This window comes from Oryctolagus cuniculus, chromosome 15, assembly GCF_051225735.1.
Source record: "Oryctolagus cuniculus isolate XC-2025 breed Fujian yellow rabbit chromosome 15, ASM5122573v1, whole genome shotgun sequence".
Classification (NCBI taxonomy): domain Eukaryota; kingdom Metazoa; phylum Chordata; class Mammalia; order Lagomorpha; family Leporidae; genus Oryctolagus; species Oryctolagus cuniculus.
This window is the reverse complement of record NC_142881.1, coordinates 7326427-7609214: the sequence shown is the minus strand read 5'-3', so window position 1 is coordinate 7609214 and position 282788 is coordinate 7326427. Positions and strand designations below refer to the sequence as shown.

The 282788-nt window shown below is 56.7% G+C and overlaps 2 protein-coding genes and 1 long non-coding RNA gene across 10 annotated transcripts; 2 read left to right on the top strand and 1 right to left on the bottom strand.

Annotated features, from left to right (window-relative positions):
* Positions 1-93420: 93420 nt before the first annotated feature.
* GPR26 (G protein-coupled receptor 26) lies at positions 93421-117447 on the top strand. Its single transcript, XM_002722603.5, has 3 exons — positions 93421-94655; positions 102058-102171; positions 109436-117447. Exons 1-3 carry the CDS (start codon positions 93988-93990, stop codon positions 109665-109667), a joined length of 1014 nt encoding a protein of 337 aa, XP_002722649.2. The 5' UTR covers positions 93421-93987; the 3' UTR covers positions 109668-117447.
* A 31541-nt stretch (positions 117448-148988) lies between these two features.
* CPXM2 (carboxypeptidase X, M14 family member 2) lies at positions 148989-264975 on the bottom strand. Of its 8 annotated transcripts, XM_070058297.2 has the most exons (14): positions 264529-264975; positions 257513-257611; positions 243814-243923; positions 225046-225185; positions 195901-195985; positions 194889-195039; positions 181559-181647; positions 173146-173269; positions 170857-171053; positions 169111-169290; positions 163415-163712; positions 159974-160113; positions 159399-159498; positions 148989-152461 (listed from the first exon to the last, which is right to left on the bottom strand). In XM_070058297.2, exons 1-14 carry the CDS (start codon positions 264833-264835, stop codon positions 152208-152210), a joined length of 2274 nt encoding a protein of 757 aa, XP_069914398.1. In that variant the 5' UTR covers positions 264836-264975; the 3' UTR covers positions 148989-152207. The 8 variants fall into 8 exon arrangements, with proteins under 8 accessions (XP_069914398.1, XP_089169989.1, XP_089169990.1 ...); XM_089313863.1 differs by lacking the exons at positions 257513-257611; positions 264529-264975 and adding an exon at positions 244303-244521; XM_089313864.1 differs by lacking the exons at positions 257513-257611; positions 264529-264975 and adding an exon at positions 244068-244308.
* Positions 231531-232876, top strand: LOC149121898 (uncharacterized). The gene is made up of 3 exons (XR_016221479.1): positions 231531-231668; positions 232198-232253; positions 232738-232876. It is a non-coding gene; the product is annotated as an uncharacterized LOC149121898 (long non-coding RNA).
* Positions 264976-282788: the final 17813 nt, after the last annotated feature.

Genomic DNA, 282788 nt, shown 5'->3' with positions numbered 1-282788 from the left:
TCCTCCTCTTTTGTCACCATAACCCCCGTGTCAGGCAAATCCAGCACACGCAGTGTCACAGGCTCTCGTCTTCCCAGCCGCACCGGGAGGACTTGAGGTGCGAGGGGCGAGTTAATCGCCTGCTCCAGGATTCCGGCCCATAGCTGGCTGAGTCACGGGAATGTTCCCACGGACAGTTCACTCAGGGGGCACCACAGAGCTCTGCGCCCACCCCCACACCCAGAGCTCCCGCCTGGTTCTGGGTCTTGGGAGCCCAAGTGGGGAGAGGAGAGCAGTGCATGCGACAGCTTCCGCACCACCGAACCCGGCACCCTCTGCCTTAGCGGTCAATCTCAGCCCCCAGAGGCACAAAGTGGCTTCTGCTCTACCGAGACTGCGAGGGAAGCAGCCGCTTTCCAGGGAGCCTCCGGACTCAAGATGCGGCGTGAGCCGCGAGTGGTTCCCCTCCAGTAACCCAGAGCTGCTGAGAGAGGCTGGGCTCGGGCCTGGTTAGGCTAATGTGCACGATAAAAATTTTTATTAAAAAGGGAAGAAGCAGCCGAGGGGATGGCAATTGGCCATGGAAGGGCATTATTTTTTATTGGAATTAGAATCCCTTTATTTAAAAAGTAGATAAACCCTCAATTTTCTCTCCATCTCCCGGCTTAGCAGCCCGTGGCAAGTTTCCGAGGGCAATTTCCATATTGGTGGTGAGGACGGCTGTGCACTAGGGGCGGGCGGGCTTTACCTGAACTGCCAGGCGTGAGAATTCCAGACGTGGCCACACGGGCTACCAAGCCCCCAGCCTCCCCACCAGGCCGCGGGGCTGCACCCTCCAACCTGAGCGTTGCCTCCACGTCCTTACCGACAGGCTCACGGGTTTTTGCCAAAACCTCCTCAATTTTGTTTCAAAAATGGACGTAGAAATAAAACTGCTGTGCTTTGCCAAGCAGGACCCCTGTGTGAGCAGGGCCTCTTTGCTTCCCCCAGAGCTCTGGTTCCCGGGGGTGGGGGGTGTGCGAGATGAGTCCTTCCTGGCCGCGGGCTTCTCCCAGGGGCTGGGCTCTGCCATCTTGTCTGCACCCCAGCCCCCGGGTGTGTCTCCACTGCGATCTCTACACTCAGAGGCAGAGGTGAAGGCTTAGCCACTTCCAACAACTTAAGTGCAACCGATGAACACTGTCCCCAGGCTCAGGGACACCAGTGACGTGAAACGGTCAAAGCAAATTTGCCCAAAGTCCCAGTGCCGGGAGCGGTGGCCTCAGGAGGTAAAGTCCGAAGGCCCCACGGCTGAAGCTCCGCCCCCTGCCCAACCCCCAGGCAGGGATCTGGAGGGAAAGGAACAGGGCACAGGGGGCACTCCGAGCACCAGCCCCCGTGCACTTGGGGGAAGCAGCAGCCGTCCCCACCCGCGGTGTTCTGCACAAGGTCCCACAGCAGAGAGCGGACGAGAACAGCCTCTGACGCTGGCCGAGGGGACCCTGCTGCCTTCTCACGTGGCGCCCTGTCGGCAGCTCCGAGGCCCGCCCCGCCGGCTGTGCCCGGTGTGCTGATGACAGAGTTGTAGAGGACCTGATGTTATTTGCATGGTGCCTGGCAGGCACGGCTGAACTGTGTCTTCCCTCTCTCAACAAAGGGCGGGCCTGCGACCCTCACTGGGCAAACCAGACTCTGCCCTGGGAGAGGTGGAGTCTCTGGGGGCTGGGAGACAAGGGAGAGCCCTTTGTGTGGCTCCTGATGTGGCTGTAGGGTGCCCAGGTGAGGGCACAGGGAGAGAAGGAGAAACACACAGGGTGTGGCTGGTCTCCTTTACCTGCTCTTGCAAGAACGCATGCCTGGGGGATGCAACCCACTCCGTAAGACCTGCACTGGCCCACCCGGGGTGGGGGTGGGGCGCGCCCTATGGCCCAAGCACCCTCAGAGTCTCCATCTCAACAGCTCCCAGCACAGGAACCAAAGGGGCCCCCTCTCCCACCCAGTACTCACCGTGGGGTCCCCCGTGTGCATCTAGTGTCCTCACTGAGGCAGAAGCCCTGGGAGCAGGCTTGGGGGGCGGGCTCTAGGGAGGGGCTTGTTCAGAATCAGAGGCTTCGGTGGGGAGGGGAGATACTGCGGCCAGGCAGAAAGTGGGGTCCCAGGCACTGACGGCTCCTCAGTGCAGCGTCCAGGGCCTCCAGCACAGGCAGGGGTGGAGGGAGGCCCTGGGGAGCCCCGGGGGCCAGGCTCGCTCTGTCCCCACTGATACTGAGGCCGCAGGGTGCAGGTGGGTGTGCCTGGCTGTGTCGCTGGCTGGGAAAGGTGGCCTTCCTCTGACCCTGGCCTCTCGGAGTTGGGCGAGAGCTGGGGGCACGGCTGGAGGTGGGAGTGGGGTCTAGGGTCATGACCTAAGGCATTGGGGACAGGAGAGGACATGGTCGGGGCCCCATCCCACTGCGCTTTCCAGCTCCAAGAGACCAGAGCTCCCTGCCTCTCTCAGCGGCCACGTGGTGCCAGCTCACGTGGTGCTCAGACAATCCTGCAGAACCAGCGCATAGGACAATGTGTGACCACCCGCCTCAGTTTCCCCAAATGCTTTCTGCTCTCCACCTGAGTCCCAAAAGGGATGAATGAATTAGAAAAACAAAAACTGAAGTTGGAGTCCCGGCTGCTCCATTTCTGACCCAGCTCTCTGCTATGGCCTGGGAAGGCAGAAGATGGCCCAAGTGCTTGGGCCCCTGTACCCACGTGGGAGACCTGGAAGAAGCTCCTGGCTCCTGGCTTCAGATCGGCGCAGCTCTGGCCATTGCAGCTATTTAGAGAGTGAACCAGCGGATGGGAGATCTCTCTCCCTCTTCCTCTTCCTTTCAAATAAGTAAAATACACCTTGAAAAAAGAAAAAGAAAACCCACAGCTGTGTGTCTCTGCATCAGCCTGCTGTCTTCCCGGGGCTTAGCCCCAGGGCTGCCGGCGTGGTCTTGGGCGTCACAGGTGGCACCAAGACAGGAAAGTAGGTGGGGCTCAGGCGTCACCTGGACGGCGGCACTCACGTGCTGTAGCCCAGACGGTCCTTTCAAGCCCCCAGTGTTTCCGGGAGAGGCCGCTGGCGGTTTTAAACACCAAACACTCGCACAATCAGGGCTTGTCCGCAGCCTCCGCAGGATGGCTCGGCCCCGCCCCTGAGTCCACTGTCACCTCCCCGATGGGGTCAGGATAGGAGAAGACGGCCTGACGGCCTGTACAGGTCCGCTCGCCGGCCTCAGGCGTTGGGCTGAGAAAATGTCACGTGTCTATCGCCCCATGTCTTCTGTGCAGTCTCGAATCCCTCCCTGGAGGTAAGGGTCTCTGTGCCCATTTAACAGCACAGGAAGTTGAGGCCCACAGACGTCCTTGGGTCTTTTGTGGGCCCCAAGGCCCCAGGGTAAGCTGGAGGTGTGATGCACACCCCACACCTCCCTCTTTCCCCTCCGGGATCAGATCCAGGTTTTGCCAAAGCTTTTGGGGGGGTAGGGCAGAGACCCTCTTCCAAGTCCCCTCCTGCCACCCACCACCTATCGTGGCCACAAGAAAATCACCTGGGCCCCCGCCCAGTGCCGGTTGTCCTGGGCCGACCCTGGAACAGGCCTCTGTGTGGCTGATGCACCCCTCCCTCCGGCACCCGCCGCTGGAAACAGTCCCTGGATCACAGTCTGGTGGGTTCAGCTAAAACCCTTGAGACAGGGACTGAGAGGCCTGGTGTCTTTGGTGGGGAAAGGCTGTCCTCTAGTGTTCAATAGGGGCATTGCACATGACCGTCACACACCTCGGATGCCGGGTGCCTGGAAGTCATCCCACCGCGCACAGGGGACACTGGGCCTGCGGTGTCCAGGCCTTGATTCCGGTCGTTTTCTTGACTGTGAGGTGGGGAACGAAGGGGAAACGCTTGCACCTGCTGTCCTAGGTGTGACTTCGGGAGTGAAGGAGCGAGAAGCGGCCTGCCTGAATTGGAGTTAGCCCAGCCAGCGCCCTGTCCAAGCCCTGGGTCTCCTCTCCCAGCTCCGCCCTCAGGCCCATCGCCTGTAGTGTTAAATTGGCCAGGGCAAAGGCTTCGTGCCAGGCAACCCCCGGAGAGTGGGGTCTGAGAGACCCCTCACCCCCACGCCACCCCAGGGTCCAGCCTCAGCCCCAGGGCTGCGGTTAACGGCCAAGCAGGAGTGTTCACTGAGCCTCAGTTGCTGAATCTGTCAAATGGGAATCCATCACATCAGCAGACAGCCTGAGCCGTCTGTTATAGATCGATGATATTGCCTCGTCTGTCAATCATCTCTCTGTCCATAACATCCATATCATCTGCCAATCTATCCTCTATCTATAACCTATTTATATCTATCCCCTTATCAGTCTATCATCTATCACCTGTATATCACCTGCCAGTCATCTGTCTATCACCTATTGACATCTACATCATTTATCAATCTGTCAATCTACCTATCATCAATCATCTCCCTGTCATTACCCATCTGTCCATCATCTCTGCAGAGCTCAGACACGGGCTGGATTTTTGCGCTGAATGAGAAAAGCAAAGCTCTCCTGTGTGCCCATGCCTTGGTTGCATCGTCTCCCTCTCGGTGGCCCCATCTGGCACAGAAGCAGAGCCGAGTGCTCCGTGCCCACGTGGCCCTGTGGGAGCTCTAGCTGCTGCCGCCAGGCCTCTTCTCTTGCAGCTCGCACTCTGCTGGCCTCCTCATGCCCCAGGCAGCCGGGCAGGTCCAGCCCCAGGGCCTTTGCACTCACTGTGCCCTTTGCCGAGAGTGCCCTTCCCCCACATGTCTGCCCGGCCCCTTTTCTCCTTTGCATCGTTACCCAAACGTCACCTTCTTTTGAGACGGGAGGTCGCTCCGGCTGCTCCTCTAATGTGGCCCCTGCCCCCTCCACGCTCCTCACCGCTTTCCCTCCTCACTCTCCTCCTAAGCTCCATGACCATGAGAGACACAGACATGACTTCTTTCTCCTGCTATTTGCAAGCTCAGGAGAGCAAGGCTCTGTCTCCAGGACCCAGGACACCGTAGCAGCGGTAAAGGCTCATTCGCCGAGTAATCAAGCCATTGAAGCAGCAGCCACGGCCCAGCCAGGGCTGCTATTAGGAGTCCGCACACCTCTTACTGGCTGGCACCAGCTGGCCTGGCCTGGACTCCATGATGGGGCCACGAGGTGACAGTGGCAGGGTCAGGGCGACAGGGAATGTGCCCCTCCCACTCGGGTCCTAGCCCCGGTGGGCGAGGCGGCCGCAGGCCCCGCTAGCCACAGACTCCTGAGAAAGGAGGAGCTTGCTCTGCCCCGGGTCTTGCACCTGCTACACCGGGGGCGCTGTGAGGTCCCCGCAGCCGCACGCAGCGCAGGTGTCCTGTGGGCACCGCCCCCCCGAGGGCCGCCAGGCTCGGGCCCCTCTTCGGCAGCTCTTCGTGGACAATCCCGGAGCAGCCAGCTTCCTCTGGCTCGTGGTTCTGCAGGCTCAGAGTCGGAGACCGGTCAGCCTGTGGTCACGGTGCTCGCACTGGCCGAGGCCGAGGTCACTCGGGGCAGCAGGTGGCTAGAGCCGGGAGCCTGCAGCTCTGCCTGTGTGGTCTCGCACTCCTTGTGCGGCCACCAGGCGTCCCTTGTGGGGGCTCCCCCCTAAGGACCCAATCAGATCACCTCCCGGGGGCCTGCCCTGCCCTAAACACCAGGACTGCTCCAGCCCGGCCCTCCCAGGCATCAGTACCTTGGGCCTCCCATGAATACGCTGCTCTAGCTGCTTAAGTCCTGTGCAGACCCCAGACCCGGGAGGGTCGGGCCTGGTCGGGCGGGTGGACCTGGGCTGCATCAGTAGGGTCAGGACAGCAGGGGGCGCAGTTGACACCGTGCCGGACCCCAGCAGTGCCTCTGCACCATCAGTCCCCGTGATGTTTGTGCCGGGGCTCTGGGCCTGGTGTGCTGGCTGTGACTGCTTCCCCGTGGCCATACCCTGGCTCTCACCGTCTGTCCTGCCCTACTTGGCTCTGTAAACCGGGAGAGCGCAGAGAGGCCAGTGAGACCAATCAGTCCACGGGACACTCAGGCCCCATGAGGCCCTCGGGCCAGCGGGTGGCCTGGCAGCGTCCACTAAGGGGCTGGGACAGCCCTCCTCTCGTGCCCTCCTCCAGCGGAGCTCCAGGTCCTGGGGCCTTCAGACCAGCGGCCCCCACCCCACCTTCCGAGGCTGTCCACGCCTCCGGCTTGCGTGAGCCACGCCCAGCACAAGCCCCTCTCACGCAGGTCGGTGCACCTGTGCGCAGCCCGGGCTTCCGGCCCCTGACTGACACATCAGGGAGCAGTGGACGGGGTCGCTAGGACCTTGCCTGAGTCTGGTGAGCTGCAGGCCTGGAGCAGGCGCTGGGCCGGCCCCTCCCGGTGCAGGGCAGAGGCCTCACTGCCACACCACAGCGGACCCTGTGGCTCTCCTTTTCCAGGGGGAAGCACACACCAGCCCAGAGAGGCAGGGGGCTCGTCCCGGGACACAGAGACAGAGCTGGGGTCTGAACAGAGAAAGGATTCCCTCACTGCAGAGGGGTCCGGGCGCCTGGAGTTGTGTGTGTGTGGCGAGGGGTGCCGACTCCCCATCCCAGGGTCCTGGGGACACAGTGAAGGCTCGGCCCCCAGGCCCTCTGCCCCGGTTCCCCAGCCCACGTGTGACGTCACATGGCGTGCGCTCTTCTGCAGGGGCTTCCCAGCCAGTGCTGCGCGGGGGTCTCCCTGGCTGCCTCCCTCCTGCTGCTGTGTAATGTCCCATCGCACACCAGCACTTCCCCAAGCATGCGGAAATGAAGTGAAAACCTAAGTGTATCTTGGGGCTGGCGCTGTGGCGTAGCCACTTAAGCTGCTGCCTGTGACATCACCATCCTACAGGGTCACCAGTTCAAGTCCCAGCTGCTCCACTTCCCATCCAGCTCCCTGCTAACGTGCCTGGGAAAGCAGCGGAAGATGGCACAAGTGCTTGGACCCCTGCACCTGCATGGGAGACCTGGAATAAGCTCCTGGTTTTGGCCTGGCCCAGCCCCAGCTGTTGTGGCCATTTGGGGAGTGAACCAGCGATGGGAGATTTCTCTCTCTCGCGCGCGCGCGCTGCCTTTCAAATAAATAAATAAATCTTTTTAAAAAAGGATAAGTGTATTTTGGTGCAATCCACGCATCGTCCTTCCACGGAATTCCTGCGTTTCCTGAAGTACCTTCTTTGTCATTTCCACAGCTCACGCATCCTCTCTGGGAAGCTTCATATCAGTTCCCAACTGCCCCTTGCAGCTCTCCTCAGGGGGTCTCCCAGGGCTCTGCCGGGGCCTTTTGTCCTGTGGCCCCTCCCCTGCCATAGCTCCCCCACCCCATCATCTCGCCCCACTGAGGGAGACACACTAGGCGGAGTGAGGGCGGGGCCTTCATCCCTGCCTGACCAGGACCCGGTCAACCGCCTGTGGGGCCGCAGGGCTCAGAGCTGTAACCTCCGTGTCCCTCCCTGCAGGGGACCTTAAAGGCATCTCTTTGGAAAGTAGAGGCCAGCCGAGGGGCCAGGCACCACCCCCACCCCCGGGGCACCCTCTCCCTCTGGGCTGCTGGCCAGGACCAGCTGGGGGGGCATGGACAAGGGGAGACCCACAGTCCCAGTTTGTCACCAACAAACGAGAGGATCAAAGGGAAAGTCTCCTACAGCAGAACAGAATGCAGCCGTGGAAACGCCAGACCACGGTCACCCGCACCAACCCAGGAAAGCCGCTCCCGATGCCAAACGCCTCGCTGTGGAGGAGTGCGCATCCTTTATAACACATCGCGCATGTAGGAAACGTGAACCACGCAATGCAGTTCCATGTGTTGCGTGAGCTGATGGGGTTAAACAGCATCTGACTCAGGTTAGATGAGGTCCCCCGCGGTGTGGGAGGCGGGGAGGTGGCCGGGGTGATGGACTGTGCCATCGTGTGACATTAGGTTCCTTAAGCCTGGCGATGACTGTATTTGGTTCCAAGCATTTTAGCATCTTAAATGGTGCATAATGGTTTGTAAGAAGGGGAGAAAGAAAAAGGAAAAGGGGGCGCGCCAGAACCGAGGGATTGTTGGGGCACAGAGTGTGGGCTTGCTCCTGGCAGCAGTGGGCATGTCCCCAGGGCCACACCTTGGGACAAAGCCCCGTCAGGCTGGGCGTTTGGATAAATCCACTGCGACAGCGAGCGTCACCTCCCAGCGACGCGACACTCAGCAGGTGCGGCCTGTCCCTGCACGGTCGTGCAGAGCACCTGGAGCGGAAGCTGAAAGCTACCCCAGACCCCAACCCAGCATCCCGGAAGTCTGCCCTGGGACGCTGCCACTGCCACCGCCGCCGCCGCCGCTCTCGCTCTCCCAAGGCAGCTGTGGCCGCCGCTTACCTCCGACCGCATCATTTACCTGGTACCGCGCGAGAAAGGATTTTAATGTCCAACGCTGACACCTGAATTCTATCAATTTCCCCATTTTATTTCTGCACCGGCCGCACTCAATCGGCTGGCGCTGGCCGGCGACGAGGGGGAAATGTCACAACGGCCCTGCTCCGGCTGGCGCCGCTCGGCTAATGTTTTCATCCCGGGAACACGGTGGCGAGATGTGTTTCCAGGGGTGTCCCCCTGCGGGAGGCGGCAGCCGCGAAATCCTTCACCCAAATGACCCACCGCGTAGAAAAAAGCCACCGATACATCAACAGGCCTTAAAACCCAGCCGCCGCTAGAATAACTACTAGATCAGGGGTAGGGGCCCGGGAGGCAGCCCGGCCCGCACACACCAGGACACACAGGGCCAGCGCCCACTTCCTCCTCCATTCAGCCGATGCCACAGCAGGGAGAAGTGTGCAGGGTGCCAGTCTCCCAAGGGCGGGGGCGGGGGGGGGGGTGATGTCTCTGAAGAAATCAATCGTCCTCAGGACCCTTTAGCCCTGTGTCTTCCGGCCGGGCACGGAGGGCGGGGAGGCAGGGAGGTGTCACCTCCGGGTCTCCTGCTCTGGTCCAGGGGTCCCTGGTAGTAGCGTGGCCCTGACACACAGAGGGACTCCTCCTCTACCCCCATTTGTTGTCACCGAGGGAGCTAATCAGCATGTCCACAGACCTGGGCTCGAGTCCCCACAATGGCGCCAGCTGTGTGCCCTTTGTTCCCTCTGAACCTCAGTCCCCCGAGCTGTACAATGGGGCCAATGGACTCTGTCTCATGGCAAGAGGAGTCCTGGCTGCAAACAATTTTCATGCAAAAATGCGTGAAGGGGCCCAGGGAGCCCCTGCTGCCCACCTGGGGCTCGCGCAGACTCCGCCCGCTTCTCGCTGCACTGCTGACCGGGGCAGGCTCTGCTGGAGGCGGGGGCGGGGAGGGTCGCAGGGTGCCAGGAAGCAGCAGGTGCAGACCATCAGGTGGGCAACTCCTGGGCCCTGGACCTTTCTCAGCTGGACTCCAGGGACTCAGGGGACAGAGTGGCAGCTGCGGGCAGAGTTGCGTCCTCGCTAGCCCTGGTCCCCAGGACCTGTGAGCAGGGCTTGCTTGGAAAGGGTCTTTGCAGATGTACGAGAGTGAAGATGAGGTCGGAGAGGACCGGGGCCGCCCTGAGTCCAATAACTGGAGTCCTTAGAAGAGAAGAGGAGAGGGTGGTTTGGACAGAGGTGCAGACGTGCAAAGGGAAGACCGCGTGCAGCAGAGGCCACGGTCAGAGCCATGCACTGAGCAGCAAGGCCGGCTGGCTGCCCCCAGAAGCCGAGGGAGTGGTGGTTAGGACCGCATGGCTCTGCCCGCACTTTGACCTTGGACTCAACTTCTGCCGTTGCAGCCCCGGCAGCCCAGGCAGCACCCGTGCCGAGGCAGGGGAACAGGCGGCTCCAGGCCTACGGGCGGTCTGTCCTGCTCAGGCTTGACCCTGGACACATGGCTGTGAGCAGGAGGGCTCTCCGGGGTGTGCCAGCCTCTGGGTGGGGCCAGGACCCCAAGAAGGGATTCTCGTGCTGCCGAGTGCGCTCAGGTCCTGGTCTGCAGCCCAGCCCGCTGGGAGCTAGCGCTGGGCTGTGTGAGATCTCCTGGTAGAGACCTCATTCACTAGTCCTTAGGTGTCAGCCTCCCAGGAATTAGCTTTTGGGGCCCTGCGCCGTGGAGCTGAGAGGTCTGCGCTGTGTCTCTGTATGCGGTGCTGAGAGAACTTTGGGAGACACCCTGTGTGGTCCCCGGGCCTCGCTGCCTGTCTGGAGCTCTGAGAAGCAGATTCTTGGCCACCCCACCCGCAGCGCCCCAGGCCTGTCCTCAGGCCCACCCTGGCCACAAGGCTGGGAGGGAGACCCTGGGAGCAGAAGGCCTGTGACCTCTAACCCCCGGGAGCAGAACCGTGCAAGTGGCAGGGGCCTGAGAACAGGCAGAAGCACGGGGCAGTCCTCTCAGCTCTCTGTTTGCATCACCATGCCAGCAGTCGGCTCAGCTCCCAGATGAGGGTCCAAGGCTCGGCACCCTGAGGGTCCCCTCCTGAGGGCCCCTGGCAGCAGGGACAGCCCCCAGCCAGGTCTTCCCACCTGCGGGCTGTGTGTCAGGGTCGCCCTATTGCAGACCCTGGATCTGGAGTGCAGCAGACTCTCGCGGGCCAGGGCTGACTCTCATAGGCAGTGCCCCGCAGGGCCGGGTGAATCCCAGATTCTCCGTGGGGTGGCCCCTGGGGAGCTTCTGCTCGCTGGGTCTGGGGCAGGCTGGGAAGTCTCCATTTTAACCAGCTCCCTGGTGACGCTGGAGCAGACCGGTGTCTGGAGCTGAGCCCGAGACTTGATGCACCCCGGGAGGCCTGAGCCGCTGCGTTCCTGTCCACTTCCCCTCCCCCAGCCCCAGGTGCAGCTCCCCGTGTGCCCTCAGGGTCCTGGTCAAGGCTTCTGCTCTGCTCCCAGGGGCTGTGCAGTGAGGCGGTCAGGACGGGGAGCAGGCGCTCGGCTGCAGCTCAGCTGACCCGGATTTCACCGGCCGAGGACGTGTGAGCCTTGGCTGCGGGGCCGCCCAGTTGTCCACTGGAGCTGGGGCCTGGATGTCCGCAGTGATGTGGCGCTCCCGTGCCACCTGGGGCCACGACACTGCCCTGGGGACCTGGCAGACATGCCGGCAGCTGTGCTGGGTGTCCTGGCCCAAGTTCCGTCTCCACGGCTCCAAGGTCACCACCGCGGTCTGTGCCCTGGAGTGGGTGTGGCAGGGACTGTGGGTGGCCAAGGCCCATTAGCCAGCTGAGGGGTCTGCGAAGCTTGCTCTAGGGGACAGTTCTAAAGTGAAATAAAGCTTAGACCCTCCCTGGCCAGGCTGGGCGTGGCTTTTCCTGCTCCTCCGATTTCCAGCTTCCTCGTGCTGCAGGCTCTGAGGATGGGTGGGGCCCCACGCCCCTGCTTCTGCTCTCCTGGGACGGGTGTTTCCATCAGGGTGGTGCGGGCTCGGTCAGGGAAAGTTAGACAAAGGGCATGGAAGCCTGCAGCACCCTTATCTTCGGTGAGTCCCCGCAGAACTTGGGGCTTTTTATACACCAGAGTCTGCCACAGGCGGCAGGGGAGGGAGCTGGCCCCTCAGTGCCAGCGCCAGGCAGCGGCTTGATTGAGAGTTCTCTATGGAATCCTGTCTTCCTAGTCCACTGGTCCTCACTTTCAGGAGGAATTCAGTTTTCTGTGAACAAAGACAGACAGAGGGGAGGAAAGAGCAGGGTTTGGGGTCAGTGAGAACCAGGACGCAGGTGGACACCCTCGGCGGCGAGCCTGGGCAGGCTGCCTCCCCTCTGGGGCCCACAGCTCCCTCCCACACAGCCCAGGGCTGAAAACACACATCACAGCGTCCTGTCCTGGGGAAGGCGGATGACCGGGGAGGGTGGGGTGTCCAGGGCAGGCTCAGAGCCGGGGCTCAGGTATGGGGTCTCATGTGTTCAGGGGCTTTTGAGCCTGGTTCAGATGTTGGGGTGGGCACTGTAGCACAATGGGTTAAGCAGTGCTGGGACCCCCGCATCCCATGTCAGTGCCTGGGATCCAGGTCAGCCTCTGCTTCTCATCCAGCTTCCTGTTAATGCACCTGGAAGGTGGGGGAAGATGGCCTGAGTATTTTGATTCCTGCCAACCATGTCAAAGATCTGGATGGAGTTGCTGGCTCCTGGCTTCAGGCTGGCCCAGGCCTGGCTGTTGTGGGCATTTGGGGAGCAAACCAGCAGATGGAAGATGTGTGTGTGTGTGTGTGTTACTCTGCTCTTCAAATAAGTAAAAATAAATACTTTTTTTTAAAAAAGAAATATGTTGATGAGAACAAATTGGCCGGGACCTGTGTGACAGGTGCACTGCCTGTTACTCAGAGGTGGTGCTCTGAGCCTCGGTAGAGCTGGACCCTCTGAGCAAGGTTGACACGCGGAGCAGGGGCATTGTTCAGAAACCACAAGGAACCGATTCATCTGGGCTGCAAACTGCTATAGTCTGAACATGATTCGGTCTCCAAACTCAGGCAAGACATAAATCTCCATCACAAGTTAATGTCTGAGGGGGCTTTGGGAGGTGGCGAGGGTGCATTATGGGGGTGGAGCCCCCACGGCTGAATCCTGGTGGCTTCATAAGACATACAGACACGTGCCGTGGGGCACTGTGTTCCGGCTCAGGCTTCTGCCAGCCAGAGCCCCATCGCCAGCAGACAAACCAGCGGGTCCACCTCATCTTGGACTTGAACTTCCAAAACTGTGGGCCAGATAAGCCTTGTCCCTTTATAAAGTCAGTGGCATCAGGTGTCATGTTGTAGTAACGGGAAGCTGGCGGATACAAGTGCTAGCCTTGTGTCCTGTGCCACACTGTAGGGCCCTCGCAGTGGGGTAGCGCACCCAGTATCCTACCTACCCACCCTCATCAGCAACCTGCCCGCGAGGAAGTCCTTGTCGCCCTCATTTTACAGAGGAGGAAGCTAAAAGATCTGCCCAAAGGCTACGGCTGGGGGCAGGTGAGGTGGGCTCGCGGTGGAAGGGCGTCTGCTCACCTCGGAGTCCCTGCCCCACTGCGGGAGCTGGGAAATCCCACGCACACTTCCCCTCCAGCAAAGCAGGGAGCTGGTGAAACAGCAGCGGCTCTGGGCCCCACCCCGTCCCTGCCCCAGCACGCGTCAGGTACTGGGGGAAGGGGCTGCTCCCCTGCTTGGCTGTGTCCCAGCACTCACCGCCTGGCGTGGAGACTGCACCTCCCCTTGGCCTCCTCCTTGGAGAGCAGCAGGCCCCCCCTCACCCCCCAGCACCTGCTCCTTGCAGGAATGGGTTCTCCCCAGCCTCTACCTGGGGGACGGCCCACGTGACTCCACCACGGAGCCGGGTGTTGAAGCGAGGCCTGGCAGTTTTCATGCAGTCCGATGGTCACCAGGGGAACCTTTAGGAAGACTGGGTTCCCGGCCTCCAGCAGGTAAATTAAATGACAGCTTGAAGGGGCAGAGCCCGGGAAATTGGTCCCTTTTACCACCCCCAGGAGACTCTTAACGGGCAACCGGAGCTGAGAAGCGCTGTTTGAGAGGCCGGCCTGGCCTCTGCATTCCTGTCCACCACTGGCCTGGCGGGTGCCGGGACTCAGTCCCAAGGGCCCTGCCCCTCCCCTCCACACCCCTCCTCCTCAGCCACCCCTCAAATGCATGGGTTCTCCCCATGGAGTTGCTGCCGGTTTCCGACTGGGGGTCCCAGGCGTTTGGCGTTGGCGCCCCCTCTAATCTCCCCGCTGTTCTTCCTGCACACGGAGGATGTCAGGCCCCAAGGCCTGAAAGAGCAGAGCCCCAGGGTCAGGGGCGCAGGCAGGGGTGAAGCCTAAGGGGAGGAGGGGAGGCCCAGTCCCCTCCAAACCTCCTGGGCAGCCCCTTGTCCCCCTCCGCCAGCCTGCACCAGGCTGCTGTCCACGCCGCCCTGTCACTGAGCAGCTATGTGGGAGCTAAGACAGTGGTGGGCAGGGCCCCTGGCGCTAGCCCTTCCCCCCAGGGGCCTGCATAGGGGCTGAGCAGGAGACCACCAGGCCTCACGGGAGATCAAACTCCACGGTGCCAGGGGTGAATCGTGCTGCCTCGGCATCGGGGAGGGCTCTTCCCTGCATGGTTTTCTTCCCCTAAATCCACCCCACAGCGACTGGGAGGAAAAGGCGACAGAACACCCACACTGCTCTCCAAACCAGGGGAGAGTGAAAAACCAGCGGAGACCGGGTGGCGGGGACAGACTAGCAGATGGGCAGGGACAGGCTGACTGCCCCACTGACTGCCCCACTGGGGCCGGGTCCTGGAAGAGAAAGGACGCTGGAGGGAGACCTGGGGAAACCCACGCCAAGTCTGTCGTTTAGCCAGGAGACGCTGCTGCCGGCGTTTTAGCTTTGTAATTGCTCCAGGCGAGCTGTCGACGCGCGGGGAGCGGGGAAGAGGATGCCACATCTCTCTGTCGTCTGCACGTCTAAAACTGTTCCAAAATTCAGTTTCTTAAAAAGCAGGAAGGGAAAGTAAACAAGGTGAGGAATGATCGCGCGCGTGCTCTCTGATCTACGAGGCCGAATCAGGGAAGGAGGGAAGCTGGCTGCCAGCCGCCCTGAATTTACTGCCAGGAGCCAGCTCTGCCTCACTCCGCAGGCTGATTTACTGCCAAGGGCTGGACCCTCCCATCGATCCCTGCTCTGAGCCCCAGTGCAGGCGCGGGCTCCTCTGGGCAAAATCGATGTGTGGAGGTGACTCTCGGCATTTCAGTGCCATCACAGGAACCCACAAGAGGGGGCTGAGCGAGGGGTGGGGAACCTGGGTCCCTGTCGTTTGCTTCCTCTCTGTGCCTTGCCTTTGGGAAGTGGTCTCTGGGGCCACCTCCAGCTCACACCCACAGGGGTCCTTGACAGCAAGGACAGAATTCAGCTGTGGGTAAAAGACCCTGAGTATAACAGAAATTTACTGGAAGGGATCTGTGGGAGGCTGGAGACCCAGCCATGGGCACAAGCAGAAGTACTCAAGGGAGAGTCATTTCTGAGCTGCCCGGCATCCCAGTGGCTTCACACGGTTCAGTGGGGGCCGGGGGCGGGGCTCACGGCTCTAGGCAGTGGCTCAGTGGCCCAGATTCGCTCCCTCTGCGGCTCCTACGTGCTCTAGGTCTGGGAACCCTCTCACTCAGACAATGGGTGATGGCACACAGAGAGGCCATATCTGGGAGGTTTGTGATGGGCCCCCTCACTGCTGTTGGCATCCTACTGGCCAGACCCAGATGCAAGGGAGCTTGGAAAAGCAGTCGAAGTGTGTTCCCATGAAGCAGCAGGTTCAGGACCCTGGACAGCACCAGACATTACCTGCAACTGTGGTCCCCACTTCCCTCAGCCCCGCCCACAGAGTCCTGGGGGAGTGCCCCCGGGCCCTGCTTGGCCTCATGCCCACCCTGCACCTAAGGAGGGGTGGGGATCCAGCCCTGCTAGCTTCCCCTTGGCACTCCGGGTGGGAGATACCCCAGGAGGAGGAGGGCTGGTGTTGGGAGCCTGGAGACAGACGCCAATCACGTAAGGAAACACAGGGTGACTTGCTTTAACAGTGAGCTGTGAGCTCGCCTTCTTGCAAAGACCTCTGCTGTATCTGCCTAAGGTTTGTATTTGTAAATGAGCTCATTTATGGGAGGAGGATTGACTCGAAAATGAGCCCTTTTCCAAAGCTCTGGGCAACTCACTGTGTCCTGTTCATCCATCCCCTTCAGGACACGTGCCGGGTGATTTCTGGACACCAGGCACTGTGCTAAGTACTCAGCTATGATACTTCCTCCAAAAATCTCACAGCCTCGTTGAAGAACTGGAGAGGAGGCAGAGGGAGGCCTCAACACAGGGGATCCAGAAACCCAGTGAAGGGGCAAGCAGATGGGGCTGAGCGTGGCCTTCAGGGTGCCCTGGGAGGCAACAAATGAACTAAGCACCAAGACCAAGTATGAGCCAGCTGGGCAGAGCTGACTCGGCCTCCCAAGCAGAGGGACCAGCAGGAGCAGCATCCTGGCAGCCGACAGGGCACGGCTCAGTTGGTGAGGGGAAGGGTGTTTAGCTCAGCCTGGCAGAGGGACACAGAGAGAGAGGGACAGGGCATGGTGATGAGGGAGAGGCAAGCAGCTGCTTGGGGGCTGTGGCTCTGCAGAGGCTGCAGGCATTGCTGCTGCTGCCTGCACTGCCGACCACACTGCTGGTTAGGGTTGGGGTTAGGGTTAGGGTTAGGGTTAGTGTTGGGGTTAGGGTTAGGGTTGGGGTTAGGGTTGGGGTTGGGGTTAGGGTTGGGGTTGGGGTTGGGGTTGGGGTTAGGGTTAGGGTTAGTGTTGGGGTTAGGGTTAGGGTTAGGGTTGGGGTTAGGGTTGGGGTTGGGGTTGGGGTTGGGGTTGGGGTTAGGGTTAGGGTTGGGGTTAGGGTTGGGGTTGGGGTTGGGGTTGGGGTTGGGGTTAGGGTTAGTGTTGGGGTTGGAGTTGGGGTTGGAGTTGGGTTATGGTTAGGGTTGGGGTTGGGGTTAGGGTTAGGGTTAGGGTTGGGGTTAGGGTTAGGGTTGGGGTTAGGGTTGGAGTTAGGGTTAGGGTTAGGGTTGGTGTTGGAGTTGGGTTATGGTTAGGGTTGGGGTTGGGGTTTGGATTGGGGTTAGGGTTGGGGTTAGGGTTAGGGTTGGGGTTAGGGTTAGGGTTATGGTTAGGGTTGGGGTTGGAGTTGGGTTATGGTTAGGGTTGGGGTTGGGGTTTGGATTGGGGTTAGGGTTAGGGTTGGGGTTAGGGCTAGGGTTGGGGTTAGGGTTAGGGTTGGGGTTAGGGTTAGGGTTGGGGTTGGGGTTAGGGTAAGGGTTGGGGTTGGAGTTGGGTTATGGTTAGGGTTGGGGTTAGGGTTGGGGTTAGGGTTATGGTTGGGGTTGGTGTTGGGTTAGGGTTAGGGTTGAGGTTAGGGCTAGGGTTGGGGTTAGGATTGGGGTTAGGGTTAGGGTTGGGGTTAGGGTTAGGGTTGGGGTTGGGGTTAGAGTAAGGGTTGGGATTGGGGTTAGGGTTAGGGTTGGGGTTGGATTTGGGTTATGGTTAGGGTAGGGTTGGGGTTAGGTTTGGGGTTAGGGTTAGGGTTGGGGTTTGGATTGGGGTAAGGGTTAGGGTTGGGGTTGGGGTTTGGATTGGGGTTAGGGTTAAGGTTGGGGTTGGGGTTTGGATTGGGGTTAGGGTTAGGGTTGGGGTTTGGATTGGGGTTAGGGTTAGGGTTAGGGTTTGGATTGGCGTAAGGGTTAGGGTTAGGGTTGGGGTTTGGATTGGGGTAAGGGTTAGGGTTAGGGTTGGGGTTTGGATTGGTGTTAGGGTTAGGGTTGGGGTTTGGATTGGGGTTAGGGTTAGGGTTAGGGTTTGGATTGGGGTAAGGGTTGAGGTTGGGGTTGGGTTAGGGTTGGGGTTAGGGTTAGGGTTGGGGTTAGGGTTCCTTCTGTACTGAGGGAAGAATCTTCCAGAGCTCTGTGGTGCTGTCAGCCTAATACTAAGGAATTTGGTTTCAAACAGGAGTTTCTCAGATGCATAGAAATATCCAGGCCCAGGGCCAAAGTCCCCTGTAAGCCTATGAGAAATCGCGTGCTGCCACGGTGGGAGGGACTTCTGGGGTCAGTGGACAGGAGGGTGGGCAAGAAGGGAGTAGACACAGAAGGTCCCCATGGGCTGCCTGCTGCTCTGAGCACAGTGGAAACTCCCCCAGCCACACACAGAAATATGCATCTGCAGATGAAGATGGCGTGTCCCCTTCTCAAAGACCAGCAAAGCAACACACACACACACACACACTCACATGCACATACACAGGCACACTCACATGCACACTCACATGTACATAGATGCATACACACACTCACACACATGTACATGCACACACATGTACACGCACACACACTCACACACACATGTACACACACATGTACACACATGCACATACACAGGCACACTCACATGCACACTCACATACACACTCACATGTACATAGATGCATACACACACTCACACACATGTACATGCACACACATGTACACGCACACACACACATGTACACACACATGTACACACACATGCACATACACAGGCACACTCACACACACACTCACATGTACATAGACACACACACTCACACACATGTACATGCACACTCACGCATACACACGTGCATGCACTCACATACACATACACATCTACACACACACTCACACGCACATACCCAGGTACACTCACATGCACATGTGCAAACACACATTTACATGCACACTCACATGTACATACACACGTGCATGCACTCACATACACATACGCATGTACACACACATGTACACGCACACACTCGCACACACACGTACATACACAGGTACACTCACATGCACACTCACATGCACACTCACATGTACATAGATGCACACACACACTGACACACATGTACATGCACACTCACGCACACACACATGCACTCACATACACATACACATGTACATGCACACACACATGTACACACACTCACATGCACATACACAGGCACACTCACATGCACACTCACATACACACTTGCAAACACACTCACATTTACATGCACACACTCACTCACATGTACATGCACAGTCACACAGGAAGGAAACACAGCTTCTTCCACGAACCAAGGAAATGGCCACACCCCCGACGGCACTGCACAGACACCAGGTCCCCCGAGGCCTGGGCAAGGCCAGGCAGGGGGCTGCAGCCTGTCCTCTGAGGCTTCGGAGACCACGCCCACTCTGCAGACCACTGGTCGGATGGGAGGACCCTACTGGAGAGGATGCAGGTCCTTCCAGGTCTGTCAGACGATGCCCTGAGGGCAGCAGGGTGTGGAGGCCACAGTGGACGTGAGAAATGTCCCCAGGGAGACCCACCTGCTTCCGGAGAGCAGGGTCACCGAAGCACAGCCTGCAGCCCAGCTGGCCGCTTCTCTGAGAGTGGACTGCAGCCAGGCGCAGGTACCGAGGCGTGGCCAGGCTCGTGCACAGCTGAGGGAGGAGTGGGGGGTACCGAGACGCGGCCGGGCTCGTGCACAGCTGAGAGTGGGGTGGGGGGTACCGAGGCACGGCTGGGCTTGTGCACAGCTGAGGGAGGAGTGGGGGGTACCGAGGCACGGCGGTGTCCTGCACAGCTGAGCGTGGGGTGGGGGGTACCGAGGCACGGCGGTGTCCTGCACAGCTGAGGGAGGAGTGGGGGGTACCGAGGCACGGCAGTGTCCTGCACAGCTGAGCGTGGGGTGGGGGGTACCGAGGCACAGCCCGTGCTCCTGCACAGCTGAGGGAGGGGTGGGAGGTACCGAGGCACGGCGGTGTCCTGCACAGCTGAGGGAGGGGTGGGGGGTACCAAGGCACAGCCCGTGCTCCTGCACAGCTGAGGGAGGGGTGGGCGGTGAGACTGCGAGGATGCCAAAGCCTCAGGTGTCAGCAGCCTGGCTCTCTCGGGAAAGCCTCTGCTGCCCCCCCCCCCCACAGGGCAGCCGTGGATGGCCCAAAGGTGACAGCAAATTCTCTGACCCTGTCCCCACTGAGTGGCGTCTCTTCCTCCCCTTGATCTGGGATGTCAGAAGTGACCCTGTGTCCACTCCCACTGGACTTCACGAGTGATCCTGACACGTCTGCTCCCTTCTTCCTGTCTCTTGGAGCCCTCAGCCAGCAGCAAAAATCCGCCCACGCTGCTGGAGGGACCAGAGACCCAAACACCAGACCCCAGCCATCTGGGACCCTCTGGGACTCCTCTCAGTGCCGCAGGGAACCCAGACGCACCCACCCACCTGACCCCAATCCCCGAGCCACAAAACTGCGAGATGTGATGGGAGGGCGGTCACATGGAGTTGCTAAGAGGATGTGTGGGTCACGCAGTGAGAGGGACGGAGAGGGACGGAGAGGGACGGAGAGGACGCAGAGGCAGCGGGCAGAGGAGGAGGAGGGGAAGCAGGCAGGACGCTGGGTCGTGGGGTCACAGCACACACAGGGTGCTCTGGACCGACTGCATGTTTTTAAAAAAGATTTATTTATTTATTTATTTAAAGAGTTACGGAGAGAGAGAAGGAGAGGCAGAGAGAGAGAGAGAGAGAGAGAGAGAGCGAGCTTCCATCTGCTGGTTCACTCCCCAGTGACTGCAACAGCCAGGACTGGGCCAGGCTGAAGCTGGGTGGGTCCGCAGCCAGGAGCCTCTTCCAGGTCTCCCAGGTGGGTGCAGGGGTCTGAGCTCTTGGGTGATCTCCTGCCTTCCCAGGTGCATTAGCAGGGAGCTGGATCGGAAGTGGAGCAGCCAGGACTCAAACCGTTGCCCATTTGGGATGTCAGTGCTACAGGCCACGGCTTTATCTACTAAGCTCCAGCGCCAGCCCCCCGACTTCATTTTTGAACTTTGAAAACTGGAGAAAAGCAGGCTGCGCCAGAGAGAGGGAAACCCTTGTTGTCACCGAGCTGTGGCCGCGGACAGCCCAGCCCCTCCCCACCTCCTCCCTGGACGCCCAAGAGGACAGCATGGAAACCAGTGTCCCGCGGGAGTGCAGGAGGTCGTCACACAAAACAGGCGGGCAGGGGCAAAGGTGAGGGAGGAGTGTAGAAAAGATGGTGGATGTGGAAGACAAAGACCCCCCCCACAGCACACCCACAACACACACCATACACCACACAACACACACGACACACAAAACAACACACCATGCATACAACACAGTACACAACCCAACATACACAACATGCAAAACGACACACCATACACACAACACAACACACAACACACACAACACACTCACAACACACACCATTCATAACACAATACACATGACACACCATACACCACACAACACACATGACACACAAAACAACACACCACACATACAACACAGTACAAAACCCAACATACACAACATGCAACACATCATACACACAACACAACACACAACACCCACAACACACACCATTCATAACACAATACATATGACACACCATACACCACACAACACACACTTCACACAAAACAACACACCAACATACAACACAGTACACAACCCAACATACACAACATGCAAAACAACATACCATACACACAACACAACACACACAACACACCCACAATGCACACCATACACCACATAACACACACGACACACCATACACACAACACAACACACATCCCAATACATACAACACACAACACAATACACACAGCACATCCACAATGCACACATATACCGCACAACACACATGACACACCATACACAAAACACACAACACAACATGCAACACACCATACACACAACACACATACAACACACAACAATACAGAACACACACCACACACCACACTGGCCACTCCCACTGGGCCGAGGGACGTTCTTCAGGACTCACGCGACTGACTGTGCTGGGCCCCCCAGACGACCCAGGAAGGCGTTTGCATCTCCGGGACCTCACGCAGTCACCCCGGCCCTGGGCCTGCAGCGTGGACGTCCTTGGTGGGGGGGGCCCGTGCGCCAACGCAGGTGACGGCGCTTTCTCAGAACCAGGGTTTGGAGTTCCTTTTAGCGTCTAAAATTCCGTGGTGGAGCTTATGATTCCTACGAAGAAAGCAGGGTGTTGTTAGGAACGCCGGGCGCCTTCCTGGCTGGGCACCTGCCTGCTTCCGCGCTGCGCTGGCCGGCGTGGGGCCCATGCAGAGCTCTGGGGGCAGCTCGGCCTGGCTACTGCTTCACAGCACTCCCTTTTGCACGTCAGAGGACACCTGGAAAACAGGAGAGAGAGAGAGAGAGAGAGAGAGAGAGAGAGAGAGAGAGAGAGAGAGGCATGCGATGGTGCTCCAAAAGTTTAGGAAACAGAACAGGACTGGCGCTGTGGTGCGGGTTACAATACCACCCACAGTGCCAGCATCCCACGTGGGTGCCAGTTGGAGTCCCAGCTACTCTACTTCCGATCCAGCTCCCTCCTAATGTGCCTGGGAAAGCAGAGGAAAATGGCCCAAGTGCCTGGGTCCCTCCACCCACGTGGGAGACCCGGAAGAAGCTCCTGGCTCCTGGCTTCAGCCTGATCCAGCCCTGGCCATTGTGGCCATCTGGGGAGTCAACCAGAGGGTGGAAGACCAATCTCTCTCTCTCTCTCTCTCTCTCTCTCTTTCTCCCCGTAACTCTGCCTTTCAAATAAATAAATAAGTCTTTTTTTAAAAGGTCATGGAAAATGGAATTAAAGAACTTCCCCGTGAAGCTCCTGGGGGCCTGTGTCTCTGTCTCTGCAGTGGGTGTGCACTGATGGGCCTGGTGTGCCTCTGTGTCTGCCCTGCTCTGCGGCGGCCTGAGGGCGGCGTGTTCTCCGTGCTCACTGTGCCCTGAGAGGTGGATGCCATCCCAGCCCCAACGTACAGGGGCAGACCGAGGCCCAGGCGCTGCAGAGCACTGTGTGAGCTACGCCCCAAGGAGGCAGAGCATCGTGGCTGTCCCTGGCTGCCCGCAGTCCTGATTTCTGTCTGCACTCACAGAGCAGCTGGGGCAAAGGCAAAAAAAAACCCAAAACCCCCGTCTACTGATCAGTGTGGACAAAGCTGGCTGCTGTGTGCGTGTGCATTGGTGTGCATGTTTGCATGCACATGTGTGTGTGAACTTGTGTGTGCACATATGTGTGTTTTGTGGACACATGTGTGTACTTGCATGTTTACATGCACACGTGTCTGAACTTGTGTGTGCAAGCATGTGTGTTTTGTGGGCACATGTATGTACTCGCATGTTTGCATGCACACGTGTGTGAACTTGTGTGTGCACGTATGTGTGTTTTGTGGGCATGTGTGTGTACTTGCATGTGTGCATGTTTCTGTATGTTTGCTGCATGTGTGTACGCGCATGTGCAGGTGATGGTGCTCATATGTGTGTCTGGGTATGCGTGTGTGAGCATGTTTGTGTGTGGGTGCCTCCGTGGGTTTGTGTGTGCCTGTGGGCACATGCATGTGTTTGTGCATATGTGTGTTGTGTGCATGTGTGCATGTGTGCATGCATGTGTGAGCCCGTCTTGCAGCATGTGACCTCGCACCTCTCCCGTGTTGCCAGCGGTTTGTGGATGATCTGTGGAGCACGGAGTGGACTCGGCCCCTGCCTGTCACTGGACGCAGGACAGGAGAAGCCTGGTGCCAGACCCAGAGTGACCTGGCCAGCACGTGGCAGGGCCGCGTCTCAGAGAGGACCCTGCGGCTTCTGGAGTGAGGGCCTGGCCTCCTCTGCCCCCGGCCAGGGCCCCAACCTAGCCTGGCCTTGCGCTGTTCAAGGTAAATTGCCCTCCCCTCCACTATGGTGAACCCTGCCTCCGTCAAGGTCCCCAGGCAGCTGCTGCCAGCAAGACGGCCGCTGGGTGGAGCCCGTGAGCCATGATTCCTGGGAATCGCTCTGCTGCCAGCAAGAGGCCACTGGGTGGAGCCCGTGAGCCATGAACCCTGGGCTCTCGCTCTGCTGAAGGGATTGGAGGGGGAGGAGGAGGGGTGGGGGGGAGATTGCCGAAGAAGCCGGGGCTAGTACTCGCCGGCCTGTGGTTTCCTTGTGCCCCACAGCAGTGCGGATTTGCTGCCCCCCCTCTGAATCCGCTGCAGCTCCCAGCAGAGCCCGTGTCCTCGAGCAGGCTCGTGGCGGGGCTGGGAAGGCCACCCTCACCCTCCCTGCACTGCAGGGCTGGGGAGGGCACTGGCCTGTTGCTGTGTGTCCCCAGGTGGGCCGCAGCCCCTCTCTGGGCAGGTCTCCTTGCCCCAGGCAGGATTCTCGGGCAGAAGGGACAGACTGGACATTCAGACAGGAAGTCGGTGACTTTGTGCGCAGCCCAGGTGGAGTGGGTTTGTCCAGGGCAGGTGAGGGGGGCTCCGGGGGCTGGGATCTGCTGCTCACTTTCAGCGACCTGGCCGGAGAGGCCCTGGCACCCTCCTGGGGCTTGGGGGGGTGGCCTGGCACAGTGAAGCCACAGCCTCGCTCCTCCCGAGTCTCCCCCCTCCCCAGCAGCTCTGGACCCACTCAGAACCAGAGCACAGTGTGTGTGGCCCACTTGGCTGTGGGGGGGTGGTCCCAGTCCCCCCACCACACTGTGTCACTTGAGGTCAGCAACCATGCCTGAGGCCTTCAGGGCCCGGAAGGGGGTCACAGGCCCGCCCTCACGCGCACCCGCAAGACCGCACACAGTGCTCGCGCGTCTCAGTCCACTGCTTGCTTTCCCACTGACGCCTCTGCTCCAGCCTCCCGGCCCATCCCTGCCTGCGGCCTGGGCCCCACCCCCGTCTGCCTGGGGTCAGCTGCAGGAACGGGCTGATCCGGCCACAGCCGCTCCTGCTCAGGTCCCTGCTGCAGCCCCGCCTTGCTCCTGTGTGCAGCTGGGCCCTCCTCCCTCCCCTCCCCCTCCCCCTCTGCCCGGTTCCGTACACCCCCCTCCTCAGCCACCACTGCCTTTCATTCAGTCATGGGGGGAGGGGCTCCAGCCCATCTTCAGGCGCCACCTCCACTGTGCAGCCTTCTTGGACTCCCCCAGGACCAGTGCAGGCAGATGCGTCTGGGCTACGCCTGCCTGGGTGGCTGGGTGTCGTGGTTTTCCAGGGTTCCACTTCCTCGCGTCCCTTCCACCTGCTGCTGTCAGTCCCATCCAGCGCATTTTCCATTTCAGATAAATAATTTCATCTCTAGAAAGTTTATATGGCACTGGGCTGGTGTCGTGGTCAGCCAGCTACTTGAGATGTCGACATCCCATGTTGGAGTGTGGTTGGACACCCGGCTGCTCCACCTCTGATCCAGCCCCCTGCTGATGAGCCTGGAGAAGCAGCCGACGATGATCCACAGCCATGGACCCCTGACCCCCCATGTAGAGACCCGGATGAAGCTCCTGGCCCAGCCCTGGCTGTTGCAGTCATGTGGGAGAGTGATCTCTCGCTCTCGACTCTCCTCTCTCTCTGTAACTCTGCCTTTCAAATAAGTAGCTGCACCTTTGGGGGAGAACTGCCGGGAGGAGAGGTGGGGAGGTGGAGGTAGGGCTCGTGTGGCGGGTGAGGGATGAAGAGGAGCCTGGGCTGGGAGCCGGTGGTCTGCGAACCACGACCTGCAGATGGCAGTCCCACCAGCTGAGTTCTCTCTGCAGTGGGGGCCTCTCCCCGGCCACCGCGGGTTGTCGGCAGGAGTCAGTCCCCCAGGAGCACGGCTTGCTAACGAATAGAAACTTATTGGGGCACAATCCCTGGTCCCACTGGTGGGCGTGCACATGGTGAGAGTGGGCGGGGCTGGGAGGCCCCCACGTGGAGCTCAGTTTCCCACAGGGGCAGAGAGCTGTGGCCGTTCTGTGTCCTTACAAGGTCTGACTTCATTGGCTCCTCCAAGCTCCTCCCTGGGCTTTTCTTGATCGCCTCCCCATGTTCTTAACCAAGGGAGCAACTGTGGCCCGGAGAGATGAGGTCCGTTTCTCAAGGATCTTCGGCCTCCTGGGGTTGGAAGGCAGAGCTGAGCGGGGCCTTGAGCTGCCTCCCAGTTTGGAGCTGAGCTGTGGTGGCCGGTGGCTTGCAGGGCAGGGCTCCAGCCCCGAGATCTGCCAGCTGACCATGCGCCAGGTCAGCAGCAGCCACGGGTGGGAACGGCACCCGCGGCCATGGGAGGCGGGCAGAGGGCGGAGCCCGTGCACACCAGGGGCGCATGGGCACACACGTTTCCCTCGCTCTCCGGGCCCTGAGTGGGAAGCAGGAGGATGCAGCCCGGGCTGCAGGGGTGGAGGTAGGGGGCGTGGACTCGGGTTTCCTGCTGCCCCCAGCCCAGCCCCCAGCTGGGGACTAGGACCACTTTCCAAGCACGGGCTGGTCTTTCCTGCTCTGCACCAGCACTTCCGGGAGCAGCCTGTCAAAATCAATTGTATATTACAGATGCTGGGGGACTGGGGGAGCAGCTGTCACCACCACGCCTGGGCTAATTTTAAGTCTGTTCATCATGCATGATTAATTACCAAAGCCCCGAGAGGGGGAGAGAGAGAGCGAGTGAGAGAGAGAGAGTGAGCAAGAGAGAGAGCGAGCCTGGCCCTTGTTAAAGTCACACCAGGAACGCCTCATCGGAGCTGCCCCTGCTTCCATTGTGGTCCTTGTAATAAAAATCACAATCTTAGGAAAGGCTTAGAGCTGCACAAAGGCTGTGCGGAAAACCCCTGCCGCTCGGGGGGCACGCCTGTCACAAGTCATGAACCTGGCTGTTAGCCGATGGACACATTTCACTGAGACACCCTCAGTGTTTAGCTGATGCCCCATTCCTGCCCAGGATCCCCCAGGGACCCCTCAGCTCATCTCACCCACGCGCTGCCCCGGGCTGAGATGGCTCCTTAGAGCTGCCGGCTTCCTGACGCCCTTGCCAGCTTGGTCAGGTGCTTTGCAGAAGTCTCCTCTACTGGGGTCTGCCTGGTGTTTCCCACAGGCTTCGACTGGTGATCTGGGCTTGGGGGTGGCAGGTGACGGAGGCAAAGTGTCATTCCTATGCCGTCCTGTCAAGAGGACACACGGCCAACCTACCACCGCTGTGACCCCGCCGAAGGGAGCCGCCTCGGATGTCCCCACTGTAACGCTGCCTTCCCTGGCACCAAGGAGTGGGGAGCGACGGCCCCCCTCGGCGGGGGTGGGGTGGGGTGTCTGCATCCGTTGTCTGGAATTCCTCTGCCGAGATGTTTTCTCTTTCCTGCATTCCTGCACTCATTCAGCCTTTCACCTGCATCACTATGGACCCATGGATATTCATTCCAGACTTTGGGTTATAAGTCACTATTTCCATATTTATTTTTATTCAAACTGGAAGCTCCTTTGGTTGGCCCTATGTCACCCTGACATACCCTACTCCGCTGTGTGTGTGTGAGAGTGTGTGTGTGTGTGTGAATGTGTTGTGTATGTAAGAGTGTGTGTGAGTGTGTGTGAATGTGTTGTGTGTGAGTGTGTGTGTGAGTGTGTGAGAGTGAGTGTGTGTGAGAGTGTGTGTTGTATGTGTGAGAGTGTGTGTGAGTGTGAGAGTATGTGAGTGTGTGAGTGTATGTGAGTATGTGAGAGTGAGTGTGTGTGAGTGTGTGAGAGTGTGTGAGCATGTGTGTGTGGGTGAGTGTGAGAGTATGTGTGTGTGAGTGTGTGTGAATTGTTGTGTATGTGAGAGTGTGTGTGAGTGTGTGAATGTGTTGTGTGTGTGTGAGTGTGTGAGTGTATGTGAGTATGTGAGAGTGTGTGTGTGTGAATGTGTTGTGTGTGTGTGAGTATGTGAGAGTGAGTGTGTGTTGTGTGTGTGAGTGTGAGAGTATGTGAGTGTGTGTGAGTGTGTGTTGTGTATGTGAGTATGTGAGTGTGAGAGCATGTGAGTGTGTGTGTGAGTATGTGAGAGTGAGTGTGTGTTGTGTGTGAGTGTGTGTGAGTGTGTGTGAGTGCATGAGTGTGTGTGTGTTGGTGGTTCCTTACCTCTGGCACAAGATGCTCCAGGCTTAGCGGTAGCCCTCCTGCCCCAGGACTGGAATCAGTCATTTCCCAGGGGGGCTCTGCTCCTTTTACTGAGAAGAGTGTTAGACACCGAGACCTGGTGCTGGGTGTGCTCACTGCGGCCAGAGCAAGGCAGCGCACGTGTGTGTTCTCACCCCCGTGTGCGTGCACACCTGTGACCGTTTCCTCCCTCTGCTCACCCATCACCTCCCCCCGCCCCGAGAGAGGGGCTCTCGCAGCTCGATCCCAGGGTGCCTGTGCTCGGTAAACCGCACCCCTCAGGGAAGCACTTAGCCAGCCCGCACACAGCTCAGGTGTGCCGTTCCTTTGTGCTGAGTCGCACAGTGTCCTCGCGTTGCCTGTAAGCTACTCCGTGGCTGGTTCGTGTGTGTGTCACACAACTAGATTCCCCTGGAGCATTGTGCACTTCACTCCGGGACCCCAAGATTCCCCCAAATGCTCTGCCTAATGTGCAAGTGGCGTTCACGCTAAGGCACAGTCCTGGTCGGACACACACATTGTGCTCTTTGCCTTCCACTACGGTACCAGGCCGAATCCCATCACCACCCTGCGACGTCCCAGGGCTTCCGCCGTTCAACGCGCCACCTGCTCCCAGCCCCTGACGGCCATCCCACAGTTTTTCCTTAACCTCTTATGGAAGCAACTTTTCCACGCTAGCAACATGCATTTAAGGTTCTGTCTCTCTGGCTTGACACCTCCTCCTCCTCTAACGGCTGGAAAATACTCCACTTCGTAAACGTTCCAGCTTGCTTATCCATTCACCTGCGGAAAGGCAGTGGGTTCCTCCCACCTTCTGACCGTTGCAAATGCAGGTGCTGTAAACACGCATTGTGAGGGGCTGTGTGGACATGATTTTTCAGATCAGTTAGGTCAATACCTAGGAGCAGATCATATGGTAACAGGATGTTTAGCTTTTAAAAAAAATTCCAGGGGCCGGCGTTGTGGTGCAGTGGGTAAAGCCGCCGTTTGCAACGCTGGCATCTCTTCCAGTCCCCACTATTCTGCTTCCCATCCAGCTCCCTGCTAATGCACCCGGAAAAGCAGCAGAAGACGGCCCAAGTGCTTGGCCCTGCCACCCACGACGGAGACCCGGATGAAGTTCCTGGCTGCTGGCCATTTGTGGAGTGAACCAGCAGATGGAAGATTTTTCTGTCACTTGGCCTTTCAAATAAATAAACAAATCTTTATAATAAATACGTTGCCAAAGTGTCTGTGTTATTTCACACGCCTCTGCATCCTGCTGGCTGTTGGTGTCTCCAGGGTATTTCCTGACTAACCGTTCCAATAGGCGTGCAGCGCCTCTCTTGTTGGGTGTTCCGTTCTGCTCTGCTTCTCATCAGCGGAAGAACCCTGGCCGTGAGCGGGGTCGTCTGACTCAGGGCCCCTTGCCCAGTGACCCTGCTCTTGCTCATGGGCAAAGCGGGATTGGCTCGAGCAGAGCCTCTGCGTGTGCTGACGTAACTTAGAGATGACTGCCAGCCCAGGCTCCTTAGATTCCTGCTTTGCCTGGGCGCATTTCTCCCCACACAACCCTTCTCCCAGTCTGATGAAAGGTCTTTGAACGCCCCCGTGTGCCTAGCACTGAGTGGGCTGCAGGGACACAGAGGCAGGGACTCAGCACAAAGGAACGGCACACCTGAACTGTGTGCGGGCTGGCGAAGTGCTTCCCCGAGGGGTGCGGTTTACCAAGCACAGCTTCAGCCTGCAGGGGAGCTGACAACGCACTCAGCTGGCCGGAGTTTGGGACATTTGGCCTAGAAACTAGTCACCAGCTGAAAGGGCCACGTTGCGTGGCAGTGTCTGGGTGCCACCTGACTCCCGACTCTAGCTTCCGGCCGATGCAGCCCTGGGAGGCAGCAGGCACGCTTGGGATCCTGCCACCAACATGGGAGACCTGGATTGAGCTCCTGACTCCCTCCTCTGGGCTTCAGCGCCGGTCTAGCCCCGACGGGGGGTGGTCATTTGCAGAGCAAACCAGAGATTCTCAACCAGAGGTTGGATGCTCCCTTTCTCTCTCTCTTCCCCCCACCCCCAGAAAAGCCAGTCTCATCGTTAGTGACATGCATTTGTAAGATGCATCATTCGTAAAACGGCCTCATTGTACCGTCGATGGCAAGTCTGTCTCAAAGCCCCGTCCAGCGCTGTTAGTTCAGTCGCCCAGCACTTCCTTAGACCCGCACGGCTGAGAGAAGGGGCCCTGAGGGGTCCCAAGTGGGAAGCTGCAGCTCCGAGAGCTGAGCATTTGCTCAGGACCCCCGAGTGAGCTGCCCCGGCGCTGGGCCTGCCGAGTGCTGCGTGGGCTCCTCCCAGCCTGGCGCGCACAGCCGCCCGGGCTCCCCCGTGCCAGCCCTGTCACTGACAGGAGCTGACGGATGCGTCCCCCGGGGCTGAAGGTGTCTGAACGCCCGCGAGCCCTGTCAGTCCCTGCTCAGACCCTGGGGCCTCCTGCAGGCTGAGCCTTCTCCAGGGCAGGGCTTCCTGCTCCTGCGCCTGCCAGCAGAGACCCGGAACCAGGGTACCAGGCATCCGTGTGCTCATATGGGGGACCGTGTGCTCATATGGGGTACCGTGTGCTCATATGTGGGTTTTGTGTGCTCATATGTGGGTTCTGTGTGCTCATATGGGGGATCAATGTAGCTATATTGGGATTCATATGGTCATACTGGGGTTCTGTGTGGCCATATTGGTAATCAGTGTGGTCATATTGAGGTTCTGTGTGGCCATGCTGGGGACCCGTGTGCTCACACTGGGGACCTATGTGCTCACACTGGAGATCGGTGTGCTCACATTGGGGACCTGTGTGCTCACACTGGAGATCCGTGTGCTCACACTGGGGACCCGTGCAGTTGTATCAGGAATTGGGGAAGCTCTGTTAGGATGGCCACCCTCCCTGGGGAATCCCTTGTCTCCCAGCACCTCTCCCCCCTTTCCCTCTCCCGCTCCAGCCGCATCTTGGCCACTGCTGACGTGACTGTCACACTCACCTTGCTAGAGTCTGGTCAGATGGGGAGGGCGCTTTCACCACCTCCTCCCCTCCCGACCCCGGGTCTCCCCGCGGCAAGGCTCGGCTTGGCGACCTCCAGTCAGAAGCCCCCGCAGCCCCCAGTGGAAACGACCTCAGCCCCAGCCTGACAACTCGTCCTGAAGCCGACACCGCTCTCTTCTGCTCACTTCCTTTAAAAGGAAATTCTTTCCCCTCCTCCTTCTGTTCCCCGACTCCCAGTGCTCAGGTGTTTGTCCCTGCACCGCCTCCACCGCGTGGACTTGGCACGTGCGGCTCTGGGCTCCTCCCCCGCAGCTGCCCAGGACACCAGGCAGAGGCGGCTCCGGGTTCCGGGACTCACTCAGCTCTCTCACTTCATGAGGAGTCAACCTGAGGCTCGGAGGAACAAGGATGCAGATCCACGTGTTGTCGCATCGAGACCCCGAGCTCTGGGGAGACACAGGGTTGTCCAGATGAGACGTTCCGTCATTAAACGACTGTCCACACCTGTTATCCATCCACCGTCTATCCATCCATCCATCCATCTACTTATCTATCTATCAACGCATCCGTCTTCATCTATGGTCAGACCATCCACCATCTGTCATCTATTGTGTCTATCATGAATTACCTATCAATCAATCAAGTCATCTATCCACATATCAATCATCCATCTAGAATCCATCTATTACCAGGTTATCCATGTGTGTGTCTACATAAGTGTCTCACCTATGGACTGATGAACCGATCACATAGCTACTGGGGTCTCCCATCCACATACGTTGCCATCCCCTGCAGCGGAGGGCCCTGCTGTGAGCAGGCAGTGTGGTTGCCTTCAGGGCTAGCTCTCACGGGACTGAGAAAGTCCACACACCCGTGCGTGCTGGGGCCTCCCTGGGACTCAGGGAGGAGCGCTCTGCCCGCAGTGGCCTCCTGGGCTGCACTGGCTTCAGGGGCAGGTGTCAAGGTATGTCTTTCCTGGGAGCCATGGAAGCAGCAGGTCCGCACCCTGCATCCGGCAGCCGGGAGAGCGGAGCCTCCGTGCCCTGACTGGGCAGTGAGGAACTTGCAGGAAGGGACTCTGAGGACGGCCTTTCAAAGCCACCGTGGGGACGGAGGCTGGCTGCAGCTGGAGCAGGTGTTGGGCCTAGCGTCAGACGCCTGCGTCCCACGTCAGAGGCCCGGGCTGGGTCGCAGCTTCCTGCCAAGGCAGACCCTGAGAGGCAGCAGTGATGCTCCGGGCATCAGACTCCTGCTACCCACCTGCAAACCCCACGTTGAATTCCTGGCGCTGACGTCAGCCCCTGCCCGGCCCTGGTAGTTGCAGGCGTTTGGGGAATGAACCAGGAGATGGAAGTTCTTTCTCTTTGTGTCATTCTTTCCCTTTTTGTATCTCAAATAAATTAAAAAAAAAAAAAAAACTTAAAACCAGAGGCATCCACGCCCACCCCTCAGTTCTGGTTTAAAGGGTTCAGAGCGGAATCTACCGGTATTATTTCACTGAGAATCCCAGGGGGTCCTAGGACCCAGACCATTTGAAAACCTCTGCAAGAGGCCACCTTGGACACCAGATCTGCAGGGGAGCCACAGGGAGCCCTGTGTTCATCTGGGCCACCCCTGTGGGTGGGGCCTGGGGCACCTGCCCCCGGGTTCACCCTTAGTGCCGCTCACCAGAGCCCTGGGTCTGCCTCTGAGCAGGTCTCGCTCCAGGCTCAGAAGCAAAACGCGCAAGTTAAGTGCTTCAGGGACTGTCCGCTGCCCAAATCCAATTGTAACAACACTGCGCTGCTAAAAGCACTTGCTGGGAGAGTTAGCTAATGCGAGAGTGATCTCTGGAAAAGTCTACAGAGAAGAGCCAGTTCCTGGAGCCGGGCAGCCGCCTCCTCTGCGGGGCTCCCCGCCTCTCCGGGGTCCTCCCCTCCACTTCCCTCCCCTTCCTTCCTGTCACTTGCATCTCCAGGGAACATTTTAATTTTGGAAAGAAGTGCTCAGTAAGCCAAAGCTCTGCGATGTCGCGGAGCGGGGAGGCCTTCCAATTCCTCTCCAGACAGGAAATTTATTTGAGGAAGCTTCTAGAAAAGCAAGCAGCACAGGTGCAGGCATCCTGGAGGCAGCCGGGGCTGCGTTGGGACCGAGAGGGGTGCAGGGATGCTCCCAGGCCCTAGGGGCCCACGACAAAGGCCTCACCTAGGGTGGGAAGAGTCCACATGGCTTCCCACAAAGCAGCTCAGTCCAGTGTTCTTGCGTCTCTCGACTCCCCACTCTTGGCTGGGACTTTGAAACACGTGACTGTTAAATCTTAAGCTGGGCATTTTGATTGCATGGAGAGAATCAGAAACACAAATATAAACTTCAACGTCAATGTCTAGTTCCTGGAAGTGGAATGCCAGTTGACTGGATCATCAAAACCTGACCTAGGAGCTGGCGCGGCACAGTGGGCTAAGCCGTTGCCTGCAAAGCCAGCAGCCCACATGGGCACTGGTTTGAGACCAGCAGCTCCACTTCCAATCCAGCTCCCTGCTAACGTGCCTGGGAAAGCAGCAGAAGATGGCCCAAGTGCATGGGCCCCTGCACTTGCATGGGAGACCTGGGTGGAGTTTCTAGCTCCTGGCTTCAGCCTGAGCAACCATCGCAGCCATTTGGGGGAGTGAACCAGCAGATGGAAGATCTCTCTCTCTCTCTCTCTCTCTTTCTCTCTCTCTCTGCCTTTCAAATAAATAAATCCTTCCAAAACCAAAAGCTACCCTGGGCAAGGGCATTGGTGTGGGCTGGCATCAGGAGGATGCTTTACGAGGAGAGGAGAGCGTTGGTCTACCTGTGTTCCCTGCGGCGGAGCAGGAATCAGTCATCTCCACATGAGATTCCCAGGGGACAACCCAGCGCCGGAGAGCTGGGGGCCGGGTGGGGAGGGGCGCTGCCTCCCACCATGCCCCTTCTGCTCCGGGCACCGCCTGTTGTAACCACTTTCCAAAGCCTGGTGAAATGAGGGAGCCAAAGGAAAAAGAGTTCTCTCTGCAAGAGCCCAGCGTAGTTCTCTGGAAAGACTCTGTGGAAACGGGAATCACCAAAAATAATCGCAGCCGAATTAGGTGTGGGCGCGATCACTTTAAAGGGAAGAGTGGGGAGAGCTGTGAGCGTCTAAAAATACCTGCACTTTCTTAAGCTCACTTATTTTAAAGAAGCCCAAATTGGAAATCCCAGCGATGTGCTCGGGTGGGGTTTATGTAAGAAAGAACACTGGGAATTTCAAAAAGTGGACTCATTTTCAAAGAAAGGCTCTTGGCACGCCGTGAAGTCGTTGGTGAATGAATGACATGGTTTTCAGTTAAAATGAAATGTTTAGTGTGTAAGAGTTCTGCAGTGAAGAGGAATCACAAAATCATGAGGGTCGTCACGGTTCAGAGGGGTCTGTGTTTCTTCCTGCAGCAGAGGGAAGCCGCGGAAGAGGTCTGAGACGCAGCGGCACTGCGGTGTCTAAGCCACGCTCCTGGGGCGGAGCAGGCTCAGTGCTCGCTGAGCCCTTGCAGCCGCTGGCCAGGGAGAAGGCACTGGTCCCGGACAAGTTCCTGTGGCCCAGCAGCGACTGGGAACCCCTCTGCACCGAGCCCGAGCTAAGAGCTTCAACACGGAAATTTGGGGAAGGAAGAGAGAAGATATCCACACCCAAACTACTCTGGCAGGGGAGGCTCTGGGAGAGGAGGGCCGGCCACGAAGGAGACGTCCGTGTGGCTTCTGGACTCGCTGGGCTTGCGAGCAGGATGCAGGGGCATCTCCGGGGTGTGACGGCATCTGAGGCTTTGAGAACATTCAGGAATAGAGGACGGTCTCTGGCTCTTTGCAGCCTGTCTCTCGTTGTCTGATTAGCCTCTCCCATCTCTCCCCCCGCCACCCTCCAGCGCTGGTAATTAAATTTAGGACATTTCAGAGTTTTTCTCTTGTCAATGGGTGTGGCTGCTCAGATCACCCTGACTGTGTATGGGGACACTTGGCGGTGGGCGGGGCTGGAAATCAGAAGCAGAGATCAATAAAGAGACTCTGTGCTTTGGGTGAGTGGCGGGAGCTGGAGTCAGGGAAGGAGGGACAGGATAAAAGCTCTTTGGAGGCAGAACTGACTGGCCGGGGTGCCTGGCTCTGGAGTTTGAGGTCTCGGTGGCTGGCAGGGGTGGAGCCACCTGTCGCTGGTTCACGTTAGGTTCAGCTGCACAGTGGGACTTACATGGTAGGGATCAGCGCATGCTCTGTGTGATGTCTTGAATAAATCGCCCTTCTCATCTTCCCTGGACAGAGATGCCCTTTCAGAGCCACATGATGTGTCCAGTCCTTGAAGCCCTGATCCCAAACACAGCTGATCCAGGTGGAGCAGCACCCAGCTCCAGCTGGAGCCCTTTACGTTACAGCCCTGAACTTACCACCCTCAAAATTAGTTGGCTCATCTCTGTCTCTCCTGCTAAGCTGTGATGTCTTCGATGCCAGGGGCAGTGTCGCCTTCAACTGCATGCCTTTGGGTCGCAGCCCAGTGGCAAGCAGATGTTGACACCTTGGTATCTTCTGGATGATTTCTTGGGTGAGCTTTGCTTCTCCACCTGCCCTCTACACTGCCACAGCTGTCTCTGCCGAGAGCCATTTCTTATCAAACATTTGGAGGCAGGGGTTCAGGATAGAGGCTGGGGTGCTGGCCACGATACCTGCACCCCGTACTGGAGTCTATCCTGGGAGGCAGCAGCAATGGCTCAAGCGGTTGCCTTCCTGTCACGCATGTGGAAGACCCACATGACTTGGCTCTCAGCTTCTGGCTGAGCCCTGGACATTACAGGCATCTAGGGAGCGAGCAGTGGATGCAAGATCTCTCCCTCTCTCTCTCAAATAAATACATATTTCAAAAAATGCATTAACTAGACCTTGCCCACCTCCAGGAAGAATATAATGCAATGTGTGTAGCACACAGGTGGTAATAAATGCATTAGCTAGATGGGAAAATTTGTAGAGTTTAAAAGAAAAACTAAACATGCCAGAATCTAAGCTTATTATACTATAGCATTGAATTGGATCCTGCGCCCCTGACACCCCAGTGTTAAGGAGGAAATTATTTAAGATATATAGAACTTTAAAAAAATGCTTTACAACATTTTTAAAGGTTTTAAATTTATTTATTTGAGACTTACAGACTGAGAGAGGGAGAGACAGAGAGAAAGGTCTTCCACCCACTGGTTCACTCCCCAAATGGCAGCAATGGCTGGAACTAGGCCGGTCCAAAGCCAGGAGCCAGGAGCCTCTTCCGGGTCTCCCACGCGGGTGCAGGGGCTTCAGGACTTGGGCATCTTCTCCTGCTTTTCCAGGCCACAGCAGAGAGCTGGGTCAGAAGGGGAGCAGGTCCGGGCTCTGTGAACAGGTCTGAGGTCTGACTGACTGTGAGCCGGTGCAGGGTCTGACTGCACCCTCACGCAGGTACTCAGAGTCCCGTAATACGGGCCGGCCAAAATTTTGTTCCTTTCATTCTGTGCTTTTATTTATTTTGTCCATTTTGTTTTAAGGCATCATTTATGCACAGTAAGAGTCCTTCCTTTCAGTGTTGGTTTCTGCCAATTTTGACAAACATCTACAGTTTGTAGCCACCGTCACAAGCCAAGATGCAGATGTCGATACAGATGATACACATACAACAGCGATGGATGACACACACACAGCAGAGATAGACACAGATGGCACAGACAGAGATACAGATGTTATACTGGTGCAACAGAGATAGACTAGATAATGCCTGGATCCAATTGTTAGATATTACAGATGATACACATGTTATAGATACAGGAGAGAGAGAGACGCTATAGATGTAGATACAACAGAGATGTTGACATATACACAGTAGAGAGGGATAACGGTGATATAGATACAGCAGAGAAAGACACAGGTGATAGAGGCAGAGTGGAGACAGAGATGACATACAAGTAGCTACAATAGAGACAGATATGGGTAATACAGATATTAGACAGCTCCATTAACCCCAGGACCCGTTTGTGCTTTTGTAGCTGATCTTTTCCCTACTCCTACCCTCTGGCGCCTGCTACTGGTCGCTTTCTGTCCCTGTAGGGTTGATTTTCGAGAACATCAAACAGATGGCATCATGCGGTCTGTGGCCTTTTGAACCTGGCTGCTTCCCCCTCGGCCACACAGTTGCGCGTGTCCACGGGCCATTGCTGTGTGCTGATCACATCCCGTTGTAGGGAAGCCCCGGAGTCACTGTTTGGTGTGGATGGTTTTCAGTTTTTGGTGAGTATTAAGGAGACTCCTGTAAACGTGTGTGGGGTTTGTGTGGCCGTAAGTTTTCACATCACTGGGTTAACGCCCTGGAGTGCAACGCCGAGTCGTCTGATGAGTGTGGCCTGAACTCTGTGAGGTCCACGTGGGACTTCCCGCTGCTCCCTTCCCCAGGCAGGGGCCACCAGGGGGCTTTTGAGGGTCTCTGGTGCCCATCTTTTTGAAAGATTTATTTATTTTTATTTATTTAGAAAGCAGAGTGACAGCAAGAAGGGGCACACCATGAAGGGACCCCAGAGAGAAAACAGCAGCAAACGCACCTCTCCAGGCAACACCCAGCGCCCTACCACCAACAGGCAGCCGCGCGCTTCCAGGAGCGCCTCCACCACCACGGCAAGGCGGCCTCGTGTTCCATGACCGAGAAGATCTCCCCCGCTGGGGACAATGACAAGCGCACGTGTCTCTGAAGGTTGATGACGAGAACACGACAAGTCTCCCGTTCTCTCCGAGAACTCAGCCAAAGAAGCCCCGAGGCCCCAAAGATATCTTTTGTCTCCTGCCCCTGCTCCAGCACCCATTGTTCCCAGCCTGCTCTCTCCAGAAAGATATTCCAGCTGTACAGTTGGCACCATTCCATGGTCAAAGAGGGACCATTTCCCCTCCAGGGAAAAGTCGCACAAGCTCTTTCAGTTTACAGGCGGCGATAATGCTGCTTTGTCCTTCGAAAGGTCTTTTGGCTTCTCGTAGCACCAGGAAGCAAATTCCCGAACAACTCTCTGCGAAAGGCACTGTGTGCAGAGTGGGCTCAGGTGCAGCCTTTTCCAATAAGACCTTTGTTCTGTGTGTTTTCCTGTGTTCAGCTGGGAGCAGCCCTGGGTAAGGAGTTGGGGTGGGAGGGAGGGAGAGAGAGAGAAGAGAATCTGGATTGAAACAATGTTGCTGTGTGTCCTGCCCAGGTCTCTGGCTCCCAGCCCTGGGCCTCCTGTGTGCTGGCGCCCAGCAGGTGCTAGAGGAGCCTGTGTGGACTGGGCTGCAGGCTCTGTTAAATACCCCCTGGAATGCTGGGAGGGGATCAAACATGATCAGATGCCAAGAGGGAAAGCAAAAAGATGTGGTTTGCGTATAAGACACGGGGACCAAGTGGAACAGTCATGGGGAACAAAGAGAACTCACAGCCAGGCACCTACGATGTGCCGGAGGTCGGCAGGCAGGTTCCTCGTGCATTGCTCCATCCTATCCCAGTGGCGTCTCTGCAAAAATGGATGTCACGGCCAAGACTTACAGCGAAGAGAGGGGGCTCAGAGGGGCTTAGCAAGCCGGCCCAGCTGGAGTCAAGTTGAGGTCTGTCCATTCCAAAGCTACTGTGGTCCTAGGCACAGCAACAGCTTCCCAAGGACGTCACGTGCCACTCTCCGGACCTGCAGCTGTGTCAGGTTGTGTGTAGTGGGGCTTACAGCTGTGCATGGGACTGAAGCCGCTGCTCAGCAGCTGTCGTGATGGCAAGCTCACCCTGCGTCAGCCAAGCAGGCCCCGGGTAACCGCAGGAGCCCTTCTGAGTGGAAGAGATGGCGGGAGAGCCATGGTGCCTCCAGGAGACCCGAGCTGCTAGTGCTGGATTTGAAGACGGAAGAACCACAAGCGAGGAATGCGGTGGCCTCTGAGAGCTGGAGACGCGGCAGGAAACAGGTTCTCTCCTGGAGTCTTCAGAAGGACACAGCCCTGCTGGTCTCTGGATTTGAGCCTGGTGAGACCTGTGTTAGGCTCGTGACTGTCAGGTGTGCAAGTTAATAAGTTTGCACTCTCTGGGCCACTACATTGGTGATGTATTTTTAGAAAACTTTTATCTATTTATTTTTAATCTACTTGAAAGGCAGAGTGGCAGAGAGAGAAAGAGAAAGAGAGAAAGAGAGAGAGAGAGAGATCTTCCATCTGCTGGCTCACTCCCTAGACTCCTGCAACAGCCAGAGCTGGGCCAGGCTGAAGCCGGGAGCCTGGAATTCCATCTGGGTCTCCCGCATTGGTGGCAGAAACCCAAATACTTGAGTCATCATCAGCTGCTACCTCCAAGATGCAGTGACAGGAAGCCAGATTGGAGGCAGAGTCGCAAGGACTTGAGCTCGCCATCTGACGCGGGGTGGGGGTGTCCTGAGTGGCAGCTTAACCTGTCTCATCACAGAGGCTGCCCCTGAATTTGTGAAAGATTTTTATAATATCAGTTATATACTGTGCCACAATTTAAACTGGAGTTTTTAAAAAGATCTATCTATTTAGTTGAAAGGCAAAATTAGAGCGAGAAAGAGAGAGAGAGAGAGAGATCTTCCATCTGCTGATTGACTCCTCAAATGATCACAATGGACAAGGCTGGGCCAGGCCAAAGCCAAGAGCCAGGAACTCCATCCGGGTCTCCCACAAGGGTGCAGGGGCCCACGCACTTGGGCCATCTTCCGCTGCCTTCCCAGGCACATTAACAGGGAGTCGGAGTGCAAGTGGAGCAGCTGTGGGATGCCAGCATAGTAGGTGGACCCTGAACCCACCGTGTCACAACATGGACCCCTAAGCTGGGCGTTAAATTCAATAGATTTTATGCCTCGGGATTCACACAAGATAAAAACAAGACAGAACAGAAGCAGGGGCTGTAGACTGTCTAGTTCAAGCCCTTGTTCCACCCATTGGGAGTTGTGTTATCTTGAGCATAGTGCTTAAATTTTATATGCCTCTGTTTCCTTCTGCAAAATAGAGGTAATAAAAATATTCACTTCACAATGGTGTAATGAGGATCAATGAGATAACACACAAACTATTATAAAAATAATAAATCCTGGGCCAGCACTGTGGCTCACTTGTGCAATGCTCCGCCTACGGCGCCGGCATCTCCTATGGGCGCTGGGTTCTAGTCCCGGTTGGGGTGCCGGATTCTGTCCCAGTTGCTCCTCTTCCTGTCCAGCTCTCTGCTGTGGCCCGGGAGGGCAGTGGAGGATGGCCCAGGTCCTTGGGCCCCTGCACCCACATGGGAGATCAGGAGGAGGCACCTGGCTCCTGGCTTCGGATAGGTGCAGCGCTGGCCGTAGTGGCCATTTAGGGGGTGAACCAACGGAAGGAGGGCCTTTCTCTCTCTGTCTCTCTGTCTCTCACTGTCTAACTCTATCTGTCAAATAAAAAAAAATAAATCCCAGCTATTACCACCACCATCCTCCTCACCATCCTCATCATCACCATCGCTGTTATCACATTACCTTCACACCAGCACCAGCACCAGCACTGTGCTTGCCGTTGGAGTCTGCACAAGGACCTGGGGCAGGCGATGCTGGCGAGTGAAGGATGACTGAAGCTCACTCGCCATCTTCCTCCTCCTGCTTCCCACGAGGCCTCTGTGTGGCGCTGCTCAGCCACAACCAGAACCTCCCTGTGTATTCGGTCTGGTTCTTTGGACCCAGCCCACACCCTGGGCTGGGCCTTGGGCACTGTCTGGCGTGTATTTTGGGATACATGAAGCTGGCGCCTGCACATCTGCAGCCCCTGCTCCACTCTCATGCCCATTGCGATCCCCGAGGGACCCAGGCTGGCCCTGGAAAGAGCTCAAGCATCCGCCTCTTTTAGTACAAGAGAACTGAAGTTCGAATACCTCAGAGGAACTCATTCTAGGGGGCTTTGCAGGATTCCCAGAAATCGCACAACTGGACTCAAGGCCTGTAGCCTGCAGGCCCACAGCATCTGCTCCTCTGTCGGTCGGGGCCTCCACCCAGCAGGCCTCCTGCTGCTCTCCTAGCACCTGGAGCAGGGAGGGCGCCTGGCTCAGCAAAGCAGAGTTTGTGAGGATTCCAGCCGGCGCTCTTAGGTTGCAAGGAATGAGTCAAAACAGAGACGAAGGAGAAGGGGTAGTACTGTTAAGACACTGCCTCCAAGGACAGAAAACCAAGTAGAGCCAGATGTCGCGCAAAGTGACCTGGACAGCAAGCTCTGGGAAGGCAGCCCCTCCCCAGCTCAGACCCGCCTAACCTAACCGCTCACTCCTCGCAGGCCCTGCCCTAGGTCTCATCACAGGATCTCACTGCTGCTGGGGCCTGGACACTGGGATGTATCCACGCTCTCACCGTGATCCCTTCACTTCAACGCCAGTGCCGTGGGCTCTTCCGCACTCCCTCCCATCCTAAATCGGATCTCAACTCTCCCACAGCAAGAATGCTGATTCTCAACAGCCTCAGTACATTTGTTCATCTGCTGACCCGTAATCCGCAGGCGACAGCTTCGGAATTGCTGCATGAGCACGCCATCAGCAGCAAACCTGCCATGTCAGCTTGCTGATCTTTTGTCCTTAGAACGTATTGCTATGAGGCCATGAACTCTTACTGCTTCCACCGACACGGCACCCGGGGTTCCGGAAAACGGGAAGTCTCTGTGCCTCAGACTCCTGCTATCCTCTGAAGCCTTGGATGGGGCCCCCACAATGCTCACCAATAAAAGCACAGGGAACCAGACCCTCAGCAAGCAGATGGCCAGATGACTTTGGTCTGATGTCTGAAGCCAAACAGACCTTCCCCAAGAACACTGGCTTCTCTCCAGACTGGAGTTCAGGCCAGGCGGCTGCAGAGGCAGAACAAATATGCCTGCAACAGGTGGGCGAGAGTCTAAGCACTCACACGGCAGACACCGTGTGGTTAGCACAGAGTCCATGACCATGGGCAACAGTTACAAATTTGCATCCAGCACTTTTCCTGGTGCCCTAAAACATCAGGTCATGTGGCCCCCACCTTGTGACAGCCCAAAGGTGAGCACCACTTTACAGGTAAGGAAAGACTTGCTTAAACTCAGGTAGTGCAACTCCAGGTTTCAGTCTTGACCGTGAGTCTGTGCAGGCATCCACAAGGTGGACGAAGCTCACAACAGTAACACCAGAGCAGCATCCGACACAGCTGTGTGACCAACTCGTCCTGGTTGCCCAGGTCACTCAGGGTTTTAGCACTGGAAGTCCTGCTTCCCAGGAAACCCCACAGTCCTGGGCACCCTGGCTGGTCACCTTCAAGACAGCCTGGCTCTACGCTTCATCAAGTAGGATCCTCTGCCCTCAGGGGTGTCACAGGCCGTTCATCCGAGCCCTGGGCAGGTTTGGCCCCTGCCATTGTCATTTTCTCATCTCTGCTTTGACTTCTGCAAGGATCAGGAGCAAGCAACTGTCGCAGGCAGCCCATGCTGCTTGGCAGCTCTGACTTGGACAAGGCTGTGGGGTAGAGTGGAGAAGGCTTGGGCAACTCTTGGCTTTGGAGTTTGCCAGTGGGCAGCTCTGGCTGAGTTCATGCACAGATGTATCTGCAGACCTCAGATTTGTACAGCCACTCTTCCTGCCCAAGCTGCTGCTGGCCTGGGTCTGCTGCTGTTGAGGGCCTGGCTGGACAGCTTTTCTGGAATTCTCACTGGGCTTGAGCTGTGGGTGCCCCTTGTGAAGCCACAGACCCACCTGGCCCTCACTCCCACACGCCAAGCTTTAGTCACACCAAAGGGCTCTTGGCTTCAGATTCAGATGGAAGGTCATGCTATGGGGCTTTTAGTGGGGTTGAGGGACCATCCCTGGAATGCAGCCCTTGTGGGGCCAGTCTTGACTCACAGAGGAGCAAACCAACCCATTCCTGCCACTTTCTCCCCTTCCATGGAATAGGAGTGACCACAGTGGATACAGGGCTTCTTCTGGGGGAGACGTTTTCTAATAGTGAAGGACTCGATGGCCACACGGCTGTGAACATGCTGGAAACGACTGTGCTGCTCTCTCTGCGTGGATGAATGCTGTAGTGTGTGAGTTTTCTCCCCGTGAGCCTGTTAACAAAGAAGCAGATCAGTGTGGTGTTTCACCGTCTACACATATGTATGCACGTACATAGTGGAAGACTCATGTAGTCAAAGTGTAATAGGAAAAGGTACAAAGATGCCAGTCTCTCCTCTCTCTCTCTCTCTCTCTCTCTCTCTCTCTCTCTCTCTTTCTCTCTCTCTCTCATAAGTGGGGAAAGTGTTAACAACTGAACTGAATACAGATGAAAAACCTGTACATATGTTACAGTTGTTTATGGTTCTTTCCTTGTACTAGTCTTTCAATTTTTCCTGTAGTGTTTTAATTTTCCAAAATAAAAAATGGAGGAAAATAAACCTGTCATCATTGGAATGGGGAGAAACCTCACCCATGTGAGAATCAACCCATGGTCCCTTCCCTCATGGGACCCTACAGAGTCAGTGACTCTACTTCAAGCAACCTGGCTCCTGCCCAATGGGCACCACCTGGGCTGCCTATCCCACATCCCCCAGGCAGGGCATTCATGCCGACAGAGTCTGTTCCTTTAGGTCTGCCCCCAGGGCCCAGGAACCCTTTGCCTCACAAGGCCATGGGACTTGATTGGCAGTCCTGCAAGTTCTCCACCAGCTATGTCAATGTAGTGCGCAGACACCCCAGGGGTATCACCTGGGGATGTTTGTTTATCACACATCTCCAAAGACATGGGGCCTCCAAATTGGAGTCCCAGGGTGATGTCCATGTGCTGCACACACACTGAGGAGCTCGGAGGAGTAGGCCCGGAGGGCTCTGCATGCATTTCCACGCCTGTCTCCTGGCTCGTTTGCAGATCACACACTGACAGTTCTGAATGAGCAAAGGCAGCTTTCGGTATGACCGACAGATGTAAAGTAGGATCACCCCAGGAGTGGACCCCTAGGTCTCCACAGAGACCAGCCAGTGTCACATAGCCACAGACCTGGCAGGCTTCTTGTCCTTTCAACAACATCACCTCAAGAGGGAAGTCTTGGGTTGACCTCAGGCCCCCGGGACATGATGGCGGAACAGTGAGGTCAGCAAGCCAGTGACACCCCCAGCTTTGGCCGAAAATAGCCCTGCAGTGCGCCCACAGTTCCCTGCTGGAGCTTCCTCCCACGCAGCCCTCGCCTGGTGCCCAACCTCAGATGATGACTCAGCCACCGAGGCTGCTTAGCTCTGCTGGAAGCAGGTCTCAGGAGGGTCCTGAGTGCGGGCACCTGAGAAGGATTGGCTTCGTTCACAATCTGGGCTTGGGGAGGAGGTAGCCCTGTTTGTTCACGTTCCCACCTCCAGCTGTGCTTTTTATTAGTAACCCAAAATACCTGTGGGCCTTTGACCCCCGGAGTGGGAAATCATAGCCTCACTAAGGCCTCCTGTTGCCTTTCAGTGCTCAGAAGGATTTCGAGTCTGCAGAAGCAAGCAAGCAGGAGTGGGCTGGGGTTGTCATCAGCACCACGGACAGCTCCTTGTCTGTCTTCCACATTCTCTCAGGAGGGAGTGAGTTGATCACACATCACAAGACTGCTGACGTCCATACAAGAACGCAGCACGGCTGGGCTGGGCTGGGCTGTTCGGGTCTCTGCAGGCTGCTGGGGATATCTCTTCATAGCCTGCACTTTTCCTTAGTGGTCCTCTCCCTCCAGGACCCAGACCACCCTGGGTCAGCTAGGGACACAACTGACACATAGTGTCAGGCACTCCTGGAAAATGATAGAAAAGGTGAGATAGTACCAAAAGGATCTTTAAATTCCCCAAATTGAAAAATGGCACCAGACTACAGCTCCTGAAACCACTTTTACAAACAAGGTCTAGAGAATGACAACCAATCACAGCGGCATTGAAAACTAAGATGGATGATTTGTGAGCTGAGGCCAAAATCTGCCCCTGTTCATAAGACAGATGGAGCTCACATAGCAAAGCCCAGCAGGCTCTGCCAATGGAAAAGCAAATCCCTGTCAGGGCCCAGGTCCACCTGGAAAGAGGCTGGAGGTCAGGGATGCAGCCCCAGCTTCCTAGGAAGCGTCTCTTCCTCTCCCATTTCCTCCCTGGATACAGAACTAGGGAAGGGACCCCCACAGGAAGTAGCACTGATGCACACTCATCCCTGACCCAAGGGAGTGCATTTCCGTGCGTTTGTGCCTCCCCTGAAGACACCTTTGGAGCATGTGTAAAATGCATCGGTGGCATGGCAGTGTGAGTGTCCTCAGTGCATAGAAACTGCACACTCACTAATGCTGAAGATGGTGCCGGGGTCTGACCCTGTCTCCTGAAAGCCTTCGTGTTGAAGCCTAATCACCACTGTGTTGTCTTAGGAGGCAGGGCCTTGGGAGGTCGTGGGGCCGCCAGGGCTCCATGGTGGTGAATGGGATGAGTGTCCTTATGTGAAGGAGGCTCAACAGCTGCCTGTCTCTTCCCCCGTCACAGACACATAAGAAAGTGATGTCCATGGGCCAGGAAGAGCACCCTCGTCCAACCCTGAACCTGCTGGCACCTTGTTGTTGGACTTCCCACCCTCCCAAACTGGGAGAAATAGGATTATGATTGTCCACAAGTCACCCAATTTATGGTATTCTGTTATGGCAACCAATATAGACCAAGACAGATGGTAAGATTGATATGAGGTATATTGCACCAGAATCTAAAAGTACAAAGAAGTTTAATAGTAAGAATGCTCCCATTAGTTATTGCTGAGTGACATGACATCAAACGTCTCAAAAGCTTGATATAGCAAACATGTTGTTAGTGATTTTTTAAAAAGATTTATTTATTTATTTATTTGAAAGACAGAGTTACAGAGAGAGGGGCCAGACAGAGAGAGAAAGAGAGAGAAAGAGAGAGACAGAGAGAGAGAGAGAGATCTTCCATCTGCAGGTTCGCTCCCCAAATGGCCACAATGGCCAGGGTTAGGTCAGGCCAAAACCAGACCAGAAAATCCATCCGGCTCTCCCACGTGGGTGGCAGGGGCCCAAACACATAGGCTGTTTTCTGCTGCTTTCTCAGTCATGTTAGTACGGAGCCAAATGGGAAGTAGAGCAGCTGGGACTCAAACTGGTGCTCCTATGGGGTGCTGGTGTTACAGGCAGCAGTTTAATCCGCTTCACCACAATGCCAGCCCCAGTCAGGAGGCTATATTTGGCCAGGGCTCAGTGCTGAAGGTTTTTTCTCCTGCACACAGGGTAGGGCAGCTCACTGGGACTGGAGGATTCAGGTTGGTCTCATTCACCTATGTTGGGCCTTGTCTGGCTCTTGGTTGGGAGGCCATGGTTCTTTTTTGCAAAATTTTTTATTTTTGTCATGTTATTTGAAAGGGAGAGAGAGAGAGAGAGAGCGCGCACGAGAGAGCGCGCTTCCATCTGCTTGTGCACTCCTCAAATGCCCACAACAGCCAGGGCTGGGCAAGGCTGAAGCCAGCAGCCAGGAACTCGGTCTGGGTCTTCCATACAGTGGGCAGGGATTCAAGTACTTGAGCCATCGCTGCTGTTTCCCAGGGTGTGCACCAGCCAGAGCTGGAAAAGGAGCAGAGCCAGGACTTGAACCCAGGCACTGTGGTATGGGATGTGGGCATCCCAGGTGGTGTCACAACTGCTGTGCCAAACGCCCACCCCAGAGGCTGCGGCTCTTTTCCACGTGGCCTCTCTCTGCTTATGCACCCTCATCTGTTAACAGTCTGATCTGACCTGTCCTGCACAGGAGCTGGCTTTATGGTGAAAATAGAAGCTGGCAGGTCTCCTACCGTCTAGAACGTAGATTGGCATGTTGTCACGCACTCCACAGCCTCCTAGTCAAAGCAAGTGACAGCGAGAGCCGAGGCTCCAGGTAGGGAGTGGGAACAGATTGCTCTTCTCGCTGGAAGGAGTTGCATCTGCCTGCATGGAGGGCAGGAGTGGGCGTGGCCACTGCTGCAGACCGTCCTGTGGGAGTGTCGATGCACTCCCCTCGGACACTCCCCTCGGTCTTGTGCAGAGCTGGGGGGTGAGGAAGGACCCCAGGGCCATCTTCGCAATTTCACCTGGGACATAATGCCCTGTAGGGTGCAGTTTCAGTGTTTGGTCTCAGTGGTGAGGCTGCAGAGACACGGCATGCACACATAGACTAGAGCTTGGGGAGAAGGGGTTTTGATGTGTATCCCTCCTTTTTAAAAATACTGTTTTATTTTGGCTGGCGCCCTGGCTCACTAGGCTAATCCTCCGCCTTGTGGCGCCGGCACACCGGGTTCTAGTCCTGGTCGGGGCGCCGGATTCTGTCCCGGTTGCCCCTCTTCCAGGCCAGCTCTCTGCTGTGGCCAGGGAGTGCAGTGGAGGATGGCCCAAGTCCTTGGGCCCTGCACCCCATGGGAGACCAAGATAAGTACCTGACTCCTGCCTTCGGATCAGCAGGGTGTGCCAGCCGCAGCGCGCCGGCTGCGGCGGCCATTAGAGGGTGAACCAACGGCAAAGGAAGACCTTTCTCTCTGTTTCTCTCTCTCACTGTCCACTCTGCCTGTCAAAAATTAAAAAAAACAAAACTTTTATTTCAAAGGCAGAGAGAAAGAGAGAGAGATGTCTTCTATCTGCTTGTTTACTTCTCAAAGGCCTGCAAGACCCAGGGTTGGTCCAGGAGCCCCACCTTGGTCTCCCGTTGGGGTGGCAGGGACCCAGTACTGCTGCCTCCCAGGTGCGTTAGCAGGGAGCTGCGTCAGAAGCAGAGGTGTGGCTTGAACCCGACACTTCAGTGTGGGATGTGAGTGTCCCAAGTGACAGCTTAATGTCGTGTACGACAACACCTGCCCCATGTCTCCTTTCATGAGAATATAAGAAAATAGCAAGCCCAACTGTGAGAAGCCACAGTTATTTAGTAAGAAGATAAGAACAGAACCTGAATCCCACTGCACAAAACTACACACTGCACACACACTCACCAAGTGGGGAGAAGGCGTCAGCTGCCTCATTTAGGTAACAGCATCCTTTATGATCATTACAGAGAAAATTAATTCTATTTAAAACCCTAAGGTAGGAAGCAGTTACCATCAGCGCTCAGCCAGAACTCCAGCTGGGAGCAATGCGTCTGCCCCACGATTTCTCTTGTTGACGGCTTGCGCGCTGACAGGTGCTCTGAGCGTGCAGATTAAAGTTGGATGAAACTGGCTTCTGAGTCCCAGCATTCCAGACAGAGCCAAATGGCTGCAGCACTGGCTTGTTGGAGTTCTCCGCTGCATTAACCAGCTCTTTGAACTCCTGGAGGAAAAAGCCTGGGCAAGACCATCCTTGCAGATATTGACACGGGAAAGAAGTGGCCCAGGCTGGGATCCCCCTGGAAAGGCCTGGATCCATTGGAGCTGCCCATCTCTGGACCAGCAAGGAATGCCCAGAGAAGGGCTGGGCACGCACAGCCAAACAGTGCTGGTCACAGACCCAGCACAGCAGGACATGTGGCCTGAGAAAGCCGTGACCGGCAGGTCCCGTTCAGCTACGCATAAAGTCATCGTCACAACCAGCTCTTCCCTAATCACTACCTTTGGCAACCCCCCCCCAGTTCTGATGACATCACCTTGCTTGTACCCCCTACACTGGCCACTGCCCAGAATCTCTCTCTCTCTCTCTCTCTCTCTCTCTCTCTCTCTTTTTTTTTGACAGGCAGAGTTAGTGAGAGAGAAAGAGAGAGACAGAGAAAGGTCTTCCTTCCATTGGTTCACCCCACAAATGGCCGCTATGGCCAGCGCTGCACCAATCTGAAGCCAGGAGCCAGGTGCCTCCTCCTGGTCTCCCATGCGGGTGCAGGGCCCAAGCACTTGGGCCATCCTCCACTGCCTTCTCGGGCCACAGCAGAGAGCTGGCCTGGAAGAGGAGCAACCGGGACAGAATCCAGCGCCCCATCTGGGACTAGGACCTGGAGTACTGGTGCCACAGGTGGAGGATTAGCCTAGGAAGCCATGGTGCTGGCCACCCAATAATCTCTTGTCTGTTGGCTTCCCGTTGTAGTTAGGGGCACTGGGTAAGCGGTGGCTGACACTGGATGAATGGTGTCCCCAGTGCCTGGGACGTGGCCCGTGGCCTTGGTTTGCTGGACAAATGAATTGAATGGAATTGAATGATACGCAACTGTGACCAGGGAAGGGTGTCTGCGGCAGTCACTCAGGACAAGTGGGTGGGTCCTGCCTACAGGAGACGGAGCCTGTCCCAGCGTGTGTGGAGCCTGTTTGAGCAGGCAGGGACTTTGGGATGCAAGCAGCAGGCAAGGACAAGGAGCTGGAAGGAGTTTATTGAATGGACATTTGGATTCTCACAGAATTGGGGGGTGGTGGCTCGAGAGCCGGCTTCGAGGTACAAGGCTGAGAACAACACCGCAAAGCTGGCCACTGACACTCTCACTGCTGTTAGTCCCAAATCCCCGGCTGTCAACCGGCCACTCCCCTGCACCAGAGCCGCTCTCCTCACCAGCACAGGAGCCACAGGGTCAATGCTTCCCTTGGGGAGCCAGGTCAGACGCTGCTGTCCCACTGTGTGGGGAGCAGACACTGAATTAGGGGAGCACAGGCACAGGCCAGAGCCGCCAGAGAGCCGGCAGGCTGTTCAAGGGGAAGTTGCTGTCGGCTCACGACAGCAGCCCCTGCCTTGGGTCCCTCATCTGCACACGGGTCAGCCTGCCTCCGGCTCAGGTGGGGCTAGGAATTATGGGAATAATTGCTATGGGTGCCCCCAGGATGCTCAGGTGGGTGGCAGGGGGCTGGGCCCACAGCAGAGGGTCCTGTGTCCTATGTCCCGTGTCCTGTGTTGGAGCCACAACCCCAGGCTACCTCTGCCTCTGTCCCGCAGCAGATAAGCCTCTCAGGAGAGCAAGGAGGGCGTGGCTGCTGGTAGCAGGCTGGGCGTTGGGCCCATCGGTCTCAGCTGCCCCCCACGCGTGGGACATGGCGCTCACCGATTTGGGGAGCAGAGGCTGGGCAGCACTCCGTACTTGGGAGACTGGATAAACTGATGGCTCAGCCCTTCTGGGGAAGGTGGCCAGTGCCCACCCCTGGAGCTGCTGGGCCCTTGGGAGACCCCTGCTAAGGTCACATACAAAGTTTTCCCCTACCTCTCTCTGAAGCCCCATCTTCCCCCTGGCCTCGCCCCAGCCTACAGTGAGCAAAGTCATCGCCGGGCAGGACAAGAGCCCTGTGAGGCCAGGGTGAGGGGACCAGGGGCTCCAGTGTGCACATGGAGGGGTCCAGTCCTCCCCAGGACCTTCACCCAGAAGCCGTTTCACTCGTAGCACAGGACCCCCCACCCCGGGTGGTTTAACCCCCTCCTTCCCAGGGCTGCCTTCGACTTGGAGGCAGATGTCCACTCCAGGCCTAGGAAGCCAGGAAGGGACAGGCTGGTGGCCCAGAGGAAGGGAGACAGCATCTGAGCTGCTTAGGGTGCAGAGAGTTGGGCACCCACCCTCAGCTGCCGTGAGGGTGACGTCTCCGCAGGGTGTGTTCTGTGCCCCGTGCCCAGCAAAGTCGCTGACATTTTTTCTTGGGGATGCCAAGCCCTGTCTTGACTTCTTCCCACCAATCTTTGCAACTATCCCCTGGGGGCCGAGCTATGGGGGTCCTGTGGCCACAGGCGGAGTCTGGGGAGCACCTGCCCCCCCCAAACTGGGCCACTTCCTCTTTCTTGTGCCGGGCCCTTCCGGCTCAGCGAAGCACCCAAGCCTCGTGGCCACCTGTGGAGCAGGATGCTCATTCCTGTTGTACAAGTCAGGAAACCGACTCTCGAAAGGCTCAGACGCCCCAGGAGGCGTCAGGCAGGAAGTGACAGAGGAGCTGCCGGCAGGTGCGGCTGCACAGAAACCATGCTCTCAGCTGCTGTCCCCTGGCAGCCTGTCATTCTGCAGCCTCAACTGTGCCCCCACCCTCGTGCCAGTGCTCCCCCTTGCTTCTGCCAGCTGCACCCTCTGCTCTGCTCTGGCCCCCAGTGCTGTCTCAGACGCAGGAGGTCACCCACTGTATCCCCTGTTGGTGGACTCCTGTCTCACACCAACACCATGCAGATCCTGGCCACCGTTCCCTTATCAAAAAATCCTTAGTGCACGTCAGTAAGACGACACGTGGGAAGTATCTGCCACAGCGCCCCACGTGCTGTCTGGGCTCTGTGCATTGGGCCACCTGCTCCAGGTCATTGTCACTGCCGCTCCTGTGAGTGGTCCCGTTGATCTGACCTGCCCCAGCCTCCCTCGCTGGAGGCAAACATCAGAGAGCCGTCCTGCATCTCTGACATTTTCAGTGAATGGGGTGGCTGTGTGTGGTGAGGAAATCATGCTTGGGCTTCTAACGAGCCTGTAAAGTATAAAGCTTATAAAAGACGGGAAGAAGGAAAATGCCCATTTTTGTGCTACCAGACTGACGGCCTTAGCACGGTAGCAGGTCCCCTTCAAAGCGCTCGTTGAAAATAAGTTTCCAATTTTAGCTTAATGACATTCCAGCCTGCGCCAAATGATTAAATATTGAAACGGGGCCGGCGAGCCTGCGTTTCATCCGGCTGATCAATCTACGGTGAAGCTCAGAAGAAAATGCAAATGTCAAACCAGCGCATCTGAGCCAGCTCCACCCTGACCCGGGAACGTGCGGCAGGAGGCCCACCGGGCACGTCTGTGTTCTCGTGGCCCAGTAGGCAAAGCTGCAGACAGAGATTACGGTCGGGGTCCCTGGCCCCGGCTCTGCCCAGCAGGCTGCTCTGTGATTCCGAGTGGTGTGGAGCCATGAGGCCAGCCTCTGCCCAGGGCGCTGTCTCTGAACCTGAAGCCAGTGCCAGCAGACTTGGGAATGTTCACCTGCCCGTAGTGGCCAGGGCTGCAAACCCAACTGCATTAGCCCCTGGGACTCACAGGCAAGGCGATGCCATCACTACACCCCACAGCTAAGACCTCTGCAGCCATACTTAACAGAGCGAGAGACTGCAGATGTCTAAATGTCCAAAGATATTGCTGTGTGTAGCTCCTCCTCTCAGTGGGACTCCTTGTACGGGCATGGGAGAGGCATTCTTTCTACTGCATACCTTCTTGTCCTGTTCCGAGTTTTTAAAAAGCTCCTATTTATTTATATGTATTTGAAAAGCAGAGAGACACAGACACACAGAGAGCTTCGATCTACTGGTTTATTCCCCAAATGCCTGCAGCAGCAGAAGCCAGGCCAGCCTGAAGCCAGGAGCCCAGAACTCAGTCTGGGTCTCCCACGAGGCTGGCAGGGACCCAACCACTTCTGCCATCAGCTGTGGCCTCCCAGGGGGTGCACCAGCAGGACGCTGAATGGGATGCAGAGCCAGGACTGGAACCCCGGCCCTCGGACATGGACGCTGGCAGTCCACCTGGCATCTGAGTTGCTGTACAACATGTCTGTCTCTGGAGTCTTTTAAACATGCATGATGTCATCGTTCTTTAAAAATGAAGTATTATGCTAAATGGAAAAATTTGAGATTAACAGACAACCCAGAATGCCTCGGAACAAGCTCAAGAACTGTTCTTCTTCTGTCTTCTCACACCTTGCACGCACGCACGCACTGGCCTGTGTCTGCACAACATCCAAGAAGCCAATATTTGTGCAGTGGAACCCCAGTGGTTCAAGAAGCAGATCGCTCAAACTGTGAAACTTATTGGTTAACACAGTTATCCCAGGGGCCGGCACTGTGGCATAGCAGGTAAAGCCACCTGCAGTGCTGGCATCCCATGTGGGTGCCGGTTCTAGTCCCGGCTGCTCCACTTCCAATGAAGCTCTCTGCTATGACCTGGGAAAGCAGTGGAAGATGGCCCAAGTCCTTGGGCCCCTGAACCCACGTGGAAGACCCAGAAGAAGCTCCTGGCTCCTGGCTTCTAATCAGCGCAGCTCTGGCCATTGTGGTCAATTGGGAATGAACCAACAGAAGGAAGACCTCTCTCTCTCTCTCTCTCTGCTGCTGCTTCTCTCTCTGTGGAACTCTGACTTTCAAATAAATAAATAAAAAAATAAATCTTTTAAAAAAAGAATGTGATCAATGAAACCATATAATGTGTAACTTTTGACATTGGCTTTGTCTCACTCATCATTTTATGAGAACCAATCTTTCATATCACTTAACACAAATATAACTCTTCTAGTGTCACTGTATGGCCGTCTGAGTTATGGAAAATCCCCAACAGAGAGGAGGTGACCAACCCTCAGGCCAACCCATGATTGCTTGAGAGGGAAGATTGTAAGGAAGTGGGGGCGATGCCAATGACGATGAGGTGCATGACGATGATGATGGTGAGGAGGAGGAAGAGGGTAATGGTGATGATGGAGATGGCTGGGTGGTAATGACGACACGAGACGGGTGACACCTGGGCCAGCTTGTTGATAATGAACTTGACAGTGATCCTGGCAATGATTAAGATGCTAAGGACAGGCCGGTGCCACGGCTCACTGGGCTAATCCTTTGCCTGCAGCGCTGGTACCCCGGGTTCTAGTCCCAGCTGGGGCGCCGGTTCTGTCCTGGCTGCTCCTCTTCCAGTCCAGCTCTCTGCTGTGGCCCGGGAGTGCAGTGGAGGATGGTCCAAGTGCTTGGGCCCTGCGCCCGCATGGGAGACCAGGAGGAGGCACCTGGCTCCTGGCTTCGGATCAGTGCAGTGCTGGCCGTAGCGGCCATTTGGTGGGTGAACCAATGGAAGGAAGATCTTTCTCTCTGTCTCTCTCTCTCTCACTAACTCTGTCAAAAAAAAAAGGATGCTAAGGATAGTGTGGAGGAACACAGTGGCAGTAGGATGGAGACAGAGGTGATGATGCAAATAATATTGAAAGTAATAGTGATGGCGGTCACCCTGACACTGGAGCCAGTGTTAACGGTCACAGTGAAGAGAGAGTGGTGGCTAAGGTGATGACAGCGCTGACTGGTGGTGATGATGAAGACCCTGGGGTTTACAGAATACCATCATTTACACAACTTTGTCCTTCCTGCAACCTGGCCAAGTGACGAAGCTCGTCCCAGTCTGCTGATGGAGAAATGGGCGCAAGACGTAAAATGAGGTCTTTGATATTTCCTAACTCCAAATGCTACTTCCTACATCTTTCGTATCTTGCATTCTCCCAAACACTGACAAAGAACACAAACTCTAATATGACAGGAAGAGATCTTACTTTTCCTGAGTGACCACGTGTGGTGAGCAGGAAAACCATCTGTGGAGCGCTTACGAAGAACACAGCTCACAGAGACTGAATTCTTGGTCACTCCTGGAAAACCACTTCAACCCACCCAGACGGCGTCTGTGTTCTGTGTCCCGACCGTGAAAAACACAGGGTGCAGCCAGGTGTCTGGGCTGATGAGGTACGGGTGTGGGCTGGGGGAGTGGGGACCCCTCTTTGTCATAAAGACCTCACAGGTCGGCTCCACCTGTGCCAACCCTGTAGAAACCTACAAGACTTCCTTCACAGCAGCCAGGCTGGGGACACAGCTGAGCACACGCCTCCCGGGAGAACAGGAGGGCGGTGACTGCCCACTTAGACCAGGCAGTGACTCTGAAGCCGAGACACATCCCAGCCACACACAAACCCACTGGGCTAATGGCCTTGGTGGCCAGGAAGAAGAATGGAACAAGCCAGGGGCTTGTTTGCACAGACAGGGTGGCAGAGTAGGTGCAGAATGAGAGGAAGAGGAGGAGATAAAGGTGGAGGAGACGGGATAAGACTCGGCCAGGTGTTCCAGCTGTGGCGTAGTCCCAGGCGGGGTCAGGGCGGGAGACAGCTAAGAAGCCCCAGCACACGGAACAGGGCTTAGGGAGTTCAGGGCGCATGGGCGGGGCTGTGCCCACCCGACGATGAGTCGGGTTGTTTGCCCTGTGTCTGTGTCCTCAGAATCCGGTAGAGAAGAGAGAGGTGGGCAGCTTCGGGAATCAGAGGAACAGCAGCGGCAGACGGCACAGCGCAGCCTGCTGCCGTGCTGCTGATCCCCAGGGTGGCAACAACGAGGAGTCGGGTGGGCTGCCCAGCCACCCGCATGCTAGATGTGGAGGGCACTCCTCTGGCAGCCTCTCGGGACAGACAGGAAACCCGTTTGAGCAGATCCTGCAGCTTGTCTCCCCGCTGCCTCGCCAGTGTAGACAGAGCATCGTTTCATCAGCACTCATTTCTGGGAGATTGGAACTCTTTATCCCCAGGTAGCCCTAGCGTCGTAGTCTGCCCACACCAGCGCCCTCACAGTCTGCTCAGGGTCCTGAGCCCGTCCAGAGCGGGAGGCCTGTTGGTCAGAGCTGGATTTTAGGGGCCCTCAGGGGAGATGGCGGACCTGGGGGCCCACACGTAGACAAGAACACACAGCAGCAGTAAATTCATCCCCTGCAGCACTGAATATCCTGTCGTGTCTACATTTCCTTTGTTGGCTCCTACATCTGCTGATTTTTATAAATTGATTGGAGACTCAGCTGAGCTCCCAGGTTATGACTGGCTATCTTTTCTTGAAGAACCCACTGGTCCTGCAGAGTTTCCTGTATCTGGACTTGGGCAATGGCTTCCCCATGGATGCAGTCAGTCATTTCTCTGTTGTTCTGGGTGGTCAGAACGGAAGCATCAGGTTCAGGTTTGATGCTGTTTGGGTTTTCTGCCAGGACTGCTTCGTGGGGGGCGTGGTGCTGCGTTTCTGCCACTCGGTGATGCTGGTGCTGTCGGGCATCATTTGCTCTTGTTTTAAAGGACAAGAAGTGCACCGAGGAGATGAAGCGTGGGAGGAAGAGCACTTCCTGCAGAGCTCGGAAGGAAAGTGCGTGACCTGCCAGGAAGGGCAAGAGGCTCAGCTCCGCTGGGGAGGGGACGCGGGCACCGGGCCAGGCTCAGCACCGCTGGGGAGGGGACGCGGGCACCGGGCCAGGCTCAGCACCGCTGGGGAGGGGACGCGGGCACCGGGCCAGGCTCAGCACCGCTGGGGAGGGGACGCGGGCACCGGGCCAGGCTCAGCACCGCTGGGGAGGGGACGCGGGCACCGGGCCAGGCTCAGCACCGCTGGGGCGAGGACGCGGGCACCGGGCCAGGCTCAGCACCGCTGGGGAGGGGACGCGGGCACCGGGCCAGGCTCAGAGACTCTGGCTGCCACGGCTCCAGCACTCGGAGCTCCGCACAGAGGGGCTGGCAAAGGAGACGCGTGGCTGGATGTCACTCTGCCCCACAGAAGGGTGCAGAAAGTGTCTACACCACCCGGCTTGGCCAGGCCTCCTAGTTCAGCTGGTTGTGCTATTTCGGGCGGCAGCGTGTCACCCCTGGCCCAGCTGCGCACAGCCGGGTCAACCTCTGGGCAGCGGGAGACAGGACCGCCTTCCCACCAGCCCAGACTTCTTCCCCAAAGCTGCCTGGGAAAGAGTCCACGCTCTCTCAACAGTGCCTGGAGCCTCGGAGTCTGAGTCTGCTCGGGCTGCCACCACCCAGCTCCCCAGACGGAGCGGCTGTAACAACAGACATGTATTATGTCGCAGGTCTGGATGATGGAAATACAAACACCAGGTGCCGGGTGGGCCATGCTCTCTCCAAGGACTCGCGGGAGGCGCCGTCCTCACTGCTTCCAGCATCTGCTGGCCCCAAGCCTCGCTTGGCTTGTGGCAGTGTCACGCCACTCACTCCCTGCCCCCACTGCCACGTGGCGTCTCTGCGCGTCTCTGTGTCTTTTTCTTCCTGTTGTGTTTCTCGGCCACTTTCCGCTTTTCCGAGATCCACAGCTGTGTGCACGAGGGCTCACTCTGCTCCACTGTAACATGATCACATCTGTAATGACACTGTTTCTAAATAGCATCCCATTTGTAGGCACCAGGAATTAAACTTCAACAATGCATCCCATAATAAGTCTTACTACCGAAGCATATCCCATAATAAGCCTCATTACCAAAGCACAGTGTAAGCATCCCTGGCTCCAACGCAGAGTACTTTCTAGAAATGTGACTGTGGAGCCACCAATGGATGCGCCAAGTTCCCTGCCACACGCATTATCCCCCGTGACTTGCATTCTTAGGCTGGCTTTGTACCTCGGGTCCCACTCAGTCTGGCATCCTACATAAGGGTCCCTGCCCACCTCCTAGAGACATGCCCTTTCTTTGGGGTGACAGGCTGCCCGGGGAACATGACAAATTGATGGGCAACTTGGGTATGTGTTATATTTATGAAGAGAGGAAATTCGAGGAATCCATTACAGTTCCAGAAATATAACTATTCCAGTCCAAGTAGAATTGCACTGAAATATAGAACAAAGAAGGTCAAAAAGCCTTGAGAAAAGATGGACGTAAGGAAGAGTCTGGAGTCTCAGCAGGCCAGGGACACTGCAGGCGTCAGTGTCCTGGCCTGAGTCCAGCAGCCTGGTGACCACTGGCCAGCCCCATGGCCTGGGGCCTCCTCATCCCATCTCCAGACCTTTGATCTCTGCCTCTCACTGCACGTCTTACCCCCCATCTTACCTTCCTCGTTCTCCCCTGCATCTTGTGGGTCTTCTTGTCTCAGGGAGTCCATCCCTCAGTTCTTCCCACCCCACGCTGTCTCCTGTCTCCATCCGTGTCCCATCCACATCTCTCACAAGGAAAACGTGGATTCGTGGGACATCACGCCTGCTATCTGTACAGGTGGCGCCGGCCACAGAAGGGGTTTTGCAGCGTATTTGTGATAGTTTAACAATGGATGTCTCTGGGTCTCCATGAGGAAGGCTTGTTTTCTTCTTGTGTGTGTGGCTGAATGCTTTTTTCTACAGTGAAGATAGATTGTTTGTGTAATTAGGATCCTTTGAAGTATTTTTAAAGTGAAAACCTTTTGCACCTTTTTAGTGATTTAGCTACATTTGCCTACTAAGGGAAAAAGCCCCTAGAAAGCAGAGCGGGGGCTACCCCAACCCATTGGCCAGCACTGCAGTGCCACCCGGGACAGGGGGGACCACAGGCCAGAAGGGGCTGAAACGCTGGGGACGAGTGGATCCGCCAGGGTGCACCAGTGCCGGCGGCTGGCTTGTGGTGAGCAGCACGTGGGCCATCGGGGCTGAGGTGCAGGTGCGTTGGAAGGCCCGGGGTCTTTTCCTCAAACTCTGGGTCCTGCTGTGGATGCCCAGCGCGACCTCGGCTCTGGGCAAGCGCAGTGGCCTGGGCGGTTTTCTCACCCGTACAGAGTAGGGTGAGACCTTCCTTTCACCCCAACAGTAAGACCCGAGCCCGACTCAGTGATGGTGAGAAGCTGGTGTGAAAGGAATTGGGAAAATTGCAAATTATTCCAGAACTACGTGAGTGATTGCCGCTTTATACTGTTTCTTTAAAGATTTATTTTTTTATTATTTATTTGAAATACAGAGTTACAGAGACAGGGAGAGAGAGAAAGAGATCTTCCATCTGCTGGTTCACTCCTCACATGGCAGCAATGGCTAGGGGAGGGCCAAGTCAAAACCAGGAACCAGAAACTTCATCTAGGGCTCCCACGTGGGTGGCAGGGGCCCCAGTGCCTGGGCCACCTTCTGCTGCTTTTCCAGGTTCATTAGCAAGGAGTTGGCTCATAAAGGGAGCAGCCAGAGCTCAATCTGGCACCCCTACTGGACGGGTCTCACATTGCTGGGTCTCCATGACACTGGCAGGCAACAGTTATGTAAGCAGACAGCGATCGCACACAAACAAGAACCACAGTCTTTGCCAAGACAAGCGTCACTGGCAGTGCCCGCTGCACGTGTGTTGACTCTGTGACCACGTGCATTTAGGCGACCACTCCGAGCCTCAGTTTCTTATAGGAAAACTGAACCAACACTAGTGTTGGGTTCCAACTACCAATCAACATTAATTTACATGTAACAAGTGCAACTATTTCAAATGTACAGGCAATAGTTTAAGAAAAAAGCTATTGTTGTGTGTTTGAAATGCAGAGACACAGACAGAGACAGAGAGCGATCTTCCATCTATGGGTTCACTCCTCAAATGCCTATAAGAGCCAGGGCTGGAGCAGGTTGAAGCCAGGAGTCAGAGCGCAAACTGGGTCTCCCACATGGGTGGCAGGACCCAGCTATTTGAGCTATCACTACTGTCTCCAGGGTCTGCATTAAACAGGAAGCAGGAATTGAAGGTGAAGCCAGAACTCAAATCCAGGGACACAGGCATCCCATGTGGCGTCTTACCCTTTCCTGTTGATTAACCTTGGAACTTTTTTAAAAAAAGATTTATGTGTTTATTTGAAAGAGTTACTGAAAAGGGGGCAGGGAGTTAAGAGGAAAGAGAGATCTTGCATCCGCTGGCTCACTCCCCAGATGGCTGCAATGGCCAAGGCTGAGGCAGGCTGAAGCCAGGAGCCAGGAGCCTCACCGGGGTCTCCTACATGGGTGGCAGGGCCCCCAGCACTTGGGCCATCTTCTTTTGCTTTTCCCAGGCCTTTTGCAGGGAGCTGAATTGGATACGGAGCAGCCAGGACATGAACCAGGGCCCATTTTGGATGAATGGGATGCTGGCGTCACAGGTGAGGCAGCTTTATCTGTTACGCCCCAGCACCGGCCCCTAACCTTGGAACTTTTGACCAACTTTCATCGATCATATATATCTGTAGATCTATCTCCAGATTCTGTTCTATTTATCAGTGTATATGTTCTTGCGTCATCACCACAGTGTCTTAATTATTTGAATACTGTAGCTTTGAGTCAGGGAGTGTGAGCTCCCTAATGTTGTTCTAGTTTTCACACTTGCTTTGGCCATTCTAGATTTTACTTGTACAAGTGAACCGAAATCTCTTAAATGTTTAAAAACACCAACAAAGGCAAATACGGCTGGAATTTGCTTCATGGAGAGATTTTTAGTTATGAATTCAAGTTCTTGAATATGTATTGACCTATTTAGAGTTTATATTTCTTTTAGAATCAAATTTAGTGGTTTCAGTATTTAAAGGAATGCACTCGTTTCTGTTTATGTCATTCAATGTGTTGACATAAAGTCGTCCAAGAATTCTGTTATCACAGCTCAGTGTCAGTCAGGTGTATCCATTCTCTCTGATGTGGGAAATTTGCTCTTATCTATTTTCTACTGAGAAATCTTTAAATCAAAAAAAAAGCACACTTGGTTTTTATAGGTTTTTGCTAACTGCTAGTTTTGTATTTTATTGAATTTGTGTTCTTTATTGCTTCCTTTTTTTTTTTTTTTTGACATGCAGAGTGGACAGTGAGAGAGAGAGAGAGAGAGAAAGGTCTTCCTTTGCCGTTGGTTCACCCTCCAATGGCCGCCGCGGCTGGCGCGCTACGGCTGGTGCACTGCGCTGATCCGATGGCAGGAGCCAGGTGCTTCTCCTGGTCTCCCATGGGGTGCAGGGCCCAAGCACTTGGGCCATCCTCCACTGCATTCCCTGGCCACAGCAGAGAGCTGGCCTGGAAGAGGGGCAACCAGGACAGAATCCGGCACCCTGACCGGGACTAGAACCCGGTGTGCCGGCGCCACAGGCGGAGGTTTAGCCTAGTGAGCCACGGCACCGGCCTATTGCTTCCTTTTTCTCCAACCGGAGCACATATGGGATGCCAGCGCTTCAGGCCGGAGCGTTAACCTGCTGTGCTACAGCGCTGGCTCCTTATTGCTTCTTTTTTCTACCAATTTTTGATTCACTTCTTTAGGCAGAAGCTTAGATTGTAGATTTGCAGATTTTCTTCTTTTCTGTTACATGTGCATTGTACTGTCAATGGTTCTAAAACACTTGTTTGAGTTAAATCCTAAAAATTTTAAATCTTCATTATGTTCAAATTACTTCCTAATTTCCCTGTCACATCCTTCAATCCATGAATGATTTGGATGTGTTGCTTAGTGTCCAAGTAGTCGCATATTTCCGATTTGAAATATAATAATAATACATCACTATAATAAGATAATGAAGGATTTGAAAGGTACAGAGTCTGAGAGTCACAGCAGACACCGTGAAAATGTCTAACACGCGTGTCATCGGGATCCCAGAAGGCAAGGAGAAGTGGGGTAGAAGCCGCGTCTGGTGGTGCCGGAGCTGGCCCATCAGCAAGGGGAGACATTAACCCACAGGTCCGAGAAGCTCGACAAACCCCAAGCAGAACAAATACGCGGGAAAAGACGCTAAGGCACGTCCCAGCAAAGCTACTGAAAACTGAAGACGAAGAGAAGCTACGAAAAGCAGCCGGAGACAAAAGACCCCTTAGTTCAGAGGAGACGACAATACTGACAGCGCTCCTGAGCCGTGAGCCCCGCGGGATCTCACGGTTGATGTGCTGGGGGAGGGGAGGCCCAGCAGCAGGAATCTGTGCCCAGAGAGGATTCAGGAATTCAAGTACTACCAGGAGTTGGCAGGTGTGGCAAAGCCGTCTCAGGTGGGATCGTGGCAAGGCAGGAAGGAGGCCAGGCCGCCGCGGTGGAGACCGGTCGTCCACTACGTCCACTCCCTGTAATCCACCCTGGAGCTGACCAGCAGCCTTCTCCTGGAGAGGTTGTCACGGTGGCCGTGGAAGGAGCGGAGGCCTTCAGTGCCGACCCCAGGAGGCTGTGACACGGCCGTCATCACGTGGCTCGGAGGTGCTCCCGTGGAGGACTCGCTAAAGCACTGTCCAGCCGGGGCCGCCTCCGGCGTGGGTTCCGGGGCTTCCAGAGAGTTCGAGACATCAACCTCCTCTGATTCCGTTTGTATGAAGACCTTTGGCCTCGTGAGCTTCCAATTACAGTACAAAAAATAAGGCGGTGCCTGCCTTCCCATGTAGAGGCTGCGATTTTGTTTTTGTTTTATTTGAAAGGTAGAGAGACAAGGAGAGAGACAGAAACAGAGACTCGGGGAGATGATACATGTGCTGGCTCACTCCCCCAAATGCCGCCACAGCTGGGCCTGGGCCAAGGCAAAGCCAGGAGCCTGGAAGTCAGTCCAGATCTTCCCCTTGGGGACAAAGACTCAGTTCCTTAAGCCATGCCCCGGGGCCTCCCCAACCCCGTGCTCACCTGGGGTTAGCAGGAAGCTGGGTTGGAAGCGGAGCTGGGATTCAAACCCAGGGACTACACTGGTGGGGACGTGGGCGTCCCAAGCAGGGACTTAACCGCCGTGCAGAATGCCTGCCCTTATTTTTGTGTTTAAAGAAATATTGACACTTTATAAAAGATCTATATCGTGACAGCAAAATTATTACTTTAAAAAACAAATTATATCTTCAAAAGAGTAATTTGAATATATTCACTAATTCTGTTTCTATAACTACCAACTGTTTATAGTGCACCATATGGTAGCATAAACCCAACTTATATTTTATTTGCAATAAATATAAACATGAGCCGGCGCCGCGGCTCACTAGGCTAATCCTCCACCTTGCGGCGCCGGCACACCGGGTTCTAGTCCCGGTCGGGGCGCCGGATTCTGTCCCGGTTGCCCCTCTTCCAGGCCAGCCCTCTGCTGTGGCCAGGGAGTGCAGTGGAGGATGGCCCAGGTGCTTGGGCCCTGCACCCCATGGGAGACCAGGAAAAGCACCTGGCTCCTGGCTCCTGCCATCGGATCAGCGCGGTGCGCTGGCCGCAGCGCGCCGGCCGCGGCGGCCATTGGAGGGTGAACCAACGGCAAAAGGAAGACCTTTCTCTCTGTCTCTCTCTCTCACTGTCCACTCTGCCTGTCAAAAAAAAAATATATAAACATGAGCACTGTGCATGCAGAAATGCTGGGTTAAGATTTTGTTCATCTCAAAAGCTCAAGTTAGCAAAGTAGGAAAGGCGCTTTGGTTATAGGCACTAACTTATGCCTTGTACTTTTTCTATGTAAAATTCCATAACTGCAGTGTCCGTGTCAGTAACTAAGCCTTCATCATTCCCATATTGCTTTCGTCTCTTACTGAATGCTTCTTTAGAATTGCCTTGAGAGGCCGGCGCCGCGGCTCAATAGGCTAATCCTCCGCCTTGTGGCGCCGGCACACTGGGTTCTAGTCCCGGTCGGGGCGCCGGATTCTGTCCCGGTTGCCCCTCTTCCAGGCCAGCTCTCTGCTGTGGCCAGGGAGTGCAGTGGAGGATGGCCCAAGTGCTTGGGCCCTGCACCCCATGGGAAACCAGGAGAAGCACCTGGCTCCTGCCATCGGATCAGCGCAGTGCACCAGCTGCAGCGCGCCGGCCGCGGCGGCCATTGGAGGGTGAACCAATGGTAAAGGAAGACCTTTCTCTCTGTCTCTCTCTCTCACTGTCCACTCTGCCTGTCAAAAAAAAAAAAAAAGAAGAATTGCCTTGAGTTTCAGAGAGGTTGATTCTGTTAGCAAGGGGAAGTGCTGGTGGCCCAACTGGGGAAAGTGACTAAGTTCTGTTCTCTGTACTGGCTGAGTGCTGGGACTGAGCGGAAGGAGTTAATGCAATTTCTAAAAGTTTTTTTTTTTCCTTTTGACTACTAAGGAATCTTCAGTGGGAAATAAAACATTAGGAAAAGACCAAAAGCTACACCAGGCAAACGCTCATACAAAGAAAGCTGGGGTAGCTGCATTCACTTTAAAGATTTATTTATTTATTTGAAAGTCAGAGTTTCACGCAGAGAGAAGGAGAAGCAGAGAGAAAGAGAGAGAGAGAAAGAGAGAGAGAGAGAAAGAGAGAGAGAGAGAGAGAGAGGTCTTCTATCCTCTGGTTCACTCTCCAGTTGGCTGCAGTGGCCAGAGCTGCTCTGATCCGAAGCCAGGAGCCAGGAGCTTCTTCCAGGTCTCCCACGCAGGTGCAGGGGCCCAGGGACTTGGGCCATCTTCTACTGCTTTCCCAGGCCACAGCAGAGAGCTGGATCAGAAGTGGAACAGGTGGGTCTTGAACCGGCAGCCATATGGGATGCCAGCACTGCAGGTGGCGGCTTTACCCACTATGCCACAGCACCGGCCCCAGCATTCACTTTAAATCAGTTAACTTTAACGCCAACCAGGCAGCAGCAGGGACACCGAAGACCACTGCTCCTGCTGAAAGAAAGCTCTCCGAGAAGGAGGAAACATTCTACAGGGAGACGCATCCGGCAGCAAGCCTGAGTGTCTAGCAGAGCAAAAGCCGAGCACGTGGGAAACCCCCTCCAGTCTGGTGAAAGTTTTATTTGTTTATTTTCACACAGGGGACGTGACTGCAGGCAACAGCCATCGCCACACGTTGGACAACAAGCTGGTGTTACTGAACGTACAGCTGATGAAGACGAACCCTTCCCCCCTTCCGCCCCGGAGTCACCGCAGAGACCCAGACACCCTGCACAGGGGCGCGGCCGGGGGTCCCAACCGTGGGCGCTTGCTTGAGCCCAGGCAAGACGGAGCGCGCCCCTGTGAGCCCTGGCAGCAGCACAGGCGGCCGCCGGGGTGCCCTGACCAGCAGCTAACACGCGCGTCACGGGCCTGGGTCGGAGCTGCACGTGACCACGTGGAGGAGGCTCAGACACATCGGGGCGTGCAACAGCGAAGCGCTCCAATTGTCACGTGTCACTCTCCTGGTGACATTTCCAGGCTGGCAGCAGACATGCCTGGCTTCCTGGGTGGTGTGACTCAGGGCCTGGGCATGTGGGCGCGCAGCCCCTGGAGACACGGTGCCCCCCAGCGGCGTGCCCGCGCTCTCTGCCAGAGAACAGGCGTTGTGGTGGAGAAGGCCCAGGGAGGCTCACGGAGAAATGCCTGGAGGAGTTCACAGGGAAACTTCCCAAGTTTCTTGTGCGGCAGGTGGAGAGGAGAGGGAGTGGGCAGAGGGACCTCCCCGGACACAGCTGCATCCCCCGCGTGTGTCACTAGGCCTGTGGACCCCCGTTGTCGTGCAAGGGGGGCTGAAGCTGCAGCACGGTCTGCACCTGCCAGACATGTTATCGTCTTTTCTGGAACAAGAAGCGCCTTGCTCTAAACAAGGCAGAAGCAGCAATGTGACGACATCTCTGCAGGGAAAGGAGGGGAGAGTTCTCCCCCAGCCCAGGGCCAGGCTGTTGAGCAAGGAATTCGCACACGGGTCCCCTCTGAATGGAGTTTACCAGGAGGGCAGTGTGCCAGGCAGAAGGTGCTCGGTGGCCATGACCCAGAGGCGTGACCCTGCCTGCACATGACCTCATGGGGAACTGTGAGGGCACAGCAGGAAGAGCAGGCACTCAGGCCCCCGGGTCCCCTCCCTGTTTGCGCACCTGTTGGTGGAGAGGGTCCTGGATATGTGGTTGCTTTTCTCAGGGATGGGAGGAGGCAGGGAGCCCTGCCTGTGCGTGGGGCAGGGGCTCCCGCGAGCGGGGGTCTTTGTTACCCACCCAGTCTTTGATCCCATAGCTCTGGGCGCCACAGCCATGGGACCCTGCAAAATGGTGAAGGAGTTCCACTGGGGTGGGGCTGGGGTCGAGTCAGCAGAACTCAGGCCCAGGGCAGGCCCGCGTCACCAGCTGCCCACCTAGGACAGGGGTTAGGAGCTCTGCTGAGCACACCAGGAGAGCTGTGGGCCTCCCTGCAGCCCGGCTGGACACCGAGGAGCTGCTGTTTCCCCAGTGGCAGCTCGGCTGGGGAAAGCCTCGGCTGAGCTGGTCTCCGAGTCGCCTCAGAATCGCCTGGGCCTCTCTGGCCTTTAGGAATTCCGTGGGCTGCAGACAGTCAGGGCTGACCCAGCGCCCCCCACCTGCCACGATGACATTTGGGTGAGCTCCATGCACGAAAAGGCACTAGCCTGTTGCCCTGTCAGGCCTGTGCCTGCAGTTGCCTGGACGGACAGACGCGCCTCCACCACAAAGCCACTGAGGGCGCCCTGGAGCTGGCCCTCCCCTGGGGTCCAGCGAGTTGACGGCTCTGAGCCCCTGCACCGGCAAGAGCTCCCAAGGGTAGATCCGTGAGTGATGGGATCCAGGGGCCATGACAAGGCCAGGTCCCACTCTCAGTCCTGGCATTCCCCAAAGCATGAAGACAGCCAACCGTTTCTTCCTCCATCCACGGCCTTCACGCTGGTAGCCGACCACGGGCCCACCAACGTGCCTCGGGCTAGGATGCCAGCAGCAACGTCACAGCAACCATCCCAACCATCCCAGGGAGGAGCTGGGAGTTGGGGACCGGGAGGGAGGGAAGGCCCCACTCAGCGCGTCATCACCCCCCTAAAGCCCCTTCCTGCACCCTTGCTATGGAAGTGAAGATATAGGGACAGACTCTCATTGCTCTGGAACCCTGGGCCTCCTGTGCACGTCCTCCTCGCCCCGAGATGAGGCAGTTTTCTCCGTCTAACTGGTGAATACACGGAGGTCCAGGGAGTTGTACGGCTCGGTCAAAGTCATACCAAGTGACCGGCGAAGCTGCTTTCACACCCTTGTGGACTGGACTCTAGATCTCTTTCCAGCACGTTGGCAGTGCCTACGTCATGTGCAACGTGGAGGTTGTGCTCAGCTATTAACAAGTGCAAGGACGGGCAAGATCCAGGCCTGACTCAAGCAGCTCATAGCACGGCTGAACGGGAGCCGTGGTAGCAGTGACCACAAGTTTCTGTCCAGTTGTGTCCCCACGTGCATTCTCATGAAAGAACAAATGAGCCGTGGGCAGGAGGCTGACTTCGGAATTTAAGTAGAGGCCTGTGGCCATGTGGGGAGGCTGGCACCACTCTGAGGTCTGTCGCATTTGTCTAGGCCTTCCTCTAGGATCAGGGTCAGGTCCCTGAGTGTCTGTGTGCCCAGCACCTGTCACAGAGCCCGGCACAGAGCAGCATACGAGTGTCTTAGAAAACTTTCTGCAGAAGTTCTTTGTGGCTCCCTTGCCAAGCATTAATATCACTATCTCTCCCTGACTCCGTGAGACTCGAAGGAGAAATGGGGGGAGGTGAGAAGGCTCGGCTACTGCTTAGGGTCTCCAAGGTAAGTGCACATCCAGCACACCCGTTGGCTCCAGGTGCCCCTTGCCAGTAGCACAGCCCCCATGGAGGAGACTCCAGATTTGGTAAGAACTCCTGCCAAGGCAGTGGGCTGGGCTGTTCTTGTAGGCCGACTTACTTTCAAAAGATGTACAGGGCTGAGACTGGCTGTGGTCAAGGCTGTCCCTCTTGAAAGGTTTCCACCTTGTCTCGCTATCAGGCTTCCTGGGGGAAGAGGCTGTGTCCTGCTCCTGGTACTAGCCATTAGCTGGGCAGTGCCCACCCTATTGTTGGTGACCAATGGCATCCGTCATCTCTGTCTTGCAGTGCCTTGCGGATACACACGTACTGACCCCGTCTTCCCTTGTTCACTCGCCTCCGGGTTCAGTCAGCGCACACCGTTCTGCCCAGGGCACCGAGGACGTGACAGTGAACAAGAGACGGCGATCTTCAAGGCACACGGTTCGGCAAAGATGACCTCCAACACTGCAGGTGCAAGGTAGATGCTCCCAGTCCAGGGCTCAGGGCTGAAGAGCGATGCGGACTTTGCGAGGAGAGAGACTTTTGAGTTAGTTCTTGAAACTTGTCCAGAGGAGGGAAGGACAAGACGGGCCTTGGAGAGAGGTAAGAATACCAGGTGGTGAATGCGTGACTTCAGGTGAGTCGAGCCCAGGGTGCCAGGTGAAGGGGCTAAGGTAGGAGGACGAGGCTGGGCCTTTTGGCTCTTGGGTTGGACTCATACTGTGAAGGAGTTTGACTCGATTGTATGGGTGACGGGGAGGGAGAGTACAGGTTGTGGTTATGGAGGAGGAGGACTCCGTCCACTGGTGGAGTGGACAGCATCCAGGAGCAGGCGGGACCAGGGCAGGGGAGGGGAGTCAGAGAGCATCGCACGTACCCAGGCTTGGGAAGAGGAAGCTCCGATCCAGGGCAGTGATGCCAGGACCAAGAGGAAGCGGTGCCGTGGTTGGTTGTGGCCATCAGGGGACCACACGGTGCCTGTGGCCATCAGGAGATCACATGGAGGACTTCCTCAGCTCCCTGACGTCCTTGGTCCTTCAGCTGCAAACCTAGGCTGGGTCAGCTTGAATCTATATTGAATTAGCTTAAGTGACCCCTCATTTAGAGGGGTAAGTGGCTTTGGAGGCACACCAGGTGAGCCTCGGGCTGGCTTTGCCGTGGGTTGGGCCTACAGAGGCTGATTGGTTCAGTAGGTCACTCATCACTGGGCGCTGTTCAGCAGAGATGGTGAGCAGCTGTCCAGATGTTTTCACCGTGTGACATTGACCTGGAGGGATGTTGCTGCCCCGTGAAGTCTAACAGTCCGTGATTCCCACACCCGGGAGTGCTCAGACAGCCACCCTGCCCGCCATGGCTCACGTCCTCAGCACTTTAACTCGGAGCCCTAGGGAGGAGTTGAGTTTCCACACCCAGCCTGGCCTGTGAGCTGTGACTGCACAGCGAGGTTCCCAGCGTGAGCTGGGGCTCCAGTGACTCATCCTCTAAGCTCCGGGAACTCAAGCCGACGGCTGCGCTCCGGCCCCGGGAGAGGAAGGACCATGCCAGGTCCCTCGGTGCCACTTTCCCCATAGCCTCTCCTCAGCTGACATCCCCGTGAGTCACCTTTTCCCCAAATATGGAATGACGGCCCGGCGGGCCCTGGGGAGCCTGGGGCAGCATCAGGTCCGGGTGGCTCAGGGCTGTTGCACTCAAGCCGTGGGTCGAAAACCACCAGGAAACAAGAATGAAGGTCCCCTTCCCGCGGTGGGCGAGGCTGGTGTGCACGCGGCTCAGGGATGCCGGTAGTGAGCCCGGGAGGATGAGAGGGCTCGTGGCTCACGGAGCTCTCCGAAGCCTTCTGCTGGTCCCTTCATCCACACCCAGGGAACAGTGAACCTTTCCCCCAATTCCCGGGGACGGAGGGCAGCTCAGGGTTTGTATCCTGCCCTGGGTGCTGGTCACGGGCCAGTGACCCTCACGACCCTGCGGGGAGGGGTGCTCGCTGCCTGGGTGGCCCTACCCTGCTCGGCACCTCACTGCCTTCCCCCCATTATCCCTTTCCTAGGGCCCATGTCCATCCGACTGGGCACTGCCCAGATCTGTGACTTGGCTCCCTCAGCATTCAACTCTCCCAATTACGAATCCAACTCTTTCCCAGTTCAGCGATCCGGTCCCTGGGGGCTGATCTTCCCCAACATGCCCAGAACTGGAGGCTTCTCCCCTCACCCAGAGCCTCCTTCTCCCTCCACTTCACACGGTTGAACTCTTCCCTCCAAGGACGGTTAGGATGCTACCTCCTCCATGGAGTCTTCTCTGAATGCCCAGTCAAAATGAAACTTTCTTTGGGGCCGTCGTCATGGTGCAGTAGGTTAATCCTCTGCCTGCAGGCCAGCATCCCATATGGGCACCAGTTCGAGTCCCGGCTGCCCCTCTTCCAATCCAGCTCTCTGCTGTGGCCTGGGAAAGCAGTAGAAGATGGCCCAAGTCCTTGGATCCCTGCACCCACGTGGGAGACCCGGAAGAAGCTCCTGGCTCCTGGCTCTGGATCGGTGCAGCTCTGGCCATTGTGACCATTTGGGGAATGAACCAACAGAAGGAAGACCTCTCTCTCTCTCTCTCCCTCTCACTGTCTGTAACTCTACCTCTCAAATAAATAAATAAAATATTAAAAAAAAAGAAATGTTGTATTTGTAACAATGTGATAAGTCCTCTCTGTACCACAGTGACTCAGATAAATGCCCCACGTCTGGTCCACAAGTTCCCTGAGATGGTGAACAAGATCTTATCCAGAATGACGTCTCTAGCTCCAGGCGTGTAGCCTCGTGTCTGCGAGGGCGACACCACAAAGAGTTGATGGGTGAATGGAATTTAAAGTTATGTTTATTTTGGTGCCAAAAAAAAACCCTGAAACCCATGCATAGGTTGCTCATAATTTGCAATTTCCGTGAACGTCAGAAGACCCCTTGTAGTTGCTGTGCCAATAAAAATTCTGGAAATCGATGTCATGATGCCACCGGGCATGCTCCGATCCCTCTGGAAACCGCCACACTCAAATAAGGACACGCGCGTGTCGCCTCTGGACATCGCCTTCCAGAGCTACAGTGGGCTTACCGGTAAGGTCAGGAGCAGACTATCATTTGTATTCAGGCATGGGCTTGACAATCCCTTTAAAAATAGCATCCAAATGAGCATCCTTCCAGTTTATGAAAAATTCATTTTTCTCTGGCGTTGCGAGAAATCCATTTAAAGGCAACACACACTCGTGGGAAATAACCAGAGCAGAAAGATCTCCAGGAGCACCTCTGGGTTGATCCTGCCCTGCATAATTTCAACCCTAAGGACTCTGGGCCCCTTGCCTGTGCTGACGAAAACAGAGCCCGATGAAAATGCAAACAGTCTGTCACACGCCGGCACACTGAGAATTTGCCCAAGTTTCGAAAACATAACTGGCTCGTTTTTTTCCAGGTCTAACCCAAATATTTTCAGTCCCAAATGCAATGGCGGTACTGGACACAAGTCAAACAGTACACAACGCAGGGGTTTCCCCCGGGCATTCAAAACGGGTAATGCTGGAGATCAGGAGGAAAACACCAGACTCGCTGGCGGTCGCAAGTGAGAAGCCGCAAGCGGCACGGGCGGCCACAGAAACGCGGACTACAGTGGTGCTGGCGCCTCAGCAGCTACTTTGTCGTCTCTGCTGGTGAATGCGCAGCCCCCTCCCTACTGGACTCACTTCTCTCAGACCCCAGGCCCTGCGCCTCCCCAGGCAGGGCAAGCAGCACCCCAGAGGGCTTCCCGAGGGGCAGGCCCGCAGCTTGATGCGTGCCGTGGGCTCCCCAGATGTCGCGTGGGCTGGCTGGCATCCCAGTGCCTCGGCCCCCAGCTCTCTGCTCCTAGACAGACCCCAGGGAGGACCCTGTGAGCAGCCAGGGCCGCGGCCAGTGTCCTTGCACGCGATCTGCCGTGCGTGTCAATCAAGAGGGGGAGAGCGCCGTTCTGAGAATCCAGGACTCCAAACCGGCCCCTCTCAGAAGTGAGTGCCAATCCCCCCATTCCAGAAGAGGCAGGGCCACACAGAGCCCCAGGACCAGGCTGCTGGGGCTTTTACCCCTAATAAGAGGATGCTCGGGGGCTGGCGCTGTGGTGCAGTGGGTTAAAGCCCTGGCCTGAAGCACTGGCATCCCATATGGGCGCCGGTTCTAGTCCTGGCTGCTCCTCTTCAGATCAAGCTCTCTGCTATGGCCTGGGAAGGTAGTGGAAGATGGCCCAAGTCCGTGGGCCCCTGCACCCATGTGGGAGACCCAGAAGAAGCTCCTGGCTCCTGGCTTTGGATTGGCGCAGCTCTGGCCATTGCGGCCATCTGGGGAGTGAACCAACGGATGGAAGACCTCTCTCTCTCACTCTGCCTCTCCTCCGTGTAACTCTGACTTTCAAATATATAAATAAATATTAAAAAAAGGACGCTCAGATGTGTTAGGAGCTCCACACATGTCGTTGGGTTTGCTGGTCAGCCCAGGCTGCAGGGCACATGTGAACGGCCACTATGAAATAATAGGAGAATCCTGCCCTGACCGGAGACTGCCTCCAACCTCCCTCGGAGGGGGCTTAGGCTCTCCCACCCTGGGGAAGACAGGGGCATGGGGAAAGCGCTCTTGGGAAACCGAGGTGGCCCTGCGTGGAGAGGGAGGAAGAGGCAGTGGCTTTGTGACCCACCAGGCTTCAGTGTAGACAGGGCAATGAGGGCCACGTGGAGCCTTCTCTCAACATAGGTTTCTGCCATGCTCGAGTGCTGGACATCTGGTTGACCCAAGCCTTGGCTGGTGGCCTTGGAAAGACCTTGCACCCCTCGGGTCTCACTGCAGAGACAGCTTCTCTGGGAGGAGCCTGTGGGCCGCAGACTCTGCTGGGGGCCAGGGTGATGGCGTTTGGGGTGGATTCCAGACCATAACTCACCCAATCTGAGCTTGCAGAGAGCTTAAACGGACAGGTAGACCTCACTGCCACCTGGGGCTTCAGGACAAAGGGGTCAGTTTGCCTGAGACAGAAGCCCAGCTGCCCTTCTCCCAGCCTTCTTTCCCTCACGGGCAAAATGAGATGCCAGTAACTCGGGGGACTGTGGGAGGAAGGAGCCCGAGGCACCTGGGACCCGGGGAGGGCTCCCTGTGGGTGAGTTTCGGCTGGTGCCTGGCAGAGTAGGGGTCAGAACTGGGGCCGGCTCTGTGGAGGGCAGAGCAGTGCTCCAGCCTCAAGTGCTGGGGACACGTGGGCCACGCTGGGGTCCCCTGGGCATGGTGAAGTGACCCGGAGGAGGAGAGCAGTGCCGCAGGGCTGGGGTCGTGGGCTCAAGCGTCCTCTAGTCACTCAGCTGTCATCTAGGGAGCGGTGTTCATGAGGGAACTGCAATGCTGGCTCAGGGGACACCGTGGCCAGCAAGACAAACATCACTGAGCCCCAAGGAACTCACAGGCGAGGGCGGCTTTTGAGAAACAAAGGACTGGGGGTGGCATTGTGATGCAGAAGATTAAGCCCCTGCTTACAATGCTGCCATCCCATGCAGCAGTGCTGGTTCAAGTCCTGGCTGCTCTGCTTCCAAGCCAGCTACCTGCTCATGCACCTGGGAAGCAGTGGATGGTGGTCCAAGTCCCTGGACCCCTGCTACCCATGTGGGAGACCTAGATGGGGTTCCAGGTTCCTGGCTTCAGCCTGGCCCAGCCCCGGCTGTTGCAGCCATTTGGAGAGTGAACCAGCAGATGAAAGATCTCTCTTTTTCTCTCTCTCTGTCTCTCTGTCACTCTGCCTTTCAAGCAAACAAACAAAAATAATAAATCTTAAAAAAAAAAAGAAAAACAAAGGACTACCCGCTATACGGATGTGTTGTTCTCCTTATTAGAGTATTATTTAAGTGTACTCAAATATAAAACTGTGTGTTAATTTCTTAACGTTGTAGACAGCATCTACAACTATAGAAATAAAAGCAAAGGGCCAGCGCTGTGGCGTAGTTGGTAAAGCTGCCATCTGCAGTGCCAGCATCCCACATGGGCGCCGGTTCAAGTTCCTGCTGCTCCACTTCCGATCCAGCTCTCTGCTATGGCCTGGGAAAGCAGTAGAAGATGGCCCAAGTCCTTGGGCCACTGCACCTGCATGGGAAACCTGGAAGAAGCTCCTGGCTCCTGAATTCGGATCAGCCCAGCTCTGGCCTTTGCAGCCATTTGGGGAATGAACCAGCAAATGGAAGATCAATCTCTCTCACTTTGACTTCCAAACAAATAAATAAATCTTTTTTTTTTCTTTTTTGACAGGCAGAGTAGACAGTGAGAGAGAGAGAGAGAGAGACAGAGAGAAAGGTCTTCCTTTGCCATTGGTTCACCCTCCAATGGCCGCTGCGGCCGGCGCACTGCGCTGATCCGAAGGCAGGAGCCAGGTACTTCTCCTGGTCTCCCATGCGGGTGCAGGGCCCAAGGACTTGGGCCATCCTCCACTGCACTCCCTGGCCACAGCAGAGAGCTGGCCTGGAAGAGGGATGACCGGGACAGAATCCGGTGCCCTGACTGGGACTAGAACCCGGGGTGCCGGCACTGCAAGGTGGAGGATTAGCCTAGTGAGCCGCGGCGCTGGCCCAAATCAATAAATCTTAAAAAAATAAAATAAAAATAAAAGATAGCTTCTCTGGATATAATATTTAAAAGAAAACCAGAAAGACATTGCCTTGTGTCTAATTCTATATTTAATATAAATTTTTACCTCAATAAAATTTATGTACCCACATAATGGGAAAAAATATTTGCAAATTAAAAATGCGTATGGATGTATATGTGTGTGTGTGTGTGTGTATACACAATATGTGTGAGAAACTTGTGTTCAGAATACATACAGGTCTTTTACAAATCAATAATGCAAACCAAATGACCCAATTTTAAAATGGGCAAAGTATTTGAGTAGCTATAAGCATTCTTTAAAAAGTCTGTGGAAGTGAGAATTCAAAGATGCATTTATTTTGGTGCCAAAAAAATTGAAATCCGTGCACAGTTTTGTCACAGTGTGCATTTTCCTTTCACTCTTTGAAGACCCTTCCTATTTCTCAGAAGGCACCCTGATGGCCACCACGTGCTGGGGAAGATGCCCCCCAGTGCCACTCACCCCCCAATGCCAGTCACCCCCCAGTACCAGTCACCCCCCAGTACCAGTCACCCCCCAGTGCCAGTCACCCCCAGTACCAGTCACCCCCCAGTACCAGTCACCCCCCAGTGCCAGTCACCCCCCCAGTACCAGTCACCCCCAGTACCAGTCACCCCACAGTGCCAGTCACTCCCCAGTGCCAGTCACCCCCCAGTACCAGTCACCCCCCATTACCAGTCACCCCCCAGTACCAGTCACCCCACAGTGCCAGTCACCCCCCAGTGCCAGTCACCCACAGTGCCAGTCACCCCCCCCAGTGCCAGTCACCCACAGTGCGAGTCACCCACAGTGCCAGTCACCCCCCAGTGCCAGTCACCCCCCAGTACCAGTCACCCCCCAGTGCCAGTCACCCCCCAGTACCAGTCACCCCCCATTACCAGTCACCCCCCAGTACCAGTCACCCCACAGTGCCAGTCACCCCCCAGTGCCAGTCACCCACAGTGCCAGTCACCCCCCCCAGTGCCAGTCACCCACAGTGCCAGTCACCCACATTGCGAGTCACCCACAGTGCCAGTCACCCCCCAGTGCCAGTCACCCCCCAGTACCAGTCACCCCCCAGTGCCAGTCACCCTCCAGTACCAGCCACCCCCCAGTACCAGTCACCCCCCAGTGCCAGTCACCCCCCAGTGCCACTCACCCCCCAGTACCAGTCACCCCCCAGTACCAGTCACCCCACAGTGCCAGTCACCCCCCAGTACCAGTCACCCCCCAGTACCAGTCACCCCACAGTGCCAGTCACCCCCCAGTACCAGTCATCCCCAGTGCCAGTCACCCACAGTGCCAGTCACCCCCCAGTACCAGTCACCCCACAGTGCCAGTCACCCACAGTACCAGTCACCCCCCAGTACCAGTCACCCCCCAGTGCCAGTCACCCCCCAGTGCCAGTCGCCCCCCAGTGCCAGTCACCCCCAGAGGCACACCAAGCCCTCCCCGAGGTTCTACCTCCCACCCACCAGGAAGGTCAGATCACAGGGGCCGGCGCTGTGGTGCAGCAGGTTAAGCCGCTGTATGAGCAGGGAAATCGGAAGTTGTACCTCACTGGTGGGAATTTGAAGTGGTGCAGCCTTGGTTCAACACAGACGGTATTGGCCCATTTTCCCTGCTGCAACAAGACACCAGTCTGGGTGATGTGTGGAGAAAAGAGGTTTATTCAGCGTCTGGTCCTGGAGGTCCCAGATCACAGTGCCTGCTTCTGCTCAGCTCTGAGGGTCTCATGGTGGCGGCACCGCCGTGGGAAGAGCCCGTGGCAGGAGTCACGTGGTGAGGGAAGAGGCCAGAGCCATCCTTCAGTGACAGCTTGCCGCTAACTCACTGCAAAGACCAGCACTGATTCCTTCCCAAGGTGTCCCCTGCCCCCCAGGAACCTCGCTGCCTTCCCCTAGAACCCAGCTCCTGAGAGATCCCACCCACCACCATGACGCCAGCACACTGGGCACCAAGCTTTTGGTAGATGCACCTTCAGGGGACAAACCATATTTAAACCGTGTTGTAACCCTAGGGATCCAGTAATCCCACTCGTAGATACAAACGAGAATTGAAAGCATGCAAACACCCATGCAAAAATGCACTGACAAGCATTCTTGGTAGCACGACCTATCACAGCCATCCGTTGACAAGTGCATGAGCCAAACATGACCAGGTCGATGGAACAGGACCTCAGCAGAGGGCGGGAAGTCCCCACACCTTCTACAATGCGGATGGGCCTCAGAGACCTTGCACGGCCAAAGATCATGCAGTGTCTGCATCCGGGGTAGATGAATCTAGACAGAAAGAAAAGAGACTGGTGACAGCCTAAGCTGAAGGTAGTCTGAGGTGGATGGGAATGGGGGCGACTGCCAGTGGGGATGGGGGTTCTTGGGGAAAAGCTTCCGAAACTAGACATGGTCATGGTTGCACAGCTCCAAATACACCAAAAGCTCTGAATTATGCACTTTAAATGGGCATATGCTAATTACATATGTCATCGTATGTTAATTACATATGTCATATGTTAATTAAGCACAATAAAACCTTTTAAAAATAAAAATAAACCACATGCCCCAAATGCTTGATAAAATAAAAATGAGTACCCGGGGGTGCTTACGCCCAGCGCTGCGTTCTAGTGCTGGGTATTTGGAGCCTGCATGAGATAGAAATTTTCCATGAACAGTCTGCAAATGCCAATTTTAATGAGGTGTCCTGTCCCTTAATCACTCTGAAAGGCTACCTTATGGTAGTTAGCCATGGGGAATTATTTAAGACTCACTTAAACAGGTGCCGCGGCTAATTAGTGCTAGAATTGGGAACAAGACATTTTTCTTGCAGCTTATTTACTATTGGCATTGCAAGTTGCCGTGCACGGAGACGCACGCATAGAACACCTGTGGCTCACTGGCAGCACCGCACCGCACCAGGGCTGGGGAGAACTCGGCTCTCAGCTCTGCGCTGGCACCAGGGGCCATGTTGCTGTGGTTGGGTTGGGTTTGAGTGTCCACCCCCTAGAGGGTCCGTGTATCAGAGGCTTGGTCCTCAGTGGGGCAGTGTTGAAAGATGGGGTGGACCTTTAAGAGGTGGGGTCAAGTGCATGGTCCTGGGGTCCTGGGGCCTCTCCTGTGGACTTTGCCATTTGCCAGCCGCTGTGATGGGCACAACCGGGAGGCCACTCACCACAACTGAGCCCACGCTAGCGCCAGGCCCCCAAACTTTCAGAAACTGCCCCAAGGAAGTTGCTGCGGTGATGCGACGATGGCCATGTCCACGTGACACCCCTCTTTTTCCAGTCCATGAAGCTTCCGAGACGGTTGTGCTGATGTCCTCTGGTGTTGGCTCAGCCTGGCCGTGGTTATGAATCTCTGTGCTGATGTTGCGGTTCTAGGGTAGAAATGGCGTATCCGAGACTCATTCTAGAATCCCGTGTGTGTCTGTGCGGATGGGACCGTCAGGCACAACCATTGCACACAAGTCGCAAGCAGGAACACAATGAGGACACAGCGGAGCCCAGGACTTGGAAAGCAGGCGATGAAGACAAGCCAGGCCCCAGGGAGGAAAATGCCACGTGTGTGTCTGGTGGGATAGGGCTGGGGTCTGGCACAGGGCGCTGGAAGTGAGGGTTTGGCCCACGAGGGGCCAGGGGCAGCTCTGCAGGTGGGAGGGTGGCTGCTACCAGCCAGAGTCTTTGAGGAGGAGTTTAAATGCTCAAACACCCCCGGTCCCTTCTGTTCCCCTTGGCTCTCCTCTAATAGGCCTTTCGGCTCCTCTGCACAGAGATTTCCAACCATTTTCAGGGCAAAAGAAGAAAACCACAGATGCAAGAGGCCCTGGAAGGTGCAGCCCACGGCCTGGCTGAATGACTCCCAGCGCAGCCCACGGAGCTGGCCTGCAGCCCGGGCCAGGAGACCGCCACTTTTCCAGGCCTCCTTTTGCTCCTGGGGGGTGGAAGGGAGAGAAACTGATTCAATGACCTGCACGCCAGGCCTCTGACAACCCTCTGGACGCAGAAGGATGGAGAAATCACTTGCTCTGTGAAGCAGCGTGTGACACGCTGGTGCGGGCGTGTTCTCAGCTCTGTCTCTGCACCAACCGCCCGTGGGCCCCTGCTTTGCTGGGAGATCGCAGATCCCACTGCAGCGGGGCAGCGGGCGGCCAAAACCCCTTCTGTGTCTGCACATGCTGGGGCTTATATTTAGCTTCCAGACAGATGCTGAGGGTGAGTTTTCACTGGGCATGCTGGAATTTTCTATCCCGTGAGTCAGTTTCGTCTGCCCCTGACTTGGCACTGGGCTCATGGAGGGGGACAGTGCAGTATGCTGGTGATTGCATGGCCAGGCCATCATTGCGCTGGGTACACAACCTGAGGGCCCTCATGGGGTGACGCCCTAGGATCCTGGTACCCTGCCCACTAACCTGCAAACAGGTGCAGAGGGAGGAGAGGGCCCACCTGCTGGCTCTGGGTCACACTTGGCCGCTCATGAACTGCGTGAGTAAGGGGCAAGTCGCTGCACCTCACTTTCCCCCTATAACACAGAGATCATAACCAGTAATAATGGAATGGTGACGGATGAGCTGCCGGGGTATCGTGAGTGGCCACCCCCTCGCCCTCCCCTCCCCTCCCTTACCCCCGACCCCCTGCCGTCTGCACCTTCCTTGCCCAGGTGAAGTTTTCCTTCAACTTCACTCATGCATTTGCACACACGTGGCCTCCTAGCGTCTTCCTTCTTGTTAGGGACATGTGCCCCCTGCTGCCCCCTGGTGGAAGGGGAGGTGGGGTGCAACCTGCCCACACTCCCCTATGAGCCCTGCAGCCCCACCTCAGCGCGGGCGCCTGTCACCCACCTCCGGGCTCAGGCATGAGGTGTCTCTTACAGAGGGAACATCGCCCACAGAAGCAGTGTGGGACCTGAGCTGTCCCCGTAGCCCTCACCCCCTGCTCCCTACCTCTCCTCACCCGGCTGCCTCCACGAAGGTTCTGGGGCATCCTTCCAACCCTTCACTTAGCATTTACACACACATGCATTATTGTTAGCGTGAATGTGGCCACACAGTGCATAGCATTCTTGGCACTGGTATCAACACTATGTCTTCTTCTTTAAAAAATGATCTATCGATTTTGAAAGACAGAGAGACAGGGGCTGGCACAATGGTGCAGTGTTTAAACCACTCCCTGAAGCAGCAGTATCCCCTATGGGCACTGGTTCAGCTGGAGCTCCTGAGCTGGCACAGAAAAGGAATGATTCAGCTCCCTGCTAATGCACCCGGGAAAGCAGCATACGGTGGCCCAAGTGCCTGGGCTTCTGCTCCTACATGGGAGACCCAGATGAAGCTCCTGGCTCCTAGTTTTGGTCTAGCCCAGTCCCAGCAATGGCATCCATTTGGGGAATGAACCAGAGGGTGGATGATCTTTCTCTGCCTCTCTCTCTCTCTCTCTCTCTCTCTCTGCCTTTCAAATAAATAAATCCTTTAAAAGATAGAAAGAAAGAGTGACAGAGCGGGAGAGATAGAGAGATCTTCCATCCACTCGTTTATTCCCCAAATAGTCACAACACTGGGGGCTGGCCCAGGCTGAACCCAGGAGCCAGGGACTCAGCCTAAGTCTCCCATGTGGGTGCAGGGGCCCAAGCACTTGAGCCATCATCCACTCCTTTCCCGGGCACATTAGCAGGGAGCTGGATTGGAAGAAGAGCAGCCAGGGCTCTAACCAGCAGCTCTGGTACGGGATGCTGGTACATAACCCACTGTGCCACAATGCCAGCTCCTCCCCGGGATGTCTTGGGGCGCCTTCTAATCCTGCCGCCTCCTATGATTTGTCATGGGCTAATCTCTGTGTTACCAGATCCCACCCGGACACGTAGGCTGTGTGTGGAATGTCACAGCATCATCCCGCCACATTCTCTTTGTGCGTGAGTGTGAAGATGTCTGCGCCACACCCATCTGTGCAGAAGAAGAGGAAAGACAGGCGCAGGATTCTCCGAGGACATGGGCTGACCTACCTGGGACCGGAATGCGGCAGTCCAGAATCCTCCACCCACACTCTGCTCTGCAGAACACAAAGAAGAGAATTCTGGGAGTTCCACGAGGGAGCGGTGCCCTCATGGTCACAGGGAGCTCGGAGCACACACCCTTCCTCCCCAAGTCACACGTATGTCACCAGGAGCTCCCAAGGAGCAGCTCCGACACAGCATTCCCAGCCGAAACTTGCTCAAGGCTGCCCGTCTTCAGCGTGGGACCCCCGCCTCCAGCTCTGCCTGGACGCCAGTGCAGCCCGCCCCTGCCCCCAGTGCACCCCCGATCCTCCGCTGGGAAGAAGCCATGTCCCGCTCTTCGGCTCCCTCCCCCGCCACACCAGCCCAGCACGCTCCACCTGCCCCTGCATAGCCCTTGTCCGTGAACTTCCTTTTCTATGTCAGTCCCAGGCAAACCTCCACTCAGCTCCCAGGCCACCACTGACCTGTGACCTGTCACTCTACCTCCCGCGTCCCTGACCCCGTCCACCGACCTAACCCCTGTGATGTCCTGTTTTCCCATCCATCTCAGGCCAGGATGTGGGCTCCATAAGGTGGAGCCACCGCCACCGTGGACACTGGTAATGCCCCAGAGGTGGCACCAGCCTGCTAGTGACTGTGGACTTGTGGGATGCGTGAACAATTGTGTGGGTGTGTGCTAGGGCCACACCGTGCTCCACCTTGGATGCTAGATGCTGGGAATGTAGCAGTGCCTGGGGGCACTGGCACGTGCCAGAGGCCACCCCAGAACTGGACCGTTTGCTACTGATGTGGCCAAGGACTTCAGAAGAGAGAGAGGAAAGATCTGAGAGGGAAGAATGGAGCCATGCAGAGGCGCACGGAGGACCACGTCCTCAGTGGCTGGCAGCTCAGGACTTGTGGGAGCTGCACACCTTTTCAGGAGCCTGTGCTGCATGGAAGATTCACCATGGCTGGGTGATGGCGCCCAGGCCCCACCGGGGAGGGAAGGCAGCAGGCAGGGAATGAGACGATGTGCGGAACGTGGTGAGCACCTCCCCGTAGCCGCGGTCCTGACAGGCCCAGCTCCCCGGAGCACATCTGCCCGAGTCACTCCCAGGTGCCCGGCTCATTGCCTGTGCTGGCTGGTTCTAGGAGCATCAGCCCAGACGTAGGAGTCAGGGGCCGCACGGGCTTGTGTGCGTGCGTCATCCTGCAGTCAGGTGCTCCTGGGACGCAGGCACTAGCACCCCTGCTGCACAACCAAGCAAAGGAGACTGAGACGTGGAGAAGGGAGCCGTGCCAGGGGCCCCGGGGCCCACGCTGGCCGCGCTGGCTCCAGGCCTCGGACCTGCTGCTGCCTGTGCAGCCGGCTTTGCAGACCCAGTGGGAGTGCAGCCACAGCCACGCAGGAAAGCTGGATTTCTTTCTTGTTCTTCCCTGCCATGGTCCCTGCCAGGCTTCTCCGGGCGCTCAGACCCCTGCTGGCCTTCCGTGCGGGTCAGCGCAGCCGAAGCATTCTGTAGGCTCGGGCGAGGGCACAGCTTGGATTCTGAGGCAGAGCAGTCCCCAAAACTGGAGAAATGCAGACAAGAGTGCTCCAGGGTCTGGAGGAAAACTCCCTGCCGGGCGAGTGCAGCTCTCAGACCCCAGCTTCCCCGGGGTCTGTGCTGAGTTAGGGCCCCAGGCGCCTCAGTCTTAGGGGGTTCTTTGATTGTTACAATCCGGCAAAGACCCCTCCATGTGGGAGGACCCACATGGCAGCATCCTGCCCGGGTAGAAGGAACCAGAGGACCTGAGACACGCTGTGTCCACTCACAGCGGGAGGCGCTCAAGCCTGAAAGGGAGGGAGGCACTGGGGGAGGGGATCAGTGCCTGCGGTGGCTACAGGATTGGCCAGGGGAGCAGGCACTGCACAGGAAGCTCAGGGGATGGGGACAGAGGGTGAGGGTGCAGCTGGACAAATCCAGCCGATGGGTTTGTCTGCATGCGGCCTGGCCTCTGCATCCGGCCTGTGTGGCTCAGCCGGGATTGGCTGAGTTCAGAGGGATCTAGGATCACAGAGGGGTGTAGTCCATAGGAACTCCGCCCTGGGCAAGTCAGCTCTGGAGGACGGGGTCGGGCGAGTCGGGACAACTCTGGTACAGTCCGGGTGTTAGATGGCGTAAAGTGTTCTGAACTGACAGCCACGTGGAGTTGGCTACTGAAAAAATCAGACTACGAAACCTTGTGTGCAGAATGATCTCCTTTGGGTGAAGTAGAAAGGGAGCCTGGCACTGCGGTGCTACCAGTGGAAATCTGAGTAGGGGAATATGATAATAATATGATAATAATATGATAATTTCCCCTCTTACTTTCCTGTGTGTCTTTCATTTCCCCCGACACACGCGCAGAACTCCTGCGTCCAGGAAAGATTATTTAAAATGTGAACACCAGACACTGTGGGGGATGTCAGGGAGTCAGCCTGGCAGGAAAGGGTTAATAGCCGGTGTGTGGGGGTGGGGTGGGGGGTGTTCCTCAGGCTACAGAAGAAGCACTGGGTAGGACTGGGTGACAGTGAGGCAGCAGGAAAACCCACAAACAAGGAAATGCAAATGCCTGTGTGTTGGGAAACAGGCTCCCTATGATCCAGGGACTGCCAGGCAGATCTCAGCCTGCAGACTGGGAGCTCGGAGAAGACCCATCCTGGAGAGTGGGGCGGGCGGGGCGCACTGCTGGGCACGGCCCCTGGCAACGCTGCCACTGTGCCAAGTAACTTGCTAATAAACACCGAGACCCTTCAGGCCCTGCACACCCCGCAACTCCGCCTCTGGGACGCTCTCCTTTGAGCAATCCACCGTGCATTTGGCACAGCGGCTGAGTTGTGCCTCCGTCCTGGCTCCTGATTCCGGCTTCCTGCTAACACACCTGCTGGGGGGCAGCGGGTGATGGCTCAAGGACGTGTGCCTCTGTCGCCCACGAGGGAGACCCAGATGGAGTTCTGGGCTCCTAGCTTGCCCTGGCTCAACCCCAGCTATTGTGGGCATTTGGAGGTGTGAACCAGCAGATGGAAGATCTTTCTATATCTGTCTGCCTCTCTCTGCTTCTCAGCCTTTCAAAAAAAAAAAAGCACAAATTTAAAAAAGGAAACTAGAACATGAAAAATGTGATTCTTGTTACATTATTGATGAAACCCTCAACCACCCAACATCAAGCAGATGATGCTCAACCCACCCAACGCAGCACGAGGCGCTGGTGAGAACGGTGACCCAAGGAAGGGCGGCACACGGGAGGCCAGCGTGGGTGCAAGCTTACGTAAAGGAGCAATGAACAGGATGGTCCCCGCCGAGGAAGACAAAGGAGCAGGACAACGCGCAGGCGTGGACAGCAGGGGAGACCAGCACCACTGCACTGAGGCGGAGAGACAGCGGTGGGCTCCGCCCCTGCGATCCCATATTTCCTGAACTTGGCGATCGCTGGTTACTTTCATAATAAGGAGTGAGAAAACAGTAAGAAGGCTGACAGCGAGGGTTCCGTGGGTTTGGGGATGCTGTGAGAACTGCAGCCGGGTGGGGAGATCCACTCAGTGAGGGCCGTGGAGAGCAGCCGCAACGTGCTGCTGGGAGCCCCAAAGGAGCCCGTCTGTCCGTGCAAGGGCGGTGAGCGGCAAAGGGAAGGGAGACCAGGCCAGGACCGAGGTGAAGGTGGCATCCACCTGTCGGCCACGGTCAGAGCACAGGCTCCCCGTGCCCAGCAGTGCCCAGCAGTGGCCAGGATAGCCCAGCACACAGGACTGGGTCTCAAGGCTGCTACAGACCCCGCATTTCCCCTCTTCCCTCCCTGAGGGTCTGTGTCTGCCTCTTCCCGGCTGTGTGGCTTTGGCTCGGTGTTGTAGCCTCTCTGTGCGGTGTGCTCCCCCTGTGAAGTGAGGTACTCATTTCCTAGGGTTGCTGCTAACAAACTCCCACCAGTGGGGGTTTTGAAACATCAGAAGTTTACCCTCTCACCCATCTGGAGGCTGGAAATTCAAATTCAAGGTGTTGGTGCACCATGCTCCCCCTGGGGGCTCTGGGGGAAGATCGCTTCTCACCCCTCCCTGGCTTCTGGTGGCTGCTGGCCATCAGTGGTGTCCCAGACACTGCAGGCTCTTCCTGTGTCTCCCTGTGGCCTTCCTCCTCCTGCTGTGTCTCTCTGCCCAAATTTCCTCTCCTCGTGAGGACGCCAGGTGGCTACTGGATTTGCCCCTCCTACTCCAGTACGGCCTCATCTGAACTGATGACATCTGCAAGGACCCCATTTCCAAAGGTCACATTCCGAGGCTCCAGGTAGACAGGAATTCTCGGGGGGACACCAGTCCATCCAGGCAGGGGGGGACAACGGCCTGCGGTGGTAGCCTGAGCTTTAACTGAGTGAGTGTGTTTCAAGCTCTGAGCGAAGAGTTCCCAGACGTGCAGATGAGTGACAGTGTGGTTTCCCCGCAGCTGCATGCTGGAGCTGCCTTTGGGATTCCCCGGCGCCAGCAGGTGTCCCCGGCGCAGACAAGGGTGCAGCCGCAGCCGCTCCCGCGTTTCGCTGCCTGTGAGCGTCCTCCTCGAGTGGCTGGGTCCCCACACCTTCTGAGATGGCTCCCAGGGCCCTGTTACCGCTCAAGCCTCCTGTCAGCAGGGTGTGGAGGCATGAGAGAGAGGACCAGGTTACAGTGGTGCCGCCAGGGAGCCTGCTTGGCCCTGGGCCCGCCTTGACCTCACTGCCCACTGTGGGGGATGTGGCCCAGCAAGGCAGACCATGCTCCGTGCTTCTTCAAACGCTGCCATTTCTTGTTGGCACTGGCACCTGCTGCCAGCACAGGCATTTCAAGTCAGCGGGGAGCTTCCCTGGTCCCCACAGCAAATGAAGACGTGGACACAGCAGCTCACTTCACCACTGTGTCGCCACGCCCCGGGGGCTGCAAATGGCCCAATGGCTTCGTGCTTAATTTGGGGCACATGTGTATGACATTCTGGATTCCCTGCCCGTGGCTTGCGGGGCCCACCGGGGCTGTTTTATGCACAGAGAAGACAGCCAAGGAGCCAATGTCCATGCTTGCTTCTCTGCTTCAGGACCGTGTCCACGGGTGGTGGCGCTGTCATGAGTGCACACCAGTGAGGGAGCCGCCATAGCGGAGATCCTGCCTGCACGTGGGAATCCACCTGCTGGCTGTTCCACTCTCTCTTAGGACAAAGGAGATGGCCCAGCCCAGAGGCCACCTACTGACCTTGACGTTAAAGGACCTGCCTCTTCTCTCACGAAGCTGGGGTCCGTTGCTTGACTTCTCTGAAACTCCCGCTGCAAAATGGGCCTGATGCTGTGCCCGCTGGCAGGGCCCATGTGGCTGACGTGGAGAGAGGACAGTGCGAGGACACACAGTGCCCTGCTGGCGTGGAGGGCGCTCAGGAGCCGGGGGCCCCCAGCCCTTTCCTCCCTGACTTCGCTGTTGCAGAGACGAGGGGGGCTGCACGCTCTCCTGAGAGGACTGCGGCCTCGGGAACAGAGCAGGGAACCGGAGCTTCTGGGCGTTTGGGAGGAAGGAGAGAATCGGCAACGAAGGAGATGGAAGCCCCCAAGACAAGGTGAGTGTCTCAGGGTGAATCTGCTGGGGCTGCCGCCAAGAGAGCTCCTCCCAGGGCCCAGCCCCGCCGCCAGTGATCGTGGAATGAGGTCTTCACTGGGCAAGAGGTCCTGAGGCTAGCCCACTCGGAGCTCAGGGGTTCAAACAGAAGAGAGGCCTCCCCTGGGGCCCAGCCACTGCCCCGTGTCCAAAATCCAGACTCGCACCTGCCCTGCTGTGGGAGATGAATGAGAGACCGTGCACCTGACGAAAGGTGGGGAGTTGCCATCGGAAGAGCAGGCTCTCACTACTAAAGCCCCAAAGTACTCTGCCGGAAAAGAAAGTGTCATCGACAGACAGCAGTCTATTGTTTGGGGCTTTGTGTTGCCTTGGCCAGGAAACTCTGTGTTAGCAACGACAGGCGAGAGGCGAGTCGGTCCTCTTGGCCAGGAAGCTCTGTGTTAGCAACGACAGGCGAGAGGCGAGTCGGTCCTCTTGGCCAGGAAACTCTGTGTTAGCAACGACAGGCGAGAGGCGAGTCGGTCCTCTTGGCCAGGAAACTCTGTGTTAGCAACGACAGGCGAGAGGCGAGTCGGTCCTCTTGGCCAGGAAACTCTGTGTTAGCAACGACAGGTGAGAGGCGAGTCGGTCCTCTTGGCCAGGAAACTCTGTGTTAGCAACGATAGGCAAGAGGCGAGTCTGTCCTCGAAGCATAGGGTGCGGATGAGGGGCTTGGCAACAACCCTGCTCTCCCTTGGGCCCTCTGCCCATCCATCCTCCTCCCCAAACCTCTCAGGCAAACCTGCGTTTCCCTGTATCAGGACCATTGCTGCTGCTGTGGCTGCCTTGATCATACAAATTTGCAAGCCAATGTAACATTTATGTGAAAATCCAGAAGACCTAGAATAATGGAAGTAACTTGTCAAAGAATAAAATTGAAGAATCACACCACTTCATTTTGGCCCCAGGGCCCCCACCAGGGGTGTTACACCAGCAGCTGTTTCAGAGTGTTCATTTGAAGGCTGCCAGTGAAGGGGGAGTATGACAGGCAGTGTAGACGGGTATGGACACATAGAGACGGGACACTACGGAGAGGGCAGCAGCAGAATCACCCTCACACAGCCAGTGATTGACAAAGGCCCCGATGAAATTTAGCATAGAAACACAATCTGTTCAACACAGTTTTCTTGAGCAACTAGATATCAACATGGAAAACAAATGGACCACACCCCCACCTCACACCATACACCAAAATAACTAGAATGAATCCAAAAGCTTCCGGAAGAAAACACATGCTTTCCAACTTGGGATAGGAAAATATTTCTTGGAAGGACCCAGAATGCACTAATTATAGAAATATGATAGGTTGAACTTCAAAATACTAACAACTTTGGTTCATCGAGACACTGTTAAGAGTAGGAATGGAAAAGTCACAGATTAGAGAGTATTTGGACACATGTGTGACAATTGTCTTGTACACAAAATGTATTTGAAAAATCCTGGGGCCGGCACTGTGGTGTAGTGGGTAAAGCCATCACCTGCAGTGCCGGCATCCCATATGGACGCTGGTTCGTGTCCCAGTTGCTCTACTTCTGGTCCAGCTCTCTGCTATGGCCTGGGAGAGCAGCACAGGATGGCCTGGGTCCTTGGACCCCTGCACCCATGTGGGAGACCCAGAAGAAGCTCCTGGCTGCTGGCTTCAGATTGGCCCAGCTTGGGCCATTGTGGCCAATTGAAGAGTGAACCAGTGGATGGAAGACTCTCTCTCTCTGCCTCTCTCTGCCTCTCTGTGTTTCTCTGTGTAACTTTTTCAAATAAATAAATAAATCTTTTTTTAAAAAAAGAAAAATCCTATAACTCAGTCAGAAAGAGGTGGCATGCTTTAATGTTAATTGCATTGTAAAATTGTACAGACACTTTGGAAAACTGTTTGGCATTTTCCTACAAAGTTAAATATACATGTAAGTATTTACTGAAGAGAACTAAACATATTTATATTTAAAAACTAGTACAAGAATGTCCAAGGCAGCTTTATTCAGATTATCCCCAAATTAGATGTAACACAGATGGCTAAAAAGCCTTGGTATATTTATACAATAGATTTCAACTTGACAACAAAAAAGAATGAACTTCTATAAAACACAGTGGCATGGAGAAACCTGAACAATGTTATATGGAGGGATAGAAGCTTGGTATAAAAGAGCACACGTTGTGTGGTCGATGCAAATGAAGGTCTAGAGTTTGAGAAATTAATCCAGGCTGACAGAACGTTGAAGAGCGGTTCCCTGGGGGGGGGGATGGGTTGGAAAGGGGTGAGTGGGATTTCTGGGGTGGCAGAAGCAGCTGTGTCTTCCCAGGAGAATGGACTGCATGGGTAATGTGTTTATCCAAACTCATCAAGTGGTACACTTTTGACTTTTGCTTTTTATGATGTAAATAAAGTCTCCATCAGAGAAAACTTAAAATAAAATTTTTAAAAAGAAGAATCCGTACAGAGATAGATGGTTTTACTGTCAGAGGCTCAGCACTCAGAACAGAATGACTCGGGAGATCGGACTGGCTACCGGGCAGGGCCAAGTCTTCCGTTCCCATCTGCCTGGGCCAGGCCCACGTAACACCCTGGGTGGGACCTCCAAGTGCCAAAGCCACTGCATCTGGCTGGGAGAGTGAGCATCTGGCCCTGGTAAGCAGCACCTGTGGTCAGGATGGGCCAGAGAAGCCCCAGAGGACCTCCGAGTTTCCCTTTCTGTATCAATCCCCCCTCCCTGACCCATCCCCCTCCATCTCTGCCCTGAGCAACCGTTTGGTTTTCCAACATGGATCCCTCAGTATTCACGCAAAATAGAGAAATGTATTTTCCTGTTTTGTAAATCTTGCTGACCAAGAACTGAGAAAAAGAACTGATTCATTTAGTAAAAGAGATTTAGCCTGCCTCAGTTTTCCTGTGTTCTCAAACCATTTTCCATAAGAAGCTACAACTTTGATGACAGCCCTGCCCCCACACTGCCACACAGGCATCCCTGCCTCTCTCCCCAGGCACGGCAGGCACAGCCTCTCCCTGAACGTGGGGCTGGAGCAGGATCTGAGATGCACACGGTCTCGTGGCAAGGGCTGAGCCCAGTCATTGTCCCCCTGCCCCGCCCCCTCTGTTCAGCCAGACAAGAGCCAGTCCTCCCCCACACAGCCACCTACACAGACCTCTCTCGGGAGCTAAAGTGGCGCTTGGGCTCCAGCTGTCACCACAGCAGAGGGGACTTCATTGTAGCCATCGGGGGAGGGGAGGTCTCACGATGCCTATGCTGTTCCTTTTCCAGCTCCTCGCTCTTCTTATCCAACTCCCTTTTGTGGCATCATCAAGAGACCCCTGGTCCACCCACCTCACTTCACAAATGGGGAATCTGAGTTACCTGCCAGGAAGGAATTGCCCACAGGCTTGGGACAATCAGGGTCAAGGGTTAGATCAGAATCCAAGAGTCCTGGCTTCCAGTGCAGGGTGCTGTCTGCCAGGCAGTGCTGCCAGCCCAAGGTCTCTCTCCTATCAGTGGAGTGGGCTCATTCCCATTGGAAAGAGGCATTGAGGGCAGGCATTCCTCCAGTGGTCTGCTGAGGCCACACACACCCCTGGGAACAACCTGGCACAACTCAGGGATGTGTAGGTCACAGAAGCAGTCAACGACAGAGGACCTGGAAGGCATGGTCTGAAACATTTCATTTTTCAGAATGATGGGGCGGTACAGTTCAGTATACTTGGATCCAGCAGACCTGGATGTCACCTGTCCCTGGACATGTGGCCATAAGCCACAGTCAGTGGGGAGAAACAGTTCACCCAGCATCTGCCCTGCCCCTAGGCAGCCAGTGAGAAAGCAAGGCAGGAGGCTAAGGGGGAAGGGGGAGCTGTCCACTCCCCTGGTGCTGATCTGGCTGGAACTCCACCCTGCGCAGGACCCTGGAGGCTCCCGACCTCTGCGGCCATCTGGTCAATTTCCAGACAGATGTTATGGGTGAGCAGGGACAGCGTTGGGACAAGGGCTGAGAAGAAATCCTTTTCCTGAAGGCTCTGATCCTGAGGCTACAATTCAGGCTCCATTGCCCCACTCCAGCTCAGAGACAGGAAATGAACAAGGCTAGATATCTTTAGGCGTCAGTCCAAACCTGGAGAAGCTGCTGAGCATGGACCGGTTCAGTGCCTCGCGGTCTAAGGAGGATCCGCCACACACTTCTCTGCTCCTGGAGCCAGCATGGATTGCAAATAAAGAAGCTACTGCCGGCACAGGCAGTTTTAATGGATTTTCAAGGCAAAATGCAAACCTACAGACTGTGTGTGTGTGTGTGTGTGTGTGTGTGTGTGAGGGGGGGGGGTTTAGTTGAGAGGAACAGCTCCACGCCTGGACCAGGTAGACTCTACCCAAAGGCATCTTTGTCTTTATCCGACTGTGGGATGGCTGTAGTGCAGCAGACAGAACCCTGGCCTGGGAGAGGATCAGCACTGCCATCTCCCATCTGTGACAGGCAGGCTGTAGAGACCTTAAGAAAGCCACCCAGCTGCAAGCTTTGACATCCAATCCGTCCGTGGGTGGAAATCTCCACTCTACGAATGGGGGGGGGCACGAACTCAGTATACTCCGCAGAAGCCCCGGCTCACAGAGAGCTCGCAGGCAGACACCGAATTCATAAACAATGCAGCTGGCATTCAGCCCAAGAATCTGGTTTGGGAAGGGGAGGAAGGACAAGGGCTGATGGGTACTTGTGCAGTCAGGAGAGACTAGAGGCACCCGTCTGTACCTCAGAGCAGAATCGGAGTAACTGCACACACAGACCTGGGCCCACGTCACCTGCCCTCTCAGCTCGGGCCCTCAGGCACGCAGCCTGACTGCACTCACTCAGTCTCCTGCCCTGTATGACGGGCCTAACTGCAGTATCTTGTGAACGCGGCTGCCATGCAGACTGAAACGCGATAGGCAGTGCCTGGTCACAGCAGGCCTTGGATGAATGTGGCCATTTGTCTACTCTGGGCAGGACCCTGGTTTCATCAGGCAGTGGGGCCTCAGTTTCCCCGAGGAGACTGCCAGCAGAGACTGGCAGGTGGCGGGCTTCCTCCTCCCCACAGCTGGCTCATTACCTTCCATGCTTGGGACAGCCCCAGGGGCTCAGGACAGGCAAAAGCCCTATCCAGCAAGCAAGTTCTCCTCTCTAAGGGCCAAGTGAGCCAGAGGCCTGAGGATCTCATTGGATCAGTGATCTTGACTACCCAGCTGAGGGCTGCGCCCGCCTGGGGACAGACCAGCAGTCTGTCTGACGCAGGAGAGGGAACACTGGACAGGCAGGTGGGGTCCTGGGTTCCAGGCCGTGGTCTGCCACTCATCGGCTCCTGGTTCTCAGTGTCCTTGCGGGCACAATGAGAGTGTTCGTGTGTTGCTTCTGGAGCGCCCAGTGTTCTGCAAGGTCACAGGAAGCAGCAGCTGTGTAAGTGCTTTGACAATGGAAAGCCGCTGGTGGGCCCAGGTGGGAAGTCTGGCAGGGATGTGTCTCGGGAAGACGAGATGGATGCTCCGGGTACCAGAAGCCATCGTTGGAATGGGCCTGACTGTCTACGCTTGGCCTGGCGTCCGCGATCTGCCTCCACCTTCCTCCCGGCATTTCTGCAGGTCCCTTCTGCTCCACAGCCTCAGGGCTCACCAGGCACTTGCCCAGGCACCTCCCTCCCCACGGAGCACCAGCTCCAGCTCCAGCCCCTCGGGCCCCTGTGTGTCTACAAGTCCGGAGCCCTCAGGTCCCCCAGACAGATGCGCTCTCTGGGGCTGTGGCGTGGCCACAGGGGCTCTACCGGGGCACCTGTGACATCTCGGTTTCTGTCCAGCTTCGATCAATATTCCTTCTCTTTCTAACGACAGCCACACACAGGACCACCCCAGTCCTCTGCCACCTGCCATGAGAGGGTGCATGCTGTGGCGGGGTTCCATTACACACACAGGGCAGAGGAAGCCCCGAGGAAAGGACGTGTGTTTTCATGTCCAACAGATGTGGATGCGAATTCTGACTCTGCCGCCATCACTATTTCACTCTACCCTTGCTGAGGCTGCCTCCCCTGAGTGGCCTTAAACAAATCTGGGAACTCTCTGGGCCTCAGCTCTCTCCCTGGCACAACGCAGCCATGGTATCTGTGCTCCAGGGCTGCGGCAGTGACGGGCGCTGCCGGCAGCCTCCATGTGGTCCTGTCGCAGAGCCCTCCCCGGAGGCCCACGACAGCGCTTAGTGACTCATGTTCACGCTGTCACAGACGTTCCATCACTGCTGTCTCTCGGGCTCGAGGGAGCACGATGTTCAGACCTGGCCACAGGGCGGCCGCCAAGAAGGGGCTCTCCTGGTCAGGTGGGCTGGATTCCCGAGTCCTCTCCTGGAGGGGCAGGGGGGGACTTGTGTCAAGGCCTCTTCTCTGTGAGTGTGCGTGGGGCCTGTGGGGCCTGTGCTCAGTGAAGTCCAGCCTGGCAGGTGCCAAGGGGGCTGGGGACCTGGTCACTATGGAGATCTGTCCTCCCACAGCCCACCTGGGAGCAGGAAATGATGTCCAAAACCAGGAGAAAACGAGCTTTTGTTCTTTAGAAAACCAACTTAAAGTGTTCCTTGTGTCTTTCTGGCATTTTTAACCTTTCAATGTCACCTTTAGGAATTTAGAGAAGAAATCGTTTTCAAAATGATGTGTTTGTATGTGTGTGCACATATGTGTGTTCACGTGTGTGCATCCATGTGTATGTGTGTGCACGTGTGTGTGTTCACTGGTTTACTCTCCTGGACCTAGTTACCCAGCTTCCAACAGCACTTAGGTGTTGCAAAGTTCAGATACGTTTAAGCTATAGGCAAAGGGACCCTCTAAGAGTGTGGCTGAGGACCTCTGGAGATGCAGAGGGGACCAAGCCACAGGGCTGCAGGTGCTGGCTCCTCGCCCTGCCGACTCCTGGGCAGCTCCTGTCCCTCAGCGTCCCCGAGCCTCTGTGTTCCCTTCTCTGTGAGGTGGGCAGTGACAGCTCTTCTTCCTGTCATTGTTGCAAGGCCTGAATGAAGTGTGAGTGATAACACTTGGACTTGTTTTGTACACTCCAGCGTGCTGTGAGACTATCAGTTAACTCTTCACATTCTGTGCTTCCTACCCACGCACAGGCACCCAGTTGCCTGCCTGACACTGCTCCCAGAGCCTGCCCCCGCCGCGTGGCCATGGCCCACCCTCAGTGGAGTCACCCAAGGGGCCCACAGCAAGTGCAGACCCAGGCACTCTGATGAGGCGTTGGCCCAACACCCCAGGTTTACAGGTGTTTCACACTAATGTGTGATCACCTCGGATCCAGTGGGGTCCCCAAAACATGGCTGACTTATTTACTCCAAATAGGTACGTCCAGGGCCTATCTGTGGGAGTGCAGTGTTTGGGAATGGGGAGACACACAGGGGACCCCTCATTCTCAGGTCATAAATGGGGTGTATAAAGAAGGTACACAGCCAACCCTGAAATCTGTAGGCTGCGTGCGGAGGCCACAGGGCAAGGAGACGGGCGGCCTCCGGTCCTGCTTCCTGCTCAGAGAGCAAACATCCTCCTAGGCACTGTTCACAGCTCTGAAAGGTCCTCTGGAAACTTCTCTACAACCCCATCTCAGGAGGGCCAGGGACGTGACTCGCCCAGGATCTCAGGACATCAGTGAGTGGCATGTCGGTAAACATTTGCTCAGAAGCTCAAGGTGGGGGAGCCCTGATTTGCAGCTTGCTCTGATTTTAGCGCGTAGTCACTACCCACACGCTGTCACCGCAGCAGTGGAGGGAGATGTCCACCGCAGGCGCTCACGAGCTGGCATCGGCCGGCCCCAGCAGCCCGCTGTGCACAGGTACCCTTCACTCAAGTAGCGGCTCTTAAGCGCCATTTGTGGAAATGCAGAGAGAATATCTTTTCTCTTTCCTGCTCCTGGTGCCTCATTTTACGAGCACCAGCAATAGGCTTGGCACTCCGAGACGGGACATCCCAGTTTCCCTGGGGAAAAGGTCCTCGTGCTGGCTGATTTTATCCGGTGCACTGAGGTCTGCTCATGCTGGTCACTGCTGGCCAGGCTGTGGGGTTCTTGCACAGGGCTGCCGGTTCTCAGGACGGGGCCTGAGCTTGCTAACAGGGCGCAGGCTGTCAGCAGAGGAGGAGGCACCTCCCAGAGGTGAAGGGGGCTGCAGAGGCTCTGAGGGCTGAGCCTTCCACCCCTACACTTCATCCCTGCACTTGACCCTCTGGCTCAAGGACAGAGGGTCACCGCACCTGCACTCCTGCCTGCAGGGATGCTGAGCCACCCCAGCCTCCCACCCTGAAGCCGAGGCTGGCAGTGGACAGGCAGGCATACCCTGCCGGAAGCATCAGAGGGAGGCCTCTCCCAGCAGAGGGGACACCCAGGGATGCCATGGCCAGCTCCAGGATCCCTCCAGCAAGCCCGAAGGTGTTGTTGGGAAAAGGGCATGGGCAGTGCAGCGGCTGCCCAGGAGACAGCCTGGGGAACCCCTGAGGATATCTGGGCCCAGCCCTGGGCCACACAAAGCTCAGCCAAAGGACCCCGCCTGAGCTCCCCCAGCTTAGCCCAGAGAGGGAGGGCCATCAGCCTTGGGATGCTCCCGGGAGGGACAGGGCGTTAGGACCTGAAGGCCAGGGTCTGGCTTTGTTCATGTTCAGGCTGGGGCAAGAGGCACTGGGGTACCAAGGTGTCCAGGCACACTCCTCTTATCTCCCAAAGACTTCCCCCACTGGGCTCCTCTTTGCCACACACGGGGAGAATCAGAGGGTGGGGGAGGGGGAGCCAGAGGGAGCCAATCACCCTGCACAGCAGCCTTCAGGGCTGGTGCTTCTGTAAGTGTGTGTGTGTGTGTGTGTGTGTGTGTGTACGCTCACATCAGCGGGGATTTCTGTGATAGAAGCAGCCAGATGAGAGAGAGAGAGAGGGAGAGAGAGAGAGAGAGAGAGAGAGAAAGGGAGGGAGGGAGGGAGGGAGAGAGAAGGGGAGGAGGGGGAAGAACCAGAAGGGAGGAGGAAATTGGGGGTGGGAGAGACAGATTGGAGAGAATAGCAGAGAGAGCTAGAGAAAGGCAGAGAGGGAGGGAGGGGGAGAGAGAGGTGGAGGCGAGAGTAGAAAGGGAGAGAGAGCTAGAGAGAGCGGAGAGGGAGGCAGAGAGAAAGCCAAAGCAGGAGGGTGCGCGGAGCACAGACAGCGCTTGGAGCGATGGGGTGAGGGCTGGAGCCAGCAGAGGCAGAGCGGGGCGGCGGGCGCCCGCCATCCAGGATCCAAGGGCGCCAAAGGCTCCGGGTTCAGCGGCGCACCGGGGCAAGAGGTGGCGCGCGGATCCAGGAATCAGCTGCGCGCCCAGGTGCCTGCCCCGGTGGTGGCGCGGAGTCCGGGGTGGCTGCGCGCCCAGGTGTCTGCCCAGGAAGCAGCGCGGGGTCCGGGGTGGCTGCCCCGGGCTGGTGCGGTGCTTCGGGTTTGCTGCAAGCTCCGACGCCTGCCCCGAGAGGTGGCGTGGGGATCCGGCGTGGCTGCACGCTCCCCGGGGAGCTATGGCGGCTGGGGCCGGGGGTCGCCGGGCGGCGGCAGCGCCGCGGAGAGGCTGAGCCGGCAGCAGGCTGCGCCATGGCGGCGCCGGGTTGCGGACCCTGAGCGCCGGCGGCGGGCGCGCACCATGAACTCTTGGGACGCAGGTCTGGCGGGGCTGCTGGTGGGCACGATGGGAGTCTCGCTGCTGTCCAACGCGCTGGTGCTGCTGTGCCTCCTGCACAGCGCCGACATCCGCCGCCAGGCGCCGGCGCTCTTCACCCTGAACCTCACGTGCGGCAACTTGCTGTGCACCGTGGTCAACATGCCGCTCACGCTGGCCGGCGTCGTGGCGCAGCGGCAGCCGGCCGGCGACCGCCTGTGCCGCCTGGCCGCCTTCCTCGACACCTTCCTGGCCGCCAACTCCATGCTCAGCATGGCGGCGCTCAGCATCGACCGCTGGGTGGCCGTGGTCTTCCCGCTGAGCTACCGCGCCAAGATGCGCCTCCGAGACGCCGCGCTCATGGTGGCCTACACGTGGCTGCACGCGCTCACCTTCCCGGCCGCCGCCCTCGCCCTGTCCTGGCTAGGCTTCCACCAGCTGTACGCGTCCTGCACGCTGTGCAGCCGGCGGCCCGAGGAGCGCCTGCGCTTCGCCGTCTTCACCGGCGCCTTCCACGCGCTCAGCTTCCTGCTCTCCTTCGTCGTACTCTGCTTCACGTACCTCAAGGTGCTCAAGGTGGCCCGCTTCCACTGCAGGCGCATCGACGTGATCACCATGCAGACGCTGGTCCTGCTCGTGGACATCCACCCCAGGTGAGTGCCCCTCGGGCTCGCCCTAGCCGGGAACCAGGGGCGCAGCGGGAGTGGGAGGCCCCCACGCTCCCGGCGTAGGGCCTGGGCCAATGGTTTCCTCCTCGGAGACGAGGGTGAGCAGAGCGGCCAGTGCTTGCGGCTTAGAGAGGTGCTCAGGACATCGGCCAAGGGGGGCTGTGAAAAGTGTGGATGGAAATCGGAGTCGGAACTTTGCTGGGCTTCGGAGACTCCTTTTGTGCGCTGGCAGATTTCACGTTAACTGGCTGGTGGGAAGGCAGAGGGTTTGAAGCAGGGCCCGAGAGCCGGGCTAGATGCTTGGGGAGCCCCTTCCGAGTTCTGGGACCAGACGGTGCTGCTGCTGAGAATCTTCCCTCTCTGGTGGCCCCGATGCCTCTGTCTCCCCACCCTAGTGTGCCTGGGAGTCTCCGTGGCGTGGAACTTGGATGCGCCTTCCCCTGTAGTAGGCTGGAGGGGATCAGACACCTGTTGCCCTCCCCAGAGAGCATTGTCCAGTGTCCTTCAATGAGGGGTCCAAAAGCCCCCATGGGAGGAACGCCCCCAGGCTCCAGGGACTCAACCTGCTCTCCCCCCTCCCTGCCACACTGGCTGCCGTTCGTCAAGAAGGCAGGGGAGACAGTAGAGCACACACCTGCTTGGAACCCCGGTCATTCTCGGAGCCTCTCAGGGGGAGGAGGGGATTCCTACCCAGGCTGTCCCGAGCTTGCAGTACCTCTGTGGGATCTGTTCTTACCTCCAGGGAAAGGCAGCCCCCTCCTCTGCTGCCCGAGACCCTGAATAAGGGGGCTTTGGGCACCAGATGGTACAGAAAGTGAGGTAGGCAAAGAGCAGGGACCCTAGATCCAAGGACCCTCCTGTGAGAGCAGAACCCTGGGAGCCCAGGGGAGCCTGGGGGGGGGGCACTGTTCCCAAGATGTGCATGTCCTCCAGGGCTGAGGGAGACAGGCCAGAGGTGTCCGTCTGAGCCAGGGCTCCTGGCTGAGCCCTTCCTGCTTGTGAGCGGCAGCAAGCAGCCCTTGAACTTCACCGTGGCTGCACATAGAAGGGCATGGATGCACCTGTTCACCGTCGCCCTCTGAACAGCCATTCCTGGTTCTGCACTGGAGCAAGCTTCTTGCCACAATTGCTCACGCATCTGCTCCAATTGCATGAGTCTGTGCGTGGTTCAGTACCTAAGGAAACCTTCTGTAGCCACCACTGTAGAGCAGCCCCCTTTCTGTCACCCAGGGCTGGGGAAACCTTGTTTCAGAAGCTGCATCCCCAAGGCTCGGGCCGGGACTGCTTTAGAAGATGTCATTGAACTCCGGGGACTTAAAGTTTCCTAGAGAGAAGCTTTCTCTCACCGTGAGTCTACAGCAGAGGGCGGATAGAGCCCAGAAACAAATCGGTTCTTACTCAGATTGGTACGAACCCCATCCCGGATCTTCTTCCAAAGCTCAGAAGGAGAGTGGGGACCCTTTCCAGCCTTTGTCAGGTGCAGCCAGCTCTGCTCTCCCAAGTCTCTCACAAGCCCCAGGCCAGACACTGTGCACAGAGACCCAGGCTGCAGAAGCAGCCTCCACTCCCTGCCTTCTCGGGCCGTGGGCTGTTCTGAACAGCCCCTGCTCCCAGCACCCCAGGACCCTCGAGGGAAGAGTGGGTCTCATTGGCCAGATGTGGGGTTTATGGGCAGGGATTGGTCAGTCCCACAGGCCACTCCCCTGCCCCCCACCCTGGCTCCCTGAGATTACAGAATAGTGAGCAGCTGTGGCAACCCAGCCCCCAGCCTGCCCACACCTGAGGAATGGCCTCCACTGAGTGAGGGGGTGGGGGGATGGACACGGGAAGGGGCAGCCATTCCACAGGGGCTTCTGTCTTGGCTCCATACTCTTCCTCTGTACAAATGAGAAACTCCTGGGGCTTGGTGCTCTGAGTCTGCAGGGTCTGGGGACGCCAGCCCCTGGTCAGCACAAACCAGGCGTCCTTCCCTGGATGGCCCGTGCAGCAGGTGCCATCTGGCCTTCACCGAAAGGGACTTGTTTCCCGTTTTCTGAGGCCCACTGCGGTGTTCGTCATGATGTGTCCGGTGGTGTGTGGCTTCTGCAGGGTGGGGAGGTGCCTCACCCCTGGCCTCGCCCTCCACACAAGCATCGGGGACCCACTCTTCTTAGTTAAATCTGGGGCTCTGAGAGGCGCTCCCCACACCTGCCGTTCTGTGGTGGCTTCTTAGGAACAGGTGGCAGCTTCTAATACTCATCACACACCTGCTCAGGGTGCACGGTGCTGTTTTCCCAAACCACAGCTCCAGACTCCCCGTGGTGCCACCGTGCATGGCCGAGCAGGTGGGGCTGCCGCAGACGTGGGTGACCGGCTCTTCCCAGTCCAGCACAGCTCTGCACTCATCAGCTGCGGTTAATGATCTCTTAGAAGCAGAATGGTGGTGACAGGGACTTGACAGGGCAGCACCCTGAGCCTAACTGGGCCCCAGTGATCTGCTGCTCCCTCAATGCCCTGGGGACCACGTCTGCTAAGTGCCGATCCTGGAGGGTGGCAGAGTGGTAGCTTAGGGAGACAGAACCCAGCCATGCCTCGGACTTTACCAGGGAGGAAATTGGGAGACCCCAGCAAGGGAGCCACTGGCCTGATTTCAGATGTAGAAAGTGGCTCAAGCCAGGATTCACGCCTGGGTCCTCCCTGATGTTTGCAGATGGAACAATAGTAGAAATAGAGCCGCATACCCTGCATGTGGACTGCGGAGTTCCTAAAGAAGTTCACAAACTATCACGTGAAGCATCTTCCATCTCCCTATTTGGCAGGTCTATGTGCCTTCATAAGATGCTGCAGAGCTGGGTTCAGATTGACAGTGCCCAGGCTCCATGGAGGGTGGGCTCACGCATGCTGGGGACAGCTGCACGGCTTACCTGCCTCACCTCCCACCCATGGCTCTACCCAGCCCCACAGGGGCCTCCCTGCTCCAGGGGCACAGCACACGTGTGCTACACATCCATGCCCCTTGCACGGCTGTTCTCGGGGCTTGAGTCCCTCAGGCCTTGAGTCCAACACGCAGGAGGCCTGGTTCACCCTCAAGCGGCTGGACCACAAGAGTGCCTGTACAAGTTTTGGAAGCAGGATCAGAGTATTTGGGCAAAGAGTATCAAATCCCTAGGGTTTGGTCTAGAACGAAAGGGCGGGCTCTGGGTGGAAACTCTCCTTAGCCCTTTGGAACTCTGCTTTGTGGGGAGAGATGTGGGCCCCCCACTGTGCAGGGCCCAGGGCGGGAACCCCTGTCACTGGATTTGAGGGCGAGACTGCTCACATCAGTGTCCTGAACCCACAAGCCGTCAGCTCTCCCTTAAGGTAGAAGCCAGAACACCAACCTGCGTCCATCTGGGAGTGCTCATGCTGTGGGCTCTGGGTCCTTCCCTGGCATCCTTCCCTGGATGGTCAGGGCAGCTGGTGGGCTCTGGGTCGACCACAGTTATCTGGGGGTCACTCAGGACCCGGGCCCAGCGAGGGGGCAGGGAGGCACCTGCAGCTTCAAGGTTTTAGCCGAGATCACACAAAACTCCCCATCCCCTTTGTCTTATTACTGAAACTTCCCGGAGTGCATCTCTTTGTCACAGTGCCAGCCAGCCTGTCTCCTTTTATCTCACACAAACTCGGGACACTGCAGCCCACCTCCACACTGACACACATGCTCACACCCTGGCTGGACGTCCCTGGCCAGGTAGCCTTGGGGGAGCTATGAGCTTCTTGCCTTCTGTGTCCCAAGACTCCAGGTGCCACCATCAGGCCCGGGAGTGCCTGCAAGTGCTCATCACTTGCTGATCCTGTAAAGGTTCATGGAGTCTAGGGGATGAACATTCCAGAACCCAAGTCAGAATCCCTGGGAGGAGGCTTGGTTCTGCCCTGGACTCGCCGAACCGCCATGGGCGTGTCCTGAATCTTGCCGCCCTCCATGTCCCCTTCTGCAGAGGAATGAAGCAGCAGCTGTCAGAGCTGCACAGTTCCAGGGAGCTCAGCTCTGCAGAGCTACAGGGAGCTGACAGCAAGTGCGAAGCCAGCACCCTGCCTTGTTCTGTGCGAGGGTGAGCTTCTCTCATGCTCACTTAGGAGGTGACGTAACGAGAGGGAGGCTGTGCTGCTTCCCCGGGAGTCAAGGATGGGTTCGAGCCCTGTCTGCAGTCCGGTCTTGGGTAGGCAAGTTCCTCCCCTCTCTGAGCCTCGTTTCCTCATCTGTGAGCTGGAGAGGACCTCTCATACCACGAGAGTCTGTGCCAGCTGCTGTGTGACTGGGCCCGTGTGGATGCTGACCCCCAGGCACAGTGCCCACCCTGCAGACACCCTCAGTGCTCGGCAGCAGGTCAGGTACTTATGGTTAGGAAACAGCTGTCACCTGACCCCTGAAGGCCCAGAGAGGACTGCTGTGCCAGCCCAAGCGTTAGGACTCAGTCTCAGGCCTCCTGACTCCCGGCTCTCTCTTACAGTCCCTGGTTACAGCCGTCGCTCTCTCCTAAGTGTTGTGGGAAGGAAGGGAACATTTGCAGAGGGGGGGAGCCCTGTGGTCTTGGAGTTCAAGATAGCACCAACACTGAGGTGTTCAACAGAAATTTGTTGAAAGAACAATAGCAATGGAAGGACCATCAGGAGCTGTCCTTGGTACTTCTCATGTGGTAACTCAGCCATCTCAGTGCAACCCCGCGAGGGCAGGAGTGCAATATTCTTATCATGCTCACCTAAGAGATGAGGAAGCTGACACAGAGAGGCTGTGTAACTCACCCAGGGCCACAGTCATTGAGCACTGGTGCCTCGATCCCCTGGGGTGAGTGTCCTGCCTCACACCCCAACCCTCTAGCACAGCTCGCCTCAGTTGCACTCAAAGTCCTTGGAGAAGACTTAATATGGAAACAAATGGGCCCCTGCAGAACAATGCTAAGCCCCAGGGTCACCTGCTCTGCCTGGGACTGTGCAGGTTCCCAGGCTATTGGGCTTTGGTTTCACTGGCAGGACATTGGGGTGGCGCTGTGTGTAGTGAGGAGGCCTGCTGCTTGGGGCACCTGCATCCCCCAATTTGAGTGCCTGGTTTGAGTTCCAGATACTCTGTGCTTCCGATCCAGCTTCCTGGCAATGTGCCTGGGAGAAAGTAGAAGGTGACCCAAGCACATGGACCCGTGCCCTTCATCTGGGAGATCAGGATGCACTCCCTGGCTCCTGGCTTCTGCCTGCCCCAGGCCTGGCTGTTATAGCCATGTAGAGAATGGACCAATGGATGGAAGATCTCCTTCTCTCCGCCTCTGACTCTGGTTATTAACCTTTCAAGTAAATAAATCTAAAAAAAATGCAGGACAGTAAAGTTGGTCCACTCTCTGCACCCAGAACTCTGGGTGAGGGTTTTGCCCTTCCCCCCACCTACAGCCCGTGCATTGCAGGAGCAAAGAGGACCTGGGTAGAACATTCTATAGGAACACAGCGAAAACTGGGGAGTCACCAGCAGTGGCTGTGGCCTTAGGCCCCCGGCTCTGCTCTGCGGATTTGCTGGGTGCTTGGGGTCTGCCCCCCACCCCATTGTGTTGCATGATGATGCTGACTAGCTGGGAGGCGGCACCCAGGATCCAGGGCCATACACAGCTTGGGTCCTGCCATCACCTACCACACATGACCAACCATCCTAGTTTGCCTGTGATGGAGAGGGATTCTCGAGGTGGGAAGCAGGTCTTCTTCCAGTCCCAGATAAGCTGGGACCGACTGCTCACACACCTGCCTCCACGTGTTGGCCACGTGAGCTTGTGCAGGTTGTTTAATCCCCCTGGCCCTCAATGTCATTATCGGAGAAGTGGGGCCCTAGCCATCAACCCCAGCTCACAGAGGTGTGAGTGTGGACTAAGCAAATGCACGGGAACCCCGTCAGGGTGTATGAGGGGGAACATATGGGAAACTCAAGCAATGTGGGTTGCTTTTCCAATGAGTCATTAGAAGTTAATCAGTGGCATTAGTCATGAGCAGTAAGTTCTCAGCCAGTAGGAAACCTATTTGTACCAAGGTCAACTCCAATTTCCAACTCTTTGAATTCCTGGAAAGGCAGAAACCAACGGGAAAGGCCCTGCCCGAATCTCATCCAAATGAATCGGAATCGCCCATCTGTGACAGCCTCCGTGATGAAGAAACCTTGCAATTAGGCGTCAGAATGATGCTTCCCCTGGAGAGAGGGGGAGGGTGCCCGGCGTGGACGGCGCACGTGGCTGGGCTCGTGCGTTCTCTCTCTGCTACTCGCTTTCCTCGAACAGCTTGGCCTATTTTCAGAACCGGGTCCCTGCAGCCCAGGCCTGGCTCTGCCAACGTATCCTCACTTCCTGCACAACCCTGCAGTCTTTCTCCCTGGCCGTCTGTGGAGTCACTGATTATTTTGAACTGCGCGGTAACGACGCATGCCCACCTCGGGTGATGCCCGTGTTGGGTGCCATGAGAGGGAGCAGGGGAAGGCTCACAGCTGGGACCTCCGGGGGGGGGGCACTGCCCACGCACTTCCTGTTGCTGCAGGCAGAAGGTTGCAAGAGACCCTGCTGTCAACTGGCCCTGAGATGTCAGCTCCGCAGAGTCCCAGAGCGGAGTGCAGGCCCAGGATGCGGTCAGAGATGAGGACGGCTCCCCCTTCCGTCCTCAGAGCTCTGTGCCCAATTCCACGGGGAGTTGGCAGCCGCTTCGTTCTCCAAGCCTGATCTCTGGGGGAATCGGTAGCTCAAGACAGGGGTGAGGTTCGGTGATGGAAGATGTGGGGGAAAGCAAGCCATGTGCCACATCCCTCACACGGAGTCCAGGTGGCCCCAGATGTCACAGGTCAGCTTGAGTGGCAGGGGCAGGGGTTCAAGTCCTGCCTCCGCTTAGCAGCCGAGTGAATCACGGGGCCGCTGCACCCTCGCAGTCTTCACTGTGATCCTGGTCAGTCGTGATAGAGAAGACTCAGAGACAGAGCTGGGAGAGTCGTGCCTGGGCTGGTGCAGGCTGGTGCTCGGTGGAGGAGCTGAGGCGTCCGGAGCCTTCGTGTTTCTTTGCACTCAGGCACTGGGCTAATCAGTTTGTGTGTTTCACGCACTGGGTGTGTCATGCATTTCTGTGCTTTGTGCATTTAATTCTCAAAACAAACCTTTTGCGGCCTTTTATTCTGGCACATATAAAATAATGAAATATACACAAAAAATATGCAGCCTGTATTATGTTCAGGTATGACCTTGAGTCTTGGTGATGTCACCAGCTTGCTCAAGGTCAGACAGCCAAGACTGGGGGCTGGGGCCTTTCTGGGTCTGTAGCCAAGCGCCCACACCAGGGGCCCCTGCCTGTGCTGTGGAGAGCACCCCGTTCTGACCTGGCCGGGCCACCCGTGACTCCCTCTCCTCTCTCCCACGCGCAGTGTGCGGGAACGCTGTCTGGAGGAACAGAAGCGGAGGCGGCAGCGCGCCACCAAGAAGATCAGCACCTTCATAGGGACCTTCCTGGTGTGCTTCGCCCCCTACGTCATCACCAGGTGGGCTGCGGGCAGGGCAGGGGCGGGGGGCTCTGTGGGGCTCTGAAGGGCACTTGTCAGCCTGTCTTGGCCACAGCGAGGGGGAGGCAGGGCGGGGAGGTCAGGCAGCCATGACTTCTCCAGGTTCAGCGAGAGGACGGTGCATCCTTCCCCTCCCCAGCTGTGAGCTCTTCGGGATTAGCCTCAGAACCAAAACCAGGACAGCAGCCTGAGCCTCCTGCCATCGGTGCCGGGCGGGTGGGCCCTTGTGGCCATCGGCGTGGGCGTGGGTGGGCAGGAGGTCTCTGCCATTGCCAGGTCAGGCGCTGGGAGGCTGTCGTGTTCTCTCCCAGACCTCCCCCCACCCCCCACCCCACCCCGCCCTCAGGCTGAGCCTCTCCCAGGCCAGCTTGCTCTAGCTCCGGAGCACCAAGAAAGCCTGAAAACGTGGGTCACCCAGTGGATCACGCTGCGGGGAAAATAAAAGCCCCCAGCTTTGTCTCCTAAGAGGCCTAACGGGGAGTTGGTAACAAAAAGGGAACTGTGACGTTCTATTGGGAGGTGGCTGTGGGCACTTGGGGTGGGTCTGGCAGGTAAGATCTGTGCAAAGAGGTGTGTGTGTGAGAGAGAGAGAGAGGGAGGGAGGGAGAGGGAGAGAGAGATGGGTGGGGTGGGAGGGAGCACAGTGCAGCATCAGCCTGGAGGGGAGCAGCTAGCCCCCAGCACACCACAGTCCCCGGAGCAGTGCAGCCGCCTTGGGCAGCTGTCCCTGTTGGTCCTTACACTGTGGGAGCTCCCGCCCCCAGTCCTGCTCTGGTTGGCGCAGGGGGGTGTCCTGTGCTCCCAGCACCTGTGGGCTTCCTCCCCCAGCCAGCCTCCTCCTCCCTTCCCCAGCCAGCACCGCCTGCATCTCACTTTGAACGTGGGGCCCAGAGCTGCCTGCAGGGCTCCCATGGGTCTGGCCAGGGCCGAGCACAGCCACCAGTTCTCTCTTTCAGAATTCCTGCTCGGCCCGGCACTGCCTACAGGTCAGTGTTGGGGGCTTGTTCACTGTGAGGAGCGGTCCTGTATGATGTAGGAGGCTCGGGAGCACCCACCAGAGGCCGGAAGCGCTGTGCCCCCCACCTCCCAGTTTTGATGACCAAGAATGTCTCCTGAAGGCGTCATAGGTACCCTGGGGAGCTGAGGGTCACTGGTCTGGACCCACTGCGCCCAGCCAGGAAGCCAGCACTAGCACAGGTCAGGGTTTTCCATGGGACACAAAACCTGTGCAGGAGACTGGGGGAAGGGCTTCTGGTGCTGTGTCAGGGAGAGCAGTTGACCAGCAGCGTGGCTGGTCTGCCGCGGCCCCACCCCTCCTGCTGTGCGGCCCCGACCAGTGTCCCGGCCTCTCGGGCCCCTGCAGAGTTCTGAGGGCCCAAGGCTGTGCAGCACTGGTGCGTGCGGCCAGGCCTGGCCCTGTATGCCCTCCGTGGTCATCACTGCCCCCCCAGGCCACAGCTCACCTCCAGGGGAAGGGAGAAGCCACAGAAAGAAGGGCCACAGACGGTCTCTTCTGGCAGTCCCTGGGGAAGGGGGGCTGGAACCCTGGGGCTGTGGCTCCACTCTGGGGTTTTCTCTCTTCTGATTACAAAACCCATGGTAGATGGACAGCTCAATGCACTTCCTCCAAATGGATCCGATGCATCTTGAGGTTTTAGAGGCATTCCCAAAGCTATTCATCCTTGTGCAAGTGGGCGGCAACCTGCCCAGGACGCCTCACGAGCACACAAGACGGCTGTGGGGACACCACGGCCACCAGCCCGCATGCCCGGTCCTGGGTGTGGAGGAGCCGCTCCGGCCCAGCCTCCCGCAGGTGCCCTGCACTCCCTCCTAACAGACGCAGCCTGGCCCTCCTGTTGTGTCAGCACACACTGCTCTAGGACCTCCCTGTGCCGAGCATGACAGTCCCTGCAGAGGAGGCCTGGCCGGGGACACCCCGGATGGGGACATGAGACCTCCAGCCTGGCTGGAGCACCCTTTCACAGACAGAGCCCGTGACGTGGGCCCCGCTGTGCAGGGAGTGGGACAGTGTGGGCGAGGTCTCCCACGGCAGCCGCAGCCACGGGGGCCACGCAGCATCTGCAAGTGCAGATATGGGAAACATTGGGAGCCGTGCCCGATTTCCCTGACTTGGCCTGAGAAAAACGTACAGACCTAATTACCGTTGCATCATTCTGCAGCGGGAGGCTGAACTTGGAGAGAACAGATCAAGTTTTCTCCTGGAGGCGGCTCCTCCGCCCATCTGGGCCCGGCATGCTGTGCCGGCCAGGGCGTGAAGGGTGCCTATGCCTTTGCCTCCAGGGTGAGTGGCGAACATCCTGCCCATGGCCTTGAAATCTTTGGTCTGGCCCTGCCAAGGCACCCGCAGGAGTGATTTGAAATTCAGTCTACACCAGGCTAATGTTTAAGTGGGTAATTGTGTATGACCCTTGGGTGATGTTATAAATACCCAATGGCCCTTGGCAGAAAAAGGTTTCCCAGCCCTGGGACCTTCAGCTGCTCAGTGACCGGGGTCCCCTCAGCTCCTCGCCCACCTTCCCTAGTTCCTTCCCACAGTTCCCCCAGATGCCTCCCAAGCGGCCGAGTCGGTATCTCCCTCCCTGAGGTCAGGAGGGGACTTGGAGCTCCAGACGGGGCAGGGGCTGGAGTCAAGAAGCCTTGCCCCTCACCCGCTCTGGGGTGGAGGTGACACAAGATCTGCTACTAAGCCAATTCAGGAGTGTCCCTTTCTCTTGAAAATTCTCTAAGTCCCTACTCGGGGCCTGCAGCGGGGTGTGCACCCTCTGATATCCCCAATTTTTAGGGTACGTTTCTGTATTTGAAAGTCAGAGTTGCAAAGAGAGGGGAGACAGAGATCCAGCGTCCTCACTGTGCAGATGGGTGACAGGCTCAGGTCCCAGCCTTGCACAGGACCAGGAAGTGACTCAGCCAGGTTCCAGCGGCGCTGTGAGTGCGGCCGCTCCCAGGCACGGCTCTGCGCTCCTCTGAGCCGAGGACACACTTCCTGCTTGCTCCCCCAGAGGACTGCAGGGTCCATGAGGCCCACAGAAACAGAGGTGACATCAGAGGTGACGGAGACCGAGCTGTTCTGGTGTCACTCGCAGCCGTTATGGAGCTGTGGGCGCAGAAACTGATCGTCCCCCAGCTCCGCGATCTCTGTCCATGTGCGGGCAGCCAGCCGCACTGCCGTCTTGGACCTTGTAGTGGGGGCCACGTGGAGAGTCTGAGCTGACCTCATGCAGTGGCCGGGGGCACCGCGAGTCGGCAGGACGGGGAAGCTGAGGCAGACAGGGGGCTTCTGCTGTGACGCCTGCCACCCCTTGGAGCTGATTGAGATGACCCTGTAGGCCAGGTGGGGGTCCTTCCTCCTTGCCCCCATCACTTCACAGCTGCCTGGCAGCTTTCTCAGAGAGGGGAGTGGCAGTCTTGGGTCGCGGGTTTAAAGGAGCTGCTCCAGTCTTTGATTCGACCCTCAAGCTTCCTGGTGACCATGAAGACGTTTTAGTCCCCATGCGCACCTGACCCTAAGTGCACACCTGCCATGCATCTGGGGCTCCACCGCGTGTCCTGTTGCACCTTGCACAGCTCCTCTGCAGGTCCCACCAAGGTTCGGAGAGGTGACACGAGCTGCCCACAGACGTGGCCATGAGCTGAAGGCCAGAGTCCAGCCATTTGGCTCTCATTTAGCCTCTGGCCACGCCGAGTCTCCAGTGGCACTGGAGACACAGAGGTGTCCCAGGAATACGTCTTCGATCCCTGTCCCCGTGCCGCAGCATCTGGTCAGTGAACCCAGACAGCACGGGCTCCTGTGGGAAAGGCAGCCATCTTGGTTTCTCCAGCCAAGAGGTGACGGGGGCCACCCCCGCTCTCTGGTGCAGCTCTGCCGTGTGCTGGGCCCCTGAAGACCAGAGCCGGGGGCACAATCACAGAACTCCATCTTCATGATCCAGCGGCACTGACAGCCCACAGTCACCCCCGCTTAGTGCCCGCAACACCCAGAGCATCCCCCAGGGTCCGCAGATCCCACACCCAGTCCCGTCCAAAAGCCTGAATTAAACATTATCCGAATTAGAATTCACGTGTCTGGAAACATTTATGAGGCCATTATCTTGCGGCAATATATGCGTATAGATAATTACGGTTGTCTTAAATCATCGGAGCCAACACCGGCGCAGCTGACAACGCTTTCATTGTGGCTTCTCAAAGCAAGGCTGGGAGAGGGCTTTGCTTTGCAGGTGGCTCCTGGGGGTCAATATTCTATTTATAAACGGCTCCTCCTGCCTCATATCTCGTGGGAATTTGAAGCAGCAGCGTATGACTCATAAGTCTTCAAATATACATATCAAGTTGCCATGAAGTTCTGGGAAGACATCGGGCTGCTTTCCCCAGGAAGGTTCCGTGGGCCGTGTGTGTGTGTGTGTGTGTGTGAGAGAGAGAGAGAGAGAGAGAGAGAGAGAGAGAGAGACAGGGAGGAACAGAGTGAGGTGAGGGGAAGGGGAGTGAGATGGGGAGAGGGAGGAGAGCATGGGGAGAGACCTGGGCGCTAGTTGATTGCTTTAAATTCAAGGTTTGGAAGCAGAGGTGCTGGTGCGCACTCCGGGGCCAGGCGGCTGGCGGGCCAGGCTGGTGCCGGAGCAGAGGAGCCCGCAGTGGCTTTGCTGTCTCCTAGCTCTGACCCATCTGCTAATGGTGTGGAGCAAAGCCAGCTGCGGCAGGCACAGGGAAAGCAGGAAGCCAGCCCCCAAGCTGCAGGGGGCGTCCCAGGTCCCCCTGGGAGTGACTGCGTGGGAGCTGTGTCCAAGCCCGCACTCATTGAGCGTGGAGTGACAGAGGTCCTGACAGAGGTGCCGGGCACTGGCTTTTCAGGGGCGAGTGACCACAGGCCACATCCTGGCCTCACGGGAAAGAGGCTCTGGGAACCGGAAGGGAGTCCGGAGCTTGCTTCTTCCACTCTGCACTGCTGACACTCAGATGCCAGCATGGCCTCCAGCGTGGCTGTGGACTGCGGTCACACGGAGAGGTGTTTCCCGTGGAGGAGACCCTGGCTTGCGGCTCCCCCGGCCCAGCCTCCACTCCCTCCTCTGTGAACAGGGAGTCCTGATCCTTTGGCTGCGGGCTGACTGGGAGATTAGAGCTTGTGCGCCCACAGCAGACCTCCCCTGGGAATTCCGTTGCTGCACCAGGGCGTGGAGGCCTCACACGACATCTCTGAGAAGCAAATGCAATTGGTTTGCCTTCTTCATCACCCGGAAGCCGAGCCACTTCCTTGTGTGAAGTCCGTGGACCCCGCAGGGTTTGGTCTCGCTGACGCTCTGACAATGCTTTGCTTTCTTGCGGCTGGATGTCACAACCAGCGAAGACCGACATTTTGGCATCTCACGGCAGCAATGGGTTGGGGCTGAGTGGTTTCATTGTTATTATTAGAGAAGAGTGTGAAACTCGGGCTTTTGTCCCTGTGGATTCATCACTTCTCAAAATAGATTTCATAAAAGGACCGATTTCCCCAATGCCGGCAGCTCCGTTTCCCGAAGCAGCCGCCGGAGGACGTGGGAAGAAACAGCCACATCCCCCGTGGGGTCAGAGGACAAGGCGGCAGCTGTGCTGAAGCTGGAGTAGAGGGGCTTCAGCATGGACCCCCCTCGGGGGGGGCTTATCCAGGACAGAGGCGTTTCCATGGAGGACCACACCCCGCCCGCGACCTCCGCTCGCTCTGCAGCCTGCCCGCACCACCTGCCCAAGGAAGGCATCAGGAAGGTCAGCTAACGTTGGCAAGACAGAGCGACAGCTCAGATCCGATTCCTTCCATACTGGGGCCTCCCCTGGGCAGCCCACGGTGCTGAGAGCCACGCCTGACTTCCAGACTGCAGACACCCATGAGCACGGGTGGACAGGGCACAGGTGCTAGACCAGCAGGGCCACGGACTTGCTGCCCCAGCCCCTGGCTGGGCCTCAGTTTCCTCACTTGGCAGTGGGGGTCGGGGGAGGGGGAATTCATGACCTCCTAGCTTTTTCCTGGTCCTCTGGTCTTTTCTGCTCCTGTCCGAATCCGGCCAAGGGTAGTGTGCGTGTGGGGAGAGGAGAGGAAGCGACTTAGCTGCTGAGCCAGGGAACCCTCCAGCACCACGGAGGCCGCTGTGAACCTCCCAGGCTGACACCAGCCAGTTGCTCTTTGAGTGTAGGAGGAGGCTAAGAGCTCGGCTCGTGTGACACGCGGGCTGTGGCTTTTCTTGCCTCTCCCTAGCTGCCGCTGTCATCAAACAAAAAAGAATCCCCCCACTGGGAAGAGGCCTTCCTGGCAAGAAACTCTGAGCTTTGCAGAAAGTTTGCAAAAACATTCTGATTCCGTCTTCCCGCGCAGCCTCCTTCGGATGCAGAGCCGGGCTGGAAGCAGGGCTCCGACAGACACTTCCAAAGACGAGTTCATTCAACCTCCTTGTTCTCCACGGGACAAGCAGGTCCCAGAGTGAGAAGTTTGGGCAGCATCACAGGGCCAGGCGGTAGCAGAGCTGGAGCCAAATCAGATGCCAGTGTCATGTTCTTAGCCCATTTCCGAGTTAGGCTTGGGTTTCAGGGGCAGACAGGGCGGGCTTCAAGCCCTGCCTTTCCGCTGACCAGCCAAGTGATCTCGGGCCAATGATTTGACCCCTGGCTCATCCAGCTCCAGGTGTGAAATGGAAGTAGTCAGACCCCCGGGTGTCAACCAGATCACACGTGTGAAACAGCGCAGTGCCCAGAATGAAGAAAGAGGCTGTCGCCGTGGCATCCTGTGTGGGCTCCACTTCCGATCCAGCTCCCTGCTAACTCCTGGGAAGGCAACGGAAGATGGCCCAAGTGCTTGGGCCCCTGCACCCACGTGGGAGACCCAGAAGAAGCTCCTGGCTCCTGGCTTCAGCCTGGCCCAGCCCCGGCCATTGCGGCCATCTGGGGAGTGAACTAGGGGATGGAAGACCTCTCTCTCTTCTCTCTCTCTCTCGCTCTTTCTCCCCCTCTCTTTGTATCTCTGCCTTTCAAATAAATAAATAGATTTTTTAAAAAAAGAATGAGGTAAGCACCTGGTGATTGTGTACCCCCTGCCCCGTCGTGGCTGTAGACGGCTGCTGTCCCCGTCTCCTGCAGAGCGGGTGTTGGAGAAACCGAGGAGTGACCAGGAAGTGGCCAGGGCCAGGCACAGACTGGAGGGCTGCTCCCCGGCTCCAAGGTCGTACCTAACAGTGCCCTCGGTAACAGTCCCCTCTCTCTGCAGGCTGGTGGAGCTGTCCTCCACGGCGTCCATCGGCTCGCACTGGGGGGTGCTGTCCAAGTGCTTGGCCTACAGCAAGGCCGCGTCGGACCCCTTCGTCTACTCCCTGCTGCGACACCAGTACCGCAAGACCTGCAAGGAGATTCTGAACAGGATCCTCCACAGACGCTCCATCCGCTCCTCGGGCCTCACAGGCGACTCTCACAGCCAGAACATTCTGCCCGTGTCTGAGTAAAGGACGACACCCCCGCTGCTGGATGAGACCCCCGCTGGAGAGAAGGAAGGGCGGGCTGGGGGCTGCTGGGTGGACAGCGCTCACGGCCAACCTCCCAGCAAGCTCAGCCATCCCGGTTCCCGGGATTGGAGGGGCCCCGGGCCTGCTTCCTGGCTCCCCACGGGCGGATGCTCAACCGCCCCCTTTATCACCGATGGGTGCCGTGGGCTGTGCTCGGGCCGCTCTGTCTGAGACGATCCTTGGAGATGCTGGACTCACCAGGGCTCCCCGGAGGCTGGCACTCCGTCCAGTCATCACTGTCCAGGATGCAGAGAGCTGGTGGCAGGTGGAAGCGTGGTGTCCACCTGCTTGCTGACCACTGGGTGTGGGTGATCTCCCTGGGCCACTCGGGTCACGCAGAAAGAGGCCAGTGGTGGCCATCCGGCCCCAGGTCTAGTATGGCGACTCCTTCCCACCTGGCAGCAGTGGCTGCTTCAATCCAGATGCCACCAGCTGACACCAACTAAACCATTCCCAGCTGGGGTTCTCGGGCTCCGCTCAAGGGGAACCTGTTTAACAATCAGTGGCTGTCCCATCGCTGCCAAGGATGGGACAGGATGCATTTTGTCACTCTCCCCAGCCAAGAGCTAACGTTTGTGTGGACAGTCTGAGCATGAAAACAGGCTCAGGAGGCGGGTGATCAGCCAGTCCACGGGTTAGCTTCTTGGGGGTCTCTCCAGGAGGCTGTCTGCTTCCAGTGTTCGTGTCACAGCCGCTGGAGCCCAGTCAAAGCAGGAGGATGGTGGCTTACTGGGCTTCCCCCTCCCCGTTTGTGACCCGAATCTGCAGGCCGTGTTTCCACTTGTCTGGCACAGCCTGCGAGACAGACAGGGAAGAACCGCAGGGCAGGGACGTGGCCTTGACGTTCCTGGCGCTGGGTTCCTGCGTCCTGGTGGTTGATACCTGCGGTTTCCCAAAGGACTGACAGACCCAGGGGCTGTCCAATGATCAAGAGAGTGCCCCGTGCGAGGGAGGGGAGGGAGATTCTGTAGCGTGCTGTGATGCGTGCCAGTCCGTCAGCAGCCCCCCATCTCGATTTCATAAGAAGCAGGGGAGGGGGCCGTGCTTTCTGCCCACCCATCTTTGCTCACCATTGCATTTCCCAGCCACTCGTGAACGCCAGGAGGAGTCATTCCTCCGTTCCCTACTCTGCCGTGCAGAGTGAGGCCGCTGCTCCCTGCCAGCTCCGTGGGCCCCAACTTTGCAGGAGTGGGGGAGGAAGTCTGTTGGCGTGCACTGACAGGTGCCCCAGTATTTGAGGGTGGAGAAGCGTCTTCATGTCTCTTTGGAACAATGGCATCTGATTAACCCATAGATCCTCATTTAGAAAACAACTCGGCCTGGCCTTGTCTAGCTTCAGGTTTCCATGGAGACTAGGACGTATGAGTACACAGCTTCTGCCGGTGGCTCTGACGTCTTCCCGTCGCTGTTGGAGGTGTGCTCATACCTTCCCTGGGGCAGCCAACGGCCTGCGTCCCTTCCCGTGTCTGAGTTAGTAGCTTGAAATCAGCCGTGGCGGGAGTTTTTATCCCATGAAAATCAGTAAAAACTATACATCGGGCTTTTCCGCAATGGAGGGGCAGTTGTTAAAGATCCATTAGACTGTGTGCCCTCAGAGAGCTGGTTGTTGAAGCTACACCAACACACCACCGCCAGCATGACCGTGTGTCACGGAAATGCCACTGCTCTGGGTCAGAGCTCTTGGGCCACTGGACCTCGAATGATGGCAGATGTTCTCGTGTGTGCGGTCTTGCTCAGGACAAGCAGTGCTCACCCTCCAGCGCCCCAACACAAGGCCCACTGGGGTTGCAAACAGGAAGTCACGGCAGTGTGCACAACTGAATCTGACAAGAGTGTCTCTCTGTCCGCACAAATACTCCCAGAGCAGGGTGAAGCGTGGGCGGCTGGAGGATGAGGTTGGGAGACAGGCAAGCTCGGGTGGCAAAACACATCTGCGTCAGTGTCAGGTGCAGGGGTGAGTGTGGCGCATCCTCTCTCTGGCCGCTCCGCAGAGACCACACCCCACTCTCTGGGAACAAGTGTCTCTTCCTCTCCCACAGAGAGGAAGCAAAAGCGATTACCCAGCATCTTTAAAAGATGCATTTCATAATTTCCCCCCAAACTGCTTAGAAACCAATAAAACCAGTTCTGTTGGCACCGTGGAGACGGAGACTCCAGGTAAGCCCATTGATGTCTTTATTTGACAGACACAGGCATTAAAACTCGAGGGGAAGTAAGAAGAAAAGCCGCTGCATTAGCAAGTCAGCACCAAGCAGCAGTACTCCAATTACTTTTAGATACGTGTTGGTGTTCATCTCTCGCCGTCCATAAAGACTTCCCCCAGCTTCCTCGTTCCCGGCTGAATTATCTACCTCATTTTGGTCATTTAATTCACCAGACATCACATGGTTTTCTCAGGTACAACACGTTCAGGCGCCGAGATTCTTAGCGCTTAGGTCAAGGGCATGAGGCACCTGCTTGACTTGAAGCTAGCGTGAGGCTTGAAGTTCAAGGCTCCAGCGCTGATGAGAATTGTAAGCATTTTAATGATGAAGCTTGGAAGCAAAGCCTTGGGAGGAAAGGCTTTTTGGATTCCTGGAGCCACACGAGGGCTCCGTTCCTACCCCGGCATCATCAGAATCTGCCCTGCTTAGCCACTCTGTGACCATTCTAGCTTTTCCGTAGGCCTCCTCTGGATGGAAGGGACCTCAGGCCCCTGGGGCTCCAAGGGGGCAGTCCACGCAGCGAGCTTGGGGCAGGTGGCTCATGGGGGTCTGTCCTCCCACAGAGAGCCCACCTGTCTGTACTTAGACGTCAGACGGGGTGGGCGGCCCCTGGAGTCCCATCTCACTGACCGCGTGTCACTCTGCGACCAAGCTCAGCTCCCCGTCACCGTGAGCAATAAACCCCTCACCTCCTGTCTGTGACATTAATTTTCTTTCTCATGGTGCCTTCCTTTCTAAGGTGGAAAGAATGCAGCCAAGGTCCTGTCCTGGTTGACGCCCTTGTACCTGCCTGCCTGCGGGTAGACAGCACCCCCTCCTGGCTGGGTTGTGAGTCCTCGGAGGAACCAAAGGCTGAGCCTTGTTAGAATAAGACTCACACGCAGGATAAACTAATTTGCCTGATTTGCATGAGGGTATTTTATCAGGAGCCAAAATTCTCCCCGGCCAGTTTGTGTCCTTTGAACGGTGAGCAGCGCAGGGAAGAAGAGATCCAGCTAGCTCTGGGGCTCCCACTACTTTCCAGAAGATTCTAGCCATCAGCATGGAGCTGTTGGCTCTTCAAGTTGACACAGGCGTCACCGTGGGAGACAGCTGATAATGCAGATTTCGGTATCCCTTCCTCAGAAGCCAGGACCCGGGGTTCTGTCTTTCCAGCCATCTGTGCCCAGTCACAAACGTGCATGGTCTTCAAGGGGCTCCCAAGGGCTCCTGAGTCTGAACCTGGTGGGGACCTGGGGATTTTCAGACACCTGAGTTTCAACATTCTTGCATCTTTCCCTAATTCTCCAAAGAGTTCAGCTTCCAGCCTTCCCCCACCCCCAGTGGCTGGGTCATTTTGTTCTGAGAGAGACAAAAATTGATCTCTCCATGACATTTTGAGCAGGCCCTGGCCCGACAGCAGGAGCTGCCCACCCTCCCTGCGAAGACCTTCACAAAGCAGCTTCGTTCCTCTCTGGGTTCTTGAGGCTGTAAGCGCAGGTGTTGAGGGAGACGCGGGCAGAGGCCAGCAGAGCCGTGACACCTCGGTAGAGAAAAGTAGCTCTGGCACTCAGAGGGGACCCTTGGGGCACCTGCTTCAGTCTCACCTGGCTGCCAGAGGCGGTGGCATCTGCCGCCACTGGCGCTAACCAGGGCCTCGCCCATCAGCTCCCCCCACCCCCTTTCCCGAGCCTCAGAGCCAGGCGCTGAGCCGTGCTGGCGCAGGGTCCGGGAGAGGCAGCTCTGGATGCCATTCCCTGGGTGTGGGCCACAAGTTGGTTCGCAGCTTCATCCGGCGTGGCTTCCCCTCCAGGTCCCCCGGAGGTGGGTGATGGTGACGGTGGTCCCCCAGCCGCAGAGCAGGCGCTGGGCTCTGTGCTGCATGTTTGGGGCGTGTTTCCATCAGTCTCCACAACAACGCGATGATGCAGGCGCTGTGCTCAGCCCCCTTGTACCGCTCTGTGGGCTCTGGAGGCCTGAAGGCAGACACTTGAGGGAGACCTGAGGCAGGACAGTGTCTGGTCTGCAGACGGGCAGGCCGGGAATGCCGGGAAGCGTCCCCAGCTTCACCTGTCGAGGGCGGTTCTAGGCTTGGAGGACGTCGTTCTGGTGCTCAGATCCTGTACTGACGCCCACCTCGGAGAGTGGGGCCCTGGGAGCCCCACTGCCCGTGGTCACCTTTTGCTTGGGAAGGGATCCTCTTGGCTTCTGCTCCGTGTGGGCTTCTAAGGCAATTCTGGGGGAGGGGCTTCGGGGCGCTCTCTGTGCCCAGAATCAGGTTCACGGCCTTCTGACCCACAGGGCTCTACCCAGCTGAGCCCCTTCGGTGCTGAGGGCTCATGGCCACCCTGGGCTTTCTGGCAGCTCTGGACCAGTCGCTTCCACGAGCTCCCATGGGAAGCAGCATTTCCCTGGCCCCGATATGAGCCTCCTCCCGCTTTGCAGCCAGGAGCGCCCACACAGAGGGCCGCCGCGTTGGCTCCAGGACCCGGCTGAGCCGGATGCGGGAGAGGCGAAGGGGTGCATGGCCTCCCCTTTACTCTCGCAGCTCCCCTGCCTTACCCACTGCTCCCGCTTCCTACACGTCCAAGTAGCCTTTAGACCCCCGGCGATGTCGTCTGACCCAGGCCAGCTGGTGGCTGAAGTCCTGACTTAGCCAAAGGAGGGTGGCAGGACCTCAGGCTTGGGGCGGGGGTGTCAAAGGCCTTCTCCTTCCACCAGCACTGGACAAAGGGTTAGGGCCAGGCATTTTTGGGGGTCAGCTGCCTAGAGGAGAGGAGTTGCAGGTTCCAGGGAAGGGAACTGTCCAACTCCCCATGGACTTGGGCCCCTGGTGGCTGTACTCAGCCTGACCCAGACCTCACCACAGGGAGTCATTTGCCAGGGGGTCTTGGGGAGTGTCAGGTGGCAATCAAAATCAATCAGAAAGGTGACAGCACTCACCTGTTGCTCCTCAGACATTGATGGGGAACCTTCTGTACGCCAGGTACTGGGCTGGGCTGAGCTGGGCTGGGGACAGGACGAGTGACTGTTGTACAGTGGGTGAGCTGGGCTGCCCCAGGGTGTTCTCAGTTCTGTCGGGTGCTGGGCAGGACTGGGGAACTCGACTGGTGGAGAAGGAGGGTTCTGGAAGGCCTCACAGAGGCAGTGACATTTGGACCAGAACGGACAGTGCAGATGAGCACGTGGCGAGACACACAGGAGGTGTGCACCTGCCTGGTGAGTGACAGCTTCGCAAGTGTCCAGGATAGTGCCTGGGAGCGCCCAGAAGGGAAACGCCTCCCAAGAGATGGTGAAAGTGACCACAGCCGTGGCCAGCGGGAGGGGTGGAGGCCTTGGCGTGGGACGTGGGGAGGATCCACCTATCTTTAGCCACCAGAAGCAAGGAAGGGAAGAGGGGAGGGAAGGAGGGCGAGGTGAATCGTGTTTACTCTGAGGAGCATTCGCTTCCGCGCTTAGGAACTTAGTTCATTCTCAAGACACCAACCACGTTTGGCCAAGGGACATCTTCCAACAACACCCTGGGTGGGGACAAGGGGCACCTTGACGTGACTGTCAGTGCAGCGTCCTAGAGGCCATTGCCACCTCTCCCTGGGAACAAGTGGGAGAACTCACATGGCGGCAACACCATGCTCGCGCTGCTTGGAGATGTGACACCCACACCCCTGGCGGGCGTGGGGCACCTCCCTCCTGCGTGTGTCCTGAAATACGGATCTGGCATTCAGAGCACAGGGTCACAGCTCTGTCCTAGCAGTACTTGGCTCGTCACATCTACCCAGATTCAAGGACTTTAAAGAGAACTTTAACTTCTGACACAGAAGACTGTGGGTGCCCCTTTGGGCATGCGTGCGCTCTTAGGAACACGACGCGTGCATTTCCTGTGTCCTCTCTCACGTGTGCCCAGGGTGCGCTCAGTGTCACACTCACACTTCGGTATGGAAAAGTCACAGCACATCATCGACAGAACCCAGATCCATCACGTGGTGGCCTCCAACAGCCACTCTGTTGGAGTGGACTCTGCACCTGCGGGCAGGAAGGTCACTTTGAATCCTGGTCATCAGCAAATCCTCTTCAAAGCCCAGGCGTCAGTTGTCCCTGGGGTGGGCGGAGCTCTGGGTGTCACCACCCGCCTGCTCTCTGCTGATTGGGAGGCAGGACTCAGCCAGAGGGACTGCCCACACCTGCTGAGACGCCCGTTGCCCACCTCCACGGGCTCCACTCGCCATTGCCTCGCATTCGACTCATTTCTGACCACATTTCTGCTCTAATTATTAACAGTCACTAAACCCCCTGCTCAAAAACCTTGGAACACCACATTCCATCCCAAACTGAAGTTGTCAAACCTCAGCAACCATGTTCTGCAGCTAACAGCTTAAGACAGCTGCTTCTGGAGTGTTGGGGATGCTGGTGGAGCCTGGTGTCCAGCCAAGCCCCTTCTGGACTGCCCCACTGGACACCAGGCTGGCTCCAGTTCACAGCCTTGGAAGTCCAGTGACAGATCAGAGAGGTGCCTTGCCTCCCCTCGTGACCACTAGGGCCATTTTGCGGGAGTGGGGAAAGGCCGGTCTCTATTCTCTCAGACTCCTCTGGGAGAAGGCATTTAAATGTGGCCAGGCAAGGTCAACCACACCCGCCCACGCCTGTTTCCTCATCCAGTGGAGGAGGCCCCCTGCCACCCTTGCTACGCCTGGGGGCTTGGAGTCACAGGACACCAAAGTCCACTTCTCTGCATCCCCGGGTGTCCACAGGTGTCACTGTCTTGTGTGTGTGTATGTGCGCGCGTGCCAAGTGTGGCTGGGGGGGGACTCACACCATCTGTAGCTTGGGGCGCCCAGAGAGTGCCCATTGATTACACAGCAGTAGGGTATCTGCCTTAAGGAGGCCCAAGGTGTGTGTCAGCTCGGCTAGCCTTCCACGAGGAAACACAGTATCTGCACACGACAAGAATGCGTTTGGAGAAAGAAGAGATATTTCAGCTCAACGACACAAAGCGCCCGGCGAACAGCTGGGTTCTGCACAGCGTTCGCTGCTTTAACGTCAGACTCAGAGGGAGGCGCTGGACACCTGTGCGTTTGTGTTGGCGAGACGCCGCTCCACGGGTGTCTGCCCACGGATGAATGTTCACTCACGCACATGGCTGCGCACCGAGCAGCAAACGAATCGCGTCCAAGTTTAGCATCCTCTTACGTTTGCTGTTGGTGCAGCTTCACGTTCTCCGCCCTGATCACGTGGAAGGATGGCTCTGCTCGTTCTCACCGATGTCACCGGAGCGCCCCTCGGCGTGGCAACGTTACCTGTCACCGAACACGTCTGCCGGCAGCTGTCTTCTGTTGAGACTCCAGCCTTTGAACCTAAGGCCGCTGCCACCTGCTCTGTTTACAATGGCTTGTGTTTTGTGAGTCAAATGTTGTACTATATTTTTATGGTAGAATTGATGATTAATACAGGGAGAAAGTATACATTGTGATTCTGTCCAATAAAGCCTCCTGTTCTAAAATCGAATCCACTCTTGGATAACCTGGTGTGAATATATTTTTCTATACAAGTTCTGCAGAGATGTGGGTTTTCCCCACATTTTGTGGGCAATAATTTTGTGAAGGCAACCAGGTGTCTATTTCTTCTCTCTCCTGTCTCCCGATCCTGTTCCCGTTTCTCTCCCACATCCGCCCCCCCCCCATGCTGCTCCTCGCCACACCCAGCCTTCTGAGTGGCACAAGTGGGATCATCTCTTGACTTGCCAAGCCCACAGCAGCCACGCTGTCCCAAACACACATTCCCTGGGGAGCTGAGTCCCCATGCCCCTCCAGGGACACGTGCCTCTCTCCAGAGTGCTACAGCAGAATGCCTGTGGCCAGGCGACTTCTGCTTCCGATGCTGCAGGCTGGGCCCCGAGGTCTCGGCTGCCTCTGGTGAGGGCCTTCTCCCTGAGTCACAGCAATGGTGGGGCCAGAGAGCGGGGAGGAGACAGACTCGGGCCCGTATGCAGCTGGCATGAACTCATTCCTAGATCTGCCTGTGAGGCTCCACCTCCCAGCGCTGACATGTGTCCGGGGGCCACAGACCCACGCACCTGCGGCCACTTGGGTCAGGTTTCTTAGGCCATGTGAGATGCCTGATGGGCCACTGGGATCTCAGCAGCACAGTAGGAGGGCGTGGCAGGAAGCAGCCGCATGTTTGTTGGTTGCTTTTCGTGTACGTGGTCCCTGTGGGGGTCTCCGTGTGTCCCTGAGCAGCTCCAGAGGAGGGGCTTCCTCAGTCCGCACCTGCAGGGGCCGGGGTTAAAGACAGCTGATGACTCGCCCAGACACACAGCGCTGGGCGGAGGAGCGTCAACACTGGAACCCGGCCGCGGCCGACTCCACAGGTGACTCAGCCAAGGCCCCTGTTATGTCAGGGAAACCAAGGCACAAAAGGAAGTGACTTCCCACCCTCAAGTGTCCTGGCACAAGTCGGGCAATTTCCTTCCTTCACTCTTCAAAAGTCACGGCTCTTTTCAGGTTCAAATGCCAGACTTGCGGCTTTCCAGCTGAGCCTGTGGCGCTGTCTCGCCCTCCCCAGATGGGTGTGGGGCGCCTTCTTCCTGGACGGCCTGGGAGGATCAAGCAGGCTGCACACACGCAGCTCCGAGCGTGGCGCTGCACATCTGCAAACATTCAGTCCACGGCACGGCCACTCCGGGGTCTGTGGGCCTCTGTGCTCAGCCGCGGCTGAACCAAAGCATGCACTCACAAAACGAACGTCTTAATGCGAGGCGTGGCTAAGAGCCAGAGCACGTGTGATCAGACCGCAGCTTTGCCACTCACTTGCCATACGACCCAGATCAAGGGAGTTCACCTGTCTGGGCCTCGGCTTCCTCCTCCGGGCGTGACAGTGACACCTGGCTGGCAGCGTGGCCGGTGCTCAGAGCTGTGGGCTGACGCTCCTGCCAGCCTTCAGACAGCGGAAATGCAAGCATCGGCGGTATCATGGGGCTGCCCGGGGCTCAGTGGGGTGTCTATAATACACAGTTCAGCCACATGGCACAGCAGTCACAGGTCCAGCCCTGGGGCCAGCTATTTTGGCAAGCCCCATCCAGACCCACTGTGACTGGGTGGCATGCTTGCCCACCCCAGTGCCCACTGCTGGTCCCAGTCTCACTGGTCCTGAAGAGACTTCGAGGGTGGCCATGGTGACTGAGGCACTGCTGCAGACGGCTGGCCTTGGGCCCCCAGACTTCCTCTTGGGTGGGATCCAGTCCACTGCCCCCGGCAGCTGGGCCCCTGCTTGCCCTGCAGAGCTGAGCTGAGCACCCTGGCTGCCTCGCCAGGGCTGGGGCGTCCTCAGGAGAGTTGCAAGTGAGCCTCCTGGTAGTCACAGCCCGGCCTCCAGGGTTTCAGGAAGTGGGAAACAGCGGGAATGGGATGCTCTGGGGCCCTGCACCACCGAGGGTGTCTCCAGGGTCAGCTCCCGGAAAGAAGACTTTGTACCAAGGTGGAGGCCGGCGGCAGTCCCTGGGCACCTGCTGTGTCCCAGATGCTGCACTAAAGACTCCACCAGCTCCTCTGCCCCCCAGGGCTCTTGCGAAGTCCGAAGTCGCTGCGATTCCTGTCCTCGGGTTAGCTGAAGGGGAATGGAGCGCCCTGGGCAGGGTCACGCGGCTGCCGTGTGAGGAGCCGGCTCCCTCTCCTGACTCCTGCTGGCCGCTCACTGCAAGGCAGGCTGGTGGCTCCCAGGCGGTGTTGTCCCAGCCTCGATACCCACGCCACTATTACTGCAGTCTCCTGGCTGGCTTCCAGCAAGAACTGAAGACGATGTTTACAAGGGCCAGCTCCCGTCCTGGCTCCAACCTCTGGTTTCGCCCCACGCAAGACTCCATTCCCTCATCCCTAGGTCGCCCATCTTCATAAAGACAGCTGTGGCCCGAGGGGGAGACAGAGGTCAGTGGGAAGAATGGAGTCCAGGAGCAGGCTGCACACAGGAGCGCACTCGGAGACTCGTGGTGCACGTTTCTCGCGAACTCGTTGAAGACACCTTGTCTGCTCAGTTGGGGAAGGGGCTGCCGGCCCCGGGTCCCCACAGACGAGAGTGGAGAGTGACTAAATCCATAAACCCGTGCCCGGACCTCCCCACTGTGCCCCCGAGCACTAAGCTGGACCTCATGTCTCAGCGACAACCCACACGTGAGCTCTGAGCACGGACACCTGCATTGACTCATGCGCTGACTTTGCCACCCCAACCTCCTCCGCACCTGGCCTTGCCTTCCCCTTTTGCCTCCCCAGAAGGAAGGGACAGTCACTGGGCTAGAGTGTACTCTGGGGGGGGGGGCTGCTTCAGATTACAAAAGGGCTCAGCCCGGGGGGTGGTCAGTAAGCACTGGGTGTGGTCTGAGGGGTTGCCATCTGCCCTGGAAACACAGGGCCCTGACCCCCAATCTGTTTGCACCACGGATATTGGATATCGGATGTCATTTTGAACTCTGCACACTGCATGCCCACACCTGGGCGATGGACCTATTTATACATTGCTTCTTCTTGTCTCTTCCCCACCCTCACCCCTTCCCATATTCTAATGCCCACCACAGTGCTAGGTACACAGCAGGCACTGCATAAATGCTTCTTTAACTGCACTTCTATGACTAGCTACACGGTGTGAATGAGGCTTTCCTGGCAGAGCCTCCTGTCACTGAGTTCCTGCAGACTCCGGGAGTCACGGAGAGAGAGAGAATGCTGGATTCCAGGTGAAAGCAGTCACGTGGCACATGGCGTCTGCGGTTTTCCCGGTGCACATCACTGGCCCATAATGTGCTGGGGAGGAAAAAGAAGGGCTCTCACAATGCCAGCAGGGGGCTGAGGGCAGAGCCCTGCTGCCACACTCGGCGACACGTCCAGGGCACCCTCTGTGACCCACGGCCAGGGACTGGCCAGGGGGAGGGGGCCCAGCCGGAGGAGACCCGGTCAAACGTGGCAGGACGGTCATTGCACCCAGCAACGCCAAGCACCAGGCAAGTGTGGCTGGCGCAGGCTTCCGAAGCCCGGGAGACCCTCTGGCGTTTTCCCCGGTGTGTGCCATTTACCACAGCAGAGCTGCGCGCTGCAGAACGGTGCTCCCGGTCTCATTAGGTGCCTCGTTGTAATCGCAGGCTTTAAAGCCAGCTCAAGGCAGAGCCTCTCGGGGAAACGAAGCCCGAAGAGAAAGCGAACCAGAAAATGCGTGGGAGCTGGGTAACTACACGCCTGCGTCTCTGGTGGGGGGCACAGGCAAGCAGAGCGGCAGATGGGAGGGAAGTGGGAGGGAGAACGGAAATGAGGCGCCCCTCCGACGAGCGCCAACGGCAGCGAGCCATGAGGACGTGGTGCCAGGGCCAGGCTCGAGCTGGCTCTTGGTTTGGGGTTTACCTGGTGCCTGGCTTGGAGGTCTCTCCCCGACCCCTGACCTCATCTCTGTGCCAGCCACTGCTCTAGGCCCTGCGGGTCAGCGAGGGGCCTGCCCTGCCTCTCCCGCCAGCTGCAAGCCTACACAGGTGCGTGGGGGCTCCTCCCACACGCCAGCAGGTGCCAGCTCGCTTTTGCCTCATTTTAACCTGGACTCATGCCTCGTAGCTCGGCCAGCATGGGTGAGTGGGGAAGTCACGGGATTTGAGATCAGAACCACCTCGGACAAAGTCCACTGCTTGCCTGCTTCGGGACCTTAACCTCGCAGGACTGTCCGTATGATGGTGACAATGGCAGCTGAGCTGTCAGAGGGATGCAGAGAGCTGGGTGCAAAGTGCTGGCACTCACGCAAGTCCCCCACCTGCCTCCAGTTTCTCTGGGGCCATGGCCGACTCTCCAGGATTTTCAGAACTTTCTATGCGTTTGATGCTCTGTCCACACAACCGTGACCTTGACCATGGCATCCATCTCTCTGAGTCTACATCTCCCCGGTGCCATCAGGGGTATGGAGGCAGCATCCTGCGCTTCCCCAGCTCAGCTGATGAAGCCGTGCTGAGTTCTGGGCAATTAAGGGAAGCCTTCGCTCCAGCCAAAACTGGAAACCCACAAAAGAGCTCTCAAGAGCTGGGATCCCCCAGGCTGGCGGCACGACTTCCACGCTGCTGGGGCAGGGAGAAGAGTGACAGCTCTGGGGCTGGCGGCACCTCGATGGCACTTACCCTCCGTGTGGCTGCAGCAGTGCCCGGAGCCCAGGAGCCTCGGTTTGCTTGCCCAGTAGTGGGGAGCAGTGTGATAATGGGTGCAAATGCTCTTTGATGGTCAAGCGTGTGTCCGCAAGTTCTCGCTCTTGGAACTCTTCAGTCCAGCTCCAAGGAAACTCAGCTCAACATTCCCCATGGGTTGGCACTGATTTTAAAACCCCCACAGAGGGGCCCACACTGTGGCATAGCAGGTTAAGCGCCCCCTGTAGCATCAGCTTCCCATATGGGCGCCAGTTTGAGTCCCGGCTGCTCCACTTCTGATCCAGCTCCCTGCTAATGCACCTGGGAAAGCAGCAGAAGATGGCCCAAGTGATTGGGCCCTGCACCCGCATGGAAGACCCAGAAGCAGCTCAGCCTGGCCAAGCCCCAGCTGTTGTGGCCATTTGGGGAGTGAACCAGTGGATGCAGCACCTTTGTCTCTCCCTCTCCCTGTCTCTCGGTAACTCTGCCTTTCAAATAAATCTTAAAAAAAAAACAACAACAACAACAAAAAAAAACACCTCCACGACGGATAGATGATGAGACCCTCACTGGAAGTCAGTCCTGTGGGTGCCGGGCCCCAAGCCAGAGGGACTGCGTTACAGCAAGAATGAGCGCTCCTTTCAGGCCCCACCTAGTCCTCCCCACATAGAGCTCAGGATGGTCCTGTAGAACGTCCCCTGGTCATCACACAGCCTCTTCCAGAACCTTCCAGGGATTCCTCCTGCCAAGGTCTTGGGCTGCTCCGAGGCCTGCTCGCTGCCGGCCTCCACAGCCACATCTTGTCCTCCGCTCGCCCACAGTGGGAATCCTCCTGTCGACCGAGCATTCATGTGGCCCCAGATTCCTGTGTGGAAATCCTGCCCCCAGTCTCACGGTAGAAGGGATGTTGGTCATGAGGGCAGATCCCGCCCACCTGGCATCTGCACCTGAGAGCTGCCCTGCCCCCCTGCCATGTGAGGGCTGCAGCAGGAAGTGGGCGCTCCCCAGCACCAAGTCTGCCAGCACCTTGGCCTTGACCTCCCTGCCTGCAGGGCTGTGAGGAACTCCCGTAGTTGGTCCGCAGCCAGCCTGGGGTATTTTGCTGGAGTCACCCAGCTGGCCCACGGCCCACCCAAGGCCTCACAGCCTTACCAGACGCATCGCACAGCCTCTGCACCTCTCGGCTCCCCCGGTTACCGTTTTTGCTTTGATTAAAAGCACAGGTGCCTAGGTTCCTGATTCAGGTGTTAGCTACAGCCAGAGGCAGCCAGCGAGCCCTCGCGGAGGTCAGGCACTGTCCTTGGAACAGTGACGCTGCTTCAGAGGATGCAACTGCCCCACCTACACTACTATCGCTCTGAAGATCAGGCATGAAACAAAAAGACTGACTTCTTTTTAAGCAAGATTCTATTTTGGGCAAATAGTGGGTGGAGATTCCACCAACTGAGCTCTAGGGCTGGGTGGGAGCAATGGGTCCACGTGGGCACAGGAGGAGGTGCCGTGGGGGCTCTGGTGGAGGGGGTGTTTCAGGGGATGACTGCCCAGCTGAGGCTGAGGAAGAGGGAGACCTTCCAGCTGCAGATAATGACTTGGGCACCACCAGGGCTTGGGACGTGGTTGCAACCATACGTGCGAAGAGATTCCCAGCACCCGTGTGCTCAGCCAGAGGGTCCCAGACAACAGCATCGTTTATAGGACAGGTGGGACAGAGAACACACAGAGAGAGACCAAGGGGGACCAGGAAGAGCAGAGAAGCCAAGGAGTGAAGAATTCTTCAGAAAACCTGGCAGGAGGGGCCGGTGCCGTGGCTCACTTCATTAATTCTCCACCTGGGGCGCCAGTATCCCATACGGTCGCCAAGTTCTAGTCCCGATTGCTCCTCTTCCAGTCCAGCTCTCTGCTGTAGCCCGGGAAGGCAGCAAAGGACGGCCCAAGTGCTTGGGCCCCTGCACCTGCGTGGGAGACCAGGAGGAAGCACCCGGCTCCCGGCTTTGGATTAGCATAGCTCTAGCCGTAGCGGCCAATGGAAGGAAGACCTTTTTCTCTGTCTCTCTCTCTCTCACTGCCTAACTCTGTCAAATAAAAAAAAAAAAAGAAAAAAAAAGAAACCCTAGCAGGAAGGACCTACAAGGTGAGCCCCCCCCCCAGTTTGACTGTGGCTGGAGGAGTGATACTCGGCGTCCCGTGGCAGGTGTCGGGCAGGTGGCCAGAGGAGGGTAAAGGCAGAGCCCAGCAGATGGAGACTGGAACATGAAGATGCGGTGGGGGTTGGGCGCCCCCTCCGCACACCAAGAAAAGTAAAAACAAACGTGGAAGTCTTCCAGCCCCTCACTCGCCCAGGGGCCTCTATCTGAGTGTTTAAGTCACTTTGCTTTCAGATTTTTCCTTAAAGCTGTTTTAAAGAAGAAAATGTGCCGCATCCGGATTCGGTCACGGCTCTCCCGAGCAGCAGAGCCGATATGGATGAAGACAGCTGAATGAGTTGGCTCCTGCGACTGTGGGGCAGCAGGTGCAGAAGCTGGGGGGGTCGGCAGCCCAGGTAGCAGGGGCAGCTGCCTGCTAGGATCCTGAGGCTGAAGTCGTTCACCAGAAGCCTCCCCCTGCAGGACGAGCCCCACCCCACCCCACCCCAGTTTAAGTCAGCTGAGCACGTCTACACACCACTTCCACGGCCGCGCTTGGTGTTGCAGCAAACCTGTGCTGTGCTCTCCTGAACAAACCAGCCCAGTCCTGACAGCGCAGGCTGCTCGCTTCCTTCCCAGGCAGGGTCATCCCTGCTTCAGAAAATCCCGGAAAAGCGGAACTAGGAATGGGCTCCCAGTCCTGGGGAAGCGGAAGCAGCAGCCTCCCCTCGGCTTCCCCAGGTGATTTGCAGCGCCTGCCTCTGGAATTCACCCCGCATGGCCCGGGATTCTGAGACATCTTAGTGCTGCCCCAACAGCGGGCGTCTAAGTGACTCGGAGACATGTTTGCAAGCAGGTGCTTTTCAATGACAAACAGGCGGGGAGCTGATATAATGCTCCCTCCCACTCTCGCCTCCTAGGCGCTGTTTAACAGCACTAGACAGGTGCAGCGCCCTTGTTGGCATCCTCCTGCTTCCGCTAAGGTCAGCCCATTAGCAGCCTGAACAGAGGTTCCCTGTGGGCCACACGTCCCTCATCACAGTGGAAGCGACACGCCGCTGAGATGCCCACACAGCTCCCTCCGAGAGGCGCTCTGCCTGCCCGGTGTGGGCGGCAGTACCTGCTCCCCGCTGTGCTGTGCAGCCGCTCCTTTAGACCCGGAGGGAGGGGGCGGCAGGGGCTGTCCTAGGAGTCCGGCCCTCACCACTGCAGCTGCTCTTCCTGTCCCAGCTGCAAACACCAGAAGCTCCCTGTGGCCAGCGCCAGCTGGGGATGCGGACCAGCGCCTCCCAGTCCCACCAGTAAGACCACAGACTGTGGGGAGTGGTCTGCCTCCGGCAGTGGACCGCCCCTGGCTGACTGGCGGTGGCCTAGCACTTGGCATTCACCTCCTCCTCCTGGTTTCTCCTCTCAGTGTTAGGCGGCGAGGACAGGGCCTGTGATTCAGCCGCGATAGGAGCTTTGAGATTCTCAAGGTCAGGTATTCACCGGACCAGGGATTCCCCGCCGGGGAGCCACGGACCCTCTGGCCTTCTACGAATCTGGGTGGGAAAAACATTTCTTTGTTGTCACTAACTTACAGGAGCTAGCATTCCTTTAATTACGAGTGTGGGTGACACTCCGGAGTCGGATGAGCAGCACCTGTGAATTTGTTGCTAAGAATAATTACAGATATTTTCCTGACACTTTACAGCTGCGGAGTTCTAAAAATAGCATTTCTGCTTATCACTGCTTCAGAGGTGCCACCAATCTGTCGGGTGCCGGCTCTTGTTAATAATAAAAAATTAATAACAAACACAGTGCTCTTGTATCATTCATCTGCTAAAATGCTTTCTTAGCTCCATATTAGTGTCATAGGTTTCCTTCGTCATTCTTTTTTTTTTAAGATTTATTTTATTTATTTGAAAGACAGAGTTACAGAGAGAGACAGAACCAGAGACAAAGAGAGGTCTTCCATCCGCTGGTTCACTCCCCAAATGACTGCGATGGCCAGAGCTGAGCTGATCTGAAAGCCAGGAGGAGCCAGGAGCTTCTTCCAGGTCTCCCACGTGGGTGCAGGGGCCCAAGGACTTGGGCCATCTTCTACTGCTTTCCCAGCCCATAGCAGAGAGCTGGATTGAAAGAGGAGCAGCAGGGACTAGAACCGGCGCCCATATGGGATGCCGGCACTGCAGGCTGGGGCTTTAACCTGATGCGCCACAGCCCTGGCCTCTCCTTTGTCATTCTATGTATATTGCTTTGTGCACTGAAAGATGTTATCCTTGGCGGAGACAAGTTCTGCACTTCTGCCTTTCATCCGCTGTTTTCAAACAGCAGGGATGATCCAAGCAGCTGTGGGCCACAAAATCAACTGAGTGGGTTTTGACGGCCGTTTTTCTTTAAGAGAAATGAGTGGCCAGCGCCACAGCTCACTAGGCTAATCCTCCGCCTGTGGCGCCAGTGCCCTGGGTTCTAGTCCCCGTTGGGGCACAGGTTCTGTCCCAGTTGCTCCTCTTCCAGTCCAGCTCTCCTCTGTGGCCCGGGAAGGCAGTGGAGGATGGCCCAAGTGCTTGGGCCCTGCACCCGCATGGGAGACCAGGAGGAAGCACCTGGCTCCTGGCTTCTGATCGGTGCAGTGCCCGGCCGTAGCGGCCATTTGAGGGGTGAACCAACAGAAAAGGAAGACCTTTCTCTCTGTCTCTCTCTAACTCTGCCTGTCAAAAAAAAAAAAAAAGATCCCCACATCCTCTTTAAAAAAAAAAAAGAGAAATGAGCAAAATAGACAATGCCGGGGCAGTATTGTGTGTGCTACGGACTCGATCTAACCTGCTTATAGAGCGGCCCCGACGTACTAGTTTGTGAAAGGAAGCGTGTTTTGGGCAGTGCTTGTGGCTGCGAGTCTGAGAGCCCCAGTCCCGGACAGCAAGGCTCGTGGCCACAGTCTGCTCGCCGCTGCCTCTCCCTCCAGTGCTCCGGGCCACGCTAGGTGCTCGTTAAGCATCCGGAGGCTGGAGAAATGAAGAGCTGAAAGGAAAGAATCCTGTGATGCCCATCTCCATCAGAAGGGTAATGAAGGAGGCGGGCATCTGGCAGGGTGGGTCAGATGCCTCTTGGGCTGTCCACAGCCTGTAGTGCAGTGCTTGGGTTCGAGTTGCAGCTCCAGCTCTGAGTCCAGCTTCCTGCTACTGTGCACCCTGGGAGGCAGCAGGTGATGGCTCAGGGACTTGGGTCCCCGCCACTCCAGGATGACCTGGATGGAGTTCCCAGCCCCTGGCCGGCCTGGCCCAGCCCTAGCTGTTAAAGGTCCTAGGGAGTGAACTAGTACATGAAAAATCTGTCTACATCTGCTTTTCAAAAAAGTAAACAGATAAATTTTGAAATGGTTCCAAAGCCATTCAAGAAATACTTCTGAATACTTACGGTGGGCCGAGGAGTATGCCTTGGCAATGGAACTTCAATAGTGGATGGTCAGTTCACCCTTGCAAAGCTTTGAATAATTTTGTAAAGTTTTGGCCAAAAAAACAAGTGGGTGAGTCTCATCATCAACCACGTGCTATCTGGGCTATGCTTGAAGCTGAGGCTGTGGTGGCCTGTCCCCTGGAGGGCCCAGAGCCAAGGCCCAGGAGACCAGCATGCAGGGCCGACGGGGCTGCAATGCACAAGGCAGGCCAGCAGGGGGCAGCACTCGGGGTGCCCAGAAAGGCACTTGTCTCAGGTGCAGAACCTCTGTCTGACCCACGTCCTCCCCCGGCCCTAGCTCAGGTGCTGTTGTCATCTGGCGGCTGGCTCCCTGTTTCAAGCTGGCACATTTCTTGATTTTTTAAATACATTCCAAATATCCAGACTTCCCTAGGTATTTTCTATTTCATCAACTCATCATTTCTTTTGTACTCCATGTCTTCCTCATGGGCTCTCTTTCCTGCTTCTTGAATGTCTCATGCCCATCGGCAGTTCCCAGCAGGGGTTACTTGCTGGCATCAGGTCCAAGAACAGAATGGGCACTTATGGGTAACATGCGAAGGTAATCCCTGACCCTCATTCTCAGGCACTAACCCTGAACTTCCTGTCCCAGACCACGAGGGCCTCCTTATGCTACGCTCTGGGCACTCACCTCACCTTAGTGCCAGCCCTGAGTGGGAAACATTATTTATTTATTTATAGGTACTTACTACATTCTTACTCTTTTTAAAGATGCATTTAATTATTTTCATTTATTTGAAAGGCAGAGAAAAAGATCTTCCGTGCACTGATTCATTCTCCAAATGCCTGCATCAGCCAGGGCTTGGCCGAGCCTAAGCCACAGCCCCAGAACTCAATCTGAGTTTCCCACATGGGTGACAGTGACCAGGTACTGGAGTCATCACGTGCTGCCCCGTCCCCACCCCAGTGCACACGGGCAGGCAGCTGGAATTGGAAGCACACGTGGGACCTGAACCCAGGCACTCTGACAGGGATGTGTGCGTCAGTTCTCTTGGTGCCTGGCACATAGCGAGTGCTCAGTGACTGACAGCTCCGGTTTTTTACTTTTGACTACTAAAGAGTAGCTGTGTGTGTGAATCAAGGGAGACCCTGCCTCTTCAGACACTGTCCATCTCTGCAGATGGGCAGCTCTAGCCCCATGTGAAGGACCTGTCTGTGGCATAGGTGGCCCTGGTATTTAAAGGTGGAGAAGTGTTATGCATGTCTATTTGAGGACTTGTTGTCTTGTTAACTCCTAGCCCCAGGGCCTGGGCTCTGTTACAGCTCCTCATTTAGGAGACAAATAGCTCAGCCTGGCCTAGTCCTGTCTGCCTTTCAGGTTTCCATGGAGACTGGGATGAAGACAGATGTAGCTTCCAAAGCCTTGCCGTCTTCCCTCTGCAGCGAGGGGCTCCTTGTGAGATCACAGATGGGTGGTGTGGTGCAGGAGCACCTGCCTGTGTGTGCGCACGCACAGGTGTGTGTCACAGGCATGGTGTTGTAGTGATGCACACACAGACGCACAGCTGGTATTCTCTGACGAGACAATGTGCTCCTGGAAACCACAGCGAAAAACACCACACATACCCAGGATGATGATGGGGGAATCTCCAGGACAGGCCAGACCCCACCAGGCTGGCTGGTGTGAGTCCTCCAGTGTGTGAGGTCTCCCTGCGGAAGGCTGGCTGGAACTACTTGGTGGCTGGCATTTGTCGATCTGCTAGCTCAGACGCTAGACTGTGACACGGTTTCATGTATTGAAATGTGCATGGCTTGGGTGCAAGTACTTGGTCTGCTGCGGGCAGAGGTGGGAGCCATGACCTTGGTCTTTTGGAGCCTGACATCGTGCTGTCGCAGGTGGAGGGGCCTGCCCCTCAGTGGAATTCCTCCTGTGGTTTGGAAGAGGAGGCAGAAGGAGGCATCTGCGTGTCTGGCATGCATGCCTCCAGCATACGTTCTCTATCCAGGAATCTCCCTACTCCGAGCACCTGTCCACTGCCAGCCGCATGCCGCCGAATACGATGCAGCTCTTTCTTGGAAGCATCTCACAGTCCACAAAGGAAGGCAGACAGGTAACTCGGGAACTGGAAACCATGGTACTGAATGCTGCAAAGATTCATGGACCCCAAAGACCAGAGTCACGGCTGTGCTCTTGGGCTCAGGAAGCTTTGCACTTGTTGGAAGGACCTACATCGCTCCCCTCTGCAAGGCCGGCTCCTTCTACCCACACAGGGATGGGACATCACCGTCCCTCATGGGAATGTAACATGATGTAATCTCTAAGGAGAACATGTTGATAGTTTCTTTAGAACTTAAAGATAGACCTACTAAATAATCTGCTTTTAGAAATGACAGCACATGTCCATGCCAAGATGTATACACAAATGCTTGTGTACTGCAGCTTTGTCACAGCCCCGAGCAGGGAAGGACCCGAATGTTCATCAACACATGGATGGATAAAAACATCTGTGGTATACCCATCCCGTGGGACGCCACTCACTAACAAAAAGGAATGAACTATTGATATCCACAACTTGGGTGGACCGCAAGGTCATTAACTGAGTAAAAGAAGGCCAGCCTTGAACAGTTACGCAGTGGGATGCCATTCACGCCCATTCTTGAACAGTTACGCAGTGGGATGCCATTCACGCCCATTCTTGAACAGTTACGCAGTGGGATGCCATTCACGTCCATTCTTGCACTGATAAGCAAGGTCTTGACAGGTGACTGCACACTGAGACTTGTCCTGCTGGAACATTGCTCTTGGAGCTCACTGGCCGTACTCTGAAGTCCAAGTCACATGGAAACGCCACATACGGAGCAGCCCCACCTGAGCTCCAGCCAACAGCTGGCATCACTGCTGTCTTGGATCTCCCAGCCCAGCCCAGCCCAGCCCAGCAGAGCTCCCAGATAGCCACAGCCCAACCATCATCATATGGAGCAGATGAACCTCCCGGCTGATCCCAGCCAAGTCACAAAATCATGAGACAAAACCATGGCTGGTGCTTTAAGACACAGAGTCAGACTGTTTCTGAGTATTCCCTGAGCAAATATCCCAGGGTTGTTTGTCACAGGACTGACGTGGCCCAGTGTCTATTGGTGAGCTGGTAAATGCCAGTCAGCCAGTCCTGAGCGACATGGTCCACCTTAGAGCTGGGATGAAGTCAACTCCCAAAGAGAACTCCCAGACCGTGAGTGGGGAAGAGCCCCTCCTAAAGTGAAAACAAGTGCGAGACTGGAAGAACAGTGGATGCAGGGTGGAGCAGAGCACGTGGCAGCCCTCAAACATCCCACCCACGGGGAAGACCCCTGATCCTCGGCAGAGGGAAAAAACGCGTGGATCTGGGAACGTGAGGATGTTGACGTAACTACAGCAGGATCAACAACTTGGGAAGATATCACCATGTTTTCCATTTGAATGCATCATTAACAGCGTGTGAGAATTCTCACTCCCCCACATCCTTACCAACACTCGCTATGTTAATTTTTTAAAACTTTTAGTCATTCTCATAGATGTGTTGCAGCATCTCCACGGGTTCTAATTTGTGTCTTCCTAAGGATCAGAGATGTTGATTATATTTTCATCAGCATTTTTGCTCTACAGATGAGCTATCTTCAAAAATTTCAGAAGATGCATATTATGAAAATGTATGATAAATTTTAAAAGTAGTTTGCAGGGCCTGCACTGTGGCATAACAGGTAAAGCTGTAGCCTGCAGTGCCGGCATCCCATAGGGGCACCTATTCTAGTCCCAGATGCTCCACTTCTGATCCAGCTCTCTGCTATGGTCTGGGAAAGCAGTAGAAGATGGTCCAAGTCCTTGGGCCCCTGCATGCGAGTGGGAGACATGGAAGAAGCTCCTGGCTCCTGGCTTCTGATCGGCACAGCTCCAGCCATTGTACCAATTGGGGAGTGAACCAGCAGATGGAAGATCTGTCTCTCTCTCTCTCTCTCTCTCTCTCTCCTTTTATCTCTGTGTAACTCTTTAAAATAAATAAATAAATATTTAATAAAAAAGTAGTTTCCAACCAAATAAACTTGCCTTTTAATTCATTTTTTGCACAAACACATCTTCTTTGGTAAAGATTAAAATTTTTTGTCCATTCCTTAACTGGGAAGTTTGTTTTCCTATTATTGAGTTTTTTCAAGTATTCATAATATAAATCCTTTGTAAGACAATGCTTTGCAAAGACTTATTTCCCAGGAATGGGCCATATACTGGCAGAAGAAACAGAGGCGCAAACAGGTGTGGCCTCAGCTAGGCAAATGTGTTTCTTACATATAAAACCAAAGGCATGACTTGGAAAAAACATAATTTAGTGTTAAAAATGTTCTTAAAAATAAAAAAAAAAAATGGTCTTCAGAGGATGACGTTAAGAGAATAAAAGAGCTGGGCAGGTGCTGTGGCCCAGTAGCTTAAGCTTCAGCCTGCGGTGCCAGCTCCCATATGGGCTGCTCCTTTTCTGATCCTTCTCCCTGCTGTGGCCTGGGAAAGTAGTGGAAGATGGCCCAAGTCCTTGGGCCCCTGCACGCGAGTGGGAGACCTGGAAGAAGCTCCTGGTTCCTGGCTTCGGATCAGCAGGGCTCTGGCTATTGCAACCATTTGGGGAGCGGACCAGCGGATGGAAGAACTTTCTCTCTGTCTCTCCCTGTCTGTCTGTAACTCTGTCTCTTAAACAAATAAAATCTTAAAAAAATAGAATAAGGGGCCGGCGCCATGGCTCACTTGGTTAATCCTCTGCCTACGGCGCCGTCATCCCATATGGGCACCGGGTTCTAGTCCCGGTTGCCCCTCTTCCAGGCCAGCTCTCTGCTGTGGCCCGGGAGGGCAGTGGAGGATGGCCCAAGTGCTTGGGCCCTGCACCCGCATGGGAGACCAGGAGGAAGCACCTGGACCCTGGCCTCAGATCGGCACAGCGCCGACCGTAGCAGCCATTTGGGGAGTGAACCAACGGAAGGAAGACCTTTCTCTCAGTCTCTCTCTCTGTCTATAATTCTACATGTCAAATAAAAATAAGTAAATAAAAAATAAAAGAGCTGAGACTATTCCTATTCACTTTGCAGCTGAGTGTGCCGAGTCTCACAAGGACCACAGGATGTGCCCAGTCATCCAGGGGTGAGGCCCCAGGCCTGGGCCTGATTCTGCGCCCCTCACTGCGCCCTCTTAGGCTGCGCTGCACCAGTGCTCCTGAGCGCGCTCCAAGGCCGCGATTTCCCCTTTGGAAAATGCAGCCACCGTCGAAGCCTTCCCCGGTCCGAGAGCATGAGACACTCGGAGACAGACTGGAAAGCCAGAGAAGGGAGAAAACACAGGAGATGCATTTTATGGGGAAAGAAATAGCACATCCCAGAAGTCTTCAGAACGTTTGTGGAAAACACATATTATTAAAAGGACATACCAGGAATTCAAAAGTTTTGCAACAAACCTATCTTTTAATTCTACCTTCCACGAGTTTTTTTTTTCCACCGATAGAGACAGATGGGGAGGGAGGGAGGGAGGTTAGGGAGGGAGAGAGAGAGAGATAGCGCTCCCATCCACTTGTTCACTCTCCAAATGCCTGCAACAGGCGAGGCCAGAGCCAGGAGCGGGAAACTCCCCCAGACCTCCCACACGGGGGCAGGGACTGAAGCACTCACGCCATCACCCACTGCCTCCTGGGGTCTCTGGTGGCTAGAAGCCGGGATTGGGAGCCCAAGGGCCAGGGAGCGAACCCGGCACTCCAGGGTGGCTGGCGAGCAACCCAAGGCCTGCCTCCCACACACTTTTCGAAGCACCCTTGTTAGTCAAGCATTTTGTAAACACCATTAGATTTAATCCTTCAATGGCCCTGAAATGTTGGCAGTATTCTCCCCATGTCGACGATGGAAACATTTAGGTCCCGCGAGTCTAAGATCTCAGAGCTACAAAGATTCCTCGGGACCTCAGGCAGGTCTGAGAGGCAAAGTGAGATGAAGTCTGTGCATGGCCCCCTGCTTCCCGCGGGTCCTGCAGGCAGCTGGACAGCACTGAGAGAGGCGTGAGTGTGGGGAGACCCTGGTCAGCTGCGAGTGACAGGACACGGGCCTGAATTTGGAGGTGCCCCAAGGAGGGCTGGGTCTCTGGCCCTGCTGCCTGCACCTGACATGGAGGACTGGCGATGCGACTCCACCCTCCCTGCAGGCATCCCAAGCCAGCCTGGCCCCTGTGGGCGGGGTTCCCCGAGTGCGGCCACACTCCAAGTCTCCTGCTTGGGCCAGAGGGGCCCATTCCCTCCCGGGAGGCCTGGCCCAGTGCGCGCACACCTGGGGCATCCTCTGTGGATCTTGGCTCTCAAACACGGTGCCCAAACTGTCTTCTGTGACCAAACACTGCTGAGCCCCAGGCTCACCCATGATCAGCTGGTTCCCAGGCAGCAGCACGGTCTCCTAGAACAGCCGCTCACGCGTTCTGCACCTGCCCCAGGCATTGCCGTGGGGGTCGTGCAACGTGGTGTCCCACTGCCCAAACCTGGCTCCACCTTTGGTCAGGTCTGGGGAAGACCATTAGCAGGGACAGGAGAAGGTGGACAGAGGACAGAGAGCGACCTACCAAAGATTTGCAAGGGAAGCCCTTGCACACGGTCCTGTGCCAAAGCCCTGAGCTATAGTCACCTTGATTGCAACGCAGTTTTGCACAGATGCTTAATTAAAAGAAAAGCCACAGCCAAGTTTTGATGGCAGAAATGAAGTATTATATGCTCAAGGGGTTTTAAACAGTTTTGAGAGAGAGAGAGAGAGAAATATGTTTGTGTGTGAGAGAGAGAGGTAGACACACAGAGCTCCCATTGGCTGGTTCACCCCCCAAATGCTTGCCATGACTGGGACTGGGCCAGGCCGGAACCAGGAGCAGGGAGCTGACACAGGTCTCCACTGTGAGTCTCCCAGCAGAGCACCTGCGCCCTCACCACTGCCTTGAGGGGTCTGCATTAGCGGGAAGCTGCAGCGAGGAGCCAGAGCTGCTTGTCAAACCCAAGGACTCCGACGTGGGATGCCAGCACCTTTACTGGTGCGTTACCCCCTGGGCCAAACGCCCACCCACAGGTCCCTTCTCCGACACAGACTCAGGAACAAGGCTCAGCTGCAGGGCAAAGGTTCACACACAGACTGATGGGATTTGGAAAGAACAAGAAATCGGGAACCTCTGTGATTTGAAGTCACAGCGTGACCTGGATGTGACATCTGAGCTCACCCGAGTCCCCACTGCCCCATTCCCCTGCAGAGTGTTTCCATCAGGGCCTTTTTCTTTTTAATTTATTTATTTATTTGACAGGTAGAGTTACAGACAGTGAGAGAGAGAGAGAGACAGAGAAAAAGGTCTTCCTTCCATTGGTTCACTCCCCAAATGGCCGCTACGGCCGGCGCTGCGCCAATCTGAAGCCAGGAGCCAGGAGCTTCTTCCCAGTCTCCCATGTGGGTGCAGGGGCCCAAGCACTTGGGCCTCTTCTACTGCCCCCTGGGCCACAACAGAGAGCTGGACTGGAAGAAGAGCAACCAGGCCTAGAACCTGGCACCCTTGGAGGCTGGTGCTGTGGCTCGCTTGGTTGATCCTCCACCTTGCGACGCTGGCATCCCATATGGGCACCAGGTATTAGTCCCGTCTGCTCCTCTTCCAGTCCAGCTCTCTGCTGTGGCCTGGGAGGGCAGTGGAGGATGGCCCAAGTGCTTGGGCCCTGCACCTGCATGGGAGACCAGGAGGAAGCACCTGGCTCCTGGCTCCTGGCTTCGGATCAGTGTAGCTCTGGCTGTAGCGGCCATTTGAGGGGTGAACCAACGGAAGGAAGACCTTTCTCTCTGTCTCTCTCTCACTGATAACTTTGTCAAGTAAATAAAAAAAAAAAATAGAACCCATATGGGTGCAAGGCAGAGGATTAACCAAATGGGCCACGGTGCCGGCCCCCGTCAGGGCCTTTAAGTGGCCCAGGGCAAAGGTCTCCCCCGGATCAAGGGGACCAGCAGAGAGATGAGGGTGCCGCCCGCCCACAGAGCTGTTCTGTTCTCGGGGGTGATTAACTTGGGGCTCGGTACAGACAGCCCTCCCCACATGCCCAGGGTTGCGTGCCCAGGGAGGGAGAGAAGTTCCCCAGTGGGGCTTACGGAATATTCCAGATCAAAGACTTGGTGCCTGATGGGACCACAAGGCAACCCGGCTTTGTCAAGGTCTCTTAGGGGGACCTGACACAGCAGTGACCAGATGACGGGGTTCCTGCCCCGGGACAAGGGCACTGTCAACGGGGCACTCACACCTTCAGCCTTGCGGTGCCACAGTGACACAACAGTCAGCGGCACTGTGTCTCGTGGGCCCCTTTCGCAGCCCAGGATCATCGCTTTCTGGGCTCAATGCCTCAGGTTTCCCTGGAGAACCACCCTCCCTACCCCCTAGCACTCTGCATCCGCTCGCTCAGGCTGGGCATCACCTCCCCTCCCCAGCCCAGACCTGGCCTGTGGGGCTGCAATCCCGGTTCAGACACGGGCCAGACACGCACGAGCCCCCGGCCACCCCCAGGCTGTCGTGGGACTGCTGGGCGGGCGTGTTCTCTGCTCCAGCTCCCGGTGGGATCCAAGTGTGGTGCTGCTAACGCAGGCCCCCACCATGAAGCGATCCCAGAGGAACCCGAAGACAAAGCTCAGAGAGGGCTCTTGAATGGCACCCTCTGCGCCCAGACCCGGCCGCCCGACGCCCGCCTGCCCTGGAGGTTCGGTCACGCTAGTCTCTGAAGGCGCCTCAGCTCTGTAGTGGGGACGGCCATCGTGTAGCCCCTTTCAGTGGGGCTCCCGGGGCGGGGGGGCTTCGCAGTGAAGGCACCACTTGGGTCGTCCACCTCCCATATCAGAGCCCTGGTTCCGCTCCTGGTTCCAGTTTCCTGCTAATGCAGACCCAGGGAGGCAGCAGGTGATGGCTTCAGTGGTTGGGGCCAGCATGAATGAGACCCAGATTGAATTCCCAGCTCCTGGCATTCACCTGAGCCAATCCCGGCTGTTGGGGTCACCTGGGGAGTGAACCAGGAGATGGGAGCTGTCTGCTTCTGTCTCTGCCTCTCAAATAAATTAAATAAATGGAGCCACCCCTGATGACAAGAAATCAACCCCCCCTTGCTTTTCACACGCACTGAGACCGCCACCAGCTGTGGGTCCCGCCTCCCCTGTGCTCCTCTCCCCCCTCCTAGCCAGCCCGGCTCCCAGTCTCTGGTCCTGCGCTCGGGCAGCCAACTCCACACGGCCTCCTCTGCCTGTCCCTTTCCCTGAGAACCGTTTCTGGTGCCAGCAGCAGAGTCTGGGAGGGGCACTCTCCACTCCTTCTTGCGCCCCTGGGGATCCCCCTTCCACTCAGCTTCGCTGTCAGTGGGAGAGAATCGGCCAGGATCAGCATGGAGGTCTGCCACCACAGAAAGGGGAAGGAGTGAGTGTGCATGTGCGTGTGCACGTGTTTACCTGTGTGCATGTACATGGCTATATGCGTGCATGTGCACGTGTGTGTGCTGTGCACATGTGTACATGTGTGCATGTATATGGCTGTATGTGTGCACATGTGTACCTGTGTGCATGTACATGACTTTATGTGTGCATATGCCTGTGTGTACCTGTGTGCATGTGTGTATCTGTGTGCATGTGCATGGCTGTGTGTGTGCATTGTGTGCATATGCATGTGTGTATCTGTGTGCATGTGCATGGCTGTGTGTGTGCATTGTGTACATGTGCATGTGTGTAGGGTGCATGTGCATGGCTGTGTGTGCATGTGTGTGCGTGTGCATGTGTGTAGGGTGCATGCACATGGCTGTATGTGTGTGTGCATGTGTGTTTGTGTGCATGGATGTGTGTGTACATGTGTGTATTATATACATGGTATAGAATGCAGTTTTCCACTGTGAAAGGATAAACAGTGGGAACAGCAGGGCTTGCAATAAACACAAAGACCCTCTGTTTCCACTGATCTGAGACAAGTGTGGCTTGTTCCTCAGAAGGTTAATTTAAGAAATCGCTGTAAATATGACCTCGGTAATCTCATCTCCTCGAGCTCGTATTTCCCACTGACGGCATTCTGGGGGCTGTAATGGAGTTAAAATGTTTTGAAAAGATTGTATCAGACTCTCAAAGTTCAAATAAAATTGTCCTTTGTTCCCCAGAATTACTGCTGGGGTTTCAGAGGCCTGGGCCTGGCTTCTATGCCCTGGATCTGCTGGGTGCAGAGAAAGGAGAGGAAATATGAATAGAGCTGCTCCTTTGTGAAAAATTTATGTTTTTATTTTTGTTTATTTGAAAGGAGAGAGGGACAGAGAGACAGAGGGAAGGAGAGAGAGGCAGCTCACTCCCATCTGCTTGCTCACTCCCCAAATGCCTGCAACACCCAGGACGAGGCCAGGCTGAAGCCAGGAGCCAGGGACTTCATCCGGGTCTCCACAAAGGCAACCCCACGTACCTGAGCCATCACCTGCTGCCTCCCAGGGTGTGCATCAGCAGGAAGCTGGACTGAGAGTGGGGTGGGGACTCGAACCCAGGCCCTCCCACATGGGATGTGCGTGTCCAAGCAGATCTTAACTTTTGCCCCTAATGGAGGTGCTCCTAATCAGAAGTCACAAATTCACGTCCACAAACCAAATTTGGCTGCAGACATAATATTTTTTAAAACAGTGGCCAATATAACAATGCTACAACTCAGCAGATCTTGGTACCTAGCATGGTGCTGGGTAATCCTGCCAAGTCTGGTTAATTTCCTCCTCTTCCCCCCAGACATGCCTGTTTGCTGCCCCTGGCCTGCATCTCAGCTTGATGATAGCCAGCCCCCCTCCCACCTACCCAGCCACAGAAGCACAGACAGGTCCCACACTCCTGGAGTGACCGTGGCCTGGGTGGTAGCACACAAGCGGGCACAGTCATTCCCACAGGCCCTGCTTCCCCTCTGATCTGCCCTGCTCCTCAGGCTCCCAGGAGATGTGCAGCCAACCAGGAGCCTGCCTGGGACTCCGCCTACTGCTTCCTCTCCCTCCACCCCTCCCTCCCCGCAGTGGGCGAGTGTGAGCCCACGTAACAACAGCGCTTGGACAAGAGGGGCTGGGACTGGCAGTTATGATGCCCACGTAGCACACTGCAGTGCCTGGGCTCCACGCCCAGCTCCGGCTTCTGACTCCAGCTTCCTGCTGATGTGAACCCTGGGGGCAGCCCGCATGCCAGGACTGAGTTCCTCTGCTGTGGCTCCAGCCCCGGCCAGTCTCAGTTGCAGGCGTTTAGGAGAGTGAATCAGTGCATGGAGCAAGCACTGTCGCTTAGGCTGTCTCTTCTTCCTCCACTAAATGTCTGCTCATTGAAAGGGAGAATGAGAGAGAGAGAGAGAGAGAGAGAGACAGAGATGGGGGGAGAGGGAAGGGGGTCACTTTCCCTGAAGAATTGCCATCGCAGTGTGGGTGCTGGGCCGTCCTAATTCAAATCAGGCTATGGAACAGCCTAGGCCGGGAGATCCAACACCACGGCCACACGTTGCTGAATGTGCGCCCTGTGCTGCCCTGTCCTTGAGGTTCAGCGTGGAGAAAAGCGAGATGGCGCCAGGCAGGGCACGGAGCACCGAGGGCTCGGGCCCCCGCATGCCTCCCCATCTGTCCCGTCCTGCAGGGCCCTGGGCCTCAGGGGCGCAGCTCCTACACCAACAAAGGGTGCCCCGGGAAGAACGCCAGCTCCGCATGCCTCCCACCGCTTTTCTACGCCCGATAAACGGCAGGAACGAGAAAGTGGGCCGGCCTCTGGCACTTGCGCTGAGGGGACGCTGGACCGCCACTTACACCAGGGTACTCTGACAGGCGAACCCCTCAGGAGAGACACGCGGCCCCAGAACAGCCCGTCTCTGCGGGACAGAGCTCCTGTCGACACTGCCCTCTTTCACACAGAAACCGGTTTCTGTTTCCTGCGGCCATCAGTTACTTTGCACCGGAAACATTTCATGGCACATGGGACTGCACAGCCCAGGAGCACGAGCCAACTTCGAACTAGCTCTCTGGCCGGTAACGCCACGTGGGACAAACACCATACTGCTGGCGTCGTTCTGATCCACTGCCGATGCACGGAGAAGCGCCCTGCGCAGAGCCCATTAATCAAACGGGCACACGGCCCTCTTCTGAGCAGAGGGTGAAATGTCCCCGCCCCACCCGCACAGGGGAGGCACAGCGGTTCTCCGCCGCGGACTTCTGAGAGGGGAAGCGGACTCGGCCCTAAAAAGGAGCTCTCATAGCTGCTCACAGCGGCCCCGCGGGCTTGCACAGAGCCAGGGAACTTCACGAGCGCCGCTCAAAGAAATGTGGCCTTGACTCTGGGTGGGACGGCTGGGAAGACCCCGGCGGCCTGGCTGATTCCAAAGCCTCGCCAGTCACGGCCTCGGCCTCCGTCCAGTGTGAGGGGAGAAAGGAAGCGCGGGAGCCCACGTGTGGCTTCAGCTGCTTTCGGAGCGCTCGCCAGTTAGGCAACCTACAGCACGAGCCCCTGAGATCAAGGCTAGAGGGCAGGCAGGACTTCCCCATCCCTGAGGGCTGCTGCCCTGGGCTGCGCCTGCCCCGCTCACCTGCAGGGGGCGGGAGCTTCCACAGGGCTCCTCCTGCTGTCAGATCTTCCTTCCTGGACTAGAGAACAAAGGAACTGGAAGGAGACCCGCCTCCGGCCCGCAGCATCCCTCAGCATTCCCGACCCTGACAGCCTGTGTGTGGAAGGGAAGAGGACTGTACATGTGAACACATGAACAGCAGATCCCGCCAACCCAGCCAGCCTTCACAGGGGTGGCGCATGGCTCATTCTCCCAGCGAGAGGACCCCCGACTCCTAACCCTACCATCCCCTAGCCCATCAGGAAGGCCTGGAACTCCTTAGAGAAAGCCACACCCATGGAGGGAGGCGCTTACCTCCCACAGACCACATCCTGAAGGACACTCACCTGCACGGTAGCTGAGCACAACTGACGAGAAGGGGCCTCTAGGGCCTCACCTGACTCCCTCCGCCCGCAGTCCCTTAGCTCCATCTTGTACACACGTACAGCAAGCCTGCCAGGGCTGGGACGACCCCAGAAACCCTACGAATTCCTCCAAAGTGCCATTTGCATGCAGACAGACAGAGCCTGTCTCCTTCTCTGCTGTATTCCCTGAGCCCGGCAGGGTGCCTGGCCCCCGGCAGGTGTTCCGGGAATACCTGTTAAATGAATGAATCCGTATCCCGCCCAGCCTCCGGCTCACTTCCTGCCCACAGTGACCACTGCTTTAGGGTTCCTTACAACCGACAGGGCTTCCTGGGTGTGAGGGCAGAGAAACCTGGGTCTTCGCCAGTCCGCAGGTGGAAAAGGGGGCGTCACGCCGTCTTCTTCACACGCCTGGGTCACTAACTCGGACCCTCCCCTGGGGTCCAGCGCCAGGGCCGGAGATGGGACTTTCTCCAGTTTCTCTGCTCTGTATTTTAGGAAGGAAGACCTCATAGCAGCAGGAAGGAGAGCTGTCAGGGACAAGTCTGCGGAAGGGAGGAGCTGTCCGGAACCTCCTACGCCAGGGCAGGCGCGAGCGAGCGTGAGAGTCTAGCTCGGGGCAGCAGCCGACGGCACACCACCGGGCTCAGCTTCACAGCACTTCCTGTCGGCAGTGCCCCCACCACCACCTCCGAGAGCCGCCAGGCTTGCTCTGCGCACGAGCAGCAGCCAGGAACCCACCAGGCTTCAGACAGACGCAGCCAGCGTCTGTGCAGGGGGGCTAACAGCCTGGCAGGGAAGCAGCAGGGGGACCAGAGCTCCAGCCCCTGTCCCTCGTACCGACCACAGCAGGGGCATCCTCCACTCCCAAAGATCCCGGTGGCCACGGCCACCACGGCTCACGGCCGTGACCTCCTCCTGGCCTCTCGTTCCCCCCATCACTCTCCCTGCCTCCTGCAACTGCCTCCTGCAACACCCCCCTGCCCCGTCCAACACACACACCCAGGACCCCTACACCCACATTCTGGACTCAGGCTGTACCCTGGGGGAGCCCCAGAGCAAGCACACAAGCGACCTCACTATGGAGTTTCCAGCTCCTTCCCATGCACCCTTCCACTAAACGCTCCGCTCCCAAGCGAGCTGCTTCCTGACAGACAGACAGGAGCTCAGACAGGTTCCCGGCCATCCGCGGTCCCTTCCCCCAGCGTCAAGATGGGAGTGACCCGACACCTGTCTTCCCACTCTCTGCTTTCCGGGGAGGCAGCACCGGGCAAGCTAATGCGTGGGAAGCAATTTCAAAGGCACCAGACGTGCCAAGTTCAGGTTTGCCCAGCCTGCCATTGCTTGGGTTTTTTCCAAAAGTCCATTTAGCCTCCTTTCTTAAGAACTAAACAATTTTTCCACTCCATTTCTTGAAAAGCAGCTTTTTAACATGGTTATTTTTAGACGGAAGCAGCCACTCTCTGAATTGGCCCCATTTCTTCTCAGCAAGAAGCTGCCCCCCTGATCTCTCGGCATCACCAGGGATCGCGCGGGGCCTTTGCGGAGCGCTCCGTGGGGTGGGGGAGGGTGTGGCTTGGGACTGAGAAACCTTCCGTATGGTGTTGGCTCCTCCATGTCGTCCATCCTCAAATGGAGCCGATCCCAGCCTGTCAGGAGGCAGCAGAGGGGGGCCAGGGCCCGGGCATTTCCGCCGTGGGACCACCACAGACACCACATCCAGGCTGCACAGGGGCCCTGTGTGCGTCCCGGACAGCCACAGGCTGAGGAGGGAGACACAGTGGAGGAAGCCAGAGAGCTGGCGGCGCCGTGGAGGAGAGCTCCGCTCAGAGCACAAGAAGCCGTCAACCTGCTCTGGGGGTGCGGCTCCTCAGCACAGTTCTGTGAGCCGAGCAAGTGCACCTGCTCCGCCTGCTCCATCCTCACAGGGGTCGGGGAGGGGGCGAGCCTGGCAGAGCCCTGCGCAGCCCCCGCACAGCCCCTGTGCAGCCCCCGCACAGCCCCCGCACAGCGCTTGCCAAGGGACTACCCGGTCCCCGATGCCCGCTCCAAGCTCGCCACCCCTTGCATAACGGAGAAGACAGCATCCTGCCTCTCCGAGGGTGGGCTGGAAGGAGCAAACACAAGAATGCATTGCAAATCCTCTGTAAATTGCAAAGTGCTCAGCAATGAAAAAAAGGAATATGTACCCGGCATTCTCAGAGACAGGGGGCTGAGGGGAGCGCACTGACTGGCAGACGCGGATTCACTGAAGAAGGGGCCTCTGGCTGCCCTCGCTCCGCCAGCCCGGGCAGGGGGCTACGTCCCACCGCCTCCTCGGCAGAAATCCTGGCTGCTCCGTTTAGCAACGAGGTCCCTGAGCCTGAGCAAAACCAGGCACCCGCCGGGGCCCAGAGCAGAGTCAGAGTCTGAAGCCCAAACTGTTCTCGTTCCGGCAAGAAGACACGGGCCAACCCGAAGGGAACAGCTGTCCGTCCACTCGGAGCTCGTTCGAGCAGAGGCATCAGCCCAGGGCTTGTGTTTTACGGAGGCTGAGGGCGAGCCCTGGGCAGGAGGAAGGCGTGGCAGCAGGAGGGAAGGTCTGGTGAGCCCTACCAGGGGCAGTCGGTGTCAGGACTCTGCGGACGGCTTGTCACGGAGACACACCTGACGCTCTCTGGCTGGTCCTCAGTTGGAAGCAGGGACAGAAACTAGGGATGCTGGCAGTTCTCATCATGTTTTAAAAGATATTTTCCATTTATTTGAAAGGCAGAGTGGTAGAGGGAGAGACAGAGATCCTCCATCTGTGGGTTCACTCCCCAGACGGTCACAACAGCTGGGGCTGGGCAGGCTGAAGCCAGGAGCCAGCAACTCCATCCTGGTCTCCCGTGTGGGTGGCCGGGGCCCAAGAATTGGACCATCATGCACTGCTTTCCCAGGCCATTAGCAGGGAACTGGATTCCAAGCCAAGCAGCCAGGACTCAAACTGCCACTCCCGTGCAGGAGGCCAGTGCCACACGTGGCAGCCTCGCCTGGCCGTCGGGTCAGAGATGCCCGGCGCTTCCTGCGTGGCCCCTGTGACTCGGCTGGCAGGGCTGGCGCCGCAGTTCGCAGCTCTGGGTTCAGTTTCCAGACGGCTTGGCCTTCGTCCGTTTGCATCTTCCGTCTCTTACCGCTCTCTGGCCTGATGCAAAGCCACCCCCTTACAAAGGGGCCGTCTGTTTCTAGCAGGGTTTTGAACAGGCGGTTTCTTCCAGGACGGAGTGGCGGAGCAGGTATCCAGTCCTCAGCAACGTTAGCACCACTCGTCGCCCAGAGGAAGCCACTCGTCAACCAGAAGGGGCACAGCCTCGTTTGGAAAAAGGTTTTTCTTCCCCATAAACACAAAATCGTCCAGGGCCAGCGCAGTGCAGGGCAGCACGTTCCCACCCAAACGCATGAACGCAGTGGCCCTCCCAGCTCCCGGGTCAGCGTCCGGGACATTTTCTATCTTTAGCAAAGGCTGCTAAGCTGGAAGGCGCCGCCCCGCGCCGGCCGAGCAGCAGCAGCCATTGTAGCCGGCGCGGCCAGGCTGCCCAGGCCCGGCCCCCGGCCACCGGGACCACCGGAAGCCCAGAGCTAAGAACGCCCGGGCAGAGCTCAGCATCCAGGCTGCCGGGTTCTCAAGTTCCGGGCGGGCCAAATTAGAGAACTACATGCAAATCTGCTCCGGAGCGCAGTCTCGCTTGTCGGCTGCCGAGGGCGACTTTGCGCTCCACTGAGATCTGAATTTTAGCCCGTGTCAGTCAGGGTAGACCCCCGCCTGGAAAACGTAAAATCCTCAGTAACCGACGCTGAGATGAAGCAGGCTGGACGCCTGCAGGGGAAGACGGCTGAGGGCAGGCACAATGCTCACACGCCAGCGTCAGGGCGGCCTCTCCTGTCTCCAGGTTCCAGACGAAGGTCAAACATGGCTGCCGGAGCACCAGCCTTCACGCTCTCTCTCTTTTAGGAAACCTACTCAGAACTCTGGCTCGTATGTCCCTGTGCAGAACCGACCCCACGTCGGCACACAGGGCAGTACTCCGGGCACGTCCCTGCAGCGCGAGCTCAGAGCGCGTGCACACGCAGAGGCTCTCCCCGGATCCGGATCCGGCTGAAGCGGCCCCAGATGCCCCAGGGCAGGGCCCTAGCCCACAGGCCGGCCCCACTCAGAGGCCCAGCTCTGACGCAGCTGCAGATCGGAGGCTGCCACGACCCCGACCCGCTTTTCATCGAGTCCACAGCGCGGTTCGCAGGAAACGTCTCCACCGCAGAGCACAGGCGGGTGAGGACGCGCGGAGGGCGAGCCCGGGGTGGGCAGCACGGGCGGCAGCCGCGGTCCCCCTGGGATGTATCCCCAGCCCGCAGCGCCCTGCACCCTGTGCTTCCGGGTTTCCGAAGCGTCATCACGTGGGCGTAAGCACGCAGGCGTCATCTGTGGGCGTGGCCTATCACTAGCTCCGCCGCCCGCCGCAGAGGCTGCTGGGACGTGGGTCTAAGCGTGCTGCTGTGGGCTGGTTTTTCTCCTGGGGTTTGGCGCGTTCCCGAATGCCATCACCTCAAATGCTGAAATTCCCCAAAAGCCAAAATCCCTAAAGCCTAAAATTCCTAAAGCTTAAATTCTCAAAGTTAAAGGAAAAAAAGGTTTTTTAATGCTTTAAAATACAGTCATTTACATTTAAAGGGGGGATTTATTTGAGAAACATGGAATCCATCGGGATATCTCCCTGCCCACGTTATTTCGTGGTGAAACAGGCAACGGCACTGGTGTTTTTGCAGGCGTGGGCCCAGCTGTGCCGACGACAGGCGCGGGAGGGGCTCGGGAGTGGACAGCCGCACCGTGCGGGGAGAGGGCGAGGGTGGACAGCCCGCACCCACCGCGAGAGAGAGGGCGAGGGGTGGACAGCCCGCACCCACCGCGAGAGAGAGGGCGAGGGCGGACAGCCCGCACCCACCGCGAGAGAGAGGGCGAGGGCGGACAGCCCGCACCGTGCGGAGGGAGGGCGGAGGGGCTGGACACGCCCCACGCGGACGTGGACGGAGGACGCCTCCAGGTCTTGCTGCGGGGGTCGAGTCCACGCTGAGGGCGGCTCTGGGGAGGCCGAATTTGCACAACCGCGCAGTGGCTCCGGGCTCTGCAAGGCCTCCACGCACGGTGCCTCCGGGTCGGAAATGCGGCCTAGCGCCGCTCACACAGAGTGGAGGGGGAGACTCCACGGGAGCGGCCGCTCGGCCCCGGACACGTGCGTGCAGCGCAGGCCGGGCCCCTCTCGTGGGCACTGCTCGAGGGGGGGGGGGGTCAGGCGGCAGGAGCAGGGCGCTTCGGGGCTCCTGGCCGCGCCTTCTCTAACCCAGGGCTCTGTCTGGAATTCCGTGATCGCAGGGACACTGGCAGAGTCCCACTTCCTGCGCCCTGGCTTCTGTGCTGGCTGGGGACACAGACCCCCACCCTCCTCGGACCCCTCCCAGCCCCGCCTCTGTAGGCTTTTTCCTGGCTGCGCGCAGCATGGCTTCCAACCAGTGCGCCACTCCGCTGCCTTTTCCAGGCGAGCGCCTTTCCTTGGTTCGGAGCCGCAGGGTGGAGTGCCGATGCAGACAAGTGGCGGGTTTCAACCCAAGGTCTCCGCATCGCCGCAGGCACGCACGCACGGCGTGGCCAGTCCCTTCCCAGAACCCAGCTCCCTGCTGCTCCCGCCCACCGTGGGATTGTGAGCTTCGAAATCTTTGCTTCCAGGATGTCCACGTTCCAGGCTGCAGTCTTTGCGGGTTGGGACTGGGGTGTTAGGAATCTTAAGCCTTAGAGACTTGGGTCTGCCAGCATTTCAGCATTGAGGGCGTCTGGGACTTTGTGTCTTTCAGGATGATAACTGGTGCTGCCTCTGGTGACCACATCACAGCCAGGAGCCCGGAAAGAGGCATCTTGTTAGAACAAAATAAGCACTAGGATTCAGGAAGTTCCAAGAGATCGCGAGCTCTGGGTCAGGAATCCAGGTCAGAGACCAAATATCTCAACCAAGGATGCCCCCAGCACCCCAGGGCCGCAGGAATTACAAGGTCCTGAGAACTCAGCACTGGGGCCTGGCGACAGAGATTGAATATGTATTTCTGATTATAAACCCAATCTCACAGTGCTGCTCCCCTGAAAACAGCTGGCCGCGCTCCTGTTACTCAAGACGGGAGGGGTGGGAGGTAGAACCTTAGGCTGGGCTCCTGGGAGCACCCAGAAGTGGCCCTGGGATGAGGATCTGTGGGAGGGGGCTCGGTGCCAAGCGAGGGAACGTGCCATTGCTGCCTGACTGTCCCAGGCCGGGGCTGGCAGCGTCTGCGGAGCCCTGGGGAGGAGGAGTGAGGCGGAGTCAGACGGGCGGCCCTGATTGCCAACAGAAACGTCTGGAAAGCCGGATCCATGCAGCCAGGGAGCTGCTTCTGAGTGTCGTGGCTGCGGGTCTCCTGGGCCGGCTTCTGTCTGGTCGGGACAGACCAAGAAAGGGGCGTGCGTCATGGTGACTGCGTCAAGAACTCAGAGGATCTGGCTTCACACACCTCCGTGTGCCCTAAGCCTCCACTTCCTCACCCGAAAAATGGCAATAATAGTAACGTTCACCTCTAAATAAATGAGGTATTGCACGGTGACGGAGCACAGTCCCTGAACAATGCAAACCTGCTCAGCCCCCGAGCGCTCACAACAGACAGATGGGGCAGGCCCTGCCTGCGCCCATCTCACAGATGGCAAAACTGAGATCCATGAAGGTTATGTCGTTCACCCAGGGTCACACAGAAAGTAAGAGGCAGGGCTGGGAGGTGAGCCCAGCTCTCCTGGCTCCAGGGATGAGGCTGTCAAACATTTGCTGTGCTGAGTGCTGCGACACAGGCCTCGGAGGCTGGAGGCGGACGCTTTGCTGCCCCCAGAACACAGCAACACGTGAGCTCTTCCCCGCCCCGGCTGGGGGCTCCAGCAAATGGCCTTCCCCGCGGATGAGGCCTCAGAACCTGTTATCTGTAATGCTGGCCAGCACGGAGTGGAGCTGGCGGCTGGCTCTCCCGAGGTGCGATGCCAGGGCGTGCCAGCCTGGCGCTGACTGCCACCATCGGGACGTCACCGCTGTCAGGCCATCTCGAGCCAACCGGCAGCTGTGGTGGCAGACGAGCCCCCGCGAGGGGCCTCTGAGCGCCCCAGGGCTGTGCGGTGCCTTTTATCAGCTCCTGGCTGAGACCCGCATCGCCCTGTCGCGTTCATCCCGAAGTGCACCCACCCACGGCCGCGGTGCTTCTGTCACCTCCTGGAGGCGCGAGGCCCTACAGGCTGAGAGGCCAGACCCAGGGCTGCCCCAGGCACCGATCCCACCTGTCCAGGGCCGTCAGACGGAAACGTCGGGGCTTCTCGCCCCTGCTGGGGCCTCGGGCTTCCCGTCTCTCGGACAGTCCCGGGATGGCAACCCCAGGCGCTCCAGCCTTTGCCCTGCCCGAGCCCACAGCAGGCATAGCTCATCAATCCCAGCATCCTTCCCCCTGGACCTGGACACAGTCAGGATCCTTCTTAACACTCAGGTCCACGCAGCTGCTGCTGCTGATTCCGTGAGCCTGCACCCCGGCGCTCACTGACCTCGGGGCTGGCCCTCCACTCTAAGACCTGCCGTGCTCCCCTGTGCGCCCGGGGGTCCTGGCAGATCCTGTGGCCCGTGTGCTGCAGCTCCCTCGCTTCTTTTTCTACTCCCTGTGCCTTGGCTGGAACCTTGGGGCTGCAGTTTGGAGGTGAGAGCCAGGTAGGAGGAAGCTCCTGGCCACTCCTGCGGGGCCGCGGCTCTGTGGGTGGCGGCTGCCGGCTCCCCTCACCACGGGGACTGCCTGCTGGCCATGCGGGCGACACAGTGCTCCTCCAGGAAGCCTACGGTGCCCGCCGACATAGAATCTGCAAGTCTGGGACGCTGCCTGGCCCTGCCACTCACAGCCACCTAAGCAGAACGCCATTCCCCCTGCCCCATGGCGGCACACAGAGCCGAGGTGGCGTAGTTCTAAAGTTGCACAGAACGTCCTCTGTGCGAAGACGGGAACAGGTCCTGGGGCTTCCTGGAGCAGGCTGTGCCCCATCACTCAAGCAACTGAGCCGTGAAGGCCAGTCCTGAGTGGAACTTCGCACTCACAGCTTCCGCGACTTCCTGCTTCCAAAGTGGGGGGAGTCGGAAGGGCCCTGGCCGCCTGGGACTGCATGGGTGAAGGCAGCCAAGTGGCAATTCTGCGCCAGGAGAGGCACCGTGCTGTTGCCTTTGTCCCGTGGACAAACACAGCAAACACTGAGTGGAGACTTTACCTGTACAGCTGCAGGTTCTGGGAGAGGTAAGAAGACATTAAATAAATTCAAATGACAGGTTTTCCATGTCTGTGGTCCCACTGTCTTAACCTATAAGGGAATCTTTGTTTAAAAAAAGAAAGGCACCACATGGCATTGGTTTGATTCCATAGGCATTTAATGAGCACCTGCTGAGTGGGGTGGGGACAGTCAGGAGGACCTGGTCCTACCCGCTGCGAAGCCTCCACACCAGCCCAGGGAGGACCTGAAGGAGGACTCTGAGAGGCCCGGATGGCTCTGCAGACTTGTTCGAAGGCATCAGGAATCACCGTGGTCCTGGGTGGGGGAGGGCTTCCTGGAGGAGGTGGCATCTGAGACAGGCCTAGAGAGAGCAGCAGCCTGGGCTGAGCCCCTCGTGCAGTCCCTGGGAGGAGAATCCGGCTGAAGAGCAGTGGCGAAGGCAATGGGGAGAGGGTCCAGGGGCTGGCTAGGGTCTGGGCTGAACACAGAAGTGCCTCCAACCAACGGCACAGAGTGTAGGAAGTCGGGATGCCAGCCTCTGCCAGAAACCAGCAAATCCCGCGGCCAGCCTGCCCCTCAGAGCCCCGGGGGCTTTGCGCCGTAGGAGTGGGTGGGAGACTGGAGTGGCCGCCTGACCCTGGACCACGCGCTGATGGGCAGCACCATCCCCGGGAAGCCAGTGCCGCCAGCTGTGGGCCCCTGGCACCTGCTGATGGCTCATCTGCTGACAGGCTCCACAGAGGGGGCCGACTCGCAGGAACGTGGAGGCTGCGCGGAGCTCACCACCGGCATCAAGACCCAGTCATCCCGGCCCGGAGTGCAGCCGGGCGCTGAGTGCAGCCCCGCCTCCGAGGCAGGCACGGCGGGGCCCTGACACCCACAGGGTCCCCGCAGATGTGGAAAGAGGTGCTTCTGAATGACAGGGGAGTTTCAATCGTAAATGCTCTCTGGTGCTGCGAGGGAGAGTTTCCGACTCCAGGCTTCACTGAGAGCTGCAGGGTCCACTATGCAGCCCCCAGCCACAAGTGGCTCTTGCGAGTTACATTTGAATTCATCAAAGTGACATCACCCTAGAAAGCCACTTTCTAAATGGCATCGGCTGCCGTGCAAGCGCTCAGTAGCCAGAGGGGCTAGTGCTGCTGCGTCAGAAATCCCAGAATAGAACATCTCCATCCTCCTGGAACGTTCCATCAGAGACAACTGTGTCCCAGCCTGCAGGCCAAATCCAGCCGCCACCTGCTTTTGTAGACGAAGTCCCACTGGCGTGCCGCCACGCCTGTGCGTTTACAGCTTGTGTGTGTCCACTTCGCTGCACGGGCAGAGCTGAGTCCTTACCACTGGGACTGTATGTCTTGCAAAGCTGCAGGTTTTAGTGATTTTTTTTTAAAAAAAGATTTATTCATTTGCAAGGCAGAGTGACAGAGACAGAGGGACACACACACACACACACAGATCTCCCATCCATTAGTTCATTCTCCAAATGGTCACAACGGCTGGACTGGGCCAGGTCAAAGCCAGGAGCAGGAACTCCATCCAGGTCTCCCACGTGGGTGCAGGGACCCAAAGCCTCGGGCTGTCTTCTGCTGCTTTCCCAGGCATATTAGCAGTGAGCTGGACCGGAAGTGGAGCAGTCGGGACTGAAACCAGTGCCCATGTGGGTGCCAGAGTCACAGGTGGTGCCTTAACCTGTTCCATCACAGCATGGCCCACGTATGGCCCCTTCTAAGAAGAGTTCACTGCCCCCTGGGACCAGAAAGTTACACAAGACTCTTTTCTCTGCAGATGCTGGAAGCCAGCGTTTTTTTTAGCCTAGTGGTTAAGACTGCAGCTGACACACCTGCCCGTCTAGGACAGCAGAGCGCCTGGCTCTGGTTCCTGGCTCAGGCTCGGCTCCAGCTTCCTGCTAACGTGCACCCTGGCGGGGGGCAGCGATGACTTCAGAGGCTGAATTCCTGCCCCCCCCCCCATTGAATCCCTGGCTTCCAGCTTCAACCTGGCCTGGAACCGGCTATTGCAGATAGGAGTGAACCAGCAGGCGGAATCAATCACTCCCTCTCCTCTCTGCCTTTCAAATAGAAAAAATGAAGGGCTTTTACTGAAAGATGCTCTCTCTGGCATCCCTAAGAGACACCAGTGGCTGCAGGCCCCCATCTCTGCTCGGAAGGCGCTGGCCTTGTTGCCCCCCTTTGTGGGGTACAGGTTGCCTACCCCCAGGCAGGCAGCATCTCTGGGGTGCCCAACATCAGAGACAGAGGGCACGGTGCTTGGGTGGCCGTGTCTATCCAGAGAAACTCCGCTGCCGAAAATGCTCACATCTGCCTGCTTTATTTTTCATCCCAGGCGAGTGAGGCAGCAGCTGGGATGGGAAGTGAGATGCGGCTGGCCCTTCAGTCACCCTCCTGAACCCACGATCCTGAATCGCAGGTAGTCCTGGGAGTTCTCCACCAAAGTTAGTTTAACTTGGAAGCCTGGCAGTCCACGCATGCCAATGCCTCACCCACGGGTGTGGGGCCAGCTCAGGAGCGTCGAGGTCTACGGCAGGTGCAGCACCCTGAGCAGACAGGAGCTCGCAGCTCAGCCTCCTCCTGGCTCTCTGCAGGTCCCAGCCGGCGGAAGAGGCAAGCCAGGCTGTTGCGTGGGCCCTTGGGAAAGCTGGCACTCGGGGAGCCCCAGGGCCTGGGGGTGTCGGGGCCGCTCTGCAGATCGAGCCTGCGCACAAGCCCCCAGGACCGCACCGCTGCCCAGCGTCACCCTCTGATCATTCAGTGTCCCTCCCCTTTCAGGGACACAGTCTTGTTGCAAGGGAAACAACCCATTCGAGGGACTGCTGATGCTCCCTCGGTCACGGGAGCCAGGGCCACCTGCAGCAGCTCCGGACGTCCTGGGCCAGCAAGGGGACGCTCCCAGGCTGCCTGTGAGCATCTCTAATGGTCATGTTCAGGACGGCAGGGCTCGGGGAACGCGGCGTTTTAGCGGTGCTGATTGCCGATGCCCGGGAATGTCTGCTGGCACGCAAAGGGGTGGGGGGTGGCAGTGGGGGCTGTGCCGAAAGAGGCCGAGGAGGCTAGCTCCTTCCTTCTCTGAATCCCAGGTCCACTGGCTGACTTCTCTCCCTCCCACCCGCTTGTCTCTGCTGCTCTGCCCAAGCGCCTGGTAAATGGGAATAAAGGAAAAAAAAAAAGCAGCCTTCGGGTCCAGCCTGGTCACGCTCACACGCGCTCCTGGGGTGGGGGTGGGGCAGGGGGCTCTAGGATCACAGAGAAGACACCAGTGGGCGAGGCCACTACAGGACAGCTACTACTGGGGCTGGCTTCATCTGCATGGGTCCCAGACGAGTCCCAAGGGTGCGGGAGGTCACCCGCGCTGCCGTCTCTTCCGTACCCGCAGCTTCAGCCGCCGGGCTGGCAGGCTGAGGGGCTGCTTCCCGAACCTCTCCATGATCTCCCGGATCCGGGCCAGGTTGGTCTTGCTGAGGGTGAAGTCGCAGCGCGTGGCCCCCATGGCGTAGCCGACCATACAGCTCTTGGTGGACGCGGTGAAGCCTTCTGCCTTGGCCGTCACCACGTACTCGCCCGGGTTCAGGAGGCGCCAGTAGTCCCCGTCGCTGGCTGTGAAGAGAGAAGCCCGGGGCAGCTCAGAGCAGCGCTTTCCCAACACAGGCACCGCGGGCCCCTCCATGGCGGCCTCCCCGCGCAGAGGGGCTCTGCAGCCACGCGGTGCAGACTCTTAGCCACTGGGAAGCCAAGCTGGTCTCCTCTTTGGAAGCTGCCTTCCTGGTTATAACAGGAAGGGGTGCGGGGTGTGGGCCTCCTACAGTGCTAACACACACGAGCCGGGAGGGGGACATCCCTCTCGTCCCTGTGACAACACGAGCCATTCATTATGAACTTGAACTTGTGCTCATGGTGAAGCGCCATCCTGAAGAGCCATCAGGCCGTGGCTTCCCTTAGCAAGACGGCAATACAGAGCACCGGTTTTTCAGAGGGGTGGGGCCCTGTAATGACCAAGAGACCCGGAGGAGGCCCCGGAACCCACACCTCGTTCCATGGCCCATGGCCTCCATCCCACGGTTGGGGCCAGGGCAGCTCAGAGTTGATGCCGCAAGGCAGAACCCCCGCCTCGCCAGCTACAGCACTGGTCAGCTGCCCAACCGGCACCAACTGTGAGCTCTCCTTGGCCTCCAGCAGGGTGGGCTCTCGGCCTTGACCAAGCCCCTCTGAGCACCTGGAGTGGCTTAGCGTGCCACCGTCTCACCCTTCTAAGACACCTGCTGGCTCACCTCTCTTTCCCTGCTCAGCTGTGCCGGCTGTGAGCTATGGCCACGACAGGACCGGGAGGAGGCTCCTGCTGCTGAGGACAAGGTGGGCAGAGGGAGTGGTGAGAGCACAGGTGGACAGGGAAGGAGGTGGCTCGGTCCACCCTGAATGCCCAGGGCGCTGTGCCGCCCAGAGAGCCGTCTCCCCAGGCGAGTCCCCGTGTGCTTAAGGTTGCTCAATGTGCCTCCCCCCTCCTGAAATGCTGGGACGTGCCATTTTGTCTCACATTGTCACTGAAGACAAATAGATACAGGGTACAGCACTGAGAAATGCCACGTGGCCCTCTATGTGTGTATGTGTTCATGTGTATATGCATGTGTGCCTGTGTGGGCATGTATATGTGTGCGTGTGTATATGCATGCCCGTGTGTCTGTGCATATATGCATGTGTGTATGTTTACATGTGTGTGCCTGTGGGTGTGTGGACCTGGGCCTCTTGTATGGAGTCCTGCTCACCACCGAGCAAACTGCTTCACCTATGGCCTCCACCTGCCCCCGTGTTTCCTGTGGCGTCCTGCACTCCTGCATCGCATGGTGCATCTGCAGGAATCAAGGTTACAATGCCAAGTTCAACCTGAGGCTTCAAAGTGTTACGTGCACGTACGTGGGAGATGGATGTTTATACACGCACGACAGCTGTTTATCTGTGACATTTACACATGTGTGGTTTTCTTCCATCCCTTAGAAGATTTCAGGACTTGTGCAGAACAGTAAATTTCCCAGGGCCTACTTGGTTCTTGATCAAACCCAGCTTCTTCTCGTTACCTGGCACCAAAGCGTTAGACTGGGCAGGACATTCCAGTCGTCATGGTCACCGTGGTGGTGTGGCCTTGGGGGGGACAGAACCCCTCTCTGGGCATCAACTCCTTCATGTGGAAAAGGGGGTTAACCACACGGCCTACATCATGCAGCTGCCTGGAGGGGCCGAGAGTCAAGGCTGGCTCCATCCTCCCCTGCATGAGGGTCCCTGGGGTCTCCTCCCGTGTCACATGTGCTGGGGACTTCAGCGTGCACACCAGGCTGACAGCTCCTGGGTGGAGTGGCCTCAGCCTAGGACCTGGGCTCGTGTGACAAGGAGAAGTGGACGAGCAGATGGAGACTGTCGGTGGCCCCGGGGACTCGGGCTACATAGGGGAGGACCAAGCACTCAGAGCAAAAGCCAAACTCTGGCCGAACTGGCCCCAGGCGTCCCCCAGGCACACACAGCCTCTCCCTCACTGACTCTGACCCCTTGTAGCTACTGTCCCCTCTGTCTGCAGGCTCCGTGCTCCTGCCCGCAGGTGGGGCACCCTCGCCAGCCTCTTGACACAGTCCGCGGTGACCGTCTGCAGTTTCTCCTGTGAGCCTCATAGGTCTCCTCTGGGAGAGCGCGCACTCGTAGTGGCCAGGGCACCCTCAGCTCCCTGCAGTCTCCCCAGTACGACACGCAGCAGGAGCTCAACACAGGCTCGGAGTCCGCACGAGGGGTGTCAGCTCCGGAACCCGAAAGCCTGAGCTTCAGGAACCCGGACAGGAGTGTCTGGCGGCCTGGCAGTGTTCCTGGCTGCCCTTTCCCACGTCCACCCTGAGGCTCCACGACCTCTGCTTCCACCCCGAGGACCAGCAAGGCCTGGAACCAGCCACCTTATGCAGCTCAGGGGCCACCGTGCCGGTTCCTGTCCCTGTGAGCCATCAGGGCTGTGCCCACGGCGGGCTGTTCCACAGAATCCCAGTGCAGGGTGGACACACAGTGGGCAGGGCTGGGCACTCGCAGACAGAAGCAGCAACGTGAGCCCAGGGTCAGGTTAGGGTCCACCAAACCAGGGACAGTCACGGAGAATGCTGGTCAGGTGCGGGGCCGACCTGCTCCTAGGCATTTCAACAGCACTCCTGCTAGCTTCTGGCCCTGTGGGCTTCCACTCAATATCTCCAGTTACTTTATGCCAAATCCCTCCTGAAATAAAACTTGTCAGATCGCATAAGCCTCAGACACAAATCAAGGCAGGCTTGGAGCCTGTGCTCAGAGCTGAAAGATGCTGGAACCAATAAAACAAAAAGCCATGTGCAGACCAGAGGATTCATCTGTCGTGCGAATACGCTGAGAAATTATTTATGGGGGGGAATAAACGGGGGGGGGGAGAGAGAGAGAGAGAGAGCCATTTCCCATTAGCTCATCCAAACTGTCTCCTTAATTATAGGGGCTTGAATTTCGGAGCCCATTAGGCAAGGCGTTCTCATCCCCAGCTTAGGGGGCCCCGGGGCCTTTTTCTCTCCCACTCAGATTAAAACTCTTATGTTTTCTCACATTGCGAATGAGGCACTAAATAGTCCCAGGAACGTTCCAGGCTCTTCTATAAATCATTCTTTTTAGAGGCGCTCATCGGCAGTGTTTAAAATCAAGTCCCACACAGAGCCAGATCCAGGAGCCTGTCTTTCACTCACAGCGGTCGCCAGCACCCTGCGCAGGCTCCAGCCCGCGGTGGGGACGCAAGCCACAGGCGCTGAGTTAGCGGATGAGTAAGTAAATAAATGAACAAATGGACGCCTGCCAGGGGCCACCAGGGACAGAACACCATGCTGTAGAGTAGGAAACCTCGTGGTCTACGGCCCTACGATCGAGGCCAAATGGCAAGAATTCTCAGAAAATATCATGGGGCTGGTGGTGAACCTGGGGTGTTAGATATCCTCCAAGCACCCCTGACCTCTGTCCAGTACCTGGGTTCGATCCCCCGCCCTGGCTCCTGACTGCAGCTCCCACCAGGCTCCCACCTGGCTCCTGACTGCAGATCCTGCGAGGCGGCGGTGAGGACTGGAGCACCAGGGTTCCCACCCGCCACATGGGAGCCCTGGAGGGAGCTCCTGAATCCTGGCTTTGGCCTGGCCCAGCCCTGGCTGCTGTAGGTATTTGGGGGAGTGAACCAGCAGATGGGAGATGACCGTCTCTATCTATCCCTTTGCCTCTTCAATAAATAAGAATAATTTCTAAATAATACTGAGTAAAACAAATTGGTAACTAAATGGGAAGAACGCAAGTCACAGCATGACACAGCAGCCTGCCACTCTGTTTCAGACACACTTAAACAACTGGCTTCTACGCCAGGCACGCTGACCGGCAGCCTGGCACAGAGCAGTCCATGGCGCTGGTCTGAGCCTGCCTCACCTCGTCCTCAGGTCCCCGGGTCTCCCTCTCCGGGCAGGTCATGCAGGCTGACTTGTTGGGAGTTTAGGATCTGTGGCTACGGAATGCAGAGAGGGGCCTCCGCGCCCTCGGAATGAGCGCGGGGATAAAGGACCAGGAACTGGATTTGGGGTCTGAAGTCCTCGGCTCAAATCACAGCTCTGCCACTCACTGTGTAGCCTGGAAACACCACCTCAGGTCCACTCATTCATCAGCAACAAACATCTACTGGGCGCCCACTGCTTGTGAGTGGCCACGCGGTATTGCAGGTAACACGAGGGGTCCTGACAAAGTTCACGGCAAAGTGGGATTAAATGATAAGTCTGTTTGGGTGCAAAAAAAAATAAAATTGAAACCCACTTATAGTTTTTCATAATGGGCATTTTCCATAAAATTTAAAAAATATATTTACTGAGATAAAATTATTTATTTATTTATTTATTGACAGGCAGAATTAGACAGTGAAGGAGAGAGAGAGAGAGAGAGAGGTCTTCCTTCCATTGGTTCACCCCCTGAATGGCCACTGCGGCCTGTGCACTGCGCAGATCAGAAGCCAGGAGCCAGGTGCTTCTCCTGGTCTCCCATGGGGTGCAGGGCCCAAGCACTTGGGCCATCCTCCACTGCCTTCCTGGGCCACAGCAGAGAGCTGGACTGGAAGAGGAGCAATAGGAACAGAATCCGGCGCCCTAACCGGGACTAGAACCTGGGGTGCCGGCGCCATAGGCGGAGGATTAGCCTAGTGAGCCATGGCGCTGGCCTGAGATAACATTATTTTTAATACTCATTCTATTCAAAGCTTAATGACTCTACTAAGTAAAGAGTTCAACAACTAAGAAGTAAAATAAGCAAGAAAACAGGCAAGGGCTCTACACAATAATCAAATGAAAACATGTTCAACTTCACTCATAGAAAATCAATTTTAAAACAGTCACAAAACCGTTACTACCACGGTAGTATAGAATTCCTATCGACAAATACTGAACGTTTGAGAAAACACCATATTTGCGATAAAACTGATACACACGGCATTTCTTTCCTCCCTTCCACCTTGCCACTCTCTCTCTCTCTCTCTCTCTCTCTCTCACACACACACACACACACACGTAAGGGAGAACATGTGTAATTTGTCTTTCTATGAGTTTTTGAAGAGCTCTTGTATACATGCATTTCAAAAATGTTTTGCAACAAACTAAACTTATCTTTTAATTCCATTTTCCATGAGGATTTGAAGTCCCCTTCTACAACCATTGTTTTTTTTTTTTTTTTTAACATTTTACTATTTATTTGAGAGTAGAGTTATAGATAGTGAGAGGTCTTCCATCTGCTGGTTCACTCCCCAAACGGCTGTAACCGCTGAGCTGGGCCGGCCTGAAGCCAGGAGCCCGGAGCTTCCTCCAGGTCTCCCATGAGGTGCAGGGGCCCAAGCACTTGGGCCATCCTCTACTGCTTTCCCAGGCCACAGCAGAGAGCTGGATCGGAAGAGGAGCAGCCGGGACTCAAAGGCGCCTATACGGGATGCCGGCACCACAGGCAGAGGATTAACCCGACCACAGCGCCGGCCCGACCACGTGTTCCTAACAGTGGGGACGCACTTTGAGATGGACCTGTCAGGAGACTCGTGGTGCAGGCATCATAGAGGGCATTTACACACACTGAGGTTGCTGGGACGGCACTAGGACCACCATCACACACGCAGGCACACGTGAGGTCACGTGTGTGGTCACGTATGTGGCTGCTGATCACTGTGGGGCTCATGACTGCACATCAAAGAAGGAGACAGTCAAGGACATCTCAGCGGAAAGGAAGGCAGCTTCCCGCTGCGACGGGAGTCGGACCGGAAGTCAGGCCCTCTCCTCTTGGACCTGTTCTTACTGGGTCCAGGGCCCTCTTTGCTCGTTCCTCGCCTGGATCAGGGGACGGCAGTGGCCGGCCTCCTTCGCAGAGTGAAAAGGGCAGGGAGAGAGAAGCTGCAGGGACGACCTCTGAGAAGGCCGCGGGAGGACAAGCTCAGCGCCCCGCTACGCTGCGGCACCGCACGGCCGCGGGAAGCACATCGGAAAACGCGGAAAACGCGGCGCTGGTGTCTCGGGAACTCGAGACTGAGCCTGGCTCCTAAGGCCGGCGTCTCGCAGTCCTTTTCTGTGACAGTAAGGAGAGTTCGACCGCATCTCAGCAGTGCCTTTTAAAGGTCTTCTTCCTATCTGCAATTCTCCAAGGTTCTAGAATGTTCTGCCCCCCGGTCTTCTTCCTATCTGCAATTCTCCAAGGTTCTAGAATGTTCTGCCCCCCATTCAACTGGGAATGGTGCGAGCCACCACCCCGCCTTTGGCCCCTTCCAGTGGGTGGGAGCTGCGACACTTCTTGGGCTTCATTTCTTCATCTAATGAGCATCTCAAGAAAACAGGACTGAGGCCAGGAGTAACCAAGTTAGCACAGTAAAGCTAAACGCAGCGGCAGGCTTAGCCTCGCCGGGACTGCCGGCCTATGCGTCACATGGCAGACACCCACGTCTTCCGAACACATCCCACATCTGAACACGTCAGCAGGTTCCTCTGATTTCAGGGAACTCCCTGGACGGGCACCTAAGGCGCGACCCCAACCGCCTCTCCAGTCGGCCCCGGGCTGCTGTGCCCTGGGAACTCCCCCTCCAGCTCTGACCTGGCCCCCCAGGACCACGAACGCCGACCTGTACCGCCCTGACTGACAGCGTCTTCCTCTTGGGGCACCCTGATGCCCTCTCTCTCCAGTCCCTCTGTTTGCCTGGTCCAGGAGCTAAGCCTCCCGCGTGTCTCACAACCCCACAGAGACAGAGCACTTTCGTCCATTTCTCAGAAACTGCCAGTGTGCTGGAAGTCAGTCGGCTGCTCCACGTGCGCTCCAGGGAGGGCTCGGGAAGCCGAGGCTGGAAACTCGCTTCCAGGGGTCTCTGGAAAGCGGAGTGTGCGAGGAGGGAGACACTGATTCAGGTCTTGCAAGATGCTTCCGGCTCTCAGTTCCTGAGCAGAACCCAAGCGAGACACTTCAGGGAAAGAGACATTCTTTACCCAGAGACAGCGCAGACACGCGTGGTTACCTGTTCGGACGTCGTGGTTGACCCCTTCTACGGAGATAACGGCATTTGGAATTCCTTTTCCGTGGGAATCTCTCACCATGCCTTTGATGCCACGGTGGACCTGCTCAGCAAACACAGCGAGACCGGGGGTGAGGTCTCCGTGGGGCTCTGCACACAGCCAGCCCGAGGCAGTGCCACCAGCCCAGCGTGGGCCCGGTCCCCACCAAGGGCACCCACAGCCTCACGTCCAGCTCAGAAGGCCGCCTGGCTCTGCGAGACCTGCGTATAAACATCTGCCTGCCTTCTGGGGTTGTGCTCCGGAGGGCTCCCCAGGGGGATTAAAATACTCGAGAGGTTTAAAGAATTAATTAGACTCTGAGATGTCACAAAAACACATTCCCTGACAACTGGCATTTAATTTTATAGGCACATTGACTTTTATTTTCCTAGGCTAGGAGGGCTTAATGACTTCAGAGCCAGAGAGGAAAGAAATCAAAGAGATTTTCCTGTCAATGACAACCCTAATCCACTCCCACACTGACAGCCACGCCCACAGCCTTGGCTAGCCCCTGCTGGCAGCCGCGTCCAGGCCGTACCTGTTCCATGAACACGATCAGGGATTCCCGGTTGTTCTCCCACTCCTCGGGCAGCTGGCTCTCGTGTGGGTATTTATCACAGCCCACGTAGATGGAGAGCTCGAAGCAGTTTGTGTGAAGGTAGCTGAAGTCGTTGAGACCTGCGAGCCAACAGGAACACCTTGTGACTGCACGATGCAGCAGGGGGCACAGGGAAGCAGAGCTGCGGCCGAGGCCAGCACCACGGGGAGGCAGAGCCACGGCCGAGGCCAGCACCACGGGGTGGCAGAGCCGCGGCCGAGACCAGCACCACGGGGAGGCAGAGCCGCGGCCGAGGCCAGCACCAGGGGGAGGCAGAGCCACGGCCGAGACCAGCACCACCACCGAGACAAGCGTGCTGAAACATTGAATCCACAGTGTGGGGCACAGCAGGCTGTGTTGCTCCCAACGCCGGCATCCCATAAGAGCACCAGTCCTGTCCTGCCTGTTCCACTCTGCTCCAGCTCCCTGCTGACACACCTGGGAAGGCAGTGGACAACGGCCCAAGTGCCTGGGCCTCTGCATCCACGTGGGAGACCCGGATGAAGTTCCAGGCTCCAGGCTTTGGCCTGGCCATTTGGGAGTGAGCCAGAGGATGGAAGATCTCTCTCTCTCTCTCTCTCTCTCTCTCTCTCTCTCTCTCTCTCTCCTTTTCTGTGCGTGTCTTTGTAACTCCTTCAATAAATAAATCTTTCCAAAAAATCCAGTGTTGATTTTAATGATAGCTTCCTTCCAACAATGAGTGTTAAACTGGCTTTAATAAAATGAATATCGCATCCCTATGCCGGCCTTTTGTCAAAGACGCCCTCGTACTGGGCTCCGTCTTCGCTGCAAATCTTTCCATTTGTATCTTCTGGCTGCATCTCCCCAGCCACACACCCTGGCTCTACTGTTCAGCTCTGTCTGTGGTGGAAAGCCCCCACCTCCCTGTTGACAGGAAGTCCTCTGAATGTTCCAGAACCTTTCTGCTGCCTCCCAGGGCCCCTTGCAGCTCTGCCTGTCTGAAACAGCCCCAGAAGCAGGGCGCCTCTGAGGATCCCCTGGGCTGGGGCCTGGGCTCTGCTGACTGGAGGTTTCCTGGCCTCCCCCAGTCCCGGCCTCCCCGCCCTGTCGTTCCCTCCTCACTTTGCTGACTGAAAGGGAGCCTCTCCAGGGCTCGTCCCAGTGTCTGGGGTAGAGTCCGGGCCTTTGGGTGTCAAGAGCTGCTCAGTCTCCGTCTGCTGCCCCATCCCTGACATCTGCGGCTAAAGGGTGCCAAACACGACACCCGTCCCAGCTACCAGATTCCAGACTGGAGCCACTGACGTCGCTGGCACAGCTCTTAGGAGGTCACACCTGGGCTCCAACAAGAAAGCGTGGGACAGGCCACACGTGGCCAGAGCGTGGCTTCAGGAGTGAGCCTTTACCTCCTGCGTGCAGCACAGGTGGACAAGGAGCTGGGGGTGGGAGCCGGGCAGTTCCTTAAAAACCTCCAGGCGGGGCTGGGGGTGGCCAGAATCACTTTGTGCTCCCTCTGGGGACGGAATCCTGGTCTTGTCGCCAGCCCAGTGCAGCGTCGCATGTTGCTTAGGTGCTGGGGTCCCCAGGCCTCACCCTGTAGGCGAGGGCACAGGACAGCAGCCGCGGAGCAGAGCGAGCCCAACACACGCCCCTGCGAAGGATGCGAGTTGAAATGTACCGAACTCCGCTCCCGACGGCCCCTCCGCGCTCTGCCAGTGCCTGTGGGGCCCCGCACTAATGAGTGAGAAGGAAGGGAACAAAAGATGCAGAGGCGGGCGGGGGAGGAGGGAGGAAGCAGAAATCGCCTCTCATTAATCTCCAAAGCGAGGAATCTGCAGATCTGGCCACACTGCGGGAAGAATGACTACACAGCCCGAGCCGCCACATGGCTGCGCCGCCAGGTCCCCGAGATAATGGGCAATACAACCGACAGCAAAACAACCCAGCGCCGCCCATGCGATCGTGGGAGGCCGGCGTTTCAGAACCTTGCTGTGGACCGGTGCCGGCAAACCCAGCTGTCCCCAGACACAACCTAGAGACCTCTGTGGGTAGGTTTTCTGGGCTCAGTTAGGAAAATTGATAGATGCATCTGAAAGATGCAAATTTACATGCATTTATTTTATTCCACACAGAGCAAAACCCTGACAGAGTAGGCGTGAACGCCCCTGCTTGGGCTGTCACCGAGACGAGACAGCGAGCGTCTGTGGAGAGCTTTACGAGAGCCAGGGAGACAAATCTTTCCACGTTTTTCCTTCCTAAGGCTGGAGACACACTTGAAAAGTGTGAGGACTGAATTTCCAGCAAGTAAGATAACATTCATTAGCATAGTGACACAGAGTGAGGACGCCGTGGAGAGCAGCCTACGCAGAGAGGGAGACGCTAGAAGTGGGAGTCTACGACCCAGGGTCCCTGACCAGCCCCATGAGCACACCCCAGTCCGCCACCTTTGCAACCCTCAGAGCACTGAGCGGGTGGCACCACCCCCGCCCCGTCCCCTTACAGGTGGATACAAGCCAGGGGGCAGGGAGGTAAAGTAACTTCCCCGGTGTCACCCGGCAAAGAATGATGGGAGGAGTCTGTTCTACATGAACACTTCTCAGATTCACCACTGGCTTGCACGACCCTCGTAAAGTCAAGGCAAGAAGCAGAGAGCTTCATGCCTGGGGGCTGAGAGGACCCGCCATCTCCACCCCTCCTGCCCCCGGAGTCCCGGGCTGGGAACCGCCTGAACCAGGAAGCAGAGGCTACCCTGACCCGCAGACGGTGGGGTTCTTTGGCTGCTGCAAAGCAATCCCTGGAGTCTCTCCTGGAAGTCTCTCCAGTCCCAGGGATACCAGGAGCAAACCTCGAATTACACGGTGCAGGGTCTGCTTTGACCCCCTGGAGGCCTGGCCTGACCGTGTAACAGCAGAGATGCAGGAATCGGCCTTCACACACGTTGGGTCTAGGACGCCACCTGCAGCTCGTGGTCACTTCACACCCAGGCTGGGATCCAGGCCGGTCTTGTAGACTCAGCACGGCCATCCCCCCAAAGCAGAAGGGCTCTGGGTGAACATCCCTGCTCCAGGGCCAGGACCACCATGCTCTCTGCCCCTTCTCTAGGTCTCCCTGTGGGGCCAATATGGCCACCAGGTCTTACTTCCCCCATCTCTGATGCGGTAAAGTCCCATCAGCCCAGTGCAACAGCTCAGAGACAGCCCCAGCTCTCGCCCTGCTCCCGTGAGCTGTTTCTTCAAGCCTCCGAATCCCCAGTATCTCGGCTATAAAACGGAGTGAACACACCCAGCCCCGAGACTACTGGGCAAGGAGCTCACCCCACAGCTATTACCACGACAAGGCTGGACACCATGGGAAGGACGATGGGAGGGGCACTGCCCCAGTGCCTGATGTCATCTGTCGCTGGGCGGGGCAGATGGCACTTACTTCCCGCGACGGTGTGCCAGGACGCCCCGTTGACCGTGCCCTCCTCCTTCTGGAAGTCCTCCGTGTGGCACACCCTCCGGCGGGCGTCCGTCATGAGGCGGTGGGTGGAGGCGTAGGAGTAGGCCAGCCAGCGGAACACGTGGTCGTCGGGCGTGGGCGTGTGCTCCTGTGTCTTCCACAGGGAGCGCACCATGTCGTAGGGGTAGGCCACCACCAGCTCGCCCCCCTGCAGGTTGCCGCCCAGCACGAAGGGGATCTTTTCCATCCAGGCTATGACCGCTCTGGTCTCCGCGGCCACCTGTGAACAGGCAGAGCCGATAAATACAAGGAGGCAGAAACCGCTTCCCTCCCTAGCTCTCGAAACAGGGACATGTGTGAAAAGCCACGCGTTTGATGGACCAATGCTGACACATTTAGCATTTTGAAATCCACCCTGGGAGATCCAAGTGGTATCATTTTGCAAGGCCAGTGAATTAATGGGCCAGGGCCATTCATTGCCAGCTACACACAGCACAAGGAGGAGACACAGCCACGCACACCACACTGGGCCGCCAATGGAGGAACACACATCCACGCACAGCAGGGCTGACTCTGGAACACACGTCCACACAGCAAGCCTGACCCTGACCCAGCCCCCAGCCCAGGCATCAGCAGGCCGTTTCTGTTAAGAACCAGACAGGAAACGTTCCAGGCTGTGTGGGCCACGTGGCTTCCATCAGGACTCCCCAGCCGTGCCCTGACGCAAGCTCCCTAGGCAAAGCCAAGTGCAGGCACGTGGCCGTGAGCCAGCAAACCCCACTGACAAAGCAGGCCCGGGTGGGACTTAGCCCTGGGGGCAGGGCGGGGGTTGCCAGCTCCTGCTCTATCCAGGCCAATTTACAGGAAATTTAGAGGAACAAACTCACGGGCAGCAGGAAAACGCTTCGTCGTTAGAGATAAACAAGAGCATCAATCGTAGGGGAAGAACAGAAAGTAACAGAGAGGAAACCAACCGATCGATCCTTTAAATGAGGCTTACAAACCAGCCAAAATGAAGGGCTTTATTAGCATGCTGATTTAAACCCCAGCGGGCATGGGGGATGAGAGAGAATGAGAGGCTAACTCAAAGCCCAAACACGGACACTGAGTGGCTGTTATGAAATGATAACGGCACAGGCTGAGCATCCCAAGTCCAAAAACCCAAAATCTGAAACTTTTGAGCACAAAGATGATGCCTCAAGTGGGAAATTGCACAGCGTGGGACTTGTTTTATGCACAAAATTGTTTAAAATATTGTATAAGATTACCTCCAGGCTGTGTAAGGTGAGTAGGGAACATCAATGAATTTTGTTTATACTTGGATCCCAAAAACATGAAAAACAGAATACATATATTTTGGTCCCAAGCATTTCAGCTGAGAGACATTCAATCGGCCATGATCTATGGCTCTAAAGGAGTATCTACATTTTCTAAAATCACCATGTTTTCTAAAAACATTGTTAAAATCAATAAGTACTTATAAATGAAACAGTGAAATGCCTGGTATTTCCTTCGCACCTGAAGCGGGGGTGGGCAGGGTGGGTGACGGTGCTGACAGTGCGTGAACAGATGCGTCCGAGACGAGACAGGCTCCTTGTGGGCCTCACACAGCTTTTCTCTGATTTTTTTTTTTTAATGCTGGATACTTTTTTATGATAAAATGTTAAGGAAAACTTTTAAAAGCTAACATTGGAGGGGCTGGCGCTGTGGGGCAGTGGGTTAACGCCCTGGCCTGAAGCGCCAGCATCCCATATGGGCGCCAGTTCTAGTCCTGGCTGCTCCTCTTCCGATCCAGCTCTCTGCTGTGGCCTGGGAAGGCAGTGGAAGATGGCCCAAGTCCTTGGGCCCCTGCACCCATGTGAGAGACCCAGAAGAAGCTCCTGGCTCCTGGCTTTGGATCGGCACAGCTCTGGCCATTGCGGCCATCTGGGGAGTGAACCATTGGATGAAGACCTCTTTCTCTGCCTCTACCTCTCTCTGTAATTCTGTCTTTCAAATAAATAAAATAAATCGTTTTTTTTTTTAAAAAGCTAACATTGGAAGGTGTGAGTTGTTCGACTACTGGCCAATGAATCCAGCATCTCTCATAAATGACAGACCCCTGAGTGAATCACTTCAGCAAGAAGGGAGTGAAAATGACAGAGAGGGGACTCTGGGAATCACACAACAGCGCCAAGTGGAAGACGGCTGCAGGGACGGAACGGGCTTGGCGGGATCCGCTGCATTTACTCTTGGTTTTTAAACACATCAGGGCCCTGGCTTGGGCTAACCCAGAACATGCTCACCTGGTCTCCTCACTGGCCTGTGGCAGGCTTCCGTGTAAGAAGGAGCCCCTGTGAGCCACCCTCCAGCCCCCAAGGCCGGCTGCCATCGCTAACTTCCATGAACCCACGTGACTCCACCCTCCCCTCCCTCGGCCATCAGTTCTCATTCTCTCCCTGATGAATTGGCCTAAACAGGCATCTTTGAGTTTGATTTGCTTTTAATCTAAAGGGAGGCAGGAGGGTGGTGGCTCTGAATTTTTTTCTGCAATTTGGTTCTCTCCACCCAATGCCACGTAAGAGTTGCCTCTGTTGAATACAGCTGCCCTAAAGTCTTTTCCACTTCAGTATGAAGTATGATTGATGTGCGCTTACGGTGAGGGTGTGCTGGGGCACGTTCGGTCTTTTGCCGAAGGGAACAGTAGTGCTTGGAACTCTCTTGGCCTGCCCTGGGGCACACGTGTGCCCACGCAGTGCCCACGGTGGGCAGGAGACCCACCCTCCCATGCCCCCCTCGGCGGACGTCACAGGCTCTGTCGTTGCGTCTCCCCAGCGGGAGCCAGGGGCAGCATCTTTCACGCTTATTCACCGTCTGCTTCCTCCACACGTTGCCTCTTCACACTTTTCGCCCATTTTTGCTACTGAGCTCTTCATATTTTTTTTATTTGTTATCCTTTATGTCTCTTAAAATTCTAATCCTTTCTCAGTGATGCAATTTGAGAATATCTTCTCCCAGGGCTTAGCCTGTCATTATAGTTCTAAAGTCTTTCAATGAACGGGCTTTCTTATTTTGGTGTGGCTGAATTTATTAATCTTTTATTTTATGATTAATGCTGAGTGTATTGTGTTTAAGTAGTCTTCCTGGCCCCAGAAGTGAATCATTTACATTCTAAGGTTTTACTAAGAGGCTGTGTGGGGAGTGATTATTAAATTCTACCAAGTGCTTCTTCCTGCAGGCAAATGACTTCATTTTTTCTACCTTTTCATTGGTTTCTCTTCTTACTTTTTAATCAATCTTTCTACTTTCTTTGTATTTCTTCTAGTATTTTTCTATGTACTTCTTAAGTCAGTTCATTTTCAGCCTTTCTTTAGCTGTTTAATCACTAAAAGGTACAAGCTACTCAAAGGCACTTTTTTTTTTTTTTTGCTGTATTCCACACATTTTTGTTTGTCATGCTGCCATTATCATTCAGTTTTAATGTTTTTGTAGTGGCCAGTACAGTCTTTCCTTTGACCCGTTTGTTATTAGAAGTTTTAACATCTTTTCTGAATGCTCAGCACTGTTGTACAGTAGCCCTCTACCCGTCTTTCAGTGTAACTGGACGGTCACGGGGCCGGGCTCTGTGCGACTCCTGTTCCCTGAGGTTGCGGATCCCTAGTGGATCCGCAGGTGCTGAAAGTGCGCCCAGCACTGATGAGCAAACACATCTGTTCTCCAACTGCTGGTCCCAGAACTGTCGGGGCCCCCTGTGGAGCCTGCTCCACGTCTTATCCACGGCTCCCTCTTTGGTGATTTCTTGCCTCCCTAGCACGTCCCTGACTGGGGACGGGAGCAGGGAGAGCAGGTGTGGGTGAGGTCTCCCTCTGTCCTAAGTACGAGCTCCACAACCGGATTCCAGTCTCCAAGCAGAGACTGAGAACAGGAACCCTGCACGACTGGCCGGAGCGTGGACTTCCAATGGCTCATCTCGTGCAGCCTCAGGGCGCGGAACGCTGGCCACCAAACCCCAGTTTCGGTCCCGGCACTCCCCAGTGGTAACAGCTCCTGTGTCCTCAGCTTTGCAAAACGTCACGAGGATGACACCCGGGGGAGAGGGGGACCCTGTGCATTGGAGACAGGAACCATGAGGAAGGGTTCGGAGCACACAGAGCCCTGAATCCCTCACCCCCACGAGCCGCCCTGGGTGTCCTGAGCAAGCCACCCTGCATTGCCATGCTTGTCCCCCTCCTTCGACTGCTGGGATGAGGGAGAGAGAAAGGGATATCTTCCGTATGCTGGTTTACTGTCCAAATGGCTGCATACGCCAGGGCAGGGCCAAGCCGAAGCCTGGAGCCCAGGATTCCCTCCCGGTTTCCCACGTGGATGATACGGGCCCAAGCACTCGGCCATCATCGGCCGTCTCCCAGGACGCAGCATTAGCAGGAAGCTGGATCAGAGGTGGAGGAGCCAGAACTCAAACCTGCACTCCGAAAGGGGACATGGGCATTGCAAGTGCAGCTCAGCGCACTGCGCCACAATGTCCACCCCACGACTTCTGAGGGCCTGCATGCCACAGCCCGGGGCCGCCGGGGTGAGACCGCCCTCGTGGGCCCTGCCGTGAGTGGTGCCCGCACTGCTGTGCCGGGCAGAGCCTCACACAGGAGCTGCTGCCTCCTGCAGCTGCCTCCCTTGATCAGATGCCGAGCGCCGTTTGGGGCTTGCAGCACGTGTGCCTGAACGCGGCCTTTCACTGCGGTGGCACCATAGGCCGCTGAACTCAGGCCAGTGAGGCCTGGGCAGGGGGCTCACGCAGAGGGTCTCCTGTAGGCAACTAAGCAGTCTGAGCACCCTCCTCTCTTTAAAGCCCTTTCTCTCCTCTTTCTCCATGGACACGACAGCTCAGCACCGACTGCCACCTTGGCTTATGGGCTTGATGACAGAAGTCCCAGGTCGCCCGGCGGGGCAGGAGGAGACAGGGATCCTGGGTTCCCTCACAGTCACCGGCCTTCTCTGGCCAGCTCTGCCTTCAAGACCCTCTCCTGTGAACAAAGCAGCAGTTGTCTCCCTTGTTAAGTTACTCATTTTGATTTTTTGGTTGCTGCAGCTGAACCCAACCCTAACTGATGTGCCCACCAAGGCAGACCTGAAGTTCACGGACGGCCTGGGAGTCAGGGGACGGAGGTGAGTTGCTGTGGGTGATAAAGGCATGGGCCATGCCGTGAGCACCGCTTCTTCTACAACACATTCTTTGCGAGACCAGACCCGAGAAATTTTCAGAAAACATTCCTCATCAATTTCATTTTTCTTTCCAAAGGAACACCACACACAATAATCCATGGAGACTGCTCATTAAAATGAAAATAACACAGATCAAACAATCCGTGTGGGCTGAGGACAATTTCACAGTCACATAATTGACAACGATGAGAATCATTATGATAGCGACGCACACACAATTCAGGGGGTGTCGTGTCATTTTGAAGCACTCGGTGGTTGCAAAAAAATATAATTCAATGATTTCTATGAAGAATTTCCCAAGGGTCAGTCTAAAAGTTGGCTATTAACCAGCACACTTTACTTCTGGAGAAAACAAGAAAGAAAAACTGGTTCTGTCTCGCTCGGAAATGCCATGTGCCCTGCACGTCCCCAAGGCCCCTGCACGTCCCCCAGGCTGCTCTGTGACCCCCACAGCTCTGCACACAGCACTTGTCACTCACCGTGGCGTTCTCATGCAGAAACCATTCAGGAATGGGAATGTGGTGGTTAGGAACCTTCTTCGGGACTTCCTGCCGGTCCTCGGCCTCCCAGAGCAGCGTGTTGAGGTCAGGAAAGTTGTTGCTGATGTCAATCCCGTCATGGGTCCAGCGCCCCAGAGACCAGCCTCCCAGCTCCGAGCCCTGGGAGAGAGTGCAGTGTGAGAAGCCCACGGTCCACAGGGAAGTCCCAACACCCGTTCCAAGGGAAGCCCCACACTCTGCAAGGAAGACCCAACGCCCGCCCCAGGGAAGCCCCATCCACGGCTAAGCCTCTGGACCCCCCTGGGGCCCGATGATGGCATGCCAAGGGGACACCGAGAAGCCTGCTGGGAACTCTTGGGGGGCGTAGCAATATAAGCCCACCCCTCCAAAGAGGCATCCAGACAACCCCCACGGCCACCCAGCCCTACTCAGAAAGATGGGGCTCCTTCCTCCCCTCTTCCTTCTCTCTTCCCCACCGGCCGGCAGAACCACCCATTGTAATAAGACCCTACCTTGTAGTATCAACACACCTGTTTCAAGAGAATACGAGTGCCCTGGCCTGGCCCTGCCCACGATTCTGGTTCACTACCTGGCACTGCCAGTCCCTACCCAACCATGTGCACCCATGAGCGCAGCCGTGTTTCTGTATCATAGAGCTTTCATTCGGTGGGCTCCGCTGCTTTAGGTACCGCTTTCCACTCTCGGCTCCGACACTGTGACGCTGCACTGCGGATATGCAACGTGACCCAACACTACCTTGCTCTACACAGCACTCTACACTACGTAATTCTACTCTGTGCCTACCTATAACCTATGCAAACTCCACACCCTAATTATCATAATAGTAACAACTCTCCTCGGAGGACTGATGAGAGGACGAAGATGATAATTAGGGTCCACACACGCTGTGATTGAGCGCTCAGCGTAAGATGCTGGGCTACACTTGGCTACCATCAGTGCATACGAGGGTACTTCAGTACGTGGGAGGAACTGGCACAGTGGCGTAGTAGGTTAAGCCTCAACCTCCAGCGCCTGCATCCCGTATGGGTGCCCGTTTGAGTCCTGGCTGCTCCTCTTCTGATCCAGTTCCCTGCCAATGACCTGGGAAAGCAGCAGAAGATGGCCCAAGTCCTGTACCCACATGGAAGACCTGGAAGAAGCTCCTGGCTCCTGGATTCAGGTTGGCTCAGCTTCAGCTGTTGTGGCCATTTGGGGAGTGAACCAGCGGATGAAAGACATCTTTGTCTCTCCCTCTGGCTGTAACTCTGCCTCTCAAATAAATAAATAATCTTTTTTAAAAAAGTACATGGGAAACAGAATTTATTTTAAAGCAGAAAAGTTTTGAAAAATCATGGAAACCAGGGGTCTTCAAAAATTTCATGGAAAATGCATCCAATGAACAAACCTCATGGATTTCAATTTTTTTTTTTTTTGCACTAAAGTTTTCTCGTAATTCCAGTTCCCATGCCTGTTTGGAAGAGCCTGGCACCTGCCACGCTGTGACTCCTGGTCTCGCCTGCCACTCAGCAGGCAGGCCCACCCCTTGGGGTCCTAGGGATTCTCAACTCCACCCTGCATCTCACAGACCTTGTGGGCTTCCCCACCCCGGCAGACTGCCCTCCTGCAAGCCAGCTTGGGAGGCAACTGAGCCAGACTCATGGCTGTGGTGTCCCCCAGCACGGGGCCCAGCTGCCAGCAAGGGGTGGGAGGAGCCGGTGCCAGTACCCCCTCGGAGGCCTTCTCGTAGCCGTCGGGGTTGAGGGACGGGAGGATGTGGATGCGGGTCTCCTCCACCAGGTGGACGACGCGCTCGTTGCGGGCCAGGTACTCCTGGCACAGGAACTGCAGCAGCAGCAGCAGCAGCTCACGGCCCAGCACCTCGTTGCCGTGGGCGCCCGCGATGTAGTGGAACTCGGGCTCACCTGCGCTCAGAGACAGACACATGGACACACAGGCCCTGGTCGGGATGCTAGGAGCCGGACACGCTGGGCCAGGGCGAAAGCGTCTCGAAACAGGAACTTGCCGTTTCAGATAAACCTCTGAAATCATACCAGGACAACTTTCTACTCCCAGTGAAGTAGATAAAATGTGTAGAAGAATCTTGGGTGACCTCAGCCACAGAGTAATAATGGTCACTATTAAATTCGCAAGAACAGTTAAAATACAGGCCGGCGCTGTAGTGAGGCGGGCAAAGCCACCACCTGCAATGTTGACATCACATATGGGTGCCAGTTGGAGTCCCAGCTGCTCCAGTTCTGATCCAGCTCCTGGCTAATCCACCTGGGAAAAGCAGCAGAAGATGGTCCAAGTCCTTGGGTCCCTGCCACCCATGTGAAACTCCTGGCTCCAGGCTCTAGGCTCCTGGCTTCCATCTGGCCCAGCCTTGGCCATTGCAGCCTCTTAGGGAGTGAACCAGTGGATGGAAGACCTCTCTCTGCCTGTCCCTCTCTCTGTTGTGTATGCGTGTGTCTCTGTAACTCTGCCATTCAAATAAATAAATAAATCTTGAAAAAAAAAAAAACAGCTAAAATGCAGTGCTTCGGGGTAACCACTCAACAGTTAAACGTGAGCCATAGCACTTATTTTTCATTTGAGGGCTGGAGGGCCAATTATTTTTCTTAAAGGAACTTCTTATTAAGCTTTACAGGGACACACAGGTGGAGATGGCCCATCGGGGTTAGTCAGCAGAGACACAGTTTTGCAAAGGAGGCACATGAGTATTTTCTCTTTCAAAGCTCAGCTTTTGAACTTCTAGGGCTGCTAAAAAAGTAAGTTGGGGGGCGGGCGGAGTGTGTTTGGCCTAGTGGTGAAGATGCTGCACCCCTACCCAAGTGCCCAGGCCCACGGCCCAGCGCTGCTCCTCATTCTAGCTTCCTGCCGATGTGCGCCCTGGAAACAGCCGCTGACAGTCCGCGTCTGGGTCCCTGCCACCATGTGGGAGACCCACACCGAGTTCTCAGCTCCTGGCTTTGCCCGGCCCAGTCCCAGCCCTTGCAGGCATTTGGGGGAGCAAACCAGCAGATGGGAGAGTCTTCTTTGTCTATCTGCTTCTCAAATGAAAATTAAAACACAAAATATTTGGGGTGCCAGGATCTAATGTGGTATCCTTTCAAAATCTGGGTTGGAACCTGAGAGAAAATGTGAGTTTTAAGAGGTGGGGCCTTTAGGGGGTGATGTCATCATGGGGGTGGAGCCTCTGTGAGTGGCATTCAAGCCCCTAGAAAAGGGCTGGAGGGACCCAGCGGGGCCCCTGTGCCCTCGTGCCTCCTGCCGCATGAGGACGAAGAAAGAAGGAGTCTCATGGGGAGCAGGCCTGCCTGACCCTGCACCTGCTGGCACCTGGAGCGTGGACCTCCCAGCCTCAGGGGCTACGAGAAACAACCTCCATTCTTCATAAGCTACCCCGTCAGGGGCAACACAGACGGACAGACAGACACAGGGCTTATCAGTGCCGGCGTGAGCTGAACTCTCCCTCAGCCCCAAAGCTTCTGCCTTGGAGGAAACTGGGATTTTGCCAGCAAAGCTTTTAGCCTCACCGAGCGGCCCCCGAGAAGGACCCCTGAGATACCGAGGGCCGTTCAAGCTGAATGAGTGCGACACCTCTCTGCCCCCGGACAGCCCTGGATTTGCACTGTGCTCCCAGGTCGACCCATCGGAGCACAGGCTGGGGCGGGCCTGGACACAGGAAACGCTTCAAAGCAAGGCAGAAGACTTATTTAAAAAGAGGGCTCCCTCTGATTTGAGCTGTTCGTGATCGCCTGAAGGAGGAGACAGTTCTGTCCTGTCTCAGCCCTGTCCTCTCTGGCCGTCGGTACTGATCTCGGGGCTGGGGCCAGACCTGAATACCGCCCATCTGGAGAAAGGGAGAGATTCCCGCTTCAATAATCCCGCAGCGCCTATCACCAGACGAGGGGTTCAAGGACGGAGGCGTGCAGAATCTGCACGTGAGGCCACCGCTGGACCGGTCCCGCCCTGCGTCCTCGCCGGGCCGGGGCGGGGGAGGGGATCCCTCACCGACTTCATGCTCCCCGGGGTTGTCCGAGATCTCCACGGCGTACAGCTTCAGGCCCTGGTGGCTTTTGCCGATGTTGTAAATCCTGGTGATGTTGGGGCACATCTCGTTCACAACCTTCATCAGCTGCAAAACAAAGACAAGCCACGGCCGGGTACTCAGGGGCAGGGGCCGCCAAAGGCAGCCCTGGCTGAACACCCCCGCCCTCCTCACCTCCTGGCTGCTCTACCTCTCCTGGTGCCCCCCCACCCCGGGGATAGCACAGACCTCCCTCCCGCACCCGCCCTGGGGTCATCTCCTCTGGGAAGACACTCCCGGCCGCCCAGCTCCTGCTGTGGTCCACGGCTGTGCCTCCCCACAGATGCCCACACTGATACCCGATTCCCAGGGCCAGGGCACCGAGAGCAGGTCACGAATCGAGTGGAATCAGTGTCCCTACAGCAGAGACGACACCTGCTGGGACGCCCGCATCCTTATCAAACCGCCCGGGCTCCGGTGCCAGCTCTGCCTCCTGCCCTCCAGCTCCCTGCAGATGCACCCATCCGCACCCCTGGGAGGGAGCAGCTGAGGGCTCGAGTGTTTGAGTCCCTGCCACCCATGCGAGACCCACGTGCAGTTCTGGTCTCCTGGGCATCAGCCTGGCCGCAGCCACAGCTGTTGTGGGCATTTGAGCAGTGAACTAGAAGAGAGATCTCTTTTTGTCTCTCTCTATAATAAATAAATAAGCCCGAGAGAGCGTGCCTGCCCTTCTGCCACGTGCAGACACAAAGAGACGGTGGCATCTGTGAACCACAGAGCGAGGCCTCACCGGACACCAGATTGGCTGGGACCTTGGCCTTGCACTCCCCGGCCTCGGAACCTTGAGCAACACCCTGCTGTCATCCCCAAGCCGCTCGGTCTCTGGTTTTTTCGTTACGTCAGCCTGAGCAGTCTAAGACGCTGTCCTCCCTGACTGCGGGCGTCACCTCCTTCAGCTGGGGCTGTCACCTTTCCGCTGGGACTTCCTGTTTTCTTACTGTCCCCTCACTAGCCTGCAGACCCTCAAGGGGACAAGGCTCTTACTCCATCCCTGCCCGGATGAATATTCCGTGGCAAGTGTCAAGGTTTCGCACAACGTGAGGGTCACCTGCATGGCCAGGCGGAGGAAACAGGCCCACCCGCCTCCGTGAGCTTCCAGTAGGGCACAGAGACTTGCCGTGGCCCCGCTCCCCAGTGCTGGGTGAGCAGACTGCAGGGAGCTGCAATTTTAAACCGCGGGGAAGTGAGGAAGTGAAGTCAACGCGTGCCGTTCTCTGGATTCTGCTCTCAGAGGTCGCCAGTCGGACTGACAGCTGTGGGCTGTGAGAACAAGCCAAGAGCCAATGGAGGCACGCGGCTCGCTGGTCACAGGCCGATGAGCTGTCCCTGGAGGCAGAGGACCAGAGACGCGCTGCCAGAGGCTGCTCTGCCTCCCATCGCTGAACGGACCTGTGAGTGAGTTCTTTTATTCTTTTTCTTTTTTTTTAAATTATTTTAAAGTCAGAGTGACAGAGAGAGAGAGAGAGAGAGAGAGAGAGAGATCTTCTATCTGCTGGCTCACTCCCCAGATGGCTGAAGCCAGGAGCCTGGAATTCCACCCAGGTCTTCCAAGCACTTGGGCCGTCTTCCACTGCTTTCCCAGGTACACTAGCAGGGAGCTGGACAGGAAGCAGAGCAGCTGGACTTGAACCAGCGCTCTGAAATGGGACTCTGGCATCAGAGAGTGGCTTGATCTGCTGTGCAACGCCAGCCCTGGGTTAGCTCAGATTTGCTGAGTTAACTGTGTTCAGCGATTCCCGAGGGAAAGAAGATCTGATTCGAAGGGCATCTGTCTTTCCATCCATGTTCACCGATGCACCTGCTGGTCCCGAGGCACCCACTGAGGCGCCTGCTCCTGGCAGAGCCTGGGTGTTAATGGGACAATTTCATGACTACGGTAAAGACACTCAGGCTCCGTAGGGCCAGAGGAAGGGCGTCCCAGCTGGTGAGGGGCAGGCAGGTGCCCCTTGAAGATGAGCTGATGGGCGGAGATGGAGGAAAGAGACCCGACTGTGATCAAATGATCTTCCAGAAAATTCTTGATCTGCCAAATCGTCCGTCAAACGTCCTTGCAAATTGTGAACAGACAAATCTGTTGGTTAAGGTCCACGAGACTGTGCAGCACAGATGACGTGGCAGGGTTTGGGTGCCACGTGCTTTGGGGGCTTTCACACCCTGGCACTCGGTCACCACTGGGTGGCGGCGGGGGTGGGGGGCTAAGGGGCATCTCTGAGGCGGTGCAGAGATGCACTGCACTGTGGCTGGCTTCTCTGACACAGTACCAGGACTGGCAGCTTCAGCCTTGGCCGGAGTCCAGGGGCAGTGGTCCTGGAGGAGCGCGTGGCCACGTCATGAGAACTCACCTTGCGTCACGCACTCAAGTGGGAGGAAACGGACTACCAGGCCCCTGCTTGCAAGACAGAGAAGCCCACCAGCAGCGGAGATACGACACACAGGGGAGACGTGTCTTCTACATCCACCACCACGAGGGACAAACATAATGGGGTGGCTGGACCCGCACATGAGCAGCAGCACAAGTTAATAAAAGACACGGTAAGGAAGCCACCCACCAGGTTATCCAGAATGCAAGAATATGTACCGCTTCTCTGTTGGATCTCACCATGAGCGCAGTAGGTAGGGCAGAAGGGATTCTGCCCATTCCACAGACATGGAGACCGAGGCTCAGGGGGGACATGAGTATCACCCAGCTGGCACAGGTGAGCCAGGACTTGGGAACCTCAAAGCTGGTGCCACAGCCCTGTCTGTGACAGTGTAGTGGAGTCACGAGGGCCAGCAGGTGTCATCTGACCCTGCTGAGAGATGACCATAGTGCACTGTCCTCTCTGAGGCTCTGTGGACTCCTCCTAGCTGGGTCACAATCACTCCTCCTGGGTCACTCCTCCTGGCTGGGTCGCAGTCACTCCTCCTGGGTCCCTCCTCCTAGCTGGGTCACAGTCACTCCTCCTGGGTCCCTCCTCCTAGCTGGGTCACAGTCACTCCTCCTGGGTCACTCCTCCTGGCTGGGTCACAGTCACTCCTCCTGGGTCCCTCCTCCTAGCTGGGTCGCAGTCACTCCTCCTGGGTCCCTCCTCCTAGCTTGGTTACAGTCACTCCTCCCGGGTCCCTCCTCCTAGCTGGGTCACAGTCACTCCTCCCAGGTCCCTCCTCCTAGCTGGGTCACAGTCACTCCTCCCGGGTCACCTCAGTAAGTCCTGAGAGGCGGTGTCAACTGTCTGGAGGCAGAGCAATGACCGCTTCTGCAGACAGGAGCCAGGTGGTTCGCCACTAACCGGGGAAGGAATGGGAGCCCTCGGCCGAGGCCTGGCGTCCTCCCACGCTAACCTTCTCTTGCAAGTATCGCAGGTGCAATGCACTGCCAGTGCTGGAGACCATGCCCATGGCACTGGAGGAAGACCAGGGTGCTCTTCTCTAGGGATGCACACTTAGCCACGGAGACACTGGGACCACGAGTCACCAGGATCAGTTCTACCCAACACGCTTTCCCTCCAACAGCTCAGCGACAGTGAAGACATCAACCGCGTGTCACTGCAGCACAAGCATTGTTTTTCCAGGAGAGACATGATTTGAAGGCCCTTCATTTGTTTTTAAAGATTTATTTATTTATTTGAAAGGCAGAGTTACAGAGAAAAAGAGGGCGAGAGAGAGAGAGAGAGAGGTCTTCCATCTTCTGGTTCACTTCCCCAAATGGCTGCAGCAGTCATAGCTGCGCCTATTCGAAGGCAGGAGCGAGGAGTGTCTTCCAGGTCTCCCATGCCACTGCAGGGGCCTCTTCCACTGCTTTCCCAGGCCACAGCAGAGCTGGATCGGAAGTGGAGCAGCCGGGTCTCGAACTGGCGCCCATATCAGATGCTGGCACTGCAGGCAGTGGCTTCACCCACTACACCACAGCGCAGGCCCCTGAAGACTTTTCTCTATACTTGTGCCTGCACAGGGCCCTCTGGAAGGCCAGGCTGCATTTCTCCACGGCCACCAGCTCCCTGACGTGGGTCACCCATGCTGCTCTTCCCAGCACGGCCACTGTGACGTCACTGGGAATGAGGTTCCCCCATTCAAACGTAGCTCCTTCTCACAGGAGACAACCACTAGAACAGTGAACTACTTTTCTTCTGGGGTTGGGTCCTGATGGCTCCAGAGAAGCCATGGAAGGAATTGCCATCTGGCCTCCAGCGTGGATTCTCAAAAGGCAGATGAAAATGGGTTCTTCTAGGGCCAAATCATCGGAGCTATGACAGCGCTTTGTGACTCTCCAAAACTCAACGCTACCCTTATGGTGTGATTAACGGAGGGGAGAGTGCTTCAAGGGGAAAAAAAAACTGTTTAAAAGGGCTTGGTAGGGAGGCAGTGAGGCAAAACAGGCTGAGCGACGCGGCCTTCGAGGGCACCGGGCTGTAAGGCTCTCAGCCCCCTCAGGTCCTGTTCCTGCCGCCCTGAGGTGGGGTCATCCTGCTACACTGCTCTCTGCTGGGTGCTGGGCCCCCTGCTTCCCACCTGCGCTAAGGAGACGCAACAAAGGCTCTTTGCTAGTCATCAGTATTAGAAGGGAGTGATTCATAAACTGCTGAAGCCATGTGCATGGTGACACCTGCTGTCGCACGTTTCCTGCTTTGTCGGGATTCATTAAGAGTTGGGAGGGAGCCAAACAGGGCAGAGCAGGACAACCGCTGAGTTACTGGGGTGTGTCCACACGCAGGAACATCCCACAGTACCACACTCACGGCCACGCGGACAGCAGGGAAAACCGCCAATGATCCATCAACGGAGAAACGCGAGGCAAAGACAGAGCTCCCTCCTGATCAATAAATAAGTCATCCCGTGGAATCTGATCAGAGACCAGCAAAGCCTCCAGGGACACAGGCTGGCGTGGTCTCCCCAAATTCCTGTGTGGGGACCCCAGACCCAGCACATCACTCTCCGGAGGTGGGGCTTTTAGGGGGCGAGGAAGGCTGGGAAGAGCCCTCGTGGAGAGGTCCGGCGAGGCCTCTCTGCTCATGCGCCCTCTCCCCAGGGGATGCAGCACCCAGGCACTGCCTGGGGGCAGAGACCGGGCCCTCACCAGATGCCGCACCTCCCGGGGCCTTGATCTCGGACATCTCAGTGCCCAGCACCGTGAGGTACTGGGGTTTCGTTGCAGCAGCGTGGGCTGAGGCATGGGCAGAGGCAGTGGTGCCTGATGATTCCTTAGTGGGTTCGTGAAGGACTCACCTTGAGCCTTCGGTTTGCACTTGACGTGGATACAACCTCATGTGTCCAGTGAATGACGATGTTTACAAAGAAGGCAGGAGAGAAAGCAGTCTTGGCCATCACCTTTTCTCATTTGCCTAAGAAATGAGACACCGCCCCTGGTCCAGAGAAGGGGAAGTGGAAGCAATCATGGCGCAAGGCATCCGGTCTCGAGTTGTTGTGTCTGGGTCGCAGGCTGTGTCTGCCTTGTCCTGGCCCCTTGCCACCATCGCCCACCCCAGGTCAGGCTGAGTGGGGCGCAGGTGGGCAGGCTCGGCTGCTGTCCCATGGCCTGGCGGCTCTGGCCGTCCTCAGCTATCCAGGATCTAGCACCAGCTAAGCCACCCTCCAACCTGGGGCTCAGCACCTCTGCATCCTCTCCCTGCTCCCTCAAACCAACCAGCACCGCTCCAGAGGCATGCCAGACCCTCTCCACGCCAGCTCACTCCAACAGGGCCCCAGGAGCAGCTACCACTCCTCCTGCCCCTCCTCCTCCAGGCCAGGGCTCCCTCACCTGTGGACTACTGTGCACTTAGCACTCCACTGTCCACTGTGCACTTAGCACTCCACTCCGGAAACACAGCACTGCTTGCAAGGAAAAGACCGACTGACCTCACAATGGGGATGAGGCTCGGGCCAGCTGCCTCTCCCATGGTGCCAGGGGCATGCCTGTCCTCTCTGCTGGGGTACCGTCTCTCCATCTCTGCCACCAGAGCCCCCCCACCCCCCAGCCAGGGCCACCCAGACCAGCCGCCTTCCCCCCTCATCCCCCAGGGCCATACACAAACTGATCAGTGCCAGTACTGAAGAGAAAGCATCAGGGTCTCTGCCCTCATTACGCCAAGTGAGGAGGGCAACCAAGGGCAGGTAAACAGACCGCCGAGCGACTCCAAACCAGGCACAGGCTATGGAGGCTTCGCCGTTCCCCGCACAGTGCCCCGGCCCCACCGCACGCTCTCAGCGTGGGCACAACTTCTCCTTCTTCTCCTTCTCCCTTCCCCACCCCCACCGCCTGCATCTCCCCTCCGCCTAGCGCGTCAGGGCTGCGAAGACGTTCACCAAACACGACCGTCGCAAGTGTTCTCAGTACTGTCCCCTTACAGCACAAGGGGCTTCCCGTGGTCTCTCCTGGCTCCCTGCTGCTGTCTCTCTGGTGTGTCCCGAATGCCTCTTCAGGAGCAGGAGAAGCTAACCATGTTTCCCCAGGTAGACAGATTGGTACAATAACCTAGCAGACCCCATGTGGGGGAAATGGCCGAAACATGCTGTCCTCTGCCCCCTCCCCGGAAGCCAAGAACCCCAGTGGCAAATCACCTCCAGCTGGAATACTCGGCAGGACAGACAGAGGCTGCCCTGGGCTATGGGACCAACTCGGGGGTCACCCAGGGTCACCTGAGGGGGGCAGCACAGACAGCTCTGCGTCTGCCGCGTGACCTGAGGCACGTTGTGCTAGCTCTCGCCTCCTAACGGGAGAAGAATGCCAAGACTTCCACGTGGGACAATTATTCAAAGCTGGCAGCTCTGCAGACCCTGCTCATATTCAGCACGCTTCCGTGGATTGCTCTTGACATTAATTGCACCAACTGAGCTGATATCTGTCTCATTTCTGGCGTGAGAAGATATTCTGAGAACGCACAGTGAGCAAAGCTAAGGTAACACAGCAGTGCCCAGACGGTGGCGTGGTGAGCACAGGCGTATAAATACCCCGTGACCGTGGAGCAGCAGGCATGAGTCACAGGCCTCGCGTCTGAACGCATTATCTGCATCTCTGAAGAGCAAGGCAGCAAGCTTGCTTTAGCACATCCCACCTCCAAGTCTGTGCTGACAGGTGCCTGGAAGCCACACGTGAGTGTCTCAAGTGAACTGACACCGAGACCAACCGAGCCCGTTCACCCCGCGGGGCCAGGCGAGCCTCACTGTTCCCACCACAGAAGCATCTTCACCACTGGCCCCGCACCTGCCAGCCCCCTTGAGCCGCTCTATGGTCTGCTGGCCCCCAGAGAGTCCCGGTTCGGCACGAGGGTTGGTGGGGATGTTCCCGCTTGTTCTCTACGCAGACAGCTTCTTGGCTCTCCACGGACCTCCCACTCGCCTGCACCTCCTCCTCCTCGTGCTTTCTAGCACACGCTGGGGGTGCAAATGGAGCAGGAATCTGGAGGCAATGCACTTGGCAGGGGGCTGCATTTCAGATGCCCTAAAACCCCGCAGTCCCTTCTCCCGTTGGCCCCCACCACGCGGGTGCTGCCAGGTGCTCAGAGCTCCTGGTCTCCGAGATTAACACGGGGCAGTTCTTCCGGCTGTCTTTTCTTTCCAATGGACTGAGAGCCACAGGACACAGAGAACGACTAATTGTTATTATTAGCCAGAAGTTCTGAGACCCGGCTGAAGAAACAGGAGGAGAGCTTTTCAAAAACATGCCCCCTCCCCCACCCCCGGCTTTTCTTCTAAGGATTCCGCTTTAACTGGTCTGAGCCGGCACAAACACAGTTACAAATTCCCCCAGTGATGCTACTGTGCAGCCCAAACTGAGATTCTGAGGATCTGAGTAATACGACTTAATTATTATTCGAATAATTATACGAATATGCATATGAATAAGCTGCATAATGACACACAGGCCTGGGGGATGCAGTTCCCATCTGCACTGCAGGATGAGGACCGGCCCTGCCGTCCGAGGGTGGTTAAGCAAACGCAACCCAGGACGTGGGCAACTGCTGACTGAGCACAGCGCCAGGTCCCAGTGCACGCTTCCTGCTAGGACCATCCGTGTCGCCCTCAACCCTTCTCCAACTCAGCCTGCGGCCGACACCTGCGTTACAGCAGAGCCACAGCTCAGACACACGGCGGTTCTTAAGAACTGTTGTGCCATCTCCAGCCAAATTCTGCCTCACTTCTTTGATAGTGAGGGAGCCTTCTGCTGGTTACTGAACCCCAGTGAGGCTCCCTCAACCTCTGAACCACAGACATTCTGTGTGTCTTCATGAAACCAAATGGTCACTCAGATTTCCAGCACATCATCTTAATTCCTTTTAAAAACAAAATTTCAAAACTCTTAGGGCACATGACACGCTTCCCAGACAGCTCCTAGGATGGATGAGACTTGAGCCCAGGTCTTACCTGACGCATCTCCTTATAGTTGTGGTGCTTAAAATCCAGGTCGTCGGTGGTGGTCATTTCATTCCGCCGGTGGTAATAGTTATTAGGATCTAGGGACAGAAAGATGGGTTTGAATTCACTCCCACACCCCGCCACTGTGGCTTCGTCAGGGCCTGAGCCAGTGGAGCGAGTGCCTGGTTCCTGTCTCTGCTGCCCGCCTTGGGCGCGGTGCCCGCGGGCAGGACACCTGAGCAGTCCTCGCCCTCGTTTTCCACCCACCAACAGGGAAGACAGTGCTGTCTCTCTCACTGGTTCCTCCTTGGTACTGGATGGCAAACTGTTGGTGCTACATAAATGCATGAGAAGGAACACTGCATGCAGCAACGCGGCCTTGTGGGAGTGTAGGGATACAGGCTCTCGGCCAGCACCCATCCCCTGCCATCCTCCCTACAGACACCTGTGCTTGGGAGGCCCCTCTTCTCACTCCCAGAATCCAAGACGCCAAGGTTCCCCCGTGGCTGCTCCGGGTCGCCCAGAGCACAGCCTCCCTCTGCTACTCTACCTGGTCCTGACTGAAGGGGAGGAGGGAGGCAGAGGGAGGAACGCCCCTCCCAGAGGCAAGATGGCAGACACACTGCCCAGCTGCTGCTGTGGCCATCTGACCAGGAGGAGCCGGCCCAGGAAGCCTGCAGTGGCACAGTCGGCTTGGGGCAGAAGGCAGAGCCAAGTCCACCACTACCAAGAGTTCCTGAACCAGCCCTGGAACCCAGCCTTCTTCTCGGGACTTGTGATCACACAAAACAAGGGGCCCCCGATGGGGAAGAAGGGGGTGCGAGCTGGGATTCCCTGTGGGCGCTGCAGCACCAGCGGCTGCCTCGGGAATGTGTCAGCTGGGGTGGCCCTGGGGACTGGCCGCGGAGACCACACAGCTGCTCTCACTCGACTCTCTCCTAAACAAAATGATTTTCCCGCTTTCCTTCCTATAGGCCTGATTATTCCTGCAATCCAGAAATAAAGCACACAGAGAGAGGAGAAGACACAGAGGAGGCAGAGCGAGAAAGCAGAGCAGGAAGGAAGCTCGCCGGCCCCAAGCTCCTCTTCTGAGGACAAGAGGCAGAGGCCCACTGCGCCCAGCCGCCTGCAGCGTCTTGACCCGGGCAGCTCGGGGCTCCCTCACTGGGCGGAGACAGCAGCGCTTAGCTAAGAAGGAATGCCATGGGCAGGGCAGCGACCAGGCAGCTCCTGCTGGCCCCAGTGCTCCCAGGGCCACGGTGGAGGCAGGGCAGCGGCAGGCAGGCGGGAGGAGCACCCTCTCCCGGAGGACTCCGCGGGAGTCAGGAGGCCTGAGGACCAGCAGTGCGGGCTGTGTGGCCAGCCCGGGTCTGCTGAGGCACAGTCCACATGTGAACAAGATTCCAGAGGCTCCAGCCGACTCCAGCTTGAGCAGCACTATCGGAAGGATGGTGAATCCGACAGCTCTGTCCAGGCTCAGCTGACCCAGCCATGTGCCTGCGTCCCCCCACACCCCAGGCACACTGGCCACGGCCCACTGACCAGGGCTCCCTTAAAGAAGGGATACCCTTGAGTACCATGGCCACCGGCAGCAAGTCAGACATCACAAAAGGTCAGGCTGCTCCGTAGTCACCGAAGGTTTTCCAGTAATGCTGTTAGCAATGGGCGGGGAACAGCAGGGGGGCACACTGGCCTCTTGTCCGAACGAGAGCCAGAAGCACCGAGGCCCTGCCAAGCACCCCTGGTCACTTCCCCAGGACCTTCCTCATGAGTGCGGGCTGACCACGCTGCCTTCCTTTGATCTCCAAGCCTGCAGGCTTCAAAGCGAAGGTCAAGTGCAGCTGTCACATTGGTGGACACTCACTTGCCCGCTGCTCCGCTCCGAGAGCTGCCCGTGGCCCCCAGCCACGCGGGTCCTCTCTCCAAGGGACCTCCTGAAAGCCCCTTTTGTTTCTGAACACAGCCCCGGGAGGTTCTGAAAAGGCCCGGAGAAACCTCAGCGCTGAGCACACAAACGGGCTTTGTGTCTGGCCCTTGTTTTTTCCTTCCTGAAGACCAGTTTGCCAAAGGATACGGGCGAAAGTTCCAGAACCGGCTCCAAGCCACGGGCTTTGTAAATTGTTTGACAGCGTTCAGTCTCGCCCATTTTGAACGAATACTCCCTACTTTCCCTTCATTCTGTGTGCACTGTTTTACGGAGACCCTCCTAGGAGCCCATCGCCCAGGCACAGAGGCGAGTGAGCACCGCAGACAGGGCCAGTCACTCACAGGAGCCGCTGGCCTCGTCTTCCTCGAATGGGGGGAATCCTTTTCCCCTGGAATCAGCTCCAGGTGCAGCATGGACTTGCCCTGCCCAGCTCGCGGGTGTGAGCCTGCCACTCAGTCTACGCATCACAACGCACTTGCTCTGGCCCTGGTGGCTGGCTCAGAAGACCTCCGGACCCAGCCTGGCCCCATCAGCTCTTCTCCCCCAGAGTCACTGGGATGGGAGGGTGTGAATTTGAGGTGTCAGAGGCAAGAGAGGGGACCCTGACCCCAACAGGAAGGCCCAGAGCTGTCACCCCACTCTCGCCTCAAGCCAAGATCAGTAGCCTGGATTTCCATTTATGTGACCCAACATGATCTTTCTTGTTCCACTGGCTGATCTGAATAGGACCTGCGACATCTACAACAGAGATGCTGGTGATTCAGTCTGGGAGGCCTCGCCCTCGCAGAGGGAGCTGTGGCAAACCCAAGTCCCGAGGCGTTGGTGCGCCTGGCTCTGCGGATCCCAGATGCCGAAAACCAGCCAATGCCTCGAGACAACCTCAGCGCTGAGCCCACCAGCTCCAGATGTGGGGCGCTCAGTGGCCTTGCCCGACTCGCACCCCTTAGTAAGTCCCTCCAAGATTCTCCTCCATCCCAACTGGTCCACTGATCGCGCCCCGCCAGGGGTCGAACTGTGCACCCCACATGTGCCCCTCCCCTCAAAAAAGATATGTTGGTGTTCTAACTCCACCACCTCAACACCCTGGCCTTATTCGGAGGTAGGGTTTTTTGTTTGTTTTTGTTTGTTTGTTTGTTTGTTTTGTTTTGTTTTTAAACTGGGGTGATCAAGTTACAACAAAGGCACCAGGGTGGGACCTCACTCGGGAAATCTGAATACAGAGACCCAGGGAGAGGCCCTGTGAAGAGGAAGCAGAGAGCACACTGATCCCCTCCAGCCAAGACACCACACGGGGAAGCTGGGGGCGGGGCTGGCACCGGGGCGCCCTCCCAGCCTCGGGTGGCACCACCCCTGCTGACACCGTGATCGACAAGCGTCTTTTATTCTGGGCCGTCCAGGGTGGGGTTCTCCGCCCCTGCAGCCTTGGGAAGCTGCACAGTGTTGCACCTGCTACGTGTGCCCCGTCCACTCACCAGGACCTGCGCAGCCTCAGGGACCTGAGATCCCAGCCACTCTGCAGACAGCAGCTGCTGGTCTCTGTCCCCTCAGTACCTCCTGGCTCCTCACACACGGACACGCACACACAAAGCCTTAAGGCACCCCGGCTGCCCTCCATCTCCCTTCAGGAAGAATCTGTTCCAAGTACAAGGGCACAGCATGAAGCTCATGAATTACAAGACCATTTGTTCTGGTGCAAAATATTTTGAAATCCAAGCATACAAGGGTATTTTTAAAGTTCATGGTGAATACATATTATAAAAACACGGTGCTGTGGCTTAGCGGGTAAAGCCTCTGCCTGCAGCACCAGCATCCCATATGGGAGCCAGTTCTAGTCCCAGCTGCTCCACTTCCGATCCAGCTCCCTGCTGTGGCCTGAGAAAGCAGTAGAAGATGCGTAGCTCCAGCCGTTGCAGCCATCTGGGGAGTGAACCAGCGGATGGAAAACCTCTCTCTCTCTCTCTCTCTCTCTCTCTGCCTCTGCTTCTTTGTAACTCGCCTTTCAAATACATGAATAAATCTTTTAAAAAAAACTATGCATGGATTTCAAACTTTTGTGCAAAATTCACTTCAACTCTCCATGAACTTCCGGGAGTCCCCTGTGTCCCTGACACAAGTGCTCTGGGGCCCCCCAGAGACGAGCAGCTCCCCCCACCCACAAGGCAGCCTTCCCTGCTATTCCCAGACCCAACTGCTGGAAGTGCTTCCCGTGTCAAGCTCAAGTGTGCCCGCGATCTTCGTTTAACCCCTTCCAACTGTGATGACGAAGGCGTCTCCCCTCGGAGCACGGAGATCCCACAGCTTCTAAACAGAGTTGCCATCGCTGTTCCTGGCCGAACCCCATTCCTCCCACTGTCCTCACATTGATTTCCACGGCTCTCACGGCCCTGGCTCCCCTCTGTACACACTCACAGCTTGTTGGGGCACCCCCAACCCACGGCCCTTAGAAGTAAGTGCAGCGTCTCTGACGTGTGGCCTAAGCATAGGCTGCTTTGCCCATGTCCATCTTGGTTTCAAAGCTAAAGCTGTCGTATCCTGGGAAAGCTCCCTCGTCCTGGGCAGATTAGCCTGCTGGTCACCCTGCTGGTCACCCTGTCCAGCCAGCCCAACCGACAACAGGAAGCACTGCTCCCTTTGGGTGGCAACCGAATTACGCAGCTTGAAATCACCCCAACTGCTCAAGAAGCACAGCTTTGACTCACACCAGCGCTGTGCATCCGATGTTGTCTGCCTTAAAAAAAAAAATCCTTAATTGGCCAGGCTGTTGTTCTGCTACCTTAATTATCATAAAAATGAGGGCAACCTCATGACCTCATCTTTAAGGAGACATGGCCCACATCTGGCCAATGGCCAATGGTTTAGGAAGATGTAGCTTATAAATAAATATTATTTATTTATTTATAAATAAATTGAAAGAGTTACACAGAGAGAGAAGGAGAGGCAGAGAAAGAGGTCTTCCATCCGCTGGTTCACTCCCCCATTGGCCCCAATGGCTGGAGCTGCACCAATCCGAAGCCAGGAGCCAGGAGCTTCTTCCAGGTCTCCCACATGGGTGCAGGGCCCAAGCACTTGGGCCATCTTCTACTGCTTGCCCAGGCCATAGCAGAGAGCTGGACTGGAAGTGGAGCAGCCAGGACTCGAAACCGCCATGCCACAGCACCAGCCCCGTAGCTTTAATTTGAAGCGAAAGGCCTGCACTGACTTCACATCATTGGCTGATCGTATGCTATGCGCCCAGAGCTGCACAATGCTGGGGGCACTAGAGCCAGGGGGCAGGCCCCATGTGCCAGCCTCATTACTGTAACAAAACACCGAGGCCAGCTGCTTCATATGAGAAGAGGTTTCTGCTGGCTGTTCTGGAGGTGCAGGCTCTGAAGGCCTCGTGCTGATAATTGGTTTTAACTCTGGCAGCGTCCTGAGGCAGGTGAAGCATCCCACGGGGAGCATGTGTCTACACCTATGTGGTCTCTCTCACTGTCCCTAGAGCCACTAGGATTCAGTCCCCGGACCTGCACCGGAATGACCCGAGCAAATCACTTCCCAAAGGCCCCGCCTCTACACACCACAGTCAGCTTTGGCTCCACCCTCTTAGCACCATCAACATAAGACGCTGGGGTTGAAACCCCTGCATGAGTTCAAGGGCCCCGTTACACACACTTCCTAGCATCCCAGCTATGAGCGGCGCCTGCGCGAGCCCGGACACTTCCATCCCAGCGTGGCAAAGGCTGGGCTCCTCTTCGAGAACACAGCGGGACCTTTGGCGCGGCTGCCTTGCCTCCAACTTTTGGCATCTACTCGTGGCTCCCAGCAGCTTGAGCAGGAAGTGGTAAACAATTCGCCATTCGCAGGTCCCTGGGCCACATCCACACGTGCTTAGGAGGTTGGGGGAAGGGGAGGTTACAGGAGGGCGCAGCGTGTGTGGACACATGCCTGGGCTGTGCAAAGCGGCCACGGTTGCTCCCCACACACCAGGGCCGTGTGCCGAGTTGGGGGCCAGGTAAGGGTGAAGACAGAGAGAGAAAAGGGGCCGACCAGGCACAGAAGATGTAGGAAAAGCAGGAAGGAGGCTCCGGGAGGGCGGGGCAGAATCAGAACTCCTCCTCCCTCCTCCTGCCCCTGCTCACGTCCAAGCCAGCCACAGCCAGGTGCCTCTGGGTCCAAATCAGGCAACAGCTCACTGCACAGAACTTCTCCTTTTTAAGGCTTATATTTATGTCAAAGGCAGAGTTAGAATTGTTAGAGTGAGAGAAAGAGAGAGAGAGTGTGTGTGTTTGAGAGAGAGAGAGAGAGAGATCCTCCATGTACTGGCTCACGCCCCAAATGGCCACAGTGGCAGGAAGAATCCAGGGGCCTAGAGCTTCCTCCGGGTCTCCCATGGGGGTAGCTGGGGCCCTTCTTCTGCTTCTTTCCCAGGTGCATTAGCAGGGAGCTACACTGGAAGTGGAGCAGCCAGGACTTGAACCAGCACTCATGGGGGATGCTGGCATTACAGGCAGTGGCTTAACCCGCCGCACCACAGTGCCAGCCGCTGCAGAGGACTGTTCTTGGCAGAAGAGGCACAAGCCCAGACGGAACCCCGTCGCTCGGAATTCCAGGGGTCTGACGAGTCTTGGACGGTTGTGCTTGGGTACTGGCTGCTTGCTGGTTGGGACCTTGATTGAAAGGAGCGGGTACTGGGCCCATCCAGTGGGGCAGGGTCCGTGGGCCCCGCAGACGTAGGCAGAATGTCCCTCACAAGCAGCCCGCCAGCTGTGGCTGGAACCTTTTCCCAGACGGGCCGGCATCTCCCCCACTAACAGCTCCTTGTGCTGCGTGTGTGACCTTGCGGCTTTAGGTCACACCTCCAGGTGGGTAGCGATCTTCCACCCAGAGCTGGCAGAGGAGGGGGCTGGCTGTCTCCAGGAGACCCCCGCTACCTCCATGAGCCCCAAGCCAATCAACACACATATGTGAAACCCCTGTCCAATGGGCACCCCTGGTAGGATGACCCAGTGAACAGATCGTAACGCCTTAACAACCCGGGACCCTTCCTTGAAGCCAGTGTCCGCTCGGGTAGTCCACCTGGGCTCCTCTTGGACCAGACGCTTTTATGTCGTTTGTCAATCAAATAAAAGTTTCCGCTTCTTTGCAAACTGTTTCCCGGCTCTTTTTTTCTATACCGAACTTAGGAAAAGGACCCACGAAACTCACTCCAGCCACCGCCTCCCCTCCGTGAGCGGCAGCGGTGCCCAAGTGGGAGAGGATGATGCGGTCTTGGAAGGGGCTCACCTGCAACCTCAAATCACGGGGCTCACGATTTCCTCGCTCGGCTATGTCCAAATGGGCACAGCCACAGAGACGGGACAGGTGAGACGTCTCTGGAGGTGCTGGGGGGCTGGGCTGAGAGTCCTCGAGACGGGTGCAGGGCGTTTTGAAATGAGAGCGATGTTACCACACCATACATTTGAAAGTGGCCACATGTATATCATGTGGCTTGCATCTCAATTTTTAAAAAGAAAACGTGACTCGCTGACCTCAGAGTGTTCCCTGGGAATGGAGGAGGACAGCCGAAAGGCACAGCCACGGTGGACTTTCCTTTCCTGCCACGGGGCCAGATCTCTCCTCCACGAGTGCGTCGTGGCCTTCCTAGGCTCCCCCAAGCCCAGCACAGGGTCCTCCATGCAAATGACCTGGGGCCGTCTGTGAGTCGAGCACCCACTGTAGAAAGCCGGTCTCTGGCCCCAAGAATTCCTATTCGTCCCCATCCAGGGCCCTGATGACGAGGCCCTTCCTGCTTGGGAACTGCAGACTCCCAGGGCAGAGACCACCCGATGCCATCACAGCTGCACGAGGCCTGGAGCCCCGTGGCAGCACACCACCTGTGCTTCCTACTCCCTGAGGCCCTGCCCATGTGGCTGCAGCATGTGCTGTCCCCACAGTCCAACGGCCCCTCCAACCCCTGCACAGCCCCAGGCTGCCCAATGGGCAGAAGAAGCTGCCAGACACAATGGTTTTCAAGAATGTCGCTGTTTTAACAGTTCCCAAGATAATTAATATCGGGCAGTCGGACCAGAAGTCACACACGTATTTAAACTCGGGCAGGGTAACCGCCTTCCTCTGCAGGGTGGACAGGTGTAGCCAGCAGAGTTTCAACCCAGATGAACTAAGGGAGCCACTGCAGGGGCAGGGCAGCTCCAGGCTGTGCTGCGAGAGCGTGGAGGCTGCACCTGGCTCTTGCTTACCTTGGCCTCCGGGGAGCCTGCCTGGGACAGGTGCTCACAAGAGTCTGAGCCATGAACAAGTGAGTAACCGAGTAGATGGATGGGTGGATGGATGATCTAATCCCACTGCCTAGCACGGCCAGGTAGGAAAAAGGTGCAGTCTTAGGGCCCACCTGATGCTGTGACACCATCACCCCACTCCCTGGGAGAACGGAGGACAGGGCAGAGAGGCCGCTACAGAAAGCCACAAGGGATCCGGCACAGGGGTGGAACAGCAGCTGGTGCTGGGTCTGTCTGCGCATGCGTGGCCCAGGGCTGTGTAGCAGACGCCTGCACGCCGGGCAGCTCCAACACCAGAGATGTACTCTCTCACTGGTCCCAAGGAGAGACCTCAGAACAGAGCTGTGGGCAGGCCGTGCTCTCTGCGGGCTCCAGGGAAGGGTCCTTCCTGTACTCTGTGGCTGCGGGCAATCCCGCCGCTCCCACTGCTGTCCCCGTCACCACGGGCATCTCTGATGGCCTCTGGGTCTCTGTTTTCTCTCCTTAGGGAACACCAGTCAGTCTGACTTCACCCTAACTCACGGTCTCTCTGAAGACTCAGTTGCTAGGTATCTGCGGTTCTGGCTGGACAGGAATTCTGGGGGAGCGTATTCAGCCCAGCCCACCAGGAGAGGACGCCCCCCCCCACCCCCGGCCCCGCCGCCGCGATTCTGAGCACAGTGACTTCTGTTCAGGGGTAGCTGAACCCAGGCCTGGAGTTTGAGAAGAGACAGGAGGGAAATCTGTGGTCCACACGTGCCCTGCCCACTCGCCCTGCAATCCCAGAGTCTCCTGCATGAGGGAGGCCTCGGGGGGCCTCGGGGGGCTCGTGAAAGCACAAGTCCAGCCCCATCGGCACGTCACACACAGAGGACAGAAAGCAAAACCAGGACAGGGCAAGTGGGGGCGAGAAGAAATAAAATATCTTCCTTCTCCTCTGCTCCCCCGGGCGACCTTGACCTCTAAGGTGAGTCAGCCATCGTCAGAAGCGTCAAACCAAGGGCATCGGAAGGGGAAGGAGGAAGAGGGGCGAGAGATGGCCTTGAGCCTGCACGACGGGCAGGCCCTCTGCGAACAGGGCCGCCGTCAAGCTTCACCATGTCTACAGCTCAGGAGGGGAAGCAGCTGCCGAAAGCTCACTAAAGCGGGAGCGGCCTCTCGGCCTGCTGGGGAGTAGCGGGGTCTTCTCACAGAGCCTGCGGCTGTGACAGGCAAGGTCCCAGCCAGCCGGGACGGGAAAAGGGACAAGGTGGCAGCTCGTGGTCTAGCCAAACAAAGCCAGACTTCGCACCCGTCCTGCCACGACCCAGAAGCCCATGAGACAGGAAGTGAGAGGGAGTAGGGACAGAGACCGGAAATGTTGGGAAAGAGAAGCGAGACGTGGGTGGGGGAGGGTTCATTCTTAGCAACGGTGTGTGTGTGTGGGGGGGGAATGGCAGCAAGAGGAGGATTCCGTCTGCTGGGACGAGGAGGGTCTTCGGGAAGAGAGAGGTGGACTGGTGGGCCTGGGGGTGGGGGAATATCCCTGCTGCAGGCCCTAACGCCCCTCTGGGATCCCCAGGCCTCCTGCATGAGCTCCCACGCCAACCGGCCTCAGCGGAGGCTGTTCTAGAATCTAGAGGAACCGGCAGGATGGCCTAGTTACGAAGAGCAGACGTAGAGGAAGAGTGGGAAGCAGGGGGCAGGAGGAAGGCAGCGGCCCCAGAGCTCCTGGGGACCCGGGACCCTCCACAGGCGCTGTCGTGGTGGCGCGAGCGACGGCAGGGGCTGTGTTAGGAGAGGACGACCCCAGACGCGGACAGGCTGTCTCACAGTCCTCCAGGGAAGGCGCGACTCCGTGTCACAGCAGAGACAGCCAAGCATGGTGCATTTCCTCAAGTTCCCCGAGGCCACCGTGGAGGAGCAGACGCAGAACCGGAACCCACGTCGGACCTAAGCCAAAGCTCAAACCCTGTGCCCCCAGGCTTCCCCTCAGAGACGGCAATGACCTTTTCTCTGAGGCCCGGCGACAAGTAAGAGTAAAACATGGCGATTTACTTCGCAGCTCAAAACCCTCTAGAAAGATTATTCACAAAGTCTTAAAAAGCACCAGCCCCCTCCTCTGCCCCCAACAGAGTTCGCAGGAAGACGGGAGCTGGGGAGGTGCAGGACAGAGAGATGCAGAACAGAGCTGCGTGAATTCTTCACGCGTGTCCCAGGGAGCACGGACCCCAGGCAGCTGTCCTGAGACCCCAGGTCGCCACGGGTGAGGGCAGCTGAGTGGGCTGGGCCTTCTCCGCCTTGGGCCTTCTGAGGTTTGATGAAGGAACCTCACCTGCTCAGGGGCGGGAGCAGTCACTTGAGCCTCGGGGCCACCTGGGCCTCAGATGCTAGCACCACCATTACCAGGTAGCACGTGGGAACGGCCAGCTCCCCTCTGGGCGCACTAGGAAGCTTCCAGAAGAATAACTAGAGGGTGGAAACAGAACCGTGCTGAGTCCACAGCTGAAATCCTCCCGGGCCTCCCCACGCGGCTCTGTCTCCGGAGCGTCTCCATCGCCCTCTGGACCTCTCTCCAAATGCACCCAAGAACATCCCAGGGAGCTGCTCCTTCCCTGTTCCAGCCCTTCAGCCACAGCAGGGGAACCACGACCCTGCTCTTCAGAGCGGGCAGAGCGAGACAGGCTGAGCAAGGCCGGGGCAAAGAGGGCAGAGCCCCCGGCTGCCTCCCTGAAGACACCTACCACCTCAAGTCTGCACACAGAGCCTGGGAGAGCCCCACAGGTTCAGCACGGCTGCAGGCCTGACACCTGCCACCCCGAGTCTGTGCACACGGAGCCTGGGAGAGCCCCACAGGCCCAGCGCGACCGCAGGCCTGCCACCTGCCACCCCGAGTCTGTGCACACGGAGCCTGGGAGAGCCTCACAGGTCCAGCAAGGCTGCAGGCCTGCCACCTGCCACCCCGAGTCTGTGCACACGGAGCCTGGGAGAGCCCCACAGGCCCAGCGCGACCGCAGGCCTGCTACCTGCCACCCCGAGTCTGTGCACACGGAGCCTGGGAGAGCCTCACAGGTCCAGCAAGGCTGCAGGCCTGCCACCTGCCACCCCGAGTCTGTGCACACGGAGCCTGGGAGAGCCCCACAGGCCCAGCGCGACCGCAGGCCTGCTACCTGCCACCCCGAGTCTGTGCACACGGAGCCTGGGAGAGCCTCACAGGTCCAGCAAGGCTGCAGGCCTGACACCTGCCACCCCGAGTCTGTGCACACAGAGCCTGGGAGAGCCCCACAGGTCCAGCACGGCCGCAGGCCTGACCTGAGGCTGCAGGCCCCATGCTTGGCTGCCACAGAGGAGGCCCAGATCCCCAGGCGCCAGTGTTTTCAACGCTCTCTCGGTGCCAGCCCTGACCACACGCCCATCCTTCACACCTGCACGCCCACTACGAGCATCGACCTCAGAAACAGTCGTGGACGTGCACACTCAACGTGAAGACTGGCCATGGCGGGGGCAGGGCCATTTCTAGAACCAGCACGCTGGAAATAGCAGCCCTCCCAACTCCTCCAGGCAGATTCCAAACACACGGTGGCACCCGTGGAGCGGGGGTCTCTCGCAGCTTTAATGACATGCAGAACGTTCCACAGTCTCCTAAGCTCAGACGCAGACCCAGGAAAGTGCGTCTGGTGTGCGGGTAACTAGGTAGGCAGGCAGATCTTTCTCACCGACGCAGGGTCTGGTTCTACATACCTGTGGCTGGCAGCGCAAGGCCATGCATGTCGCGGGGACTGAGGGGACGTGACAGTGAAATCTGCTTGGAGAACGCAGCAAATATAAGTTCATGGTGGGGGAGGGGGGTGACTACAGACATGGCATCCGAGTTGGCAGTGCCCTGCCCCAGGCGGTGCTGGGAGGGACTGGAAGACCCCAGGTAGCCAGGCCACATCTCACACGAGGCAGGAGCACCAAGGCCTCTCTGGCCAAGACGCCCCTCCTTGTGCCCTACAGCCTGGCTGTCGGGGAGCAGGGATGTGCAGGGTCCTGTGGCCCTGCTGGGGGCCTCCCGGCAGATTCTCAGGCAGAATGCCATCCCTGGAGATGTCTGGCCAGCAGGGGACCAGAGGGCACAGACTCATAACCTCCGAAGGGCTGGACAGAGCTAGCCTGGAGCCAGGCCAGGCTGGTCCACTCAGAGCAGACACTGGCCTGGACCCCAGTGGGCCGTGGGGGATCCATGCCCCTTTGTTCCTGCCTCCTTGTGGCTACACCCAGACACCATCAAGCAAAACAGGGGCATACCACCATCTACGCTGAGACAGAGGCCACCGACTACAGCTATTCAGACAGAAAGAGACTATAAATAGCCAAGTTTAAAACAAACTCTTCCCACCACCTACCCAGAACAGTAGGCTCTGTCAAGGACAATTAAACGTGTTTCCACAAGCCTTTAAATAATTTTCCTTGCTCACTTCTGAGTGGCACTGTTGAGTGAATTTTCAACCTTGAAATAGGCACCATCTTAGAATCACAATAAGCCAACCTACACTTGGCAAGGGACTTCACCACCCCAAATGTTCCCAGTGCTTCTGGGTAGGTGAGGAGAGATTTCTGTTCCTTTTCCTTTTGGCTCACCTCGGTTTTCAAAATACTCTTCAGTAGTCATATCCGTGCACAGCTAGGTGAACGGATGGACAGAGAGCAGGCAGGTAGGAAGACAGACCGAAAGACAGACTGCCCAATGGATGATTTTTTTTTTATTTTTTTTTTGACAGGCAGAGTGGACAGTGAGAGAGAGACAGAGAGAAAGGTCTTCCTTTGCCATTGGTTCACCCTCCAATGGCCGCCGCGGCCAGCGCGCTGCAGCTGGCGCACCGCGCTGATCCGATGGCAGGAGCCAGGTGCTTCTCCTGGTCTCCCATGGGGTGCAGGGCCCAAGCACTTGGGCCATCCTCCACTGCACTCCCGGGCCACAGCAGAGAGCTGGCCTGGAAGAGGGGCAACCAGGACAGAATCCGGTGCCCCGACCGGGACTAGAACCTGGTGTGCTGGCGCCGCAAGGCGGAGGATTAGCCTAGTGAGCCGCGGCGCCGGCCCCCAATGGATTTTTACAGAAAACAATTGCTTGGTTCACTCTGACTCACCGTGGCTAGGCTACTGTTCCCCGTCGGCACCCCTCCCCGCGCAGGGTACATGGGGGTGAACTCACCTGGCAATGGGCAGCCAAGGATCTCCATCCTCATGCAGATGCTCCCGTTGTCAAACCAGGACTGCGGGTTCACACGGATGTAGCGGGCCACCACGGGCACGGGCAGCATGTTGAGAACCGGGATCTCCTTCTCACTGTTTCCTTCAAATATCTACTTGTGCTCAAAGGAGAAAAAAGGAAACTTGTAGAGCTCGAGTGTCAAGGGGTGAGAGTCGGTAATTCACCCATTCACCAGGGCCTCACCGAGAACCGGGCAGTGTGTGCTGGGAGATAGGCGCTGGGCCTGGGTCCTGTCCCCAGGGAGCCCCGGTCTCTGCAGGAGAGGCCATCAGGGTCTCGGCCAAGGGAGGGCCACGGAGCTGGGGGGCTTCAGAAGGAGAGGACCCCGGGCACAGCCTGGAGAGGAGGCACCGTTCAACCCAGCGTGGAAGGGAAACTGCTCAGATCTGCTGGGACGGAGACGTTAGAGAGGAGGGACAGTGACGGGCGGAGACAGGCGGAGATGCAGAGCGGCAGGCTCACTTTTCCCGAACGAGGCGAGAGGAGAAAGAGGCTTGGAAAAGGAGCTGCAGTCAGCCCGGGCAAGGCGCTGGGTGCCACGCTAGGAACACACGCTCGAGGATCTGAGGAAGAGCCACACGGTGAGAACCGACAATGCTGGAACTACTCACGGAGCTAAAAGTCGGGAAACCTAGAGCGGAGTAGCCGCGAGGGCCCCAGCGTGTTCTCCGGGCCACACGGCCTCCCAGGGCTAACCTGGGCTCCGTGCGAGAAGGTGCATCCCAGCAGCTCTCTGACGGAGCGACGGCTCTGTTTGACATCGGCCCAGATCTAGGCCACCTGGTGCCAAGCTTCAGGGCACGCAAAGGGGATCACTGTCCACCAGCCTCTCACAGTTGGCTGGAGTGGCTGCAGAGCTGGCCACTCTCCCAAGCACTGAGCAAACGTCGCCTCTGTTTGCACACCCCAGCCAGACAGGCCCCAGGACACAGTCGGGGGGAGAGGGGCTCACCATGTCTCCAGATCCATTCTTGACGGTGACCCAGGTGTGGCTGTCATTGCTCACCATGACCTTGTAGGAGGTCACCCAGTCACTCCTGCAAGAAAATAAAACACCATGGGACCACGCATGTTGAAAGAGCTGTGGAGGCGAGAAGAGCAGGTGCCAGAGGTAGACGGCGTTGGGTCGAACCCAGGCTCCGTGACACTTCCCAGCTGTGTGACCCTGGCCATACAAATGACTCATCCACGCCATAGTTTATTCGTCCGTAAAATGAGACATCATAAAAGTGCCAGCCTTAAAGGATTAATGTGCACATTTAATGGTTTGATGCCCTTTAAACCTTCCAGAGAATTCCTAGTCCCTTGGAAGCACTGAATGTTGATCATACTCATAAAGACAGACAAACGTAAGTGCATCTGTCGGTACTAGACAGTTCCTCACACACGACAGAGGCTTAGGGAGTCCCTGGTGTGACAGCAATCCCAGCAAAGCCTACAAAATGGTCTTGCAATTGCACTTGGGAAACAGATTTGGGGACATGAAGACCTGGATCGCACTGGCCACCAAAGTAGAAGCTGGGATCTACAGAAATGCTGGCTTGCTCACTGGCTGTCACAGCCACACAGGCAACTCCCACACCTGCCAGGACCTGCTGATGGCTGCACCTGCAGCCGGATCCCTGTCACCACCACGTCCCACAGGGGCAGCCGCCCTGTGGAGACGCCACCTCAGAGGCTGGGCTGATGGGTTTGGCCAACGAAAGCAGCCTTCACACGGAAAATCCCTCCCCACACCGCCTCAGTTATTTATAACATAAATTATGAACAACATAGAAAAGTCTTCCTGCATAGCCCCTTTTTAGTTTTTAAGATGCTGGCTCTAGGCCCCAGCGTGCTAAGTCCTTCAGGAAATTCTGCCAAGCGAGGAATCTGGAGTCCGTTTCCTCCTGTGAGATCTGTCTGGTCCCGGGATCCAGACCCATCCCTGAAAGGTTCTGAGTTTCCATTCTGAGTCAAGATCATCGAGTAAAGTTTATTTAGAGAGAGCAGCTGCTTCTCTTCACTCGGGTTCATCCCACTGACTTGTCACAAAACTATTCTTAGGTGCTTTTACATATGCATGGAAGCCGACCCTCAGCTCACGCTTTCTCCTCTCTCTGTGTCTCCCAACCCCACCCCCACCCGCCCAGCGCTGGGTGCCCGCCGGAAGGCAGCATCAACCAAACACCACCTTCCCTTCTGAGCCTCACCACCGAGCCCACCGCACACCGAGCCACAGCAGCCTGCCTTTGAAGAAGTCTCTCAGCCGCGGCGCATGTCCTTTGCATTGGAAAATTATCCTCACCCAAGACAGCAACCTGCTCCCCACACCCGAATCCCTCCCGGCGACTGTAACCCAGCCCCCACTGCCGCCTGCTGTTCCGTGGATAATGGTGTTCTGGAGAGCTGACCGCAGCAGGGACGGAGCTGTCCCCACCCGGGGAGGAGGCTGTGCCCACCCGGGGAGAGCTCCAAGGTTGAGGAAGCCCCCCCATTGCCAGAGCATGCGAAAACAAGACGGGTGGAGACAAACGTGAAAATGAGCTCCTCAAAGAAAGGGAGACAAAGCGGGGAAAACCGGAAAAATGAAAGCCAAGCAACAATTCCTCAGCCTTGCCCACAAACAGCGCCCTGTCCGCGTGTGCCTGGCAGCGCCTGCTGGACCTGGCCTGGACCCCTGCTCTGGACCTCTGCCCCACCTACCTGCGCCGCCCCTAAAATCTCAGAGTCCGCTCCACTTAACCCACCCCAAACCAACAGCCTTGCTCCTGCCGTGTGTACCCCAACATGGCAGCCTCAGACACGGGGGACAGGGTGACCCCCAGAGTCTCCCTTGGCACCAAACCTGCCTTCCTCCCCTATGTGCTGTCCATCATCAAGTTCTGCCAGCTTTACCCCTACCGCTTTCTAGAAGGTCTCCAGTTCTAGCTCCATGACCGCGGAGCCAGCCCATCTTCTCCGTCCAGGACTCCTGTGGTCTCTGGCGAAGGTCGCCTGGCTCCCCGTCTCTCCTGTGACCAAGACCTACTTCTCGAATGAAATGCTGTCCTATCACCCTCCTCGGGCTATTAAGCATCTTAGATTGAGTGCACTCTTACCACAGGGTCTGTACCAAATCCTCATGGAGCTCCAGGAGGCCCTTGCTTGGCACTTGTTTTCTGTGTCCTTTCTTCCCCCCCGCCGCCCCGGACACTGACTGTCCCCTGCTGCCTCAGGGCCTCTCACACGCCATTCCTGCTGTCTGCACTCTGCCTCTGCCCTCCCCTAAATCCAAATCACGCAGCCTTTGTCAGAGCCCCATCGCCACCCTCCAGCGGAGCCAGTTCCTTTCCTGGGGGTTCCCTTCTTTGATAGCATAATTCATTTTGCAACTCTAACCCCCTCACTGGGACTACCCGAGAGTGTCTCGTCCCCCACTGGAGTAGACGCGTCTCGCAGACGGAGCAGGGATGGACCAGAGGACAGGAAGGAAGCTGACGCCCCGGGGAGACCAGGTGAGGGCCGCGGCGCAGGGCCCAGGGGTGGTGGCTGTGCCAGCCGTGTGCTGGGGGTGGCGCTTCCTCTGCAGGCCAGGAGCTTCTCCCAGGTCTCCCACTCAGGTGTAGGGGCCCAAGGACTTGGGCCATCCTCTACGGCTTTCCCAGGCCAGAGCAGAGAGCTGGATCAGAAGAGGACAAGCCAAGACTCAAACCGGCGACCATAGGGATGCCGGCACTTCAGGCTGAAGCTTTAAACAGCTGTGCCACTGTGCTGGCCCCGTGCTGTTTTCAATAAATGTTTGCCTGCTCCAAGATAATAAAGATATCTGCTTGTGTTCTCCAGAGAGCTTTATTGCTTCCCCCTTTGCACAGGTAGATCTGCAATCCGTCTGGAGTTGATAATTGATGGTGTGTGGTAGGGGTCGAGACACATAGCTCTCCGTGGAGGCTTCTAATGGAACCAGAACCATTTATATGCTTATTTTCTGGCTGCACCTCAGTGGCACGTTCGCTGTAAATCACGTGGCTGTAGACGCGTACAGGTGTTTCTGGACAATCTAGCCTGCTCCTTCTCTACTTCCTATCCTATCCTATCCTATCCTATCCTATCCTATCCTGAACTCGCCTGGTCTACATCTGCTCACACACGTTTCCCCACTTTAAAGTTCCCGTGACTACTCTCACTCCTTTGAATTCTCACATTCATCCTAGAATCCGCCTACATTTTCCCGAAAGAAAAACAGTCTTCTGTATTTTAACTGGAATGGCAACAAATATACAGATTGGTCTGGGGAACTGACATCTTTATAATATTAAAACTCCTAAGCCAACAACGTGGCTTATCCTGTTGCTTATTTAGGTCTACTTTTGTTGATCTTTTGCTATATATAATCCTAGATTGTTGACATTTTTTATGATTTTATATAAAATATCACTTTGATTTTTTTTATTTGTTGCTGGTAGGTAGATATGGAAATACGTGGTGTGTTGACTTAGTATCAGGCTGTCTATTAAATAATTAATTAATTCTAATTAATTACATGATCTGAGACAATGACAGTTCTCTTTATTTCCAATCGCTACGTCTTCCGTTTCTTTTTCTCCTTCTGATTCTGGTCAGGATCTCCGGTTCAGTGCTGAATGGAAGGCACTAGCAGACATTCCCAACTCCTTCCTGCAGCTAAAGGAAAGATTTCTCAGGCCGGCGCAGTGGCGCAGTGGGTGAACACCCTGGCCCGAAGCGCTGGCATCCCATATGGGTGCCGGTTCTAGTCCCAGCTGCTCTTCTTCCCATCCAGCTCTCTGCTGTGGCCTGGGAAAGCAGCAGAAGATGGCCCAAGTCCTTGGGCCCCTGCACCCACATCAGAGACCCGGAAGAAGCTCCTGGCTCCTGGCTTCAGATCGGCGCAGCTCCGGCCGTTGCAGCCAACTGGGGAGTGAACCAGCAGATGGAAGACCCCTCTTTCTGTCTCTCTCTCTGCAACTCTTTTTTTTTTTTAAAGATTTATTTATTTATTTGAAAGTCAGAGTGACACAGAGAGAGAGGAGAGTCAGAGAGAGAGAGAGGGGTCTTCCACCCAATGGTTCACTCCCTAGATGGATGCAATGGCCGGAGCTGTGCCGATCTGAAGCCAGGAGCCAGGAGCTTCTTCCGGGTCTCCCACGGTGCAAGGGCCCAAGGACCTAGGCCACCTTTGACTGCTTTCCCAGGCCACAGCAGAGAGCTGGACAGGAAGCAGAGCAGCCGGGTCTCGAACCAGCGCCCATATAGGATGCTGGCGCTTCAGGCGAGGGCATTAACCCACTGTGCCACAGCGCCAGCCCCTCTCTGCAACTATTTCAAATAAATAAAATAAATCTTTAAAAAAATTTTTCTCACCACCAAGCAAGACAGTGCCTGCAGAATTTTTCTTTCTTGTTTTTCTTTTAATCAAGGATGAGTTCATTCCTTTTCACATGACAAGAGAGTCTGGATGCTTGTTGCTGCTGGCACTCACTCGGGCGGGCGCGTGTGCCAAAACTGACCTCAATCGATGTTCATTTTTCACAGCTGTCACGTCGGAGCTCTAAGCCATGCCGCAGGAGAACTCGGTGCACATTCATTTTGCATATTTCTACCAAAGGTCCAGGAAGAACTTCATTTTTCACACTTGACTCAAAGTTCTAACAAAACATCAAGACGCAGTCATTTTTGTGCTTCTTGTCCTTAGGTTGTAAGACAGCTGCTTCGGCTCCCTACCGCCGCCACGTTCAGAACACCCTGAAGGAAGTCCTTCGGGTCCTATAAAATCGCTTCCTAAGAATGTGCACTGTCTGTTGTTTGGACTGCCTCAGTTCGCTTTTTCCCAACATAATAAAAACCTCTAGCTCTTGAAATGAGTCAGGGAGCACAGGTTCTGACGTCCCCGAAGGAGCCCCAGACAGATACTGCAGGATGTGTCCTGGCACACCTCCCCCACCCTGCATGAATGCAAGAGACCTACACCTCTGCTTCCTTTAGGAGCAGCTGGCCACACTCTACCCCAGGTGTTCTGTCAGTATCTGTCTTCGGATTAAAGACGTTCTTTAAACTGGGAGAAGGAGAGAGATCCATCATCCACTGGTTCAACCCCAAATGCCTGCAACAGCCAGGGCCGGGCCAAGCTGAAGCCAGGAGCTTGGAACTTAATCGAGGGCTCCTACTTGGGTGGCAGGAACCCAGTACTGGAGCGAGCACTGGCCTCCGGTGATGTGCACTGGCAGGAAGCTGGAATCAGAAATGGAGTAGCTGGGACTCAAGCCAGGCACCCCACTCTGTGATGCTGGCAGCCCAAGCAGCAGCTTAACCACCGCGCCGAGTACCCGCATCCTGGATAACTCTGTTTAGGAAAGGATGAGATGATGTTGAAAATGAAGACCACACTGGCAGACCATCACATCAGTCTTCAAGGAAAAAATTAGTCCCACCCAGGCCTGGATCAAACAGAGTGGACAATAAACGGCAGGAACACAGCTGACACCATGGACATCTCGGTGGGTTCGATGTATTCGAGTGGAGCAAGCTTTCTGCTTGGCGGCTGCCAAAACCGTTGCTCTCAGATCAGCTGCACACAAGAGCAGGGCTCTCGACGGAAATTCAACACGTGGGCCTGAGATGCCGACGCGTTCCTCTGAGGAGCGGGATCAGCAGACAACACATGGCTTTGCAGTGTGATAAGCGCAATCGAGGCTTCCCAGAGGCGGAAGTGGGCCATCCAGAGCGAAAGTGGACCAGTCGAGAGCCAAGGTCAAGTCAAAAGGTCAAGAGCAGAGGTCATGACAAGAGTGTCTGGGGTGCTCAAGGCATTTGGCTTGTTGACTTTCTGGAGAGCCAGAGAATGATAATATCTGCTTACTAGGAGAGTTTGGACAAAGTTAGCGCTCTCAGGAAAACACCTGGGAAAGACCAGAGAGTTCCTCACCATGACCGTGCTCAGCTCACTCCTCTCACAGACGAGGGAACCTGCGCGAGAGTTCCAACAGGGGCCAGCCGGCATCGCGGCATCACCCGGGTGGCCGCAGCGGCCTGATCTGGCTCCTTTCGGCTTCTTGTTTCTGATCTCAAGAAAACCTTTCAAGGACAGCCATCTTAATTCCATCAAATTCCCAGGACCTGCAACTCTGCAGAGGAACTCAGTGACATCATAGCCTACAAAAGAGTTCTGGACTTGATAGAGATTATGCTGAGAAACAAACTTTTATTTCTTACTTTTACCTTTTAATTTCATTTTCTGCAAACTTTTTCAAGTCCCTTGTATATTTAAAGGATTAACAGAAAATATTTGTCAACCTGTATTTCAAGGATGAGTGTGACGGCTGGCGCTGTGGCGCACTGGGTTCAGCTGTCACTTGTGACACCAGCATCCCAGCCTGGAGTTCAGGTCCTGTTCAGCTAACGTCCCTGGGGAAGCAGCAGCCGATGGCCGGAGTGCCTGGAACCTGCCACCCATGCACAAGACCAGGATGGAGCTCCTGGCTCCTGGCTTTGACCTGGCCCAGATCTGTCTATTGCAGTTATTTGGGGAGTAGCAAATCAATATCCATCTATTTCTTCTCTCTCTCTCTCTCTCTAATAACTAAATAAAATTTTTTAAAGAATGTGAAATAAAGGTACTCTTATAAAATAAAAAGGAGGAGCTTCTTACCATCATGGCTTTCCTGCGACCTTCAGAAAGACTTTGCACCAAAGAACCAAAAGTGACTCAGAAGGGGGTCAGTGTTCTGAGTTCATTACATAGGGTTATTCACCATTCAAGAGCAAATAGTGGGTAAAGAAACTGATTTTTAGGCAAACTTGAACAGATATTCTGTGGATTGGAAGTATATGGAAGAGGACGTCAAAGCACTTGTGGAAAATGGAATTAAAAGATAAGTTTATATTGTGCAAAACACATTTGCAGTCTATGCATAGTATTTTCATAACACACATTTACACATTTTCATGAACTTTCTGAAGATTCCTTCATGTGAAAGGAGGGATTTAAAGGTTAAAAGACTAAACTACAATATCGGATAATAATAGCATGTAAGTGTGGGAGTAATACAGTAACATTAATTAATTACCTACTGGTAGAAGTGTAGTGAATGGCCGGCCCCATGGCTCACTAGGCTAATCCTCCACCTGCAGTGCCGGCACCCCAGGTTGTAGGCCCGATTGGGGCATCGGATTCTGTCCCGGTTGCTCCTCTTTCAGTCCAGCTCTCTGCTGTGGCCCGGGAAGGCAGTGGAGGATGGCTCAAGTGCTTGGGCCCTGCACCCGCATGGGATACCAGGAGGAAACGCCTGGCTCCTGGCTTGGGATCGGCGCAGCGCGCCAGCCGTAGTGGCCATTTAGGGGGTGAACCAATGGAAGGAATACCTCTCTCTCTCTCTCTCTCTCTCTCTCACTGTCTAACTCTGCCTGTCAAAAAAAAAAAAAGAAGAAGAAGTGTAGTGAACCCTACTGCTGATATAGTGTTGCGATGTCCTAGGCCTATTCTAAGACAGATGGATACAGATATCTATTCGCGTATGAGATATGCACTGTTACAGATACAACCCTAGCCATCCATAACATACAGATGCAGAGACATATAGACCTTACACTTATCTAGTTATCCTGTTAATACTATGAAGTATCATTTTCTTCCTTTCACAGATGAAGCTGAGGCACCCAGGAACTCTTACTGACCAGAAAGTGTTAACATATTAAGATACTAACTTTTCAATTTTGCTAAGTATGCCTGGTAAAATTTCAAGATCAAAACTGACACAACACAGTGTGTTACTTTTTTTAAAAAAAAAAGATTGATTGATTGATTTGAAAGTCAGAGTTATAGATAGGGAGAGGCAGAGAGAGAGACACAGAGAGAGAGAGATTGAGAAGGAGGTCTCCCATCCATTGGTTCACTCCCCAGATGGCTTCAACGGCCAGGGTTGGGCCAGGCTGAATTCAGGAGCTTTACCTGGGTCTCCCACATGGGTCCAGGGGCCCAAAGTCTTAGACCATCTTCTGCTGCTTTCCCAGGTGCACTGGCAGGGAGTTGGATCGGAAGTGGAGCAGCCAGGACTTCAGCAGGGGCCCATATGGGATGCTGGTGCCGCAGGCCGTGGCTTTATCGGCTGTGCCACAACGCCAGTCCCAACACAGTGTGTTACTTAAAACCAGTGTGATGAAAACACTGGGAGCATGGGGGTGGGGGTGGGGGGATAAAAAGCTACATAACACAATAAAAGAACAAACCGCAGAAATATTCGTAAGTCGACTCATAAAAAGCTATGATGATCAATGTAAATAAGTCAGTTAAAAGACTGGCATCAGCAGGTTGGATTAAAAGTTCCAAGTATTTATTCCAAGCTATTTATAGGAGGACAGAGCAATCCTGATATAAGGGAGGCTGAGAGGCGAGGAGAAGCGGCCCACGTGAGGCCAACGCCGAGTGAGGACTGGAAGAGCTGCGGTGGCCGCAGACGAGGTGTGCACCGAGCTGCAGGCTCCTCGGGGCAGAGACAGGCGCCCAGCCACGGGACAGCCCCTTCTCAGGACCAGGCATTTCCCATGTACACCTAACGCAGGGGCCCAGGAAGCGTAAGCACAATACAAAACAGAACAGAATTCAAACCGGCAAATCCATCATCACAGACCTCTCTCAGCTACTGACAAAAGAAAGCAACACAGACACGCAGGACTTCAGTCACACAATAACCCTAACGGAACAAACACAGGGCGAACTCAGAGCGCAGAACAGCAAAACTGGAGAGGACTCGATTCTGAAGCGCATGCAGACCGCTTGCCAAAGAGACCTTGTGCCGAGCTGCCGAGCGGAAAATGCGCCCAGGAATCGGCACGATCCGGGTCACGGGCTCAGAACACGGCCCCGTTAAGTTAGAAATCCTCGTGACAGATCCCTTTTAAGTGCTTAGAATCTGAAGATACACCATTTCTAAATAACTCCAAGGTCAGGGAAATACTGATGAAGTATTAGAAATATTTAGAATCGAACTAACACAACAATAAAAGGAAGTGCAGCAGTTAAGGACTGAAAAGGAATACTGACCTTATTTCAGAAGATTTAATTGCCTACGAAGAAAAATGCAAGACAGACATGCGGCACAGCCTGGAGAAGCCCTTGCTCGGGATGCCCGCACCCCAGATCCGAGAGCCTGGGGTCTGCTCTCTCCTCTGCTTCGGATCCAGCTCCCTGCCCACGTGCACCCTAGGAGGCAGCAGACGATGGCTCAAGCACCAGGACCTGGATGGAATGTCCGTCTCCTGTAGGCATCTGGGGAGTGAACCAGCTGGTGGGAGCTATTTCTCACTCTCTGTCACTCTCCTTTCAGATAGATAATAATAAATGAAGTTTACAAGAACAAAGACAAGGGAGCCGGCGTTGCGATGCTGTGAGTTCAGCCGCTGCCTGCGATGCCACCATCTCAAATGAGCACTGCTTCCAGTCCTGGCTGCCTCACTTCCTACCCGGCTCCTTGCTCACGAGCCTAGGAAAGCAGCGGAAGACATTCCGAGTGCTTTGGCCCCCACACCGGTGTACGAGACCTGCGTGGAGTTCTGGGCTCTTGGTTTTGGTCTGGCCCAGCCCTGGACATCACAGCCATTTGGGGAGTGAAATAGCAGATGGAAGATTAATTTCTCTCTCTGTCTCTGCAATTCTGCCTTTCAAATAAATAAATAAATATTAAAAAGATAAAATCCCGGGCCAGAGCTGTGGTGCAGCAGGTTAAGCCGCTGTCTGCAGCACTGGTCTCCCACATGGGTGATGATGAACCCTGGCTGCTCCACTTGGATCCAGCTTCCTGCTAACGTGCCTGGGAAAGTACCAGAAGATGGCCCACATGTTTGGGCCCCTGCACCCACGTAGAAGACCTGGAAGAAGCTCGTGGCCCAGCCCTGGCCATTGAGGCCATTTGAGAAGTGAACCAGCTGATGAAAGATCTCTCTTTCTCTCTCTCCCTGTAATTCTGAGCTTCAAATAAGTAAATAAATGTCTTTAAAAAAACAGTAAAAAAAAGACTAGAAAATTTGTCAGAATGGATCAGAGCTCAACAAAATGACTGGAGATAAAGTCAACATACACACATTGATTACAGTTCTGACCCCGCAGCCCGTGCCTGGTCCGCCTGCCGTCCCCATCTGCAATCTGGGGTGTGAGTTGCCTTAAGAAACTCTTCCACGGAGCTGTCATCTTGCTTTTCCATCTCCGGATTCCTGCTAAGCTCAGGGAGCAAGACCCCTCCGCCCCGCCCACACTCAGGCCGGTCAAGATACCAAGGCTTACCTTAGTAATCAAGGCACTGGTGCCGGTGCAAACAAACTGATACGGGGAACAGAACTGGGAGCCCAGAAACAGCGCCAGGCCAGGCACATACAGAGACGCGAGAGGGTGCCTCGTGTATCAGTGAGAACAACGAGCTATGAAGCGACCCCGAGCCACCTGGGCATCAGCACAGACAAAACCGGAAACTGGAGCACAGGCCTCGCACGTTCGCAAAGACCATTTCTGAGTAGCGTAGCTGTTTAAACCTGAGAAGTCAAACTTTTAAGGGAATTGAAGAGCACTTAGGAGAGTAACTCCAAAACCGTGACAAAGGGATTTTGTAGATAAGACACAACCAGCCTAACCGTGCCAGGCGAATCAACTGACGTAGGACATCACGATTTAAAACTTCTGCTTTTCCCAAAGGTGCCATAAAGAAAGCAGTAAGAGCAGCGCTTAGCGGGCAGAGAGCGTTTTCAAAAGGATTATGTGTTTATATGACAAAGGACTAGTGATAAACATATCCTTTTAAAACTCTGTAATTTAACAATAAGAAAAATGTACAATATAAAACTTGAGAAATATGGCAAATGTTTCACAGCAAAGGTAACATAAACACCAGGAAACATGGAGAAAGGGGTGCAACCCCCCTATTGGCTAAGGAGATGCAAACTTCCCAAAGGACTCAGTGAAAGACACTGCCCCACCCCTTCGCCCTGAAAACCGAGAACAGCAGTGACCAGTGTCAGACGTGCAGCGGCGGGAAGCCCCAGCAGCACTGCAGACAGAAGACGCGGGGCCACGCTCTGCGAGGCCAGTGCCATCAGCCCGGTCAGTTCACCACTCACATTCCCCCCCACCCAGCCGGTCCGCATCTGTGGCTGGGTCCCGGGGCCTCCCGTGAACACAGGATCCAGGAGACACGCGAACGCTAAGACAGCATTATTCTTAAGAGCAGATAACAATGGAGAAGGGAACAGTTAAAGCCCCATCAACAAAGAAGGTAAACAATGGGATACTCACAAAGTTAAGCACCAGTTCACACAGGTGAGCTACAACTACAGGCAGCAGCACACACGATCTTTTGGGGCAGAGCCGAGTCGACAAAGGCAGACCTCAAAAGCTGCGTGAGCTGGCATCAGCCCAGCGGTTACGACGCTCACAACCCACACTGGGCGCCTGGCTCCTGACTGCGCTTCCGCCGCTGCAGGCCCAGGCAGGCAGTGGTAACGGGTGGAGTAGTCCCGCTGCCATCATGGAAGACTGGATTGTACCCCGGTGCCTGGCTTTGGCCCGGCCTGCCCCTGCCCCTGCCCCTGCCCCTGTCACTGTGGGTATTTGGGGGGTGAACCAGCAGATGAGAGCTCACTCTCTTGCTTTCTCTCTCCCTCCCTCTCTCTCTCTCCCCAAATAACTAAACACAAAATTTTAAAACAATATACAGTACAAAATCATTATGTAACGCCCCGCATAAGAGAGTAGTTTGCATGCATGACACATGTTTGACAAGACTATTTTTGAAAGGCAAAGGGATAACAAATCCCCAACAACGCGAACGGCTCCATCCTGGGGGAGGAAGCAGAAGGCAGAGCAGAAGCAGAGAGTGCCTGAGCTCATCCGAGGCGTGGCGTGGCGTGGTCACAAGCGCCTGCGTGCCCGCGTCCCTGCTACATCCATTGCTTCCCATGCGCCGGCTGGTACATCGCGAGAACCATCAACTCTGTGTGATGTTGCACCACAGGCTTTCACAGGGGAAAATGCACATGAAATGAATGTAGGTGAGGATACCACGTTCATCTCTGCACGACGTATTTGAAGAAGAAAAAGTGCACTTCTGCTGCCTTCCATACACTTCTGCTCTCTCCTTAAAGGGCAACCGTCACCCCCTGATCTCCAGCAGGGACTCCAATGAGACTTCAGTGGACAGCACGCTTCCCCTGCACCGTCTCCCTGCACCTGAGCAGGGCAGGCCAAGTTCATCACGCGGGCCGTGGTTGCTACTGGGGTCTGGAGGACCCCTGCTGCTGGCCTCCTCCTCCTCCTCTTCCCCCCAGGCTCTCAGTACAGGATGTTGGTGTCCCCCAGACAGTCACCAACCTACGGGGTAGCAAGGCAGGTTCTCTGCAGCTGTGCATAATCAGTGCTGGCTGTTCCCACTCAGAAACGCTCACCCCTGAAACTCCCAGCCAGCCCCTGGCAAGCTCCGGCTAACGGGGGTGGGGAACTTCCGGTCCGTGGGCCGTTCAAGGCCTGCGAAATCGCCAAGGCAACCTCAGGTCAGGCTTGAAGCTCAATAAATCGATAACAGACTAATTTTCAAGTTGATAATTCTGTAGGGTCCATGAATGGTTTATAAATATCCAAATGGCTCTTGGGGGGAAAATGTTCCCCCTCCCCCCTGCAACACAGGGCTGCTGCCTCATCACTACAACAGCTATCAGAACTTAAGGAACGGACACGGGAAGCATCAACGATGCATAAAATCTAGACCTCAATGAACGTTTCTCGTGACTGTTACGTAACGTCAGTTATCTTCCATAAAAAGAGGTGGAATCATAAATAATTGAAGATGAGCCAGAAAAGGTTTTGTGTCTCAGCAGACGATCTGCTTTTATGACATCCTCACGGAAACGCGGGTCAGTGGGCTCGGCCCTGTGGCCTTTGAGGGTCCTCTCGCCACTCCCACCCTTCCACGTGGTCCCTTTGGAGCAGGTGCTTCACGCAGCACCACCCTGCACCTTGGCCCCGGAGGAACAGCCTGCAGGTTGGGTGCCCCATGAAGCCAATCATGATGCCTTGATGACGTGACCAGCTGACAGGCTTACCCCAAACCCCTGACCTGCGCTGAGCTGACACATCCTTCCCTGGGGCTTGGGATTGGAGAGCAGGAGGTAGCTGCAGCCCTAAGTGCGACCTTGGTGAGGACACAGTTGCACTCGCCATCATGGCACTGGAGATGCAGAGAGAGGATGAGATACAGGAGGATGAGACAGAAGCTTGGGGAAGAGATTCCCAACATGTCGGACCCCAAATTCTGGTGGGGGGAGCCTGACCCCCACCTCCCCTCCCCTGGGGCACCTGGCACACCCAGCGGAATTCCAGACTTGGCACTTCCAGTCCAGGAAGCCGGGCTGGAAACCTTTCACTGGAGGCCCAGGGACCCTCAAACATGGACCTTGCTCCGTGTGAGTGAGGCAGAGTAGGAACCACCCTGGGAAGCTGGGAACGGCGGCTGTGTGAGAGCAGAGCAGCGTAACCTCAGTAGCTGTGTTTCCTGCCTCAGGCCATTGTTCCGAAGAGGCCAGAACAGCGACGCAAAGGGCAGGATGCTGGGGTGGGTTGGCTACATCTCGTGGCTCTGCTAGCATATTTATCACAAGGGGAGACAATTTCCTGTCCACGCAGATGCACTTGGAAACAGATGAGGAATAGCAGGGAGAGGGCAGGGTGCTGGGAGGAAGCCCTGCTGGCCCCAAGCAATGAGTCACCGGAGACGCAGGAGGTCCAGTGCAGCCGAGGTCCCCGCTGCGGTCAGAGGGAAGCTTGGGACTTAGTGGGGCAGAGACGATTGCCACTGTGATGGGACTATGAGAAGAGCCAAAGAATCAGGAACCCTGCTCCTCAAATCTCTCCCAACACCATACACCAGGCTCTCCGGCAGAACTGGGTGCGATCAGCACAGCTCAGCACCCGCACTCCACTGCGGCTCCCGACATTTGTGACCGTTAAGTGGGGTCCCAGACACACGCGTCGACCCTGGTGTCCAGGGCGACAGTGGCTGCACCACAAACACGATCCCATCCTCTGTCAAGCTTCTTAAGAAAAGTCATGGACCAGACGAGGAATCGGAACGTCGGGAACTGGAACAGACGGTGTGCATTGTAAGCAATGGGGTACCAGGCCTGCCAGGTAACCCAGGACCTAGCCTTCTGCTCAGAGCAGTCACATCTCCAGCCTGCCAGCCTCTGCATTTCATATCACACACACATGCACACGCATGCACACACGCACACACACATACACACATGCACGCACACGCACACACACATGCACACACGCATGCACACACATGCACACACGCATACACACACGTACACACACATGCACACGTGCCCAGTAGGCACAGGGTTAGTGTGTGAGCCGAAGCATCTACTCACAGTGCCCCCACTTCGGGTTTTATGCCTGCTGGATTCTGGCTTCGACCTCTGAAGACTCAGAGTTGGATGAGTCTCCTGTGCCTGCTATGACAAACCTCCACACTGTGGCCTAAATCAACACAAATGTATTATTTCACGGCTCCGTAGCACACGGTGTAACGTGGCTGTCCTCGGGCCGAAGCCAGCGTGTCAGCAGGGCTGGTTTCCTTCCGCAGCCCTTGCCTTCCCCGGTTTCTGGAGACCACCCACCTGCCTTGGCTGGTGCCACCCTTCTCCAGTGCAGCCCCACCTCGCTCAGGCACCACAGAAACCACATTTCTTCACCCATGACCAAATGCTTGTCAGTACCAGGAAGCAAGAATGTGCCAAGAACTGGGGCACAGCAGCTCTCAAAGCAAACTCAGCCCCGAGGGCCCGGGAGCTCACGGCCCAGTGAGGAGAGCAGAGGTTGTGTAGTTAACTATGCAAAGGTACTTGTGGAGGGGCAGGCATTTGGCCCAGCAGTCACGATGCCCGTGTCCCCTGTCAGACTACCCGGCTTTGATACCTGGCTTCTGACTCCAGCTTCCTGCTGATGCAGACCCCAGGAGGCACTGGTCTCTTCCACACATGTGGGAGACCTGGGTGAGTTTCCAGCTCCCAACCTGGGCTCCCCAGCTGGCCAATGCGGGAATCCGGGGAGCGAGCTGGCAGGTGGGAGCTTGCTATCTGTCCCTCTCTCTCTCTCTTTCTCTCAAATAAAAAAAAAGTTAACAAAAAGTAGAATTAAAGATAAGCTTATTTTGGTGCAAAATCTTCGAAATCCGTGCATACAACAGGTCTTCAAACAGTTCCTGGGAAATCCAGGCACAGGACAGGTCTTCAAAAGTCCACAGTTTCATGAAAAGAAAAAACTAGGCAGGGATTTCAGAGTAAGTATTGAATCAAGCATTCAATTACGTGTTGAACTGCAAACAAGAAAAGAATATGCGGCCGGCGCCGTGGCGCAGTAGGTTAATCCTCCGCCAGTGGCACCAGCATCCCATATGGGCGCCAGTTCGAGCTGCTCCACTTCCGATCCAGCTCCCTGCTGTGGCCTGGGAAAGCAGCTGAAGATGCCCAAGTGCTTGGCCCTCTGCACCCACGTGGGAGACCTGGCGGAAGCTCCTGGCTCCTGGCTTGGGATGGGCCCAGCTCCAGCTGTTGCAGCCATTTGAGGAGTGAACCAGTGGATGGAAGACCCCCCTCTCTGTCTCTCCCTCTTTCTGTCTGTAACTCTGCCTCTCAAATAAATAAATCTAAAAAAGGAAGTACCGAGTGCCTATAAAGGAAGGGTGGGGCTGGCTTAGCTCAGTGTTGTTGAGAACGCATTTCTGGAGAAGGTGGTGAGTGAAGAAGAACAGGAAGTAACTCAAGCCAGAAAGAAAAAAAATATATAAGAGATTCAATATGCAAATAATAATTCCAAAAAAGAAGTAAGCAGGAGGAAACGGAGCTGAGATTTAAAGTAATAATAGAATTCCCAGCACTGACAAATGCAAGTTCCCATGTTTCAAGGTCGTGTCACACGCGAGCTACAATAAGGCACAGCCCCGTCCAGCTCCTAGCAAAGGGAATCAGAAACAACCGTAAGGCTGCGTTGAGGGGGACCAACTCCAGCGCTTGGCGGCGCAGCCACTCTCAGACCGCCACCTCGTGACACTGCAGGTGGAGGCAACGCTTAAACACCTCGAACACCTCAAGATGTTGAGGGAGAGCAGGTGCGGCGTTCTCTCTGGAATAATGGGAACGTTCCAAAACTGGCTGCAGTGAGACTGCACGACCTGGGAATACGCTGAAAGCACTGATCGGTCTGCCCCAAGTGAGTGGACTGCGCAGCGTGGAGATTCCATCCCAGGAAAGCTGCGAAAAATTCTTAAGGAAAAGTATTTCCGAGCTGCAAATCCAGAGGGCGGCTGCTGAAGATGCATCTCCAGGCATCCACGGAATCCAAAGTGTTACCTTCCAAGATCCACGACCAGAAGTGCTGTGCACCACAGTGAACGGGCAAACCCACGACCAGAAGTGCTGTGCACCACAGTGAACGGGCAAACCCACGACCAGAAGTGCCGTGCGCCACAGTGAACGGGCAAACCCACGACCAGAAGTGCCGTGCGCCACAGTGAACAGGAAAACAGACACAGGGGCTAAGAAACAGGTCACAGCTCGGGGAGGGGAGGAGGGCTGGAAGGGGAGGGGTGAAGGGCAAGAGCTACGCAGTCAGCCTGAGACCAAGAGCTCAGGCCAGACGCTCTCACGGAAAAAACGGAAGGGCGAGTGGCTGGTGTGTGCACTGAGCCACTGTGCGCACACCCAGACCCCTGCCCTACACTGGGCACTGTGCACACCCACACCCCTCCCTGCACTGGGCACTGTGCGCACACCCACACCCCTCCCCTGCACTGGGCACTGTGCACACACCCACACCCTGCCCTGCACTGGGCACTGTGCGCACACCCACACCCTGCCCTACACTGGGCACTGTGCGCACACCCACACCCTGCCCTGCACTGGGCACTGTGCGCACACCCACACCCTTCCCTGCACTGGGCACTGTGCACACACCCACACCCCTCCCCTGCACTGGGCCACTGTGCATACACCCACACCCTGCTCTGCACTGGGCACTGTGCGCACACCAGACCCCTCCCATGTCATTCAGGGGGAGTTTCTCGCCTATGGGGATGTGGGGGAAGGATGAGTGGAAGGATAGGAAGGCACTGAGGAGGGGAGCTCATCACCCCAGGAAAAGCACTCGGCGCCCAGGCGAGGAAGCGCGATGGCGGTGCATCGGTGATGCAGCCGTGAGGACCGTGCAACCCTGAGTGCCGATGTAAGGGAAGCCCTTAACCCAACCCTTGAGGAGGAGGAGGGAGGAGAGAGCAAATGATGGAGAGGGCGAGGGAGCGAGGCAAGGGACAGGAATGTGTGCAGGAGGCAGGTGAGTGAGAAGTCCCAGTTCCCACCTGTCTTAGCAAACATGGGGCAGTAACAGCGGATTTAAAAGAACCGAAAGCAGTGAACTCATTGTATGCAGAGGCAAAGAGTTTAGGAAAAATGGTACAGAAGAAACAGCAGAAGGGCTGAGACAGGCGCTCCTACTGTTAATCCTAGGCACTGCTATAGGGCTTTCCAAACCAGCAAAGAATTGAGTAATTAAGTCACAGACACACGTCTCTGCCCCCCGCTTCCCCCGCAGGGCTCTGGGGCCTTGTCAGTGTTTCTGCTCACTGCAGGGTCCTTTCTCCCAGTGCGCGCGAGAATCCAGGCCGATTTCTGTCTCAGTCAGGCACCAGAGCAGGACTGAGGGCAGAATTCCTCCTTCCTCTTCCTCTGTGGAGAGGGAAGAGCCCCACCAGGGCCCTGGAGGCACCAGGGGACTGCATGGCAACAGCTGGGGAGCCTCCGGCCGGCTGCCCTGCCGGCGCTCTGAACCGGCTGCCAACTGGCTACTCTGTGGCTGCCCTCGCGTTATTTTTCAGACGGACTTGAAAGACAAACTGGAGATGAAAAGAATATTTAAAAAGAAAAGAAATTAGCAACTTCTGTGATGCTTGGCAAAGATTTTTCATTTTCAACAACGTGTGGAAAACTCATGGGCTCGCCCCTTCCTTCAACCGGGATTGAAGCTATTATGGGACCACAACTCTCCCCCGGGAGACAGAGATCTTGATAGAAAATGGGGAGCTTCCTACCAGGCACCCAGGGAGCCAAACGCACCCGGGGAGAGCGGTCGAGGGGCCTGCGCAGGGCAGCCAGCCACGGCAGCATTGTGCAGGCAGAACGGGGCTCAGAGACCCCCCCAGGAGCAGCACCGCCTCTGGGGGCAGCGGTTCTCGGTGACGGGGGGGGGGGGCGCTGAGCCCTAACTGTCCAGGGTGACGCGGCACCGCAGCAGCTGCATCGTGGTCCTTCACAGCAACACTTCCATCTTCCCGTCTGAGTGACACGCGGGAGCAGGCGCTCAGGAATCCAACTGTCCTTTCGCCAGTACCAGGGAAAGAGGCAGGCCGAGCCTGCGCTTCGGGGAACTGTGTTTTTCCTACTCGAGTTTCTTCCTCCCAAATCAGAATGTCCAGATGTGGTTTGGAAATTTCCACTCATGTGGCTGGACACTGACCAGGACCTAGGATCTACTGGACCTAATTCTGCCTGCAGCATCATTCAGAACTGACCACGTAACGTGCAGAATACACTGGCTATGTACCACGTGGGCTTCTCACACCGCGTGCCCCACCCACGTACACAGGGGGCGTGTGTGTGCTCACTGGAGGCGGGGAGGCAGGCCGGGAAGGAGAGCAATAGTGCCAGCATAAGGCCAAAGGCATCCTGGCTCCTGCTGGAGGCTTGCCTGGCTTGATGGTGTTTGCGCCACCGAGTGCCAGCAGCCAGAGGGAGAATGTTGCCTCAGCTGAATGCAGAGGCCACGGGAGAAGACAGCGCGGTGCACAGTGCCCGTTGTCCCCCTCCTCCCTCTCCGCTTCTTCTCCCCCTCTCTTTCCTCTCCACTCACCTGAGCCACGTGCTCAGCCTCGGAAGTGCTGACTGCCCAGCTGTGTACCATCTTTGTACAAAAGAACAACTAGAGCAGCCCAGCAAGCCGTCCTGTGTGGCATCCCATTTCCCCAAGGCTGGCAGGTGCTCACGCTGCCCCGCCTTCAGGCGACGGGGTCCATCTACCCCGGTACCCCCAAGCACGACACAGCAGCCACACCCTTCCAAGCCCCTGCACCTGTGGCACAAAGCAGGGTGCTCTGGGTTCCTGAACTCAGGACGGGCCCGTGCTGAGCTCTGCACACGCCTTGATGAGTGTTATCGTCAGTTTCAGGGGTGTTCTGTCCCAGAGGCTTGGGTTTTGTGAAGCCTGCTTGAACCAGCTTCCTCACCTCCAGTGCGCAACTCTGCAGGACAGGAGGGCGTCAGACTGCAGAAGCGGCCCTGCTGGGGGACAGGGCTCGGCAGCATCCCGTGGGAGCAGCGACCTGGTGACCACATTCCCTGCACAGCTGGGTGTCAGGGCCATCAGAGCGCGACTGTGACCGGCGGCGAGGGGCCGACGCCTGCACACACAGCTCCCACTACCGCACTGGCTTCATCCCACCCAGCCAGCGTGAAGGGATAAGCACGGGGTTGTTCCCATTCCACAGATGACGACATCGGAGCACACGAACGCAAATCGCGCACTCTGGGTCACACAGAGCCTGTCAAAGTTCTTTTATTTTTTTCTAAGCATGCTCCTCCCTTTTTCTTTAAGGTTTATTGGGTTTTTTTTAATGGATTTTTTTTTATTATTTGACAGGTAGAGTTTACAGACAGTGAGAGAGAGAGAGACAGAGAGCAAGGTCTTCCCTCCGTTGGTTCACTCCCCAAATGGCCACAACAGCTGGAGCTTTAAAAAAGGAAAAAAATGCTCAACACCACCAACTATTAAAGAAATGCAAATTAAGACTGTGGTGAGCTATCCCTGCACACCTATCAGAACAGTTAGAATAAAAACCAGTGACAGAACCGAAGGCTGGTGAGGACGCACAGTAACTGGGCTGCTACGAGAGGCACAGCCACTCGGGGACACATCTGGCAGTCTCTTACAAAACTAAACATGCAGCTAACACAGAAATGCATGAGATCCACATGGGAAAAAATCAGTTTTTGGAAACTCAAAACAGCGTCAAGGAGCAGTTGAACAAAGGAAAACAAACGCCAACCCCATGTCCTCACAGAGCAAGACTCTCCGATCTCCGGGATCTCCGGGATCTCCGGGATGCCCGTTCTGCCCCTTCCCCAAGTTAATCCGGTTTCCTAACACAGCAACAGAAGCTCTTCCCGGGATAATCTGGACCTCACAGGAGAGTTCATACACAAAACTTACAGCAAGAATAGCCCGAGGGGCGAGTTTTGGTGCTGCTGCTAAGACCCCAACATCTCATACCAGCGTGCCTGGGTGCCAGTCACCACTGTGCTTCCGATCCAGCCTCCTGCTAATGCGCGTCCTGGGAGACAACAGGGTGCGTAGGTCCCTGCCACCCTCCAGGAAGACCTGGATTGAGTTCCACGCTCCTGGCTTTGGCCTGACTCAGCATTTGGGGAGTGAACCAGTGATGGAAGATCTTGATCTCGACCTCCCTCTTTCTCTTTCTCTCCTGCCTTTCAAATCAATCACTCACTCAATCAATAAAACTTCTTTAAAAAAACAAAGCCAGGGAACTAAGAAGGAAGAACCAAGTTTACAAGATAATGAACACGTTCTCATTATAATAATTACAGCAGGCATGATTCTGGCACATAAAGACAGAGCAACGGAACAGAATAAAAAAATCCAGATGTAAACGCCACAGTGGCCAGGAGTTCGGGGTATCACGGAGGCAGCACTTTGGCTGGAGAAAATCAGATGATAATAAATAGTTCTGAGACATCCTGATGCCCAGTTGAGAAAAAAAGTTCATCTATTACTTACACTCCATACCTGAATACATTCCAGATGGCTAAAACACCTCAGTGCTGAAACGGGAATCATGAAAGTGCTAGAAGAAAGAACGGTTAGGAGGAGTGAGGCCTTCATAAGTAGGACATAAACCTTAAGACTGACGATGCCAATTGTGTGAACGTTCAAAGCTTTTGCACAGGCAAAGCGACCCTAAGCAAAGCGCTGAGAAAGCGGACAACTGGGGGAAATCTGAGGATCTCCAGGCCCGGAGAACTAACTCTGGACAGACCCAGGTGCTACCGTCTGTTCCCACGGGGGTGTCGGGGTCATGAACAGACTGACGCGTGGGTCCTGGCGCTCTTGGGACTGGACTGCTTACAAAGCAAGGCCACCCTCATGTTCCACCTCTTCCCAGGAGCCACCGTTCTTCCACTTTGGGCCAAGAGTTGAAGCAGAACGAGGCCCTGGCCAGACGCACCTGCCTCCTCTTCGACTCCCCAGCCTCAAGAACAGTGAACCTGAGTGAACCTGTTTCCCACTGCGAGCATTTTGTTATAGCAACAGAAAGCCGACCGAGCCCCAGGCAAGACGTGGGCACCGTGGGGCACTGTGGGGCACCGTGGGGCACCGAGGGGCACTGTGCTCCAAGCTTCACAGCACCTGGCCTCGCTGGCTGAGTCCGCACAGCAGAATCTCCCCAGATTCCCACAAGCAACCGCTGTGGGCTCCAACAAACACCACGAGAGGTGGGAGACGAGCAAAGCCCAGCGCATACACACTGAGCAGGGAAAATTCAAAATCAAAAATGCTCCAGACCCTGCATCTTTGAATGTCAGCGTGACAGCACAGGTGGAGAATCCCACACTTGCCCCGTGGGATGGGTCACAGTCAGACGCAGGTGCACTGGAAACACTGCATGAAATCCCCCGCAGGCTCCTGCAGAAACCTCCATGAGTCACAGTCATGTTTAGACCTGGGTCCATCTCCAGCATGGCTCGGTTTGTTCTCGTAAGTGCAAATCTTCTCCAAAAAATAAACAACCTGGAACTCTTCTGGCCCCAAGCACCTGGGATGTGGGCTCTCCAGCCTGTGAAAGAGCCGCCGATCACTCCCACCCCCCACTCGTGAGCACCACGAGGGGCTGCCCTCGCCCACCCCCACGAGGGGAAGCCAGCATATCTCTTTGCAATCAGAGACGGAAGAGCCCAAGACATCTTCCTCCTCCTGAGGCCAGTTCTCCGTGGGAGCAGTGAGGAGGCTGGCAGCTTCCCCTGCCCGTCCGTCACCACCTGACAGGGCTGCCATCCAAGAACCTGGCAGGCTCAAAGCTTGCCTGGGGCTGAGCTCTGACTTGAGACAGGACTGCTGATCCCAAGAGGTCTAGACTTGCTGTGAGCGGCTTCAGGAAACAACGTGTGGAGAGCAAAGTGATTTTATCTCTTGTCTACAGCAAGCACAGGCACACACCACACTCAAGAACACGAGTGAGTTTCGTCCTCACTCTCCCTCTCTCGCTGGCCCCCTGCTCCCTGCTGGGACTGTCACCACACAGCCAAGTGCTGGGCGCTGTGTGAAACATCAGCCCATCGATTTATCGGATTTTTGCACTTTGAACCAGTTACCATGGCTTTCCCAGAGCGCAGGCCCTAGGAGGGAAAGTCATAAACTCAGAAATATTGTCTATTTTCCGCTACCTCCAGCAGAAACATCCACCAGGGAAAGAGGGGGCGGAAATGCCACTTCGGGAGCCAAGTGGCGATAAAGCTGGTGCGGGGCAAAGCAGCTCCCAGCCAAGAGCTCCCAGCAAGAGGAAGCATTGAAAGCCTGCAGATCTGCAGCAGCCACTCGAGGGACGGAGGACAAAAGCACCAAGGGGGGAAAAGCCTCTAAACTCTGAGAGAACGGAGTGGAGAGCTGGCCCCGCTCCCGTTCCAGGCCTGGCAGACGCTGCCTACGGCTGGAGGCGCCAACGTGGCTGACCACGCGGCGCATGGGGCTGGCCTGGGGCCGGGCTGACCGGGCCACGTCAGGGCTTTCGTGGGTCCTGGACACTGTGCACTTGCGAGCACAGTTGGTTTTCCATGGCTGCTGCAAACTGGCTGATTTAAAACCACTGTATTGCCGGCGCCACGGCTCACTAGGCTAATCCTCCTCCTTGCGGCTCCGGCACACCGGGTTCTAGTCCTGGTCGGGGCTCCTGATTCTGTCCCGGTTGCTCCTCTTCCAAGCTAGCTATCTGCTGTGGCCAGGGAGTGCAGTGGAGGATGGCCCAAGCGCTTGGGCCCTGCACCCCAAGGGAGACCAGGATAAGTACCTGGCTCCCGCCATCGGATCAGCGCGGTGCGCCGGCTGCAGTGCGCCGGCCGCGGCGGCCATTGGAGGGTGAACCAATGGCAAAGGAAGACCTTTGTCTCTGTCTCTCTCTCTCTCAATGTCCACTGTCAAAAAATAAAAAAAAAAAAATAAAACAAAAAATAAAACCACTGTATCGTCCCCAGCTCTGGAGGTCAGAAGGCCTAAAATCAAGGCATCGGCCAGGCTGGGTCCCTCTGACGGCCCCAGAGCAGGATCCATTCCCTGACCTCTTCCGGCTTCCAGAGGTCACCCTGGGTGGCGCTCATGGCCCTTCCTCCAGGTCAGCCACAGCGCAGTCTTCCTCAAGGAGCCATCTGCTTGGTGGCCAACGCCTCTGCCGCCCTCTCCATCCCTTGGGCTGACACCAGGCACACACAGAGCCCCCCCGGGAGGACGGTGCATTGCAAGGCCCAGGTGGCAACCTCCGGTCTTCCACAGCCTTCACTCTGTCCACAAGGGGACCGGGCGTCTTCACAGAGAAGGTGCCGGGAACAGGAGGCTGGTGCTTCCTACCGAGAACAGCTCTGAGCGTTTTCCACATTAGCCACGTTAACAGTCAGAGGTCTCCATACTTACTCATAGGCCCCAGAAACACAAGGGCGAGCCTGACAGCCCTTTGCGAGATGCTGTTTAATTCCAAAACGCCACCCCCGTGAGCTCGAAAATTAACATCAAAGAAGCGGCTCCATGCCCGGCCTTAGACTTGAACTTGGAGACCTCCTCACTGAAACCCTCCTATCGCCTGACACCAGGAAACCACCAGGAACTGGCATAATTCAAAGCGGTTAGGAACTGTCTCTCCCGCCCCTGCAGGTGTCAAGCATTGCTCTGCACCTCTGAGCGGGGAGACAGCGGGACACATTCTGGAAACACACCGCCCTCTCTCGCCGGGGACGGAGAGGCCATGGGGCGCCTGCAGGCCTCCCTCTCTGCCCTGCTCCAGGGGACCCGGGCACCCTCCCGCACTCCTGGCACAGCCCCGTGCCCCTGCCCTTCCCATCTTGGCAACAGGCACAGTGCCAGGGAGGCCGTGGGCGTGGAAGAGGCCAGGATGGGTCCTCAGGGAGCAGAAAGCCAGACCTGGCTGGAATCCTTCCTGCTGTGGAGAAAGACCCTGGGTGAAGGAGGGCGGTGGGCGGTCGCAGTCGGTCCCTGGGCCTGGACCAGCCTCAGCCTCATCTCATCTCCGTTTTCCTTCTGCCGCAGACCCTGCCATCTCTCTAGCTGCCTCCTCAGCCCAGGCCCGCCTGCCCCGGGGGCCCTGCATCAGGTCCTTTGCTGATCTGTGGCTCCGACACCCTTGATTCCTAGGCACCTGCTCCTCCCTGACCTGTGGCCTCTTGCACCCGGATCCCACCGTCACCACCCCTGGAACCGCTTGTGCTGTTCCTCTGTCCTCCATGGCCAGGCCTCCCCCAGGGGCTCCCAAACTGCCCTCTGCAATTCGCACCCACCAGCCCCAGACCCCAGCCCTGCAACCCTCGGCTCCTAACGCAATCCGTGTTTCACAGCACCCCCAGCAGCCTGGTCCCTCGATGCCCTCCAGCCACGACCCCACCTACTCCCCGCTCTCCAGTGGACACACTGCCTGGGTGCTCAATGGGACACCGCGCCCAGCTCCTACCGTCCTGTGCAACTGGACGGAGACCCTCCTGTGCTTTCCATCAACACGGATCTCACGTCCTCTAACTTCCCAAGCCCCAAGCCCACCACACTCTGCTCAGAACCTCCCCTCCCAGACCAAGATCGTGCACCCGGGGGGAGGCTCCAAACCCACCCAGCACCTGCCCACCTGCACCACCACAGGGAGCGGGGGGGCCCTCCACTGGTGTCACCCTGCACCCTCAGCCAGCCCCTCTCCCTGGATCCTCCCCTCCCGGCTCTGAGCAGCACGGAAAAGATGGACCTCATTGTCCTGCCTCCGGGACCTCACCTGCTCCGTTGCTTCCCGGCCAGATGCTCAGAGGAGGAGCCACACTGGGAGACCCCACCCACACTGGGAGACTCCACCCACACTGCGAGACTCCACCCACACTGCGAGACCCCACCCACACTGGGAGACTCCACCCACACTGCGAGACCCCACCCACACTGCGAGACTCCACCCACACTGCGAGACCCCACCCACACTGCGAGACTCCACCCACACAGGGCTTCTGGGTGCTCAGCTGAGTGCCCCACCCTGTCAGTGGGGCACCAGGCCCAGCTGTGGCAGGAGCGCCCCCTCCCCCCCTGCTTAGCCCGACTCCTTTCCCAAGGTCAGCCCACGGTCAGCCTTCACCTGCCGAACCCACCGCTCCAGCTGCCGCCGCACACGCAGGACCAATCTGCAGGGCCTCCAGGAGAGCTGCGCCGTCTCTGACAGCCAGAATACGGACGCCGGCCACTTGACGGCGCCTGTATCTCTGCCAGGCCATCACCTCAAGCACAATAATTAACTTTTCAATCATCACACGGTGGTACTTGTAACGCTCGTATCTAATATACTCTGTCACTAGGGAAATTAAAGATTGGTTTTTACTGGGATGCTAACTTGCCACTAAACTGCAGTGGCGTGAGCGAGGTAACTTATATTGGTGGAAAATATACATGAGTCAATGTTGTAAAAACAATTGTATTTTATTATTTTCAAGTAGTGTGAATTCTCTGAAGAACTGTTAAGCCTGGAATTGTGGATTTAGCATCAACTTGGCTAGGAAACTCTGAGAGGCCAGGGACCCCTTTCCTCCCCACTTCTGAAACATCACTAATGGGGCCAGCACTGTGGCACAGCAGGTTAAAGCTGGGACCTGCAGTGCCGGTAAACCATTTGGCAACAGTTCGAGACCCAGCTGCTCCACTTCCAATCCAGCCCCCTGCTAATGCACCTAAGGAAGCAGCAGAGGGCGGCCCAAGTCCTTGGGGCCCCGCACCCGTGTGGGAGACCTGGAAGAAGCTTCTAGTGCCTGGTTTCCGCCTGGCCCAGCCCTGGCTGTTGTGGCCATTTGGGAAGTAAACCAGCATATGGAAGATTTCTCTTTCTCTCTCTCTGTCTCTCTCTGTGTGTGACTCTGCCTCTCAAATAAGTAAATAAATCTTTAAAAAAAAAATCACTAACAACAGGCAACACTCTCTGAGATTAGGACCCTTTTGCACACCTAACAGGAAAAAGCAAATCCTAATTTTCCACCTCTGCCGCTGCTTGTGTTGAATTCCGCACTGGCTCGTGGCCCTGCAGGATGTGGGAAGCAGTGATTGGCTTTCAGGGGAGTCGGGGGTGGGGGGTAGCTGCCCGGTCCACTTCTGCCCACCCACACTTCCCTGGACTTGTTGTCGGGGGCGGTCCTGTGAGAGGGAGGTGGGGCCGGGCAGGCCACAACCCTCCTACCCCCAGATTTGCACAGAGCAGCCTCACCTGTCCATGTTGTCTCAATGTTTCTAAGAGATACTGTGTCCAAGAGATGGATCTGCAGCTAAAATAAAGCTGACTAGACACACCCAAGGAGGGTAGAGGGGAGGGACCCCCATCTCCTGAGCACTAATTACCACCTGCTTGTGACGTCCAGACTGATGACAGAATCTCAGCCAAGCCCCGCTACACCGTTCTGTGACATGGAACTGTTACTCCATTTTAGGGAACGGAAAACCAAGGTTCAGAGGAGGGAGGCCTCGTCACCTGCAAGAGCCAAGAGCCCTGTCATGACTCCAAAGCCTGTTCTGCTAGCGCCCTTCTCTGACGTCTCCGTGAGCCCCCCCTCCCCCCCATACTCACAGCATACACTGTCACGCGGTCATTAACCCACTACCGTGCAGTGTGTCAATGAGCCACTGCATGATGACACCCACGCAGTGAGGAGCCACTCACAGGGCATCTACTGGATCCCAGGGACACAGCCTCTCGGTCAAGCGGAGACCAAATGTGCGACCCTGCAGGTTGTGCTGGCTGGGAAGTGAGGCGGCAGGGCTGCAGCTGAGAGAAAGGGGGAGTGGCTGTGAGGACGGCACGGCATCCACTTCCGGTCCCGCTGGCTCAGAGTCGGATGCCTCTTGCACCACGCGTGCTCCAGGGGAGGAAGGCGCAGACCCCAGACGCACCCTCGCTGCATTTCCTCCTCGGTCCCGAGTGGAGACAGCAGAGTCCCAGGAGGCGGGGACGACCCTAACACACGACAGTCTTGTCTTTGTCCCTGTTGAGTCATCTGACTTGCAACACGACCAGGCATTAAAGAAACACTCCGACTCTAGAAAGTAATTCCGTTTCTTGCCTCATCGAAGTTCCTGTCCCAGCAAAGCCAAGGACAGACGCTGTTCTGGGGTCCTCGCGTGCCCCAAGCCCTCTTGTGCTTCTTGTCGACGTGGAACGTCCTGCGTCTGCTTTCCTCTGATCTTCTAATCCAATAACAGCCAGACTCCTGATCGCTAATCACCGTGGCCACTCAGGCTAATCCCAGGCACTCAGGCAAAACCCTGCCTTCCCGTGGATCACCCCAGACCAGTCTTTCTTGCCAAGTCTCTCTTTTCCTTGAGCAACTCAACTCCCTCCTGCCAAAATTCTTGCTTCTCAGAACCCAAACAGTGAAAACATTCGTCATGGTAATAAGCGGCTAATTAGAGCAAAATGTATTACACAGAGCAAAAACCGGCATAGACGAACATATACGAAATGGGATACACAAAGTGGCACGAATACATAACCCAGCGTTGCCAAAATGCACAGTTCATCTCAGCTCGGGAAATTCTACTTGCAGTGAGGACAAAACGGATGAAAATGCTTCCTGCAACACAACACGTGGCAGCAGGGAACTGGGACCGGGACGAGGGCCAGCCCTGAGCACCGCTATGAACAACACGACCTGCGCCTTCCAGGAAAAGAGGAACACAACTGGGTATGTAAGATGGGTGCAGTCCGTAACAAGATTCCTCTGTGCATCTACATCTGCTCATTGTCACACAATATATGTAACAGAAAAGTATCATTGCAACCACGGCAGGTGCACAGCTCTGGGCTCCCAGCACCTTCACACCCATCTGCAGCCAACACCACCTTTGTCTCCAGAACGTCCCATCTTCCCAACTGGAACTCTGCCCCCACCACTCTAGCTCCTGACCCCCCTGCCCCAGCCCCTGGCAACCGCCCATCTCCTCCCTGTCTCCAGCACTGACTACTCCAGGTCCTCCTGTATGTGGAATCATGCCCTATGTGTCCCTTTGTCCTTTAGTGTCTGGCTCATTGCACTTGCCACCACGTCCCCAAGGGTCACCCAGGTGTAGACCTCCCCCTGTAGGGAGACTGACCTTCCCCTGTAGGGCTGAAGAACACTCCACTGGACGCACAAACCACGAGCTGGGGCGCCTCAGGGCTGCAGCCCCCTCTCTGGAATGACCATCAGGGACATTCTTGCCACTGACCCTGCCTGGAGCCCAAGCCCAGTTCTGAGACGTGGGCTCTGCCACATCCCCGGGCCTCGGGCTGGGTCAGCCTGCACTTGCCCGGCTTCCCCAGTGGCCCTCCATTTGGGAACCTGCGCAGGCTTCCCAGCCTCTTCCCCACATCCGGGCGTCCACATCTCCACCCCAGGACTGCCCTTGCTGCTTGTCCAGAGTTCCCACCATGGCCCGTGTTCAGGCTGCCAACAACCTGCCATTAATCCAAGACGGCAGCACTGTGGTGCCGCCATCGGCCGGTTCCAGCTAACCTGCCAGGTGGGCCCTGCCCGCTGTTGCTGCCCAGCGGAGGGTGGTGTTGTGAGAGACACACCTCCCCAGCCACACTCGGGTCCACTCTGAGCTCAGCCTCCTCTCCCCATCCCGTTTTCTTCCCTTGACCATCTCCTGCTGAATAGGCACCTGCCTGCAACTCACCTGTGCCCAACCAAACCCTCACACACACACACCAAGTCACGGAGTACGAGAGCTCAGGTCAGGCCCACTTACAGCCAGAGCGAGCTCCTTCCTTGAGTGATGACGCCCGTGAATTTGGTCAGGCGCCGGGCGTCCACCTCCAGCCACTGGTGCAGGTCACTGCGGCCGGCGCACCACGCCCCGTCGTAGAAATCATTCTCATTGATCCCGGCCTGCAGAGGGAGACACGGGTGCTCTTCAGAACCCCTGCAGGGAGCAGCATGCACACAGATCCTTTCTGGAGGGTGCAGAGGCGAGGGGGTGGAGAGGAAATTGAGAAGGGGGAGAGAAAAGGTCATGGTGCCCCGACCACCTCGTTCTGACACACGAAGGGGGCTGCCCTGCAGGCGCAGCTTGGAAACACCCCCTGGGGGTTCTTGCCCAATGTGAGACACAAGCTGTTTAAAAACTTTTATTTATTTGAAAAGCAGAGCGACAGAGAGATAGGGAGAGACAGAGAAAAAGAAAGCTCTTTGATCTGCTGGTTCACTCTCCAAATGGCTGCAAACAGCCAGGCTGAAGCCAAGAACCTGGAACTCCATCCTGTCTCCACGTGGTGCAGGGGCCCAAGCACCTGGGCCATCTTCTGCTGCCTTCCCGGGCCACAGCAGAGAGCTGGATCAGAAGTGGAGAAATCAGCACTCAGGTACAGGATGCTGATGTCTCCCCTTCTCCACCACGTGGGTCCCACGAGAGCTGAAATTTAATGAGTGCCCCTAGATTCATCCCCCTGACCACACACGGCCTCCTGCATCCCCATGCACACTTGCCAGGTGCTGGGGTGCAGAGGTGAATCACTCCCTCCCAGAACCTTACCACCCAGGCAGGAAGGCAGGCATTAAGATGAACCAGAACACAGCGTGGCGCGTGCTCTTTCAGGAATATGGGCTTTCAAGGATGCCACATCTACCTGAGACTGGGGAGACCAGGCCTAGAAGGTTCCAAGGCAAGGGTGATAGGTGAGCTGGGTATTGAAGGGCAAGTTTATCTGGTGAGTATTTGCTAACGTTAAAGTCATCGCCATGACTCTTGCTACCAAAATTCTTTTGACTTGAATTTCCAAGGCAAGTGGGTAAAAATCTGGAGTTTTCCCTCTCTCACCACCACCTGGAGGGCTAATTCCATGACATACAAAAATAAAATACAAAGGCCATTGGCTCCAAGGCAGAACTCGGGTTTCCAAAGCCCTTCTCTGCACCAATCCCATTCTTCCACGGTTATTTCACCAGGATGAGACCAGACAAGAAACGGCCTGAGTGAGAAGAGTAAGAGGCCAGTCCCTCCCCCCAGCTCTGCGCACTGCTCAGCTCACTTTCCGGGGGTTGCCTTTGTTTCCATGGGAAACGGAAGTGTGGAACTGAGAGTCCGGCTGTTGCACGGGAGCAGCCTGGCCGAGGGTTCCATGGGCAGAACTCTGTGGTCACTGCAGGAGCTGGCGCAAGCTTTGTTTGAGGACAAAACGACAGGATGAGGGCGCTGCGAGAAGTTCATGGAAGGCAGAATTCAGATACATTCATTCTGGTGCAAAAAGCACTTGAAATCCGAGCAGCTTTTTCATGATACACATTTTCTGCGGACGATCTGAAGACCCCTCCTGGACCCATTCCCAGTCCTCTCCTGAACAACCCTGAAGGCACTTGGAGGGCGAATGCCTGAAAGCCGGCACAGCCACCTTCTGAAAGTACTGCCGGCTCACATGACGGTGGGGACAAAGCGCTACAGCCAATGTCCCTCAGAGCCCCACCTCTGCACTACCCTGTGCCTGTCACACGGACCTGGAGGCGCTGCACGGCCCGTCTTCCAGACCATCGAAGACAGCCGCAATTGTGTCGTTGGTGCTTCAGGGACGGTGCCTCCCTGTGCAACAGGGCGTCTCAGTCCCCGCCTGGAGGCTGTGATGATGCAATCACTCCTCCTGTCCCCACAGGCAGGTCCCCCCACCCCACCCCCTCAGTGACAAGGGATGTGCAACTCATTAAGAACCGACAATGTCGCGACTCATCTTCTTTCCAGAGCCGCCACGTGCACTTGTTTTTGGTTGAGGATCCTCTTGCCTCGGAATCACCTCCAGAGACTGGTGCGTGGCAGGGCTCCACCCAGGAAGAACAAGGAGCCCCTACCGTGGCCACATGAACAAGATCTACCAGTGGAAAACGTGCAGCCCGTCGTCCCCGGGCTCAGGAAGGGCCAGCGGCTGCGGGGCATCGTGCAGTCAGCCGCCCCAGTGTGCGGGTGAGGGCTGCACTCTGAGCTCTCAGGGCCCCCGGAGCGTCCCAGGCTGCATGGCCCCCAGGCAATCTGCCCAAATGTGCCGTGCCTCGGTTTTCCCATCTGTCAAAGCGGGGGTGATAGTCATTTCTCCCCGAGTGCTGACTGCGCTGGAACACAGCTGCTGTGGGCTCCAGCACTGAGGGCTTCATAGATGCACCTCATCAGGACGCTTGAAACAAATAACAATGGCAACATCCGCAGACACAGGTGCCGGGTGAGTGGTTCCAGGTTTTACAGAACTCTGGGGGCTGTGACAGTATTCTAGTTAGTCGGGGTCACCTCTCCTACAACTCCAAGTATCTCGAGCAGAGTCACAAAGGAGACCCATCGTCACCTGACGCTCCCGACACGCGTCCCAGCCGCCCTACCCGAGCAATGTCGGGACTCGCTTGGGGTTGCCCCACTAGGGGAGGGCGTGCTGCTGGCTTCCAGCAGGGAGAGGCCAGGGATGCTGCTAAACAGCTCACGATGCACAGGAGACCCCACCCCTGAGAACTGCCTGACCCCGATGTCAGCAGAGCCACGGCTGAGAATCCCCGGTCCACAGCTAGAGCCGCCGCCCGCCGAGATGCGGACTCGCGGGAGCTGCAGGGAGCCAGCCTCACGCTACCCTCCTAAGCCGCCGGTCAGGATGTGGAACACAATTTAAGCTTCCTGCTTCACAAGACTGGACATTGTGTCTCTGCTGCCAATCTCGGCTCTCTGGGCGCACCAGACAGTCAATTAAGTGCAGGAAAGTGTCAGGGCAGTGGCAAGCCCTTCCCAAGATGAGTCACCAGGAAGTGACAGCCACCTCAGCAGGAGCAAGGGGGAGCCCACAGACACACGCTGGGGAGGACCAGAGGGAGGGAGGGACCGCCCCAGAGATGTCACCAAGTTACCGGCCCTGCAGTCAGCGACATGGAGACGGGGCCTCTGAGAAACCAAGTATCCTGCATCCCCTTCTGCCAAATACAGTAGGGGATACTTAACAAATGTTGATGAGATTTCAATTAAAGTTATTGAAATAAAAGATCCGACTCCATAAAGGGTAAACTGGACTTGAAATTGTCACTAACACGGAATGACTCTTTCCAAGACGGCAGCAAATACACGGAGAATTAATAGAACTTTTTCAAGCCAGTTACATTACATGCATCATTTCTTTACCTTAAGGAAATAAAAATACCAGCGAACCTACCAGACTCGATTTTGCATGAGATAAATGTGGAAATTATTAGTCCATAACGAAGTGAAATCCTGGTACTATTTGTTTAATCAAATGGGATTTTTCTGTTTCAAGATGCTGGAGTAAATGTGCAAGCTTTTCTGTGTTCTTGTCTCAAAGAGTTACATAAACAAACAAAAAGCAAGAGACGAGAAACACAGCCTTGGTCTCTGATAAAACTCGGAGCCGTTTATAATCCCTAAATAACAACAGATGGAGGCTGGAATGAGATGGAGGAGCCCTGGGTGACTCAGCAGGAGCAGGAAGTTCAAGGCTCCAACGACAGAGGCGGAAGCCACGCAGTCCCTGAGCAAAGCCCAGAGCCTGGACTCCAGGTGTCCTGGAGCGGGGACCGAGACACGGGGCTGCTCCAAATCCGTACAAGACGACAACCGGGTCCCCACAGCCCACCCTCGCGTCACAGAGGACCTGGCACTTTTCTCTAAAGGAAAGGCACCCACAGCTGCTCTGGATCTGGGACAGGGAGTGGGGGAGGTGTGCAGTGACAGCAACCACAGGGAAGTGACCACCTAGCCGCCCTCCCCTGCCCAGCCAGAGAACAAGGTAGCCAAGCTTATAACAAGAAAAGAAATGCAAATAAAACAGAGAACAGGGGGCCAGCGCTGTGGCTCACTTGGTTGATCCTCCACCTGCGGCGCCAGCACCCCGGGTTCTAGTCCCGGCTGCTCCTCTTCCAGTCCAGCTCTCTGCTGTGGCCCGGGAAGGCAGTGGAGGATGGCCCGAGTGCTTGGGCCCTGCACCCCATGGGAGACCAGGAGGAAGCACCTGGCTCCTGGCTTTGGATTGGCACAGCGCGTCGGCTGTAGCGGCCATTTGGGGAGTGAACCAATGGAAGGAAGACCTTTTTTTTTTTAAACATCACGTGAAGTAAATTTTTTTTTATTTGACAGATAGAATTAGACAGTGAAAGAGACAGAAAGGTCTTCAGCCAGAGCTGTGCCGATCCGAAGCCAGGAGCCAGGTGCTTCTCCTGGTCTCCCATGGGGTGCAGGGCCCAAGCACCTGGGCCATCCTCCACTGCACTCCCAGGCCACAGCAGAGAGCTGGACTGGGAGAGGGGCAACCGGGACTAGAACCCGGCGCCCATATGGGATGCCGGCGCCGCAGGCAGAGGATCAACCAAGTGAGCCACAGCACCGGCCCCAGGGAGACCTTTCTGTCTGTCTCTCTCTCACTGTCTATAACTCTACCTGTCAAATAAATTTTTAAAAAAGATAACAGAATACAACTTAAAAAAAAAAAAACTTTAATTAACACCCTAGAAGGAAGAGTGTGCCTGCGGGAAACAAGAGCAGGATACACTAAAAAGGGAAAAGACACTGGACAAGCACGAGCTCCTGGGGATTAAGAATGCAAAAGCTGAACTTTTAAGAAAGTCAACCGAAAGGCTAGAGAGATCAAGTTCAAGAAATCTCACCAAAAGAAACAGGACACAAAAATATACAATAGGAGAAAAACAGGAAAATCAGAGAAAAACCCAGAAGAAGTAGGGGGAAAACCAGCAAATAGAAGCTATAAGATTATTTTCTAGACCTGAAAGGATTAAATCTCCAAAACATCAAGAATCTAGGACAGGGGCCAGCGCTGTGGTGCAGCGGGTTACAGCCCCAATCTGCAGCACTGGCATCCTGTATGGCCGCCAGTTCAAATCCCAGCTGCTCCACTTCCAATTCAGCTCCCTGGTAATGTGCCTGGGAAGGCAGCAGAGGATGGCTCAAGCGCTCGGGCCCCTGTACCCATGTGGAAGACCTGGATGAAGCTCCTGGTGCCTGACTTCAGATCAGCCCAGCTCTGGCTGTTGGGGCCATTTGGGGAGTGAACCAGCGCTTGGACTACTGAGTCTGCGTGGAAGACCCAGAAGAAGCTCCTGGCTTCAGACTGGCCCAGCTCTGGCTGTTGCGCCCATTTGGGGAGTGCATCAGCAGTTGGAAGACCTCTCTCTCTCTCTGCAACTCTGCCTCTCAAATAAATAAAGAAAATCTTTTTTCTTTTTTTTTTTTTTTTTGACAGGCAGAGTGGACAGTGAGAGAGAGAGACAAAGAGAAAGGTCTTCCTTTTGCCGTTAGTTCACCCTCCTATGGCCGCCGTGGCCGGCAGGATGCAGCCGGCGCACCGCGCTGATCCGATGGCAGGAGCCAGGTGCTTCTCCTGGTCTCCAATGGGGTGCAGGGCCCAAGCACTTGGGCCATCCTCCACTGCACTCCCTGGCCACAGCAGAGAGCTGGCCTGGAAGAGGGGCAACCGGGACAGAATCCGGCGCCCCGACCAGGACTAGACCCCGGGATGCCGGCGCCGCTAGGTGGAGGATTAGCCTAGTGAGCCACGGCGCCGGCCATAAAGAAAATCTTAAAAAAAAAAAAAAAAAAAAAAGATCCAGACCTGCTGCACGGAGTGGCCAGGAGATGTTTCTAAAAATCTAAGTAATTCTAGGAAAACAGAAAGCTGTCAGGAAATGATAGAAAATTAACATTTTTGGCTCTAAATTATATTTCTTGGCTCAGGACATATTTACACAGTCATAATAATAAAAACCTTGAATATAGATGTACCCAAATACTGAGGAACTTTTTTTAGAAGTAGTAGAGGCATCAAGGAGGGACAAACATAAGCTGAGAATCCTCATCTTCTGTAACAAGAGTTCCCAAAACAGGAGAATGCGTAATCAGTACAGGTCGCTACGTGCGTATTCTTTAGAGACAAGGACTGAAAGTGTGGGGAGCAGGGCCTGTCTCCCGCAACATGGCAAAATAAGTACTGAGACTACCGAGACTAGACTAGACCACTGAGACTATTAAGACTAACTCTATGCATCTGATCTCCCATCATATGGCGCTGAGAGAGAGTAAGCAAATCTTACACAGCTGCTTGGTTAATTAGCTGATTCCTGACCCAACCCCTTAAAAGGGGGAGAGAGACAACATGCGCGGCCGCGCCCCCCTGAGAGAGTCGGTCTGAGAGCTCGCTGGTGCCGCTCCTCCGTGGAGGCGGGGGAACGGCAGCAAACCCGGGAAGGACCGGGGAAAGAGAACAGCGTCCCGTCCGGTGTCGTTCCTCCGCGAGTGGGGGAGCGACAGAAAGTCCCACAGAAACAATGGAAAGCGCTTAGCATAGTTGCTCCATCCACAGTGCGCGCCAGCAGGCACGGGTGGAGCGGAAGGTAGGATGGATTCCCAGACCCACGCTTTCTGTTGTCATCCTTTTGCTATTTTGGTTTCTGTAACAACTGGCTTCAAACAAGTTAGAATAAATTTTAGTTTTAAAAAGCAAAGGGGTTCCGGCGCATGGGACAGTGGTGTAAGCCTCTGTCTGCAGGGCCAGCAACCCACGTGTGTGCCAGTTCAAGTTCTGGCTGCTCTAATTCTGATCCGGCTCCCTACCAACGTCCTGGGAAAGCAGCAGAGGCTGGCCCAAGCCCTTGGGCCCCTGAACCCATCTGCGAGGCCTGGAAGAAGCTCCGGGCTCCTGGCTTTGGCCTGGCACAGCCCCAGCTTGTGGCCATCTGGGAAGTGAACCAGCAGACGGAAGATCTGGCTCTCTGTCTCTCCTTGTCTCTCAAACTCTGCCTTTCAAATGAATAAATAAATCTTTTTTTAAAAAAAGTAAAGAAATAAAAAGCAATGGGAAGGCGATGCACAGATATGGAGGTGACTGGCATAAACCTGGCGTTTTTTTCTTTTGCTTTCCAGGTGTCTACAGAATACCTACTACGTGCCAGGCATTGTGGAAAGCACTGGAGCCTACGGTAGGAACAGAACACAGTGCATCTCAGCATGACAGTGCTGTAGCAGTCCCGACCCGCACCGCGCATAGTTCACGTTCTTGCACTGCCACTACGCAGAAACAGCTGGAGCAAATTAAAAAGTCATAGCCGAGGGACTGTGACTAGTTAGTGATTCTACAATGATTGACTTAAGCTGCCACTCTGCAGACACAGCCCGGGGCCGTTTAGACAGAGGCAGAATAAAGCCATAGTTATTTTAAAATAGTTTTGAGGGGAAAAAAAGGAAAAGTCTTAGAGACAATGGCTCAAACTTTATGGGTTACCTTTGTGAGGGTGACGAGTGTTACCCAAAACTGTTAAATGTGACACCCAATGAATATAGTTAGGTAACGAATCTGCCATAAAATGGCTATAATAAGAGTTGATTTGGGGACTGCAGTGCCCCATGTGGGTACATCTCATGTGGGCGCCAGTTCAAAACCCGGCTGCTCCACTTCCTATCCAGCTCTCTGCTATGCCCTGGGAAAGCAGTAGAAGATGGCCCCAGTCCTTGGGCCCCTGCATCCGTATGGGAAGCTCAGAGGAAGCTCCTGGCTCCTGGCTTCGGATCGGCGCAGCTCCGGCCATTCTGGCCATCTGGGGAGTGAACCAGCGGATAGAAGACCTCTCTCTGCCGCTCCGTCTCTCTCTGTGTAACTCTGATTTTCAAATAAATAAATAAATCTTTTTTTAATAAAAGAGAGTTTTGTGACTGTATATCTTAAATGGCATACTTAATTCTGTATTTTGTTAGAAAGTCCCTATCAAATCCTAGTATGTGTTGTGATGACATCATTTGATAAGCCTGGGGTTCGCGCATAAAAATGCCCAGATGCAAAGCAGTGATCCTGATGCCAGTGACAGAGCACCTGTCCCTCTGCCAGCCCCAATCAAGTCAGTTACAAGGAAACACTCGTTGTTTTAAAGCCATTTTAAAACCGTAACCAATCTGTTCATTATTTCCTTGCATCAGCCACAGGCTAAATATTTAGAGTTTGAAGCTGGAAATATTTAAAAGTAAAGTCAAGTCTATGCACTGATCCATAAGCCACAGCTTGTCTTAAGAGGAAAGATACACATGATTTAAAAGCAAATGGGGGCTGGCGCCGCGGCTCACTAGGCTAATCCTCCGCCTAGCGGCGCTGGCACACCGGGTTCTAGTCCCGGTCGGGCGCCGGATTCTGTCCCGGTTGCCCCTCTTCCAGGCCAGCTCTCTGCTGTGGCCAGGGAGTACAGTGGAGGATGGCCCAAGTGCTTGGGCCCTGCACCCCATGGGAGACCAGGATAAGTACCTGGCTCCTGCCATCAGATCAGCGCGGTACGCCAGCCACAGCGGCCATTGGAGGGTGAACCAACGGCAAAAGGAAGACCTTTCTCTCTGTCTCTCTCTCACTGTCCACTCTGCCTGTCAAGAAGAAAGAAAGGAAGAAAGAAAGAAAGAAAGAAAGAAAGAAAGAAGGAAGGAAGGAAGGAAGGAAGGAAGGAAGGAAGGAAGGAAGGAAGGAAGGAAGGAAGGAAGGAAGGAAGGAAGGAAGGAAGGAAGGAAGAAATGGGAGCGCTTTCCAAGCAGCATCCTAGTTCTGTTCGGCCGAGAGCTGGGACGCTCGCCCAGCACAGCGCTCATCCACTGAGAACACGTGATTCTCAAAGGCAGCCATCGCTGTCTCACAGGCCAGCGGTCCACACGAGCGTGGGGGTGTGCTCCCACACCCCGGCAAGGCAGCACGGCACGGAGCAGCCTTGGGCGCTCCACACAAAGTTCAAGTGCTAGCTTTGCCGCTCATTGTCTGCACGCCTGTGGTTAGCTCAGCGGCCTGTGAAACAGAGACGGAAGCTGACTGCGAGGTGGGACAGGCAGACACTCACGGCAGCCACCACAGAGCATGCGGTGGGTGCCCGGTACGGAGCTCACACTCAGCAAACGGCAGCCACGGGGGGCACAAGCAGACTCACGTTGTCTGAGGGACGCACCTGCTGTGCTCTGTGACTGAATTAATGTGATGCCCCAATCTGCTAACTGGTGAGCTCGGTCCACGCAGCCCTGGACAGATGTGCTCTGAGTCAGTCATCAGCTGTTCTCAGAGAGTCTATTTTCACTGCTTCTTCTTTGCTTTCTTTAACTCTTGACCTGTTTAAGGAAATGTTTCCTCTGAACATTTTAAAGGACTGTATCTTTGTCCTGATGGTTGATTTTGTAACTGTATCTTTTTATGTAACATACTTCATTCTATATTTTAGGAAGTACCTATTTTTTTTGACAGGTAGAGTTATAGACAGTGAGAGAGAGAGACAGAGAGAAAGGTCTTCCTTCCATTGGATCACCCCCTAAGTGGCCGCTACGGCCGGTGCGCTGTGCCAATCCGAAGCCAGGAGCCAGGTGCTTCCTCCTGGTCTCCCATGTGTGTGCAGGGCCCAAGGACTTGGGCCATCCTCCACTGCACTCCTGGGCCACAGCAGAGAGCTGGACTGGAAAAGGAGCAACCGGGACAGAATCTGGCACCCCAACCGGGACTAGACCCCGGGGTGCCAGCGCCGCAGGTGGAGGATTAGCCAAGTGAGCCGCAGCGCCGGATAGGAAGTACCTATTAAATGCCGACTATGTACAGTGATATCATTATTTCTCTCCTTCACCATCTAATTTCAGTTATCTCATTATTCTTAGTGTTCACTTCCAAAACCCTAAACCAGGGGCCGGCGCTGTGGCGCAGCAGGTTAATGCCCTGGCCTGAAGCGCCGGCATCCCATATGGGTACCAGTTCTAGTCCTGGCTGCTCCACTTCCAATCCAGCTCTCTGCTATGGCCTGGGAAAGCAGTACAAGATGGCCCAACTACTTGGGCCCCTGTACCCGTGTGGGAGACCCAGGAGAAGTTCCTGGCTTCAGATTAGCCCAGCTCCAGCCGCTGAGGCCATTTGGAGAGTGAACCAGTAGAAAGAAGACCTTTCTCTCTGCCTCTCCCTCTCTGTCTGTAACTCTACCTCTCAAATAAATAAAATGTTTTTTTAAAAAAAGTTCATGAGGCACCACATGTTTTCTAATGCTTGATATACTGCCTTTTTAAAAACAAATTATTTATTTGAAAGACAGAGTTACAGAGAGAGAAGGTGAGACAGAGATCTTTCATCTACTAGTTCACTCCCCAAATGGCTGCAATGGCTAAGGCTGGGCCAAGCCAAAGCCAGGAGCTTCTTCCAGGTTTCCCAAGTGGGTGCAGGGGCCCAAGCACTTGGGCCATCCTCCGCTGTTTTCCCAGGTACATTAGCAGGGAGCTGGATTGGAAGCGGAGCAGCCAGGACACAAACCAGCGCCTACATGGGCGGCTTAACCCACAGCAACACAGTGCCAGCCCAATACTGCCTTTTTAAAGAAACCATTCTGGGGACTGGCTCTGTGGCGTAATGGGTAAAGCCACCACCTACAATGCTGGCATCCGATACAGGTGCTGGTTTGAGTCCTGGCTGCTCTGCCTGTGATCCATCTCCTTGCTAATGGCCTGGGGAAAGCAGCAGAAAATAGCTCACGTGTCTGGGCTCCTGTCACCCAAGTGGGAGACCTGGATGAAGCTCCTGGCCTCTGGCCTTGGCCTGGCCCAGTGCTGACCACTGTGGCCATCTGGGGAGTAAACCAGCGGATTGGAGACTGCTCTGTCTCTCCCTCTCTCTCTGCAACTCTTTCAAAATAAATAAATATCTTTGTAAAAAGTCATTCTGACAGCTGCATGTCCTGTCTCGCTGTGGGTTTAATCTGCACATACTTGACCAAGGATGCAGAGCGCCGATTCCTAACATCCATCGGCCGTGACATCCTCCCAGCACCACAGCATCCCTCCAGCCGCACCTCTCAGCACCACACGGCCTTTGCTCACATCGTTCCCCTCCACCTGGAATTCTCTTCCCTGCCTTCGCCAACCCTTTGTCTGAGAAACTCTTAGCTTGTGCTCCTGCTTCAGCTCCTAGCCCAGGGCCCCCCGCCAGGAGAGTCTGCCAAGCTCCAGGGTACGGCAGGTGCAGGGAGCAGACAGAGCTATGGCGTTGATTTGTGGTCCCCAAAAGATGTTCAAGTCCCAACCCCTGGAGCCTCAGGACGTGACCCTGTTAGAAACAGGGCTGCTTCCAAGGTAGTTAGCTCAGACGAGGACAGAGGGGATCCAGTGGGTGCTTAATCTGGTACGACAGAGGGAAGGTGGCGCGGAGGCTGAGGGCAGAAGCCAGGCGACGGGGAGGCCGGGGCGAGAGTGATGCATCCGCAAGCCCTGGAGCCCCAGCGAACACCCCGGGGCCACCGGAAGCTGGGAGGGGCGAGAGGACCCCTCCCCTGGGGTGCTTTTCTGAGTCCCCAGGAAAACTCAGGCACGAGGTCCTCCCTGGTGAAGTGTGGTGCCCTGGTCAGCCCTGGCACTCACCACGAGACCGCGAGACACCTCCGCTCCCTGCTGCGTGACCACGTTCCTGTGGCTGCGGGTCGAACAGGCGCCGCAGCCCACCCTCTCCGCCTCCCTCTTGACCTCCTCCCCCTCACCCACCCGGCCTCGTCAGGAGGTCCTACTTTCAAAACACCCCAAATCCAGTCCTCCCTCACCAACTGCATCCCCCGGCCTCGGCCTGAGCCAGCGCCATCCCGAGAGGCCTCCCTGCTCTGAGCTGCTCCCTGAAGTGGACGGAGCAAGCCGGCTGATGCTGCTCACGTCGACGTCAGAGCAAGTCCTCCCTGTGCTCAGAGACTCCCCGCAGCTCCCCTGACACACGGGAGAAAGCCGGGGTCCTCCCATGGCCGCCAGGCCTCCTGGGACCCCAGCGCCTGGCTCTCCCTCTCCCTGGGGGGTGCTCACTCGGCTGCTCCCAAACAAGGCCGAGCCCGCTGCCAGTCCACTGCTCCGAGCCCCTTCTCCCCCAGCACCTGGCACCCTGCAGCGCCCCACATTCCCTGCCCCGATTCAGACGGGGAGGACTTGTCTGGGTCACCAAGGCAGGTCAAGCACCCAGACCAGGGCCCAGCACCTACCAGGTCCCCAAAGAGGATGTGCTAAATGACCAGGGATGAGTCCCGTGTGCTCAGCATGGCTTCCCCAGGCCCTACGACAGTGCCTGGCACCTACGGTGTTCCCAGGCCTGCGGGGTTTTCCTAAAGAAATTAACACATAAAAGAACACGCTCTGTCTCCTTCCTCCCGTCCTCGGCTCCGTCTCCCTCCTCCCGTCCTCGGCTCCGTCTCCCTCTCTTCCTTCTGCTCCCCGCCCTGGATTGCTCTGCTTGCACACTGTCAGTCGTGCCCTTGAAGCCCCGACACACAACGACCTTGGCACCTGAGTCCAATGTGCATGTGCAGAGACAGCCAGCTTGCCTGTGAGGGCGAGGTCACCCAGAGGGGCCCCTCCACCTCCACATACACCAGGAGGCTCCGTTCCAGAGGGCACAGGCAGTTAGGACAGCTGAGAGACACCCCCGCTCCATGCCAGGGGCCACCGACCACCATCATACTTCTTAGGCTCCTCCAGGACATGGGCCAGGGAGGTCCTCAGGGCAGCCCAAGCCTGGGAGATAAGTCAGGGAGATAAGGCCCAGGAGGGGGCAGAGGAAGCCAGGAGCAGGTGAGCAGGTGCAGCTGCCTCGTGGGCAGGAGAAATGGCAGACATGGAGCGCACCTGCAGCCGGGAACCGGGCCAGGGCACGCAGCCTCGGCCTGCCTTCAGTGTCCTGATCTCTCCACAGGGCTATTCCTGAGTGTGTTCCAGATCAACTGAAATACGGAAGCCACAGAGCACGTGGGACAGGCTCCCCCCTGGCCCCGCTGATCCTGGGCGACTCAGGAATCCGGGCTCCACGGCCAGGCGCCCTCGGGTTGCCGTGCCCCTCCCCCTCGCTGACACCTCGCTTTGGTTGCGTGTTCCTCTGACTGTTCCCGCGTTTATGACGCGAGTGTCCTGAGCAAGAACAGCACGTCATCATCGTTACGGTAACGACACGCTGCGTTTTCCAAGAGAGTCGTAATTTAAAGTATTTGGTTCTGCTAGACCCATTAAAAAATTCCAAATAGCCCGGATTCCAGTGCCCTGGCATCCAAACACTGCCTCGCAGACTGCAGCTCGAGGCCAGAGGCAGAGCGCAAATCCCTCTATCGGAACAGGCACCGCGTTCCTGGCTTTGGGAGCGGTCCGCAGCCTGATCGCGATTTCCTCCGCAGCACTTGGCACGTGGGCAGTGTCCTGGAAGGACTGGTGGAGTCCCAGCAAGGTTCACGCAGGCCAGAGACAGACTGGAAGCCGGGCACCCAGAGAGCGGGGAAGAAACAGACGGGCGGGAGGGCCAGGGCCCAGGTGCAGGGCCTGGCCACAGGCATGCATGGGACACACGTGGCGAAGCCTCAGAAGGGGCTGCCCGGGTGCCCCAGATGCTTCCTGGTGGGGGAGGCGTGGCCTCGGCTTGTGGGCGGTGGTGGGCAGTGGGTGTCCCGGGGTCACCAGTGCAGGGAGACCAGCCCGTGGGGTGTGCCCAGGGACGCAAGCTGTGCCTCCAGGGCAAAGTTCAGTGGCTTCACTGTTCCACACCCAAGCTCCCCCTGACATGCAAGAGAGAGAGGAAGTCACAGGCAGTGCCTGGCCTACACCTCGCTTCGGGCAAAAGGGGGATCCCATTGAAGGAGCCAACCAGGTCCCACAGATCAGCACCCAGCGCCGCTCCTTGGACCTCCTTGACAGGAACGACTGAAAAAAAGGAGAGAGGCTCACTGCGGCCGTGCTGGGGAAGCGCCCGGACAGGTGCTGTTACGATCCCCGGGCATTGCCCGACGCAAGACGTGCGTTGCTAAAGGCCAAACCCGGAGCCATTCCCGACACACCTGAGACAAGCCAGGGACCCAAAGTCAAGCCCCGTGACTGGGCCGTTGCACAGACACAGAGCGTGTGACAGAGCCCTGCCCTTTTTCTGGTGGCCTCAAAACATCAGCTCCTTCTCTAAGCTCTGACCCGAGTGCCAACGTGCTTACATTCTTTTAAAAAAATATTTATTAATTAATTAATTTATTTGAAAGTCAGAGTTACACAGAGAGAGGAGAGGCAGAGAGAGAGAGAGAGAGAGGTCTTCCATCCTCTGGTTCACTCCCCAATTGGCCGCAATGGCTGGAGCTGCACCAATCTGAAGCCAGGAGCCAGGAGCTTCCTCCGGGTCTCCCACATGGGTACAGGGGCCCAAAGACTTGAGTCATCTTCTACTGCCCTCCCAGGCCATAGCAGAGAGCTGGATCAGAAGTGGAGCAGCTGGGTCTTGAACCAGCACCCATAAGGGGTTCTGGCGCTTCAGGCCAGGGCGTTAACCCACTGTGCCACAGCATCGGCCCCCTTTCTTACCTTCTTGATCACAGACAGGAGTCCGGGTGATACCCTGAGTCTCAGCCACATGCTGTGGGCATTTCATTTCTTCTGCCCAGATGGTGGGCCCTTCCTTATCATAGCTTTATTTATTTAAGTTTTCATTGATTTGAGAGACAGAACGAGAGAGTAAGAGACAGAGAGACAGAGCACTCGGTCTGCTGGTTCACTCCCCAAATGCCCACACAGCAAAGGCTGGGCCAGGCAGAATCCAGAAGCCAGGAATTCAACCTAGGTCTTCCATGTGGGGGGCAGGGACCCGACCACTTCTTGAGCCGTCACCCTTGCTTCCCAGGGTGTGCGTTAGCAGGATACTAAAATCGGAATGGAGCTGGAACGTGAACCCAAGCACTCCAGCATGGGATGCAGACTTCCCGAATGGTGTCTTAACTGCTAGCCAAGCACCCACCCCTACCATAACTTCCAAGCCTCAAAATAAAGCTGAACCCCCTCTCTGAAATGGCAAGTGCTGCTATGACCTGCCACAGGCGTTCCAGCTAAGGCAACGTCAGCATTGTGACAGCAGGGACAGGTCCCTGAGGCAAGAGCGCCATCCCTGAACCTCCCTCCCCTCTCGGGGCCCTCGGGGTGGTGTCAGATGGCCCACCTGGGCACAGGTTACCCCCTGAGACTAACCACAGGCAGAGGACCCGAGTTTGAGTCTAGTGGCCACAGCCAACACGTTCTCTCTGAGACTCACAACACTAACTTCCAGCCTGTCTGCCCCTGTCTCAGAGCTGGAGGGACCAGAGTGAGGGTAGAAGGACTCCAGGCACACGGAAGGAGGATCGCAGGTGAGAGACCACCCTTGGCCATTCTGCTGCGCTGGGCTCTTCCTTGAGTTCGGGGAGATCCACCTTGTCCCGGGGTGCTGTGGAGCAGAGTGCTGGCTGCTTCTCCGAGCTTGTCTTATTAAGCTAACACAGAAAACATCTTGGGGGAAAAAACAACCTGTAAGTTGAGTTACAAGGGTTCTTTCAAAGTCCTCTGCCAACAGTGAGGTAAAGAGAGGCAGGTGTTTCTGCTATAACCTGCCAAATCCTCTCCAGGAAAAGCTGAGTCTGAAAATGTTAAACACCGTGGTAATTACAGGGTTTGACCTTACCAAAAAAGAAAAGAAAAGAAAGAAAGCAGTGATGATAGCCAAGGGAAGGGAATCGTATCAGCCCATTTGGGGAGGAAAAGGTTTATTTTGGCTTATAGTTCAGAGGTTCACAATTCAGGATCAGGCAGCCTCATTATCCCGGCATCTGGTGGCCGCTGGCCATGGCAGAGCAGGTGCAAAGGAACAGTCGTGGGCCAGGCAGGAGCAAGAGAAGCCAGGGCAAACTCAGCTAACATGACCAACTCTGTCTTGAGGACGACCTTCCAAGGGCAAGCCCCCAGTGACCCAAAGACCTCCCACTGGGCCCGCCTCCAAGGCTCCATAATGAGAGGAGATCTCCACCCTAATGCATCAAGCATTAGCACGAATCAACTGTTAACAGAAGACAGTGGGGTTTCTGTGCGTATGAGTTTGGAGACCACATCTTGCTCAATCATAAGAGGGGTGGAGGGCAGTGACGTTGCTGGGTGTGAGGCCAGGACAAGATGTGCCGAAGAACTGGGCAATCAGGGCCGGCGCTGTGGTACAGTGGGCTAAGCCACCACCCCCAATGCCAGCATCCCATATGGGCACTGGTTCGAGACCCAGCTGCTTCACTTCTGGTCCAGTTCCCCACTAATGCACCTGGGAAAGCAGTGGAAGATGGCCCAAGTGCTTGGGCCCCTGCACCCACATGGGAGACTCAGATGAAGCTGCTGGCTTAGGCCTGAGACAGCCCCAGCCGTTGTAGCCATCTGGGGAGTAATCAGTAGATGGAAGATTTCTGTCTCTCCCTCTCTCTCTCAGTAACCCTGCCTTTCAAATAAATAAAAAATAATAAGTATTTTTAAAAATGGTGGGCAATCAGGGCCGGTGCTATGGCACAGTGGGTTAAGCCACCACCTGCAGTACTGGCATCCCATATGGGTACCAGTTCAAGTTCTGGCTGCTCCACTTCCAATCCTGCTCCCTGCTAATGTGCCTGGGAAAGCAGAAGATGATGGTCCAAGTGTTTGAACCCCTGCACCTGTGTGGGAGACCTGGATGAGGCTCCTGGCTCCCAGCTTCGGCCTGGCCCAGCCCTGGCCATTACAGACATTTGGGGAGTAAACCAGTGGATGGAAGATGAAGATCTCTCTTGATATCTCTCTCTCTCTTGATCTCTCTCTGCCTCTCAAATAAATCAATCTTTTTTAAGCATCATGGGCAGTTGTTTTTTGCAGGTTCTACTTGCACACTTCCTTAACAGCTTTTATTTTTAAAAAGAAAAACACTATTTCTAAACCGCCAGCGCTTTCACCGAAGTTGGTTCTGGCAGTGCACGGCCTGAGCTCCTCTGAAAGAGCAGGGGGCGCGGCCTGGGTGGTCTGAGGTCCTCCTGACGCGGTCAAGCCGGGGGGGGCGGGCAAGGAGCAGGAGCTCGGGGTCAGGGCTCAGCCAGGGGCCCCCAACCCATGTACACCCCGGGCAGCAACCTCAGCCGCTCTTGCCCAGTTCTCGGCACAGCAGCTGCCCCTGGTGCGTTACAGTGACCCCTGGGGGGAGTGAGGGGTCCACCCTGCCACTCGGAAGCTGCTCCCGTTCGGCTGGGTTGTGGCACGGCAGACCAAGCCCACATCCCATTTCATAGCAAAGGCTCCAGCTCCTCCACTTCCTGCTAAGGCGTCTGGGAGGGCAGCAGACAACGACTCAAGCACTTGGCTCCCTGTCACTCCTTTGGGAGACCCAGGTGACTTTCCAGGCTCCTGGCTTTGCCCTAGTCCAGCCCTGGCTGTTGCAGCATTTGGGGAGTGAACCAGCAGACAGAAGCACTCTCTCTCTCTGTCTCTCCCCCTGTCACCCTGCCTCTTAAATAAATCAATAAAAAACGAGCCATTCCCCTTGAGCACAGCCCTGCTAGCATGCTCGCTAGAGACACCGCACGTGTGGAAAGGGTGGGGAAGCCACGAGGGCCAGAGCAGCTGGGGAAAGACCAGAGAAACGCAGCACTACTGGAAGACCAGCTAGCACAGGACGCACGGAATGCTGGGCGGAGGAGGACCGAACGGGCAGACGCCGGCGTGGGAGGGAAAGGCATCGGACGGAGCTGGGGCTGCAGGATCACAGCCACGCTGAAGGGGTCTGCGCCCCAGTCCTGGGACCTGTGCAGCACGAGGCCACGTGGCCCAGAGGAATGAAGGCTGCCTTGGGGGGCGGGGGGGCTGGGCTTTCCAGCTCTGCCCCAAGTCATCACAGGTCCTGAAGACGCCATTGAAAGAGATAGTGCCATGAGACCTCAACCCGCTGTGGCGGCCAAGAAGGAAAGAGCCATGGGCAGGGAGTGGGCGACCCGCAGAGCCTCCAGGCAGGGACGTGGCCCGGCCACACCTCCACGTGGACCTGAGACGTCTTTCCCCACATAAGTGTGTGCTGCATAGGGGCCAAGTGATGCTCAGTTGTTACAGCAGCAACGGGGACTCAGGCCATGGCTCGGCAGCCAGGGTTCATGCCACCTGGGCACAGAGGGGAGAGAGGAGTCCCAGGCAGCTGCACCCTCGCTCGTCAGAAAGGACCCGGCTGGTGTGCAGAGGGTGTGGGAGGAGCTCCCCCTCCTGGAGCAAGACCTGGACTTCGGATGATGGAGAGGGAGACTTGGGAGAAGCAAGGGCCCCGAGGCCAGACAGGATGCGTGCGTCCTGGGGGACACAGCAGAGGGAGCCTGGAAGAGGTGTGTGTGGCAGAGACGCAAAGCAAGGGGCGGGCAGGCGAGTGGGGACCACCTCCGTGTCCCCCATCCCCACCAGGCTCTCAGCCCCGCCCCGTGTCTGTGCTCTCCTCCCGCCCTCTCCAGGCCTGCAGAGGGGAAGGGCCCCAGGCGGAGGTGCAGCCACCTGGGGCTGGGCCCCGGCAGCACCACCCTCACAAGGGCAGTGCCTGCAGAAGGCGCAACTCCTCTGTGCCCTCTGCCCAGCAGGGGTGACTCAGCGATGCTTTCGTGGCTGTGGAAACTGGGGCCAAGACCTCGGAAATGCCACACACGGTGCCTGCCCCAGGCTCAGCGAGCCGTTGCCTCGGCCATCCTGACCCCCATCGCGGTCCACAGGCGGGGCAGGTACCTGGATGTTGAGCCTCCCGCGGTGGGCTCCCAGGCCATAGCGCTTCACCGTGGACGCGTGCAGCTGGAAGTCCGTGATTTTTAAGGTTTCCAAACCGAGAGGTGGGCAACCTGGAAAGAACAATGCCCGTTAAAAAAAAAAAAAAAAAAAAAAAGGACAGGGGCTGAAGGGGCTGAGAGGGGCTCCTGATTTTCGGAACCAGTTCTCGTGCGCCCCCAGCCACCAGTGTACACCCCCCCCCCGCCCCGCCCCACCTGCCCGCCTGGTATTTCTGGACAGACGGGGCAATCTAACTCGACACCACGCCAAGCTCCTGCTGTCAGCTCCTGCTTTCTGGGCACTTTGGCCTGGACATTCCTCCTCCGAGCTGCCCGTGCTACCGTCTGAGTCAGCTTCCAATTAAGGAGCCGAGCACGGCGCGTCTCAGTCAGGGAGCAGCCCCGGCGAGCGATTTCACAGCAAGGCCACGGCGGAACGCTGCAAACGCACCAGAACTCCGGCTGTCGCACTGCGTGCGCTAACGGGCACAGCAACGTGAGTGGAAAAGCCGCTTCGCCTTCCACTCCTGGCAACGCTGATCACTGCGAGAAGAGCTGAACAGTGTGTCCTGGGAATCAGACGCCAGCGTGTGGGCCAGCCCTCGGCGAGCGGCCAGTCCCGCGGATAGAGCACCAAGGCAGCCGGGGCTGGACCCAGGCCGCCTGCTCCTGGGCTGCCCTTCTCCCCGGCTGCCCCTGCTGTGGGGCTGGGCCGTCTCAACAGGACGCCACCGCCTCCACACTTCCGACTGGGTGAGACACAGCCCCACAGAAGACACAGAAGACCCTGTGCCTCCCGGGAGTCACAGAAAAGTCCCAACATCATGGGACAAAGTTCTTTTTCTAAATAAAGATTTATTTGTTTATTTGAAAGGCAGAGTGACAGAGAGAGGGAGAGACAGAGAGAGATCTTTTCACCTGCTGGTTCACTCCCCAAATGGCCGTGACAATCAGCACCAAGCCAGGACAAAGCCAGGAGCCAGGAGCTCCATCCGGGTCTCCCACGTGGATGCAGGGATCCAGGTACTTGGGCCACCCTCCGCTGCCTTGCCAGGCACATTAGCAGGGAGCTGGTGCGGAAGGGAGCGGCTGGGACTCAAACCACCTCTGATACGGGATGCCAGCAGCACAGGCAGAGGCTTAACCGACTGCGCCACTGTGCCGGCCCTAGAACGAGGCAAAGTTAGACAGTCTCACGGGGCGCTGCAGAGACGAAGTGTCCCAGAGGCCCCGGGGCACCTCGGGAGCTCAGAGGAGCAGACGGAGCAACCACCAGGTGCTCGGCAGGCAGCCGGGAAGAAAGTCGGTCCAGGAGCTGTGGACGGAGGAACTCAAGGCCGCCACTTCCTTTATCTGAGTTCTTAAAAGAGGAAACGGAGGGGCCGCCATTGTGGCGCAGTGGGTTAAGCCACTGCCTGTGATGCTGTGCCTGTGCAGGCGCTGGTTTGAGTCCCAGCTCCTCCACTTCCGATCCAGCTCCCTGCTAATGGCCTGAGAAAGCAGTGGAAGGATGGCCCAGGTCCTTGGGCCCTGCACCCGTGTGGGAGACCCGGAAGAAGTTCCCAGCTTCAGCCTGGCACAGCCCTGGCTGCTGGGGCCGTTTAGGGGAGTGAACTGGCAGGTGGAAGATCTCCCTTTCTCTCTTGCTCTGTAGCTCTGCCTTTCAATTAAATAAAAAAGCAAATTACAAAAAGAAATAGAGGAAACCGAGGTCCCAGACCTTACGTGAGATGCCCAAGGCGTGCCTGGCCACGGCACAGGGAACAGCGGAGGTGCTCCAGGCCGGCACAGGGGGCTGCACAGCCACGAGGCCTTCCCAACATCTGCAGGGAGGCTTCCGGGACAGGGCGTGGTGGGAGCTGCCGATGCTGAGCACGTGGAAGGGCTGAGCTGGGCACTGCTGCTGCCCACTGGACACTGCAGGACAGGGTGGCTCCGGTGACACTGAGAGTAGCAATGTCCCACATGGCCCCTGAGACAGGGAGCCTGGTGCACGGCAATCGGGGCCCCTGCAGCAATGGGAGGGGCCGTGCACTGAGCACTCAGAACTAGGGGGGCTGACTGCAGAGGGGAGTCATGTTGCCATCCCCTTCCCTCGGCAGGGTTCACCCTCAGGGCTCCCAGGTTGGCCGACTCATGGCTCTGACCCCTCCTTCCTATCAAAGCTGCTTCCACAGTCTGACAACCCAGCAAGGGCACTTCCTACATCACCAACTCACAAACCCCACTGCCAACCCAGCCAGCACGCCCGTCCCAGGGCCTGGTAACGCTGTCACAGCAGCAGCCCTGCCCTGAGATCTCAGGGTCCAATGGCCCCGAGCCCAGCGATGAGCCCCCAGCCCGCCAGCCAAGAGGAGTGGAAGCCTGGCCCCTGAGCCCCCCACCCTGACTTCAGGCCACCGCACCCTCCCTTGGGTGCTGCGCACCACTCCAGGTCCTCAGCCCCTGTGGGCAGTGGTGCTCCCGGGGGCCCAGGTCAGGACTCGGGCACGGTCTGAGGGCCAGGGGCACTGCTGGCCGGGGAGGCCAGACTCCAGGGCATCCTTCAACCTGGCCCTTGGTCTCAGCTCCGACTCCGGTTCTCCAGCCCCTCGGGTCTCAGCTCCAGTTCTCCAGCCTCGGAGCAGCCCCCGAGCAGCGCCCCCACGCCTTGCTCTCATGGCCGCCCCCATTTCTCCTGACCGTGGCTCTTCTTGTCACCAGGCCCCACCCAGCCCGCCTGGCGTCAGTGCCAGTGTCCTCAGGGCCACCCAGCCTATCCTGGGAGATGCCACCTGCTGGCCCCGGCCCCTGACACCACACTGGCTTGGCAGTGGGTTCTGTTTGGGGATCACTCATGTTTTGGGCATAGCCTCTTGTCATCTCCACATTGCCAGCTCTGGCCTCAGACCCCAAGGGCCTGGGTGTCTCAGACCCTGCTGGTGAATGGGGCCCTGGCCCATCCTCCACGTCACAAATCCGTGACTCTCCCATCCAACCAGTGCCAGAAATACAGAAAGGACCCGGGGTCACAGCCACACTGGAACCCTTCCATCCCCTAGAGCCTTCCATCTTAGCAGAAAATAGCAACTGACAAATTCCATGTCCCTCTCGGACCTCCGCAGCAGGAGGGTCCATCCAAAAGTTTACCAACAACACGTATCACGGAAAACCCAAGTGTGCATTTCAAAATCTGTGCATCGGAATAGCCTTATCTTTTAATTCCATTCCCACATTTAAGTACCTTCATACAGCAAGATACACAGCCAGCCTGGTGGGCAGAGGGACAGCCAGCCCCGTGGACAGATATATAGACATACTCTTCACCAGCTCAATACAGCAGCAATGATTGCTGTTCAAAGCATTTCTTCCAGAAAATAACATTTCTTTTGCAAATGGCCATTTTCACTCAAAAAGGACCCACCTGAGCCACGTCATGCCTTCATCTAAACTGCTTTCCTGTTATCCACAGAGGCTCTGCCACCTCCTCTTGCTGAGATACACAGAGTGAAAAGGGGTCCCATGAGCTAAGTGTCTGGTGGGAGCAAAAGCTCAGCACCTGCCCACAGGCTGGGCCATCGTGAGTGGACTTCCACACAGCTCGCAGCACCGTCAGCTGCCCCATCCGACAAACACCACACCCTTGTCCTCTCTTGCAAGGGTGACCCCAGGGAAGCCCAAAAATCCACTTCCTCCATCTGCAGCACAACCAACAACAGCGTCTTTGGTGGGGAGCACAGGGCAGCCCAGTGGGACGTGGCAGGGCAGTGTTCTGGGATGCCAGACTCAGACACACAGCGTTCTTCTCCCTGTTAGGAGGCGCGGTCTTTAGCGTTGCAGACTTCTGCATCGTCCATGCCATTTACAAAGAAGCCAAAGATGGCTCTGCACCAGAACACAATGGCCTTCAAAAGCAAAGACAAAGTGACAGTCACACAGGTCCGTGAGGGTCCTGTGGCTGTAGGAGTGTGGGAGTGGAAGTGGGAGTAGGGGGTGGGGGTGGGGGACAGTGCTGCAGCTTAGCGGGAAAAGTCGCCACCTGCATATGGGGTGCCTGTACAAGTCCCCACTGCTCCATGCCCCAATTCTGATCCAGCTCTCTGCTATGGCCTGGGAAAGCAGAAGATGGCCATGTGCTTGGGCCCCTGCACCTGCGTGGGAAACCCAGAAGAAGCTCCAGGCTCCTGGCTTCAGATCTGCCCACCTCTGGCCATTGCAGCCATTTGGGAAGTGACCCAGTGGCTGGATGACCTCTCTCTCTCTCTCTCTCTCTTTCCCTCTCTCTCTCTCTCTCTCTCTCTCACTCCAAAGCTCCACCTTTCAGATAAATAAATAAATCTTAAGAAAATGAAAAGTGCAGCAGTGGCTGAGGTAAGTAGGTGGGGACCCCTGCAGGGACAGCAGGAAGCTTGCGGCAGGACAGGTACGAGGCAGGTGCAGCACAGGCGCAAGACAGACAGGTGCGGGACAGGGCCCGGAGAGCCCGCGTGTCCTGAGAGGCCGTCAGCACTGCGCTGTGTGCTGCAATGGACTTGTTCCCGTGGAGTTTCCCAACCCCACATGCCCCTCTCAAAGGTCTCATGTGGGCTCAAATGCATCTGACTCGCCCTGCCCCCACCCACCCACCGGGCCCCAGGGTGCTGCTGGCAGAGCGAGGGGAGGAGATGGCGGCTGGCTGGTGGAGCTGCCAGTGGGCACTGGGGCTTCTCCCAGCTTCCCCTCCCCCCGCCAAGCCCTGGAAGGCCCACTCTGCCTCCATCACTTCCTCCGCACGCTTGGCATCCTTTCCTGATTTCTGCCCTCTGTCGTCTGGCTCCTGCCTCTGCTCCCAGCGGCCCTCGTCACTCCACGGCCAGCGCCACACCTCGACCTCTTCTGCTCCGGGCCCTGCCGTTTGCTCCCGGTGGCTTCTCCCCTTGAATCCTCAGTAGCACAGAGCTGTCCCTGCACCCTCACACCGGCAGTGCATCGTGACTGGTCCTTCCTGTCCCCCCTCTGCCCAGGACAGCTGTCTCCCCTGCAGCACAGGACTGTCCCCACCCTCACTCCCCGGAGAGTCCCTGCCTGCCCCTGTAATGCTCCACACCGAGTGTCACCCAAGACCTCACAGGCACCGTCCACACGGGCAGGAGTCCAGGCACACCTGTCACACCCACACCACACCCCCTACATCCCCACACCCACCACACCTCCACCACACACCACCACACACCTACCATACCCCCACCACACACCCACCACACACCCACCACATACCTGCCACACCTGCACCAAGCCTAAACACAAGACACCACTTGCAAGCTCACTTGGACGTTAACCCACTGATGCCAAGCAGGCCCAGGAAGCCTCACTGGCTCCCGGAAGCTGCATCATGGCTGGGGTGGGGAGCCCAGTTCCCTCCCACTGATTCACTCCCCAAATGCCCACAATGGCTGGGGCTGGGCTGGGGCTGAAGCCAGGAGCCAGGAACCCAGCCCAGGTCTCCCCACATGGGTGGCAGCAACCCAGTCACTTGAGCCATCCCTGCTACCCCCAGGGTCTGCATTTATCAGAAGGGGAATTAACCAAGGACTCTGATTAGGATGTGGGCATCTTAACCACTGAACACCCTCTTCCCCCCCCCCCGGGAGCCCCCTCAGCTTTCTCCCCCACGCACCTGCTTCCCACTGCCTCACCCTGCTCCCAACACCATCCACACATTTTGCAAAAGTGCTCGCAGTCCTCACCTGGGGCCCCAGGTTCTATAGTTCAGGACCTAGCAGGGCTCAGACAGTATTACCTGCTGAACCAGCTGGGAGGTGCTCGCCTTCCCCAGATCACATTTTAAGACATTGTATAATGCACAGGCATAAAGTAGCTGGAATGCAAACTCTAGCCCTTGATGCAAAAATGAGCAGGCAGAAGCTCTAGGCCCACATTCATACTTCGACTGAAGGTTTGACAAAGCAATGTCCATGTTTCCAAAAAGGATCTTCCTAGACTGAGGGCCAGGAAAATTATCTTTTGCATCAAAGATTCTAAATTAATTCAAACTGCAGAGTACTGAAATATTCTCTGCATCAAACATTCAGCTGATAAACTTCAGCGTTTGTCATCCGGGCTCATTTCCCTCCTCTTTCTACCCTGAGAACATCAAGCTAAGGATCCACAGCAAGTCCATGGAACAGCCCAAGTGAGCAAAATGGGAAGCTCCTCCCCTTGGGCTCACAGTCAAGGGGAGAAAACTCTGCACTGAAGAGAATGGCCCAGGACGGCTAAGCCTGCTCCACCACTCTGCAGACAAGAAACTCAACACTCAGCGCAGTCTGGAAGCCTCACTGGAGAATGGGCGAGCCAAGAGTTTGTGTCACCAAAGCACCCTCCGCCACCTGAGGTCCCCAGGGCTGCAGAGGCTTTCAAAGGGGCCCGGGGCCATCCCTGTTCCAGCCACACCTGCACTGGCGAAGGCCAGAGAAGAAGAGCATCAGCAAAGCACCAGCCCCTGTCCCCAAGAACTTCAGTCCCCGGGCTGTATAGGACCCCAAAGGCAGCTTCTCTGGGGCTACAGCAGCCAAACAGCCCCCCAACCCCCAGCACAGACGGACAGGCTTCCGGGACCCTCCACGTCTTCACAACCTGAAACCCAGCAGGGCAGCGAGGCAGAGATGGAGACAAAGGACGCTGCCCCAGCGCCGGGTCCTGGCTCGCCTGTGGCTGCAGCTCCCACAAGAGAACGCACAGATGAGCAGGAGACGTCTCACTGGCTGCTCAAACATTCAGGGCGCCAGGCAACGGGAACTGAAATCTGGAACCCATCACCAGCTAAACTGTCACGGATGTCAAGGTAATTAAGAGCATGTTCAGACAAGCATGCGCTCCAAATGGTGTCTCTCCCTCCCACCATAACCGTGGACCCTGGGTGACAGCTGCTGGCTGACCACCAAAGGCGCACAGACATACAGGCACCCGAGAACTTCGAAAGCAACACAATGTCGGAACAAGGAGTTAGAACGCCTTCCGTTTCAAACTCTCAAAGAAGCCTCTGATCCCCGTCCAGGGACCTGTCAATCACCAGACTACCTCCCAACCACTGAGCGTTCTGTCCACCCTGCAGAAGACACCGCCAAGGAAGATGGTTGTTGCTACACCGATGACCATTGCATTGGAGGGGAAGGAAACAATGTTTCAAAGCTGAATTTAAGTATTCCTCATCAGAAAGTTGAAGAAATCGTGGGTGGACTCACGGCATTTGTGTTGGAATGTCAATGAGGAGATAATGGCCAGGCTTGAAGCAGGCTTGGTCACCTGCTCAGAGCTCTCTGCCCCTCGCCACGTCCTGCCGAAATCGCAGCCAGCAGCCATGACACCGGCTGTGTGCCCTCCCACCAGCACACAGCTTCCCCAGCCAGCCAAGTTTCCACTGCTTCTGGAAAGAAAAGGGCTCTCGTCCTGAGAGGCGCGGGGCGAGCCGGACACAGGGAGAGGAGTAAAAAGCAGCCTTGAGGAAAGATTAATTAGGGTCTGAGCTGTGTCACAATGGGCAGGAGAGGAGAGTGACGGTCACTCTGGGAAGACCGGGCAAGCAGGGCACTGTCTCCCAGGTGCTCCACTCCCCAGGGGGTGCTGATGGGTCCCTGTGTTGTTCTATCCCAACAGATGCACACACACATACGCACACACACACGCACACACACACGCATGCATGCACACACACGCATGCACACACGCATGCATGCACACACGTGTGCACACACACGCATGCACACACACATGCACACACACGCATGCACACACATGCATGCACACACACGCGCACGCACACACATGCTCACAATCAGACCCGTCCCTTGCTAGCACGCCCTGCACCGCACAGATGGACAGAGGCTCCCTGGTGTGTGTCGACTGCTCCCCGTCATCATTATCACCACCACCAAGCGCCTCGCGTGCACATCAGCTCCTGGACCACTCCAAGTGCCCCCGCCTTGACTCTGGGGGCCTTTGAGACCTGGGAGTTACAGGCACGCTGAGAACCTAGCATAGAAGGTGGACTCTGGCTCAGGGGCCAGTACCAACCCCCAGCCCTGACTTCCCTAGGCCATCCCAGGAGGCGCAAGGACAGCCCCCTCCCTTGTTAGCAGAGTCAAGTCCTGAAGACTGTAAAAGGGCTTTAGGGTTAGGGTTAGGGTTAGGGTTAGGGTTAGGGTTAGGGTGACCCGGGAGCAATCTGGCTAATGCCAATGAGTACACCCCTCAGGGCCTTGTGGCTGGCTGTGGTCACCTGCTGGAATTGGAGCCGGGACTCTCCAGGACCCTGAGGGCACTGCCAGGGACAGACTCAGTCTCCCTCAGCCTTCGCTCTCATTGTTGCCTGTAAACCCCCCAGCTAGCCAATCTGAAGCCAGGAGCCAGGAGCTTCCTCCAGGTCTCTTATGCAGGTGCAGAGGCCCAAGGACTTGGGCCATCTTCTACTGCTTTCCCAGGCCATAGCAGAGAGCTGGGTTGGAAGTGGAGCAGCCGGGAGTTGAACCGGCACACATATGGGATGCTGGCACAAGCATAAAACCTACTGCCCCCTCCTTGACCTTTCTGAACTCCCATCTGACCAATGAGGTGGGCGAGGCAGCCCCTGCGCACTGAGGGGCACTGGCAGGGGCCCCGCATGTCTCAGACGCGCTGGCTTCAGGCAGATACCAGCTTCTCCCTGGGTCCCGGGAAGCCTCTGAGCCAACCTCAGTCTCTCTTGTCCAAGGCAGCCCATCAGACCCCCCCACACACACTGGACCGACTCCCTCCTGGACCTACTGGGAACACCTGTTGTGACACCAGAATACTAGTCCTGGCACAGAGCAAGTGCTTGGGAAACACCACTCTTAGCAAACCTGCTGCTGACACGGGGCTCGCGCAGGGCCCAGCTCCTGGGTATTGACAGCCCATCAGAACCAGGCCAGGCACAGAGACCACTGCGGAGTGCGGGGCCTGCGAGCAGAGAGGCCCAGGAAAGTGACGGCCATGACCAGGGAAGGCTTCCTGGAAGCAGACTTGCAGAACGCGGAAGCTGCTGGGCAGGGCCTGGCCTGAACGAGGGCCAAAGCCGACCCAGGCCCTGTGTTTACGTGACCCCTAAGAGTGGGTTTTGTTTGTCGTCTTCAGGGTTACGTTTTAAATGGTTATATAAGTCCTTACATAACAGCCTCGATCTTGCCTCTTGGCCAATAAAGCATAAAATATTTACGACCTGATCCTTTAAAAGTTTTCCAATCCTTATCCTAAGACATAAAATCCTGAGACAGAGAATCAAAACCACAGCGGTGGTGTGCAGAGAGCCGTGTGCTGTGCGCCCCGCTCTGCAGACACCGTGCTGTCTCACGGTGCACCACGAAGGGGACGCACTCCCCACTTCGCAGGGGGTACGGTAGCTGGTCCAGAGCAGGAGCCGGTGGCTTGTCAGCAAGTCTCAGCTCAGATGCTCGTGCAGTCCCCTTGGGAGACTTACAGCAGGGGACACGTATGGAAAACCAGCTCCCATCCGACTGGAAAAGAGGGCAGCAGAAGCCAGCAACAGACTGGATCCTGGTAGGAAGCTTCAGGTGTGGAATCGCTCTGTGACCGACGCCCAGTGACGCGGGCACTCGGGAACTTCACCCCACACTGCTCCTGGCTGCGAAAGATTGAAACCAGCTGAGAGCCCATCTTCTGGGCACCAAACAAACAGTGGCTCATCTGATGGACAGGACGCAGCGCAAGCTTTTAAAAAGGGAGGACACAAGGGCGCTTCACAGAGGTCGCCGCAAGCGAGCATCATGAAAATGCAGGGGATGAAAAAATCTTTGAACCAAAATGAACGTAGCCAATCCGCCCATGAACTTTGGACGTTTCGACGTACCCTAGTATTTATTCATCTCTATCGCTGTGCCACAAACCAGCACAGACAGCACGGCTCACACGAAGCTCTTCTCCCCTGGGTGTCTGGAGATCCGCGGGACTCAGCGGGGCGGCCCTAGGCTGCGGGTTGGGCCACCCATCACTTGGACCCGCGGCCCAGATGCCACTGGAAACAAGCAGAGGCCCCGGAGCCCTTGGCTCAGCACTGGCACGTGGCCACTTCTCACTCTTCTGGCACGTGGTCACGTCTCACTCTTCTGTTGGCCTAAACAAGGCACAGGAGTGGTCCAGCCAAAGTCCAGTGACTCTCATCTTTCAAGAAGGGAACTGAAAAGCTACACGGCCTTGGCCGTGGGGAGAGATGAAGCACTGGCCCACAACCACGGCCAGCTGTAGAACAATCCCCAGAAGTCGGGATGCAACACTGCCCCCTCATCACAGCAACAGCTGGGCATCCACTCCTCAGAGAGGACATCCCCCGGGGGAGGTCCACACCCAAGACGAGCCTTCAAGGCCACCCACTCCCATGCCTCCATGTGGCTGGCGTCTGTATTGCCCACGACTCTGACCACAAGGGGCTGACACCTGCAACCTGACAGATGGAGCTGACCTCTCTGCTACCCTCTGTTCTGGGAGCGTCCAGGCTGAGAGAATATGGACTCCAGGTCCCAAGAATTTCCCACCATGCACCTGCAGCCTCCTGTGCTCAGTACCACGCCTATTCCAGGCTCCTCATTTCTGCAGGCCCCAGGTGTACCCTCCATGGCCATCACTGTCCCAAACCTCCCATATCTGTCCTCTGCCCTTCTATGTCATATTTTAAAAAGATTTATCTTATGTATTTGAAAAACAGAGTTACAGAGAGAGGTAGAGACAGAGACAGAGAGAGAGAGGTCTTCCATCCACTAGTTCACTCCCCAGATGGCTGAGCTGGAGCTGAGCTGATCGGAAGCCAGGAGCCAGGAGCTTCTTCCGGGTCTCTCATGCGTGTGCGGGGGCCCAAGGACTGGGGCCATCCTCTGCTTCTTTCCCAGGTGCATTAGCAGGGAGCTGGATTGGAAGTGGAGCAGCTGGGACTCGAACCAGTGCCCATATGGGATGCTGGCATTGCAGGCTGGGGCTTTAACCCGTTGTACCACAGTACTGTCTCCCCTGTCCCCTTCTATTTCTTTTAAGACAAGAACTTTTAGTGGCTGAAATCATATCAAAGGCATCCAGTGGGTCAGAGCCTTGACGGCTGCAGCCCGGCGGAGCTGTGAGGCCAGGTCGGGGGACGTCCGAGAGTCAGGAAGAAGTAGGGGCATCCATGGCAGAAAGTTCAGCATCAACACATGCATGTGTGGTGTGTATGTATGCATGGTGTGTGTGTGTGTGTGTGTGTGGTGTGCCTGTGTGGTATGTGTGTATGTATATGTGTGGTATGTGTATGTGTGGTGTGTACAGTGTGTGTGTGGTGTGTATGGTGTATGTGTGTGTGGTATGTGTGTGTGGTGTGCATGTGTGGTGTGTGGTGTGTGTATGCGTGTGGTATGTGTGTGTGTGGTGTGTGTGTGTATGTGTGGTGTGTATAGTGTATGTGTGTGGTATGTGTGTGTGGTGTGCCTGTGTGGTATGTGTGTATGTATATGTGTGGTATGTGTGTGTAGTGTGTACAGTGTGTGTGTGGTGTGCATGGTGTATGTGTGTGTGGTATGTGTGTGTGGTGTGCATGTGTGGTGTGTGTATGTGTGATATGTGTGTATATGCACGGTGTGTGTATGTGTGGTGTGTGTGTATGCATGGTGTGTATGTGTGTATGCGTGGTGTGTGTGTGTGGTGTGCATGTGTGGTATCTGTGTATGCATATGTGTGGTATGTGTGTGTGGTGTGTATGGTGTGTGTGTGGTATGCATGTGTGTGTATGTGTGGTATGTGTATATACGCATGGTGTGTGTGGTATGTGTGTGTATATGTGTGTATGTGTGTATGCGTGTGTATGCATGTGTATATGTGTGTGTATGTGTGTGTATATGTGTGGTGTGTGTGTATATGTGTGTATGTGTGGTATATGTGTGTATGTGTGTGTGTGGTATGTGTGTGTGGTGCATATGGTGTTTGTGTGTGGTATGCATGTGTGTATGTGTGGTATGTGTATATATGCATGGTGTGTGTGGTATGTGTGTATATGTGTGTACGTGTGGTATATGTGTGTATGTGTGGTGTGTGTGTATGTGTGGTGTGTGTGTGTGGTGTGTGTGTATGTGTGGTATGTGTGTGTGTATGGTGTGTGTATGTGTGTGTATGTATGCGTGGTCTATATGTGTATAAAAAAATGCACCTTCAAAAATCTTTCTGTAAACATCTCCTAAAATTTAAAGACAATTCTGGCAATGAAAAGTACACTTCTAACATACGTTTCAGAATGAAGTGACCTGCAGGCCCAGATTCGATGGCGGGTGAGGCCGGCACTGCCAGCCGGGCAGCCCTGTGGCATTTGTCCCTCAAGAATCAGCTGGTGCTTAGCAGCCCACATGAGCAAAGGACAAAGGGCCCATGTCCAGGACCTGCGTCAGGTGGGGCTCCTGTCACCACCCGGTTAGCGGAGACCCCAGAGGTCCACAGAGTCAGCGCGACCAGCAGAAGCTCAGCTCTGGCATGAACCACGGACTCAAGAGACCCTCCTAATAATACACTGAGCCCCTGGCCCCCAGCAGGCAGGGGAGCGGGCCACGCCCCCCCCCCCCCCCCGGAGATGGACGACCCTCCCAGCTGGTAGCGGAGAGGCTGCAGATCTCAGCGCCAGTTTTGTTTCAGATGCACACTCGACCAAGTCTGTGATGTCCCTGATGGCGAGGTCGCGGTTAAAAACACAACCCCACGTCATTACCTGTGCCAGAGAGGACTGCGATTCCCTTTGCAGCAGTCAACCCTGGGACACGGTTTACGGCACTCACGGCTGCCTCTGTGGCTGCAAACAGGGCATTGGGGCAAACAGGGCATTGGGCTCCTAAGCAAAAGGGCTAGGATAGAAAATGGTGCCTTGGATCTGTGTTTCGCTCCTTACAAGCCGCAGGACCATAGGCAAATTACCCACATTACCACGCCTCGTTCCCTTCATCTGTGACGTGGGTGGTAATAATGATGATGATGATATGAAACCCAGAGGGGCACTGGGAGACGACAAATATAAGGCCAAGTGCCTAGCAACCACCTAAGCGCTAATAAATGACTCCTGCTAATATTAGCAGGAATGAGACCCGTGGAATAATGAAGACACAACACTAATGGTAATAGCTAATAATAATGACAACTGTGGTTAATGGGCCAGAGTTATGGATGAGTCTAGAACCAATGGTTTTCAACATTCTAAAATAAGTAATTAAAGGAACGATATTTTCACAGGACTGCAAGACTCCAGGGCTAACATCGCATATTTTGGAAACAGAAGACTTGGTCTCTGACCCCAGAGACCCCTGGGGCAGGTTGGGAGATAGGAACTGCACACCTGGGGCCTGAGCTGTGGCATAGCAGCTAAGAGACCCCAGAAGAAGCAGGCGCCCGTGTCTTCAGGGAGGGAGCAGAAGGCTGTCCAGAGCTCCAGGAAACGCAGGAACGCGTGGAGCAGAACCAGCCAGGACGGTGCGCTGTGAGTTGGGCTCTGTAGGAGCGTGAGCCACCGTGAGTGTTTTCCCCCAGGATGGCCGAGAGGTGGCAGTCGCTCGCAGCCCCACACCTGCCCAGCACATCTATCTGCACTAGGCTGCACCAGGGGCCTGCACCCCCAGCCCTCTCTGGACAGGGGCTGGAACTGGGGAGGGGTGGTTCTCGAGGGTCCCACTTACTCTCTCTGACGTCATCACGGCCCACGGGGACACCATGATCGTCGCTGGCGGCCTTCTCAGAGCTCCTGGTCCTCGAGCCCTTTTTGTTGCCATTTTTACCTAGAGCGAGAAAGACGGCTTTACTGCCACAGACGTCACAGGTGCTCCAGAAAGAACCAACCGCTGCTCCCGCACAGCAGCGTCTCCACCTCCGCCTCCTTTGTCCAGAGGAGCTGCCAAGACCCCTGCAGCAGGGGGCACAGGCGTACCTGCAGGGGAAGCCCGGGACGAGGCCTCCGCCGCCTCCACCCCAGCGCTGCACACCTGGATCGTATTACACCGTCACTGTGATGTGACTGCATCTGGCTCTGCTCACAGCCATCTGAGAGCCTGGTGCACAACAGTGTGTGATCGGCGAATGAATGGATGCACAGGAGAAGGCGCCAGAGAGTGACGGAACGCACCAACAGGAGGCAGAGCAGGTCTGTGCAGAAAGTCACTGAGTTTGGACTTGAGAAAATCAGTTGAGGGGCAGGTGCTTGGCCTAGTCCTTCCCCGTGGGGAAGCCCCCCTCCCGTATCAGGGTAGCTGGGTTCAAGCCCCAGCCCTGCTCCTGGTTCCGCTGCCTGGACCCTGGAGGCAGTAGGGATGGCTCCAGGAACGCAGTCCCTGCCGCCCGTGTGGGAGATGTGAACTGTGTTCCCATCTTCAGCCACTGTGGGCAGCTGGGGAGTGAACCGGTGGATGGGAGTTGTCTGTCTGACTCTCTCTCATTCTCTGCCTGTCAAAAGTTTTTTTAAAGTTGGAAAACCAAAGCAGGCAATGGATGGAGTCAATAAGCAAAGTCATTTCAGCTGATTCCCCAGTCAACCTCCCCCCATAAAACAAATCACAAAATTAAAGTCGCCAATAAACCAAAATGTTCATAAAGGCTGGGGGAGTAAGACTGACCCAGAGACCCAGACACGTCCACAGCTGCCTCTGTGTCTGTCTCCATGGCCCCGCATCTGTCTCATTTCTGTGGGCAAAAATGTAGAAATGTCCCAGCTGTAACCACCCATGATGCCTGAGTGGGGGCCGCAAAGGCCTTGGCCAGCATAACTTTGGACGATGCTGAGTCTCCCTTGGCAGAAAGCCATTTTACAAAATATATGACGAGTAAGCCACAGTCCGGGGACGAGTGCTCCACCCAGCCCCCGCCCCACACCAGGCTTCCAGCAGTCACACAAGCCCACGAGCAGCAGGGCCAGGCTCTGGCTTCAGCTCCCTGAATCCTGAACAAACAGAACCAGGTGCTCCCTACAAATCTGTGACATCAGAGACGGAAATTAACACGTGAAGGTGTTCCGTGCCCTGGCATCCACCGCGCAATGCCCGATGAGTAGTTGGTTGGCTGCCGAGCAGTTATAGTCATGAGCTCATCCCTGCAGCCATTCAAAGAAACGCGAATTCTGTGGGCTTCGTGGTCCCACAGCAGCAGCTGAGGTGGCAGGGACCGGAGAGGGCCACAGAGGGCACAGCCACACCCGACAGCTTGGGCTCCACTCAAAATTCTACACTCAGGCGCCAAGCTGCCTTTGTCTCTGCATTGAAGGCATCACTCCCCCACCCCGCCCCAAAATCGGGCAGTCACAGGCACATGGGGCACACAGGGAAGCACGACAGCTAATTTTAAAAACTGCAGCATCCCAAGCCGGCTTCCCAGACCTGGGAGTATCCCCTACCTTTATACTCCATGCACAAGCCCTGGTTTCTGGAACCCTGGGCACGGGGAAAGGGGGAAGGTGCCAGCATTAGCTGCTGACGTTGGACAGTATTCTGGAAAGGAAGGTGTGGCCTCAGAGCGCAGCGGAGTTTCTGCACGACGCCCGTGCCTGGGTGGTGTTTACCTGCACCACACGCCCGGCTTTCACCGGAAGGCAGCGCACGCCTGATGCTAAGGATTGTCGCTCACTGCGGAGCTGCGCTCATCGCACCGTGGTGGTTTTTCAAGACACGTGGGGATGGGGACCAGCACGGTCTCCCCAGCAGCCGTGCAGCACGGCACGGGAGAAGACCCTCCACCCAACTCCAGACGCTGCCGAGCGCCCAAAGAGAGACGGCGCAGAGCCCTTCCCGCCAGCTGCAAATGCTACTGTGTGCCCAACAGAAGGGCTTTGTCTGCAACCCAGTATGCACAAACAACAGCTCTCTGCCTGCTTCCCCCATCCCAGGGCACAAACCAGCACAAAACACAGACTCGGGGATTCTGGGCACAGATGTCCAAACACACGTGGCTCGCTGCCCACTCCGCAGATTCCAGGCCCGGGGACTCTGGGCATGAGGCGCCTTCTCTCCCCGGGCGTGAAGAAAGCAACAAACAAAGGAACACGCAGGAGCCCAGATGCACCCACTGCGTCTCCGAGCCCGCCAGATGCCACGCGGGAATGCAAGGGGAGGAAGACGGAACCTTCGATCACTCACTCGAGTCCCGATGATTATTTGGTTTCTTTCCAGGAAGAACCACAGCCAAGTGGAAGGGGAAAGGCAGGTGAGTCATTGGCACTGGTTTACTTCTCCATGGCCACAAACCAAGTCATCCACTGGGAGGTGGCAGCAAAGTCGGTACACCCCAAAGTCACTGCATACCCAAAACATGGCCCCTTTGTCTTATTCTTCACTCTGGGAGAGTGAAAACGGGACCTGGGATTCAGTCCCTGCACCCCAAAACCTTCCAATTGTGGGGATCTGGAAACTGTTGAAAACAAAGAGAAACAGCTGAATAAATGGAATTACAGAGAAGTAGCTCTCAGGTCCACGTGAGGAAGAGTATTCCGGCCATCCACTGAACAGGCAGCCTTGCGGGGACGGGAGCCCTTCGTGGTGCTAAAATCTCTCTGGAGCCTCAGAGGAGGTTTCCGGGTTCTGCGCCCAGACACGAGCGGCTGGTGCTTCCAGGAATCCACACAGGTGGTGGGGAAGCTGCCAGGAACACACAGCCCAGTGCAAGTGTAAACCAGTGAAATGTGTGGGCAGCGTCAGGAACGGTCACAGCATCGTCCCAGTGGCACTTTCCTGATTCTGATTCTGTACACAGCAGACGGCCAGCCCCCTGGGGCCGAGGGAATGGGTGCTACTGGCTTTCAGCGTGTCAAGCCCCAGGGTGCTGCTCAGCACCCTACAGCAACGCTGTGGGAGCAAGACTGCCACCCCCTAAACTCAGTTTAGTCCCCAAAGCCTTTTTTTTTACAGGCAGAGTTAGACAGTGAGAGAGAGAGAGACAGAGAAAAGTCTTCCTTCCATTGGTTCACCCCCCAAATGGCCGCCTCGGCCAGCGCTGCACCGATCCAAAGCCAGGAGCCAGGTGCTTCCTCCTGGTCTCCCATGGGGTGCAGGGCCCAAGCACCCGGGCCATCCTCCACTGCCTTCCCGGGCCACAGCAGAGAGCTGGACTGGAAGAGGAGCAACCAGGACAGAATCTGGTGCCCCGACCAGGACTAGAACCCAGGGTGCCGGCGCTGCAGGCGGAGGATTAGCCTAGTGAGCCACAGCGCTGGCCCTTTTTTTTTTTTTTAAGATTTATGTTTATTTTTTGAAAGGCAGAGAGACCGAGCTCTTTCATCCTCTAGTTCACTCCCCAAATAGCTGCAACAGCCAGGGCTGGGTCAGGACAAAGCCAGGAGCCAGGAGCTTCTTCTGGGTCTCCCCTGTGAGAGCAGGGGCCCAAACACTTGGGTCATCTTCCACTGCTTTCCCAGGTGCATTAGCAGGGAGCTGGATCAAAGTGGAGTTGCCCAGACTCAAACCTGTGCCCATGTGGGATACCAGTGCTGAAGGCGGCAGCAGAGTCCAGAAGTTCACATTCAACACCCCAGGTTGTAGCCCCAGGGTGCCTCCCTCTGCAAGCACCTTCCCAACACGCTCTGACACCTGTGTCCAAAAGAGCCCAAGGCAGAGATGACCATTCACTGCACGTGTCACCATCCACGTCAAGCCACCACTTGAAGTGGGAAAAGTAACTTGCACTCTACAGTAACCTGCACTCTACTGTACAGAATGGCTGTGACTCCCTAAGGAAGCTCATTCACATACCAGCCTCTCCTGCTCGGGGTCCAGAGAGGGAGGGTCTGCTGAGCAAACACCAAGAGAAAGGTGCATGTGGCCGTGACTGAGAGCCCCTTGGGAGGCCCACATCCCGTCTCAGAGAGCCTGGATCAAGCCCTGGCTTCTCTTCCCCTGAACCAGATTCCTAGTGAGAGTACCCCGGGGGCAGCTGGTGATGGCTCAAGTACTTGGGTCCCTTGGGGCCAGTGCTGTGGCACAGAAGGCTAAGCTTCCACCTGTGGTGCCAGCATCCCACATATGCACGAGTTCGTGTCCCAGCTGCTCCACTTCCCATCCAGCTCTCTGCTACTGCCTGGGAAAGCAGCAGAGGATGGCCCAAGTCCTTGGGCCCCTGCACCCACGTGGGAGACCCAGAGAAAGCTCCTGGCTCCTGGCTTCACATCAGCCCAGCCCCAGCTGCTGCGGCTATTTGGGGAATGAACCAGCAGATGGAAGATGGATCGAGCTCATTGTCTATCTGCCTTTCAAATAAATAAATAAATTTTTTTTAAAGAAAAGTGTTTGGGTCCGTAGCACCTACGTGGGAGATCTTGATTACGTTCTGGCTCCTGGCTTTGGCCTGGCCCACTCTAGCTTTTGCAGACATTTGAGGAGTGAGCCACCAATGAGAGATCTCTCTCTCTCTTTCTCTTTATGACTCTATCAATTAAAATTTAAAATCAAACAGGAATGAAAAGTGTGCCACAAACATCACAGCTGGTTTATCATCCTGGGGTGAGGGAAGGTCTACAAAGCCCCACACAATTCATTAGGAATGAGGCCAAGACAGCAGCAGGCGGGGAAGCGATGCCCTTCTACCCCAAACCCCTAACCGTGCAGGTTCTGAGCCTCGCAGTTTCGGTTTCCCGCAGGAGCAGAGCCTGTTCACCAGGAACACACAGCCCCCTGACTCCACGGCACATCTGTGCCTAGAAGATGCTCTGCCAAAAGCCATCAGCCCTTCTTGGCAACTCAGGAGGCCCCCTCTGTCTCCTTCAGAGGCCTCATCCCGAGGCCGGCACGTGCTGGTGCTCCAGGGAGACCAAGGAGAGTCACCTCCCCATCGCAGCCCTGGATCCGCAGACACGTCAGCCTGTGGGCACTGCGGAGACCTGACTGTGACTTTCTGCGCTGTTTGCTGCAGGGAAAGCAAGCTTTCTTGGGAAGAACGGCTGGCTGCTAGTGAGAGTCCCCCAGAATAATGAAGCCAACTCACCTGCCATTGTCTGGGAAGCACTGCCAAGCCGCCCACTCATGTCCTGAACACCCCACGCTTCTGCACAACCCTCAACACACCTGCCATGACCTTCTCCAAGGCCCCCTTCCGGGGGCTTCACGAGGCAGGGGCCAGGCTGTCTTGCTCTGCCCCTCGCCCGCACCCAGCACCTGGCACCCTGCTGCAGCTTCCTGGTAGAGACCCGCGGGATAAAGGACGGGCTCGCCGGAGCATAGCACAGTCCAGGACGCCAGGGTGCAGGATGCTTTTGCAGATATTGACAAGGTAAAGGGAGGAGGCAGGCGTTGGTCCCCTGTTTGCAGAGGAAGAAGTTGCGATCAGGAGCCAAATCCCAGGCCCTGGACCTTGTGCTCAGAATCCCACTCCGGGCCCCCTGCTGCCACCCCAGTGACTTGCAGAACCTAACACACATGTCCCCCACCCACCCCACCCTACCATCCCCATGCCAGGCTAAACACAGAGCAGAAACGGAAAACAAAACTGCATGTGGATTTGATTCAAGCGACCAAACCAAGAAGTTCAAGAGGAGAGGGGCTTTCGAATCTCCCAAGTCCTTGAGCAAGTAGAATCGTCTCAGCCTCGGTTCTTCCTCAGCGTAAACACCACCCAGCACCCAGAGCCACGGACAGAAGGAAAGGAGCCCACGGCACACGGAGCTGCCGGCACAGCCACGGTGCCGCCTACCGACACAGCGTCTCCACGCTCCCGCTGTCAACCCGCGGTGGCCGGGCTACCTCTTACTCTCCATAACTCCCAGGAACAGAGGAGCATCTACAAGGTGCTGCTCAGGTCACACCACCCACTGAACTGCTGGTTCAAGATGTCCACAAACTGCAACAGAGCAGAGCTGTGTGTGTGCAGAGGGGGACCCCTCTCAGGAGCCCCGCGTCCCTCCTCCACCCCTCCTGCCACACTGCACTGGCTGTTTGACCACAGACTGTTTCCTTGCTGGGAGCTCCGTGACAGTGCCACACACAGGCCTTGTTTCAGGGAGGGCCACTGCCCAGCTGGGGAATTCGGCCACAACCCTGCTCACTCCCCTCCCTGGAAAAACCGGGGTCCCAGCCCCCTGCAATCCGGGCAAAGCACCATTAAAAGAAAGCCTCACTTACAAGGTGTGTAATAAACCAAGCAGAAGCCACTTCCCCAGGGCAAGGCTGGCAGAAACAGAACAAGGGTGTGCGAAGGGTGTGCGACCGAGAGCAACCCCACTGGGCTTTCCAAGCCGCCTGCAGCCAAGTCCACGTGGGCACGCCCAGGGCAGCGATCTTCCAGCAGGCAAAAGATTCAAACGACCTACTGAGAGCAGGCGGGAGGGGATCTGGCTGGGCCACCGCTGGCTGGCAGAGTTTCCCCCAGAGCCACCTGCCAAAACAGGCCAGCCCGATCCCCTGGCCAAATCGGAAATGCACTGCCCAGGAGACGCCAAGCGTGAAGGCTGAAGAGGCAGGCAGCAAAGGGAGAGGTGTCCTGTAGAAAGAGCCTTTGCCCAGGGCACCGGCCGCCCAGCTCGCCAAGGGGCTGCCTGTGGCTCCAGGAGCGCCCCGAGATGCAGATGCACTGGGGAAGTGCAGCCGTGGTCTCCAGGGAAGGGGGCGCCCCGACTATGGGACTTCGGGACTACAACCGGGAGGCTCGCTCAGGCTCACGCTCATCCCAGACACAGGGACAGAGAAGCCGCGCCCCCTCCGCCTGCCCAGCGCCGAAAGCTACTTGCCTGGTGACGGCGTCTCCAGCGCCGGCTTCTCCCTCTTGGGAGTTTTCTTGGGCTTGGTCGCCCTCTTGGGCGGCCTGGGTTCGGGCGGATGCGGCTCGCGCTCCTCCTCCCTGGCCCCTGCGGGCAGCGGCGGCGAGGAGGGCTGGAGCTCCGGCTCCGGCCGCGCGTAGTAGGGATCCCGTGTCAAGACATCCTGTGCGTAGTAGCCGGGCTCCTCGAGGGCTGCGCCCTGGGCTCCCACCCAGGCCAGGGCCACCGCCAGGAGCGCCAGGGCCGGCGCCGGCGCGGCGGCCCCACGGCGGGTCATGCCCACTGTGGCCCGCGCCCTGGGCAGGTCACCGGGAGCGCCGGACAGGACGGGCGGCGGGCGCAGAGGCTGCGCGGGCTGGGGCTCCAGGCAGGGCAGTGCGGCGCGCTTGGGACCGGCCCGCCAGGCTGGGCTGGGACTGGGAGGGCTGGGCCAGGGCGGGCAGGGGCGCGCCCAGGCGCAGGGCGGGCACAGGGGCCCCGGCCCCGCCCTTCCTCTCTCCCTCCCTTTCCCTCTGCAGACCCTGTGGTTACTGGCTCTGGGAGGCAGGTGTTGGAGCTCCTTCCACCCATGGGCAGTGTCCTACCTCCCCTTCTGGGCTCCCCCCAGGGCTGGCCAGTGTGTGGCCCTGCTGGGCGCCTGCTTCCCCTGAGACTAGGAGCTCCAGTCTTGAGAGGAAACCTGGGGGCCCATCTGTTGCATCATTCATTTTGCAGGTAGAGAACCTGACCAAGCAGAGACTCCCCAAGGTCCTAAAGCAAACAAAGCCGAAGCCCGCCCTTCCCTCCTCCCCCCGCCCCCACCGTCCACACTGCATCGCCCACCACCCTGGCCCAGCATCAGACAGCATCGCTCCACCTGCCAAGATCCTGTTTCAGGAACCATGGATGAGGAATTCCTGGAGTCCCCAGGGTTCCGGGGAGTAAAGTTCCACGGAGGTGGGGCTCCATGGCCCGGCAGGACCTGGCTCCAGCCCATCTGAGGCTGTGATCTGGTGGGACCGCAGGAGAGAGGGCGGAGTTACCCCAAGGGCTGCCATCCTGGCCTCCCAGGATGCCCACACAGGGAGCAGCCCCGGCCCGGAGGCTCTGGGCTCACTCCCTGCCTGCCTGTGCCTTCTCACTGGAGCCCCAGCACAGCCCTGCAGCACCTGCCCTCCCGGCTGGGAGTTGGGGAGCCAGGGACAGTGCTGGTTTTCTGTTGGTGCTGGGACAAATGGCACAGGCAGTGGTTTAAACTGGCACCTACGTGTCCCCCACAACTCTGCAGTTAGGCGTCTGAGGCAGGGGACACCGGGCTCAAGTCGAGGTGCCAGCAGGACTGGGGCCTCAGGGGAGTCTCTGGGGAGGGAGCCTCTCCCAGGCGTGGGGGGCAGGGGCTCAACTCAGTCCCTGGCGGGCACAGAGCCAGGTGCAGTATGTGTGCTGCCCGTCAGCTGGGGCCAGTCTGGGTCCTGTGCGCTGCCTATGCTGCTTCTGGGGCCTGGCCCTCCCCGGCACGTGGGCCCTACCTCTCGGAGCACTGGCAGGTGAGTCCTCCCCATCTTTAAATCGTCTTCCCTGTACCACGTTTCCTCCTCCCAGCTAGAGAAAGTCCTCAACTTCCCAGGGCTCTCGTGGTGAGAGGAAGCCACCCAGGTACTCCAGGATACTCACTCTTAATCAGTCTGGAAGTCCATATGACCAACCACGCAGCCTAATTTACTGGAAGGTTCCAGAGGTTCAGGGTGGGAGTTGGGGGGAGGGTCCATGATGCCTACCCCAGGGACAGACTGAGCCACAAGACCTTGGTAAGACCCTCACCTTCCCAGTCCCGTCTGTGATACGACCCCATAATGCCACTGGTCCAAACCTGGATGTTCCAGTGTGGAAAGACACATTTCTTAGGGCCGGCGCCGTGGCTCACTTGGTTAATCCTCCACCTGCAGCACCGGCATCCCATATGGGTGCTGGGTTCTAGTCCCGGTTGCTCCTCTTCCAGTCTAGCTCTCTGCTGTGGCCCAAGAGGGCAGTGGAGGATGGCCCAAGTGCTTGGGCCCTGCACCCGCATGGGAGACCAGGAGGAAGCACCTGGCTCCTGGCTTCAGACCGGTGTAGCTCCAGCCGTAGCGGCCATTTGAGGGGTGAACCAATGGGAAGACCTTTCTCTCTGTCTCTCTCTCTCACTAACTCCATCCAAAAAAAAAGAGAGAGAGAGACATTTCTGAGAGCCCGGCCCTGCAGGGAGCAGAGCTTGGGCCAGGACAGCGGCCATGCTCTGCCCTGGCCTCCCCCATTTGCCACCTGGTTTTTCCTCGCCGTCCTTTGAGGCCAGTCTCCAGGGTCTCCTGGGTTGAAAGCCACAGCAGAATGGCCAGAGTGAGTGGAGACTGAAGGCTCCCAGGGCCCCAAGAAGCCTCGGAGCTGTCAAAGCCCCAGGACATTCCAGAACCAGAGCCAGCAGAGGCCCCCAGAGGGAGAGGCCGGGAGGGCCCCTCCACCTCCCATCATACTCCAAGAAGGCGTGGGCCCTGCAAATGCGTCCACCTCCTCCAGGATGGATCCCAAGGGCTCGCTCACGGGCACATTTGATCTGAGCGCAGAAGCTCCAGGCAACAAACAGATCAGCGCAGGTTTCAGCGGCAAACTGGAAAGGCCCAGCAGCGAGCGGAACACCCGAGACCCCAGCTGGCTGGGCAAAGCCTAACAAAAAACCCACCTGGCATCCTGGCCACAGGGGCTACAGCGCCTGCCCAGGCCCTGGGCTGTGCCAGGCACCACCTCCCTCAGAGCCATGAGAGCCAGCTGAGCACGCAGACAGACCCCAGGCCTGCCCAGACCTACAGGGCCTCTGAGGGCTGGGCTCACACAGGCAGACGGCTGGGAAGTGATTTTGGAAGCAGCAAGACTTAAGACTGATTTCCTCTCTCCCATTTAACAGGGAGAACTGAGGCCCACCTCACGCCAGGACATGCAGGGAACTAGTGATGGTCAGGGCTAAACCCTGCCCTTCCACCTTACCCACAGGTAGGAGTCAGGGACCCCAAACCCTGGACAGCTTTCTCGGCCCCTCTTAGTAAACAACCTATCAGACACCCGCCCTGCAGCTCTGGGAGGCAGCCAGAGAACGCGCCACCCAGACATGGAGTCGGTCGGGAGACGGGTGCCACGCATCCCTCCTCTCCCCCTTACTGCTTGCTTGTTTGTTTTCTCTGGAGAAGCAAAGAACTTAAGCAAGCAGAGCAAACAGAACAAGAATTGATTGCACTGATGCCAGCTCTCCCAGCACAGCGGCCCACGCTGGTTCCTGCCGTGCCCTTTGTCTGCCTCCGACTCCCTCTCGGGGGCTGCTGCCCTGGAGGCTTGCTGGGCACAGTCGGAGTTCATGGAGCGTAGGGAGACCAGGTGGCAATGCCAAGCTCTTCCTCTTGGTCTGGGCTTCCGCCTGCCCACCTAGGAGGGCACCCAGATCCCTCAGCTTCCCAGGTGAAGCCCTCTCCACTCCCTCCCGATGACTCTTAGTGCATCCGTGAGTCCTGCGGCTTCTCCTGGTCCCTGCTCTGCAGCTCACCTCTTCCTGTGTCCCCGCTGCCGGTCTCTGTGGCGTCAGGCCTGTGGGTACTTGCCCAGCAGGTGCCCCTGCATCCGGCCTGACTTGGAGTCCCCTCTGCACTCAAGGCTCCAGCGAGTCACCTTCAAACACCCTGTTCAAGGTCAGCCTCTTGCTCACCCAGCCCCCAGCCCTTCTTGGGGAGAGCCAAGGCTCAGCTTCTCACCCAGAATTTTCTCTTCACTCCCCAGAGGGCAGCAATGGCAAGGCCTGCTCCTCGTGGCCCCTTGCACACCACTAGATGCTCTTTATAAACATGGTCATTATCATCAGTTAATTTTACATCCTCCCCAGAAATCAACAGGGTACAAGGAAGACAGACAATTCTTGGTAACTCGTTGTGTGACAACAACGTTTCTCATAACATCAGCCAAAGATGTGCTTCCTTCCAAGACCCTTCTGTTCTGAACCTAAGCATTTTTCTGTTGGCTTCCACCTGGGACCTTCACGAAGGGCTGTGGGCTTCTCCCCACAGCACAAGCAGAGCTTGGTCAAGTGCTGCCTCTCCCAGAGCCTTAGCTGTGCCATAAAACCAACCCCAAGCTGGGAGCTGCAGGTGGCCACACTGGGAAGCAAAAGGACAGCCGGGGCCCTCCTGATGTCTGAGTCTGTCCAAGGATGCTCTTCAAAGGGAACTCATCGCTTACTTCCCTCGAGAACCTGCTAAGCGGGTTTCTGTTGGGCAAAGTGAGCTGCTGTTTGTCCATCCACTCACCCCCGGATTCAGGGTCTGCTGAGCCAACTTGTGTTACACAACACGAATGCGTCCTGGTCAAACCGTCCCCAAACACCCAACACAGCCAACGGTTTTTCAGATATTTATGAGCCCCGCAGAGATTTATGTACCGTTTGACAAGGGCAATAGAGTGCCCAGGTCCAGAGCACGTCCTGTTGAAGCAAATACTGTCACGGCGTCGACACATTTTTCATTATGGGCTCTCACACCTGCTCATTTCCCTAATTATCCCTGAGACTCTCACACCTGCAGAGAGAATGAAAATGGAAATCTAGGGGGAGGCGGGGGGAATAAGCAATTTGAAAAATTAGCTGCTATATAAAGAAAAATACACACTCGGCACAGCGATTGCTAAAAATACAGTCTCGAGGTAGATGCTCCAGGAGAGAGATACTAAGTTGTTATGGCAACTACGACCCTAATGACAAAGCCAGAGGGTTTTCCCTCCTCGCTGCCTTGTTGAGATGCGGTGGTTCAAACAGCAGTGTCCTTCCTAATGTCCTCAATCTCACTGCCACATAATTACCTCTTCACATCCCACATTACTGCTGACCCCTGTCGGTTCTGTGTCTCGGGTGCGTCTGACTCTCCATTCAAGCACCTGCCCCACCCCAGCTCCTGCAACTCAGGGCCGCTCCTCGATGTTGCCTCTGCACTGTGATTTCATTTTCAACGTGACCTCTGGGAAAACTCGCTTTGGCATGAGATGTTTCCAATTGCAAACAACAAGATGCTGTTGTGAAAGCAGTCAGGACGCCACACCCACAGACGCTTAGGGAGACACTGAACTTGGAACAGTTATGCCTGCCCAGGGTCCTCAGACACCAGCATTTCTTGGACACTTACTACGTGCAGGGCGATTTTTGGAAGCGATGATGCATCTCCTATGTGCTGGCTTTTCTCCTTGGGCTCCCTCTGGGACCTCCACTCCCCACCTCCAGCCACCTCTGTACCCTGGGGGCTGTCCCTTAGGGTCACAGTGTCCTTGTCCTCTGGTTTCTGTCTGGGGCTGGACATTGGGAGGTATTAGCAGGAAACACAGGTGAGGAGAGAGAGAGGTCTGGCTACTCTTCTCCCGGCCAGCTGTCTGGCATCCCAGCCCCATTTTGGCCCCCAGGGTCCTGACATGGCTGCACCCCTCTGCTGCCTTGGGGCGCTGCTTTGGCTCCTGCTCTGCAGGCCTGGGGTGACAATGACATCACTTTCCTCTTGTGCCTCGATATCCCCTGTTTTTTCCCTCCTCCCTGCCCACACTTCTGCACTTTGGTTAATCTGCCTGCGTCACCCACATGAGCCTCTGCTTCCTGCTGGATCCCTGGCTGATACAACCCACCTGGAGAGCCTTGTGGGGGCAGAGGAAGTGTCCCCTCCCCACTGCAGGACACTGGAAGCGGTTACGTCCCCTGCTGAAGGTTTACCAATTCACAAGCACTTGACTCAGTCCAAAGGTTTGGATCCAAAACTTCTGGCTCCATCAATCTCAGGACAGAGAAATTCTGGCCCATTGTATGGCCCGGGACGCATTTAGGCAGAGTGGCAGAGGAGGTGCCGCGTGAGCACCCACGCAGGGGATGTGGCCGGAGCAGTGGGAGGGAGCCTTTGGCCCCTGTAAATCCCTGCTCCTCCTTCCAACAAGAGTGCTTGGGCGCTAAGTCCCTCAATCAGAGACTCAGGGCTGCTGCTGTGGTCACTGTGTGCCAAAGTCTGAGACCAGAAGCTCGGATCTCTGCACGAAGGGAAACTCAGTTTGAGAAGCCAAGAGGCAGACCAGGAAGACTCTGCTGTGACCCCCGCCTCCCACAGCCACAGGAGTGGAGCCCGGGCCAGAACCAGCAGAAAGGACCCCCGAGGCCTCAAGCTTGCATACTCCTTGCTGTCCCCTCCGCCAGGGCACCAGGCCTCTGAAGCCACAACGCCAGGTGCCACACACTTGGTGAGGCCCAGGGCTAGGAAACATGGTTCACGTCCAAGGCCACTGTCAGGCCACAGAACCACAGCCCAGGGTCCCACTGAGGTCTCTGAACAGAACCTCTTCCCCCTCCCCATGTCTGGATAGGCAGAGAACGCCACAGGACAGAGATCAAGCCCACGGGGTAGGATGAACCCAACTAGCAGGGACATCCAATCAACTCCTAGAGCAGACACAGGACAATGGAAACCACACAGTTGGTAACATTAAAGGAGCCGAAACGGGAGCAGACTGCCTGTGTGAAAAAGTCCCAGGTGGGTTTTTGGGGTAAACTCACCAACCCTTTAGAAAAGCTGAAACTCCTCTCTCACGGACTTTTTTTTCCCCCACAAAATAGAAAAGGTAAAAGCTGCTTAGGTCACTGTTTGAAGTTGAAATAATCTTAAGTCTAAAACCAGAGAATGAAAATACAAGAATATTCAAACATTACGAACATCTTAAAACATCTTAAATCAAACATTAGCTAACCAAATCCAACAACTATCTTTTTAATATGGTATAATCAAACAGGCCTCCTTATAGGAGTACAAGGATGGTTCAACAGCAGAAAGTCCATCCATGTAATTTAACACACTGAAGGCAAAAAGTGTATGATTTTCCAAATCGGTGCATATTTCTGAATCAGAGCAGCAGTTCAGGGGCTAGCGTTTAGCCCAGTGCGGTTAAGACTGGGTAAGATGCTAACACGATTTCACAGGGCCTGGGTCAGGCTCCTCACTCCAACTTCCTGCCGGTGCAGACTCTGAGCTCACTCTCGTGTCCCCAGAAGGCCAGCTGTCAGCTGTTCTGGGCTATGCTGGGTTGGGTGCAGGTTGAGAAGTCCCTAATGGAGCAGTACAGCAGGTATTTGCTGCTGGAGTCTGGACGCTCCTTGATTTGTTTAGAGCTAGAAAGACACCTGTCAGGCAGGGAGGGGCTTGATTTCCTGAGTTCCATTCCTGTCTCGGAGCTGACTATATGGCGATGAAGGATTTATACAGAGGGCACAAGGGACGAAAGGAGAGCAGGCAGAGAACATGCCAGGAGGTGATGGCACAATGTCAAAATCTAACAAATCAATACCCAGAATACAACAGGAAGCAAAAGAAGAATCCCAAAAGAAAAATGAGCAAAGGGTAGGAATAGGCTATTTACAGAAAACATGAGCGATGCTCCGGCTCCTTAATAATCAGTGAAATGCATGTTTGCAGGAAGAGGCATCAGCTGACAACTATTAGCAGGGCAAAAATCAGAACGTCGCATGGTGCCAAGAGCAGGTGACAAAGTGGGCGTACAGGAACCCCCTGCACCGCCCACGAGCAAGGACTTGTGCTCCTGAAAGCCCCCTCCCTGTGCCTGTACTCTCTGCAGCTGAACCTCCCCTCCCACGGGCTCCACAGCTGTGGATTTAACCCAGGGAACATGGAAAATATTGGAGAAACCCTTCTTTCTTGTAATTATATCCTAAACAATACAGTGTAACAACTACTGGCATAGCGTTAACATTGTAACAGGCATCGTAAGTAATACAGGGATGCTTTAAAGTATACTGGAGGATGTGTGTATAGGCAAATACTATGCCATTTTATTCAAGGGATGTGACCTATGTGGATTGTGTTTTCCACAGGGGTTCCTGGACTCCCCAATGGTTACCAGGGGATGACTGTATTCATATACAACATTAAACATCATCCATTCAAAGAAAAAGAAAACTTGAGCTAAGTCAGTTTCCTGTTAAAATTGTGCCAATAGAGAATACTGTGCTGACCCAGGACACAAGCCACTACAACCATTCCTCCACACTGCCTTTCAAAACGCCTCCCTCGGTCAGCTGACCTGATTTTCCTTCTTTTCTGCTAAACCTAATAAACCAGCCCAGTTTTAGGGCACTGCTTTCTAGAGTCAGCCCAAATTAGCACTCTGGTAATGCAGATTAACAGTCTATTCTTCCATAGCTTTCCGATGCTTTTATAGAGTGAGAGAAATACAGAATAAACAAACAAATGCAGCACATTAAAAGCATTTGTAGGGGCTGGCGCTGTGATGCAGCAGGTTAAAGCCCTGGCCTAAAGTGACGGCATCCCATACAGGCACTGGTTCTAGTCCTGGCTACTCCTTTCCAATCCAGCTCTCTGCTATGGCCTGGAAAGCAGTAGAAGATGGCCCAAGTCCTTGGCCCCTGCACCTGCGTGGGAGACCCAGAAGAAGCTCATGGCTCCTGGCTTCGGATCAGCACAGCTCTGGCCATTGCGGTCATCTGGGGAGTGAACCAGAGGATGGAAGACCTCTCTCGCTGTCTCTACCTCTCTCTGTAACTCTGTCTTTCAAATAAATAAAATAAATATTTAATTTAAAAAAAGCATTTGTAACATCTCCTTTTTGCCATCCCGGCACTGTGTTATATAAATACCCCTAGAGAGTGAGAAAAATAGATGACCAGTTCTTAAACTACAATTACCTGACCAGGGTTATGGCGCTGAACAGACCCCAGGCACAGCCACAGCAGGCATTAAATCCAATGAAATTGCACCGGCCCTCAGGCACACAGCAGGAGGCACATCTGGTTTCTAAGTCTTGGCATCATTCTTCACACTGGATTCACTGACGGCTGCCTCTGTGCTGTAAATCATACTCCAAGCACCAGCACACCGGGAGCTGGTGGGAGCAGCAGACCCCTTGTCTGCCTTCTAAGCCCACTTCCCCTGTGGGTGAGATGGAAACTGGTTCTCCCATTGGGTTATAAACTCTGCTGCTAAAAATTCATTTCTATCCATAAGAAGCGTAGATGCGTAGCCTTCAGGATGTTCAAGGCTGAACATCAGAAGCTCTGGGGACAGAACCCATATGTGCGACCACTGTCTCAGGCCGTACAGAATCCTTGCATCTGGGGCTGGCACTGCGGTACAGCGAGTTAAGCCACAAGCTGCAATGCCAGCAGCCCATATGAGTGCGCTTCAAGTCCCGGCTGCTCCGCTTCCAACCCAGCTCCCTGCTAACATGCCTGGGAAAGCAGCCAAAATGGCCCAAGTGCTTGGGCTCCTACTACCCTCACAAGAGACCCACATGGAGTTCCAGGCTCCTGGCTTCAGCCTGGCCAGCTCTGGACATTGAAGTCATTTGGGGGAGTGAACCAGGTGGAAGCTATCTCTCTCTCTCTCTTTCTCTCTCTATGTAACTCTTTCAAATAAATAAATAAATCTTAAAAAATTAATCTTTGTCAAGCCTGAGCTTCCAAACTGCAGTGGAAAAAAGAAAGCAGTTTGGTTCTCCTTCCTGGAAGAGTCAAAGCTTAGCCTTTAGTGCCCCGCCCCACCCCGGGGCTCTCCCAACCAGGGAAGCCCAGCAGAGGAGGTGCAGTGGGCAGGGGGACCAGGCAGTCAGCCCAGTGTGGGCCTGACTCACCCATCCTGACCCCACCCTCACTGGCTGTGCTGCCCAGAGCAGGGTGACTGCAGACCCCAGCCTCAGTTTACACATCTGCAAAGCAAGGCAATCCTATTCTGACCTGGTGAAAAACACTTTTTGAAAGGCAAAGCGACAGAGAAGGAGACAGAGATCTCTATCCTCTGGTTCACTCCCCCAAATGACTAAAACACCCAGGGCTGGGCCAGGCTGGAGCCAGGAGCCAGGAACTCCATGCAGGTCTCCCATGTGGGTGCAGGGGCTCAAGGACTTGGGCTGCCTCCCACTGCCTTCCCAGGTGCACTAGCAGAGAGCTAGACTGGAAGCAGAGCAGCCGGGACTCAGACCGGCACTTCAGTATAGAATGTCAGTGCCATAGCATTGGCTTAACCTACTGTGCCACAACACTGGCCCCCAGCCAAAAAATAAAAAAAAAAAAAAGTATGGATAATTTAATAATTTAATAAAAGCAATGTGTTCACAGCTAAATGGACATCTGGGCACAAGGAGTCTTGGTCTCTTGGGCTGCCACCAGGTGGCTACTGAGCAGCAGAAATGTAATTCCCACAGCTCCAGAGGCCGGGACACACAATCGAGGCATAGGCAGAGTAGCATCCGGTGAGGACCGGTTTCCCCTCGCTGCACAGGGGACAGATGGACGCCCTTGGGCCTCTTTAAAAGGGCACGAATCCCACTCCCAAGGACCCCTCCTCGGTGAGCTAATCATGCCCCAGACGTGCTCCCGACCCTACAGGTGAATTCAGAGCACAGCACACGGCAGGGGCATGGTAAGGTCACAGTAAGGGTCACGGCGAGGGTCACGGCTATTGCCAATCTGTGTTGTTGCTCCCTCTGGAGCCGTCAGCGAGAGGGGCCCTTACCGTCTGTGCTGGTCAGCCCCTGCCTCTGCACACTCAGCTGTCACACCTGGAGTGCTGGTGCTCTCCACCCTCCTCTCAGTGCTCCCAGCTGCACGAGGACCAACTCCAACGCCTCCTCCCCAAGGCAGCCCTCCATGACTGCAGTGGGCGGGGTCCTCCTGGGCTCCCACCACCTTGAACATGGGCTAAGACGTGGAGCAATTCCTGCCCTCCTAGCTAATACCCTCCTGCAGGGGACTGGCCACCTCTACTGCATGCAGAAGGTGCTCAATAAGTGCAGGCTGGATGAGAAGCTCTGGAGAGCAAGGTGCCGAGTCCGAGTCCCTCCTGCCTCCCCACTGGGGCCCATTCAGGGCCTGGCACACAGCTGGTGCTCACCGAAGTCACGCATTGAAATTGCCTCTCGGGGGCCGCCGCCTGCAGTGCCGGCATCCCACATGGGCTCTGGTTCGAGTCCCGGCTGTTCCTCTTCTGATCCAGCTCTCTGCTGTGGCCTGGGAAAGCAGCAGAAGATGACCCAAATCCTTGGGGCCCTGCACCCACGTGGGAGACCCAGAAGAAGCTCCTGGCTCCTGGCTTCAGATCGGCACAGCTCTGGCCGTTGCAGCCATCTGGGGAGTGAACCAGCGGATGAAAGACTTCTCTCTCTCTGCCTCTCTTCTCTCTGTGCAACTCTGACTTTCAAATAAATAAATAAATCCTAAAAGAAAGAAAGAAAGAGAGAGAGAGAGAGAAAGAAGGAAAGAAAGAAAGAAACTGCCTCTCAGGTGCACATGGCCTGCACTGCACTTCCTCCCAGTGTGCTCTCCCCGTCCGTGGCTCGGCTGAGACCTGGGGTGCCTGCCTCTCTCATCCCTCCCCAGGCCCTCCCCCAGACCCCAGGTGAAGAGACCCCGGGGGTTGGGGAAGGCCCCGCTGTCCCCACGGGACCCCACCCACGTCACCTTCCTCGGGAGGCCGGGAGGCTGAGGAGATTTAGGAAGCCAGGGGCCTCCCTGCCCTCCAGGGCCCCTTGAAGTGACAGCGTAGTCTCGTCTCATTCAGAGCCGGAAACGCTGGGGCCGAACCAATCCGTCTGCTCACCGGCGGCAAGATCCAAATCGAGCCCCGCAGTCTGCCAGGCGGGGCTGCAGCCGGACAGAGGAGCAGAACACCCGCTGTCCGGGCTGCGCGGCGGGCCGGCCTCACCTGTCTCCGCAGAGCCCTCTGTGAACTCCCCTCGCTCAGCGAACGCCGGCGGAAGAGCGTCGGAGAAAGAGCAGGTGCCTTCAGAAAGGCGAGGGAATCGCTGACCAACATCAGTCAACGACATTCCCTTTGTCCCATGAGCCCGTCTCTCCTCTTTCAGGCCTTAGCGTAAACGTGACCTCCGCAGACAGCCCCTTCCAGAAAATTCTGCCTCAAGTAGGCCTGGCCCCTCAGTTCCTGGCCCTGTGTCCTGTTCCTTCTCTCCAGGGCGCCCGCCCCCACCTCAGTGCCCCCCTCCCCCCTGCACTCAGCCGACTGTGGCCGGGGAGTGGGTGAGGGGTTCAGAGATGAGCATCTCGTCTGTCTTACCTGCTAAAGTCACACTGCCCCCAGCACAGCCCTGGCACGGGGTTCCCCCAGACGCCAGTCTTTAGCTGTGTCCCAGAAGCCCCCTCCCCACTGCTCTTACGCGCACCCCCTTCCCAGGGCACGCCAAGCGTCTCCCTCTCCTCCCTCCTGATCGGGGCTGTCCAGCGCCCACCACCGCCCAGCCGCACCCACCTGAGCCTCAAGCACTGTGCCTGCGCCTTCCTGAGGCCTGGGCTCCTGTGCCTGGTGAGGCTGGAGTCGCCGAGGATCCCCTCCGCAGACATACCCTGGGCCAGGCAGGTGGCAGGGGGATGTGGGGCGACGGACAGAGCAGGCTTTGCAGCCCCGCTGGATGGCGCACCCCCGCACAGCTGTTTCCCTGTGGGCCCTTCCACCAGGGGTGAAGGGAAGCGAGAACAGGATGAGCCAGCAACATGCCCTGGCGGCTGGGCCATTTCCTGACTTAATGACCCTTCGGGAGCGACTCGGGAGCCCCGGGCTGCGAGGGCACAAGCTTCTGGGCAGGCCACAGCTCCAGACGGAGCAGTACCAGGACCCAGCCCTGCGCGGGAGCCACTCGGTGCCTGAGCGGCCCCATCTGCAAACTGGGTGGTCAGGCAGGGGACCCTGGCCTCCTCCTCCCAGCCCCTGACTCTCAGAGGCACAGTGGCCGTGCCCCTGAGGCTCTTGGTCTGGTACAGGGAATGCCAAGGACAGAGCAAGGGCCAAGCCCAGCACATGGGGGCCCAGCCCTACCTCTAGTCCCCTGGCCCCGCCTGCTCCTCGTCCCACCCTACTGCTCCTGCACTAAACCCCCTCCTTGTGAAACTGGGGGTCAGCCTGTCCAGGAAGCACCGCCACAGCCCCACCCATGAGGGCACACAGCCCACTGCCAGGGGCCTCACCAACTCCGGGAAGCCCCTCCTGCTGCTGCTCCTCCAGCGTCCCCATGCCCCCTCAGAAGCATGACATAGGGACAACATGGCAGGCACTGTGCCAACCTCCTTATTTATCCTTAGCCTCAGTTACCTGATCCATAAAATGGGCCACTTACGTCTCCCTAGCTCCAAAGAAAGAGGGAACAAAGTTGCTTCCCCAGCTGGAAACACTAGCAGAGGTCAGGCCCAGACGAAGCAAGGCTACCCAGTCCCCCACGCGCGCGCTGTGGCCTCTGGTCCAGTGGATGTGGTCCCCTCTTCTTCCTCACAGCTACAGGATCTTGATGAGTCGCTGAACACCTGCTGGGAGTCATGGAACTCTACACCTGCTGGGAGTCATGGCAACCCCACTCAGCCGCCTCTGAGCCCGGGTGTGGGTCTGTGATATCAGAGTGACATCTAAATTAAACCCAGAGCCGTGACACTTCACAGAAATCAAACTGTGAATTCCCCACCGTGGATGGCAGACTCAAAGAGTAATTTTAAACGAATACTACGCTACAGCGGAACATGCCCAGACCTGGCCCCGAGAGACCCGGCCCTGCAGAGATGAGGGAGAATCTGTGCCAGAGCCAATCTCCTTTCCTTGGGATTCCAGCAGTTCCCATGCATTTTCCCAGGAGCGGCGCATGAATCATGTCCCAGTCATCGAAGACCAGGAGGATGGAAAGACCCCCAGATGGTGCCAGGGCATAGATTAGGGAGGGTGTCTCCCTTTCGCTTTCATTTATTTATTTTATATATTTGAGAGGCAGGGAGAGATCTTCCAGCCCCCGGTCCACTCCCCAAATGCCTGAAACAGCTGGGACTGGGACAGACTGGAGCCAGGAGCCAGGAATTCCATCCGGGTCTCCCACGTCGGTGGCAGGGGCCCAGGTGTTCGCGCCGTCACTCGTGCCTCCCGGGTGCACATCAGCAGGCAGCTGGGGCCGGGAGCCAGAGCTGGGTTTGGAACACGGGCCCTCCGATTGTGACGTGGGCCCCACCCACGGGGCTAACCACCGCCCTCAGAGCGGACACTGCTGCTCCACGTGGGTGCCTCCTTTACGGAACGTGCTTGTGACAGCTGCCAGCAGCGTCCCCAGCACTGCCTGGGCTCCCCGGCTGCCCATCTGGAGCCATCCCTGCTGACTGAGGGGCTTCTGTGCCCGGAGAGCAGGTGGAATGGACGTCACGCTGGCAGGCACCAGGAGAGAGCACCTGGCCAGGTGCACGCCCGAGTTTGTGTTTGTGAAAGGAGGCTCCGGTGAGAGGGCGGCTCTGATCCCAGGAGCTGTTCTCTTAATGGAAAGCGCTTTTCCTTCCAAAGCACGCAGCTTTCTGTAACGAGAGAGAGACGTCCATTCACGGCAGGTGCTTTCTGCCATTGACCCGGACTGACGACGCCCCGAGCAAGCAGTGTCCTTGCCTGCCCCCACCCGCAGAGGAAGAGGCCATGTCCCCCCCCACTGACCCCCATCTGTGCAGCAAGCCCACCCTGAGCCTGCTGGGTGGCCCCAGGAGAGGTGGGGCCGTCCTGGGCCCCGTGAGCAGTGCACCGTCTGCAGGGCGGGCGCCTGGACGCCGCGCCCTCCACTGCCCCCGCTGCAGTCACAGCCGCCCTCCGTGCGCCCAGTGGTGCACCCACTGAGTGGGGAGCACCTGGCCCTGCAAGGGACTCCTGCCAACGTGCACACAAGGCCTCGTGGGGCTTAGATGCCAGTGTGGGGCAGGAGGGGTGCTAATTACACTGATCAACCAACCAACACAGCCAGCGTCTGACAGACCCGTAAGAGAAGAGACAGGGCGGGCTGGGGGAGGGGAGTGAGGACAGGAAAGGGGGAGGAGATGGGAAGGGGGGGAGTAAGGACAGGAAAGGGGGGAGGAGATGGGAAGTGGGGGAGTGAGGACAGGAAAGAGGGGAGGAGATGGGAAGTGGGGGGAGAAGGCTCAGAACGGGGCGGGGAAGGCGACAAGGGTGACATCTGGGATTTGAGGGAAAGCAAGGCAGGTGAATCCAGCTGGGGGCCACTCTGCTGTCCAGGGCAGAGAGATGCTGGTGGCCCGGACAGTTGGGGACAGGGACCATGCAGAAAGAAAGAGGAGAGATTCAAGCCAGCGCGCAGGGCTAGACCCTGCAGGACGGGGCAGGAAGGCGGGGAGGTGGGCTGGGAGCTTGCTCAGGGAGACTTCTCGGAGAAAGCCTTGGGCTGGAACGCCAAGGGCGCAGCTGGGGCAGCTGCTGCGGACAGGGACCCTCCCTGAGGCCCAGGGCAGGCCCACCTGCTCCCGCCTTCCCTCGGTCACTCACTCCACCAGCAAACCCTGGCCAAGCACACATCCTGCCAGACCCTGCCTAGGCAAACAAGCCTTAGGAACTCCGCTGTACCTGGTGGGGAGACAGACGTGCAAATGAGGGCCCTCCCCAGGAGGCCAAAGTTATAGTGGAGGCCTGGGGTCTGATGTTGCCGAATCGCTGGGCCATTCAAAGCCTCCAGATCATTTGCGTGTCCATCACCCGGAGTGGTCTTTGTGGACACAGCCCCAGCTGCAGCGGTTAATAGTCGGCCATCGACGTCCAAAGCGGGCTCAGGTGGAAAAGCCGGAAAATGCTCTCTAAGGGGCATGATTCATCAAGCTGTTCTGGTCTCGTGCAATGAGCCCGAAACAGGAAGGCTTGAGTGACTGCAGCAGCCATGTGTTCCCATCATGTGCTCCTAAAGCAGAGACCACGGGTGGGGATGGCCTGGGGTTTCCCCAATGTCCAAGGAAGCTGTAGGTGTACGGTCACCCTAGAGGGCCCGCCACCAGGGCCAAGGAGAGTGCCCACACCACCATCTCTCACACTAAGCTTTAGGTCCTCCGTCTGTCACACGTGAACACAGCGATTCCGCCAAGAGCCAAGTCTCCAGCCTCCAGACTAGAGCCCCTCAGTGAGCTCCCCACACTGGGGGGGGTGCAGCCCGAGCAGCTCAGAGCCCACACAGCAGTGCAAGGAGCAGGTGCGGAGCCTCAGCCGCTCGGCAGGTGGGAGCACCGGGGACCAGGGCTGGGAGCAGGGCCCTGGCAGGCCTGGGTGAGCCACTGACAGCTGTGGCCCCACACACCTCCCTCCCCGCCAGCACACACGGTGGCCCCGCACACTTGCACTGTCTTCACGCTGAGCCCTTTGCTAGCTCATCTGTGCCAGACAGGTGCCTGGGACGCCTGGACACACCGTGTTAACCCTTGTCTCTGGAGGCTGAGAATCAGGTCTGTGCATCATGGCCTCGGACATGAGTTTCAGCTTCAAATCAGCGACCAAGACCATGACCAACTGGTGGCTTAGAGCAACGTGAATGTGTTCTCTCCCAGGCCTGGAGGCTGGGAGTCTGAGAGCCAGGGGTCAGGACCGCCCTCCCCTGAAGGTGTCCTTGCCTCTTTCCAGCTTCTGGTGGCCCGGCTGCTCCTTGGCTCGTGGCCACATCCGCCCAGTCCACCTCTGTCTGCACGTGGCCCTCTCACCTCGGTGCCAGGGCTCTGTGTCTCCACGGCCTGTAACCTTTATGTCTGGGCCTAGCCCTCTCCAAAGGACAGCAGTCTTATTGGATTAAGGCCATGATGATGACTTCATCTAACTTGATTCATCTGCAAATACTGTTTCCAAATAAGGTCACATTCATAGAAACTGAGGGCTACGTCTCCCCCGTATCTTTCTGGGAGAGAATGGGCACAGTTCAACCCCTAACAGACCTGTGCTTCCCTCGATGTAGCCACTAGTGTTCACCAATGCATCCAACCAGACATAGTGAGCACCTTCTGTGTGCCACGCACCTCGCTGGGTGCCAGGGACTCCATCCCTCAAGGGCTCGGTCCAGGGGCTAAGCTGGCAGGTGCTGCTGCGGAGGGGGGCAGGAGGACACGGGGTGGGGGGTGGGGGTCCAGTCCCACCTTGGGACACCAGTGAGGCAGCTCATAGCAACCAGTGTCAGAGACAGGAAGTGCCAAGGACTCAGGGGACCCAACCTCAGAGGACTTCAGTGAGGTTGAAACAGGGAGAGGGGGAGAGATGAGGTGAAGAGACCCCAGAGAACACTCACAGGCCCCGGAGAAGCAAGGGCCGCACCGCACCCCCGGGGCCTGATAGCAGGTGCCACCCCCAGGACACTGCGCGAGCGGCTGTGCCGTGCCGTCTCCCGCCGCCCCCTGGACAGCCCTTCAGGGGGTGATCTCGTGCCCCCTGCGCAGCTGAGCACACGGAGGCGCACACATTTCTCTCCCCACATCGTAGCGGGCAGTAGAGGCTGGACGTGGGAACTTGGCCCTGACCCAGACCGCAGTCACACACCTCCACAACACTGCCCCGGGGCAACGCAGGGGCTGCACTGATGGCCACAGTGTGATGCCTGTGGCCAGGGCTGGTGTCCGTCTGTGACGCTCTCTTGGGTACTCGCAGGTGGGCCCAGGAGCACAAACTCAGACATACCCACCCGAGCTGCTGCAAAGGTGCCAGGCTTCTGAGGGGTGGTCAAGGACTCAGGATGGGGCCCCGGCCTCGCTCCCTTGTCATTTTCACTCCCGCGACCTAGCAACTCATTTTGGAAAAGCACCTCCATCCGTCGACCACCTGTGCGGCACTGCTGTCTCTCCAAAGCCCAACAAGAGTGGGGCTCACTACTTCCAGCGTCTTCACCTGCTGAGCGGAGGCAGCCGGGACGGGCCAGGCTTGCGGGCTTACCTCCGCCGCAGCCTTCCCAGACCCCCTGGCAAAGCCGCCCCCTCTGGGAGTCCTTTGCGGGCCTGGACGGGCTGTCGTGGGAAACGGGTCCCCCAGCAGAGGCACAGGGCTCTACACTGGGGCAGCGCTCGCTCCGGCACGCTGTGCTCTCTGCCTTGATTAATGAGCCTGGGGGCTGGCAGCGGCACTCTTGGAAGATTCCGGATTGGCTCTGTGTCTGCATAAAATAAAAGGCACGCCGAGGGTATTTTTAGCTGAACATGACTGATGGCTGTGTTTATTAAGACAGGGACAATCAGACGCTGGCTGCTCTAAGTTATACACAGCTATGCCCAAGAAGAGCTGCCGTATCCAAGCGCAGCGTCTCGGGATAAACAGGAAGCCGAATCCTCCTATTCCAGGGAGCACTTGGTGCGTGGAGAGCTAGAGTGCCCTTCCCCCACTCCTCACTCTCCCTGTACCTGCTGGAGTGGCACTGGCTTGGGC

Excerpts from the sequence above, each read along its gene's own strand:
- CPXM2 (XM_070058297.2), bottom strand. The coding sequence starts at position 264,835 with ATGACCCGCCGTGGGGCCGCCGCGCCGGCGCCGGCCCTGGCGCTCCTG. Across the intron at positions 257,612-264,528 it reads GCTGGAGACGCCGTCACCAG|GTAAAAATGGCAACAAAAAG; the intron begins GCAAGTAGCTTT and ends TTCTCGCTCTAG. Across the intron at positions 160,114-163,414 it reads CTGGCACACCGTCGCGGGAA|GTCTCAACGACTTCAGCTAC; the intron begins GTAAGTGCCATC and ends GTTGGCTCGCAG.
- GPR26 (XM_002722603.5), top strand. The coding sequence starts at position 93,988 with ATGAACTCTTGGGACGCAGGTCTGGCGGGGCTGCTGGTGGGCACGATG. Across the intron at positions 94,656-102,057 it reads CTCGTGGACATCCACCCCAG|TGTGCGGGAACGCTGTCTGG; the intron begins GTGAGTGCCCCT and ends TCCCACGCGCAG. Across the intron at positions 102,172-109,435 it reads GCCCCCTACGTCATCACCAG|GCTGGTGGAGCTGTCCTCCA; the intron begins GTGGGCTGCGGG and ends CTCTCTCTGCAG.